This window comes from Mustela erminea, chromosome 1 (assembly GCF_009829155.1).
Source record: "Mustela erminea isolate mMusErm1 chromosome 1, mMusErm1.Pri, whole genome shotgun sequence".
NCBI lineage: Eukaryota > Metazoa > Chordata > Mammalia > Carnivora > Mustelidae > Mustela > Mustela erminea.
The window spans coordinates 108,982,452-109,237,795 of NC_045614.1; the positions used below are offsets into that span (position 1 = coordinate 108,982,452).

General features: G+C 38.2%; 1 protein-coding gene across 8 annotated transcripts; it reads right to left on the reverse strand.

Moving 5' to 3' along the window:
- Positions 1-14,458: 14,458 nt before the first annotated feature.
- On the reverse strand, positions 14,459-236,316 carry TP63 (tumor protein p63). Of its 8 annotated transcripts, none has more exons than XM_032337942.1 (14): positions 236,282-236,316; positions 153,639-153,767; positions 152,298-152,430; positions 93,435-93,689; positions 44,089-44,275; positions 41,872-41,987; positions 40,553-40,662; positions 39,746-39,882; positions 37,857-37,939; positions 35,397-35,533; positions 21,877-22,034; positions 19,496-19,640; positions 18,098-18,191; positions 14,459-15,140 (listed from the first exon to the last, which is right to left on the reverse strand). In XM_032337942.1, exons 1-14 carry the CDS (start codon positions 236,290-236,292, stop codon positions 14,844-14,846), a joined length of 1,992 nt encoding a protein of 663 aa, XP_032193833.1. In that variant the 5' UTR covers positions 236,293-236,316; the 3' UTR covers positions 14,459-14,843. The 8 variants fall into 8 exon arrangements, with proteins under 8 accessions (XP_032193833.1, XP_032193831.1, XP_032193830.1 ...); XM_032337940.1 differs by lacking the exon at positions 236,282-236,316 and adding an exon at positions 235,979-236,247 and having other exon boundaries at positions 39,758-39,882; XM_032337939.1 differs by lacking the exon at positions 236,282-236,316 and adding an exon at positions 235,979-236,247.
- Positions 236,317-255,344: the final 19,028 nt, after the last annotated feature.

Sequence of the window (255,344 nt, forward strand, 5' to 3'; positions counted from 1 at the left end):
GAAATCTTTGGGGAATATAGCTGGTTTCATGCCATTGGTTTAAGGTCTAGAAGCCCCCAGAACAGTGGTTTTTGCTGTTGTTGTTGTGCTTGTTGACATCTGGCATCACCGATGGTATTTATTTATATATTTTTTGTATTTCATTTTTATTTAAATTCTATTTGTTAACATATAGTGTAATCCTGGTTTCAAGTGCTGTTTTCTGTTTATTTTTTTGTAGACTTAAAAAAATACTTTTGTTCTTAAATATATGTCCTGGGCTTTGGAATATTTCACTTCCAACGGTCTGAAATTGTGGCTGTTTTTTGGAGGATGACTCCTGGTGATGGGGCCCCTTTACTGGGAAACATGAATGGTGAGAAGTGCCTGTGAGTTTACATACTCCTTGGAATGTCGTAACTGATAGGTACAAGGTTATGAAACTCAAACTCCATGGCCTCAGAGTGGGACCTCTTTGAGGCAACCGGACATTCCAGAGTTCACCTCCAAGTTCACGCTGAAGCTGCTCTGCCCAGGGCTTTGCCTAACACTGAACCCCTGCCTGGTTGGCATTCTTCCCTTCCCTGTCCTTTATGTCTCTCTTACTGCTTTCCCTTGAAAAGTGTCAACAATTCACTTGTAAATTATGAATCTTTATTTCTGGGCCTTATAGTGGGGAACTAACCTAAGAGAGTAAACTACACTGTTCCCCCCTAGTGCAAATGAGGCTAATTTGGCCACACCTGAAGTGTCTTTCCCTAGGCGTCCATACCTGTCTCACCACTCACGTTCTTCCCGGACTTATAAATGTGAGATTCTTACTCACTGGAGCCAAGTGCTAGGGAGGGTTCACAGTTAAGAAACAGCATTTTGTAGGAGAATCACCTTGGGTGTGTATAGATTCTAGTTCCTGGTTTCCTGGAGCTCAAGGCCAGATTTGACTTAACTCATTTCCGCCCCACATTCCTGACTAGTCCACAAGCGCAGGGAAGAAAGAAGAGCTGAGTCACTGTGCTTAAATCACTTGTCTATTTCTTTGCCCCTCAAGCTTGCTTTAATTGCAGAAGCATTCAGTGGGATTAACTTTGCAACAAAAAAGCATTCTGGGTCTCCTTTCAAGGCAGGCCTTGGGCTGTATTGGAACAGCAGGAACGTTTAAAACCTTTCAACAAGGTGGGTATTTTGGATCTCTAATAGGACTGTCTCCCCAGCGGGTCCCACAGAACTCACCTTTCCCTGCATCGTCTCTGGGCCTTCAATTGCCTAATAGCAGTATATGGGGGACAGTGTCAGAAGCTAACTTGATCAGGTAACTGGGCCAGGCCCAGGTGGGGTTCCCAAAAATCAGGGAGGTTTAGAGAACAGAGCTGCCTCTTTACCTTGGAAGACCTGAACACAGAAGGCAGATTGCCCTCACCTAACACCCTGGGGAGTAATTTTCACTCTCAGGATCTTGCTGGCATGCTATTATTTGGTTTTAGCCAAATTGGGGCATGCTTTGCCCAATGAAGGGTATCACAGTGGACATGAAGACGAAGCTGGGAAGTTGCTCTAGGCTGATCACTGACAGAATGCGTGAGCTTGGGAGATTGGCTCAAATTACCTGGCCAACAGGGCCCCTACCTGTAGAATGAAGTGGTCCCATCAACCAACCATTGCCAGTTTTCTATGATCTTGTCTTTCATTCAGTGGTATCCAGTGTTTTTATGGACATTGGATGGTTTCTGTATCAGCCTCAACAGAGAAGACCAGGCAATTCCTCATGTGGCTTTCTCAGGGCATTAGAGCGTCCCTGCTTCTTGCTCCGTATCTTGGAAAGAGTAAAAACTGTCAAGTTGATCCAAGAGTAACTGACCAATTGTCCAAATGTTCGAAGGGTGTCTAGCCCCATTAGCATTTTTTTAAAGTAAGCTCTAGGTAAATGTGGGGCTTGAACGCATGACCGCAAGATTAAGAGTCCTATGCTCTATTGACTGAGCCAGCCAGTTCCCCATGCCTGCCTCATTAGCAATATTTAAATGTTCCACTGAGCTGTGGAGCACCAGAAGAATAACTTGTTCTGAAATCCTATAATCTTTTCAGAGGCAAAAGTTCCCTGAAATAGATTCAGTGGCCTCTTTTTCCTGGTCATACACAAAAATGGCACTGCAGGGACCCATTCATGTCCCTAGTGTCATGAAAGCCATGGATTGACTAGATCCTTATACTCTCATGCTGTTAGGGCTTTGCTTGTTCAAGCTTCTTCTCCAGCAATGCCTTACATTTCTCTAACCAAAAGCATCTCTCTTTCCTCCAGATTCTCCCAAATAGTTCATACTATAATCTCTCTCTGGAAAGCTTTATAGATATTTGTTTATGTTTCTGTAACTTCTACTACTTTCTCCCCAACTCTAGACTATATGCTCCTTAAAGGTCAAGGGCCAAGTCTTACACTTATTTTGCTCCTGAAGGTATCTCCTAGAGCCTGGAACACGTTAGAAATTATGGACTTGCAAGTTAAGTAGTATTGGCACAGGTTTTATTCAACTATTTTAGAAAACACAAGAATCAGAGGAAAGATTTTAAAGTAAAAAAAAAAAAAAATGTGGTGTTTCACTCCGGTCCTTCTGTTTACTCTCCATTTGGAGAGTAAATTTACTCTCTATTTGGCCTTATTCAAATTATTTCAAATATTCAAAGTTCTGTAACAAATCCACATCCAATCTGTAACATGGCAATAATCATCACTAAAACTTACAGAACTGCGTGAGGGTAGAGAATCTGATGTAAAAACAAACCTCAATAAATGGCAGCTGATGCTATGATTATGTTTATGATTATTGTTTACCTCTATGCCACCAAAACCCAAACATAATAGCAACAAAAGCATTGTGGTGATCTCCATAAAAGTGGGAGTGAGAGTCAAACAATTTACCAACCCATACACAACAGGCATAGACCCCTCAGGGTGTACACACTTACCATTGAGAATGGGGGCCTGCCCTAAAAAATCAACATTTACTGTTCTGAGGCTCTGTTCCGAGGCAAAAACATTCATTTCTTGCATCAGGGAATGCCTGGGTTTTAAAAAGGTATTTTTGACAGTGTAATTGGAAGTATTTTATTTATTGTTTTCTTTTTCACTTTTTTCCCTCCCAGACAGTAAGAAAAGTGTTATATTCTATATCACAACAACTAAAATGCTTTTTAGTGCCGAGAGACAACCCCCCACCAAAAATCAAAATGAGTAGTGATGTCATCTATACCGTGTCATGGAAATGGGAATATGAACTAGTGCTGTAGAGCCATACCTCTGCTGGATAATCAAGGAAGTTTGGCTGTGGAGGGAATGTTTAAATTCATCTTGAAAGATGGGTGATCTTAAAGATATATGGGGCGATGGGTGAGAGTTAGGTCAATGCATTGTGTTGGAGAGAATAGTATAGCAAAGCACAGAAGCATGAAAATCCAAGGACTGTCTGTTCATTTTACAGTCATCGAGGGACTGCTGTATTGAGATTCATCGATGAACAAAACCAAGAAGCCTGTCTAGTGAAATTAGCAGGGAATATTGAGTAGTCAGAATTGATTGGGCGCCATTAGACTCAAAGAGTAAGCCAACGGCAGACTGTAGATAGGCTTTATTTTTTTAGCAATGGCCAGCAGGTGAAGGGTTCTCCCTCCCCTAAGGGGTCTGGGTACACTGGATATAATCTGGGGAATGACAGATTCTGGAACTCCCTAGTACAAGACCACAGGCTTCTGTTTTCTGGACATGTGTTTGTGTTCTACCCAAGGGGAGTGACCCACTGAAAAATTATTTGCTAATTCAGAGATAGTAAGACCATGGACAAGAGCTCTGAAATACATGAATGACTTGGTGGGACCTCTCATTCTAATCCTATATTGCTTTATGAACTTGAACATACCCCTGACCTCTCAGAGCCTCAGCTTTCTTATCTGTAAACTATAGCCAATAATATTTGCTCTGCCTATTACACAGGATTATACAAGCCAAAAAAGATAATTTATATGAGATTTCTTAGAAAACTTTGTATCAGTATGTATGAAGAACAGAAGGATTTAAAACTTATTTATGCAATCAAAGTCATAGGGCCTTTGATCAGATTTTCTTTAGCCATGCTTTTCTTGACTTAATATGTGTGTGTATATAGATGTTACATGTATATACATATATTCATACATATCCTTTTACATATACATACATGTAACATCTATATACATGTAAAATTATATATACATGTGTATATGATTTCTGCATATATATGAATATATATATATATATTTCCTGAGAGACTAGACAAGGGTGTTTCAGCTGGGAAAGGCATGTTCTGGAAGGATGTTGTTGTTGAAAATACCTATAACTGTTGCACAAATCTTTGCTTTTACCCCAGCAATTCCCATTAACAACTCCCATGGCTTTCCCCTCATTGGTATTAATTCTACAGCTTCTTAATTATAGCTATGTAATGTCAGTATGCAGCCCTATAGTCTTCCTCAAATGGTGGGGGACCTCATGGAGAGCACATAATTCTAGAATACTCATGGTAGAAGAAAACTTGGGGCTCTCCTCCTCCCTTAGGGACAGAAAAGACCAAGAGCTATCTGTCTTGTCCAAGGATTCACATGTGCTCACAGCACCGGACCACTAGAGTCCGAGCTCTGTACTCTAGAATCCTGTCGTTCAGCTCCTCTCATTTCTATCCCTGTCATCTCTTCTTTATTCCAGATTTAGATTCCTGAGGCCTCTGAATAGGAAGTGGAAAAGAAAACCTAAGGTTTTCCTTCTGAAGTATGAGAGAGTTCTTCACATAGAAAGCCCTTCTGCAAAACTCTGAAACTCAGACTAGGAGCTTTAATCCTTTCTCAGGATTCCTCTATGGCAAACATGTGGAAGTCTTTTCCTTAGTAAATAAATAAGCAAACAAATAGATTAAATAAATAAAATTGACAACTAGAGACTGTTTAAATTGTGTTTTGGGCTTAAAAAAAAAATCCTTGGCAAGTATTAACTCACCTGGTTCTCATAACAAAGTTATAAGGTGTCCCCCTACTTCCATTTTACGCACGAGGTCCAGTAGGCAGGAGAAGCTAAGTAGCTTTTCCAAAGTCACCAGCTGGTGGTGGGAACTTAGAAGGTCCGACTGCAGAGCTAAGCTCTCATTCATATTTCCTACCCATGCTTTTCAAGGCCAACATCAATTTGCCTTTAGTGTGGGAGAGGTGAGAGAGCATCATTAGGCTCAGACATTCTCCGGCTTTGGGAGATTATCCAGCTGGGAAGAACACTTGGCTCAGTTTCTCTAGGAGGTACAAGGCTTACAGTAAGAGCGATGACTTTCTCAGATCAAGGAGCACCTAGGTTTTTCAAAAGGAATTTTTGGAAGACAGGCAAAGGAACTGGCTGTAAAATTTCTTTTCCTTAAAAAAATTTGTGTAGGCAGAGATGTTGTTAATCCTTAATCCAGGCATGGCAGTGAATATCCTTTTTCGCGTTCAAAACCAAAAGCCAACGATCAAGATCAAAGCAAGTGTCAGAGGCAGCGGGAGGTGCTCTGCACCATGAGCATAAAAGCCACAGTTGGTTCCAGGACTCCTGGAGTGTCAATGCCAGAGAGTGTTCTAGGCCAGGGCTGTTGGTGGCTGAACAAAAGCATGGCAGTGGGACAACAGTAAAGCAAATAGGGAGAGAATGCCCAAAAGTATTCAATGTCAGGTTCCACTGATAAAGACAATCAAACAGAACCAGAACAAGGGCTTTTGCTGAGGCATGGAAAAGAGACCTTCTGAGCAGAGGCTGTGTTGTGTCACACTCAAAGTGGAAAAGAAGGTTGGGACCCAGATTTCTTCCTCGTTGTTGGCTAGCAGGATGCAGCCCTGCTGTGAGATGCTAGATAGTCCTGTTTCCTGCCTGGACCTCAGTTTCCTACTCCAGAAACCGGGGAAATTAGACTAAATGATTCCCAGGTTCCTCTTGGTCTGTACCTCTAAGATCACAGTGCTGTGTCTTTCTTAACCCTGAATTTTCCGCAGCGCTTTGCAACAGACCAGAAAGTATCAAGGGAAGCCGAGCAACCCTTTGGATAGGAAACACCAGAGCCTGAGAGCCACCTCTGTGTAGACGTTTGATGAGTTCAGTTTGTCCTGATTCTCAGACCATAACAAAGTTTATCACCTCTGATTCCCTCGCCACAAACATGCATGACCCATTCAACACAAGGAGAACTGGCTCTTACACAAGGGCACCATGGAAATAATTGGGATGGAGTTCATAAGAACATAGTCTTTCAGCCAAGAGACAGGGGAGCTCTTTTCCTCAGGAAAGGAAAGAACACTTTACAACCATGGGAGAGAGGCAGACATTCACCACTCCTGCCACCCTCACCAAGGGAGGTCAAAGTGTTACAGAGGCTGTGATGATGAGCAAAGACTGTGATATTGTACCCCAGGACAAGCAGTAATGATGCTAAGGAGATGAAAGACAGAGGGGAGAGGCAGCCAAGCTACGTTCTTATGAATAGGATATTATACGAGAAAAGAAAAAGGGCAGTATATACGAAGACAGAACTCCCATTGATTACTGAATTCTGATTGAACACTAGCCAGCCATGGGATGGTATGATGCCTTCTGACTGGTCCTGGTGAGACTACACTTAGATATGACTTCCTGCTCTGCATAGGACTCTCTAAGCTTTCGCAGGTCTGAGGGCGGGCATCTATAAGAATCAAGTGGCAGGCCACTGCCTCCAAGGAATGGCTTGAAACTCCTGGCAAGGTGCAAATAATGCTGGAGCCCTAGCCACCATAGGGGGATTACGACTCTCCTAGGAATGTCAAGGTTCCATGGAGAATGAAATACCACGTGGATGTCTTTGGTAGAGAAGAAAGGAGACAGGCAAAGAAATGGGAATGTTCCAAAAACAACGTCCACATCATTTTGCTGAGTTTGTGCTGCTTATGAGTAGATCAGTTTGGAGGAAACAAAAAACAAGGGGAAGGGACACTAAAATGCCCCAGCCCCCCAAATAGTAAGAGAAAATACACACACATACACACACACTTCCCAGTAATCCGAGAGTCATTTTGAACACCAGATGTTAGAAATATATTTCCTAGAGCTTCTCCTGCCTGCGTGAGAGTTTCACAAAAGTGAATTTCCTAGAATATTCTTTCAAAAGAATATTGGATATTTATGAATACCAGCATTCGTCCTAATATACCAGCCACGCTGTTACCTTGATGGCACTCTAATTCCAGAATCCTCGAGAACAGATGCCGGAATATATCCGAAATGCATTTGGCAGGAAGCCCTGAGAAATGACACAGCAGATTTCCCATTTGTTTCACAGCCCGGAATCTGACAATGGGTTGATCTTTGTGTTCTTTCTCTTTTCACTCTCAGTTAAAATCCAGGCTTCTCTGAACCCCGGGGAACTGGGAGTGCTTTCAAGTGCTTTCTCTAACTTTGACGAAGGTATTGGTTAGTTGAAGAAAAATTAGATACAGTTTGATGTAGACCTCGCTGAAAAACAGTAGGGCAGAATGATCATCTTATAAAAGGTAGCACCCAGAGTTTAGAAATATAAAATCATTATTGCAAATCATTATAATTCCTTTTACTGACAAAATTGTGGTATCCCTCTGTATTATGGAACAAATGTCAGAGGAGTTAAAGTGCCATAAAATTCTTAATATACTTTCTGCTGTTCCCTATGCAAAGCTTTCTTTACTAGAAATTACTAGAATTTACTAAATTTTACTAAATTTACTAGAAATCTCTTCCTGTCTCTTGACCCTGAGCATGTGACTTTTGCTCGAATTACAAAATATTATACCTCCAAGGTCCTAGGCCTAGAATTCTGATCAGAATTGCAAAGGAGAAATCTACCTGTCAGTACTTGTCACCCACTTGGCGCATAAATTCAGGATCAGTGTGCGGAATTACAAATCTCATAAATTTCAAGTGCACACCCAACATTGGCTCTAAAAACTATACTTTAAACTAATGAACTATTCTTATCTAAAAATATGTATCTTTTTTTTTTTAAAGTTTGAGGCTGTAATTTGTCTTAAAGGTATAACCTCATATCTGCTTCGGCAGAGTTGTTTTTATGACATCCTTCAGCTCTCTTTTAAAGGATATTACTGAAATACTTACATGTTAGGGGTTCACACCCCTCAGATTACAGATGCTGAAACTGAGGTACAGAAGGTTAAGTATCTGGCCCCAGTCACCAGACTTCTTTCAGTGAGATGTTCTTTCCACTCTCTTTGTATTTCCATGAAAATCTATATGTCTGCCTAATCATTTTTGGCATAAGCCTGAAGCACCAAGAAAAAAGACGATGCCAATCAAGTTCAGAAAAATAATAATGGACACTACGACTTTTATGGGTACAAAGAGGATGCTGGGAAACTGGGCTTATGGCTGGAAGTGTCCTATATTCTAGTTTATCTAGTAAGAGAACTATAGGATATGAAAGAGAAAAATCATTGAAGGGAGAATGCCAGTCTGTGGGTGCTCAAATCCAAGATGACGGGTGTTTTCCTCTGGGTCAGGAAGGATCCATTGTGCACCCATCACTCACGTACAACCCTTTATTCCATCCTTTATTTTGCTACCAGGAGTGCCTTCTTTGCCAACTAGGGTTCCTGGGTTACCTTCTTAGATAATCCAGAAGCAGAAATATGGTCCTTGGGACTCAGACGTCCTATGCAATTTTTAGATAATTCAAGAATGCTTAATTGACATTAGGTCTTTCGTATTCTTTAACTATTAACATCAAGGAAGCTATTTGAATAACATCATAGCAGGAAAAAAAAAGTCACTGTCCATGATCATATGGGTCTAATTCTTTTAAAATATTTTAGTTATTTTGTGAATGAAATACAAAAATCAAAGGCAGAATAAAAACTTTATCAGAAATTTTAGTAAGAATTTTAGTAAACCTAAAATTTTGTTGTTTTCATGATTTTAGTGGTACATATACCCAATATGAGAAATAGCGTCTGAGTGCAATTAACTTCTCATGAACTATCATGCCTTCTGGAACATACCCATCCCGTAAATAACTGATTTCAAATACATCTCTGATATGTTCTAGCTTATTATTGCTTCTGATTGTTCATCTTGCATTTGCATCACCAAAATGTAATACTTGAAAAAATTCTGGAACGTTTGATGGCTTATGATTTTGAGGAAAAGAGGATGACCACGTTGTTTCCTCCAGAATTGCAAAATGTTTTTATTTTTACATTTACAAACCCCAATTGGAATGACCAAATTGATGAGTTGTGTTTTTACATCATCCATTTTTTTTTCCTTATTACCTCTGATACACACCTGCCTTCAGCATTAGTCCACTTGTGAAGCATCTGGGGTAGATTTCAGTGCACAGGAATTATTAAAGAATACTGTTTCATTTCATTTTAGAAAGATAGGATGGTCAAGTTTTTGTTCCCAAGTTTTACATGGTAACATTTTCCTGACTGAAAATTAACTATATGAGTACCACTTATCCTTTGTGTCTTTAGAACCATATTATTGCTCAACCATTTAGCCTTTTGTTTGAGAAAATTCATCTAGGAGATCATCATATGAAAACTCAGTCTGAGATTGAACATACACAATCTGTTTCACTATCTTCATTACGGTCCAAGGTGGCACTCTCTCTTCACGTTCATTTTCCGATTTAACAATTTTAAAACCTCTTCTTCTGTCAATTTCTTGCCATTATGGGGAGAAAATGAAAAAAAATAGGTATTCTTATGAGACTCTAAAAGTGGACTCCAAAGATAAAGATTGCGAAAAGATGATGCAGTAGTCTTGGGCAACATAGTGTAAAAACTAGATAATTGTACAACAGTAGATTCATCTTGCCACTCTTCTAGATTTCTCACTACATCACTGTTCTAGGCCAGTTGTCCTATGGAACTGTAATGAAAGTCACTTGTATAATACTTTACATTGTCTAGTGGGCACATAAAATATAAAAGGAAACTGATAAAATTAATTCTAATAATATATTTTACTTAATCTGTAGTATTACCTTTTAACATAGAATCAACATAAAAAATTATATGGAACTATTTTATATTCTTTATTTTTATTCTAAGCCTCTGAAATCTAATATGTAGTTTGCCCTTAAAGCATATCTCAGTTTTAAATAGCCATATTTCAAATGATCAGAGTCACATGTGGTGAGTGGCTACTGTATTAACCCTGCTTTGGACAATGCCACCATTCTTCCCTTTTAAAACATTTTAGTCTTTTGATTTTTGGTTCATTAGAATCGAGAAGTATGAATAAAGTAATTTCAACAATGGTAAAGAGAGAAAATGTCTCAAGATATGGAAAGGTAAAATCAACTACATTTTCAAATTGCATTTTAGATTTATAGAGGGTCTAACAGACCCTGTGATAATTGTAAGACATACATTTTATTGTTTTTTTTTTTAAATATTTTATTTAACTATTTTTCAGAGAGAGAGAGCGAGAGCGCGCACAAGCAGGGAGAGCAGCAGGCAGAACAGGTAGAGGGAAAACCAGGCAAAAGAAGACACAGACTTCCCACTGAGCAAGGAGCGCGATGTGAAACTCAATCCTGGGACCCTGGGATCATGACCTGAGCCAAAGGCAGATGCTTAAATCACTGAGCCATGCAGGTATGCTATGTTATTGTTTTTTAAAAGTTGTTTTGGAATTTTTAAAACAACAATAAGGGAACATAAAACTGAAATGGGGGGGGCAAAGAGTTTAACAGACATCTCACTGAAAGAGATATACAGAAGGAAAAAAACTTATGAAAAGATGCTCCATATATGTCATCAGAAAAATGCATATTAAAACAAGGAAATACCACTGTATCCCTTTTAGAGTGGTCAAAGTCCAGAACACTAACAACACCAAAGGCTGGTGAGGATATGAAGCAACAGGAAGTCCCATTCATTGCTGATGGGAAGGCAACATGGTACGGCCACTTTAGAAAACCATTTGACAGTTTCTTATAAAACTAAACATATTCTTACCATGCAATCCCCCAACCACACTCTTTGGAATTATCCAAGAGTTGAAAATTTATGTCTATGCAAAAACTTGCCTGATCACTATAACAATTAATTATTCAGCAAGTGGACTTTTTGCCATTTAATTTTGGGAACCAGAACTTGACCATCTTGTTTTTCTAAAATGACATGAGACAGTATAGTAACTCCTGTGCATGAAAATTTACTCCATTTACTTTACCTTTAGCATCTGTCTACTTATAAAATGTAAGGAATAAGAATTCTGAAACTTTTGGTGCCTCTAATTTAAGCTGAACCTACTTTGCCTGTGAGAATGTATATATTTGTAATGTGAGTCTATAGTCCTATAAACAGGTAAACACATTAATATTTAAGTACTATATATTATATACAATGCTATTCTGTCAAGTTATTTATAACTCCAAGGTATTAAGCTGTTTTCATGTCATCTCATGTTAGCTCATAAAAGAACAAACTTTTTCATTTCTTTAGTAAATATCATTAAGCCATTTTGATAGTATTTTATTGGCTGAATAAATGTATGTAATTGAAAGGTGAGAGTAACACTGAGTTTAAAGGGGAACATACCCAGAGCCCACCATCTGCAGTGCTATTTCCACATATAATAAGGTAATCGGCATCCCCCCCCCCCCCCCACTGCTAAGTCATTGCCACGGGAAAGTCACTGAACAGACATTAGGAATATCTGTTCCAAATATAGTAGTGTAGTCCCTGTTCCAAAGCAATTTTGTTCTGCTTTCAATGAAATAAAGTGTTACATCTGGGAGTATCCCATGTAATAAAGGAGGACAGCTTCCTAGTCTTTCCTTCCTTATAGATTGGTTAAAATAAGAAAATAATGATCATTTGGTCTGAGATAAGAAACATCAATATTTGAAACTCTAATGCTTCTTTCAGTGCCTCTTCTTCTTCCTCAATGATAAAAATAGGACGGACGGATGGATAGACAGAAGACACACACACACACACACACACCCCATCAACACCATTTCTCAATGCATTTTTATTTATTTTTTAATTTTATTGCATGTCCTGGCAAATATAAGTGAATTGGGGATTTGCCTCTGGCTCACCAAAAGCCCACTACACAAAATACCAAAGACAAGCAACAGAAGCTTTAAAAAAAAAAAAAAAAAAAAAAAAAAGTATCACATCTATAAGAAAGAAACTTTCAAAACATTAATAAAGCATATAAAACATTTGACATTTAACTTTTGTACAATTATAAAAATAATAAAAAAATTCAACCTTTAACATTCAACATCCCACATAATGTACTTTAGGAGGATATCAAGAAAACAAAAGACAAATGGATTTAATGAAGAAAGTTCTCTCCCTTTCTGCTTCTCATCACTTCCAAACAAAAACCCATCCACTCTTCAGCAGACTGCATTGAGCTGAACACCTCCCACCCTGCCAAGATCTCCACTAAGTCCAATCCCACTTGTCGGTCCTGAATACTCATTCACCCTTTATCCTAGCTGCCACCAAGACATGAGGCCAGCCATTGTGCCTAGCCTTGGCTAGTGCCAAACATGTACAATACAGTACAGGAATTTCTGAGTCCCTGATGCTACCTGAACAGTGCCGAAATAGCTCAGAGGAGGTCCTAGGTTCGTTCAGACACTCAGGACAGTTGGGGAAGCTATCTGCCCTCTGAGCATTGCCAATGTACCTCTTTTACTCTTCCCCTCGGTAGGTTTTCAAAGCCAAGCTGCATACTTACTGCACAAATTAACAGTTTGCCCTTTACCATTTAAGCACAATAAAACTTTGAAATCAAGGACTCACTTTCTTGAACGTACAAAATAAAAATAATAATAAAAAACAACATTCCCTTCCCCCTATCTTACAGTAATGGTATTTTTGTTTTCCTTGTTTGACATTGTAGTCTTACTAAATGATGTTTCCATGAAAATATAAAAACAATAATAATAATAAAAAATAAAGTTTCAACTGTGGTTCTGGAAAACCTGCTAGCCCAAGAAGACAATAAAAATTGGGAGACAAAGTATGCAATTTCACACACAAAACATATATACACTTTCCTGGTGAAACTCACACATTATACTTTGAGCAACATTAGTTCTTTTGCACTTTAAAACGACAGTTGAAGCTTATGTGCAATCACAGCCCCTTATCAGAATGCACAGAAGGATTTTAGAGCTCATTAGCCTATGTACAAAATATTTGTTTTAGAGTTTGGAAGAAAAAGCATCTTTCTGAAAGATCTACAGGAATATTATCATTTACACATTTTCCCAAAGTCTGAAGACAACCATCTGTTTATGTGGTTCCAACAACACCTCCACTGGCTTATCCCCTGATCTGTGGGGACATTTTATGTCTGTGACAGTCCGGGAGAGAGATGGACGGGAAATTGAATTCTCACAGTTATTTTCCAACAAAGTCAAACTCCTATTGATCAAGAATGAAAAGTGATAGGGCGATCCAACTGATGCCACAGGAACACTGATCTCATCATTTTAGATTTTCCAGATCACTACTCCTGTTTTAAAATTTGAAGAGAAAATGATAAACCAGCCTCTACATGCAGAATTTTATACAATAGAAGAGTTTTCAGAAGAAACATGCACCAAATAATATCAGCTATGTTTCAAAAGCTCTTTTAAGAATTTCAATTCATGACTCCCTGATGTCTCTCACTGTTTAATGGAGATTTGCTATTTCTGTATGATTCCTGTTTTTCCTGGATATTCTGAATAGACACTACAATTTCAGTGTAAGAACTAGGGAGATGGCATTCATCCCAATCAAATCAACCTTAGTTCTAACAAGCAAATGTATCATTGACTAAGTCCAGGATTGAAACTTAGCCACAAATATTTTCCAAATACATACCAAAAGATAAGGCATCTGGTATTAGATGAATGAAAGGGGGTTGTTGATATACCCAGATAACATGATACCTGATGTTTTTGAACTAGCTGCCAGGGAACTTTTAAGAATTTTAGCCATGACCCACATTCTCCACACCCAACCCAAAGCAAGAGAGGATATTTCCTTTCTTCTAGGGTGTGATAGTGAGAACATGGGCTTTTTCTTCTAACTGAACTAAATAACCCCAGAGTGAACAGCCACCACTAGTAGCAATGTCAGCGACATAAGGTGCACCAACACAGAGAACCATGTACATAAGAAGACTTTCTCATACACACATTATGCAATGGTAAAAACAACTGGATCCATCCAAAGCTTTGATGTGGCAATTGCTTCGCATCAGAAGAACTGAAAGGACATTTCTGTCATTCATATGTGCTATCAATGTCTCGATACCTATTACCATACATGATACCCCTTGAAAGAGGGGCATAGATAAGCCCTCCGAACCAGTAAATTAAAAAAATAAGCTGATAAGTGCAACTCAATTTCCTTTCCTTTAAATTACATTTAAACAATACTCCATGCCCCCCACCCAAAAATATATACTGTATATTTATATATTTATATATATAGTCTTAGACTATAAGGGTGAAAATGCTTTATAAAAGTCAATGAGAAATCTTTGCAGCTTAAGGAGATACCCACTGCTCTTTTGCTCACTTCCACCTAGCCACGATAACTTCAGTTCTGCAAGCAATAGATTTGAAGGCTTAAAGCCAGAATCAGAATCAGGTGCCAGGTAGGACATTGGATCAAAGATAACCTCTTACTTCTTCTTCCCTTGAGAAGCCAAACTGAGAAGAGGAAGGAGAGGAGCTAGGGAGGACACGTTGAAGGTCAAGCACTAGTGCCTTGTAGGGAGGCAGACAGACAGACAGACAGGGAGAGCATGGGAGGAGTTCATATGGTAGTGCTCACTCCCCCTCCTCTTTGATGCGCTGTTGTTTGTTGCGACGAGCATCCATGTCAAAGTTGAAGTCATTCCACTCGTCGCGGGGTGGGAAGGAGATGGTCTGGCGCAGGGTGAAGCGCACAGCGTCAATAACGCGCTCGCCCCGGGTCTCACTGGAGCCCACGCTGACGGTAGAGGCACCACTCGGGGTCCGCAGGAGGTGGGGAGGGGAGGAGAAGTCGTGGAGCTGCCGGTGGTCCAGGATGCCCTTCCAGATGGCATGTCGGAACTGTTCAGGGATTTTTAGACTTGCCAAATCCTACGAAATAAGGAAGGGTATCAGGGAGAATTAGGACAAAGAGACAAATTGACATTTAGTCCACATCATTTTGTCATTCCCAGTGTTCTGATTTAACCCATGTGAATTTACTGCTCTCTACAAAATAGGATTAGTTCTCAGATAACCTTTGGCATTATATGTAACTAAGCAAAAGGTACAGCCTTGAGGTGCCATTTCTGCTTGTGGATAACACTTCACTGATTCTCTCCTGGTCTCAGTATCTTTGCTGGTAAAAGAGGGATAGTAGTTAGATCAGACGGCAAATATCCTGCAACAAAAACAGAAGATAAAGGTACCTTCCAACTCTTAAATCTACCTGGCTCTCATCCCTAGAAGAGAGAGATTAATGGATCATCACTACTGCTCTAGTGAGTTGATGAGAAGAAAAGATTGCTAACAGGTAACGAACACTTTCTACATGCCAGGCACTGAACTAATTATTTTACATTCGTGATCTCATTTAATGCTCAGATTAGTGGTAGGTACTCTTATACCTGTTTTATAGGTCGAAAAGCGGAAGGTCAGAGAGGTTGGCAAGTCTAAAGTTACCCAATTAAGTAAATGAACTGGGGACTCAGGACAGCCTCTGAACCTAAAACTGCCCTAATGGCCAGAAGGTCACTTGGTGTTTGGATAAATCAGGGTATCCAAATGCAGAATATGTGTCCATGTTCTATGAATGTGAGTGGAAGGCACTACGAGCATGCTCTTTCTTAACTAACTGCAGTGACATCTCTCACACTTATCTGCACTATCCCTTCATTAACTGGCTTCAGTGATGGTGTACTCTTTTATGGAGCAGTGTGGTGGGTAGAAAGAACACTGTGCTTGGAGTACGAAGCTCTTGACAGAGGTTCTTATACTGTCACTGACTGGCTCTAGACCTTCTTCAAGTCACTTTTCCCCTATTCACCTCAGTTTCTTCCTTAGTAAAATGGCACAGAATTCCTTTTTTAGGTCAACACACAGTATTGGTTCAGGTGTAAATATGGATGTGAAAGTATTTTGGAAGTTATGAAGCACACTACCTAAAGCTTAACCATTTGCATTATTACTATATTAAATTTTTATGAACCCATCCTGGCATCTTAGAGGGGATGCTCAGGAAAACTTCCCAAATGAACCATATTCTTTTTTCCAGGAAGAGATTCCAAGCAACTCAGACAGGTGCTGAGAGACGAGCTGGAAAAGGTTTCTATTTCCAGTTATGAGATGGGAGAAGCTGAGGAGAGGTTGCAGAACTTAGAGAGCCTCCCAGTTACTTCCCCTTTTGGACACCTGCAGTATGGGTCCTCCGATTTCCCAGTCTAGCAGAAGGATCCATTATAAAAAAGCAACCCACACATAAATAAGGAAGTGTAAGTCTTTATGCTTCAGAAATTCTCAGTAAGTCCAGAACGCTGTACACTATCCCCCATCAAGCTGTGTGATTCTCTGGAGAGATCAGAACTCAGAACTGACAGGTGAGGAAGCTGGGCCCCAGACATTGACGTGAAACCTAGCCAACAGCAGCAGAGAGAGACTTGTGGAGGACATCTACAGATGCAGATGAGAGGGATGCAGGGAGGAGCCTCCTGACACACTCCCCAGTGGGGACAGTCAGCAAGTAGAAGGCATCATTTTTACAAAGTAAGAAAGGACATATTCCCTGTTTTTATCACATAAGGCTGTCAAGCACAGGGCAGCTCTCTTTCCTTCAACGGATGGACGTTATTATAAAATGACATGAAACTTGTCAAAACTTACTCCTAAAGCTTGCATTACAGTTTCCACTTAATTCATTCCATCAGAGAACAGCAGCCAGGGTGATTTATGGGGCAAGGGCGAGGGGTGGGCTGAAGGGTGGTAAGGCATAGTCTCATCATCATAGGGCTGGGGGATTCTCATGCTGCAGGGGCATCTCTAGCATCGGTGCTCAAGGAGGGGAAAGAAGAGATCCCAACTAGAGAAGCAGCAGCAGAGGCAGACAGTATCTTCTTCCACCAGATCAAAAGGCCCTCTGGAAGCTGGAAAAGAGGACAGTAAACCCCAAAGAGAGCAGCATGAAGGGCAGCCTAGGAGGAGAATCAGATTGCTGCAAACCAGAACAACACAAGCTCCCATGTGAGCAGTTAAAGAAGCAGTGTAGGAAGGAAGAAAAAGTCTCCTTCTATCCAGCTTGCTCCAAAAGACAAGGGACATCAAAGCCAGAAGGAAGGGCTTTTGAACCCCATTTGATAAACTGAGGCTCAGAAAGGCAAAGTGATAACCCCAGGTTCTCGATCTTATAAAAAGTATGGATGGAACCTGAACCATGATCAGTGAATTTTGCCAGTGATCAGGAATGGCTTGACCTTATTCTGATAGAATTGAAAACGAATGAACACATAGTTCTAACAGAGAAACAGCTGACTCCTCCTTAAAGTCTGACTTTAAGGAAAGGTAGAAGAAGCCAGTAAATAGAGTTAAAGACCAGAAGCTTCCATCTCAGGGCTCTATTCCTGGTTCTGTCATCATCTCATGATGCAAATGATTGTACTGTCACCTCTCCATGTTTTAAAGTGAGAATAATATCATCTGCTTCCTGCTAGTTTCTTTGGAGTCTCATACTGATTAATGAGAACATCTAGAAAATTCTTGGAGTTCTTCAGAGATTGTAAATTTCATGGAGGCAGGAATTAGATCTCCTCTTTCCCGCTCTGAATAGAATTTGTGTGCAACAGACAACTGTTGGCTGAGCTGATGAGCTGAGGAAGACTGATTGCTATCCTTCTCAGGTATGTAGGAGGAGACCTGGGAGTCTTTCTAATCTGGTAATGGTTTCCACTGAAATTGAGGACTGAGGGCATGCTAAAAACCAGTGTTAAAACCAGGGGGAACTGAACTACCAGGTGGATGTCACCAGAGGGAAGAAAGGAAGAAATAAAACTCAAGCGAAATGTCTAACAGTTACTTACATCCATGGAGTAATGCTCAATCTGATAGATGGTGGTCAGCCCCTGGGTCGTGAAATAGTCCAGACATGATGAACAGCCCAACCTCGCTAAGAAACTGCAGAGGGAGGAGGGAAGAGGAAGGAGGAAACAGAAAAAGAAAGTTCACCCCAACTGCATTGGCGAGGTAAAGGAAAACCCAACATTTTGCCCTGGGATGCCCTACAGGAGAGACTAGGGGGAGATGAAATCAATCCGTGTGGGCCTTGGATTTGAGGTTTGGGGATAGGTAGTGACTTGAACTTTAGGTCTATAGAAATTAAAATCAACTCCGAGGATTCCTGCAGAGCAGTCATTGGTGGAATTCTTGGCACTCTACATGGGTAAGTGCCTTAGGAGCCATTGCAGGGGGTGAAAGGAAGGAGTCCAGGGGTCAGGTTCCCAGCGCTCTTGCCTCCTGCCTCTTCACTTCTGAGAGAGCATCTCCGCTAGAATTGCTTTGTATCAGTGGGTTTCTGAGAACAATGCATGTGGCTAAGAAAAACTGGAGGCCGCTATACCCTGATGTCATTACTGCTTTCTCATTTATGTCCTGCTCAGAATACAGACCCCTCCTTTGGTGTGCTGGCCTCAGATGGGTGAGGCCACCATCACCGAACCACAGGTTGGGTGGCACAAGCTGTGCACTTTGCCATCTGTCTGGCTGACGCTGTTTGGTACTGTTGCATCAGTCACAGGGGGACCAACGCCCATTATTCCAGCAGCCAAATGAGAGGATCATTCTGCACATGAAGCAGGGGCAGGCAATGTGTGCTAGGCAGGAGACGTGGCACCCACTCTTGCCTTTGAGGCTTTATGCTTTGCTTTCTTCTGGTTATCTGTGTGCTCTTGCCTAGAACGTGCGTTCTCTGCCTATGGCAAAGCAGCAGTGACCATCGAGTTCTTGCAAGTCTCTGTCGTTTTTGCATACATTCAAACTTTTTAATGCACATCCCCCTCTGACATAACGAGGCCGTGGTGGCTGAGAGCTATGAGTCCTGGAGAACGGGAAAGGGAGCGAGATAGCAAGTTTACTGCCCTTCTGGGAACCCCAGCCCTGAGCACCAATTTGAAGGCCCCAACTGACCGTGTAAAAGTTTGGCGGGGTGTAAGTGAAGATGGGGGGAAACAGGCATGAAAAATGATATGCCTATCAACTCACATTTTCACTTTTTCCCATGCGGATCATTGTGCTTTTCCTTGATGCAACACTGCTGACCACTCCACAGATCAGAGGTAACAGTGTTGAACTGCCACCAGAGGAAGGGCTGCTTCCTTCCCTTTTTTTTTCCACCAGCTGTGTCATGAACTCTGAGACTGTCCACCCTCCGCCACCCAGAGTTGCTTAGGACAGGCCCCCAGGGGCACATGCTGTGGACTCACCTGACAAGGCTGCAATCTGTGGGGTACGGAGGTGGGGGAGTGCAGTGGGAGGTGGATGGCATGGAGAGTGGGGGAGGGAGGGCCTGGGTGGGGCTGAGTCCATTCATGTCTCCAGCCATTGGCATGTGGGTGCCCATCATAGGAACTGAACAGAAGCAGGAGGAACAGAGAGGGTTACTGCCGTCATCAGTACCTGCTTCCCAGTGGTCCATCTTGCCTGGTTTAATGTTACCTAGGGCTGAATTCACCAGCCTTCCTAGCCAGCCTTCTCTCTCTCACTGCACCCCTTCGGGCACCCTACATATCATCCAACAGAACAGAACAGTCACCAAACTCCGAACTAGATGCACGCTTTTCGACCTTCACATGTTCCCTTCGAATCATCTCCCCCCACTTCTTTCCCTACTTCTAATGCTCTAAATGCTCATTACTCCTGATGCTAACATATTCCTCTTTGCATCTGTCTTTCGTGGGTTATATTTCTGTCTCTCTCATTAGGCTAATGCCTCAAGCTTGGAGATTAGACACTGTACATGTCTCAATCCCCACAAACCCTAGCACAGTGCCTGGCTTCAATCACATGCTCAGTAAACTGATGAGCAGTGAACAAATGCAGAGAACTGTGAATGAGACAGTGACCTCTGGAATATTTGTCTAGGGATAGGAGGATTTACTGCAATATTTGGGAGCCATAAGCCTAATAAGGAAGGATGAAATTAAAGATTCCAGCTCTTTCTTAGGGTCCATTTCTGGATTGTATTCAGAGATACCAGCAACCCCAATTGTTTTGTTTTCTCTTTTTTAAACTCAATTACAAACTGGAAACATTCACCTATAGAGAAGAAAAGGTTAATACTGATAATATTTATGAAGCAAATTTTGTCTTCAGGTCAAAAAAAGAACAAAGGAACATATCTACAAAAAGATTAATGCAATTTGGTTTTCTTTGTTTTTTTTTAATTGAATAATATATACCAAAAAGGAGAGGCCTCTGCCACTAACTGGGCAGCTAAGGAGCATGGGCTTATCATATCTCATCAGTTTTCCCTCTGACTTTGTCAATGACATTAAAGAAAAAGTGTGAAGTATAAATGAGAAAAAGTAGGCAAACTATAACTTTTATAAACCTGAAGGAACAAAAGGACTCTACAATATTACAAGGAAGAAAATGAAGTAAAAATATACATGGTGCTTTTTCCTTTTACTGTCAAAGCAGCAGACCTATCAAGGGGTGAGGATTTGAGCCTTAGGATGAATGCATCCTAAGTGAGAGATCAATCTGGCTCTAAAGTATTTGTTGCCAGACCAGGCAACAATACCTCATACACTCTATCTCATTTAAATCTGAATGTTTGCCATCAGACCATAGAGCGTCACAATCCTAGCTTCCCTTAACTTCTTAAAACAAAACAAAATGAAAACAAAACAAAACAAAACAAAAAAAACAACAAAAAACCCTAGTCTCTTTAAGGCAATACTGAAAAGCACATTGAAAGGCTTGATCAGAATAATAAAGGATTTCAAAGGACAAGATGGAGGCATTGTTGTCTGAGGGGCATTGCAGGATACAAATGCAGTGTTTGGGCTTCTGCATCCCTGAGGGTAGGAGACATCCTTCTCCATTTTATCCTCCTTCTAGTTTTCTCTAGTTTGGGAACTCACTCCGCTGGATTTAGTTCTAGTGAATAATTCTATTTACAGCAATGCTATATAGCAATCATCATCCATTAGGACGCCTGATTCTCATGTTACCTCTTACAATTAGACTTAGTCTTTGCATGAATAAGTAAATGGGAGACTCCCTTATCTATGCCAATTCCTCAATGACTGTACACAAGATGAAGTAGACAAGCTGAGAAGGCCAAGGTCATCGGGGCACAGAATCATAAGAGGTTAAATGTGCAGAGTGATAATTTTATGAATGGAAACAGCATTTTAGAGCGGAGAGGCGCTTGCCCACAGTTGCACAGCTAATACTGCTATGGAGTCCAGACGCCACAATCTATTTCTCTGGAATTTAAGTCTATCACACCATGTTACTTCTCACATGGTGGATAGATCTCCTTTTTGCTTTCTCAAAGGAGGCAGGAGGTGGGCCCCAACCAGGTTGACAGGAAGTGAATTGTTATCACAGAGGTCCTTTACCCTACTGAAGGAACAACCTCCTGTATCTCTACCACTGTGCTTTGTAATGAACTATACACTTCCAAAGTGACAAAAAGTTCACTGTAAGAAACTCAAGCCATGAAACTGTGATGTGTTCTGTCCTGCTCTGCCTCTCCTTAGTTTAGGAGCAAGCCTCTCCCTCATCCTAGAGCAGAGTCTTCCCCTACACTAACCCCATTGACCCCTAAGGTGCAGCTAAAGGGAGAAACTCTTACTGTTGGCTCCCATGCCGTCAGGAATGGTTGTAGGGGTGAGGGCGTTGCGCTGCTGAGGGTTGATAAGCTGGCTCACGGAAGGCAGCTTGTTCATGCTGTTCATTTTGTTCAGAGGTGGGGAGCTGTTACCGTATGTAGACTGAGACTGCATCGAGGTCCTAGGAACACAAACATGGGAATGACGGTGAGCATGTGACATTAGAGAGGCAGGACTAGTCATATCCAACAGGTCTCAGATTAAAACGTGACCTTGAGCTATACACTTGTAAAAATATTCCTCTAGGACCTATGACAAGAAGTTATTTGTGTTTCTATCCGAGAACTTTTTTTTTTTTCTTTAAACTAGGGAAGGATTGCAAGGCTATCATCAAATCATATTTTTCCTGAATGTATAGAGTATAGAGTTGAACATCCTCCTAAAGAATCTCTTTTGTGAGGGAGAAAATAATTGCATCTTATTTTGGCCTCCATATTATTTTTTCTCCATCCCTTTACCCAGTCTTGCCCTACAAGTCAAACAAGCTTGGAAATCAATGAGGGAGAAGAACACTGTGAAGACCCACAGGCTTACAAAAGACATGAAGGTGCCAATTTCAAACCAGCTGAGGATCTTCATGGGCAGCTTCCTGGGCCATTTGGGATACGCAGAAAATAAGTGCAAAGCCAGTCAAATGGGGAATTTAGCAGCATAGCCTGCTGTCATGCAGAGGCCCCAATGTGGAACCCTGCTTTCTCAGCACAGAAGTTCATGGGCCATGAGAGAAGCCCTGGCTTGCCCAGAGCCTCTCTACACGGGAGAAGCCTGGAGCCCTGTTGACTTTTGATACGTCTCTTGGGAGACAAAGGAAAACAAACAATTCCATTCAGCATAATTTCGATTTGAAAACTTACTGGGATTGGTTTGTTATACTAGGCATGTTATTACATACGACATTCCCTACTCAAGGGCTGTTCGTCACTTTTGTTCTGAGTATAGAACTGGTGCTATCTACTATAATTGCAGCAGGATATAGCATCAGAAGATCGAAGTTTAAGGCTCCCTCTAGAATATATTAGAAACCATGGGTCCTGTGTGGGCCACGAAATACCCTTGCATTTTTTTCTCACTATAAAACTATATAAACTGAACACATATACACTTACTTGAGTTGGATGATACAGGTAGAGAAACTGGCAAAAACTAGTCCCATGTGTGTGAAGCTCATAGGGTAGTAGACACTTGGGGATAATAATCCAACCTACCTTGTCAGGTTATGGAGAGAACTGGAAAGGAGAAGGGGAGGAAGAACTTTATAGACTATACAGCATTGGCAATGAGTAATTACCGTGACCACAGAATGAAGACTGGGCTTGAGCCTATTTCTAACCCATGGTGAGAAATGCTCCCCTTTCACAATCTTCAAGCAAAAGACATTATTTTGTGCCTGTCTCTCTCCTCTCTGCATAACACATTTATGTTAGAGGAGAGAGAGAGAGAGGAAAAAAAAAAAGTTTTCTGAGTTTTATTATAAATATGTAAAATACAAAATTTTGAGGGCTCTACAAATGGTTCCAGACAAACACGGTGTAATAATGTCTGAAGGAAGAGTAAAAGGGGGCTCTAGGACTTGAGTGCGGCTATTGGACGACACTTGGCCTTTGTGGCAGCTGCTCAGCATTCTCCATAATTACACAAAATGGCGAAGGCTCCATTCCTTGTCTCTGAAGAGCCACGGCTGGAGGAATTCAAACAATATGCTTGTATACATTTGCATAAATAAGGATGACAGTTGATGTACCATTAACAATTCAGCTGCATTTTACAATTACTGATTTTAAAGTAAGAGAGCACGGACTTTTCTCTTTTGATCCTCTGAAGAACTCACAATTATAGGTCCATGTCATATAAACAGGTGTTTATATAATAAGCCCTCCCAACTGTAAGACTCTTCTGGTTACTAAGCTCTCCTTTATCCATTTGCTGAATGACCGCCGCATTCCCGTGGAGGAGAACACGGTCTGGCAAGGCAGAGGTGGGCAGAAATTATTCTATTTTACAGATATGTAAACATAAGTTCTAATAATAAAGGTGTGTATTACTGAATGATGACCATATTACTGAATGATGAGTTGAGAGGTCTCCTGGTTCCTAGTCCGAGAGTTTTTTCTTTCATTCTGTGGCAATTTGCCAGAAATTAGACAGTAGTGTGCAATAAGTCACAGAGTCAAGAAATGGGTGAAGTGGTAAGAGAAATGTTGGGGACCGAGGTAGAGCAAGGGCAAGGGATATAGCAAAGGCAGTTCCCCCAGCTGTCATCAAATCCACTCCATCCCTATGTAGAAGCCTTGTGTTAAGAGTCAGCACTTTGGATATACTTAGGAACATTTGCAAATCCATATCAAAATACATGTCTGAAGGAAGAGTAAATGAGTAAAAGAGTAAATAAAAAAAGCTCAGGGTAAGGTGGCCAAGCGATGGTTTGACAAGTACTTTTTCTCTCTGCCCACAACAAAGTACCTAAGATGGCAGACTGTGCAGACTCCAGAGGCAGGTTGGTCCTCTGTAACCCTAAAGAGGTCTCTATCTCTTTCATGCCCCCAAATCACTCAAATGCAAAGCAAAAGTTAATGGAAGCATCACTTGAACCACTGATGTCCACCACTAGGAAAATAAAAATATTTTTAAGAGCTTTGCATTTTCCTGGAGCTTTATTGTAATACATTCCTTCTTCCAAATCCTGTCACACTTCCCTTCTCCATTTCTTTTTTGTGGGTATTTATTCTTTACCATTTTACTAGGTCATTTATTATGAGCAGCCTAAACTATTTTAGGAAATTAGCCCAAAACCCAGAAATGAATAAAGAAGAAACATGAATTTTGGAGTCAACCAAAGCACCCAGGTTTAGATGGTTTGATTTTAACTGACACAAATTAATTGATCTGACATAAACTAATTGACTTTGGATGTTATGCAAAATCTCTGGTGTTTCATTTTCTTAATCTGTAGAACAGATATTATACTAGAAGAGTTGCTGTGTAGACTAACATGAAGTAATATGGAAATGATATAGAAAAAACCAAAGTGTCCTCTGATATGTGAATGGTTAAAGATGTGATATATATGCGGAATATTACTAAGCCATAAAAAGGAGATCTTGCCATTTGTGACAACATGAATGGATCTAGAGTGAAATAAGTCAGATAGAAAAAAATGAATATTGCATGATTTTACTTATATGTGGAACCTAAAAGTAAAATTAATGAACAAACAAAACAAAGCAAAAATAGAATCATAAATACAGAGAACAAACTGGTGGCTTCCAGATGGGAGGAAGGTTGAAGGGATGAGCTAAGTAGGTGAAGATTAAAAGGTATCAACTTCAGTTATAAAATAAATATCACAGAGATGTAAAGTACAGCCCAGAAAAGATAGTCAATAACATAGTCATAACTTTGTGTGGTGACAGATGGTGAACTACACTTATCATGGTAAGCATCCTGTATTGTTATAAAAACGTCAAATCACTATGCTGTACACCTAAAACTAATATAATATTGCATGTGAACTATACTTCAATTTTAAAAATAATAGATTTCTTAAAATAACAAAAAATAAAAATATATATATATACTACATTCCTTTAAAAAAAAAAAAAAGATTAAATTAGATTATATAAGAACCCTGGACATTGTCCTTGACTTATAGGTGCTCAAGAAACTTAGGTTCTTTTTACTCTTACGCTCCTGGACCAAATGTTTTAATACTCCAGTGTTCTGTCATGGGGATGAGAGATATCAGTTTAAGAATTAACAGGAGGAAGTAGCAACTATTCTTACTTGCACAAATCCAGGAATTAGGTTGAGTGGACGAATGAGGATAAGAGAGTGCAAAAAAGTAAAAAATTCTGAATGCCTCTCCTTTAATATGGAAGAGAGAGTTAAAGCCAAAAAGGACAAGGTCAGGGCAGTCTGTTTATAATTAAGTATGCAATGTCTGAAATACAGAGAACGTTCCGATAAGCTTTGTGTACGGTGGAAAAGGGAGCAAGATGAATAAATAAAACTCTGACCATTTAAAGGTCCTGAAGAATAACGGTTTTTTGGTGGTTGTTGTTTTGTTTTGTTTTTTTTCCTTTACACATATGATGTCATAGTCCTTGAATAGACAATCCCAAAGATTACTGGGGACTCTGAAGAGGAGAAAATATTTAAGGATTACAGGATCTGTGACACTATGGGTTTCTTATCTCCCCCCCCTCCCCGCCATATACATAAACACACAGCCTCAAAACTGAAAAAAGTGAGAACATAGCTATCCTCAGAAAAACAACCAGGTGTAAGTTCAGGCAGTTTTCTCTAGATGAGTACCAGATTTTTCTAGGAATCCAACATAACAGAGCTATAGACGTGCATATTTCATGTATTTCTAGTTCTGAGGAGAAATCCTGAAAAAGTCAAGTCCCAGTTCTTAACTTTAATGACTCAGGTTTCTGTGAATAAAATTCAGTATCTTAGAGCTGTAAGTGACCTTTAAATTATCCAGGATTAAAAAACAGTTTTCTTGATTCCAAGCCTAGTGACTATGTGGTAGAGAATCCAAATTCTTGAAAAGATATAAATTCAAAGTCATCGTCTCCATCTTGCTGGTGATACCTACAATCCCATCAAAGGATTCCTTTTTTTTTTTTTTGTCTTAAATCTTTCATTGCTAGTTAAAATGTAACTTTCTAGTAGAATGTGATCTCTCAGGGTAAATCTATTTCAGCAGTTTCTGTAGTGCAGAATCTGAAAGGGGAAAGAGATATTGCAGATAAAGCAAAATACCCCCTATATGAAGAAGGTCAAAAAGAGGGAAGCCATGTAACATCAGAAATGCAGGTGTTCCTCCTTGAAAGTTTGCCCACTACTGTCCTACCTGTAACCTTACTCTCTAGCTGGGTAATCTTGCCTCTAAGAACAAAACAACTGTAACTGCAGAATATTTTCCATTAGTTCAAAGATATTAATTTATATAAGTCACTCTAAACACATAAAAAACTTACATAAGGATGGGGTTAAAAAAAAAAAACTTGTGAAAGAAATGCAAATGTCAAAAAATGAAGCATACTCATTAACCCTTTCAGGGATTTGTGAACCCCTTAAAAGGGTATTAGAAAGTTACTAGATTAGGGGCACCTGGGAGGCTCAATTGGTTAAGCCGCTGCCTTTGGCTCTGGTCACTTTCCAAGGATTCTGGGATTGAGTCCTACATTGGGCTCCTTGCTCAGCAGAGAGCCTGCTTCTCCCTTGGCCTCTGCCTGCCACTAAGCCTGCTTGTGCTCTCTCTGACAAATAAATAAATAAATAAAATCTTTAAAAAAAAAACTTTCTAAAAATAATTTAGTGAGTTAGTAGATTAATTGAAAACACCTTGCTAATGTAATGAGCTCATCTGATTTCATTAACATGTTTTTATGTCAAACATAAAAATGTTTTTTTCTTAAGCATTTTTCAAGCTATTCTATTCATTATTTTTATGCAGAAACAATTGTTTCTGAAGATTTTAAAAACAATTACTCAAAGATAGAAACTTGGTATAATTAAAAAAATTGGACAGCAGTTTCCATTACATATTCCTGGATGAATATTTGCCAAGGCCTATGTCACAGAAGACAAATTATTTAATAAACTTGGGTTTTATTTAAGTTTGGCAACTGAAGATGTAGCTTGAGTCTTATTCAGAGAAGTAGGCAAATGATACTATATGCCTGGTTCCTTATGATGAAATGAAACACCCACAGAGCCAAAATATATTTCAAGTTGGTGTAGGCATTGAAATGTATTTCTAGGACTGATGATCTCAATACAGTAAAACCACCAAATACTGACAGAAATGGAGACAGAACCAGTGTGACTGTTCAGTATTCTTGTTCTTTAGACTTCCACATAGTACGTCACAAACGCAAATGAAAGTATCGTTATTTAAGGAATTAAAAAAAAAAGAGAGAGAGACAGAAAAGAAAAACCGCAAGATGAACCAAGATGCAAAAGTTTATTGAAAATTAAAATCACACATCCATAAAGCAACAGCCTCAAAAACAAGAAATCATTGCTGTGATAACACAGAATAAAGGGCTGGTGATCTGGTGTGGGGAGACGTGGGGGAAGATTTGTAAAATTTGTAGTCTTCATACCATCATTTTAAAATACGTTTTTAAAATGGAAAGAAATAGGTTCTTTAAACTCTTTGAGAAAAAAAGAAAAGAAAGAAAGAAAAAGAAAGTCAGCCACCCTTTCTACCTTTTTAAGTTTCAGACCAGGAGTGTTGATTTGAACATGTGTTTGTGTGGACATCACTTAAATAAAACGTAAGTGTCCTGAACAAAAGGGTGTAAACAGACCCAGCCATATGGCCAGTTCTGTGGTGGGGCTGAGAGATAGGGGCTTCAATAAACAAATTAGTCAGAGATCTTGTAGAGAAGACTTTGAACTCCATTTTGATCTAGAACTGCCCAGAACAATATTACTGGAGTGGATTTACCCTCCTATTAAAATGACAAAATTAAGTTCATTTGCCTTGGGGTCTAGACAACCGCTTTGGATATGGGGCTCAAGGATTTCTGTGAGCAAGGAGGACTATCATATCAGATACCAACAAGGTGACTCTAGTAGGATCTGACAGTGTTCATGAACTTTCTATCTCTATATGAGGGGAGGAGACTGATAATGCAAATTCTCAAAAAGAAGAAAAGAACACCCCCCCCATTGGCTACTTGTAGTAATTATAACCTCTCTGTCCAGCAGTACACTTGACACCTTAGTGTGTTATTATTTGCAATATTATTGCATGACCAGCATTAAAAAGGCCTGACTGAGGCTCTCAGTCGCCTACAATTTTCTTATGCACAGACAAGAACAACTTTTTTCTCCTTTTCTTAAAAAGACATCTTAAGTTTGAGACCTGCTCAAAAGTTTCTTTAAGAGTTTCAAAAACACAACAGAGGGTAACAGAAAAGGGTTCCAATACACATCTTAATGCCCCTCTTTCCAATCTGATCCCCCTCCCTTCTAAGAACAACACAAAAGCTCACAGACAAATGTGGGGGTTCCTGACTGCCCAGTACTAGATCTAAAGATGCAGAATCTGCAGGAAACATCCTTTCTTTAAGTTTTGAGTCCCTTCAGAAGATTTTCTTACTAGTGGCTGTGTGCCTTTGAGCAGTTAGGTCTCTGAGCCAACGTGTCTTCAAGTCCTGCTTACAAGGGCTGGACACACACAAACACACACGCACATGCACACTCACGCATGCGCGTGCACACACGTACATAGGAACACAAGAAACACACGCTCCAAATACAGATACGGGGCTCTATGGGTACACTGATCGGTTTGGAGGGCTGGAATGTCTAAAGAAGACGTCAGACTGTTTCGGGGTTTCTCTCCGGGGCTCCACAAGCTCATTCCTGAAGCAGGCTGAAAGGAGACTGCAGAGAGGAACCAGAGAAAAAGAAGAGGTGAAGGCTTCAGACTTCATAAATTCACATCAACTGAACACAGAAACACCCTCCTACCTTCATGATCACAGTGAGACAGGACAGAATGCCTGGGAAGCTATTTCTACTCTTTCCTCATCATCCTCCTCTAAAATTTCTCAGAGAGGACTTCTCAAGATTTTTAGGCAGAAATGAGAGAAAGCTGTGGTAGTTAATCAGCACTATCAGAATCACCTGTGTAACTTAAAAAAAAAATAAAATAAAAATAAAAATAAAAGTTTCCAGATTCCTCAAAGGCCAGGTTGAGGCCCAGGTATACATATTTTTAACAAGTTCCACAAGTGATTCATTTGAGGACTACTGTGTCAGGGTACGTCATGGTGCTTAGTACACCGCTTGGCACACCAGACTGGACAAATTTAAAAAAAAAGAGAATGCAGAGACAAGAACTCATTTTAATCTTTGGTAAAATGTCATCGGCCCAATTATGATAGCTCATTATTGCTCCTGTCTGGCCTACCTACGAAGCATGAAGAAATATGATCTTATCAGTCTGGGGGCTGCATCGTCATGCATTTGTGAAGAACTATTAATGAGCATTTTGTAGGTGCCCAGATTGAGATGGATAAATATCTTAATCCTTTCAGTCACAAACTTGGCCTTCAAACACACATATCGAACTCATGAAAGCAACTTTTACATAATTAAGAAATCAATTATGCCACAAGGATGCCAGGAACAAACCTTCTCATTTTGCTGAAGATTGTGCAACCCCGTGAACTGCTGGGCAATTCTTTCCCAGATGGCTTTGGAGTCACATTCGGTTACTCCTTGCAAAGCAACAAAGCCATTTTTACTTGCTTAGGGCTGGAATTCAGGAAACCAACCTCACCAGCAAGAATCGAGATCATCTTGAAAAATGTGCCAGCATATAAATTAGCAGGGAAGCAATCTATTCTTGGGTAAAGAGCCATAGTTTTGACTTCTTGTTTGGACAGCACACTTTGGGGCTTCTCTTGGAGCAAGGGCTCAGTGAGACAACATGCAGAAATCATGTTTTTGTTATGGTAAGAGTATATGGACCACAGGGGTTCAAACTTTGAGACCTAGAACTGAGATCAGTGGTGCAAAGAGACGTGAGAACTTAGAAAAGTGACTTAATCTATCTGAATTTAATTACTCTCAGTTTTTTTCCTCATTACTAAATCATAGCTAATAAATCTCTGCTCTGACAACTTTGTGACGTAGCTGTGAAATTCAGAAAGTAGCACTGTGTAAACTGCAAAAAGTGTGCAGGTCCTCGACCTGTAAGGTTGAACAAAGTGAAACTGTCAAGATCCACCTGTTTTTGCCTACGGGACTGGCAATTTCAAACAAATACCCTGGACGTGTGAAGGATTTCTAAATCAAACCTAGAAATACGATCTAAACCACACCTAACGATGAGGTAGAGATGTATGTATTCTGCTCTTTCCTCCACTGATAATGCTGAAAAGACTGCTTGCTTCCCCTGCAGATGTGCAAGCTGAGGAAAAATGATCAATATTCTTGAAGAAAGTTAAAGCCAAATGAGCTTAAAGAGGTAAAACTTCATATTGAAACCACAAGGATAAATGCCAAGTGATGCAGAGACCTAAAAGTGGGCAAAGACGCTTGCTTTAGTGTTATTGTTATAACTTTCTTAACTAATGAAGTTGAAGAAACATTGCAAAGAGCTGTGTCTTCTAAATCTGATTCTCATCTTCGTGTTATTATAAACTGGCCATGAAATCAAAGGTGTAGTTCACTGGGCCTCAGCTTCCCCAGCTGTGGTATGAGATTAAAACTATGACCTTGAAGATCCCACTACGCTCCCTCTCTGACCTCCATTACTGATTATCTACAATCATCAAGATATCTCAAGGAGAATGAAACCCTAAACGCTCCTCGGGATGTCACATATTTGTATTATGATTAAAATAAATCCATCGGTAGAAACTAAAAAATAATTTTCCAGGGGAAACAAGAGTTTGGCTAAGTAGAATTTTCACAAAATGATGTTGGCCTGAGATCAGAGTGGAAGCCAAGAAGGAGGATAAACTATAGGAAAAAATGAAAAAGCAATACTATTGGTCCAAAGTGCACACATCAAAAGATTATTCTAAAGGTCTCAAGCAGCTTCTCCAAAGCTGTCTTAAGAGTTACTTTCCCTTGAAAGCGTGAAGGTAAGCAGTCTAGTGTCAAGAATGGATCCAGTTTGTCTCCCATTAGATTCTGGCTTCCGTAAACATAACTTCAGATGTTTATTCCCATGTGAACAAATCAACTAAAATCAAATTTCTTTGTAAATGGTATAAAGCCTAGTCATATCTGTAACAATTTGATTCATAAGAATTCAGTGTAAAATTTAACCTCCGTAAAGCCTATGATCATGAAGGTAACTGAAGGGATTTTTGAAAAAGGAAAATGATGCATAAATGAAAAGCAAGCAGAGAGAAAACACACAGTGAGAAACTAAAAGAAGTAATTCAACTGAAAATATTTTATTGCTGCTTAGTAGAAACTGGTATATTTCCTTCCCACTAATTTTTCTGCTACTAAAAAGAGAAACACAAAATTGATCCCTTACCAGCATAAAATCGGTCTATATTTTTGGAAAGGAAATCACGGGCTATTATAGGCATTTTCCAACCTGATTTATTATTTTCAAATGATTGTCAGGGAATCAGATTTCCATTTTTCTTTGTCTAGTCATTCATGCTCTTTCTTCGAGATTTGCATGAAAATAAGAGAGTCGCGGGAGGGAGAATAAAACTCGGGAAGAACATAGCAACTGGAGAATTTATATAGACATCTATCAATCTTTGGAGTCCCGTATACATGTAACAAAGGCAAAATCAGAACAAATGTCTGTATTTTGCAAAGATTTCCTTTTGCAGTCTGTCACATTTCTATGCACAAGTCATCACACTGAAGTTAGCTCTTGTATACTGGGAGGTAACAACTTGAAAACATGCAATGTTGCTTTTAAATGGATACTCCAGGGACCCATGAGGCTCTGTTCCCTCACTATTTATCTGTGGCTACACTGGCAAAAAAGGGACAATATGTTTCTAATATCTCTCAGGCTTTTTAAAATAACAATTTTAATATGCATTTTCTTCTTTGATGAAATAGACTGCTTTACAAAATAATTGCCCTTCAGAGCAGTGTCAGCCACTCAGACTGAGCCCTGGATAACTCATCCCCTGCGAACACAGGGTTATGTATCTCATGTCAACAAACACAAATTGCCCACGTCCCCGATGACTACAGTGGATCTTCCTGCTTAAAAATCTCAAAAACTATGACATGAAACCATTCATTTTATTGTGTGATCTAGAGGAATTGTTTCAAATTGTCCTATTAATTTAAACAGAGCAGAACGAATTTCCAGAGCTTTCTTAAGATTCAAAATGTGGTCTGGTTAGGAATTCACCCATAACATGTCTCCAGTAAAAGTTTGTTACATGAATCAACTCAACCATAGCAGTCTTAGGCGATGATACGATTTCATCTTTAACCATACTTGGTGTCTGGATGGACATGCCTAACTTTCTCAGAAAAAAGAGATCTCTGTTAAAGGCTGTCGTTTTGTTAGATATAGAAATACCATTTTATAAATCACTGTGTGCTTTCCTAAAACATCTCTATGCCTCTCTATTTTAGGATATACATATTAGCTTCCAAATATTCCTATTTAAAAAAAAAAAAAAAAAAAAAAGCTAAGCCATGGGGTGCCTGGATGACACAGTCGGTTAAGTGCCTAACTCTTGGTTTCAGTTGAGGTAGTCAGGATCTCAAGGTCTTGAGATTAAGCCCTATGTCTGATTAAGTTTCCCACCCCTCCTTCTACCCCTCCCTCTCCTCTTTCCAAAAAATAAATAAATCTTTGAAAATAAATCAAAGCCTTCAGAGGCTGTGAAGGAAGATCCACCCATCTACCTAGAACAAAAACTGGCAAACTACAGTGAATGAGCTAAACCTGGCCCACAGGCTAAGAACAGCACTGATGTTTTTAAAAGTGTGAAAATTCAAAAGAAGAATTCTTTCATGATATGAAAATGATATGGAATTAAAGTTGCAGTGTCCATAAAAAGCACCAGCCACTCTCATTCATTTACACACTGTGGTTGCTTTTGTGCCAAGAGGCAGAACTAGGTAGCAAGTTACAAGAGAACATATGGACCCGAAAATCAAAGATGTTTACTACTGGTGTTTCACAGAAAAAACATTTTGCCAACCCCTGTCCTAAATGGTCAGATTTTCTAAGCCACATCATTTAATAAGTATCAATTTGGTCTGACAGTACTTCTCCTGTTAACTGGAAAAAAGACAGGGAAGACTATCACAGAGTAACTAGTTCAGCATGATATGTGGCTATGTAATCCTTCTGAGGTCATTTTGGCTGAGCCAGACATTTCCAGAGTGAACTAGAGGCATTTGGGGAGTGTTTCTTAATACCATCACATGCATATTTCCCTCTCAAAAGAGACGCACTTAGCCTCTCTTGGTCTGTAAATGATATTACTGGTCTGTTTCTTTGATCCCTGCTGCAAGATTTTACAAAGAACTAAATCAGTTTTACACTTGAATATATTAACATATATTTCCTTCTGATATCCTAAAGAATATATAGGATTTGCATTGGGAACTCTGTCTGCAACCTCGCGTTCTCATTCTCCTTTGGAATACTTTGTGTCCCCAAGAAACCTTCTGATTAATCTTCCCACTCAGCCTTACTGTAAAACCTTATAATTATGATTTGCAAAACTTTCATGCTCAAAGTAAATGGTGAGATCCCTTCCAGGCAAATGAGGTCTTAAATGCTCAATGAGCCTGAAGTCCTTTAAGGGAGAGCAAACTTCTTTTCCACCCCTCAGCTGCCTACCCAGTACCCTAGGGCCGGCAGGTGCTCAGAGGAGGCCTCCAGAGTTTCACAGATGCAGTCCAATTCCTCGGCTGCATTTATGCTGATTAAAAAGAGGATGAGGAGCCCTCTTTCTTGTACTTTGCATAGCTATCTCTCTATAGCAGCTATTAACGTATCAGAAAATAACCATTACTTAGTGTTCATTTACATTTCTACTGTAAAAGGCAAGATGATTTTGGCTTCGTTTCTTTTTGTCTGAAGAGTAGAGTTGAATGACCAAATTACTTAAATGGGCCCAAAATGTATACATTTTACATTATCTACAGAGACTCTGCCAATATTTCCAGTATAGACCCTTAAGCCAACAAATGATCATTCTTAAGCATAGAAGGGTTAAGACTCAAGAGAGTCTTGATTTGACAACTTTCCTTTCTCCCATAAGAGCTATTCTGTTCTGATTAATCATAAAACAGTTCATATCATCAAAGATCTAAGAGTCGAGGTAAAAATTAACATATAAACATATAACATATACATTGCACAGAGAAAATCTGGCCCAATTTATGTAAAAACATATTGCTGGAAGACAACATGGAACAAAGATGCTAAGACAAGAAGATGCTACTTTGCCATTTGGCATCCAGACAGTCTCCCCATGAGCATGCACTAGGACTCAGAATCCTCAATGGAGAACTCCAAGGAGTCACTTCCAATTAAACCTGTGTGCTATCCCCAGTCTACAATGGTTTTCCCAAAAGTGGATTGTGTGCCTCCCAGGCAAGGTACAGGACAATCTACTGGGATGAGGGAAGGTTATATGTTGTTAAATACACATGTTGTTAAATATACACGTCACAACTAGAGGAGAGCATATGCTCAAAATTCTCCTATGGATAGATGTGTATGGATGCAGGGTAGAGGGAACAAACTGTGTTAGCGTTAGTCTCTTTGTAATTCACCTAAAACGTTTTAGCTTCAATTTCAGAAGCTAGGTGGAACCTTCTCCAAGCTATGCAAAGAAACCCAGAAGGTTGTTGAAACTCCAAAGGAGTCACCTGTGGTGTTCTGCTGTCTCACTACTCGTCTTCTACGTCACCCACCCATCACCCCATTTCTGACCGGAATGAACAGTCACTCTTACTCACGCCTCTTGAAAGGACACATCGACACACTCACTGTTTCTGAAGTAGATGCTGGTGTTGCTGTTGCTGCTGCTGCCTGTAGGTCTCGATCGTGTGCTGAGGCAGATACTGCATGAGTTCCAGGGACTCCTTGATCTTGAGCAGCATTTCATAGGTCTCGCGGCCCCTCACCTGCGTGCAGAGCGTAAGGAGAGAGAAAGGAACGATGAAGAACTCTAGAATAGTCAGCAGTACTGTCAGTCCTCCTTATCTGTGGACTCAGTATTGCCAAATTCACCCGCTTGCTAACATTCATTTGTAACACAGAAACCAAGACTCATGACACTCTGTGGCCTTTCACGACTCACACGGGGGACACATCGCAGCTGCTCAGGCACGTGCCCAGTTCTGGTGAACAAGGGCATGCTGTCTTGTTCCAGCTTTCATGTCACAACAAGTGTCCTTTCCACGGTCTATTCAGCGCCACATTTTCCACATTTGTGTATGTGTGTTTTTATTGTTATTTTGTTTTTTGGGTTTTGTGGGGTTTTTTGTTTTTGTTTTGTTTTGTTTTGTTTGTTTGTTTGTTTTTTGGTGAACCTGCTCTTTAAACTGCTCCCCAAGGTTAATGTTGAAGTGCTGTCTAGGATTCCAGGTGCCAGAAAGCTACAACATGCCTTATGGAGAAAACGTGTTTGATAAGCTTCATTTAGGCATGAATTGTAGTGCTGTTGGTCATGAGTTCAGTGTAAATGAGTCAATAGTATACGTGAAATAAGGTGTCTTTAAACAGAAACACACATCAAACAAGGGCATGTATTGACTGGTCACAGGAAATATTGTGATCTGAGACTCACAGGAACTTTATCCTGAACTTCCCCATGATTCAGTATTTGTTAGGACAGCATCTGCAGTGATTTTATAAGAAACAACTACTGAAAGTAATGAGAATTAACAGTTATTGACAATCTCTGGAAAGACAGACATTCTCAGCTGAGGCAAAACACACTTCTCTATTTAAGAGAGTCTCTTAAAATTTTTTCAAAGCACGAGCAGGACCAGGACCGGAGTGAGACAATCAGGGCACGTGAGCACTTGTGGGGTCCCATGAGTGGGTGCCTATTTCAGTTCCGTTTCCTAGGCATTTTCCCAGTCCCCTCCCTAAGAGGCAGGAATTGTCAGAATTCAGAAATGGAAAGGTTTCTCTACCGTATGTCATGTTAGCTCCTACTTATCCCAGCTCTGTGGTCACCTCTGCAAATCTTTCCCTGACCTGGGTGAATGTTCTGTCCTTTCTATGTGCTCCCACGCCATCAAGTCCAGCTCTGCAGAAGGATTTCTTTCATTATGTTCTGTCTCCTTGCTAGAAGGCAAATCCTTGGAAGGTAAAAATTCTATTCTACTCCAAATGCTCAGGCATATTTGCCATCCAACAGATATCAACTAAATGCATGTTAAATTAAAAGGTCCCCTCCTCCCCTAATTCACACATTCCAGTTTAGCAAAATCTTCACTAAAGATGAAATGTAACTGATGACAAGGTACCACCTTCCTTAGTACAACCTGGTTCCTATTTCAGCAGCTGAAAACACATTAGTTCTTTTGGAATATTTGGTCTATCAGAATAATGTTGAACTTAAAGTTCACAAGTCCATTTACATATGTAGCCTGAGAAAATAGACACTGAGAATCTTGGCCAACTCACTGTCTCATTGTTTTACGAGCAAGCAGTCTGTTGCCCCGAAGGTCAGGGCCCAGAGAAGGCAGGGGAGCAGGTGTGGCACACCCAAACCTGTCCAGTTGGTTTAGCTTCAATACAGGGGAGGCAGCTCCCTGTCAATCTCCTGGTCCTGCATGCTTGGGTCTCAGGTACGCTAAGATGGTGTCTAGGGTTATGCTGGTTATCAAGACTTTGCCACTGCTCTGGATGGCCAAAACCGAAGGTGCTAAGCATTCCACAGACTACAACCATAGCCTAGAAAGGGACCCCCTAGTGACTTTGAGAGGACTTACGTCCTCGTAGGAATGAACAATGCTCTTATACCACAACTGGGCTGAGTCTTCTGGCCATTCACATATAACTGAGGATCCTGTCTGGCTTGGCTTTCTGTAGAGCACTTTCTAAAAGAAATTGCAGTCAAGTCTATAATTGTTTTACTCTCGAATCTGTGAGCTCCTTCTGACACAATCTCAATCTTGGCCATGGGATGGTATGGCCACACTGTCTAGGGTAACTTTATCATTCTTAGACAATGAATGGCAACTTAGCTATAAATATTTGGGTAAGAAAAAATATATTAGAGGAGGTGCTTTGACTGGGTGAGTTTTAAGTAGAACGCCTGCACTACTGACAGATTCCAAAATAGGGGAGGGATCATTTCCTGATTTCTCAAACAATGTTTTTTTCTTGTCTTATCTCCCTAGTCACCATCTTCCCTTTCTCATTGTCACAGATAATCAGATAACACAGAGAAGGTAAAAATAAAGTAATCATGAAGACTCAAGGGAGACTCACTGGTAAATATAACAGCTCATCATCTGGGGACCTCCGTTTCTTAATGGATGTCATCTGGATGCCATGTGTGTTCTGACGAAAAGCTGGTGGAGGGAAAACGCAAGTTTCATCCTGGGAACATTTCTGAAGCACTAGCACATTTATTACACAAACAGTAGCCTCAGCAAACCTGTGAGATTAGAGTTTCCCATCCTAAGCCTCCATTTCCTTGGTAAGCACTGCATTTACATTGAGTGTAGGCCTAACAATGATGAGGTGGTGAGGGGGGAGAAGTAAGCAGGAGAAGGACATGCTGGGAAGCTGAAAGAGAGTCTTTGGCCTATGTGGTGCTGCAGGGATCCTCGAGTCTCAGGAGCCTGTGACTGTGAACAGCTGTTTGAGGAAGGAAGATAAATGGGTTTGGTGTTTTATGTTTCAGATCATTTATCTTCCAAGGAGGTAAAGGAAGGGGTGTTGTAGAAGCTGTTTTGCCCATGTGTTCAGCTTGTGGGTTCAGCCCTCCTGTGACAATGTATACATCACATAACTTCAGACAGCCCGTTTCACTGCCAGGCCCTTGGTTTTCCCTCCGGTAAAGTGAGCGGAGGCAGCTCATAAACCCTTTAGGTTTCTAACATGAGGTACTACAGCCAGGATCCAGGATATAGAGAGGATTCTTCTGCCAAAGTTCGGATGATCTATTCTTACTCAAAGCTATTAATTTGTAGGTAACTGAGGTACTTAGGGAAGCATATATAAATGATGCCACTAGACAGACTCAAGAGGAAAATTAGGGTGGATATAAAATTATATACATAGTTAAGTATTGTATGTTTGTGTATGTGTACGATAAATCATACATATACACTTTTTTGAGGAATAATCAGGGAGAAAAGGAGTCTAACAGGAATGGAAATCATAAGAACAGTGAGAAGTTGATGATGAGTAGCTCCTATAACATTCTGTTGTTCTGTAAAATGCGATACAATTTCTATTTCTTCTGGATACTAACCAGTAGTAAGATTAAAATGTGTTTTCATGAAATAAGTCACAGCATGGTATACTTTAAAATACTTGTAATGATAACAGGCTTATGCGAAGTGTCTTCTAGAATCAACTTCTTCTCACAAGTTACATGCACATGTGGGTCAGTGGTTTTCACACTTTGTTACCTGGAGGTCTAAACCCCTGTACCACATGGGCAAGAGACAGCTGAGAGTCACAGACCACCCCTGACTCCTGTCCCCTTCAAATAGCACCATTCTACTTTAATCTATATGCACCGTAGGGATCTTCTTTGCAATATTTCATAAAAAAAAAAAAATTCTCACTGCCTAACAAAGTGAGTTTGAAAACAATAGCCCTAAATCATTAGTCTCATTATTAACGAAGAAACTGAGGCCCCAAGATGGTAATACATGTCAAAACTCCATGAAACTCCTATCTACATATTCCCCAGACGGTGCTTCATGAAATATATTTTTAAATCTCATTGTTTCCAAGAATTCATAAGGTAGACGCTATTTTCAGCCCTTCCGCGCAATTATAGAAAGATAAACTGGTATCGGGAGCGCATACGCTTAGTTTTTGATTCAGCAGGTCTGGGAACTAAGAATTAGCATTTCTACCCAGTGGCAAGATGATTGCTGATGCTACTGGTCTGGAAGTCACAGTGTGAGGACCGCTGGACAAAGAAATCCCCACCTGGATGATTTGCTTATGCCAAGCTGTCAGGCACATCTGGGAGTCCCTCCATTATCAGGACAGCCGCTCGCACTGGCTGCGGGACCTCAAGTCATTCTTGCCCCTGAAGCCCTGAGGTCTTCCTATGCAGCTTCCCACTACCGCTCCCGGCCCCCACATCTGGAGTCGATTTTGCCCTACCCCGTTTGGCTACTACAGCTACTTACGGCGCTTCGTACCGTCACCGTTCTTTGCGCTGTCCGACACCTGCTGCTTCCTGATGCTGTCTTCATCCGCCTTCCGGTCTCTCCCTGGGCAAGCACAGATCCGGGCCTCAAAGCAGCGTCGGCCCAGGACTTGCCCACTACAAATCAGAAAGGAGGGAGAGAAAGGGTGACATGGAAAAGAACTGTAAAAATCCCTGGTGTTCTCTCATTTCCATATGCAGTGCCAGTCATCACCCACCCACCATCACCACCGGCTCCCTCATGGCTGCTTTGAGGATGGACCCAGAAGCACTTGGCAGAACACAAAAGGGCTTACATGTCACAAACAATATTAGTAAATAACATTCCATTTGTTCTGCAAAGAACCTCCAAGCCATTAACTGAACAGCTGTATTTAGCTACAGATTTTGAAGGAAAGTTGAGTTAAGCCAGTGGATGTTTCTGGATAAAACCCCCTGAGGCAGCCCAGACTTACTCAAGGAAACTGTTAACTGCCTTGGGAGCCGCATGAAAACAAACACTGTCTAATCAGAAACGATTGCAGTCAAATGTCAGGAATTCAGGTATGAAGTGACTTGCATGCCTTCCCAGTTCTTTTCTTCCCCCCACCTTAATGCACCCTGTTCTGTCTCCACCTTCTTAGATCTTTTATGTCGGTGTTTGCAGCCAGGATTTAAAGCACAAAGGAAACAAATCAAGGGTAGCTCTTTGCTGTGCATGGGAAGGTAATGATAGAGCAAACACAATTTCACGTTGCCCTCTGCCCACGGTGTTTTGCAGAATGACAATTCTGCATATGCCACTTACTCTCTGGTTTCCAGAGTAACAATGATTAAAATTGGACGGCGGTTCATCCCTCCAACACAACTGCTGTTACACATGAAATTGTACAGGACTGTCGTGAATTCAGTGCCAACCTGAACGCAGGAGGAAAAAGACTCTGGGTTAGCAATGGTTTGAACTGATGTTCTTCCTTCTCACTTCTCTCTAGTTAACTAATTCACTTCTGAATGAGGTGATACACTTTCCTCTAGAAAGACAAGCTCTAAAACCCATTGTAGATTTCTCTTTGACTTGTCTCTTGGGAAGCTTAATGTTTGCAACACCGGACACTAAATTAGGTGAAAAAGACTTTAAAATGTAATACTTTTTTAAAAATAGATTTATTTTAGAGAGAGAGAGAAGGGGAGAGAGAGAAAGAGAGAGAATGCGGGAGGGGCACAGGAAGAGGCAGAGAGAGAGAAGCAGGGTCCTGGCTCAACGCAGAGCCTGACACAGGGCTCCATCTCAGGACCATGAGATCATGACCTGAGCAGAAATCAGGAGTTGGTCTCTTAACCAACTGAGCCACACAAGAGCCCCAAAATCGTAGAACTTTTTGATCCTACTGATCTTATTCATTTGCAAGCTAATCCCTATCACCTAATTCAAAGAGGGGGAGAAATGAAAGAATTATCTAAAATAGCAGCAACATCCAGGGATATTTCCCCCATGTGAATAAAATAGGAAAACACAGATTTAAATGTAAAGTTCCATAAATACCACTCTGGAGCTAAAATGTCCTCTGGATTAAATCAGCTATTCCAAAGTGATCATTTATGAGCAAGGCAACTGAAGTTTAGGGAGGCAGAGCCACAAGGGAACTGCCCATACAGCAAATGGGCAAACCATGAGACTGGTTTCACCACTCCAGTGTTCTTAACACAGACCCAGTCTGCTTTCCTAATCTGCCACCTGTTCGTCCAAACTTGAGCTAAGAGACCCCCCTCAGAGTCTCCCATTTGTAGGCCACTGGAAATAAATCGGCATCCAGTCCAAATCTACTACCAGTTCAATTGCCAGTTAGATTCTCTAGATGAGAAAAGGTCTGGTATTTACCCAATTGCAAGTTCAATTATCACAGGCTTTTAAGATGGGAATGTGGGTACACAGCAATTTCATCAAGTTAACCTAGTACAAATGTAGGAGTTCTGAAGGGGATAGAGAAGCAGTGTGGTAAAGAGGGAGAGGAGAAATACCAAAAGGATTGTATTTCATGACAAACACTGATGCAGAAAGAGACCCTCAAAACACCCTTTATTACCAAAACATGTTCTCCCAAGTCAGCCCAGTCCTTGTCTTTTTACCTGCGGTGGCTCATAAGGTACCAACACACTCTGTCTTCCTGTGATGGGGTCTTCTACGTACTGTGCATGGCTGTTTCCTTCTACTCGAATCAAATGACTGGGAGGGGCAATCTGTCCTGCAGAACAAAGAAAGACAAAATAGTTAGTTCTTTGCATTCAAAGAAAGAAAGGGAAAGAGAGAAGGAAAATGAAGCTGCATGGGCAAAATATTGGTGGCTGAAGAAACGGTTTATTCAATAGAGGAAACATACATCCTTGAAGAAAGGAAGAGAACTCATTGCAGGTATCAGATGAATGAAGGTGTGACTCTGTAACAACAGAAAGGCCTGGAATGCTCATCTATATTTAAGGGAATAGTCCCTTTGTTTCTTGTGCTGAAGGTTAAAAATTCAAGCTTTCCAGGAATTCTATGACTACATCTCTGCTCTGATCCATAGAAGGGATTCTGCTATCTCCCATGGGAAAGAGAAGTAAAAGGAACTAGTTCATAAAAAACAAAAAACAAAAACAAAAAACAAACAAAAAACCCTAAAACTCCAAAACCCAGCTGGAGAATAGATTTCCAAAACTGACTAGCAAAAATACTAACAAGAGATAATAGATGTATCATTGCCTGTTCTTTTCTCTGCCATAAAGTCTTCATATTTACACCTGCTTTTTTTTTTTTTTAAAAGATCTACACTTAATGCGGGGCTCGAACTCATGACCCTGACATCAAGAGTCACATGCTGAACTGACTGAGCCAGGCAGGAACCTTTGATTTTACACCTGCTTTGGTTATAAAGCTGAGAAGCGTACTGGTTTTCTGGTGCTGAAAAAACTCCAGGCTGAAGGATCAGAAAACGGAAGCATGCTCTTGAAAGGGCATAGGCCAGATTGCACAAAATTGGGACACTTGACAGAGCTCCAAAAGAAAGAAGCTGATCTGAGAATTGGAAGTGGGAGCCATAAATGTGTTCTTAATCTTTGGGTACATATTATCATTGTATAAAAATTGTTATTCTGCAAAAGTCAAAAGTTAAGTATGAAAATGCTCTCTGCAGAATCATTTATTTGGCGACAACTAAAAACAGGTGCTACGTCAAACAGTGAAAAATCAAAACAAAACAAACTACAGTTATATCCTCTTGATGGATCAAGGGCAGTTGTGGAAACCTAAAATGGAGCCTAGCTATAAGAAATCATCTTTAAGACATACTGTTAAGTGAAAATCAAGATGGAAAAGTATTGAAAATGAGGCTGTGTAGACAAGGACTGGAAATTAATGTGTAAAAAGTAGTTGTGTTATGGTGGGAGGATTTTTACTTTCTCTGTTGAAATTTCTATCCACTCTCTTTATTCTACCATTATTCGCTACCATTTATTCCTACATCACAATAGCTACTACCAACATTTCTTTTTTAAAATATATTTTCTATATAAAGTATCCTACCTTCCAAGCCTCCTGCACCCAGATCCCTCTTTTGATGAATACTTAGGTGTTCTCTTGTCCCTCATTTCTACTTTCCACTGCTCCTTACTTAACCTCCTTTCATAGAACCTTAGAATGTCCAATGTAAGAGAACCCTTGGAAATAGTGACCTTATTGTAAAGCTCTTGTTGTAGCTGAGGCTTAGAACATGGGGCGTGACTTATCCAGGTTACACTGAGCTTAAAGGAGGCCCCCAAAATGCCTGCGTCCTGACTCCCGGTCCACGATTTTGCTTATGTCCTATATCTTCTCTTTGCTCCCATTGCCCATTAATTATCTTCATACCTTTTTCTTTTTTTCCCACTCTCCTCTTCTGTTTTTTAGTGTTTCTCACCTTTTATGCTCGTCCCAGCTCTTGGCTGGTATGGCCTAGACACCCACTCTAGGAAAGGCACTAAAGTTGAAGGTTACCCTCATGTGGGCTGAAGGGGTCAGAGGTCAGGTTGTCCCTCCTCCACCCTCTCATTTGAAAAAAGAAAAGAGAAAAAGGAAGGAAACAGCAGGGAGTGAAGAGGCAAGTTCAGGTCACCTAGTAATTACCAACATTAAATTATGAATAGTCCAATTGTTATGGAGCCATCAATGTGGTTATCATTAGTCTCAGACACTCTGTTAGATGAAGAGGTAGACTGAGCTGTCCTCAGATTGCAGAGTTTAGAACCAGGTAGATGGACCCCAAAGTAAAATCTCCACAGGATCTCTGTCTTTAGGAGTTTAGTCTAGCAGCCCCAGATCCCAATTCTTACCCTCATTGAATTCACGGCTCAGCTCGTGGTTGGGGCACCGTTTCACCACCTCGGTGACATGCTCAGCTTTCTTGTAGACAGGCATGGCACGGATGACAGCGCCCTGTGGAGGTGGGGTCATCACCTTGATCTGGATGGGACATGTCTTTGCAATTTGGCAGTACAGTTTCTTCAGTTCAGTGGAATACTGCTTAGAGAAGGGCCGATGGTGGTGGGAGGAAAGAACCGACAGGAGATATTGTTACTTTCCAACTCAGAACAAGGAAACTAGGTCCACTATCTACAGATGCATGTCTACAACCGGCTACTACATAGCCGACGATGACAGCTAGCAATCTTACCAGAAGGAATAATAGTCACTAATCAAATTAACCATTTTTCCCCCCTTAAATGACATCCTGTCGATAAAAGACTTCACATTTATCAAAACACATTTATGTCATTATTTTCCGGTATCTTCTCATTAGGATGAAGAAATTGAGCCTTGGAGGGGTTTAAATAATTCCTACCCCAAACAGCTTTACAGCAATCCAGAAACTAAGTAGAAAAAAAACCCACAATGTTTTCATATTTTGAGTAATATTAAACAGATGATAATTTACCCTGCCCTTATAATACTTTAGAGAGACTCAAAGAAAATAGGATATATGGGGGGAAAAAAATGAAGATGGAATATCTAGCAGAGAGTAAAGAGATTTTACCCAAGGGCAACCAACTAGAAAACTGCAAAGCAAAAGTTTTCCCAAACTGTTGCCCTTATATTCTCATGCCATAGCCTGAGACAAGGAGAAAGTGGAAAGGGGCCATTTGCTCCTATATGCTCACGAACAGGACTAGCCTATTGTAATGATACAAATCATGATGGCAAAATCCATCAAGATATAGATCTCTTCACTCATAAGTGACTGAAACTTTTATTCCCCACACTTCCTTCTGAGGGAGAGGAAATTCAGTGATTCTTTGTTTGGTTGGTTGTAGAACTGGCAAAATAGGGGAAGAAAGCATGCAACCTAGAACCAGATAGAAGAAAAAATTCCTTTCCTGGGTTTCTTCCCCTCCCCATCTCTGAACCAATATAGAAAGTCTCCATTCTAATCCTTACATTCTATTAAACCTTAGCATTCCTGTTCCCTTAAGCCAATACCCAATCCCTGCATTCCTCATTGTGTTGCTGCGGTGAAACCACCAGACACCAGCACTGCCAGCCAAGAGTGGGGCCCCGAGTAACACTTACCCAAACAAAGGTACATGCGTGTGTGCGCACAGACACACACACGCACACATGCATACACGCATACACACACAGGCTGCAATCCTAAATTGGCAGCCACAGTGCTCCAGGGGAAAGACACTGGGGACCAGGAGCCAGAAGGGCAAAAAGATTTATTAATGATATGTCTCAACCCAACTCTGACTAAAGACAAATGTCTGACTAAAAAGCGCATTTGAAAACGATTGCTTTATTTCTTCCTTTTGAAATATTTAATCTTTCATCCCAAACATTTTAGTATATGAAATTTTCAGTTAAAATTTTCCTAATGCAAGAAGTGTGTTGCATAACCATGCCCACAGGTCAAGGATTAGACACAACAAACGGGTTTTATATCGCTTGAGGAAACAGAGAGCATGCCAAAAATCGACCACAAAAATAAAACTACTCAGGAAATACTGAATGAAAACTAGAACAGTACTTTTGGGCTGTGTTTTTAACCAATGACTTTACAAACAAGGACACTGCTTTAGGACATGTTAAGAACTCACTTTTACTGAGAATGCTCAGAACATAAGCATAGCCATTTGTGTTTTAGTTTGGAGATATATAACCTAAGCATGTGTTTCCATAAGATTCACCTCAGGAAAAATGACTGAAAAATAAGTTTGTCACCTGAAGACAAATAAGACCCCTACCCAAGTAGGTAAAGATTAAAGAAGAAGAAGAAGGGGGAGGCGGAGGAGGAGCAGGAGAAGTGTTCAGAGTAAGACAGTTCAAAGAAAAAAAAAACACACACATCTTTTTTCAATAATTGATATACTGTCAATCAAACTGGACAGACTAAAATGTAAAAGCACTAAAAACCAACATAGGTTTCATCAGTTGGTACCCTCTCTCATTCTGAGGGATGGGAGAGGGGAATCTCATTTCTGAGTCTAAATAAATAATAATGGTTTTACCTTTTCCTGAGTTCTGCCGTCAGAAATAGAATCCTCACACAACCCCATGGTGAAGGTATTACAGGGATAAAGTCTCTCTCTTTTTTTTTAAGATTTTTATTTATTTGACGGAGAATTCAAGTAGGCAGAGAGGCAGGCAGAGAGAGAGAAAGTAAGGGAAGCAGGCTCCCTGCTGAGCAGAGAGCCCGATGCGGGGCTCAATCCCAGGACCCTGGGATCATGACCTGGGCCGAAGGCAGAGGCTTTAACCCACTGAGCCACCCAGATGCCCCAGGGATAAAGTCTCTTATCTGAAACCCTTGGAGCCAGATATTTTAGAATCTAGAATAATTTTGATTTTATAACTTGGAGGAGAGCTCATATAGCATATATTATAAACAATTCCAGCAGGATTTAGGTCAACACCCCATAATCAAATGTTAATGTTTCTTCAGAATTCATGACTATTCATACCAACTAGAAAATGACTATAGAGCTTCAAAGTTCAGGCCAGATTTCACTACCAAATGAAGCTGTCACAAATGTCATGAAATCCAAACCAAACCAAACCAACTTTTGGTTTTCAGGGTTCTTTGGATCTCAGAATTGCAGATAACAGATAATGAATCAGCATTATTATCCCCATTTTATAGATAAGAAAGCCGAGGCCTACAGAGGACTTGCCTGAGGTCACAGAGAAGAGCTGGTTAGCAACCAGTCTAGGAGAGTCCTAATCCCTGCCCTGTAACAAGAGTCCCTTGTCTTGATCTCTCCTGGCTCAGCAGTGCAAATTTGTGTATTTTTACCTTTCTCTAATTCCCAACAGCATGGCTATACTCTGAAGCAAATTCAAAGGTATTCAATCTTCTCTAACATTAAAACAAGCTCGTAAGTAGTTGACTCACCACCAACAATTCCTCTTTATTTAATTCTCAATGTAATAATGTTTGCTTATTTAATTGCAGAGAGCAACAGCACATGCTAGAACTGAAAAAATCCCAGACTGGGAGGAAACCAACCTTGGAGTCTAGTACCAGCCGTCTGTCAGTACTCTGGGTTACAGTTCAGGGTAAGTCGTGCACGAGGCCCTGATCTTTCCCATGGTCTGTTAAGGCCCTTTGTGGCCTGACCCCATCTCTCTCTCCTTCCCTCTCCTCACCCTCCCAACACACTCACTTCCCATCGCATATTCTACCCATGCGAACCTCTTACTCCTCCAAAACACCATACATGCGTCACCCACGATTCAGTCGTGCCATTCCCCCTCTGGAATGACTCACACTCTTCCTCTGTTCTCCTCACCAAGCCCAGACAATTCAGATAACCCCCTGGGCTAGGACTGCGTCTGATACTGTAGACCACATTTTCCAATTTTAAGGATGAAAGTTTCATATTGACTGAATCAAAGTATCTGACCAGGGCCGAGATCCATTTTGATTATTGCTTCTGGTGAGACTTTCAGGCCTGCTGCTCAGTAACTAGAGGCACGCACATGGCCAGGTGCGCTTGGTTCTTTACAAAGCCCAGCTTCTCCTACTTCATTTCCCTCACTGGTCACAAGGGCGGTCTGTGCTGATGTTTGATTATTTTTCCAGCACTAAATTGAGGCGTCCCTTATCCTCTACCAAATGGCCACTACTATCTCTACCAAGTTTCCAATCTTCTGCAGGATCACAAAAGAATGGTAATTTGATTTAAGCTGAGATTTTATTTATTTATTTATTTATTAAAGACTTTTTATTTATTTATTTGACAGACAGAGATCACAAGTAGGCTGAGAGGCATGTACAGAGAGAGGAGGAAGCAGCCTCCCCACTGAGCACAGAGCCTGCCCGATGTGGGGCTCGATCCCAGGACCCTGAGATCATGACCTGAGCCAAAGGCAGAAACTAACCCACTGAGCCACCCAGGCGCCCCTTAAGCTGAGATTTTAGAATACTCTGGTAATTTGAGTTGGCACAGGGTGAAAAGCAGAATACATTTGTCTCCTTTTAATCTCTCTCTCTCTGGGACTCCCAAAATCTCTCTCTAACCTGCTCCCAACATTGACTTGAGATTTTTTAAAATCTATGGTCTATTTTTTGGGGAGGAGAGATGTGTTCTTTAACCACCTCCTCAGTCCAGTCATCAAAATTATCTTTGCCTCTTCTATAACCAATCCTCTTCCTGACCCTTTTTTAGGCAACCATTTACCTGCTTTTTTCTCACCACCCTGCTTTAGAATCTTACAGAAACGGAACGATACAGTGTATAATCTTACGTGCCTGGCTTCTTTCATTTCACATAATGCTTTGGAGGTTCATCCATGTTTTTGCATGTATTATATTCCATTTATGATTTAGTAGAATTCCATCATTTATCGATGCATTAGTTATTTCCAGTCTGCACTTACTGTGAATAAGACTCAGGGACGTTCATATATAAATCTGAGTGAGGACACCTGTCTTCATTTTTCCAGATAGGAACCTCGAAGTCTGATTGCTCAGTAAACACATGCTTAACTTTATGAGTGACTGCCAAGCTTTTTTACAAAGAGCTGCACCACTTTACACTGCCACCAGCAATGTGCGTTCACAGCCTTGTCAGCACCTGCTATTGTCAGTTTTAATGTCATCCCAGCAAGCATGTAATGGTTCTCACTGTGGTTTAAATTAGCATTTTCCTGATGTTTAATGATGTGGAGTACCTTTTCATATACTTATTTCATATTCATAAATTATATTTTACATAATAAAAATTAAAAATATAAGTATATTTATATTTCATACAAATAAACATTAATATATTTATAATCAAATACATTAAAATATGAATATATTTATATTCATTTATATTATTTCATATACTTATATACTATTCTTTCTGGATGGGTTTATTTAAATCTTTTAAACTTTTTAAATCTCTATTTTTTAATTGGGTTGCTTGCGTTCTTAATTTGAGTTGAAAGTATTCTTTATATATTCTAAATATAAGTTTTTTTTAATCAGATACACATTTTAAAAATATATTTTCTCCCAGTCTGCAACTTGTTTTTTTTTTTTTTTACCCATTTTTGTACTTTTCCAAAACAGTTAATTCTGAGGAATTATCAGTATTTTGCCCTTTAAGGTGTATGCTTCCTGTGTCCTAAGAAATCATTGTCTAACCCAATGTCAGAAGGATTTATATATTTACGTGTATAAAATTTAGAGTCTTAGCTCTTGCGTTTAGTCCTATATCTATGTTCAGTCAATTCTCCTCCTCCTTGTCTTCCTCTTCTTTTTAACAGCTATCTAATTGTTCCAGCAAGACTTGTTGAAAAGTTTATCTCAATCTTTTCCCTGGTTCAATTGGTTCAGATATTTTTTTGGAAATTAATTGACCACATGTGTTCACATCTTTATCTGGACACTGTCCTTTTCTGTTGACCTGTATGTCGATTCATATACCAGTTGTCACACTGTATGGATTATACTAACTTTATGGGAAGTCTCAAAATCAAAGAATCTGTATCCTCCAATTTTGTTCTCTTTCAAAATTGTTTTGGCTTATTTTAGGTCCTCTGAAATTCTATTTAAAATTCACAAGCAACTTGTTGATTACTACAAAAATGCCTGATAGAATTTTGGAAAAAATTGTTTTGAATATATAGGTCATTTTGAAAAGAACTGATATACTAGCCGCATTATGTATTTTAATCCATGAACATGGTATATATCTCTAATTAGGAACTTTAAGTTTTCTCAGGAATGTCTCAGTTTTTAGTATGCAAACCTTGCATTACTTTGTTAAACAACTCCTTCAGTATTTTTAAAAATTGTTTAAATAGTACTTGAAAAATTTTAAGTCCGAAAATTGTTTTTCTGGTATATAAAAACATAATTGATCTTTGTATTGACTATGCATCCTGTCACCTTGCTAAACTTACTAGTTCTGGTAGCTTTTTGTATCTGTTTTAGGATTTTCTATATAGATGATTATGTTTACTGTGAGTAAAGACAGTTTTATTCCTTCTTTTCCGATATGCATGATTTTTAATTTTTATTCTTGTCTAACTGCAAAAATGAACTATGGTTCAAATTGCTATTGATTTATTTTTATTTTTTAAATTGATATCTTAGATCATTGCTTTTAGACTTTTATGTTTCTCTGATATAAGCATTCTACATTCTACAAAGGTTCCTTTAATGCACCCTTTTAACTGTGTCTATAACATTTTAATATAGTCTTAATATGGAGGAACATCTGAAGCATTTCTTTTGGATTAATTAGTCTTCATATCCAATATCATGACGGGCCACACTTATGTTTCTGAGAAAAATAATTCTTTTCCTAAGACTTATACTTATTTAATGGGTTCTGTTTCTGACCTTAACTTATTCCCCCTTTGCACCATTTTCTTATCTTTCTAAATGGATTTTTTTTTTATTGCTGTTCTAAGGTTATTTTTATCTCTAGCTAGGTTTTTTCTACTTACAGGTATCAAAGGAAAAAGCCAGTTGATTCTATATCTGAAAAGAGAATCTCCTCTATCTAAGAACTTCTTTAGTGGTGCAATTCCATTGCACTGAATTTCCATTAGTTCTTTGGGTGGATATTATATATTCCAATCTTTATGTTTGAAGATATAGCGTATCTCTCCCTATAGTGTTACTATTAGAAGCAGCTATAAAGAATTAAAAACTTATAAACTTCTTCTCAACTTTTTTTTCTATAAAGTTTTCTATTTCTTTTTCTTAATTATAACAACATGTACACATAGAAATCCTGAAGAAAAAAGGAAATATATGATGTCTTATCATATATGCCATTAACTTTATAGACTTTTTCCTATGCATATAAACACATACATACATATATACATATACTCTATAAGCACACAAACTCTTAAACAAACTGGAACATAACAAACATTTTGGTATCTTTTTTATTTAACATATCATGAGTGTGTTCTATTAATTTAAAAATATAGTTTAAGCGGATATAATTATAGTATTGGAGAGACATACCATGATTTACTTAATTATGCTTGTCTTATAGAATGTGAATTTAACTCTAATTTTAAAGTATTAAAAATAACACGGTGAGCATATATTAATTCACAAATCCTTAGACATAAATTAATTTTAGTATGTAAATTAGATCCCTTGAAACTGGCTAATTGAGTCAATGCATATTTTAATGTTAGAGAGAAGTCCAAGATCAATTTGAATTTTCTTGCTTTAAACTAGATAAGGTGCTTACTTCTCCCAAGCTCCTTAAAGGATTTTGTTTCCATCTTTATTTTGTTCTAAAAAAAATGTGAGAATGTTTCTGATTTTTTTCTTAAAATCATTTGGGAATTGGTGAGCTCTTTCAACTTACATGCTTGAATGTAGCTCTATATAATTTTTCTTTTCTTGTTTCACCTATATTTTTGTTTCTTCTACTCTTATTAATTTTCAGAAACATCCAAGTCTTACTTTGGTTCTGCATTCCCTAGCATACACATTATTTACTTAAACACTAACTGTTAGCATTATTGCTTTTGTCTGCGTTCTGGGAAAGCTCATCAAAGTCGTTTTCCATATCATATGTATGGTTTTCTAGAGTTAGTCCTGGTCTGTTCCACCACAAATAACTGTAATTCGTCTATTGCATTTCAAATGCTCCTATCTACTTAATCTCCCTTTTTACCTTATCCAGTCATCTTTTCACCAGGTTCTGCTGTTCTAGATATATTATTTTCTTCTCCGAACTTTATAGTGCTTATGTTTTATTGCTTTGTACTGAAGCAATCTTCTAAACTTCTTTTTTTTTTTTTCCTGGTTGCTAGGATGTTTTTGCTTCCTTTGATTCACTAAAATGATGTTCCTTACACTTAGTAGTTTTACCTTCTTCTTCTTCTTCTTCTTCTTTTTTGGTTGTCATTGTTTTTTGACATAGGTGTCTAATTGCTTTTGTAGTGTTCTGTGAACGTAACAAGATATAGCTCCAGCTAGTATTTTCATCCCTCATGTTTCTTTGACAACTTTCAATTCAGTTCCATGAGACTTTTAAAAAAATAAAAATTGTTACAGGGTGCTATCAATAGCATGAGTGTCCAACTCAGTAGCACATTTTTCTGTAATTCATAATATTTTGGTGGGAAATGAAGATTCTATATTAGAATCTGCTAATCAGCTGCTACCGTAAACTAGGCATGACATCTATTTATCTCCCCACTTGCACATCATCCAGTAATTATCAAACAAACATTTACTAAGCATATACTATACAATGTCAAGTACTTGGCTCTGTATGAGGAACAGAGAGAAATAAGATTAAAAACCCTAGAATTCAGGAATTTACGTATCCTCACTGTGGGACAGTCTTTGAAACATAAAGTAAATTGAAAGGAAAGCTTACTCACCCTTACCTTCAAGTTGCTCACAGTATAGAGCGAGAAAACAAACAAACAAAAAAAACCCACAAACAACACAAATACACTGTGTAGAGCAGAGATATGTATAACATATTATGGGATTGGGGGCAGACAGCAATAAACTATGTGTTAATAAATTTCCCATTTATTGAGCAAGTACTACACACAAGGCTCTCTTTTAAGTCAGAAATTTAGCAATAAACAAAAGCAAAGTCCAGGCTCTGAAGATGTTAACATTCTAGAATAAACAAATAAATACTAAGTTAGATGGTGATAAGTGCTATAAAGAAAATGAAGTCAGGGGGGAAAAAAAGGAGATAGAAAATTAAGAGCCAAGAGTTGGGGAGTTGTGCTGTGAGGGAGTTATTATTTTATCAAGGGTTATGAGGGAAGGATTTTTGATAAATTGATAAAGAAAGATGTGAAGGAAGCATGGTAAACCATGCACACACCTAGGGAAATAATATTTTAAATACTGGAGACAGCAAATGAAAAGGTCCTGGGGTGAGTATGTCTGTCAAGGAGACCAGTGAATGAAGGCTACAGTAGCAAGGGATAAGATCTGAATCAGACCTCATATGGGGCCCAGATCATAGAAGGCTTTACAGGCCAGGAAAAGACTGCACCTTTCCTTGGCATAAGCTAAGAAGCCACTGGAGAGGTCTGAGAAGGTGACATGATCTGATTAATGATTTTAATAATATTTTGACTGTTATGTGAGAAACAGACTTTATAGATCAAAGATGGAAATGGAGAGTTCAGTAAGGAAGCTACTGCAAGTGATCCAAGTAAAAAAATGAGTATTGCTTGGACCAGCAGTAGAGTTGGCAAGAAGCAATTGGGTTTCTGGATATATTTTAACCAGATATACTGATGGATTGTTTAGAGATGAGGGAGAAAGAGAAAAGCAAATGTATCCCACTGGAGAAGGAAGATTTCATAGCAGTAGTGATATTTAAACTAGGACTTACAGGCAAATTATTCACCAACCTAATGATGTATCCAAAAACGTGCGGACGGGAGAGCTTTCCACAGACATGGCTTTCCACAGATACAGAGCATCATGAATATAAGCAGACAGACTTTTAACTATGGCTGAAATATAGGTGGGGGCAGGGTGGGAAGGGGAGGTACCAGAGGGGAAGGTGCAGAGCAGACAGCAATGAGGCTCAGCTAGGAAGGCAACTACCAGATTCTGAAGAGCCTTGGATGTCACAAGAAATATCTGGACTCCACCAACAGGCAAAGAAGAATCACTAAGGATTGCAAAGCAGGGGAAAGACCTAACCAGTTCTATGTATTAAGTAAAGCAAAGCTGGTAGGAGGAAGACTGCAACAGAGTAAGAGAAAGGAGACCCATCGGGAGGTGTTCAGGCAAGAAGTAAGGAGGGCCCAAACTAGAGCAATACAAATTACTAAAAGGGTGGAAAGATGGAGGAAATTTGGGGGAGTACCTAAAACTCAGTGTTCTAGTTTTCATCATGAACACACCAAAACAGACTGAGAACTACTTCTCAGGGCAACAAAAGATGCTTGCAAAAATAATACCAGTTATTTGCTTATCCCTTTTCTAAAATCAAAGGATGAATGAGAGTTAGTGTAGTGCTCCCTAAAGAGTCAGTAGTAAAATGAGACCTGGCTTAGTCAGTGGACTCTTCAACAAATAGAGAAAAGAAAAGATAATTAGTTTTAATTCTGGACAAAGAAAATAAAATACCGTGAAGTAACACTGGGATTAATAAGCCAACTTTGTTGTGAAAGAGGAAAGGGGTTAGTTCTCAATGTTGAGAGCATTAGAGAAGGACTCTTACTCAACACCATCAATTGCAAGCAACAGTTACTGAGGTAGGGGTCAAGAGACAAGATTTAAATTCTATCTCTTATACTCATTCCCTGGGTCCTAATGTGGTCACTTTCATTCTCACCAATATAAAATAGAAAAAAAAAAAAAAAAAACGGAACATAACAGTATGCATCATTTAGAGTGGAGAAGAAAAATCATGGATGGATATGGGAAGCCTTCATCAACTGCAAAGAACAACATAAATTCATGTATTAAGATTATTACTGAAGCCTTATATTTCTAAGATCTTCCACATGAAGTGTTCAATGTAGCTTAAGTAATTTGGGGAGTATTGTGAAAACTGCATCTCAACCTGGTCAGGAAGTAGTTTCTGTCAGATAACAAAAATCTCTTGAAGTTCTAATATTAACCATTTACAATGAATCACAGAGTTCCTATTTATCTACCAGTAATCAGTTCTAATTAACTAAAAGTTCTAAATAATGTCAAATTACTAGATTCACTTATTTAAGGAAATGAATGGATTTGGCGTATCTGCTTCCATGTATTTTTTAAAATATACATGCATAGATTCATAAGTAAATACAATTTTATATGTCCTTAAAATTTATTTGAGTTACACTGCTCAAAATTTAATTTCAGCAATCTATTTTCATTTCCCATAGTTTCAACATTTATTCATGTTCTTACATTTTAATAGGTGGAAGGAGAGAGGGTGATGAGACAGAAGGGAAGGAGAGATTTTGCTTTATATGTCACTGTTTATTTTATTTTTTTATTTTTATTTTTTTAAAGGTTCTATTTATTTGACACACAGAGAGAGATCACAAACAGGCAGAGAGGCAGACAGAGACAGAGAGAGAAGCAGGCTCCCCGCTAAGCAGAGAGCCTGATGTGAGCCTCAATCCCAGGACCCTGAGATCATGACCTGAGCTGAAGGAAGAGGCTTAACCCACCAAGCCACCCAGGTGCCCCTGCCACATTTTATTTTTAAAAAATATATTTGAAGGATGCTGCATAGCTCAGTAGGTTAAACATCCAACTCTTAATTTCAGCCCAGGTCATGATCTCAGTGTTGTGAGATCAAGTCCTGCATCAAGCTCCATGCTTAGGAGAGCTTGAGATCCTCTATTCCTTTCCCTCTCTGCCCCTTCCTGGATCCCTTATCCTCTCTCTTTTTCCTGAATAAATAAATCATAAAATAAATAAACATACACATTAAAAAATTAAAACTGTATTTCAAGCAATATGAATTGTTTTAGGACTTTGGTAGGTAACTCAGGTATCTAAATTTATTTGCTGTTTTTATAGGCTTGAAATATTTCCTAATTAAAAATTTTAATCAATAAATTTAATATGGACAGCACCTGTAAAACTGTCACAGACTTGTGATTTTAGAAGGCAGAAAATATAGAAATAAGATTTTAGGACCCAGAAGGAACATTATAGCAGATCTTGTCCAAGCCTTCTTCTCGGCACAATTTTCAGTTATAAAACTTAAGGAAGATGGTTCATTAATTCAATATGTATTTACTGAACACCCACTTCATGCAGGCTGTGTTCTGAGTTCCAGGGAACTAGCAGCATCCCTTAGGCTAAAGGGAGTTGGCTTAAAGGGAGCACAGATAATAAATAAATAATTTCTAAGATGCAATATATATGTCCTGAAGAAAAAGCAGAGGGACAAAAGGCAAAATGGGAAGCTCTATGTAGTTAGTGAAGCTCTATTAGTTCTTCAGGTCATCCCCGAAGAAATGATTTTTAAAGGTTACACAACTAAATCCAGGCAATGTGGGGATGAACTCGGACTTGCTTACTTCTGAAAGCCAATGCTTTTATAATGACGTCATACTCTGAACCCCAAGTTTCCATACAAAACCAAACTGACATTGTAAGCCAAGGACTTAGTTCTGTTTCTATTATGGAATCACTTGTTTCAAGGCAGTTTTAGTTTAAGATATAGTGGCTAAGCTTTGCTTACAAAGTGAGATCAGGAAGAGCTGAGAGATCATTTGGTTCAGCCCCTCCAGGTACTGATGAAGGATCCAAGCTCTAGAGAAGAGATGAGACTTGCTCAAACACACTCAGCAACAAGGACCATCTTGACACATAGGCCAGTTTTTCTCCGTGCACCAGGCAGTCTTAACACTCTTAATATGGGGTCCAGATGGAACTGGAGTATTTTGTACCAGAGTGAATTTACAGCAATGTGCACTAAGATTAAGAAAACAAGTATGAGGCTCAGAGCTCATCTAAAAAATAAAATACCATCACCACTTTCCTACAAGACAAAGATATCACATGCTTTTCAGTTTAGTAAATAAATCTGTCTAGAAATTGAGATTTTCTTACCTAAATTGTACATATATTTTCAGAATGGGATCTTGGACAAAGGAATAACATGAATGCCTACCAGCTGTTTTAATAACCAATTCTACCCCCTCAGGTCCTAGATTTGATAAATTAGCAATGGTCAGTAGACTGTACAGTAGTAGTTGAATTGGTTCTAGTTAAGATACTACATGAACTTGTGGCCCTTAAACTTATGTAAATCTTAATATAAAATTAGTTGCCCATCAACAGATGAATGGATAAAGAAGATGTGGTGTATATATATATATATATATATATATATATATATATATATATAATGGAATACTATGCAGCCATTGAAAGAAATGAAATCTTGCATTTACAACAAAGTGGATGGAACTAGAGGGTATTATGTTGAGCGAAATAAGTCAATCAGAGAAAAACAATTATCATATGATTTCCTTGATATGGAGAATTTGAGAGGCAACATGGGGAGGTTTGGGGGGTAGGGAAGGAAAAAATGAAACCAGATGGGATCAGGAGGGAGATAAACCATAAGAGACTCTTAATCTCACAAAACAAACTGACGGTTGCTGGGGGTAGGGGGGTAGGGAGAGGGTGGTTGGGTTATGGACATTGGAGAGGGTATGTGCTATGGTGAGTGTTGTGAAGTGTGTAAACTTGGCAATTCACAGACCTGTACCCACGGGGCTAATAATACATTATAAGTCAATAAAAAATTTTTAAAATTTTAAAAAATAAATAAAATTAGAAAGTGAAATACTGTGATAGTGAAAAAGAAAAAAAAAAGGAAAGAAGAGAAAGCATATGTGAAAGAATTTAATTCCAAAGATAAAGTAATTGATCTTTCTCACACACAAAAAAAGTCACTGACTCTCGGGAATTTCAGGCAATCACATGATCTTCCCAAACACTGAGCTGATAATCACCCATAGGGGAAAATCTAGGGAACTCTACCAGAGGATCTATGTTTCTTCTATTTTGAGTATTTTATGATCTGTTGCAAATCTGTTAAAAGAATCCAGTTGCCAGGTTCATTCTGGCAAGGTAACTCTTTAAAAAGAATCTGGAAAGCAGAGTGTTAACAATCTTTCTGATCGGAAATATATAAAAAAAAGTAGCAATCAATGCGTGTACTGCTGTATCTGTATCCACATCCAATAGTGTGTTTAGTCCTAGGAATCAATAGCCTCTGAGTTAAAACAAAGAACTGCATTTTTTGCTGGGCTTCAACCAAATTTCTTCTTCTACCGTCTTGAGCATCTGTCTGAACAAAGTATTTTTACAGTGTCATGGAATGGAGGAGCCTCAAAACTAACAAATGAACTAACCTCTTTCTTGCTATTCAATATCCCCGACAAAATGGAAAAGCAAGGTTTGCCTAAGTGCTGTTTTGTTTTGGGAAGGAGGGGAGGAGGCTTGGCATATTGAGGAGGGAAATGCACAAAGCCAAATATCATGTTCAAATAAAATTAACTCCAGGGGATTTTGGAAAACAAGAGTAAATTCAGCTCCTTTCCTAATAATATGTTGCAAAAAGAAGTGGGGAGAAAAGCATTCCAGTAACTACGACCCCACCGTCACCACCTGCCTCGGTAGACATACTGTATTACATGCTCTTGGCTGCCAGACTGGTAATTCAGTATCCCAAGGCATAGAGATGCCAGCTAATATCAGCACACACCTGTGTAATTTTTCAACAGCTCCCTTTCCTAAAGGTGCAACAAAGAGCCTCCCTCCCCACTCCATCAAGAAGAAAAACAAAATACTTTAGTCTCTCAGCTTCTCCCAGAAGAAATGCCAGACCCTATGCAAATCCCAAATTGCAAGGCTAACTTGGCCTACAAATCTGCAAGAATATGGAAGGTATAAATTTCCATAGAATAAATAGATCAACCATTACAAAACCCACCTCACTACTCAATCCATCCTCAAGGGAAGCAGCAGTAGGATATACAGGATAGTGTCAAAGCTAGCTGCATTATGATTCTAGCTACAGTGCCAGCTTGCAGGAAAATCCACATCTGGCGGGCCATCATGCTAGAGGAAAATGTCTTAATTTTTCTTTTTCTAATTTAATACTATACGCCTATGTATGATGACCTATTGGCCATTAACCCACAGAATAAACCTTAGCACAGTCCGTTAACACTCAGGGCAAATTATCTATTGCAAGGATGGCTGGGTCTTAAAAAAGGAGGAAAATCTAAGTCAAGGCTTACATGTACCAATAACGTTTCTGGCCTTCTGCATGAATATGGATTGATAAAAGTAAGATAAAAGAAAAAATAATGAGACTTACAAATAATCTAAAAGACAACCACCATTCACTAACAGGAAATTCTAATTTATGGTTTTAATTTGAGGAGAGTTCAAAGAATACAAGAGGTGAAAGGTGGGGTCTTTCCTACTTCAAGTAACCTAAAATAATTGACAAGAAAAGAAAAGGGCAAGCCCCAAAGCTGTCATGACTCCATTTATCCAAATATAGCAATTATCAAGTGCAAAGCCAATCTGAATTTAGTCAGAGTTATTCTAAAACATTCAGTGATTGATTTCATTTTTTTTCCTTTTCTAAGCCGTATTGGGAACTGCCAAATTAAAAAGTCCCTTTTATGAGGGTAGGAGGATGATAAAAGCAAAAATTGATGTTGGTAGAAAAGAAAATCATATAAAATAGATGGGGTATTCAGAGGACAAAATTTAAAATTCTGGCAACGGATTTGGCAGAGGGAAAGATAAATAAGGGGCAGCAATGAGATGCTTGAAAATAAAAATATTAGATAGAAGAACAATTTTTGATCAAGAAGCTTTGGAAAATCAGCTACAACTATCTAATTCACCAAAATGCAAAAACAGTCTTAGCTAGAAGGAGCCAGCCAGACACAACTTTGGTGTGATCTACTTGAAACAAATTGAATAACCTTTTCACACATAATTGTATTGGTTAATTATATACAATATTCTGGGTCTATTCTCTATAAATGAATTCAATTGAGAAATACTATAAATTTCATTTCTAAGAAGAGAATGTTTTTCATTTTTAATAATTAAAAACTGATCACTTTAAGGGTTTTAGTTAAGTAAACATACTCTAAACAAACATCAGGTTAATGCTCTGTCATGGCTATGATGGACGATGTATCAAAATACCAAAAACAAAAACAGAAAATAAAAGCATATATATGGTTTCAGGGAGGGTTAGGTGTTCTCTTGGGAAGCCAACTTTAAAAGGTTAGGGGAGGGGTGCCTGGGTGGCTCAGTCATTAAGCATCTGCCTGTTCAGGTCATGATCCCAGGGTTCTGGGATCGAGTCCTCCATTGGTACTCTCCTTGCTCAGTGGAGAGTCTCCTTCTCCCTCTCCCTCTTTCTCTGCTTGCTGCTCCCCCTGCTTGTGCGCGCTCTCTTATCAAATAAATAAATAAAATCTTTAAAAAAAGAAAAGAAAAGGGGATGTCTGGGTGGCTCAGTGGGTTAAAGCCTCTGCCTTCAGCTCAGGTCATGATCTCAGGATCCTGGGATGGAGCCCCGCATGGGGCTCTCTGCTCAGCAGGGAGCCTGCTTCCCTTCCTCTCTCTCTGCCTGCCTCTCTGCCTACTTGTGATCTCTGTCTGTCAAATAAATAAATAAAATCTTAAAAAAAAAAAAAGAAAGAAAGAAAGAAAGAAAAGAAAAGAAGAGAAAAGCAGAGAAAAGAAAAAGGTTAGGTGAAAAACCAGAACAATTTGTTCAAGAACAAATTGATTATCCTTCCCATGATGACACCACAGTTTTGTCATTCAGTTTCTAATCGGCACATACATAATGGGGCAGAAAAGATTGCCCAGAGAATCCCCAACAGGGAGGCAGGAGGGCAGGATTCTTGTTATCCACTTGCCCACTGACTTCCTGCATCACCTTAGGCAAGTGGGCTCCAGCTTCTTCATTCACAACTAAGGCATCCCGCTTAGGAGTGCATCTACTTCAAAGGAAGGGGAAAGCTGCAAAGTAAGCTTGCAAACAGATCCCTGGCCACCATATCCTATTGAATCTATCGTCATGATTGGGCAGGAAGAGATCCCCAAATTGGCCCCACAGTCCTCTGGCAAGCTATTCAACTTCTCCTCCCTGTCTCCCTTCCTGCCACAGTTGTCTCGCTGCCAGACATGTACGAATTGTATGCTTGATAGTTAAAAAAAAAAAAAAAAAAAATCCTTCCTTCAAGCACTGTTCCTGATGGCCCCAGCCAAAGGGCCGCCTGTTGCCACCTGTCAGTTGTGGGGATTAATTACCTGAGCCCAGGCTGGGAGCGGCACATTCTTCCCAGGGCCGCGCCCACAGATGTTGACATCAAGCAGGTGGGCTGTCTGTTACCCGCTTACCCTGAAGACCAGCCAGGAGCCCACCGGGGCCTGGCAGGTGGAGGGGACGGGGACATTCAGACTGCATCGTAAAGCCGCAAAACCGTGGTAGAGAGGTATGTGCCCTGGGACCTCTCTTTGGGAAGCCACAGGCAGCTCTGCGGCTAGCCCTGGGCACTGGCCTGGCTTGGGAGGCAGCTGCAGCTTCCCTTTCTGGAGGGCAGCGTGTTGGCACAGACCTTGGGAAGGGGTGGGGGTGGAGCCCGCTAACCTGTTTCTAGTTGCCTGAGGGTATGAATTTGGAAAGCCAGTCTAAAAAGATTTGACAGACCTGATTGGTAATTTTGCAACTGTATCTCCCTCCCCAGGAGGGTAAAATGACCTTTCATCTAGTGTCTCCTGTCAGGGCCACCCCTGCCAACCCTGCCTGACCAGTAATACCATTTGCAGTTACCTTTACAAGGCAGACACTGGAAGACATTTGTCAGAGTGACTGGTATACAGCAGGTGCTCAATCAATGTTACCTTTGATGTCTCCTGAAGTCACAACAGCCCTGAGGACACTCATTAAGGGGACTCTCCTGTTTCACATGTGCAGAGACTGGGACTCAAACGTTTAAACCACTGCTCCAACAAATGTTAGAGGCAAAGTCGTTAGCAGCTTATAAAGCACTTTTGAATACACTATTAATTCTCAGCTAACGCTATGAGCAAATCATGTCTCCCCCTTTTTGTCAATGAAGAATCAGAGGCTCAAGTAGGTAAGTTAGTGTGCTTACTACAAAAGAAGGGCAGAAGACAAGGTCAAGCCTGTCATCTAGGTTTTCAAATCGAGGCCACCTACTGCACGTGTATACCCATCATAGGCACATTGTATGATGTCTCCCTGTGCATATCTGGAGTCTTGGCTGTATTCAAGTTTCTCTACTACATGTTAGCCCAGGGAGGGCTGGAGAGCATGTCCCTGCCCTCCATAAATTTGCCATTTAGGAAGAATTAATATAAATAAATATTGCCGACAAACAACAGAATATAAAATGAAGATACAAATCAAACGGATGGAGCATGAGTACCGAAGTGCTGAAGGGCTTTGTCATTGAGCAAGTTACTGAGAAGGACAAATAGATAACTCTGCTTTGTGCTTCTACCTGCGGTATGTAAACTGTAGAGCTAATGCACTGTCCTTCTGACAGAAACGAAGTCAGATTGGCCAAGAGGTTTAGCTCTCTCCATGAAAGAGGACCAACAACTGTTGGGGGTCATTATTACTCTGGTATTTTATATCATTCCTTACTTCTACCTCAGGGAATTGGATGCCCGGAATAAATATAATGGAATTTAAAAATAAGGGAAATAAGTAGGGGTGCCTAGGTGGCAGTCGGTTAAACACCAGACTCTTGGTTTTAGCTCAGGTGCTGGATCTCAGGGTCATGAGATCAAGCCCTGCACTGGGTTCCGTGCTCAGCCTGGAGCCTGTTTAAAATGGTCTTTCCCTCTCCCCCTCCCTCCACCTCTACAATAAGTAAATAAATCTTTATTTATTTGTTTTTTAATGGTTTTATTTATTTGACAGAAAGAGAATGAGTGGGGGGTCAGAGGGAGAGACACAGAGAGAGAGAGAGAAAGAGAAGGATAGAAGCAGACCCCCCACTGAGCAGAAAGCCTGATGCAGGCCTCGATCCTGGGACTTGGAAGGGACCGAAGGCAGATGCTTAACTGACTGAGCCACCCAGGTGCCGCATAAATAAATCTTTAAAAGAAAGAGAAGACAAATGAATAGCAAATGGAATTCAAAACATAAACAGAGACCATAGTGGCTGATTTCCTTTTTGATTCCATTTAAGGTGCCATGTGGGCTACAATGAATGTGTGAAAAGTCGAAGGGACCTATAGGACCTTTCAACTACAGGTGCCTAAGGTTCTAAGTGAACCATGACAAGATGAACTTCTTTCCAATAAGTAAACTGCAGACTTTCTTAATTCCAGATAAGCACAGGAAGTCACCATGCTGGAACACTGAGATCCTAGGGTTACTGGAGGATACTGCCAAAGCAAGGAGTAACTCAATAAATTGTATCAGATTTGCTATTTAATACTTGGAAGCCAAGTCTTCAACTTTTGTTCTCCTTCTCTTTTTAAATAAATCCGTAAGAACTAAAATAATTTTGAGATGTCTATTTCCAAGGTTGATACTTAGGGACTGTGTGGCCACCTAATACGTAGGTGTCTGTGTTTGCTGGGGATGGGGAAAGGAGGTGGAGGGTGGGGAGGGAGGTAAACAAACCCTTTCCTCTACTTGCAATAGCTCTTAAAAGCTTATCATAATGTTACTTCCTATTTCTTTACAGTTCATTTGTTTAAGATGAAAACGTGCTTCATCTTGCAGGCTTTTTTTTTTTTTTTATTTTTTTCATTCCTTATAAACTTAGTATTCTAAGTATCCCCAATGAGGAATAGAATGCAATCGACCTGTCTCAGTGGTGCCGTGAAGACAGAGTATACCTATTAGAATTTTTAGCACAAACAAGAAAAACAATCGAATACATCTCTTAAAAACAGTTGTCCTTGTGAACAAATGAGAAACAGTATCGGAAAGGGAAAGAGGAAGGAAACAGATATGACACAAAGGAAAAAGAAGAAGGAAGAGAGGGAAGAAGGGCCCAAAGGCTGTGGAAGACAAGTGTGCTAGCTCAGCCTGTGTTTGAACGCATGTGCAGACTTTTTGTCCCCTCACTAATGCTGAATGCAATACAGTGAGAGGGATGATAAATTCACTTCTGCTTAAAGAGGTGTTGGTTGAACAGGGAATAGCACTGCCAGATGCACCAGTTAATGTTTAATTTCAAAACCAATGATTTATTTGTTAACATAAGTACATCCCATGAACACATGAGATATACTTATGCTAAATTTTTTGTTGTTTATCTGAAATTCATATTTAACTGGATATCTTGGATTTTTTTTTTTCCCCTAAATCTGACAGCCCTCCCTGGGAAGGACCTACAGACATCTGCTTGGCATTTTCATATTTATCAAACCCATCACCTATCTTCAACCTTCACTGATATTTTGCTAATCTTATTTCAGTATAGAGGAGATTGTGACCAATGGGAATGAGGGGAGGGAGAGGGGGGTACTTTAGATTGAAGACATAGCAGGAGCCTAGGCACGGGAGTAGGAAAACAAAACAAACATCATCTTCTGATGACTGTGAAATATCACTGCTGGCGGTGGGGACAGAGTATATTTTTGGAATCACAGCAGGCTGTGAGGAACACAATACTCACAGAGGCGGAAGGCTTGCTTCCCGAGGCATCAAATTGGTGTCAGATCTCAAGAAAAGTTACATAACTCTTCATCCGAGAACTGAGGGTAACAACTGCCAACTTGACAGGTTTGTTATAAGGATTAAATGTGATAATATATATGTGTGTGTATTGAAAAATATAAGACATTTTATAAACAGAAAGAGATTATTGTTATTGGTGGGAGCTTGGGCCAAAAAGGAACAACTCTGCTCTGAGCATGATGTGCTTAGAGGTCAGTGTGCAGTCACCAGCAAGGGGCCTCGACGATCCTGGATCTGAGTGGTGTGTTAGAGACAGTCCTCTGCCTGACACTGAAGAGGGAAGGGTGGACAGATCAGGGATGGGAGCAAAGACACCAGCTGAGCCAGAGGTATCTGGGCTCACTGGAGAACATGCACCATGAGGACAGGGAAGAGAGATACTGAAAAAAACCAATCATCTGGATGCCATCCACTCTAGCTCTCTAGTAGGCATGAGATGAGAGATGGTGGTCTCAACGGCTAATCAATGTCATTTCTACAGGTCACAGGGCAAAAACTTTTTGGTTTGTCCAACCCTAGGAGAAGTATACTTTCCAACCGTCCTCATGCTGGAGATTTTTTAAATAATTTCATTCTCCCTATGTGGATGGTCATTAATAAACACTGATGATTCTTATAAACCTCTGACACTTTGGGCTCATTCAGTTTCATATTATCTGCCAAATGAAATAACAAAATCTACTCTTAAAAGAGAGATCCTTTGACTTCTTTTTGCTTTTTTATGATTTTCTTTATTTATTTAGAGAGGGAGAACACACAAATAGGGATGGGCAGAGGGAGAGAGAAAGAGAGAATCTCAAGCAGACTCCGCACTGAGCATAGAGCCTGACACGGAGCTCCATCCCACGATCCTGAGATCATGACCCAAGCCAAAATCAGGAGTCAGATGCTCAACTGACAGAGCAAATCAGGCACCCAGACACTTTGACATTTTAAGTCACACAAGTTCATCTGATTTTTTTCTCCTTAGAAAAAAACAAGAAAACCAAACAAAACAAACAAAAAAACAAAATAAAACTCTTCTCCCCAAATTGACATTCTCTTGACTGTGGAATGTGAATAGAACCAAGAGTGAAACTGCTTGAAAACAGCAAACACGCATAGGAAACAAAACAAAACAAAACAAAACACCAAAACACTATCCTTTCAACCAAAGGAATGTGCATTCTGAGCACCTGCTTCAAAGACAGACACGCTGATAGTAACATCTGACTAGTACACCAAACCCTCCCTAACCCACTTCTATGGAACATCTCCTCATAGTCTAAGCCTAGATTTGCTCTGGTTACAGACAAATGGCTGCTAACAGAACAAGGATTAAGCATGCCTTAAGAATGTACTACAATGTTTTCATCAGGCACATTATAGCTGATACACCGGGAGGCTGGTATGTACACACCACAGTCAATATTTCTGTTCACTTATCTGACTGGCCACTGATTCATTTCCTATTAGGACTTAGATGAAGAAAAGACGTTCAGGGTATTCCCAGTCAGAGAACCAGGGGGAAAGAGCTGGCAGAGGTCTCTGATTTTAAAGGGCAACTTTAAATTTTTTTAACCTATAACTTATTCTTCTCCCTTTTAGTCTGTTAGCTTTAGAAGTTGAAGTTTATGAACTTGAATCAACTATCTGTCTTCTTTCAGACTATACAAGTCAGCCTGTGCATAGCTTCATAGGCTATACAGAAACTGAGAAATGAAGCTCAAAGGAATTTAATTCTCAAACCCTGCATGTGTGGGACCCCAAGCTGGCCACAAGTCTGGATTCCACCAAGGTCTCAAGGAATCAAAGACCTAGCAGATGATGTCTCCTTTCATGGGACCAGACCACCCAACTTTATCTCAATCAAGATTAAAATACTTGGAAATGAATGACCCTGCTCTCAGTCCTCAAAGCTGAGAAATGTGTATCCTTTAATAGTTTAGAAAACAACCAAACAAACAAATAGCAATGAAAAATTTATGAAGTCAACATTTAATTATTGTATCTGGACAAAACGTCAAAACACATACTTTCCCTTGAGAATGACCTACCCTGAGCAGAGATTTAGGTGCAGAGATTTCAGAATTGTGTTCCCAATTGGAAAAAGAAAAGAAAAGAAAGGAGGAGGAAGCACGCTACTGTTTGGTGCACCAAACTCTCCCATCAAACCGGCTGGATAATGGTCTTAATCAGCACTATAGATGAACTCACAGCCCAAGCACTAGAAAGAAACTCTTCTATGGGAAGAACAGCAGAAGGACTGTGGAGACACATGCATGGAACTATGCAGATAGATTACATGGTCACATATTTTTGTTGATTTTCAGTAGAAATCCCTAATGGGAAAAATCCCTGACTTGGACATTATGAGGAGGAGGATCAACCTCACGAAATCTGAATGGCACAAAGCCCACCTCCCCCACACCCTTACCCAAAGCATAAGAATCTATGATTTCTGAATTGAATATTAATAAATTCCCCCCAAGTCTCTCCTCTCCAGAACTTTAAAAAAAAAAAAAATCTGTCAGACTATCAAAGCACTATCAGTGCCAGTAAAACACATCATTAAGGTGAGTAATTTTCCTGTTTACTTCAAACACTTTTTTTCCCAAACTCAAACCTGGGCAGGTCTGATCAGGTAAGGCTTTGGAACGAGTAAAAGCGTCCCCAATTTCTACATAAACGCTGCAGGCCATGGGGCAAAGACAAGTCTCAACGAGCACTCCACAGTAGTCCAGCTTCCCGGCGCCTCTGGTCTTGTCTCCTCATACCTTACAAGTATCGTCATGTCTCCTAGCCCTCCAATTCTGTTTTATCTGCAACACACACACACACACACACACACACACACACACACGTGCACACGCATCCATTTGTTTTTTTTCCTTTTACCTGTAATTAAATATATACAGACATACATTCAGAGCAAATCTTATAACAAGTCTTTCTTTCCTGTGCACCTTTCAAAATAAAATATTTTCCACTCTGAATTCAGGGGTTCTTCTTGTGCAGACAGGCAGCAGAATGCAAAAGAATAATTTTTTCTAACTATTAAAACTGCCATAGATGTAAATGCAGTGGAGCAGAGATCTGGTTTCTCTCTCTCTCTCTCTCTCTCTCTCTCTTTCTCTCTCTAACTCTCTCCCCCCGCTTCTCATTTAAGGAAACAGGTACTATTATCTTAAACAATGTTTTTAAGATCTACCCTCTATGCAACTGTATCTACTTTGTAATTCATGTTTCCCTTCTTAAAAAAATACCAAAAAGGGAATCAGAGAACACTGCTATCTTTGACGTCAGATTAATCTCTCCATGTGGACTATTTCTAAAGAAACAAGAAGCTGGAGTTTGAGTTTAGTCGTAGATCTATTTTGTCTACGTGAACAGATCAGTTCATCTCCCGAGTTGATTTCCCAGTCTATAAAATAGAGCTTTAAAAAAAAAAGTCCCTAGATCACAGGGTAGATCACAGGGGCATTGTAGGTTCTACTGTTTGTGAAGCACTTTGCATTCTTTGGGTGAGAGGTGTTGCTCTTGTAGTTAAGACACTGCACTTACATAACCTTAAACATGCTCACAAATTGGGAAGGCAGTTTTCAAGCCAAAGGCACCATGTTTTTTGTTTTTGTTCTTGCTTTATTTTTTTTCTTTTTTACACAAGAGATGAACTTATTTACATACTGGTCTGAAGTATCTAGTTGCTTTTCTCATTTACCCTGTTTTCTTCCTGATGCCATCACTATCATCTCTTCTGCTTCCCTCGCCATAGGAGAACAGGGAAATGAAAAGGAAATTAAATAATGAGTGATATGGAACCTGAACTGAGTGGAAGCTCATATCATTTCCCTACCGTAGGGGCAGGGATATGCGCACAAACTAAAGGAACCAGGAATGAAGGAGGGCCTTAGCAAACCTGATCCTATTTATTATAGGGCCAACAGGGAATAAGGGAAAGTCCTTAAGAGAATAAGGGAAGCTCACCTTTGCCCTTGCTTTCTTGATCTCTTTAGAAGAACTTAAATCTGAGCAGGCAAAAATGTAACAGATGCAGAAGAGTGAAAGTCAAGACACTAGTAGAAAGGACCTTTCATTCAAGGGTCATTTATTCCTGAATTTATGAGCCTCGCTTTGCTATTGATTTGCTGGATGACTCTAAGCCTGGAGAGGTAAAACTGCGTCTGTAAAATGTGAGTATTAATTACTCACCTTGAAAAACGGTTGCATGAATCAGTTACCCTAATATGAGGTGCCTTGTGGAGTTCTTGGCCCGATGCTCAATAGAACGTAACTACCAATTTTACCCCCATCATCTAAATTTTGAAGCTGCTTGTCAGTTGCCAAAGTCTGACACCATAATACCCTATACAGGAGAACAGCATAATTAACTATACCGCCAGAAGTAAAAACGTAAGTCAAACATTATCCTTTATTAGAAAACGAAAGAAGAAGCAAAGAGCTTTTATTTTACCCTTCCTCCCTAAGTCACTACTTCTGACTTTAGCTGGTAAGCTGTCTCCAGCTCCAGCTAGTGTACCTGAGCTCTACACTCAGGAAAGGTGGATGTGAGCAACTTTCTTGGATTCAGGACTTTGATTAGTGATCCATCTGCAAGTCCCTGGGGTTGACTATAAGAACAGTTCAGTCCATCAAGCCCTTTGCAGAGAAGTCGAAGCTAAATTCCATTAGCTATTCACTTAGGAAAATCCAAGGACAAGAAGAAATGCGCATGCTCCCATGTTCCAAAGATTTGTTTCCCCTCAAGAGAGCGTGATCACGTTCATGGCATACCAAGTTCTAGGCCCAAAATTATAATGCCAGTCCTATATGTTATAAACTGAAACCTATCACTTACAGGCCAAATGCCCACTTCTTCTCTTTTTTTTTTTTTTAAGATTTTATTTATTTATTTGACAGAGATGATAAGCAGGCAGAGAGGCAGGCAGAGAGTGAGGGGGGAAGCAGGCTCCCCGCTAAGCAGAGAGCCCGATGTGGGGCCTAATCCCAGGACCCTGGGATCATGACCTGAGCCAAAGGCAGAGGCTCTAACCCAGTGAGCCACCCAGGTACCCCAAATGCCCACTTCTTTAATGATAGCGCTCCTGTAATACAGAAGGAAGCTTAGGAAGGAGGCGGGGGCTCAAACAGTGCAGAGTAGGACAGACTAACATCACTACTCTACAGCTAGCATATGACCAAAAATGAAGACTTCACTCCACCATCTGGCGGCCTGGAGACTCAGTATCCTCACTGTACCTGTGAACTTCTGTGTCCTCATTCTCAATAGGAAGATGAGGATAATAACACTGAACTTGGATGCTGTTGTGAGTCTCAAATGATATGTGGAAATGAAAATGATCTATACATTATAAGTATACAAATAAAATCATTACTTCAAAAAATAATCTAATATCTTCCAAAAGAACTTTCTGGGAAGTGTGCAACTTTCTGCCTACATAAAGTATCCTCTGAAATAGATTTATATTAAAATCAATGACTGGGTGGAAAGTTAAAAATAAGGGTGACTGACTAGTCAATTCAAGGTGAAATATTTAATGGACACAGAAAGAATTTAGGAGCCAAGGAACCTGAAACAGAAGATTTAAATAACTATCCTCCATTTTGAAATTATAAGGGTTTTTGTGTTCATTGTGACAGGGGTACAAGACTGTTTTTACCTAACTCGGCTCTGAAGTCCCTATCCGTTTTCATTTCAAGGCGAGTTGGCAGACTTGGCACTGCGAAAGGAAACTACCCAGACAGCATAAGGACAGGCCACTCTTGGAGTGAGCACTTCTGGCCCATCTCATCCAGCAGAAGCAGGTTGGGTTTTTTCCATTTCCCTAGTACTGTGGTAGAATAATTACACATACTGTTTTAACCCTGACAGAGTTCCAGATGATTGTTCTGTGTTTTAATTGTGCCAAACCTTACAAGTCGTGTCCATTCTACTTTACACACCTGTTTCTTTATTCCGACAGTATTACTGATTGTCCATACATTCCCTGATTCCAAATAAAGATAAGATTATCTTTATTTTTTCTTGTGACACATATTGTCTTTTATTACAATTATAGGTGTTCATTTGTCTTCCCAACCAGAAGACTATGAACTTCTAGACAGAGACCTTACCTTATCCATCCCTCGCTCAAGTGGTAATCATAATAAAACAAGAACCAAATGGCATGCTATGTAAAGGGAAATGATGCATATAAAGCAAATACAAGTATATTTGAGAATGAATAATGCATCACTGAGGTCTGTGATGCAAACTCAGTCTTATGAAAAGGAAAGATATTAATGATTTTTCAACCCCTATTACTAAATTGGAAGTTTTTTACTCCAAAAAAATAAATGCTGATATCCAGTTTCCAGATGATTTCAGAATAATTTTTTCATGTGATAAAATGAACTTTGTCCCTAACCCTTTCCATGAAAATGGGAGATACTGTAAATCAAATTGAAAGGTAGGTGGTTTTTTGTTTTGTTTTGTTTTTCAAACCTATAAGTTTTTGATCTTTTGTATCAACAACTGTGGTAGACTGTTGAAAGGGTCACTCTTAACTTTAATTTATAAAGGTCTGGCTTTTTTCACCAACCAGATTCTCTTTGCCAGATCTAAAATCTGAACTTCAGATATGCTGAACTTTCTTTGTGTCAATAATAGTGTCAATAACAGTTTGATACTCTCTCATCACCCCCCATCCTAGTCTAACCCTACTAAATCCTACTACTTGCCTTTCTTTCCAGAGTCCAAGAAAATGAAGGTTGATAGTGTAGCTAATACTTAGCTTAGTACTGACAATCCCTGAACTGTATAAAGACAGACTATATATCAGATGAGGTATTCCTGCTCAATGAATAAAAATTTACCCCAGAAAAATAGTTTGGGGGGTGACTGGGTGGTTCAGTGGGTTAAGCCTCTGCCTTCGGCTCAGGTCATGATCTCAGGGTCCTGGGATAGAGTCCCACATTGAGCTCTCTGCTCAGCAGGGAGCCTGCTTCCCCCTCTTTCTCTCTGCCTGCCTCTCTGCCAACTTGTGATTTCTCTCTCTGTCAAATAAATAAATAAAATATTTTTAAAAAAAATTTGTGGATCGAGTCCCACATCAGCCTCCTTGCTTAGTGGGGAACCTACTTCTCCCTCTGCCTGCTGCTCCCCCTGTTTGTGCTCTCTCTCTCTGACAAATAAAATAAAAGCTTTTTTTTTTTAAAAAAAAGGACAAATATTTGAAGAAAACTGTCAGAGAAATGCATAAATTATTATACTGAACTTAGTTAAGAAGTGAAATGAACTAATTTTCAAAGAAGTTGCTCTGAAAACTTATCATTATACCTTTAAAATAAACATGCACTTTTCTCCAGCCCTTCCTTAATATCTGGATCAAATAATCAGGGACAGAAGAAGGGAAATCAGGCTCTCTGGAAACTGACAGTCAGATTCTAACTTCTTTATATGGATCTAGCTTGCTAAATAAGTGCTTAAGCTCTTATTCACATTATATTTAGTATCAATTAGAGCAATATGTGTAGGACACTTCTCAGAAACAGCATGTTCCAAGCACTAAAACAGGAAGAAGCTTGTAATTGATTTTGTGATTTCTCTCTTTTCAGATGCTTGGGTCTCTAGGCTGGTGATTTATAAAATCTTCTCTTTTGGTCCCATTTTGGTCCCATTCCCCTAGCTAGACTTAGAATTATGGTACCTGTAAAGAATTTTGAATCATTTTTCTGTGTACTGGTAAAAATAAAAGTAGTTCGTTAACAGTAAATATCCTTTGTAAAAAATTCATGATCTCTAATGGTCAGCCAAAGGAATGAAGAGACTTTATAATTCAATTCACTGAATGTTTGTTGAGGGCCAACCATGGGTCAAAGCACAAATACATTTTTCTAGTGATTGACTTTGTAAAATAGCATGACTACTTTTTGAATAGCATGCTTTTTTTTTTTTTCCACCGTGCCCAAAGCTAAAGTAAAAGATGCCTCTGTCTTCTTTGTGCTACTGTTAACTATATTCTTTTACCCAGTAAAAGAGCAAAAGTGTTCATTCTTAAATCTAGGATAAGAAACAGGAATAAGGCTTAAATATTTAGTCCGAGGTTTTTATTTTATACGTAAGAAAATCGAGGCCCAAAACAGCAGCTTGGTGTGGCCAAAGCCGTTAAAGCCATCACTGACTCCCTGGCCAGAGCTCTTCCTTCTTCATTTAATAAAACATCCTCCTAGATGTTTCCAGTGCAAGGTAGAAGCAGAGAGAACAGGAAGTTGGGTTTTTTGGTTTTGGTTTTTGTTTTTTGTTTTGTTTTAATCTGACCACTATACACATGTGGGTACTATCTCACACAGACAAAGCAGTGGATAAAGAGCCCAGACTAATTCTAAGAGAAAAACAGTAAACGATTGCACGGAAACCTCCTGTAATGCTCAGGTCATGATCCCAGGGTCCTGGAATCGAGTGCCGCCTTGGGCTCCTTGTTCAGTGGGGAGCCTGCTTCTCCCTCTGCTGTTCCCCCTGCTTGTGCTCTCTCTCTAACAAATAAATAAAATCTTTATTAAAAAAAAAAAAAAGTAGCTCTTAAACAGCTCTGTGGAAAATGCTATGTTAGTAGTCCAAACAAACCCAGTTATGGAGAGAGAGTTTCTGTCTCTGAAATACATACTCCCAATCCACTCCAAACCCCACAACTGACCTGCATTTCCCCATTCATTTATCTTTTATCTGCTCATTACAACAGCCACCCAACCAGTGTCTCTGCCCAGTCTCCCCACCTCCAACACCACTGCTGCCCTACTCATAGTCCTTCCAGGTCTCCTCAGTGCCTGGGACACTGAAGGCAAACCCCGGAAGATGACTCAGAGTCCCTGGCTCTTCTCTCCAGCCCCCCTTCTGGCTCCTCCCCATGCTCCCGAACATTGCCTGGTCCGGGTCTACCCCACTATTTCCTCCTCCGAGACGTACACAGCATGTTCCTGTCTCCATCCTTTTACTCACCTGGATCCCCTATCTGGAATGTCCTTTCCCTTTCTCCCCCACTGCAGGACCTGGATCATCTTTGGAGAGCCCACTTTATATGTGAACTCCTCGGGGAAACTGGGCAAATTGGTCAGTTTCCTGTGCTATAACACACTTTGTTCAGCCAAGGAATACTGTCCTACGAGCATCTGGGGAGACCCGTTACATGTGCCGGCACTAAGACAGAGATGGAAAAGCTACTCCCTCTGAGTTCACGTGGTAATCGTGAGACAGACGTGCCCGACACGATGATTCGGAGTGTGTGTACAAAGTGCAGTGAGCATAAGAGAAAGAACTCCTGAGTGTGTGTGCGTGCATGTATGCATGTGCGCGTGCGCGTGTGTGTACACGAGTGTGCATGTGTCAGGGGGTGGGATACGGCAAGGAAAGGCTTCATCTACAATTACAGCTTTCAGTGAGTTTTAAAGGATGAGTAGGAGTCTGCCTGGCAGACAAGGAGGGTGGTGGATAGGGGGACATTCCAGACAGATTACAGCACCTGTCACACTGAATTACAGCTAGGTTTATCAGTTTGCCTGGTAGACTATGAGCTCTTTGAAGAAGGCTAACTTACCTATCTATTAATATGATTAGCCTACAGCATCTAGGTCTAAGAATAACAAGGCTGATTTAGCAAGGGCCTGCTCAGTGGCAGGCACTAGCCAATGGGGGTCACGTACTGCACTCTCAATAACCTTGTCAGCAAGACTCTGTAAACCTGCAAGAGGAGGAAATGGAGTCTCATAGGGCTCTAGTGACTAGCTTCATTGCCACAGCTAGTAAGCTAATGTATGTTTTTCACCATACCGTACCTTCTGGTGCTTAAGAAATGCACTTTGAAACTAAAGGTGTGGTTCAGTGAGTTGTAACAACTGAGACCTACTGATACGGGTCCTTCCACCTAGCTTCAGCAAAGGTCCTGGGGACATGAGAGCACATGCATAGGATATAAAACATATGAAGCATCAGATGGGAAATGCTAGGACAGCAGTGATAAGTGTATGCTTGGCCCTCCCAGTTTAAGTGGGGAAGTATTCTAAAGCTTCTAAGGAGATAAAATTTTAAGTATTACAAAAAAAAAAAAAAACCCACAACACTGTTTTTCACAGAATTACTGAGTTCTCCACATAGCTGGTATTTCTTAAAACTTACTGGTAAAAAGAAAAAAGAAAAAAAAATTTTTTAAATTTTTACTAGGATACATCACTCAAATCCTTATTTCCATATAGTTCCTTTATTAATATTTCCACTCAAAAAGAGGCACCAGGGTAGCTGAGTCGGTTAAGTGTCGACCATTGGCTCAGGTCATGATCTCAGGGTCCTGGGTTCGAGCTCCATGTTTGGTGCCCCCCCTCAGTGGAGAGTTTGCTTCTCCTTCTCTCTCTCTTCCCCCTTGTGTGCACTATTTCTCTCTCTCTCAAATAAAAAATTAAATAAAATATTTAAAAAAAATTCTCCCTCAAAAAAAAAATTTGTCTTGATATACCAAGAGAAGTTAAAAAAAAATTGAAAAAGGAAAAATAGTTTAAATGAAAAATATTCACAATTTTATTTCTTAGAGAGATCTGTTGCTAATATTTTGGTATACGAACAAAAGAGAAATTGAGCTTCTGAATGTAAACTAATGTTTTTCCAAGAAATTGATCAAACATAATTAAAATTTAAGTGACAAAAATTCTTCTGAATTTTCTTTCCTTTTTTTTTTTTTTTTTTTAAAGATTTTTGTTTATTTGACCAACAGAGATCACAGGTAGGCAGAGAGGTACGCAGAGAGAGGAGGAAGCAGGCTTCCTGCCAAGCAAAGAGCCCAATGTGGAGCTCCATCCCAGGACCCTGGGATCATGACCTGAGCCGAAGGCAGAGGCTTTAACCCACTGAGCCACCCAGGCACCCCTGAATTTTCTAATATAGAGGGCAACACCTGTCCTTCATGCATATAATATTTATAGATGCCTCAGAAAGTACGAAAAAAATCAGTTTTATGGGTAAGAAAATGTTCAGTACACAAACTTCTCTTTTAGAAGCTCAAAAGATTCATTTTGCTGAAAAGAACCACTATCCCCCGTAAGTTCAGGAAGTTTCCTTACTATTTTTCTTACCACTCCTTGTACTTTCCTTGCTTTCTTTGCCCTTTGCTCTGTGCAGCTGATATCCTTAAGAGAACTGAGAAGGAGCCAGAAGGGGAAAAAAAGAAGATGAGGGAAAAAAAGGAGGGGCAGCAGAAGTCACGGAGAAGTAACTTGTTTCTTGTAAATTCTGAGGATTTGTTGTAAATTATAGCAGACACCCAACCTTCTTCCCAAAAGGTATGTCAAGAAGCAGATCATTGAAATAAAATATCATTACTTTTTAAAGCACCAAGATTTAAGCAGGTACTTAAGTATTGTCTATTAAAAAATAGAAACAAAACAAAAAAGCAAGTAAGTTTCTCAGATTCTCACTCTCTCCCCACAGGGTATTCCACATATATATGTGTGTGTGTGTGTGTGTGTGTGTGTGTGTATGCATATATATTTATAATATATAAGTATGTATATATAATGTATATGCATGAATATATGTGTATGTACATATGTATGTATAATATATACATATATAAGCATATGTATATAAATATGTCTTCTGTCCCCTCTTCTGTTACTTTCCTTTGGATCAGCTTTTGAGCTATACTCCTAAGCACTTGGGGGCAAACACCCAAGTATGTCTCTCATTATGTTTTACACACTATCAGAAACTTTAAAAAACTTTGGAAAGCATCATTTCTTTGCACCTCTTACTAGATTAACAGGAAGATTCATGAACGATTCCAGATATTACTAATACTTTAAATATCATCTTCATATTGGCAACTCTTTTTTTTAGCATAGGGCCCAATGTTGGCACTGCCTCTGCACCATGAGGGTACATATTTTAACCACTAGGCTATTAATGACTCTACTTGCTCTATGAAGAAATGATATTTTATGGAGAATCCTCTAAAACTTCATAAATCTTTTTTAAAATTAGACATGTTTGAACAGGCACTAAAACACAAGCAAGCCTTGGCCCCATCTCATGCGGAATAGGTTGGTTACAGATGTTCCCCTACAAGCTCTATCTTGCCTATTACGAGAACATTCATCTCCCAAACACATCATTTCACCTACTTCGCCTAAAGCAAAACAAACACACACAAAAATTAGAGAATTTTTGAAATATTATTATTAACTCTTAAACCCTTCCACTCACTTATGTCCTTACAAAGAAGGCCGAACATCTGGTTTCTAGAATGCCACCATCTGAAGACTGCTTGCCTTCCCTCATGTGAGCTAATGACAACAGGGGACTCTAACTTGCATCTTCATTTCTCTGACCTACAAAACTGATGCCTGGGCCAGCAGTGACTCATAAAGCTGGAGACGTTAGCTCATGGCAATGATTCAGTCATGAGAATTCTGACAAAGGCCTCTCCCCTCACTGGTGCTTCCACGGGAAATCAGTCCCTGGAAGGGATGGCTTACAACCGAGGCACACATGTTAGTATATCTGGGACCAAGCACTGTGAGAGGGGGCAAGGCTGTCTGTATGACAGCCATCATCCTAATGAGAAAATACTCCACAAGCAGCTTACCCAGGGTAGAAGAGCCTTACAGAAAGGTCCTTATCTCCCATAGCCAGTCATTTCCATCAGACTGGAGAAGAGTGTGAATTCTATTCTAGAGACTACTTGGCTTTCTCCGCAGGGAAAAAGGAAAGGCAGAAGGGTCAAGTGTCTGGAGGCTAGTAGGTTTTTGGCTTTTGTTACCAGGGGTGAGAGAAAACATGGCAGGAAGTTTTGAAATAGGCTGGATAATAATCATCTCATTCAAGCAGGACCTTCAGCTTGAGCCTCAGTAAAAGGACGTGAATGCTAATTTTACAAGACAGGAAGCTACATGCCTTACCTGCTGCCTCTATCCCAAGGCAGCAGTAACAGTTTGGATGAGGATGGACTTCCAAGTTCACAAACCACTGGAAGCTCATTATCTCACTTGATCCTCGCAGCAACCCTGGAGTGTAGCTATCATTATCTTTATTTTAAAGATGAGGAAATGGAGGCACTGGGGACATCGTTAAGTGATTAGCAAAAGCCCCAGCTGGAAAATGGCTGCCAATCCTTTACTAACATATATCCCCTAGGAACACAGTTAATCATTTCAGCTACTTTCCTGGTTCTCCATTCCTCCTCCCTTCTTCCCGTGGAGCCCCTGGCAGCAGGGACTTCCACATCTGACTCTGGGGCTCTCTCATGTCTGTCTTTCCTGGCTCAAGTGCACTGTATCCTGGGTGAGTAGTCAGCCCCACCCCCAAGTGTCTGCACAATCGTAGCATTTTCCAAACTGCTTTCTTCATTCCAGTCCCCCTTCAACCATGCTTGATACTGCTGGATGAATGGGCTTTATATTGGGATCTGAGCATGATTATTCCTATGCTCAAGAAGTGTTCAGCATCAGCACGCTGCCCATGAGACAAAGTCCAAATGCCTTGATCCGCATAGGTTGGCTTCATCCTACCTTCCGAGTTTTAACTTGAGCAGTTTCCCGTACCTGACCACAGCTTCAGGGAGAACAGTTGGGATCACTGTCCTGGGGAGGGCGGAGCTGCCTTGCTTCCCCCTGGGTTTCTACTCCACTGGCTGCCTAGAAAGTCCACTCTCTTCCCCCACTTAACCAGCTGCTTGGCACAGAGCAGGTCATCCACTGCTGTCCTCTTTCTTTCCAGCCACAAAAGACTTGTCCTCTGGATGCACGGGGTTTTTTTTTAATCCAAAGGATCTTCAGAGGCTACTTGATACATTTTCCCATCTGAAACGAGTCAAGAGTCCCACCTACTCCCACACACTGGGTGGCTGAGCTCACTACCACTGGAGGTAGCACATAGAATCCAGACCATTCTTCACTTTGAACTGGAATCTGCTGCCCTGAGACTTCGGTTTTGTGGAGATTGGGCCCTCTGGGCTCACCCAAACAACTCTAGAATGCGGCTAGCTTCAGGAAAGCTGGGCAATATAGAAGGAGCTCTGTGCAACTGAATAACAATATTAACCTTTCATAGTGTGGGGTCCTCACTGGGTTTGGGTTATGGCTGTAAAAATAATTAATCCTCAGTGTTGTCTTCCAGACTACATTAATTTATCTCAAAATTGTTCTTCTTAAACAACTGTTTAAGGTACTGGTACCTCAGAAATAGACATTGCAGTATGCCTGGGTGTAACTCAAAGCCACAAGATAAATGCTATTTATCCTCCTGCAACTAAAATTTTGAAGACTTCTCATTTTTTTAGACAGGGAAAAGAAATATTCATATAAATATATTAAAGTAAAAAAAAAGTTTTATGTAAACAAAACAAAATGTTTTACTGAAATGTTTTATATAAATAAAACAAAACAAAAGCCCAGAAAGTGTATGTCTTCTACTCAGGACTCAGGACCAACTCGAGATGCCCAAGGTAGAGATTCATTTTTCTCTGCTCCTTACTGTGATAAAAGTTTTAAAGCACTGTTCTAACATACAACTTCCACCACAAAATGGTGGCAGCAGAAGCTAGAAGTTCCCCCAGGAGGGGATTCCTTATTACAGTGCCCAAGGAATCTGTGAGTGTGGTGGGGTTAGGCTGAATTCTAATCCTAAATTTATGATCTATACAGTTAAAAAAAATCACCATTGGCCAGGCACAGGGTTAAACAGTTTACATTCATTATGTTTAATCCTATTAATAAAGTGCCACCTAAAGATGTATTAGTCCCATCTTAGGGATGAAGAAGCTGCCCTAGGGATAGTGTCTTGCCCAAGGCCACATAGATAGAGCGGAGGAATTCAACTCCAGGTCTATCTACCCACAAAGCCTAAATTCTTTCCACCCACCACCCTGCCTCCTTAGGCACTTTTGTTTGTCCTCATTTTAGCAAAAGAGCCACAGTCCCTGTTTTCAGGAAGAGGCAAAGATATTCTGGCTATCCACTAGGATGGTGACAGTATTTGTAATCATCAGTCCTGCAAGATAACTAGAAATGATACACTGTGAGCATCCCCCATATTTTACAGGATTATATATGCCATATCACATCTCATTGTAAGTTAGCAGTTGAGAGAACATTTTCATCTTAAATCAGGAAATGATGGAAAAGAGATGATCCCCTATTCTGCTTAAATGTTTTCAAGTATTCCATTTTCTGCTTCTGAAGTCTAAATTCCGATGTCAAACACATTCAGAGAGCAATAAATTAGGAGCTAATCTGTGCCCCACAACCATATGCCCAAGTGACAGCTTCAAAACAAATTGTCAAACCATTTTTAAAAAGAAAATCTGTTAGTGTGGGAATGCTTGTAAGCAAGTTTTAGAAGGATGTAACCTCTCACACTGCTCATCTAACAGTGTGGGCAGTACCCAGGCAAAATATATTCATCCTAACGCCCTCCCACTTCTAAATTAGTTTTTTCTTGAGGCATTCTCTATGTGCTGAGCACAACTGACATTCTACTGAGATCATGGACAAAAGATACCCAAGCAACTCTGGTCATTTCTTTGTATATACCCACTAGGACCCTCAAAGGCAGACACAGTGAAGGTTGGACTCAAATCTAAGCTCTGTGAAGTTTGGTTGTACTCTGAGACAACAGGAAGGAAAACTTAGATTTAAAAGTAATTATAATAAAAGATTATTTCTAACAGGTAGAAAGAACATATAAATTTTTTAAAAAATGCATCTACATTAAAATACTGCTTTGGTTACATTGTGGCACTATGAGTTCACACCTTGTAAAGTCAAACCATCAGAGAAAGAGGTCTTAAAATTATATCGCTTATCTTTATTTCACTAAAATACTGGCAGATGGTTATGGAGACCTTCTTTGCTAGAAATTTCAAAGCACTGAAAAGGAAAGTATATGGAATGGCATGCTTACTGTATTCATTGACTAAGATCACTTAGTATTGGGTATAAAATGCAGATTCCTCAAAAAGGAGCAAGACTTGCCAGGGAAAAGAAAATAAGAAGTCCCCTTTCTTCTCCTTTCCGGAAATAGCTCAGCCAACACTCTTAAGAGGAAAACTGAAGGAAATAAGAGGTATGTTCTCCCTCTTGGTAGCAAAAACATCCAGTAGATTATAGAATACATTAGTCAAAGAAGCCAAGATTTTAAACTGAATTTAACATTCAGTTTCAAATGGCTTGGCTCTTCTCCTCTTAGAAGTCCATATTATGAAAACATACTATTAAAGCGTCTTAGAAAACATCCAATGAACAAACTTAGAGAATCCACGTTCTACTTTTACAGAAGAATCCACTGGCTGTTTTCGCATGAACCATGTTCCCTTCCCTTCTCTGTTCTTCTTCCTGTTCCTTCACCTTTCCCCTCCCTGCTCCTAATTCCCACGTATCCAAGATGATAATACACTTGGATAGAGGCTGAAAGAAGATTCTGTAAAAACTTAACAAAAGGACTTTTCTCAGCACGATTCTTCTACCTATGTCTATGATGTTTATGTGAAGAAAAACATAGCTGAAAACCACATGGCAGTAGGTAAGAAATCACTTTTGTGGGGCACCTGGGTGCCTCAGTGGGTTAAGCCCCTGCCTTCGGCGCTGGTCATGATCCCAGAGTCCTGGGATCGAGCCCTGAATCTGGCTCTCTGCTCAGCAGGGACCCTGCTTCCCTTCCTCTCTCTGCCTGTCTCTCTGCCTACTTGTGATCTCTGTCTGTCAAATAAATAAATAAAATTTAAAAAAAAATCCCTTCTGAAATATGAATACATTACAGGAACTTTTACAAAGAGCTCTATATGTAATGCTTCTTGAGGGTCCTAGTGAGTAACCTGGAAGAAGTCTACTTTTCCTTCAACTTCTGCTGCTGAGTGAGACATCTTTTCTCTAAACCTTGAGTTGGCCCTCACTTGCCATTCTAGCTTTTATGTCAAAAAAATACACAGATGAGTTACTGTTTGTTGAATCATGTAAGGACCTTCAGACATAAAATAGAAGTACCTGCAAAAGATGCTTTTGTTACACCTAAATATAAAAGTGTAAGCTGTGGTCTTTGAAGGTAAACATCAAACACGATCTATTACCAGTGAATACCATGAAAGATTAATATAAACCTAAAGAATAAGTTACCTATGGTAACTCTTAGGGGTGGATGATATATTTTTCCAAGACTGATTAAAATAGTTATTTTTCAGATGCCTTTCTAAACTCAAAGGAAATAAAGTTAAACTTAAGCATTTTAAATGAGTGCGTATTGATTTATATAATTTCAATACATTCTAGACACGAGAATAAGCAAGGGAGAAAGAGGTTACTTAGCTATGTGGGTTAGTTCAAGAAGAAATTCTTAATTATCATTATAGGATACTTTCTACACCTCTATCCTAACTGTTAAGTATTAAAAAAATTACTCCAGAGTTCTATTACGACAATACTTTCTAGTGTACCTACTGATCAATCTGCTTTATCTAATTATCAAACGCCATTTCCCATGGACCTTCCATACAAATTCTATGGGTTTGTACAGACAGGTCAAAAGAGTGAGTGTAGGTGATAATTTGAACAAATAATATTTCAAGGTAAGCACCAAATTCTGAGTGGATATACAACTTGAGTCCTCAAAGACCTCCGTGATCAATCACTAAGGCAAAGGAACAGAGCTTGCTCCCACTAGCACTCACAGCTTTTCTTGTAAACACTTGCTTCTGGGGACATTTTATCTTCTCAAGACTGTCCTGCTTTGGAGATTGTGGTGTGGTCAGGGATAGTAAACACACAGAAAAACTAAGATTTTAAATTCAATAGGATCCAGTTTTTTTCTCTCCCTTACTGTAATAATATCTTTATTATTATTCCCCTCTAATAATGCCTTTAAAAATTAATTCAAATTCTTAAAATAAAGCCAGTCTACACTACATAATTCTTTTTTGAATAGAATTCTTAGCAACAGGAAGATGTTTTGTAAGTCTCCATTCTAATTTTCCTAGAGAAAATTTTGAGAAACAAAGGTATCTCCGATTATTACACATTAAGTGCATCAAAATTCTGGCATATCAAAATATTAATTAAAGTATTTATTATAATAGCATATCAATTTTAGATAAATCAAGTTCATAAAAATAACAAAACATTATGAGTAAACTTAATACACATGTTAAGGCATTCAAGATATTTAAGCAAGTTTTACAGGACTATGATAATTATTTTGCTATTTTAAACTATTACAGTGGCTGATAGTGGTCAGAATTTTGCTTTTTATGACATACAGTTAATCACATCTATGGCTTACTTGATGACAAGTCCTTGGTCAGAAATATAATCCATAATATCAATGTTTTTCTTATGGGAAAATGAGATTTGCTTTCCCAGGAATACAAAATAGCTTAAAAAAAAAAAGTAGAAGCAATTTATATTGTTTAACACCAGGGCTCTATATTCATAAATATGAAAATCATAAATTTACACCCAGGGTAGAAGGAAAAAATACGTAAACAAGGGAGAGAGAAGAAAGAAATGTCTTTCAAGTCTAAATTTTAATTATTGGAAATTAATTCCTTTTTTACTCAACTAGAGTAACATATTTGTATTTATACAAATATGCATATTAATTTTATATTTTTAAGGAAAATAGTAATATTTTTCTTTTACTGACCTCTTAAAAGTGATCACAGTTTAAAATTTTATCATTGGTTCTAAAAAATCTTACCAATAAATCCCTAAGAAAGAAAGTAACTGATTAACAGTTGTGGGATCCAATTAAACATGCTTTAAGAAGAAATTATTTTATATTAGAAGAAAATACATATATATGTATACATATTTGTATATGTATACATGTACATGTATACATGTACATATATATATATGTATACACACATGCACACATACATTATATATAGTGTATTTTTCATCCCACTTTTATTTCTAGGGATTTATATATTTATACCATTTTATTAATCTCTGCTTATAACTGGAAAACCTCAGGAAACCAACTAAATTGTAAGCATGAATTGATGCAGTATTCAGCAGATAAATCTAAAAACAAAAATCCAGGGTAAGATAGTAACATACTGTGTTTTTAGAACTTGATCTCTCAGGCTTCCAAAGAGCTTCGTAAACGTTAATTAGGCCTCACAACAATCTTGCCAACTAAATACTATAAGACCCATTGAACAGGTGGGCAGACACAGAAGAACTTGCCCAAGATCATAAGGCTTGTTAGTACTCCAAAGATGCCCTCTGAGTCCTGTTTTCTACTTCATGGACCGTGCTCTTTGTGAGCCTGTCAGATGACTTTTCAGATTCAAATGAGGATCCTTAAGCTAAGTAATCATTGTTCTTCCTAATATAACTTGGAAACCATTCAAATAAAAAAATAAGTATTTGGGGGGCACCTGGGTAGCTCAGTTGGTTAAGTGTCTGACTCTTGATTTGGGCTCCGGTCATGATCTTGCGAGATCAAGCCTCACATCAGGCTTCCTCACTTGGCATAGACCTGCTTAAGATTCTCTCTCTTTCTCCCCCTCCCCCAACCAAAGTACTTTAAAATAGAATATTTGCCTTCATTATATATTTCACAAGACTTAGTAGATGATACCTGTTAAACCATATAAAAACTAAAAATAAAAACTGAATGAGTAACCCATGAAGGAACATCTGCATGACTGGTGAACTTGAAAATTCCCTATTCGGCATAACATGATCAGAAATTACATTCCAAGCTTTCGGACATTAGTAATACAGTAACAAAGTGGCAAATTATACTGTTCTCTTTTCCACTAAGACATCATGGGTCTTCATTACTACATTCGAACTAAAATAAGAATGCTCGTTCTATTTGTAAAGTGAGAATGTTTCCCTAACTTACCTCACAATGAATTAGATCTAGGATCTCTGGCTACTATCAAATTTTCTTTTAAATTTCACCTGAGGGCAGCCTGATGATGGGGCCATAATCATTATTAAAAACCACAGGAGAGACTGCTGCCAAGATCATTACCTTTAGACCTCCATGTGTCTAATTACAGGACCCCTTGTTCTAAAAGCCATTCCATGTCTACAGAACATCTACAGGGCTTCAAAGAGTCTAACATTTTCCCTTACAATAAACTCTCCTTTAATCTCAGAGAATTGGAAGTGGTTGAGCAGAAAGCTATGTTATCTCAAGTCGTCTTCCAGTCATGGTGACCTGAGTAGACATAGTAATTGATAGTGATACAAACCTATGAGGATATATTTTACGCACATGCTATACTCATGATGTGACAGGTGATTGCTAAACCCCTTTCATGAGAAAAATACATCTGCCCTTTTCCACCAGAGGGGATGGAAACCATGGCAAGACTTGGTCATATTATGGAAATGGCTAATTATCTGGGATGTGAGTGGAAGAAGGTGCCGAACTCAGGTATGGGAATGCCTTAGAGCAACATTCCCTCAATAAATGGTACATATCATTCTGGGCTGATTTGAAGGGATCTTTGTCAAGCTTAATGATATACTGTGTTTCTTTTGAGTCATTAAAAATTCTTATGACATTATTCTCTGTTTACACCTCAATTTTCAGGTCATTTTTCTTCTGGCACACACTCTACTTGCCAATTAAAAACAAGCCATCAGTTAGTGAGCTGAGAAAATTGATTCAACTCTCTTTCAATCTCACTGCCCTTTTCTGATTACAGTTTGGCCAATTTTAGAGAGGTAAGTCATAGAGTCCCATAAATTCTCCAACGATAAAAACAAAAACAATCAGATAAGATCCTTTCCTTAGACAAAGGATCCAACAATGCACAGTATTACATATTGTATACAATAAAATTCTACTTGGAATGAGAAGGTGAAAGTCATTTACTGCAAGAAAAAAACAGAAAAATCTCCAATGACAAGCATGTTGCTTAATTTATTGTAGAAAGGGATTAATCTAGATAAGTTTTTAAAGGGATAGAGAATTATTTATGAATGAAACATATTTACTGGTAATCTCTCCCTTAGATACCTGCTCTAGTTTCCAGTTATATTATGTAAACTTCACATAATCTTCCCTTGTCACTGTTCAATATATGACAAGGTCAACATTCAGTACGTCTATTGTTTCCTTTGGTCTAGAGTGTTTTATGATTTTTTTTAAAACTAAATTATTACGATCATTTAAAGATCTGCAGATATTATGTGCAAATCCAGGTTTTCAAGCTGTTTCTGAAAATTTATTCTTTTAATGCCAGGTCTACTTTCTCCCAAAACAACGGGCTGAGATTGCAAAGGACAGACCTTGTAGGCAGGGCACATGATCTCATCTTGCTGCCATCCCTGTTCTCATCATTCAATTCCCACTGATATTTGGGTTTTCCACCCCTCAGGTAGCCCATATCTAGTCAACATGATCTGTTAAACCAAAAGGGCCTGATAATCTTATTCCCATTCCTTTTTTTTTTAAATAAATTATTTATTTATTTGACAGAGATCACAAGTAGGCAGAGGGGCAGGCAGAAAAAGGAAAGCAGGCTACCTGCTGAGTAGAGACTGATGTGGGGCTTGATCCCAGGACCCTGAGATCATGACCTGAGCCAAAGGCAGAAGCTTAACCCACTGAGCCACCCAGGCACCCTGCATCGGATTCCCATTCTTGATGAAACTGTCCATGGTGACAGATTTATATCATGATCTTCCCAATATTAATCCACCATTCCAGGAAAGCAAAGCTCCAGTGAAAAAACAAGGTACTGAGTGGCTGTTGAATACCTACAAAACCAAAACAAAAAACTGACCAGTACTAATGTCAACAGAGTGATGGAGAAAAAGGACATGGAAGGGAAGAAAGGGACGGAAGGACTGAGGAAGAGGAGGATGGGGAGAAAGAACAAGGAGAAAAACAAAAAGAAAACTTTATAGTGGAAAAAAGAAATGTCAACTTTATTTAAATTTGCTATTTATTTCTTTTTAATTAAGTGGTAGTTCTCATCACATTAGATATAATAAATCAGTGTCAAAATTTTTATTTTTACTTTTGTTTTTTTAAAGATTTCATTTATTTATTTTTGAGAGTGAGAGAAAGAGAGAGATGACAAGTAGGCAGAGCAGCAGGCAGAGGGAGAGGAAGAAGCAGGCTTCTTGCAGAGCAGGGAGCCAGATGCGGAGCTCAATCCCAGGACCCTGGGGTCATGACCTAAGCAGAAGGCAGAAGCTTAGCCCACTGATCCACCCAGGCACCCCCAAAATATTTATTTTTAAATAAAAAGCGCATTCAACAAATCATTCAGAATAGTGTGGGAGGGGCATAAACATTAGGTGAAACTGGTTTATCCCACATACATTGACCTAGAGTCAATCTAAACAAATTAGGGCAAACATGCTGATGAAGTTATTCTGCCCTGCCCTGGGGCCAAGAGCCCTGCAGTGTGTCTTGTGATGGAAATTCATTTTTAATTCCAATCCAGGGTCAACCAAGTAACAGGAACCATCACCAAGAATATTCTGGCCCTTTACTTAGGAGAGTCTTCCTCAATGCTTGGTGGACTAAGAAATAGCTTGGCTAACAGGCGACTGTGCTCAGTGTTATTGTTTCCTTCCTCATGAGAGGGGCACCCGAAGGCACTCCTCTATGTATCTTCGGAGACTTACAGGGCAGCTATGTCAGGAAGTGAAAATAATCTCGTTATGGGTAACACATGTATCACTGTCAGGAGCCAAGTCTTCTCTCCTGTCCCTCAGCAATAAAACCTAACAGCCACTCAGTGATGAGATCAGCTCCAATTAAAGCTCGAACTTTGACGACAAAAGTGTTTCCTTAGTGTAAAGCAGTTGATAAATCATTTTCACCATGAAAAACCTGGTCTGTACACCATGTCCTTTGATGGGCTATTCTTAAGAGTCCTGAGATTCCAGAGGGCCACGCAATGGGCTGGCTTGCATTAGAATTCTGCAGAGCTGGCAGCCTGATTCTGGAAGTCTTACATTTCAGGTAACCTGATGACAGGGAGGGTGGGCCACAGGCATGCCTCTCAGCTCGCCTGTGAAGCCAAGGGAAGAGAGCTTGCAGGACTGATATGCTGGGATCAATGAAGCTCTCCCTGGGGAACTGGCTGTTCCCCTTTCAAATACCACCTCCCTAATCTCTCCACTTGCTCAAGTCAGATTCTTCAAAGCTCTGAACAGGACATGAAGCTGGCATGATTAGGAACGGCAAAGGAAAAACGCTCTCTTGAAATCATGAGTAGAGGCAAAAATCATCCCTTTTACGGATGGTTAACAAAGTCAGAATTGAGGCATACTGCTTGGAACTGGAATTGCTTCCTTTAGCCGTGAAGAGAAAAAAAAGTTTCTTTATATTTATTACGGGCCTGTGTAGGCTGGACAGTGTGCTGGGCACTAGGTCAGGAGGCCTACCCTCCAAGCAAGACCTTTAAATCTGTGAAGGGAAAAATCACAACAGAAAAAAAAAAAAAAAAAAAGTATGGCCAATGACCAGGTCTTTATCTCAGACAAAGCACAACAACAACAAAAATCACTAATGTGAAAGTTTTTCACAGTATTCACACACAGATAATACTGTACATCATGGGTTATGACAAAACAGCTCTCAAACTGATAAAGGTGTGTGAGGCTGATCATCAAGACATCTGACCTATATTCCCAAGAGGACTGGTCACTAGAGTCTGAGGAAAGGGAACACTCTGCCCCCAGAAGAGATGTTCTCACCACACCTCTCAGTTCTCAAGTAGCTGCCACAGAAAGCTTATCTTTTCCTTAGCAATAACTCCAAAAACATTCCAGTCAGTACACATGATTCTCTTCAATAGCCACAGAGTAATGTGTTACATGGACATGCCACAGTCCATTGAAACAGTTCCCACTGGTGAGTGTGTGGCTTCCCTCCAGAACTCTGCCACCACAAGTCAATATATCAACTCTTCCATGAGTGAAATCCACCGTTAGCCTTTATTTACCAGGACGACTAAAAACAAGGCATTGCCACAAACAAAGTGGCCGATTAAAAAATGAGACATGTTGAAGTTAACAGTTTCTTAAAATCTGGAGAGGACCTTTCCCTGTGTTAGGTAGGAGGGCCTGTGTCTGCTTGGGCGGGCATAGGAAAACAGCAGAGCCGTCCTGTGGGAGTCTGCATATGGGACGACCTGTTATCATTCTACATCATCTAATTCATATATTTGGATAGTGGATAATATCACAGTTCCTTGGGGCATGCGAATAGCACCAAAGCACTAAGGGGGGAAAAAAAGGGTAGAAACTTTTTGCTTTGCATTCTTTCAAATTGTTGTACAACTGAAACCTCACAAAACTGTAATAAACTCATGAAACAAAGGGATCAAAATTCAGATTCGGCAAACATTTCTATTCCTATGAGAAGCTAGTATTACACGGGTCATGCAATCCTCATAATAAGGAATAAGCATTAACATCCTATTTGGACAGGTCCCATAGGCTGTGAGCAAATTTCAGAATCAAAATCCACACCTAAGTTTCTTGCCATTTGTCTTTTTTGTTTCCTCTTTCTTTTTCTTTCTTTCTCTCTCTCTCTTTTTTTTTTTTTAAGATTTCATTTATTTATTTGACAGAGATCACAAATAGGCAGAGAGGCAGGCAAGGGTGGGGGGAACCAGGCTCCCCGCCGAGCAGAAAGCCTGATGCGGGGTTCGATCCCAGGACCCTGAGATCATGACCTGAGCTGAAGGCAGAGGCTTTAACCCACTGAGCCACCCAGGTGCCCCATTTTTTTTTTTTTTTTTGAAGATTTCACTTATTTATTTGAAAGGGAGAGCATGAGCAGGAGGAGTGGCAGAGGAAGAGGGGGGAGACTCCTCACTGAGCAGGGAGCCCAGTGTGGGGCTCAATCCCAGGACCTCAACACCCAAGCTGAAGGCAGACACCCTACCAACTGAGCCACCCAGGTGTCCCTCTTGCCATTTCTAAAATACCATTCTGTCAACCATCTGATGGCTCCTGATTTTTTGCCATGATCCTAGACTGGCACCTCAGGATGTTAAAGGGGAGGCCTTCCTGAGCAGCAGCAATTAGACTCTAGAAAGAAGAAAGGAGTCTGAAGTGAAGTCCTAAGTTCAGTGTGGGTTTGGGTTTGAACGTATGTGTACATGTCTATGAGATATGGAATATGAAAAAATGTTATCACACTTCATTTTATTTCATCGGAAAAAGTTTAAAATAAATACCTTGCTTTTATGGAACTGGAAATACAATCACATTCGTTGTTTAAAAAAATAGAGAAAGCAAATATGCATATATGCTTTAAATATATTCATTATATTTTGGCAGTAATTCTGAGTAAAACCAGAATGAAAAGAGAAAACACGAGAGGATGATGACAAGTGATAAAATGGTACTAAAAAGGTTTTTATTAAAAAATTACCAGGAGACGATGCAGAAAGTGTGGTTCCTCCTCCTGACAGCTGCTTCTGCTACTTCTAGTTTGTGGGCAGTTTTAAATGATAGTATTTTATTTTGAAAAGTGGCTTTAACGTGCACAGATGCCAAAGAAATAGGTGTTGTGTAATATGACATTTAAAAAGCCCTCTCCATCAGCTCAGTCTCAGCTCCGTACCACACAGGGCCTGGATATCCCTCCATGGTTTCTTCTATTCATTTCCAGGAGAAGCTGTCTAGACAGGACCGCAGAGAGACGTGAGCTGGGAATGGGAGGCCCTGGGTTCCTCTCCCTCCTCGACTGGTCATCAGCCTTGTCACCTTCACTCCTCTAAGCTTCCTCATTTATAAAAGTGGGGCTGACAGCCCTCGTTGTGAGGCTCAGTCAAAATAAACAAGTGAGATGATAATTTTTAAAAATGCGAGGTGAGCTGTGAAATGTGTAAGCCTAATGATTCACAGACCGGTACCCCTGGGGCAAATAATACATTATATGTTAATAAAAATAATTTAAAACAAATGTAAGGTCTATGTCTAAGTGGAAGTGTATACAGTTTGGCTCAGAGAGTTAGATACTGCTGCTTAGCTGTTTTAGGTGATCTCAGTAGCTACACAGATAAGGGTTTGAGGGCCCTAAATTTAGGAGAAATGTCCCTCTGACTAAAATAAAAGTGAGGGTGAACAAGAAAGGACTTACTAAAACTCTGGGGATGCCTGGGTGGCTCAGTTGGTTAAGCCACTGCCTTCGGCTTGGGTCGTGATCCCAGGGTCCTGGGATTGAGTCCCACATCGGGCTCTCTGCTCAGCGGGGAGCCTGCTTCTCTCTCTGCCTCTGCCTGCTGCTCTGCTGCTCTGCCTGCTTGTGTTCTCTCTCTCTCTCTCTCTCTCTGACAAATAAATAAATAAAATCTTTTTAAAAATAAATAAATAAATAAATAAATGAAACTCTGAACACCATCTGATACACTGGCAGGAGAGAAGGGACATCTAATTCGGTCACCCCATTCTATAAAATCAATAGAGTAGATAGTAGACAGCTGAAGAGAAACCCAAGAAAGGCAAAGCAGCTTAAGTAAGGCCGTTCTTTAATGGTAGGCAAAGTTTCTAATGAGAACCTAAGTCCTTCTGGAAATGTCCTAGTTTAAGATTTTATTTTGATTTGACATAAAGAGAGAGAGCACAAGGGGGAGTGGCAAGCAGAGGAAGAAGCAGGCTGGGGAGCCTGTTATGGGGCTGGATCTCAAGAACCTGGGTTATGACTTGAACAGAAGGCTGCTTAACTGACTGAGTCACCCACATGTCCCAAGAACCTCTATGCTGCTAATTACTTCAACCTCACTGTAAGAAAATAAAGTAGGTTTCACCAGACTCATCGTTATCCTCATCAGAAGTACTGAATGAACTTGAGAAAGATGAAGTGACTCAGCTAAAAACTCACAAAGATGATCATATCTAGAATTAAGGCTTTCTGATTTCTAAACAGTGGCTCTTCCCATAAATAGCAGTGACTACCCTGTCATTCAGAATACTGATCTCACTGTTGTCCCATGTAAGGAAACCTAAGTATACTCAAGAAGACATTTTCTCTCTTTCTTAATCTACCACTTAAGTATAGCTCCCCAGGCTTTTTTCTATGACACAATTTAGTTCTCTGAGGAAAGGGCTTGGATGGTTCAGAATCATGTTCAAACTGGAAGAAACCTTAAGAACGTTAAGATTTCTGTATGAGGAGCTGATGAGACTGATTTCATGTTCCACCTGCAGCACGCTCCACCACTATGATCCTTAAACCATGTTAGAGGGGAAATGCTCCATCATTTAGTGGCCTCATTGTGCCCATTAGCCCTTCAGGTGTGCTTATTCCTAATGCAGTGGAGCTTGGCCCAGGTGTGCAAACAAGAAAGTGTTGGCCTGGAAGATCAGGGACCGTGAACACCCAGTGGGTCATCCCTATGCTAAAGCGCACCATGCGCCATTTATAACATGGCGCTTCTAGCAGATCTTCAGCACACTACTACTGAGACTGATCAACCAATATTTACTTAAGGTCTAGGGACTCTACGTTTACTCACCTTTAGTGTCTGTCTCCAGGATTATTACAAAAGACCCTCAAGACTGGGACGTAATTGGTAAATAACACATGGGAGGAAGATCAGATTTTAAGCTTTTACTTAGACTTTATGTTTGAAGTATGAACCATGACAGAACCGCTTCTCAAACCATGAAAGAAAAGCCCCAAAATAAAAATTTTGACCCCTTTTGAACATCCTGATGTGGAAGGGTAGAAAAAGAACACAATCTAGTGCGGGAAGGGAGAATCCGAAATAGGTCCTGCACCACAGAAACCTCTGTCCCTTCAGGGATGTGACTTCAACTCCACATTCTTAGCTTTCCTCACTAGGAAAATGGGAATTATAAAACTTGTCCTACCTAGCTCACAAAGAAGCGAAGACAAAATGAGGGTACACGTGTGAAACTACGTTGGGATGTAGTGAGTAAATGCAGATTGTTTTATAAACGATGTAGAGCTGGATTAAAGCTACAGTGAACTAGACTCTGTAACATAAAAAGTAAAACACTTTCCAGAGAAATCTATTTGCCAACGGGGGTGGGAAGATCTGCTAAAATAATTCTAAAACTATTTATCAGTAAGATGATAGTGTCTGGAAGCACTTCTATAATCCATGCAAATAGTAAGTTGTTTGAAAAACATGTGTGCCATTTTGTCACTTTGGTGTTGGGCATCCTTTGTTCAAGTAGTTAAAACCAGTCTTGTAAGTCTCCTCCCTCATATGTGAACTTTATTTATAATACATTAGAAAACAAACTTTGAAATAGAATAAACATTCTTGTACCTTTTTAATTTTTGAAAATATTTCCATGTACTCTTGGAAAAGTTATATATGCAAAGTTCATTTTTTCCCCCAACATTTTTAACCAGAATCTCTTTGGACTAATTGAAGTTTTAGAGCTTTCTTTGAGGAAAAAAATTCTAAATGTAGTAAATATATAAGTATCAATAAGTTATAATTTGTGCTATAAAACCTACAAGTATAAATGAATTTAGCCATTCTATAATAAATAAGATTTTAATTTCCTATCACTCCATGTTTGCAATTTAATTTTTTTAACCACACATTAATATGACATTTACTTCTTCAAAGTAATGAGATAGTAACTATGATACACTCTTAGAAATGCAAGCCTGTATCCTATGCCCATGATACTTTTTGTTAGAATAATGCTTTATAGTTTTCCAAAAACTTTCAGGTAGAGGACTCCCCCCCCCACCCCAACTGCACAAAGCAGGGGAGAACAGATCTGCTGAAATTGCCAGAACATAGGGCTTTGGTTCCAAGATCGGGGTTTTTCCCATTCAATGGCACTTTTTCTTTCTCAGGTTCTGTGTTAAATATTTAAAAATAAAATGTCCATGGAGGACAGTGAAAAACATTCCACCATTCAAAATGGATCTGTAAGCTTTGACAGAGGAGAAGCCGCTGGGAGGGGCAGTGAAGACCACCCCCCCCCCCCCGCCCCTCAGATTCAGGGGTCAAGTTGAAGGGCACACAGGGACCCGGGGCTCTTACCGTCCAGGTGGCCGACTTGGCGGTGCTGGACTGCTGGAAGGACACGTCGAAGCTGTGCGGACCCGGGTAGTCGGTGTTGGAGGGGATGGCGGGGGATGGAGAGAGGGCGTCGAAGGTGGAGCTGGGCTGCGCGTAGGGCGACGGCGCCGTGACACTGTTCTGCGCGTGGTCTGTGTTGTAGGGGCTGGTGGACGAGGAGCCGTTCTGGATCTGCTGGTCCATGCTGTTCAGGAGCCCCAGGTTCGTGTACTGTGGCTGCAGGACACCCAGAAACCCCAGTGTTAGCTATGTTGGCGGCAGATCATTGCTCTGAGAAGGCATCATTTGCTGCATGCATTCTACAGAAATCGAAATTCACATTCAGAAATGAATCTTCACATTCCGGGTAAAAGGAGTAATTTGTGATACACAGAAACAGCAAGGGAAGTCTAAGGCCTGCCTGTGTTTTGTAATGACCCACAGAGATCACAAAGCTTCACGTGCAGCTTTTGGAGACTGTGGTCTCCTGAAGAGAAACTGATAATAGAATATACGCAATGATTTTGTGGTAGTACTGTCTAGTGACAGACAGTGACTGTGTGTGTAGGGAGGAGAGCATAGGGTATAGACTTGAAATCACATTGTACACCTGAAACTAATGTAACATTGTGTGTCAACTATATTTAAAAAAAAAAAAAAGTAGAATATGTGCTCATTAACAAACTGGACAAAAATGTCCAGAGCTCAGTAGTTATAGAGAAGGTCTTTAAAATAAATAAAAACCACCTACTATTTCTTTTTTATCCCCTCCCGCCATAGTATTCAGAATAAGAAAGAACACTGGGTAGATATGTTTTAAAGAGGACTTAAGCATAGAGTTGTTGTATATGGGGCAAAATCAGAGGTCCTCCAAACTTCCCTGTAGTCTTATTGTCTAAATTCTGTCCCAGGGTACCAGGAATGCCACCCCCCACTGCCCTCTGCCCCGGGCCCCAAGGACTCTGTTCAGGAAGACTGGAGAAGCATGGGTAGTAAGGTTAGGGAGAGCCACCTAGATATTTTTAAAGAAAACATGCTAGTATATCATCCAAGCATAACCTAATTTTTTATCTGTTCTTTCATTTTCTTTGTAGCCATTTCTTCTTTGCCAGAGTAGAACATGTGTAAGAGGAACATCATCTAGTTATAATTAACATTCTATATTTGATATAATTTAGAAGTACATTAGTTCATATAGCTCCTCTCCCAGATACTTATAGGTCTTCTGGGCCAACAGGCACGGAACAGGAGGCACTTGATAGGATGTACATGGAAAGAAGAAATTGACTTGTCATTTAATCTGGGAAAAAAATGCATTAGTATCATAGAGTGGGAGAGATCTTCTCAAGCATCAGCTAGTAAGCACAGAGTGAGAATTCTGAAACCAAATCTTCTGACTCTGAGTCCAGGCCCTGCCCAGCACCATCACACCTGTCGGTCTGATGAGACAATTCAAGTCCTTCCTAAACTAGAGTCAAAACGGGCACATTTCAGAAGGGGCAAGCACCGGATGGTATAGTTTTTTGTGTGTGAAAACTTCTGACTCATATTGATCTCATTCTTTCTTCAAGTTAGTGAAGGGGAAAACAAAGCAAAAGCAGGAGAGAAAAGTAGTCTCTTTGGTACATATTTTATAAAGGAAAGGAGGACTCTGGCTCTTCCGTTGAAGGATAACTGAGAGTCCTTGACCAAGTAAAACTGCGGGGAAGAACAGACTCACAAAGAAAGAGAAGCTGGACGAAAATTGTCATTAAACTGAATTATTTAACTAAAATTTAGGTTTTTCACACGGTGGGGAGAAAGTACGAACTCGGCCATTCCATTCAGTCCAGAGAGCATCTGTCTAAATGCTAAAGGCCGCATGTCCATTCCAGTACATTTATACATTCGCATTCCACGGCCGGATGCCACGTCCCCATTTGCTCTTCAAATCACTATTAATCTCTGTACACTTCTCCCCATGCTGACAAGAGCAGCTGTTTGTCTTGCCTTCTCTCCCCTCTGACTTCTCTGGCTCCCATTCCTTCCTGTCCTCCAGCTTCAGCTTCCCCTCCTGACAGGTGAGGCAAAACTGCAGGTGAGTCAGTGGGGAGAGAATAAAACCTGAGGCGCTGGTGAGCGTCCACACCCCTGCCCCCCGCCCCTGAATTCAGCTCCTCAGGAGGTACGCAGGCCTGCAGCAGCAGCCTAGGAATGGGATTGAAAAGATATTATTTGTGTTCAAGTTAAGGGTCAGCATGCAAAGCACTCCTGAAGGTCCTGTAGGAATCAGATAATGCTCCTGGAGGCACGTGCTTCCCTACAGCGGTACAATTAGGGAAGCAGCCGGCCCTGACAAAAAGGACAAAGGAACCGGCTGAGCACTTTCTCACAGGCAGTAAAATGCCTGTGGAGTCACCCCTTTCCTCCTTCCAGCTACAGAGAATGGAACTTGGGCTAATTGTGGGCTTGGATGAGAACAAAGAAACTTCGTCCTTTGATTTTTTTTTTTTTCAATATATGTAAAGAGAAACGTTTTGGGACCAGCGTTAAAAGCCAGTGAGCAAACACTCAGTGCTTCTCGAAGGACTTAAGAGACATGGAGAATGCATTTACCCCAGAGGCACAAAGGAGACCCCTGGAATAGCAGGACTGAAGGTATTGGGTGGTACTAAAGAAACAAGAGACTGTATTCCCAGGCATGAAGAGCACTGTAGGTGCTGATAGCTAAGCTTTTAAAGGGCAGCATTTTTAATTCTATACAATTCAGGGGAAATATTTTACTAATAACAACAGAATGTGGTTCCAATGCTAATGCGTCAACTTATGCATCATAAAGCTGGAATTTTCAGATGTAGACAAAGAGCGGCTTACTATCCAAGATAAAAATGGGAAAACACATTTCAATTCAAACTTTCCTAATTTTACTTTAAGGAGCCATAAGTAAGTCAAGTAGTGTACTCAGTTGTCTTTTAAAAAATTAAAACCCTAAAACCAACACTATTACTCTTTAATTTACCTAGAACAAACAACAACAACCCACCAAAGTTAAGAATTGCATGATTGGAAATCTACTTGGATACTTTGCAGAGCTTTGTTAAAAATCAGTGTCATAAACCCGCCATAGGAAGCAGTACTTTTGAAGTTAATTTAAAAAGCATTCATTGAACAACAACAACAACAATTTCTTATTTGACGGGAGAAGGGACATGTTGACAGAGGAGGATTGGAGGCTGAAGGCAGATCAGCGGAGCCAAAAGGAACATGAGCAGTGCAGACAGGACCAGCAAAATCATTTGTGTGACCCTTTGCAAAATGAAAACGCAGGGCCTCTCCGTCCTAGATTATGGTTCAAACAGGTGATAGCAGAGCATGAAGCAATTACAGGACCCCTTGTTACTGTTCTCTTTTGTATTTGTGGATGAAGCTAGCTCTGAACCATGTCAATGAGGGTCATATTCATCCCTCATGTTCCACCAAAGTGAACATAGTGGGGGAAAGGGAGCAATGTCTGTGCCTCTTCTTTATTATAATCCCGTAAGCACAGAGGGGAGAAACTTCTGTTTTGCTGGGATGCTAATGTAATGCCTATTTACAAAGACCAGTAGAAGAGCCTCAGAAGTTAGAACCTGACACTTCAATGTCAGTCCAAAAAAATGCCCTCCGAAGAATTCTCTGGGGTTGCCTATGTCCCATATATTTCTTATGTAAGAAAAACTATTAGAATTTGAAAGAAAACAAAACAAAACAAAACAAAAAAGTAGATTGTCCCTTTCTAACCACAAGGTACCTTGATCTTGAAAAAAAACTTAGCATACCCTACAGATACTCAGTGAGTGAATGAATGAATGAATGAATGAATGAAAAATGTTATAGATCTACCCCACCCTGTCTGAAAGAAGAGACAGTCATCTTTCCACAAAACCTGAATGGCAAAATGAATACAATTTACCTGATAAAGTAAAACAACTGATTTCTTCTGAATTCAAACAGGTGCTTCATTTCCTATCAAATAGGTTTGAAATAGAAGATTCACCACTTGGACCCTAGGTTTTTTACCAACTTCTGTAACTGGAATATATCCAGGTTCATCACAGACTAGCTGATCTGACCACAGAAAGGATGAAACACACACCTTGCTCCCTGAGACTTCTACTCCAGGTACTCACAGAACATTCTGGGGGCATTCTGAAACATGGAGCTGTTATGAGAAGTGTAGGGACACCCAGGGGCTGAGTCTCAAACTGCTTGCTTTCACCATTAGGAAAGAGTAAGTGTAGGTAAGAACTAGTCCCAAATATAGAGAAGAGCATTTTCCTGTTTTTCTCCTCTCTTAAGCCCTTTGCTTAAGGGCTTTGCTATTCTCATAGCCATCTACAGGCTCTCATTTATTTCTTCAGTTTGGATGCTTAGAATTAAAATATGGAAGACTGCATTTTTTTCTTGAGTGGTCACTGCTGTTGGAGTGTCCTATAAATGCAACCCTTTTAGCTACATCTATTTCTCCTTCCTGGATTACACTGATAAGTGATCTTAAAATCTGCATATAACGTGAACCTAAATTTTCTTCTCCTCTGCTCAGAAATAATGTGTCAGTATATATCACTGTAAACAAAACTCAGTATTGAATACCTGGGTTCACCTTTCACGTTGACAGCGCAATGACTTTCTTATAAAAGAATTTAACCTCAGAAAGGATCCCCATCAAGGCATTTGACCAGTACAACGGAAAGAAGGACTTAGACATCATTTGTGTTTCTGTAAATCTTTGTCCTCCAATTTATCTGTATAAAAGAAATTGTGTAAGTTCTACTTACCAGAGATTACTATCTGTAATAGCTAATTGATGAAAACATGGCAACGAAGGCCAACAGTCTATGGCAAGAGATTAATAAAAAAATGAGCCAAATCAGGGGAAGGAGAGGTTCTTGCTGACTGCAAGATACAGAATCGAAATGTATTTGCTTCCATTTCAATGTCCTCTTGTCACAGGAAATAATCACTTGCCTAAATTTTATTTGGAAGAAATTATATTTATAATCTCTCTTTGATTAATCTCTCTGATTCACTCTGAGACAAAACTGGGAAATTAAATATTCTTCAGCACTTACATTCCTGAATGGATCCTCACATGGCAAAAGAACTCTGAACTTAGACTGGATGATGTGGGGTCTGAGCCCCAGGACTGTCACTAATGTACTGAAAACCCTTGTATAAGGTACATGTACTGCCTGGACCTTTGTTTTCTATAAGGAGATTGATTCTGATGATCAAATATAAAAAGTTCATCCAATCTAACGTTCTGGTAGATGACCACACTCATCCAAAAAGCTATTTAAAGTGCCATGAGGTTACTTAAAAAAAAGAGAGAGAGAGAAAGAGAGAGAGAGACAAGAGAGATAATCTGCTAATCTGTTTTTTACGTATACAGATTAGCCAGACCAAACCTAGAAATCGAAAATGATTCAGGCAGCATGGACATGCTTTCCTCAGCTGGGAGAACCTCTCACCTCAGGCTTCTTGAAGGAGCTTTCAAGAACATTCTAAAGCCCCTCCTGGGAAAAGAAAATAATTTTCCTCATGACCCTGGACTGACAAAGCATTCATTCGAATATGCTCTAGCAGACAGTACTGCATTTTCATCCCCCAAATATCGGCAGAAGAGTGACTTTTCAACAAGCACTGCCTTAGGGAAAAATACTTGTCATGTTTTAGTTTTCTATCACCTGCCTCACCTGAAGGAATGATGGCTTGTTTTATGCTAGAACTGCACACAACTGAGGTAAAGTGCTCCATTTGTGAGCCAAGAAGATATTTGTGTTATAAAGTCAAGTTTAAGTACCATCTTTCAACCTTAAGAATTTATTCAGCATCACTTTTTTCTCCAGACCAGATTTTGTTCATTGTAAAGTATTTCCCTTCTTTTATCTTCCAAATGATCCCCCAAAGTGGACATTTGGAGGTAAAATACACTCCTACCTTAATAACCATAAATAACATGTAAGAATAAAGCACCTAAGCACACAGGACTTCTGACAGCCGGCAGAGAGTTTACTAGAAGGTTTTATGTTCTGACACAAAGTGCTGAGATTCCTCAGAGGTCTGAGAACCCGTAACTCGGGAAAGAGCTCCTGAGAAGCCCCAACTAATGCCAGACAACCGCAGGTGAGACAAACAAATACAAAAAGGGCTGATCAGGTGGACAACAATGTCCACAAATACTAGACCACAGCATTTGAAAATTGAAGAAAGGAAATGGGTTGAAAACTAAACCCAAATAGACCTACTTTACACTGTGTAGAGCTCAGCTAGGGAAAACTAAACTTTACGTTCTGATGACAGTCAGTACTCCCTTTTAGTAATGACATACGAACAAAATCATAATCATGAGCATCTACTTTCTGCGAGAAGCTTTGGTCACCATCACGGTGCTTCCAAGGAAGTGCATGGGCTGAGCAGAAAGCAGAAAGGTGTAATTTTAAAATTCAATAATTCTAGATACAAATATGAAGGGAAAATATGCCGTTTCAATTTTTTCAAAGTTAGAACAAAAATACGTTTGAGGACATTTTTTCAAATATTTTATTTATTTATTTGACAGACAGAGATCACAAGCAGGCAGAGAGGCAGGCAGAGAGAGAGGGGGAAGCAGGCTCCCTGCTAAGCAGAGAGCCTGATGCGGGGCTTGATTCCAGGACCCTGAGACCATGACCTGAGCCAAAGGCAGAGGTTTTAACCCACTAAGCCACCCAGGTGCCCCTGAGGACATTTTCAATTTGTTAACAATCACTCTTTCAATAGCTTTATTTAGCAGAAATAGTAATGTGAAAAGAAGATAGTACACAGTAATGAAAATTTTCAGTGAAGATTAACCCACCCTTATGGAGAATATACCCTGGTGACTTTAGAGGTTCATCAATAAATGTCTCATTGGTTTTTAAAGTGAGATTAAAATACTTAACAATAATATATATATATGTGTGTGTGTGTGTGTGTGTGTGTGTATACACACATATGTATATGTGTGTGTGTGTGTGTGTGTATATATATATATATGTCAGACCATATTTTACACACACACACGTCTTATATTATATATATGATATAATATATCTATCTAGATCATGTCAGAAATTAGGACTTAAATCGATGGGGCAACTGAATGCAATGAACCCTGAATCACAGGAGACAGCTTTGTTTACCATGACCTGAAACTGAAGACACAGCAATTACAATAGTGACCATCAAGATAAAAAAAAAAAAAATCAGAAACATATGAAACATCCATATCTCATCCTATCTCTATAAAACATCATTAGGTATTATTACTATTACTACTACCACTATTTCTGCTACGACGAATAATCTTTTTGAGTCCTTCACTGTGTCTTTCCTAGTCTTCAGGTTCCACTTATTCATTTAATCCTCATGAGCTAGGTGGCATTATTATCCCATGTTTTATACATATTTCATAGATGAGGAAACTGAAGCTCTTCAAGATTAAGGAACTTGCCCAAGGTAGTAAGTGACAGAGCCCAAATGAAAAACCAGTCAATCTGGCTCAAGAACCTGCGTTCTTACAGTATCTTCCATTCTGACTGCATGCAAATTTGAGTCACTCAAATTTCTGCCTTCAATTTTCAGCTAAAAATGACATATATCTTAAAAAAAAACAAAACAAAACTCAACAACCAGTTTTCCATATTAAAGACAGGTTATAAAACTAACCATTCTTAGAATAACTGTAATTGCAAAGATGAGAGACCCGGCTTCTTGGAACTGCCACCGGAAACTCAGTGCAGATGAGATCATGTCCCTCTGAAGCTTGAAGCCCTTGAGCAGGTCCCTACTTTCTTAGAATAAAAATCCCAAATCTTTAAAGTGGTCAGTGCCACACTATTTGAAACTCTCTTTTTTACTCACTAAAGAACCAGTAAATAGGCACTCTTCCAGTTTTTCGAAGGCAGGCTCCTTCGGTGCACAGCATTCACAAAGGCAGCCTGAATCCTAGCTCCCCTTGTAAAGGTTAGCTCAATGTCATCCTCCAGGAGGAGTCCTCTGCCCAGGTGGGTGGGTGTTCTCCTTTGTTTCACACAGTGATACTGCTCAAAGTTTCCCTTGGCATCACATAATTATAACTGACATGAATTATCTGTACAAATATATATTTTTAAATATTGGTCTTTTCTGCATGACCATAGACTTATGAGAGATTCTTTCTGGTTTAATTAGTACTGAGTCTCATGTCTGGAACAGAGTCTAAGGCAAAGTAGCTGCTTGGGAAATATTTATTGAAAGAATAAGTGCAAATCATTTCAAAATATGGGGCACCTGGGTGGCTCAGTGGGTTAAAGCCTCTGCCTTCTGTTCAGGTCATGATCTCAGGGTCCTGGGATTGAGCCCAGCATCAGGCTCTCTGCTCAGCAGGGAGCCTGCTTCCCCACACCCCCTGCCTCTCTGCCTACTTGTGATTTCTGTCTGTCAAATAAATAAATAAAATCCTTAAAAAATCACTTCAAAATGAAAATCATTTTCAGAAGATATCTATTTTTATTCTAACACAACTAAGTGTTGATTCTCAAGCTGAAGGAAGTCTGCCTTCAAGTCCAATTGATGTCTATCCATACTATTGCCAAATGAAAGTTAGGGTGCATCCCCAAATAATCTCTCTGACCTTTACTCTGTGCTTTGCTTTGTTTTGGTAGGTGAGAACTGTGCTTTTAGCTTCAGCTTTTATGGGAACTAGTAGCAGAATAGCCAGTCTTGTCACTCACAAGGCAATGAGTAATACTTGGTAGCTCACACCTAGCTAGGAAGTTTATTAATGAGCTTCTACTTCCTTAAAACAAACACATACACTTTTTTGTGCCAAGGCAGTATTTTTTTACCTAATGGCCTAGAGTTTGTTTCTAATGCATCTAGGTTAGTAGTAAGAATCCAAATCTTTGTGGTCATATAATTATTCACTTCCTAGGGATGGTATTTGTGGCCAAATGCAGAATTTTATTTTTTTATTTATTTTTATTTTTTTTTTTTTTAAGAAACTACTCAGAAACAAGTGTAGAGGGAGACGTTAGTTTCTGGTGGATAGGCCACAAAATTTGTCCCTCCCTCTCTAATTTCCATGATTTTCTACCCAGTTAGTTAGAAGTCAGTTTAGAATAATGTCTTAATTAAGGGCTTACAATGTATGTTTTGAAGAACTCAGATTGCACTTTATCAGACTTACAAACCATTTCTTGCAAATGGTCTAAATTCATGACTTCATTTCACAGACTTTATAATACACACACAGAGGTTGAAACACCAGCCTTGATTTGCAAATAGAAAAGTAAAGCATGAAACAAGGAGCATACTACCCAGTTTTACTATTCTATATGTATTCAAATGAGAAACACTGTTTCATGCATTCTAATTTGCTTTTGCTTGTCAAGTTCTTTGCTGATTGCTACATTTTCCATTGTATCTGAGATTAAAGTTTTCAGTGATTTACTATGCTTTGTAATTAGACATGGTGACTTATGTAACATTGGAGTGTTCCTTTAAGCTGTCACTTTTCACAGCAAAACCAAACTGAAGTTTCCAGCTATGCAGAAGACATGTCTTACTTTGAAAATTTCAGACAGCCATCTATTCATTTCACTCTATTTATCCCATTATGAAAGTAACAATCAATCAGCTTAATAATTACAACATCTCCTTGGTGTCTGACTTGAACACGAAAAAACAAACAAAAAACTAGGACACCATGTTTAAGACCAAAATGACTTAAAGATTTCTCAGACATCCTTTAATAATAGTAACACCATAGAAAATGAAATAGGTAAGTGTTTGCAAATCTTCAGACTTATCCACCCAGAGCAAACCACCCAAGTCTGGTGATGATCAAGAGACATGCAGAGGACAAAATGAATCAGTGTGGAAGCAAATAGATGCTTTTAAGAAGTGACTGCAAAGCCAGATAAAAAGTCTAATCTGGGTGGGTTTTTTTGTTTTGTTTTGTTTTGTTTTTAATCAAACACATTCTCTGTCCTCCTTGGTAATCAATTAAATGAAAGCAGCATACACTTTACACTGTTTACCTCTGTTAGAGTACCAGTCAGCTCTTACTCAGGAAACTTCCCTGTCCTTTAAAAACTTTCTTGCCACTTGAAGTATAATGGAAATAAATATCAAGGCTCATTAAAAAAAAAAAAAAAAAGGAGAGAGACTGAGAAAGACTTATAAGATGTCAAGGAAAACCATGCCATTCTCCACATACAGGCAGAGACAAGGCTTGTACAATATACACAATCACTTTGCTTTTTGCACAGGTCAGATACAAAGAGTCATTTCTGTAAAAGTACATACAATATGCCACGCTTTTATCTGAAGATGCCCCTTCATGGAACAGCAACAGACACATGACTTCATCACCTCCAGGGACACCATTTGGTAGTCCTGGAGAGGATGCAGAGATAAATACCACACACCCCCCGCCCACCAAGGGTCTTCAGCCTAGAACTAGGGAAAAGGGATCTAATCCACTGGGAGAAAAATGAAGAATAAAGCAAGAAGTGCAAAAGAGTTCAGAAGAAGGAGGGGTTATTCTGAAGGTGTGTGTGTGTGTTGGTGGGGAGAACGGAGACATTTTTTAAGAGTGAAGTAGCCTCCCACAGGGCCTTAAAAATTGGAAACAATTTGACCTGAAGATAAATATCTGGAGGGTTGGCATTGGAGGATAGAAAGAAGCCAGGAAAAGTCCCTTCTCGGGAAACTTACTATTGTGATTTTCAGCCTTTCAAGCACTTTGGGACTGGCTATTAAAATCATTTCCCACCCTAAGGCTTATTATGGGCTTTGGACTTCACCCAGTGTCACCATTTCTCTCTGTGTCTGTTTGTGGAGTCCTCAAGTTTAGTCTGGTGACAGTCTCAAACAGTCTATTTAAAAGTACTCAAGCCATTCCCAAAACATCTGATGTTGCCCGTTGAAAGGGTAATGGTTTTCCTTTTAATTCTGATTCCATCAATGGAGTGACACTAATCCAGACTGATTTGAGTAAACAGGGCATATTCTCCATTGTCTCTGTGATCTGAGAAAGAATAAACTTGAGAAAGCTCACTGCCTAGATTGGAAATGGCCCCTTTGGGTGTTTTTGCGCAGGCTTGAAAGGAAAAAGAAAACGCCTGTACAGAGTTCTTTCCAAGGCAAGCTGAGTTTGGGGGTGGTAATTCTCATCAGGGTATTATACTAAACTGCACCTATTAGTGGCTTTAGCACCAATAAGAAAGTAGAACTATTTCTTTTGTAGTGTTTCCAGAAGAGCTGACGAGAGTGTTTCATAAATTTCCGCCTCTGGCAACACACCACAGCTTGACTCAAAATTCCCTCTTTCAGCTTTTATAGGAAATCTTTTTTTTTTTTTTTTTTAAACCATTGAAGAAACACAGACAAGATGCAACTCAGATCACAGGTTCTCTTTTTGTTTTTGTTTCTTGTTTTTTGTTTTTTTTTAAATATATTTTATTTATTTATTTGACCAAGAGTTAAAGCAGGCAGAGAGAGAGGAGAAAGCAGGCTCCTTGCTAAGCAGAGAGCCCAATGCGAAGCTCGATCCCAGGACCCTGAAATCATGACCTGAGCAGGAGGCAGAGGCTTTAACCCACTGAGCCACCCAGGCGCCCCCGGATCACAGGTTTGCATGAGATATCAATTTACACTCTTCCTGCATCCACTAACATTCCAAAAATGTTTTATTGTTGCCAGATATTCCCTCACCTAGAACCAACGTGTGCTTTACCTTAGCACCAGTTACTGAATTAAACTGACAGGTAAATACTGCCTGGTGAAGCCGTCTTGCCTTCTACACGACAGGCTGATTTTACTTTGTCTTTGGAAAACAAACTTAGGCAGGGTGTATCGACTTAGTCATTATCAAATAAGAAATAAATTTAGAAATGAGAACTTCCCAAGAATTATTTTTCAGAAATAGGATAGGTGTGCTATATTATCAAACCAAGTCAGAAGATCGAATATGGGAAAATACAAAGTACTGTTTCCAAAAAGACTTTACAGGTATTTCATTTAACTACATAGTTTTGCAAGGGAGGTTGCAAGCAATGTGGTAGTTTCTGGAACGTCACTGTTTTCCCAAATGTCTGCACAACGTCGGAAGCAAGACAATCCCTTTTCAATATTGGAAATTTTCAAAATCCACTTGATGTTAGTGGAGGGTTAGGTTTGTAAGGAGGAGACAGGAATGAGATACAAGCTTGGACTTCCCCCTATTTAACAGAAAGGCCAATTCTTCCTGCCTGCCTCTTGACATTTAAATCAAGTCACTGAATTACCTCCCCCAAGAACCTACCCTTCCTTACCTACCCCTCTATTATCTCCTTAATTGCCCACATTTTCTTCCTGGGTGAGACGGAAGTAATGAAGGAAGGTATGGTAGGGAAGGATATTAATATGGCGGGAAGACAGGTCTTCCTTCCATATCTCCATTCAAGTCTTAAATGCAGATGTGTATCCTTGTACAAAATAAATTGAAAAATTTATGGCAAAGATTTTTTTCACTTGAGATATCAAAATCTTGATTTCTTGATTGTTGTTTTTTGCTTAATGCAGGGGGTGGGGGGGACAGGTGTTTGCTGCTTAAATGGGACATTCATATTTGGTTCTTGTCCATTATTTCTCAATTGGAATTCTTATCTTCAACAAATATCATACTTGGTATATTCTCTCACATTTAGCTCCAGGATTACTCTTGGCATTTAGAGCAGTGACCAGAGAAACAGTTTTCTCATCCTGGTTTTAAGATGACTATTTAATAAAGCTAATCATAATTAGATTTTAAAAATCAGTCTGGATTTTTGTTCTTTGCTTCGATAACATAAACATGTGATTACTGAGTCTATATAAGGATGAGATACCTTATCTGTCTCTGTAGAGGTCTAAGGAAAGGGAACAGGGAAACCTCAATGTCACCCAGCCCCATCATTTGGGCTAATTTTGCTCCTTCCTTGCAGGATGACACTTGTCATGCCTATGGCATATAGACAGAGTTTTGAATCTCAAATTCTGAACATTGTCCATGCTCTCAAAATATGCATAGGTTCAAGTTCTTAGTAAGATAGACATCCCCACCATATTTTGTTGCTGTTTCTGTAACAGCTTTCCATTTTAACGTACATACTAAATACAGATGTGTTTAAATCAACATTCCATTTCCAAGTAAATATTTCATGCTCTTTCATCTGCTCCTGTGCAATTTTCCCCTGTATCTTTAGTAATTTTCTCGTCTACGCAGAATGACCTTTCTTCCCCACCTTGGCTAAAATCTGGTCCTCAGATGACGTGACACGTTACCTTCGTTATGCACAGTTTGAACCCATTTCACTGTCTTTGAGTGTCTTTAGATTTTCCCACCACATTCTGTTTCCTCCTGCAGTTATTTGTAATACCTTCCGTGTGCCCTAGAGTTGTGAATTCTCAGACGTGAGTTCTGTTATGAATTCTCAGTTGTGAATTCTGCAGACCAGTGGCTGCAACTTATTCATGTCTGCTTTCCTTACAGTGCCTAGCCCTGTGACTACTTAATGAGCTCTCTCTAAATGTTGGGTTGTAAGGAAATGCTTCTTTCCTGGGGGAAATAATCTAAATGGCTTGGGGGTGGGATATCAAAACTACTGTATCTATTTACAACCAAATTTATACTACTTTTCCATTTTGGAGTGGGGGTTGGGGAAAACAATGAAATAAGGATGTCTTTATTTGTGGGGTAACCATATACTTTATCTTCTAAGTGGAACCCTTTTGAAAGTGAAAGTGGTTCTATTCATGATTACATTCAAATAGCAGGCATAAATTAGGAAAAACCAAAACCAATGGTTTCCAATTTATCCATGGAGACCATAGCTATTAAAGAAAACAACACACAAAGAATACATAAGTTATATAAGACTTTAGACACAATCTGCTGCTACCCTTCCAAAGGTTCCAGAGAAGTGGTGAATATTCCTGCAAAACAGATAGCCAATATGCAACATGGAGGAATGCATTTTTATACTGCTAGGTGGGCTGGAGCAAAGCCATTTATCCTTCCCAAATGTGCCCCAGCACAGCTCCCATTATACCACCACTCTGTTCAAAACCCTCCTATGGTTTATCACTGCCACAATATTAAATGTCACATGGCCCTCCATGGGCCACTCTGACACCAAAAACTTTATTTCCTAATTTTTTCATGCTTTTGATTCCATCCGGACTCTTTGACATTGCTGAGTACATCAGCATTCACCCCGACTCTGGGGCTCTCCTGATGCCTGTTTCTTCACCCAAAATCCTCCTTCCCTCTCATATTTTAAGGACTTAGGAAGTTCTTCTACCTGGCCTTCCAAGTGCAGCTACCTCCTACTCATACAGACAGACTTTCTTGATCCTCCTGTTCTGAGGTACTCTCTTTCTCTTTGATCCTTTATATTGTCTTGCTCACACTTCTCATGTGACAATGAGGATCTTCCCTGACTATAACTGCATGTGTCCATTTCCTCTATGAACTGTAAACTTCTTGGTGTAACAACTGTTTCTTACTCACTTCATATCCTATGCACCATCTTTTATATAACGGATGCTCAGTAAACACTGATTTGAAAAGAGTAAGTCATTCCTCTAACCTAAGTTTCTCCCCCATTTGATACTAGTATTCATGACTATTGACAACTTTCAACTTAATGAAAAGGCACCAGTGAAATTTATAAAATGTTGAGAGAGGTAGCACATTAATAAACTCCATTTTACTATTTTCTTTTTTTTTCATTTTACTATTTTCTTATGCCTCCCAATTGTGTTCTTAAGGGATTAAGAATTAAATTCATAGCTTCACTCTTGGATCTACTGTTCTACCTGACACTTCAATCCGTTTTCTTCCAGAACCCAAACCTATTGCTCTACTGTATGTTCTGCATTGGTAACTCAGTCCAGCAAATTGGCACTGAAAAATAATGTTCCATCAGTCATCTTTTTTTTTTTAATCATACATTCAAAAGAAAATTCCGAGTCCATTGGCCTTGAAAAACTTTCATCTTCAAAATAAGACTTTTATGGAAATAAGTTATTTTTCACAGGGGTATCTTTTGGTATCTGTGTTCACTCTTCCTTATTTATTGGCATAAACTAATTAAAAGAATAAATTAGGTTAATCAATGGGGGGGAGTTTACTTTCAAAATACTGCTATGAAGGGAGGACTTTTACTTATACTCCTCTATCCCACAGGCTCGAGTCTCACCCAAAGTAATCATATGCACCTCAGAGAAAATTCAGGAACATCTGTGGTGTCATATTTCTCATCTGTTTCTACCATATCCTTCCTATAAATCTAAAATCTCCTAACCTCAGACTTATACTCCCTTAATACAAAGAATAAAGAATCCAAATGCCATATACACTCCTTGTCTAAGAAAATTTTAGTAACTTTGCACTCAGAAGAAGCATGTGGAATGATGAAAAAACAACCAATATTTTTTTGGTGGCCATAGCTGACTAGACATTCATTCATATTTCTTAGTGTACGCTCCATACCACCGTTGAGGATCACTGCTCTTCTAAAAAACAAAACAAACCAAACATGCTTTTTCCTTATCTAGGTAAAGGATAAGTGATTTATTATCACCACCCATTTTTCCAATAGTAGCAAAAGAAAGTATGATCTGTGATCTGAGATCTAAGATCTCTTTCTCCCAGTCCCCTCTGGGCTTGAGGGCAACCAATTGTAAAAGAAGCAATTCCGTCGGAGACTGTAGCACGGATTGAGGTGTACAGCCTGGCTGACAGCTAAGTTAAATCGGCAGTTTCTGCTTCTTCCCTACTCTGCTTTCACATATGGTGCTAAACGTCGCAGAAGCACAACATGGGAAAGCTTGAGACAAGGCATTTATTAACTATTAAGAGAAAGATCAGTCCCATGGGAAAAATGTCTTCTTTCAGGATAGGAAAGACTGTTTCCCTTGACCATGCAGGCCCACAGGTCAATTAAACGGCAAGATCCTCAACTCCAAGATCTTGTACTGCCACCTTCAAATTACTCTTCTTGCTCTCAAGTAGGTTGGCACATCGGTTCTTTACGTAAACTTTTGGGGGGCATAATGGGGATTACAACAACGCTTTCCAGGATGCATCCTATCTCTCTTGATATGAAAGAGAAAAGGGTTACATTAAGTAAACGGGACTGACTTCTGCACCTATGGCTCTCTTGACTACAGAAAGAGATCATTAACCTTGATTTGTAAAATGAGGTGTCTCAGTATATGAGCCTTGAAGGCCTGTTTAGTTCTAGAATACAGGAACCCACTCACCCAAGTACCTTTCCATCATCACACAGAAACCCAGATAGAGGTTTTAAATAAAAATGTCCTAAATATCCCTCTAAGGAGGATTTGAGAGTCTCTGAGTGTCTACCTCCACCGTGTCTCCCACATGCATGAGCAAGCACAGATACATATGCACACAGAGCCCAGGTTTTTGGCAAGAAAGTTGAACTAAAGCTTCATCTGTGAAGAACTTCCCTTCTTTTGAGTCCCTCTCTTAAAGTCTGAGACTAGTCCCAGAGGCCATGTCATTCCAAGCCTGGCACACTGGAATGGTGCCTGCTTGAGGCCTCTCTCCATTGTCACCCAAGGGGGGTTCCTTCAGCCCCACCTGGTACATTCTGCCCATGTTCTCTGCCCTTCCGGACCTCTTCCTGTTCACTAACATCTTCCCCAAATCCAGCTCTGCTTAGAGGGAAAGAATTGGAAATGTGGGGAACAGGGAGTAGAGAAGGATCAGTGTTCTTCTATCATTTTTGAGTTGACCCGAAGAAGTTACTAACAAATTTAAAAATTATCTGAAGTCAGGGATCGGGTTATAGTTTCAAAGTCATTTTTACTCTCACAGGGACTTACATACTTCTTTATTCTTAATCTGTCCATTTTTTTTTGACAATTTTTGTGTGATAATAGATCACCATTTCTGTATGATGATTACTAGTGAACATTATCTCAAGATGAATCCTAAAACGTTAACAACTTTTGCATTAAATTCCAGATTCTCCGGGCCATGCAGTCCCAGACATTTTACATAGTCAGATATAGAACGGCACTTTTACAGAGGACTAGATATTAAAACGTTGACTCTATACAGCAAAGAGAGCCATTCTTAAGCAACAGGATGAAAATGAAGCTATAAAAATCACACATAAAACACACATTAGTGGAATGATATAAAATTCACCATGGTAATATCTAAAAAAGATGCAGGAAGGTAGAGAAATTCAGCCATATTTTTTCATAGATCTCCTCCTCTACACATTAGCAGCATGCCAAGAGAAAACAGACAATTTGAGCACCTGACTATACACATTTACGTAAAGTTCTGAAAACTACAAAGCCATGGAAAGGTATCTTCTCTCATGGTAAGGGCACTATACGCTCACATTCGACACGATTCTTCTGCCTCCATAAAAGGCAAGAATTCCTACCAGTTATCTTCTAAGCAAAACATTTATTCAGTTTTTCCCTTCATGAGAAATAACCCTTATTTTCCACTTTGCATCAACTTCCAACTTTTCTTATCGATATTTCTAAACCACCTTTCCTTTCTACCCCTTCCTACTTAAGCATGAAGTCAGATCCCAGCCTGCTTATTAGTATAGGTGGGAAATAGCTCATGGACAAACACAAAGTCCGGTATGATATGATTGATAAACCATGTCGCTAGTGATTAAAACTGACCAACATGGGGTCACATAGAAATGAGATCATCTTTAAAGTCACCTCCATTTTTTTTTTTTTTTTTTTAACCGTTTGGTAACATTTTAAGCTAACTTGCCATATTAACGCAGAACAAGAAACTCAAGTTTCTCCACTAAGGACAAGCATGCCTGCTTAAATGTTTTAAAGGAAAACAGGCACTTCCTTTTCCTTCTGTAGATAACTCGATATTTCCCCTGCTCTATTTACACAGTTCAGGTGTCTAGACAATAGCGCGGTCAATATGACAGCGCGGGCCCTGCTTTGTTGCCTTTCGCAGGACTCTTCCTTTCGCCGTGTGCACCTGAGTCCCATGCACTTTGTTTTGATTTTTAAGGAGCTCAGTTTGAGCACTCCACTCTACTTTTCCAAGCATTCGCCTGCAAGCATTTTCATCCGAAACACTGAACTCACGCTCACCACCCGCACCCGCCTTCCCCCACCAACCTCGATCTGATTAGTGTCAACACAGCTGCCCTATTCTGAGGAATGTAAACTAATATTGTTGTTAGACCTCCCTCAACCTTAGGAAACTTCCTCAAAGCCTTGCAGTCTCTTCAGGAGTTTTGTTTCCGTATCCCTTTGCTTAGTGATTTAAGTCCCTGAGACAAATTTGAGGATAGATCAGAGAGGCAAACCAATTCCTTACCTAAAATCCTATATGCTATGATACACACTGCCATGTACACATGTATAAATATTTAATAACGCATCGCCCCCAAATAACTTTGTCATTATACAGTGAAAGTCTTAAGTCAATCACCAGACAATAGGGACATTAGTAAAGTCCCCTGAGGATTTAGATGGGTCTCTGGATTGATAGAATTCAAAACGAAGATGGTTTAAAAAAAAAAAAAATCTCACCTGGATTATTTTGAAAAAGCTTCATTTGCTTTTAGGATGAAGTCTGGAGATAGAACTGAGAACTTAACTGAGTTAAGACACAGCCAACTAATTTGTCTTACTGGTACGTGAATACCCAACAGGAGTCATTTCCATGTATCTAGCAGAATGTGAGCTGCTCTCTCAGTCTGTTCTTACAAAAAGTGATTTTACAAACTCCTGAATATTGGGTTTCTTCAAATATATAACGTCACCCAGAAATTTTTCTCCTCCCTTTTCTCCTATTATTTCATCTCCTACTTAAAGGAAAAAAAAAAAATCTTACAGTCACCACAGAAAACATGAACCAAGAAAAGGAGATTCCTACACACAATTTGCAAAAGCATTACATTGGGTGACCAAGAACCACAAATATGTAAACTTTTATTTAAAAAATAAAAATGAAAAAACATCTCTAAATGGAGTGCTAAAATCTAAAATCCTTACCTCACTAAATTGAGTCTGGGCATTGTTTTCCAGGTACAACATGTTAGCAGTAAGATTGATCAATGCCGCTGTCCTCTCTTCTGGCTCCAGGATTTTGCCAACCCCCCCACCCCCTCTGAGACCCTGACAACAGGAATCTACTAAGAAGATAACAGAACTCAGGTCCCTCTCTCTCTTTCTCTCTCTGTACATAATTTTAGGTTCCCTAATATATACCCAACTATAGGCATGAGGGGCGGGGCTCTTCTCTTTACCTGTCCAATCCATCAACTTCCACCTGGAGTCCTCCACTCCAATGGAGTGAGGCCTCTCCCATCTCATTAAGTAGTTAGAATTCCTTATCACCAATCTTTAAAAGAAAAAGAAAGAAAGAAAAAAAAAAAAAAAAAGGAGAGAGACTGGTAAAACTTTCCCTTGCCTCTTTCATAAGAAAGTGCTCTCTCCTAAAAACAAAACAAAATCTCCCCAAACAAACCTCAGACGTCCCACCACCAGGACTTAGAGAAGGCTTTTCAGAAGGTTATTTTACACTTTGCAACTGAAAAGTAAAACTTCAGGGAGAGCTTTTGGAAGCCCCCCCCTTTTATTTAAACTAGATGTGGAGTTTTAAGAATGACTACGTAAAGTTAGTAATTTCTAACTAAATCCTAAATACCCAAACCTATTTCTAAATATTCAAATCATAGTTATATTTTCTCAATATAAAAATTAAAATCCACTGCTGGATAGCTGAAAAATTTTCAACTTATTCTCCACAGAGAAATGCCAGTGGTTAAACACAAACTTATGCCAATATCAGCCACTTGCTTTTTCAGGACATAGTCAATGAACAATTTAAACCACTGGTCCCGTTACCTTGCAAAAACAAATATTCATATTATGTACAGGAAATAGAAATTCTGGGAAAAGTGCCCATTTTTTTTTAAGCCTTTAAAAAAAAAAAAAAAAAAGCACCACTTCTTTCTATCATTATTTCTTGGGACATGAATCAATACAATAGCTTATCTATTTGAATATTTTCTTTACTTCATTATATCTGGTTTTCATTAATACCCAAAAGCATTATCTTTTTCTGTAAACAGTTAATAAATTATAAATAAAAAGAATAAATCTTTTTTTTTAAAGATTTTTTATTTTTTATTTATTCATGAGAGACAGAGAGAGAGAGAGAGAGACAGAGAAGCATGCTCTCCAAGGAGCAGAAAGCCTGATAGAAAGAATAAATCTTAAAGTGTGAGAAACCAATTGCCTTTTGCCTTAAGACTATATTTACATAAACATAGAAGAACATTATTGTAGAATCTGGCCTTGGTTACCACAATTTAGTGAAGATGAAATGCACTCTCATGGTATGGTTTGATTCACTAAAATTCTCTTGCTACTGCTGAGTATTCTATGTAATTCACTTTAGAGCTCTATCAAAGTATCACTCCCCACCCCCACTTGGAAGGCCAAGTCCCTTTGTCCTGCCTGAAAGGTACAACTGGCTGAGACAGCTAGAAATGGATGCTTAGATTTTTTTTTTCCTAAAATTTAAAAGATAAGAGATTAGAAGAAAATCAGAAGCCTGGCTAGGCTGGTATATAAACTTTAGAAATTAGCTTGGCAAATATATTCATGACCTTAGATTTGCCCCATTTTTACTTTTATTTTTGTATCCATTAAATGCATGTGCATAAAGGATAATGTGATTATTGGCATATTTATTTTAAAGTCCCTGAGTCACTGGTAAGAATGTTTTCTTTTTTTTTTTGCAAAAATTTTCAATAACATCATTTGAGTATCAAGTGTCCAAGAATATGACAATGCTCTGTAACACTACAAATTTATATCAGACATAATGTGCATTTTTTTCTCTGAAATATTAACCAAATGAGCTCTGGGTACGAAGTGCAGTATAATTATTTATATCATGTATTTAAATTCTATATCCACTGACAGCTTTCAGGTCAACAGGGAAGAACAGATTGTTGCTTCCTTAATCTGCGCTCTATTCCAGTGGTTTAAAAACTTGGGTGACCCTGAGAATCGTCCAGGGTGCTTCTTAAAAACAGATGTGTGGACCTGGTCCCAGCTGTATTTGGTGCAGCCCATGAGGCAGTTCTGAATGAATCAGGCTTGGGAATCAGTGCTGTCAAGTAAATGTCATTAGACAACTGCCCAGAAAGCCACTATTAGATCATTTTTTTATAATACTGGGGTAGCATAACTTTTTGAACCCTAAGTATAGGGTTCACAGACTCAAATGTTGATAATGTTCCATCAAAATGTAAACACATTTCATCTTTTACAAAATCAAAATATTCCCAGCGGGATGTGATAGACCAAAATCTTTCTATGGACAAGCTCAGCCTTCAGCACAATCAGATCTGAGGATGATGGTCTATGTCTAACATAGCTACTAAGATTCTGGACAAAATCTATGACACATATATCTGTCCTATCTATCTATCTGCCACTGCTGTTTGGGTCCTTTGGGTAGCTGAAGGCTAAGAGCACAGGACTGGGGGATACAGGAGAGACTAGGAAATACAGGCTGTAATCCCAGTTCTGCCTTTAGTTAGCTCTGTGCCTCTGGGGCAGGTCACCGCACCATTCTGGATTCAAGTTCCTCATTTGTGAAATGAGAGGCAGAACTAAATGATTTCTAAAGACGATTACAAGGCTAAGAGTCTGTCCAGAATCCATGGAAGCAGGTTGGAAGATTTTTTTTTTTTTTTTTGCATTCTTCTTATTTCACTTGGGTATTTATATAGCAATCTGCTCATCTCCAAACTGTGTAGTTAGAGCCATCAAGTTGTACAGATACCAGGATGCTTAAATGACTTAAAGAAAAAGGTACACTATATTGTGGAGGGGTTGGGGGGAGGAAATCTGTGATTTTTGCTTTTAGTATCCTCATGATAAAAAAAGAGCTACTAGTTACCAGTTCATTTAAATTCAAACACATTGCCATATGTGAGTTAACTAAAGTGCCTCTGATAAGGTTTCATTTCAGAATTGGTATAGAAATACCAAGTATTAACTTTAGCAGGAGGTTAAGAGAAGCATGATTCTCTACTCCCCACGCAATAATGCTTATCCTGGGATCTCAAAGGTTTAGTAATGTGCATTAATTTTCCTAATGACTTAGTGATGTATGTAAGTATTATTACCCCATTTTGCAGATAAATAAACAAACTCAAAGATTTGAAGTGGGTTTCCCAAGTCCTCAGGAGTTGGAACAACCCTATTAACAGCTTACAACTTTCTGTTCTCAGCCCCTTCTCCCAGATTCTTCAAAGCTTTGTGGCGTCACAATGAGAGGTCTCTGCTACCCCTTCTTGAAAATACCGCTGTTGTAAACCCAGTGCACTGGGAAGGGAAGCCATCCACGATGTGGGGTTGCTGTGTCTGATGTCCAGAAATAATACTGCTAACATTTTGTTGGCTATCCTCCTAAACAGTTATTCCTGTAGGAGATCTTTATATTTTATAGATAATAACCCATTATTATAACTGGAAGTATTTCTCTGCTGTGTGCATGTGTGTGCCTGGGCTTTCAAATGTATATATGGTTTTACGGGTTGCTTTCTGGTGTAGAAGTATCCTAGTTTTCCATAGTCCAATTTATCATTTTTCTCTTATGAGTTAATATTTTTCTTTTTTCTTTTTTTTTTTTTTAAAGATTTTTATTTATTTATTTGACAGAGAGAAATCACAAGTAGATGGAGAGGCAGGCAGAGAGAGAGAGAGGGAAGCAGGCTCCCTGCTGAGCAGAGAGCCCGATGCGGGCCTCGATCCCAGGACCCTGAGATCATGACCCGAGCTGAAGGCAGCGGCTTAACCCACTGAGCCACCCAGGCACCCTTTAAAGATTTTATTTACTTATTTGTCAGAGAAAGCGAGCAAGAGCTAGAGAGTACAAGTAGGGGGAGCGGCAGGCAGAGGGAGAAGCAGGCTCTTCACTGAGCAAGGAGCCCAATGTGGGACTCAATTCCAGGACCCTGGGACCATGACCTGAGCTGAAGGCAGATTCTTAACCGACCAAGTCACCCAGGCATCCTGCCTTATACTTTTCAAGATAGTTTGAAAGACCTGTCCCAGCCCAACATTATAAAATTCTTCAACCATACTATCATCTCATATTATTATGGCTTTTAACATTTTTTAACTTAGAAATCTTTTAACTCTTTGGAATTTTTATTGGTATGAGAAACAAATGAAGATCCACTCCCTCCCAAGGATATATTCCTCACGTTTACCATTTTTTCAAATTTTTTTTCTCTCTGATTTGACATGTTATCTTTATAATATACCAAATATCAATGGTTCCATTTTATATCTCTGTGTAAAAAAGTTAAGCAAGTGTATAAATCCTTGGCATGCATAAAACATTTGCTTGAACTTCTTAATCCATGTGTGTGAAGTTAGGTAGGGAATAACATGGTACCTACACATTCTAAAAAGTAAAAAAAAAAAAAAAAAAAAAAAAAAAAATGGAAGCAATTTTGTGTTCTTGGATTTTTGCCTACCCCTAATGGTTGAAAGTAGGTATAGAGGATGGGGAAATGTTTAGGTTTCAAGAACAGGCTGCAGATTGGAGATCAGTGTTTCTGTGTGTTCTCTCATGAAGACCTCAGTTCTATTAATTGAGAGAAAAGAGAAGTTAAAGAGGCATAGGTAAATTTGGCCAAGATTAGGTAGACATTTATTAAAGTAAACAAAGATTGGTGACTTGTTTTTAATAGCAGCAGTTGAGACTCCAAGAAAGAATACATACCTGATTCTAAACATATCAAACTTTTTATTCTTTAACCACAGGTCTACCTGAATGAAGTAGAAAAATGAATATCCAGTGTTGTCCCTACTTTCCCTCCTCCCCATGAGAGTCCCCCTCCCTATCTCTTTATCTTTCCTCAGGAACAACTCTGACCATGTCATTTCTCAGGATGCCTCCATGCCAATGAAAAAAAACCAACTACAGCTGACCCTTGAACATGGGTTTGAACTACACAGTTCCACTTATTTGCAGATTTTTTTTTTTACAACATACTACAGTAAATGTTCTTTCTCTTCCTTATGATTTTCTTAATGACGTTTTATTTTCTCTAGCTTACTGTTTTATAAGAATATACAAAATACATGTTAATCGACTGTTATAATTAACAGAAAGGCTTCCAAACAACAGGAAGATAGGAGTAAGTTTTGGATAGGAGTTAAGTTTTGGGGAAGTCAAAGTTACATGCAGATTTTCAACTCTTGGGGGGTCAATGCCCCCAGTCCTCATCCTGTTCAAGGGTCCACTGTACTTCCACAGACACTTAGGGCCTTTCACAGTCTGACTCCAAGCTATGCTCTCAACCACACTTTCCACATATCCCATTCTGCTTGTCACATGCTGGCCCTAGCTGATCATCCGTGCCTCTCCACTCAGTCTGGTCCCTCAGTCTGGAATGGCTTCATTCTTTTTACCTGATCAGTGAAAACATTTTTAGGTTCCTCAGACACTACGACCTTCATGAGAAATTCTCCAATTCCCTAGATGAAATTAAATCTTCTCTTGTTTTATATGAATGTATATAAAAACTAATATAATACTACCTTGCAATGCTAAATTTTGTATACTTGGCTCTCTCCTCCAGTGGGCAACGAACTTTGAGGCTGGAGTACATTTTTTTGTTCACCATATCACATTAAGTGTCTAAATGCCTGATGAATGTGTTCAATTGAACAGTTAATTTTGAAGAAACAATTAGGAGGTTGAATAGTAGATTCTTTTACTCAAGATATTTATTATGACACAGATGCCTTTCCTGTGGGAATCAAAGCACAGTATCTAATGAAAATAGAAAAGAGAAAAAAAAGATGATGGTTTTGATCTAAGTACAGTACCTCAAGTTCTTAATACCTGTTTGCCAAAAGGAAAATTGTCAGAATAATACAACTGCAATAGTTAAAAAAGATTGGGGTTTTATAGAGCATGTGTGAAAGCTAAGAAATGTTGGGACTTTCCAAGTTGCCACAGAACAAAATCAATTAGATCATTTTGATGCCAGCTACTATAAAGGACAGCCAACACAGAACATACATCTAATTTTTAGAGCTTTAATCTTCCCCAAGTGATTTCATCCCCTCCTGCTATGGATAGGTGAGAAGAATTGGCATTTGTAGAAGCTACTGAGAGCCACTTAATTAATTCACCAAATAAATGTTCTTTTTATTCTAAAGCTAAGTTCCAAAGCAAAATGTAAGATGACATCCACTTTCGGGTCACTAGCTAGACTGAAAAATGAGTCTTATAGACATAGAAAGGGAGCTGAGTTCTGTCCTAAATCTTACAGATGTACTCAGGCTATCATTTTTTATTTCTGTCAACTGTCAAATAGAAGGTAAATGGAGACAAGATTTAGATTCTCTCTCTCTTTGTACTTTTAATGTGTCAGGCACTCTTCAAAGTACTTAACATATATCAAATGTGTTTAATTCTCTTACAAAATTATCAACTAGGTACTGTTATCATTCCTATCTTACAGATAAAGGTGAAGACACCAAAATGCAGACAAATACTAAATGATGAAATCAAGAGTAGAACCTGTATATTTTGGCCCCCAAATCTACACAAACCCTGTGCTGTTCAAGAAGGTTATATCTTCATACCTCCTCCCACCCCAGTATTTATCCCTCCTTCAATGCCATGTTCATAGCTTATTTACCAGGCACCCCACTCTATGATTATTTTAATAACAGTATTGTTAACCACTTCCCCAAATTTAGATAGTGTTTTACTTTGGAAGGACTCCAAAACGGTCCAGGTAAAGAAATGCAAAAATGCACACAGATAAGATCATCTCTCCTAGCATTACCTTTAATTTGCATTTAAATTTTTAGATTACAAAATCATGTGATATTTAGAGACAAAAAGTGAAAAAAATTACATGCCCTCTGTAAGCAAACTTCTCAGAATTACTGTTAAGTGTCCATGCTTTTTCTCCTCTCTTAATGTATGTATTCTATAAACAGTTGGGATCATTTATGTGTGTGTATGTATAAACACACATATACACACACACGCATATCATAATTAATATATATATATATTTAACTAGTTATCATACTATTATGAGCATTTTCCATGTTAAGTACTTCTACCACTCAACAGCCTGGGTCAAAGGTTATAATTTAAGTCTCCTGATGGGTGTAGAATCAAGTTGTTTTCCAAAAGGGTGGCATAAATTGCATTTGTAATGAGGATAAAGGACCACAATATTGAAGATTAACTTTTCCAATTGTACAAATAAAAAGAAACTGTTTTCTTATTTTAAATATGAATCCCCCAGGTTATGAGTAAGATTAAATATATTTCAATACGTTTAGTAGCCCTTTGCATTTCTTTTTTGAATGATGTGTTAATGTCCTTTGCTTTCTCCTCCAATCTCTACCCCACTGGAGGAGTAGTGTTTTCCTTATTAATAAGATATTAACCCTTTGACATTTTTGTCACACACTTTCCAAGTTTCTCTGCTCTTTTAGTATTGTATATATTGAAATATGAACTCTGATTACTTTAGTACATAAAAATTACTTCTTCTATGTCATTTATCCCAGAACCTATAAGTAGCCACTGCTAAATTTGGTTATATTCTCTTCCAGAGATATATATTCTATATAACTCTGTACTTATGATAGCATACATTAAAGATATGGTGTTAAGTATATATATGTGTCTATGTAAATATATGCATATAACTATTTTTATGAGTATATACTCAAGTCATTGCATGTATTTTTTTAAACACTGTTTTTAAACTGTAACACAGTATTGCTGAATTAATTTAGCATTTCATACTAACTGGGAATTCATTTGCTTCTATTTCTCTTTAACCCTATAACCTTAGTTTTTATTTATTTTTAAAGATTTTATGTATTTATTTGACAGAGAGAGAGAGAACGATAGCACAACCAGGGGGAGCGGCAGAGGGAGAGGGAGAAGAGGCTCTCCACTGAGGAGGGGGCCCAAGGTGGGGCTCCATTCCAGAACTCTGGGATCATGACCTGAGCCTAGGGCAGATGCTTAACCAACTGAACCACCCAGGTGTCCCAACACTATAACTTTAAAGCAAAAGGTACTATATTATGAATGAAAATACATTATTAGAAGCTGAATCATTCAATTAAAAGACATTCAGTGCTTTAAGGGCCAATAGATATTACTACATTAATTTCTGGATATTTTTACCTGTTTATCTTCAGACTAACAAGGTAAAACAGTGTAAGTTTACCTAACCACAATATCATTAGCAGCTACTATTACAATATTTTTCATAGTTTAGGGAAAAAGCACACAAACAAAATTAACTTCCTTCTGTTGCTATCATATATTATTCATTAAAACGAACATATTCCTCTCCATTCCCATTGATTGCTCTGCTTTGGAAAGTGTAAGTCTTTAAATCAAAGTAAGCTGTATTTGAAGACTGGTATGTTCACTTAGATTTTTTGAACCTTCATCTATAAAATCAAAATATCACACCATTTTGTAACATTTACCTTCCTAACCAATCCTAGGACACTAATTAGCTTACAGTAAGTTTTAAATAGATTTAAGTACACTTTTATCCTTTTATTTATTCACATCTGTAGTTCTGCACATGGCTACTGGATACCTTCTATAAATACTTAATTCCATAAATACTAGATTTTGTTTGTGTTTCACTAACTTTCATTTTTCTCCTGTCATAGCCTCCAAATGGCTGCTGCCAGAAGGAAGAGGTCGGTAGTCAGCTGTCAATTTAGAATAGTGGAAAGAGCTCTGGAGTCACCAGCAGAAACCTGGGGTGTAGGTCTCACCTCTGTGTTTTTAAGTAAGTCCTTTTTTTTAATGGATAGATCATGAACAAATATTCATTCAAGCTAATTGCACAACACATCACCCTTCCTTCTGGTTCCATACTGAGATATATTTCAATACAATACCAGCTTTTAAATGATTTACGCTACTTAAAACTGTAGAAAAGTAGTCTACCTTGCCTTTAAGAAAGGCATTATTCCAAGAGTCATGGGCTTTGGGTTAAGCACTGGCTCTGAGAGTAAATGGGTTATATTACATAAAACAGAATATTTCCTTGTCCATTTTGCAGTTTTCCATTCTATTCACTGGACTTAGTTTTGCTATACATTTGGCATCTTGTATTGAAGTTTGGGTTTGTCTATTTAACCATAATCTGAATTTTACTATTAATGAAGACAGACAACATCCCTATCAACTTCATATTTCACATCTTTTCCTTGTGGTATTTCCTTCCTAAGAAGCATTAGGGAGTGGATTTTATAGACCAGCTGAATTCTACGATGTTTTCAGTGCTAGAGATTTTAAGCTTTACTTTTAGTTCCTCTATTTGTCTATCCTCAGCAAAAATACTGGGTTGGGGGGGGTGCCTCATTCTTCCTGGAGGCTGTGCTTTGAGGCAACTCAGCTTTCTTTCTTACATAAATTCTCTCCACCCTTTCCAGGAAAAAAGAAAATCCCTAGGCAAAATAAAAAGGAGGTACATTCACTTTGGAATCCTGGATAGACTCCAGGGGGGAAAAAAAAAAATCACACTCTGCCTATTTTAATTCAGACTCTCAGAGAATTCCAATGTCCTTTTAGGGTTTCAACTCACCCGTCTGCACTTACCATTCGTTACGGGATGTGTTCAACTGGCAAAAACTACTAAAGCTTCAGGAAACAGGATGGACAATCACTGGTTTGTGACTTTGGGAAAACTTGGATGATCCCACTCGTGAATCTCCCCTGCAGTACATACATCATCTTTGCTTCAGGGACTGTAGTGAAACGACTGAACCCTTCCGGGAGCCCTATTTTCCACTCATCCTCTCTGCTACACTAGTCATACTTGCACTATGTCCATATCTTAAGTGTGAAAATATGAGGTATGCATATGTGATTTATACATATATATTAAGTTCCAGTGTATGTGCCCTGTGACTTGCTGTGTGACCTTGAAGCCTCTCTGATTTTCAGCCTCACAGAAGTGCAATAAAGTGTTGGCCAAGCCCTAGGGGATTTCTAAAGTCCTTTCTTGGCCTCTCAAATTCTCCATAGGCTTCTAAGGGACACTAACTTCTCTCTTACTGTACAATGGTTTAAACAGTGTCTTCTTGGGCAGAAAACAGCTCTTTACCACAATACGAAACAAAGAAAGACACTTAAAAAAAAAAGAAGAAGAAGAAGAAGAAGAAGTTAGGATGATTAAGAGAAAAAAACGGAAGCCTGAAGCCCTAGCTGAACCCTGGATCACTATCCTTGCCACCTCCAGCAGAGGGGCGGAGGTAACTTAGGTATGACAAACCATAGTGCTTCTCCAAACTGGCAAAGCAGCGCGTACTGACTGCTCTCCTAGACACCAATGCCAGCAGGCTGCTGTAATCTTCACTCTGTGACAGGCCTTCAGAGAAAGAGTACCTGTCTCTGGAAACCATTTCCATTCATCCTAAGTATAGGGTGTAGGAGGCCTTGATCCAAAAATAATAGTAATGAAATTACAAAAAAGAAGAAGAATAGGGGCACCTGGGTGGCTCAGTTTATTGAGGATTGGACTCTTGATTTCGGTTCAGGTCATGATGTCAGGGTCATGAGATAGAGCCCTGTGAGGGGTATGGAGCCTGCTTAAGATTCTCTCTCTCCCTCTGCCCTCTGTAAAAAATTAAATAAATTAAAAAATAAAATAAAATAAAGTAAAATAATTAAAAATAAAGGTGAAAACATGATTCCCGGTATCATTTTTGTCCCAAGGACCCTGAGTACAGAAGAAAGTGAAGCACTCACGGTATTGGAAGGCAGAACCTAGGCAATAAGGTTGGACATGAACCCTAGGGACTTTTGACCAAAATGGGAAACCGAATCCAACTTTAAGAGGACCTGAACATGTTGTGGTAAGAACCCTATGATAAATTCTGGCTTTAAAATAGCCTATATTTCTGTCTAGGACAGTGTTAATTGAGTACACAGTCTTATTAATGAACTAAGATGGATGCAGTAGTTTGGAGTATACTATAAGAGCTTTGGGTATTAGCATGCTTTGCAGACTAAGAGCACATAGATGTTGTACTTCATAATTTTGCAGCTCTGTGCACCCTGGTTCCTCTGTTCTCTCCACCAGGCAAACTCCAATATGTTGTTCAACACCCACAGGACAGGTTTCCTCTGTTTGATTCAACACTTGAGGGACTGTTTCACACCCAGCATTGTGGTGGCATCGGTGGGTCATTTGTCTTCTCTAAGCAGCCCAGTCATTCCCAGCTCGAAATTACCCGGTCCTGGCAATACCTGCATGATCGTAGATCTCATCTCATTACTTTCGAGTTCTGTTTCCATGAATCTCACACTAAAATATGAGCTGGAGGACATGGGTGATGCTCATGTAGTTTTCTCCAGCTTGGAGAGCATGCATGGTAGGCACTCCAGTTCTGTTTGTCAGATGCCGACTCTGGTTTGATCCCTGAGATACATCTGGGCAGCAGGCATGGCCTTCTTACCTCCAATTCTCAGATAAGGAAACCAGGTTTCAGAGGGCTTCAATGTTATATTCAAGTTCACATACCCACTGTGCCTAAGGCTGTAGGTACTCTGCGCGGCCATGCAGGGAGCCCAGTCAGAGAAGAGGCTGTCTGCTCATGCTCATGCCCCAACAAGGGGGAGGGATTTGGTCTCTCAGCAAATCAATTTGTTTGCCTGCGCTGCAGGAGAAAGAAGAGGTCTTGTTGCCACAAATGACTCCCAAAGATACTTTCCTACTTAACAGCTTTTTTCCCTTAATGTCGATCTCCTGAGCTTCTTACTGTTACAGACATAATAAACTGATTTAGTTGCAGCTTCCCAAGCCTGATTCACCACTCGATTAAAAAGTGGTGCAACCAAGTAGGTGTGCCTCTGTGAGCCAGGTGGTTAAGCCAGATCTTCTGGCCTCCAGAGGCCACTGGTTTGATTTTGTAAGAAAACATTACCTGCATCCATCTTTACCTGGACAACTCTGCAACAGTGGTTATAGAAAGATTAAAAAGAGAGAGAGAGAGAGAGAAAGATTTAGGATGAATGCTGCATCTAAAAAAATACAGGCAATTTCCAGCAAAGACAGGAATTTACTTTAGGATTAAAATATATGTAGCTTAAAAGTAAAGAGAAACTAAGTATTAATAGCCTCCTAGTAACAATGTAGAAACAAGTCTTCAGATGGGAACCAGAAGAGTTCAAATCATTGTATTCAGATCACAGAAAGATACATGTGGCAATGTCAGGTTCCATTAAAAATAATCTGAACACACACACACACACACACACACACACACACACACACACACAATGGAGCAGTCCCAACAAAATAAATGTAAAGGTGAAGAATTATTTGTAATTCAGGTGACAAATGAATGAAACAGGTATACTAAGCCCATCTTAATGAGCTCCTTATGGTCTCATAAGTATTCCTTTTTGTTCACTAGGCTTTGTAATTCAGATTGATTCCCTTCAGGGTAAGAGGGTTAAGATACAGTGCTGAAAGGCTAAATCAATGACAGTATACATGGTGTGTCCTAAATCTGTAAGATCATGAGCAAACCAGGACCCTGATGCTTCCTTCTGAGCATGTTTTTAAAAGATATATTCAGCATCTTCTCTCCCAACTAATTCCTGAAATGGTCCATATTCTTTCAATTTTTATTTAGCAACCATAGTGAATTCTTAGTCAAGGTCAATAGCTAGAAGTCTGTGCAGATACCTAAAACTCATGCATGATCCTTAAACATCAGACTACCTCCCTTTCTCCATCTCCACTATTATTCTAGAAGGAAACAAGTAAAAAATGCTTATCAGGATACATCACTGGGAAAATTGTCAAATATGAGTTTTACCTCCCCTCCCTTCCTAACTGGGCAATCCAAACAGAAAAATAAAAGTCAAGGCTAGTTTAAATAGTTAAACATTAGTTGAGTCCAAGATTAAGTCCTAGATCCATGTTAATGCTAGAAGGATATGAGAGACCACCAGTAGAAACTACTTTATTTCTCCTCGCACATACCTGCACATATACACATTTAATTTCTAACATTAACTGAATACTTCATTGTACATGGTCTTAAGACCCAAAAAAGAACAAGATTCCGTGCCTGTCCTCAGACTGCCTGATAGAATGGAAGGGACATCTCTGAAAAGAAAAGAAAACAAAACAACAGCAGTAAAGTTTATAAAGTCAGGAGGAAATGTATATAAAACAGAAGCTAAATAAAATAAATGCTAAATGTTAAGTTATAAGTAACAATTCTATGGAAATAAGAGAGAAGGAATGATTAATTCCCAATGAGGAGAAATGGAGTTGAGTCTCATTACCGTTGGGTAGGAATTGGAAGGAAGACAAAGAGAAATAAGGCATTCCTAAATTAAAATAACAGTAAGGGACAGAAGACAGAGACAAAACATTCTGTATTCAGAATAATAAAGTGAAGTTAGGTGAGCATGGATGGACTTGAGAGATGGGAGGTAGAGTAGGAAACATGTACTGGAATAAGACTGGTGAGCTTGAATGATTTTTGTCTTTCTCATGCATAAGGTAACTAAGCTATTACGACTTATAATGTATAAGTTAACTTCCCTGAAGATAAAGGTATTGGCTAGATCATCTCCTATTTCCTATGACTATTTTTCTAACTCCTTGGATTAAAAATTGGAAAACTTCATGTGAATTGAATGAATATCAAAAAGATTCTAGTAGACAGAACTGTCTTCTGCCATTGCTATCACCAAAGATTAACGTCGACTGCTCTTCTCTTTCTCATCCTCTTCAGAGAAGTGTGCCTGCCAAGTCCACCCAACTGTCACAACAGCATTTGCCCTCTGACCTTCAGCAAACAATGCACAGAATGCCTTTTTAAATAGCTAGTTGCTACTCACTTGTTTCTTTAAAGAAAGACCTGCAAGGCTAATTAGAGAGTTCAATGTTCTGCCCATCTGGGGCTAACATTTACATTTAAAACTATAAAACAAAACTAGTTCTCCTAATAGACCTCCTGTCCTGGAGGACTCTAATCCAGTAGGGGCTTCCCTAGGTTCTCAGGATAATTTAGGGATTCAAACACAAGGACCCAATTTTTTTTTTTTTCCATATGCTTCTCTAAGTCTATGAGTCTCAGTAGTTAGCAATCAATTAGGCATTTGCTCATAAATTCTTTTCCCATTATTTCCTAGCACTATAAGTGGACACACCCATTACGAGGGCCACTTTCTCTTGTGCCTCAGCAAGAAGAACAGGGAAAAGAGAAAGAGCTCTGCCATTTTCTCTGGGAGGGAAATGTGGTATTCCAAAGGTAAGGATAAAAGAGAATGCCTGGCTTGCAGTGACAATGATATGAGCAGTAATTCTAAGCACTGGTAGAAACAGGACTAAAAAATCTGACATGATTAAGAGACTCTAGAACTCATATAGCCAAACTTTTCTCATTTTAGAGGCTGACAATATAAAGCCCCCAAATGGAATGTACGTGTCCCAGTGCTTGGCAACAGTTTTGTGAACATGAAATGGCTCTCCATATTCTTAGATTTACATTCCTGTTAGAAAGAATTACATTGCCCACTGCATTTAACTAAGAGAAATTACATGTTTACCTTTGTTGCCATGGCTTACTCTCTAAGGGTACTAGAATTACATCTTATATACCCATTCAGCTGCCTCGAGTTCTGCTTTGAAATCAGTTAAGTTTGGGCCACAAAGACAATTTATCTAATAAATATATTTAAGCTATTAGTAAATATCAACTTCCGTTTCCCCTCTGGTAAAATATTTTTCAGAATTAATTTTGGGCCTTCTAAAATGTAAAAGAAATATGTGACCTAAATGAGAAAGGAGAATGACACAGCAGTAGAAACTGAGACCAAGAAGTGTCAGACATGCAGAGAGGTGGAAGAAGTGGCCAAGGATATGGGCCGTCGCCTCACAAAAACTTGGAAGCAAAGTATGCACTCAAGCAAGTAGACAAAGCTAAATGGAGATGAGGCGAGACAAAAAGTGACATTAGGATTTCGGTAACTGCGCAGAAGGTAGTCTCCACTCTGCCCTGAAAGAACATAATGTAAAATCTAGCAAGAGCAGCATCCTCTGGGTTTGGGGTTGAAAAAGAAAAAAAAAATAGATAAAAAAAGGAAGGAAGGAAAGAAGAAAGGAAGAAAGAAGCAAGCAAGGGAGGAAGGGAGGGGACTGACTTGGGGGAGAATGATGAGTTGGCGTCATAAAAACTTAACCTACGTATTAAGCTAAATTAAGTGGATTCAGGTCATGGTAAGTGATTTCTTTATACATAGTTTTTAACTCTATTTCCTCTCTGTAGAAAGGTTTGTACTATAAAATGGTTAATTAAGGGATGCCTGGGTGGCTCAGTTGGTTAAGCAGCTGCCTTCGGCTCAGGTCATGATCCCAGCGTCCTGGGATCGAGTCCCACATCGGGCTCCTTGCTCAGCAGGGAGCCTGCTTCTCCCTCTGCCTCTGCCTGCCATTCTGTCTGCCTGTGCTCCCTCTCTCTCTCTCTGACAAATAAATAAAAAAATAAAAGGTCAATTAAGTAAATGGGTGTTGAGAATATATTTGATGACAGTATTTACTGATTTTATATAGCATTTCGTTGTAGCCGACTAACGTGTCCTATCTGATGCTATATCTAAATGCACTTTGAACTTGACTTGGAGAGCAATGGCTCCAAGTCAAAAAGTGGGCCATAGAGTCCTGGTTCTGATACTTGCTACATCTGTGGGCTCGATGAAACCCTGAAACTCCATTTCCACATTTATAACATGAGGACATCATGACTATATTACCTCACTTATAAGGTACCTGTGAGGATTGTCAGATAAGAAAAAAGAGTTGGGGCTCCTGGCTGGCTCAGTTGGTGAACATGTGACTCTTGATCTCGGGCATGTGAGTTTGAGCCCCACACTGGGTGTAGAGATTACTTAAAAAAATAAAAAGAAAGAAAGATAAAGTGTTTTATAAACTATAAAGTGGAAGGGAAAAATAGAAGAGATTATAATTAGCCAATAGTGTGTTAGGATCGCTAAAGCAGTGATACGTGTAATATCCATGTGTTGTCTTTATCATATGTCTTCCTCAAACACACACATGTATGCACAATCTCTTTCACATTTTATCTGTAACTATCTCAACTTGAGAACCATCAACTCACAAAAGAATTCAGTCACACTGAAAGATGGCTGGAGAACACTATTAAATATACATAGTTCTTTTTTATCTTCTGCCAAGTATGAAATTTCTTCTAAAGGAAATACTATTTGTGAAAAGAAAGCAAATTTGTCTTTAGACAAACCATAAAAATGTGAAACAGTTAGCCATGAATTAAGTGGATTTTTCTCTTTTTTTCCACATCTAGTGAAATTTTTTTGATCTTCAGGGGACACAGACTGGATGGATCCATGTCCTCGTTCCTTCCCAAGTTTATGCCAGTTACTTACATATTGTAATTATGAAGCTAAATGCCAGACTGCGTGGGTGGTGGCATCTGATGACCCTGAAGATCTCTCCTAACTGTAAGATTTCTATGACTGACAAACAAACAAACAGAAACAAAAATGTAGGGAGCCCACAACATACATAAACTGGCAATAAAAATGGAAAGGATGTTCAACATTATTTTTAGTGGCACTTAGTATTTATGTTTGGTCATTTAATGTCTAGAAAACAGTTGTAGTCTTTGTTAAATAGGGAATAAAGTTACCTACAAAAACTTGTGACAGCCAGTATTGTTCTCTAACTCTGCTAGGAACTGGCTTCTGAATTTCGACTCACAGTCTGCTAAAAAGAAACACTTTCAGCTTGGCCACTCACCCTCTTTGTCTGAATTAACAAGATGTGTACACAATTAATGAAGGCATATTCAAAGAGATCTCTAACTGAGCCCATCAACCTCATTAAACACAGCTTCACTTCACAATAGTTTCTTGGAGCCCTAAGAGCCTGATGCTGTCTGAAAGATTTACTGTCTAAGGACTTTGACCTAAAAATAAGATTTACAAGGGAAATTTTTGAGGAGTAATATAAATGCAAGAATGAGAATTACTCAAAGGGAGTGAGTCTGACATGACCAGAAGGGATTGAAAAAAATACAGTAAATGCCTTAGTTGGTACAGTCGAAGGTTCTTTTTTCAGATCCAAACGTTGTAGGGGAAAGTGCATACAGATCATTGCATCAAGATCAAGATAACTTTTAGAGAGATTGCTTCATATCCTGGTGGCTTAACTTCCCAGAGAAAAGAAGAAAAACAAAAAATCTTTACCACTGGTCTTCCTTAGGAAATCTTTTCACTGGTTTATGGATTGTAGAGGCGGCCACCAAGTAAGAGACCCCATTCTCTCTTTACATTGAGAGGCCTTGATGTTTGAGGATACAGCTGCCTTCAGATGCTCAGATAAAAGACACTAAGTGCAAAGTAGCAGTATTATCTACTTATTACCCCACTTATCTGCTTATTTCTTCCTTGAAGTCCTACTTCTGTCTGCAATATCAATCACTTCTCCGGCAGCTTGTCTCACTACAAAGGGAGGATTTGATCCCCTGCTTAGCCCTCCACAAGCAGCAGACTCGTGCAAGACTAATTCATTACACCACCAAGGCTGCAGAACAAGATTATGTGGGGGAGGGGTGTGCTATGCTCTTACAGCACAATTCTTGGAAACGATGCAGAAATTCAATCTACCGTTCCATCGAACATGGTAGTCTAGGCACTAAACTTGGCATTGAATAAGCACCAAACACATTAGAGGGAGTCTTGATACTTTCTCCAAACAAGAATAAGCTGTGGTTAGGCAAAATGGCAATGTGAGAGCAACTATTTCACATTATCAAAAAAAAAAAAAAAAAAAATTAACAGTCTCAAGTTGGTACACAGAGCTCTGTATTTGAAAATACAGAATTAGTTTCAAAAGACAGTATATAGGCACTTCTTTTTCAACAGAGCACATCATAACATAGTGCAAACAATCAGGACATGTGGATGCTAGGCTGGTTTTGTCACCAACTGGCTATGTAATCTAGGGCTTGTCACTACTTCTCTGAGCTCATTTCCTTTGCTGGCCAAAAAAAAAAAAAAAAAAAGAAAAAAAATAGCTATAAGATGATCTCTATAGCTGGTTCCAGCACCAACATCTTAAGAGAGTGCATAAAGTGTTAGGTTATAAAGAAAAACAAGCTGGCTTGCCATTATATCCAAAATAGGTTTTCTGCCTGGGAGGTGATACATAAAAGTTTGGGCCAGGCTCAAAAAGAAAATTAGCAGATAGTGTTGAACTCTTAGCTGATTTGAACTCCTAGATTCATTATAAAGGTTCATTTAACTGTCTTCATTATCTGCTCTTAGTACATCAAAGGAGTATTTCCAAATCCTTACAATTAGCCATGTAAACAAGGGCACAAATTTATCACTTCACCGTGCTCAGCAAACAAGGTTTCTGATACACTATCACATTCTACTGAGGATAATATTCCCACTAACACCTTAGGTTGGGCATACAAATATTAAATGGGGTCTTATACAGTGAAAGGTTTCAATACATTTTAAGAAGTGAATCAATCGATGAATTTGCTGAATATCAATGATAACTGACCCTACTTTTCAACATTAGCAGACATTGCCCAGACGTTTTCTGTTTTAGTTGAATGAGAGCCAAGATCTCATTCTCCGATAACCAAGAAAGCAACCAAACAATCCTTTATTCGGTCCTAGGTAGTGCTGACACTATTGACTATGTTCAAATACTCAACTCAGGAAGTCTAAAAAAGAATCCGTAATAAAAAGAAGACAAAGATGAGTAATTAAAAAAAAATAAAGGTTTCTTCAAGGCCAATCAGGTGACCAATGTTGAAAATCTCTTTCATGGTTAGCTTTATTATCAATATTGCCTGTAGTTAGAGTACGAAACAATGTCAAAGAATGCATCTTTGGGATCTTATTCTTTTAACTTGGAGCTCCAGAACAAGAGCCATATTTTCAATTGTTTAACAGTATGAAATATTATGGGTGCCTTTTATTTAGAAATACATACTAACCTGTTCATTAATGAAGTTAAATTGCTTTTAATAACATTTAATTACACCAAAAATCCAAAGAGTTAATGTACTTATAATGGCATGAGATATACATTACATGTTGTGAAGATTAAGAGTGATAATGGACATAAAATAACTTTCTTTTAAACTGCAGAAGGTTGTTCAAACATAAGCGATTTTATTTATTTGTGTGTTCTTGATGAATAAGTATCATTTTCTAAATCCTTATTGCAATTAGCTTTGTTTCATTCAAATGAAAACCTCTGACCTAGAACATGATTTATACAGAAGTGACTAATTTCAAGAGAAAACGTGTGACCTTAAACATTTTGTCCTGCATACCAATCTTTAGAGATGACTTGCATTAGCCTTTTCGAATTTGCATAAACTCAGAGAAAAATATTCCTCAAAGAAAAAAAGAACAGCTTTCTAGGCACAATACTTTTTGATAATTCCCCAAATGCCAAAACTTCTGTTGCTTGATTCTGTTGCAAATTGCTTAATAGATGTCAAAGAAGCATTTTAAATTAATATTTACACATTCCCGATGAACAAAAAAAGCAATCGATGGCATATGGAAGCGGTTAAAAAAGAAAAAAAAAAAAAAAAAACCTCAACGAGGATGGAGAAGAAATTGTTGGAGGGACTGCATCTAGTTTTCAAGACAATGACAGTAGAGTGATTACGTAGTGTCCTTTAGTTTCTGTGAGGGCATTCAAAGACTCACACTGCGTTACTTCCTTAGGGAGCTAAGAATTTGATTAAAGAGGTGGGCCTTCTAGACCTCCAGACCATTCAACAAACATTTGCTGAGCACTAAATAGGGCCAGGCTTTGCAATGTGTTTCACAGAAAAGAAAGTAATGATTCCTGCTTTCATGGGGCATCAAGCTTCATGAACAATCTGTCATAATTTATAAATCACTTTGTGACTGATAATTGGAATCAAATCAATGGTGACAAATTTTCAGCCTTAAAAAATGTATTTAACACTGCCAAATTTAGCATATAAAGTGAGTGATCAAATTGGATAAGATGATGCTAATTGAGAAAAAAAATAGCTTTAAAATAAGGATACAAAATTTCTTATGTTCCTGATCAGCTGTCCCTGATGGTGAATGACACTGAGAATATTTAGCATGGAACTACCCAAGGTGGCCACTGTGAAGGACAGCCTGTTTGAAGGTCTAAATGGGTACAGCCATTTAAAAAACTCTATGTCTCGGGGCGCCTGGGTGGCTCAGTGGGTTAAGCCTCTGCCTTTGGCTCGGGTCATGATCCCAGAGTCCTGGGATTGAGCCCCGCATCGGGCTCCCTGCTCGGTGGGGAGCCTGCTTCCCTTCCTCTCTCTCTGCCTACTTGTGATCTCTTGTCTGTCAAATAAATAAATAAAATCTTTAAAAAAACAAAAAACAAAAAACTCTATGTCTCTTTTGTACATCCCATTAGGGTATACAAATGATCTATCGGATGCATTTATCATAATCATATTTTCACTCAAGACCACATTACTAGTCCATTAATTCTAAACAAGTTATTATGTTTCAAATGAATAACAACTAAATGGAAAAGTACAAAGCAAGGATCAACATGGTTCCTCTGACCACTGGACACATAATCTCTAACCCAAACAGATGGGAGAGCTGGATAGGCAGACACAAATTACAGCTAAAATAGAGGAATAGATCATAACATCCATAACACTGGTTTCCACCCAATATTCTCAAAGGGACTGACTAGAGATAACACTTCATGAGATAAAATTTCACTTTTCTTTTTACCCAGGATAAATTTCTACTCTTCTATTCAATTTGATCATTACATAGGATCAAAGTTTTGGAGGATGGTAGAAACTATACCTTTAATTTTATGCATTTTAAGGCGTGCCTGGGTGCCTCAGTGGGTTAAGCCTCTGCTTTCTGTTCAGGTCATGATCTCAGGGTCCTGGGATCGAACCCCACATCGGGCTCTCTGCTCAGCAGAAGGCCTGCTTCTCCTTCTCTCTCTGCCTGCCTCTCTGCCTACTTGTGATCTCTCTCTGTCAAATAAATAAATAAATATTTAAAAAAGAAAACAATAATAGTTAGCATTTATTCAGCACTTCTTAAGGCTAGGTATGATTCTTCATGCTGTAATGTACATAATTTTTATTTATGGTTTAATACTTATATTAGACTATGAAGGAGATGCCATTATTCACATCTTGCAAATGAGAGAAGAAGCATAGGGTGGTGAAATAACTTGCCGTAAGTCACATAACTAGCTCAGGAGTAGATATGGGCTGTGGGCCTTGAACAGGATTTCTGCAGCCACATTAACTTGCTGAGCAGGGAATGAAGTTCTCTGGCCATCTCTGGGCACATGCTTGTGCTTCTCATCAATGTCACTGACTAGGAAATTGTGTGCGTGTGTGTTGGGGGAATGGTTTTTTTTTTTTTTTTTTTAGGCCTGTATTTTATCCATTATCTGACTTTAATCTATATGAACTCTCACTATGGCATCCATATACCACTGTCAAATACAATTTCAGTACATGCCCTTGTCACAGCCTAACTTGAGTCAACCTTAAAATAACAAGTCAACCCACAGTGTGCAGTAGGTGTTATTGTATCATGGGTACTTTTAATGCATATGCTAAATTTGGGATTTGGGGCCAGAATTTTTTTTTATTGTTTATGATAAAGAATGAAAATAGCTGCTTGAGAACAGTGTTTTGACGTTAATATATATATTTGCTATTGGTCTTTCTGGATTTGGGAGCAATTTGATGACCAGTTATCTAGCAATTTTAACAAAAGTTTAGAAAATAATTTATAACTACTTAGAATCTCTGTGACTCAAGATGTTTTTTGAAAAAGAATCACATAATAAAAATAACACCATTTCTTTCTTCTTGAAATCCAGTCATAAGATAATGGCTTGGTTCTATCACCCATCAGACAATTTAGTGCCCTAGCCTCTGCAAGATAAAAGTTGTGACTCATGGTTTTCCAACCATGAACTACTCTTTAGCTAAAACTCTGGATAGATTAATAAGGCTAGTTTCATTCTGTTCTTACAGAAGGATAATTTGAAGTTAAAACCAAACTTCAAATTTTCCAAACCTCAAATGATTATGTGAATTCCTTTAAAAATAAACCCAGCAACCAGGACACCTGGGTAGCTCAGTGGGATAAAGCCTCTGCCTTCGGCTTGGGTCATGATCCCGGGGGTCCTAGGATCAAGCCCCGCATCCACATCCTGCTCTCTGCTAGGCAGGGAGCCTGCTTCCTCCTCTCTCTCTGCCTGCCTCTCTGCCTATTTGTGATCTCTACCTGTCAAATAAAATAAATAAAAATCTTTTAAAGAATAAACCCAGTAAATCAAATGCCTTTTTTATCCTCTACCATTCAGACTTTCACCAGATAAAGCAAGAAACTCAATTTCTATAACACTATCAACACCATCCCATTACCACTATATAAATTAAGAGATCAGCACTTTTATTTTTTTTTCTCAGTGAATTCAAATCACAAACTATCCTTATTTATTTAAGAACTGTTTACAACCAGAATAAGAAAATATTATGTGAATCATTACCACTCGAGGTTTTTTAGTATGACCCAGATGAGCAGCAGGGTCAGGAAAAAAAGAAAGAAAGAAAGAAAGAAAGAAAGAAAGAAAGAAAGAAAGAAAGAAAGAAAGAAAGAAAGAAAGAAAGAAAGAAAACAAACCCATGGACACCTCAGTTTTTGTCTAATGCTATTGTACAACGAAGACAGGGTTTTAAGTACATACTCCATAATTTATTAAATTTCTCTCACAGAATATGACCTTTTTTATTGGTCTGTCTGAAGTCATGATTGTTACATGGTAAAATTTGTGTCAGTCCATAGTTCATATCTTTTGCTTCACGCTGTCTTATGTGTCCATTTTAAAATGCCAACAAGAAGAACATATACTTAATATTTTCATAAAATCTCTCCTACACTGCAAGTTGAGGGATCGACAAGGCATGTGTGTGGTAAGCAGGGAAGATTACATCAAGAGAGCTTAATTCCTGTCACCCCAAAGACCAGATCCAACCAAGAGAAAAAGTCCTCTCTTTAAAAGGTGCAAGGCAACTGTTTTCCTAATTGCTCTTATTTCTGTGTTTGTGTCAAGGTTTGGGGGGCATAGGTTGGTGTGTGCATTTTTTTTTTTAAACCAAAGAAGAGATTTTTTTGTGTGTAAAATTTACCACCATGTTTTGTTTTTTTAAACATGATTTATGCTTTTAGAGAGGTTCATTTTCAGAAGAAATCTGAATGAGGACACCGTCTGTAGAAAGACATTCCAATGAACTGGTTAGGCGAGTAGTTGTTTGGAAGGAACACTGCCTCCGGGCTCATGAGGCAGATGGAGGTAGCAGTGGAGGAGTAGAGTAGCAGAACTCAGTCCCTTCTCCTTTCTCCAGCTCCAGACAGGATTTATATTCATGACTAATCTTCAGGAGCACAGTTCCTCACCACCCACCCCACCTCCACAAAAAGCACTGATGAGGAAGTACTCCTTTTCTCAAAAATGAAAATGTTGCTTTTGTGTTCTCATTTTTGCAAGTCCCACCTCCCCCTTGACCTAGAGAATAGAAGGAAAGGAAACTCTTTAGATGCCACGCCGCATAGTGATGATTTAGGACAGATTTTGTGTATGTGTGTCAACGGGGCACATTGGTTTATGTGTTTTCACTAATGGTTCTGGAAAATGTATGTGTCTGTCTGTGTTCCCATCAAAGTCACATAAAGACACAAAAGGAGTTTCGGCAAGGACTGGTGGTTTATCTGTTACTAAGGATGAAGGGATGAAGTTAGCAACCAGTCTAATTCCATGCTTTTACACATAAGGAAAATACTTGGAAGAGGAAGTTATTCATCTACCAACAAAAAGCCAATTAGTGACAGCAGCATGAGGACTAGAAGCCTGGACTTCTGACTCCTAGGCCAGTGGCTTCTCACTGAACCTCAGAACTGCTAAAGTTTGGGTGCTTTTCAAGATATCAGAGATAGTAAATTTGCACTATAAACCCTGATCTATCTGCCTATGTCAAAAGACCTCCAAAGAGCTTAATTTTAGACATGATGTGTTAATTCTTGAATCTAAAGAAGAGGGAACATACTGGAACACAGTGGTTTTCCATTTTTGATGATTCACAAAATAGTTTTTTTTTTTCCCTTCTTCCATAGCCTTCTTAGTTTTCTTTCTATGTGATCAACTTCAAGCAGCTGAGTTGTTTCTTTTTCAAACTAAGCTATTGCTGGAAAACACAGAAAATACCTTGGTTAAGTGGGGGAGTGGATTGTATCTAATTCACTAGCAGAGGTGGTTCATGCCTATTCCCTTTGTCCAGGGCAGCCAACATCACAAAATCCATAATGCTCCACTAAAGTTCAGGTTATAGAAAAAACATCTTGATACTCAAACCCAATATCTAAAGGAGAGGGCTATTTTTAAAAGCCATATTTTATAAGGTCATCTAAGTTCTAATTAGGTAGTAACATGCACTGGACTGAAGCATATTTGATACCAAGACAAATCGTGTGGGTTTTGTATCTAATTTAGTTTCTGATTCATTATCCTATGCCATGCGGGGGACACAACTGAGATGTGAAAGTACCCGCTCTCTTTCTATCTCTTTAAGAGGGTGTGGTGAGAAAAGCTTTGAATAACATCCATTAAGAGCTCTTCAGCTTCTTGGGAGGATGATAAGTAAATACAGTGAAATAAGAACTGTGTGTGTGTGTGTGTGTGTGTGTGTGTGTGTGTGTGTGTGTGTTTTCTCCTTAATCTATAGATGAATTATATGTCTTTCCTAAACACAAAGAATAACTCTGGGGCTCCTGGGTGGCTCATTCAGTTAAGAGCCTGACTCTTGGTTTTGGCTCAGGTCATGATCTCAGGGTGGTGACATCCCACCCAGCTTTGAGCCCAACACTCAGCGGGGAGTCTGCTTGAGATTTTCTCTCTCCCTCTGCCTCTTCCACCGCACTCGTCCCATGCACACACACATTCTCTCTCTCAAAATAAATAAAATCTTTAAAAAAAAATCAACTTTGATAGACAAAAAAGATAAAAATGAAGCTCACATCACTGCAGACAATATACTTCTGAGGGACACTCCATTCAGCTAATGAATGAAAAGGCTTTTACTCTACAAACTAAGTCTGTCTGTTTTTCTGTCTCTCTCCTACTACATGCACTCACATTGAGATGTTACCTTTTACCTGATGAAGACTCCCCCATGACCCTTCTAATCAGAAATAATCAATCCAGCTACTGCTTTAATCAGCCATGTTTTTTTTAAATCTTTTTGTTTTTTATCTCTATTCCATTTTTTTTTAATCAACATCATTCTCATTTTCTAGTTAGTAGTCTATTCACCTATTCCCTAAAGTAAAGGCACTCTCATTTTCATCTATGTTCCTACTTTAAGAGCTGTGGGAGAAAAAGGAGATAATGAACAGGTCCTCATCTGAAAAGAATAGTCTCATAGAGAGATCCAATCTCTTAATCCTAATACACCTACTTCTCTTAACACTAAGCACATGACACTGAAGAGTTTGGGGTCACGTGCACAGGCAGGTACCTCCCCACCGCTAGCCACCATCCTCTAGTTGCCCACATTCTGAATCCTATAAGCAGTTCACCAAGACCACCAGGTTAGAATGTATCCCTCTTTTCCCTGACATGACCCCAACTCAACTATTTATCTATTTCCTTATTCCTCCTCTTCCCTGTTGGCTTCCAGCCAAATTGACCTTCCTTCCTTTCGATACACAATTTATCGAAGTCATTTATACATTTAACTCAAGGGGTCTCAAACCGATAGCCCACATTATGTGCTATGAGTCCAGGGAACTTAGGATAATAAGAATAATTTGCATTACTCTAAGTGAGGCAAGTATTCTCCAGTTCTTATTTATCATCATTTCCTGTTCTCCTGCACTGAATGCTTCCCTCATGTACGCTTGTTCCCTAACTCAGATAATTCTCAAGGTCTCAAATACCTTCTCTTTCTCCTTTTTCACATGGCCATATGTTTCCTAAGCTTTTACATAGACATGATTATCAGAATTCTTGCTGAAGTTTGTCTGTATTCTCCTCTGGTTCTTACCACTTTCTATCTTGATAAGAATTGTTTGCGTCTCCTGTCTGGTAATGAATTGTGAGGTCCTTAGGTATAGAACATACTCTTTACCTATTCATTCATTCCTTAGAATGAAGCAGCAAATGTTGGCTAGGTGCAGGATCACTGAGTTGCTTAATGCCTAAAAGTTAAGATTCTTTTAGAGTATGATGTGAATACTGTTCCCAAAGTTGTAAAGCCCAGCCATCATTGCTGATGACTAAACTGGTCCATTGTCTAACTAACATGGGTACTAATTTGTTGTCTTGTTTATTTATCTCTCAATAGTTAAGCAACAAATATTTTCTTGGTTATGATCATTTAGATCAACTATAACCTAGTTCATTAACTTCATAACTGTCTCCCCCACTGATTTTAAGTTAGATGTAGTGAAAGACTAGCCCTTTTATTTAAACTTTATACCTTTAGCAGAGTATCTTGACCTTAGTAAATAATTAGCAAATCCCTGTTGAATTGACAAGAATACAAGCTTGAAATTTTAGTTTTTTTGCCAGGGAAAAGATTCTTATGAACCTACAATTTAAGAGAAAATCAGGTATGAGAATTTGTTTGACAATGTCTACTGATAAAGATGTGAAGCCAACCACTTAATAAATACGTTTAATTACTTTTTCTAAACTGTTACTGTCTACCTTTTTAATTTCTCAGTGGCATAACCCAGTAGAACTTTTCACATGTTTTAAGATGAGTCACAGCTAAAAATGTCTACTTTAAAATAGAGACTGGCCTAGATGTTTCTTCTCTGTCATTATGGCTCTGTCCCCTTGGGCAAGTCACTCTGCACTCAGAACCTGAGTTTCTTAGCCTATAAAAATACGTATGTTAAAACACTGGATTGCACCAGTGTTTCTCCAACATCAGAATCACCTGGAGGGCTTATTGAAAGATTGTTGCCCTCCCTCTTCTAGTTTCTGATTGAGCAGATCTGGAGTAGAACCCAAACTATTTGCATCTTTTAAAGTTCCTGATGGTGTTGGCTAGAGACCACATTTTGAGAAAACTAAACTGTTTTGGAGTCCACACAGCTCTGACTTTATCACATGAAGATTCAAGCCAGGGATATAAGGGTATCCAATTCCAAAGTCTGGGCTCTGGCATAGAGAGTATTTTATTATGTTAAATTACTGAATGACACCCAAATAAGTGAAATAAAATACTATTCAGTAATTAAACTGAAAATATTTTCTGTGAGTTCTAGGAGACTGAATGGATGCCAGAATATAAGAGCGTTTAAAAGAAATCTGCTTCAAAATTCGACTTAATTTGAAGAAAACTCAACTCTGTGTAGTTTCAAATGGGGGGGAAGGAGCTTAACAGATTTTATAGAATACTAGGTATCTTCAAATATTACCTTCTTTTTTTGAAATATAAAAATACAAACCCATGCAAATATTGCTTTTTTTCTGCATCAGCAATTGCTCTACTTGGGATTCCTAATTTCCTGTTTCCAGATTTATCATATTCTAGAAGTAACAGTAAGGACCACCACCACTGAGAGCTGACCTCATCATATAAGATGTTGTTACCTGCTTGACATGTCAGGTCTCAATATGCTAAAAAGCTCTTCTCTGGTCTGTTACCAATCTCATCATCCTCATTTTGCAAGTGGGTAAACTGAAGCTCAGAAACAAGCCAGGATTTAGCCAAGGTCATCCCAGTAGTGAATGAGAGATCTGAATTCAAATGCAGACAGCAAGCTACTCCAGAGCCTGAGCTCATCAACACTATCTCTAACAGGAAAGGGAAAGGCAGGTCTACAGATCCAGAAAGTTAGGTTTAATCCATAGTCAACCATAAACCCTAGTGGATACACTGGAGAATTCTACCCTAATCAACTTGGATCTTAGTTGTCTCATCTATGAAAGGAAGGCTAGAGTAGAACTATATCATGTCTACAATAGTAGTCCTAAGTCTACTATTCTAGAATTTTCCAAGTTTTATAGATTAAACAATGTTAAATAAACTGGTCACTGAAGGAATGAACAGGTGACTCATAGCATATTACTTCAAACAAATCAGATTCACTCTAAATCAGCATGCTAGGATTTCAGACTCTTAGGTTTTTAAGAGGATGTAAGGTCAGAATCAGCTCCTGTGTTTCTGCTGAAATCCCTTTCTGTTTATTTGCCCTCTTCAACTTTGTCATTCTGAATGCATACACACTAAGCACAGTGTCTTAAGTAACATTGCTGAGGTTACACCAAAGACAGGTGTTAGGGGAACTATTTCCCTAGGGCTATCATTTCCAACTCTCCCTCCTCAAAAACAGAGGGAGGGGATAGAAGGAAAGGGTTTCTTTTCAGATTAAACACAGCGACTGCAAACACCTTCCCCTAGGCAATAAATTCTCTGCCAGTGTGCGATGCAGTTTACCCAAACACCAAAGCAAAAAGCAAACAGCCCCTTTTGTAAGGGAGGAGCTGTCACCTGTCAAATGATGTTTGTGAATTTCTAGAGAAAAAAAAAAAAAAAAGAAAGAAAGAAAGAAAGAAAACCCTTTCCCTTATTTTATTAAGCAGACTGTTTGTTCAAGGTTTGAAATGCATACTTGTGTTTAAGGTAAAAGTCCCTGGCTTGGCAATCTTGAACAAAGTGGTGCCTTCTGATTGGCTACACTGCACAAAGAACAGAACAGGAAAACAGTCTGCTCTTCTGGGGACACCTGAACTCAGTCTAATCTGAGTGGATACTGGGCCATCTCAGAAGCCACATAAGTAACTACAAACCCATCTTCCAAAAATTGGAGGGCTTTTTCTACACAGAATATATTCTGTTTCATTTGTTTTCATAGAACTAATAAACAAAAGCTTATTTGGTACAAATTATGGTTGAATGATTATTTTAATGGTAGTAGCCAAGGAGAAAGGGTAGTAAAGATCCTAAGAGCAAGAGTTAAGAAGTGCTGCACAGAAAAGTAGAAAGTGTTATGCGCATCTCCATGTTCAGGGCTAATCTCAGGCAATATAGATATTTCCTAGGAAACAAATATGGAAATATATAGAAATATATATATATATAAAATATATATATTATATAGGAAATATATAGGAATATATATATAGAAATATATATATAGAAATATATATAGGCATATATATATATATATATATTCTGTGTACTCTTCTTTCTTCACCCCTTTCTTCATATTGTTCCCAACCTGGTGAGGCCTGCTTTTCCCAGCCAGAGATGCTCCATTCTCCAAGATGTCTTCCTCATCTCCAGTCAAAACTACCATCCCTTCCACAGAGTGCAATCAAAGGTATAGAAAGAGGGACTGTTTCACCTCTATGTGCAAATGACTAGAATCTCCTTTAGTCTCCTAGATGTATTTGCATTTTTAAAGAAGAGATAGTATGGGGTGCCTGGGTGGCTCAGTGGGTTAAGCCCCTGCCTTCGGCTCAGGTCATGATCTCAGGGTCCTGGGATCGATCCCCACATGGGGCTCTCTGCTCAGCGGGGAGCCTGCTTCCCTTCCTCTCTCTGCCTGACTCTCTGCCTACTTGTGATCTCTCCATCTCTCTCTGCCAAATAAAAAATAAATAAATCAAAATAAAGAAGAGATAGTTTAACGAAAATTGATTCAAGTTTATAGACACTTCCGCAGAGTTGTAGGAGTACAAATTGAAAAGAAAACAAACCCATGAAAAGAAATTTGATAATAAGTATCAGTAACACTGGTGTTCATACAATCTTACTCAATAGTCACACTTCTAAGCATCTAGTGCAAGAAAATATTCTTTATATAAATATTCTTCTTAAAAAAATCTGAGTAAAGTAACAGTTAAATAAATCATTATATGTCTGTGTAATGGCATAACATAGCAATTAAAGTTGTCGTGAAGACTTGCAAATAAGAGAAATAGGTTCATCATTGAATGCAAAAAAAAAATAAGTAGATTATAAATTTATATATGACATAATCCAAATGTACATTATAAAATCTGTTTCTTCAAGGAAAAAACCAGAAAAAAAACCTAATAGTTTTATAACTCTTATCACTAAGTAGAGATTACATATGCTTTTGATATGAACTTAAACTTCTTTTTCATCAGAGCAATTTATCAATTTGCATTTCATCATGAAAAGTAATATATATTTACCTACTCAGAGTTCTTATTAAGAAAATAGATGAGTGATAATAAAAATAATTTTTAAATGACTACATTTTTATATGCCAGGAACTTTGAATGAAAACAAATCAGATAATGAAACAAACCACTGCAATTCTCTGAGGCCAGTGATAGGTATTATTGTCTATCCGTAAAAATGAAGAAAGAGCAGGTCATAGAGATAATCAAGTTCACACAGCTTAAACTGGTAATGACAGAATTCCAACCACAGTGTATCTGGCTAAAAGTCTTATGTCAGAATTCTAAAGTAAGTAATAACCTGTAAAATCCTGTTACATAGAATGTAATCATCAAAGTAAAAACAAGAACAACAGCAATGAAAAAAAACACCTTTTTCTGAGTTTCCCTACACTGAATATAGAGTTTTTCTGGAAGACCTAACAAGAAAAAAGTAGAGATGGGAGAGAAATAGGACACTTGAAAAGGAATGAGAGAATGTGTGGGAGGAACAAAAGAGCTTAGTAGTGGAGATGTGAGGGTGGCTCTGGAAGCCTCAGGGAGAGACCATGTAGGAAGGGAAGGGAAGGGAAACAGAGAGGCCTTCCTTCAAGGGAGCTCTTGATACTGGTATCAGACTTAAAGTTGGCAGACTTTATGCATTTCAGATGCCTGGGAGACCAGGAACATACAGAAAATAATTGTTGTTTATATGACATATCAAGGATCGTACCCCTTCCACCGTTTGAGTCAGGAGAAGGCACGTAGGAAGGAAATTGAGAATTTCTGAGTGACTCATACAGCATTGCTGTTAAACAGCCCCTTGTAGCCTGAGTAGAGTGAATTACTGAAGAATACTTTGTTCACAGAGTATGTGCTTCATACATATATACATATGAAGAATGAAATTTATCAAATGAGGACAAAACAATTGGCATATCAAAAACCATTTTGACACAATCCTACAATTTTAGAAAACTTCTATAGATGTGGCTCAAATTGAGTTACAGTGAGTTGTGTGTGTCTGCGTGCGTGCGTGTGTGTGTGTTAGTGGGTGTGTGTGTAGGCAGGGAGGGAGAAAAGGTTGGTGGAGTTTATGAAAGAAACGTTTATAAATTTATGTTCAATAAAAATTCAACAAATTAGAGCTCTGACATGGCTTATGATCTGCTTAGAAAATAGAAGTACTTATATCTCTTTGAAAAAAATCATTCTGATGAACAAAACCGTACATGGAATTCTTGTTCTTCCGGACAGTATTCAGTCAGAATTGTAACTGTAGTATGAAGGAAGAGCAACATCAATGATAAATATCCTATTCAATAAAATATACTTATTCTCTTGAGTTTTTAAAAAAATATATTTGACAGTTGAAAACAAAAATTATAACACTGTCTGATGGAGTGTTCAATGTACATAGATGTAATATATATGACAGTTACAACATCATGGGGGAGGATTATGCAACCAATATTGTGGCAAGTGTTCCACATTCCGTTTGAAGTGGTAAAATATTGATTCATAATAGACTATGAGAAACTATGAATATGACAATGCCTAGGGAAACAAGTAAAAAATATGCAAAGAAATACAGCCAAAACCAAGACAGAATAATTAAAAGAAAATACTAAATATAGGTGAAGTGATCTAAATAGTGGCAGAGAAAAGGAAAACAAAAGAGCAATGGAGAGAACAAACACACAAAATTCAAATGGTATATATTATATACACATAAATATGAAATGATACAAATACACCAATTAATAGATATTGACAAAATGGATAAAAAGTGACCAACTATACATTGTAGAAGCACTCACCTTGAATATAATGATAAATACAGGTTAAAAGTAAAAGGATGAAGAAAAGATTTATCATGAAAATATTACTCAAATGTTAGATTGGCTACATTTATATAAAAACAAAGTAGACTTCAGAATGAAGTATATCACAAGGAATAAAGAGAAATATATAATGACAAAAAGATCAATTCACCAGGAAGATAAAACAATACACCCCAAAATAGAGTTTCAATATATATGAAGCAACAACAGACATACTTGAAAGGAGAAAGAGATAAATCCATAATTGGAGTTAAAGACTTCAATATTCATCTCTCACTAATCAATAGAACTAGTAGACTGAAAATGAACCAGCATAGAGAAGAACTGCATAATATCATCAACCAATGGGCCCTAATTGACATTTTTAGAATACTCCAGCCCAAAAAACATCTTTCACAGTCTTTTTAAGTGCCCACAGGACATGCATCAAGATAAACTATATCTTGACTCATGAAATAAACTCATGAAATAAATAAAAAATTTTGAAAATTTGAAATCATACAGAGTTTGTTTTCTGATCATAATAGAATTAAATTAGAATGCAGTAATGGAAAGATAACAGACAACACTGGAATACTTGGAAATTAAACATGCTTGTAAATACACACAGATCAAAAAAAAAGCCTTAAGAGAAATCAGAAAATATTTTAAACTGAACAATATAAAAATACAACATAGCAAAATGTAGGGGATGCCACTAAAGCCGTGTTTCATGGAAAATTTATAAATGTAAATACTAACATTAGAAGACAAGAAAGATCTCAATGCAATAATCTAAATTTTCAATTTAAGAAACTTTAATAAGAAGAGCAAAATAAACCCAAAGGAGCAGAAGAAAATAAGACCAGAAATAATAAAGCTGAAAACAGAAAGACAAAAGTGAAAAACAGGGAAACCAGAAAGCTGAGGCGCCTTTTTGAAAGATCAATACAATTAATAAATCCCTAGTGAGATTGATAGAGAAAAAGAGAGGGCACAAGTTACCAATATCAGAAATGAAACAGAAAGATATTACAGATCTCACAGACATTAAAAGAGTAGTAAGGGAATACTACAAACAATTCTCCATATAAAAATTCAGAACTTTGACGCAATCAACAAATTTCTTACAAATCACTATATTTTTTTAAAGATTTATTTATTGATTTTAGAGAGTAAGACAAAGCGCTCACACGCATCCATGGGTGGGAAAGGCAGAGGAAGAGGGAGAGGGAAACTGAAGCAGACTCCATGCTGAATGTGGAGTCCCACGTGGGGCTCGATCTCACAACTGTGAGATCATGATGGTGAGATCACGACCTTAGCTGAAGCCAAGAGTCGGGCACTTAACCAACTGCACCACCCAGGTAGGTGCCCCTACAAACCACTATTTATGAAAACCTGCCCAAGGTAAAATAAATCATCTCAGTAGTTCTGTAACAATTAACAGAACTGAACTTATAATTAAAGAGCTTTCCAAAAAGAAATATCCAGGCCCAGATGGTTTCATGAGCAAATTCTTCCAAACATTTCATAAGAAATATCAATTCTACATAATCTTTCCCTGAACATAAAGATACCTCACACAAAGCACAAACACAGAAATCACCCTGAGGTTCATGAACAATAAAACTGGCAAGATGAAAATGACCATGCTTCATAATTGCTAATACCAGCTCTCAATGGTGAGCTTAACCCTCATTTGCTTTAAACTATAGTTTCTTTCCTCTCTGAGTCCAAACCTTTAAAGCCTACAAAATTCTAGCTGGTCTTATCATTTTATAGATATGATAAACACTGCTACAATGAAGTCTTCATTTCTGTATATATGTGTATGTGTGTGTACATGTCAGTATGCATGGGGGTGTGTGTGTGAGAGTGTGTGTGTGTGTGAGTGTGTGTGTGTGTGTGTGTACTTATTTACATATTTTAAATTGTTTTGTGAAGGAAATTCCTAGAAGTGGTACATACCTTTAGGTACCTAAGGATGAAAATTTAAAATTAAATAAATTAGAAGGGCAAATTGTCCTCCAAATACATCAATTTATATTTCTGCGAAAGTGAATAGATTTTGTTTCCCAACATTTTCATCAGCACTGGATATTATCAATCATTTAAATCTTCGCTGACCAGGTTGATGATAGTCTATGACACAATCTGGAATGATAACCAATGAAACTCATTTTTGGGATTCACAATATTTTTTATTAGAGAGATGAAACATTCTATGTCCATTAAACATCTGTGAATTACTTAGACTCTTTGCCAAAGAGCATGGCTTCATCTTTCTCTTATTAATTTTTAAATATTTATTAGGGCCATTAAACCTTTGCCATGTGCTATAAATTTTTCAAATTTGTATTTTTTCCTTCTTTCTATAGAAATTTCTCCTATGCCAAATGTTTGAATCTTCTCTTTTAAAACTTCTGCATGTTACCTTATAGTTTTTTTTAAATAAATTGTTTTCATAATAGTTATCAAAACTTGGACCTCTTTTCCTTTCTATATTTTGATCAATTTGACTCCTATTTCAAGACCTAAATAAAAATCACCTTCTCTATGACATTTTGCCAGTCTTTGTCAGGCAAGGTAAATCATTTCTTTTGGGTGTGGCTTTAAAAATACACACATATGAATAATTTTGTACACATTGACTCATTTGCTGTATTATGGTGTTCTCAAAGCTACACACCATGATTTATCCATCTGTATCACAAAGAACATAGCATTCAGTAAGTACTAATATAGTATATGTATATGACTAGATCTAGTATTAGCAGAACATAGCATTCAGTAAGTACTAATCTAGTATATGTATATGACTAGATCTAGTATATATACTTGAAATCTTAGAGGAATCTTGGATCATTTAAGATATAGGGCAGTATGCTTGGTTCTGTGGCCTAGGCTTTTTCAAAACACAAACACACTATCTGCTCTTAGGAAATGCAGAGTTGAAGAGGTAAAGACTCTTCATGTATACCTGGTATGTTACAATAAGAATTTATGGAAACGGATGGTTTTAGATAATTGCCACTCAAATTATGAGGGGAAAAACCCAATTCGACTAAATAGGGCTTCCTTTAAAGCACCAAGAATGAATAAATGCAAAAAGAAAAGTTATGTAGTTTCCATCAATCGTTCCAGGAGGACATTTAAGTGTTGATGCTCTTATCTCCCTCTTGAAGATGTGCCAGGCATGTTTAGACAGTTTGTAAATAAGGCAAGGCTGAGATTTAAAGGAAATATTAGTAGAATCAAAAGCCAACAGGATCTTGGAAACATAGGCTAAATTATGAAAAAAATTTGAGAAAAAAACCTCATTCACTTTCATCTTCTAATTCAATGTAGTTCATTTTTTAGTGACATTAAAATCATTCTAATGAAGAAGGCACATACGTTCTCTGCAATTCAAATTTCCTTTGTTAATAATCAGAGCAAAACATTACGATTCCATTTCATGACTAATTGCTAAGGTAAAGGTTATGTGAAAAACATCAATAAAAATGGGATGTCATTCTCAATTTCAAGATTTTTGTCCTTAATTATCTGACATGTTGTTTCATGTCTACAGATTCATATTTCTTGCATAGTGAGAACATGCCTGGCAGAGATCCCAAATTTTTAAGATATTATATGCAAAAGGAAAGTAATTTATGTGCAGTTGTAGAAGTATTTAGCTATGAACTTATACATAAGAAAAGCGAAAATATGCTACCAAACATCAGCAGCTATCTGTTGGAAGAACTAGGAATCTAAGTGGATCCCAGTTTTTACTTTCCAAACCAGAATACTAGTTATAGGAGCCTGAGCATGTCCCCCATTTTGTGACTCCTTTTGCTGAGGACTGTCACTGTTACATATTCCCATCTCTGTGTCCTTCACATGTGGACACAGATGAGGATGTCGGAATGGTCATAAGACAAGGGAAGACACAGGATTCATACAGAACTATCACTTACTAGCAATACCTCACTTCTTTGCATATTAAAAACAGAACAGCCACAGAGAGGCAAGCTTATGCCATCAAGTTCCTTTTCCCTCATCTTGTAGCTTTCTTTCAATATTATTGTTCCTAAGTGACCCATCACTAGAAAAAAAAAAAAATCACATTTCATTTTGTTTTTCATCTTTTTCGGAATCATCTCAATCCCTTATTCTTTTCAAAGTTTCTGGGTCTTATTTCCTGACTTTGTGTTACCTTCAGTTTAAGCTGGTAAACAATTTCAAGCTTGAAGGTGCTAATAAGTGATGAGACAATTGTTTTATTGTCCATTATTACTGATGGTGACCTGTGCCTCTTCAGAGGAGGCAGTGTTAAGACTCTACTATAGGACTCTCTCATGGGGAGAGGAGTGGTTTCTCCACATGGGCATCCCTAATGCTCACGGAACAGACAGGTACTTAACAAGAAATAGAGCTCAAGTTCCTCCGAAAGTTCCTCTCCAGTATTCTGGAGGAAAAATGAGAGAAGATCGAGTTGAGTAGTATGGGTAGGATACTGACACTGATGTTGTGTGCACATGTCATCCTGTGTGCAGTTTTTAACCTTCATTTTTTGCCTTTGACTTATTAATTTATAAAGGAACAATAATGATTTCTACCTCACACAGTGATTGGGAAGATTAAATAAAAGATCAGACATGTTAATCACCACCAAATATTGATGCTTAAGAAAAAGTTGTTTCTAAAAATTTGTAGTTTAGAATTATAACCGGAGAGTCAGGAATCAACTTCAAATTGAACATGCTCTCTTTCAATCAGGTCAGTCCTCCTAGTGGCATTATTAAAAATCTATTTCAAAGAATCAAAATCAAGTGTGTGTGTGTGTGTGTGTGTGTGTGTGTAATAACTGACAATCAGGAGAAGTAGGTTGCAAATGGATAACCCTTTTAAATATCAGTATTTCTTAAATAGCAATAACCTCCAACCCATAGAGCAGTGCAGTCTTAGCTAGACACCTATCAGGAGGGCAATGACATCTATGTATTTTCTTGACTTATTTTCTCCCCTTCTTCATTCTTTCCTTTTCTAACACCATTGTAGAGTTTCCCAGACTCTCGTTCAGATAATCCACTAGGATTTCTCTAAAGTTTCTTTTAGCTGATTTATAAAAGCACCAAAATGGACTTTAAATGACTAAAGTTTTTTTTTGTTTTGTTTTGTTTTCAAATAGCAAATCTGGATATTTTCTAACAGAACTGAGAAAACAGTGGAAGTAAAGAATAAAGTATCTAAACAGCATAACTTTTTCCACACTGACAGACCATAGTCACAAAGGAAAGAACTTGAGAGGTAGAGGGGACAGGAAGTTTGGCTGTTATGAATGTTCAAGAGAACAGTCCCCTGACTGGAGATATTCTAGAACTGTGCTCTCCCAAAACTAAACCCATGTGGTAATTTCAATTTTAATTAACTAAAGTTAAAATTAAATTCCTCAGTTGCACTAGCCACATTTCAAATGCCCAAAGGTACATGTGGCTAATGACTACTGCATTGAACAATACAGAAGAGAGAACATTTACATCACTGAAAGAAAGTTCTCTTGGACAGGACTGCTTAAAAGAGAGCTTTTTGACTTTTTTAGATAACTTCCAAGTCTCATTTCACAGGACTTCAAATTTTCCTGAGGGTCTATTATGTGACTAACAAATGCTGAGCAGGACAAAATATGGTCCCTGTCCCCTTGAGACACAGGGAAATAAGCAATTATAATGTTGTACAATAAGTAATAGGACTAAAAATAGACCTAGGTTGTTTTAGAGGAATGGTCTTTAACTCAAACTGGTGGCAAAAAGAGATATGGAAGTTTTCCCAGAGAAGATAGGATAAACTGTTGTTGAGGGATAGATAGGAGTTGGCCAGAGGGGGAAAACAAAGCAAAAATAAACATAAAAACAAACCAACAAAAAACCAAGATGTCTAAGGAGAAAATTTCTAACATAAAAAAATAAGAAAGGGAACGGCACATTTAGAAACCACATGCTTCAGTATGCGAACATGTGTGAAATAAGAGTAGAAACCTTAAATTAAAAGGCTTGAGTCTCCATTCAAGCTTGGTATAAATTCACTTGCTTTTATGAGTTCAGGAATCGGAACAGAAAATTGCTGGAGAGAATATCTAAAGAAAGATTTGCCTAGGCTTATGCTATAATCAAGAGGTGATATTATTAAGTGAATTAGAGATATCCTAATTTCAAAGTCACTGTCAAATCAGAATTTACCCCTACTTAGGTTTAATTGCAATACATTCCAAGGCCTTGAGTGACCTGCCCCTTGGATTTATTCATCTTTCACTAGCTCGAATCTGAGAACCGTATCAGTATTAGAATGGAAGGGTCCACTGACAAATAGTTATTTTCCTTTCATCAACTTAGTGGCAAAACATCAGTGTATTTATAAAGTTACCATCTTATATTTTTGGTTGTTTCCTGTTCCCTTTCCTGACACAACTTCTCCCAATATTTAAAAAAAAAAAGAGAGAGAGAGAGAGAGAGAAAGAAAAAAAAAAAGTACAATCCATATATATATATATATATATATATATATTTATGGAAAATTCTAATAAAATCTTCTACCAGAAAAGAAAGGCAAGGTATTTTTAAGGGGATCTCCAAAATCATTTCCACATGTGATCTATGAAATCCCCACTTTGTTTCCTAGTAGGATTTGTTTGTTTGGTGGGGGGTGTGTGTGTGTTTTACAAAAAAAGCAGCAGGATTTGTATGATGAATGAATAATAACTTTTTAAAAATAAGACAAAAAGCCCCCTAGCACTATGCACTACACAAATACAGAAAATTTCATCTAAACATTTCAGAAAAGTATTTTATTATTATTAACCCATTACACCCCTGGTCTACCCTTTTTACAGATGAGGAACTGAAGCCTAAGGTCATGGGTGACTCAGTGGAAAAGCACTCCCTCCCCGCAAAAATACTATTTTATGTATTACTTACCTTCCTTCCCCTTATTCTATTACTAGGTACTCAAATCTATACCTAGATTCACACTGAATTTACTTCCTCTTTCTTTATTTAAGAAGGATAGTTCCATGAAAGAGGCAGTCCGCTATAGTATAGATAGAATTTGGTTAGAATTCAGATCTAGACTGTGGTTCTGACTCTAACTCGTCCTGTAAAACCCTGGAGTGGTACCACCTTCTCCAAATTGGGATAGATATAAGGAAAAACTCAGATAAAGAATGTAAAGGACTGGGCACCTGGGTGGCTCAGTCATTGGGTGCCTGCCTTCAGCTCAGGTCATGATCCCAGGGTCCTGGGATCGAGCCCCGCTTCAGGAAGCCTGCTCCCCCACCACAACCCCCGCTTGTGTTCTTGCTCTCGCTGTCTCTCTCTCTGTCACATCAATAAATAAAATCTTAAAAAAAAAAAAAAAAGAATGTAAAGAATTATTCCCAGCCCACATTCCCCACACCAGTGAAAGCATGTGCTGTAAGAAGAGTTGAGCACAAAATCCACAAACACTTAAGTTTCTCTCTGCTCACCACCTTGATTCTCTGCCCGATGGCCTTGCCCATTTAGGGCCATCTGCCTTTTCATATGCCATCAAATACACAGATTTCACAGAGATGTGGATGGGATGGCCCACATATTAGAGAAGTTCTCACCACTCACCCACATGGGGTCACTGAGGTCCGAGTCCTGCATGCGGATACAGTCCATGCTAATCTCGATCTTGTTTCTTGTACCATTTTCTGATGGCTCATCCACAAAGTTCAAGTCAATGGGCTGAACAGAACATATGGGCCTACCATAAAGGACAAATGAAAGTGTGTTAGGCAAGGAATGGGACTAAATAAAACACAAGCACCCGGGTGGTAATGAGGAGCTCTCTCTGTTTCAAAGCTGGCAAGGTTCGTTGGTTGGAGTCAGAGACTCTAGGTTCACTTCGTGGCTCAACCACATGTCAAATGAGTTATCTCAGGTGGTTCAAGTCCTATTTGTACAGTGGGAATCATGATCCCTGACCTTGTCCAAGAATTGCTGGGTAGAACATGGGAGAAAAACGGTGCATCAGGAAATGAGTATTTTAAACGCTATCCCTTAGGGTATGAAGTACTCTATACTCTTTTATCTTCCTCTGAATTTACTTACTTATCCAAACTTGATCTTAATAAAGGAGAAAATAATCATTTTCCCAGTAAGGCATAAGTGACAACAAAATTTAATATTTTACCTTCCCAGCGGGTATTTGTGTTGAAACAGCAAATAAGAACTTTTAAGCCAAAGGAACAGATTTGGGGTATCAAGGGAATCACTGGAGAAGTTACTTAGAGTTAGGCAGGAGAGCCCCCAACTTTTTAAAATTTAAATTCAATTAATTAACATATAATATCTTATTAGTTTCAGAGGTAGAAATGAGTGATTCATCAGTTGCATATAATACCCAGACCTCCTTACATCACGTGCCCTCCTTAATGCCCATCACCCAGTTACCCTACTCCCTGAAACCCCCACCCTTCCAGCAACAGTTTGTTTCCTATGATCAAGAGTCTCTTATGGTTTGAGGAGAGCCCTTCTGATACTCCAAAATTATACCACCTTGGAATAATGATCTTTTGGTGTAAACCGAGTAAACCTCTACTGAATTTTAAACCCAGAAATACTATTGGAGAAAATGAATTTTTCCAACAATAGTGACTGAATTTTATTGATTTTAGAAACATGCCCTAGTAAGCAATATATTTTTTTAAAAGATTTTATTTATTTATTTATTTGACAGATAGATCACAAGTAGGCAGAGAGGCAGGCAGAAAGAGGAAGGGAAGCATGCTCCCTGCTGAGCAGACAGCCCGATGCGGGGCTCGATCCCAGGACCCTGGGATCAGGACCTGAGCCGAAGGCAAAGGCTTTAACCCACTGAGCCACCCAGGCGCCCCGTAAGCAATATTTTTATACTCTCTACCTATTTATAGTAATTCAAATACAACATATTTTGGCTTCTTTGATACTCACTGTTCCAGAAAATCCCAGATATGCTGGAAGACCTCTGGACTGAGGAATTCATTTGTCTGTGTGCTCTGTGACATAGTGGATCGGTAATAACTTTCTTTCCAAGAGAAATGAGCTGGGGTTTCTACAAACCTTAAAAAGGACAAAAAAGAAATTATAATTATAGTTTCTGTATTCAGGATATTGAATATTAAAACTAAAACATACTTAATCAAGAAATCTCAGATGACTCTTCAAAATCATGCAGTCATATAAAGCAAATTTCAGAAAGTTGCATGGTTGGTGTTTTGTTGGGCAGTGTCAGGGATCCCTGGCCATAAAGTCAGATAATCACACCCTCTATCAAATTCTTTTGTAACCAAAAATGCTGTTACACTCTATACTTCCACTACCCAGCATCTATGTTCTGAAGATTTCAGAAAGAAAATAAACATTCCCTCATTAAGTCTGACAGCCAGGGTGACCTATTATTAAACCTGTTTTATAAACGTCTCAATGGATTATCTATCCATTCTGCCTCCAGCTGGTAAAAAGCAGAATCAGAAAACAGAAAGGAGTTCAGAAAATTTAAACTTCATCCACAGTAAAATCACCCCTCTCATCACTCCTTTCTTAACATGGTGCCCAGGGAAAATAAATGCAAACCTCTGAACCTAGGTTTTTTTTCTTTTTTCAATCCCTGTGTGTGCCGGTGGTTTTTAATTGGAGTGTAAAATTCTGTGTTGGACTAAAGGATAGGTACACATCTGAGTATGCTATAAATGAATGCTATTTCTGTTTGCTCCGTTTTGTTACTGTCCCCAAGTTTGCCTTTACTTAAACAAAACAAAATAAAACAAAAACAAACAAACAAACAAAAAACCTCTCGATCCCTCTATATGTGAAGTAAAATGCCAGCTTTCTCAGGTGGGGCTGTCTCCAAGTCTGTGTATTATCTACACAGATCATCTCAGTCTATGATTCACTGTGATTATCAGTGGACTCATTTTACCCCAGGATGAAATTAGCTAAGCTCTTAATCATTACTGTTAATATCACCAAGTGTTAATAAATAGTGTACTAAGATAGTCAATCATCTTAAATTTGCAAATGAATACTCTGGTCTAGTTACAGAATAGAAGACAGTAACATTGGGTTTATTGTTGATAATCCCCAAACTATATGAAGAAGCACAATCATTTACTCAAGTTAAACACATAGAATCTATTACTTATTAGCAAGAATAAAGGTCATTGAAAATAAACAACAAATAAGACTGTCTCACTCTCTAAGAAGGTAAGACAAGAAACCAAACGTCCAATAAAAATAGTAAGAGTCTATCATCTCATCCGAGGGATCAAAGAAAGAGCCTTAAACAATCTGAAGAAATTAGCTCTGCCAGGTAAGGATTAATGATATGAGTGAGCAGTCTAGGGCAACAGCCATAAACAAAATACTAAAATGGAAAATAACTTAGTGTATGTGAGAAAGTCGCAAGCAACTCTGTTTGCACAGTTTAAGATCTGGGGCAGAGAGTGCCAGAAAAATAGAGCTGGGGAGTGAAGAAGATAATTATATGCTACGTTCAGAGAAGCTTAAATATTTCAAAATTTCTAGTTTTTGCAAAAACATTTCTAAATGAACTTTGTTTTTTAAGATCAATATAGATTCACACGCAGTTGTAATGAATTACACAGAATTCATGTGCCCTTTACGTCATTCCCCCAATGGTAAATCACAACTTACACAACCCTTAAGAATATTATTATCAGGATATTGATACTGCTACAATCCACTGATCTTATTCAGAGATTCTCAGTTTTACTAGTACTCATTTGCGCGCACGCGCACGCGCACATACACACATACGTATTGTGAATGTATCTAGTTCTACACAAGTTTTGGATCACACGAGTAGGTTGGCTTACCCACCACCACAGTATTAAAAAGGATTTGAAGGACAAGACTAACAGAATACCGCTCATATTGATAAATCTGGAAACTGTGTGGAAGAAAGGTTTATAAGCATATCACTTTATGGGCAAAGTCGTTACACCAGTCCAGGAAAGACAATCGGATGCTAGCAGAAGTAGGGATGGAGAAAGTGCAGACTAATTCATTTATCAGTGAGAAGGTTAAATCAGACATCGCTGATGTTATGTTCACATTCTCTCTCCTGTTTCTCTCTGACTTCTAAAAGACAGTCCCTGGATCTCTGATGTCACCACTAACCAGCTGCAAAACTGTGGAAGAGCCTCCCCGCTCCCTGAACTTCAGCTTCCTTGTTTGTGACATAGAGTTGCCTCACAGATGCCTACGCAGTCCTCAGTGATTTCCTCCCCACAAAGCATTTCCTGGTCCCTTACTTGAAATAATCCTTCTCCTCCAAACTTTCCTGGCCTTTCATTATGACTCATCAATGCTAATTAATCCTATTTTACTTGTGCAACAATTGAGTGTAGAGGATTTTAAGTAACTTGAAGGCAAAGCCCATATCTCATCGAATTTCTTAATTTTCTGTTTCCTTGAGGTTAGAGAGAAAGGAACACGGGTTTTGAAGTGAGACAGACTTGGGTTCAAATTTTAGCTCTACTACTGACATATTATAAGTCATGGTCAAGTTACTTAACCTCTTTGTACCTTATTTTCTTCAGCTATGCTTCCTTCACAGGGTGGTGGAAAGGTCTGCTTGAAATAATGTGCTACACATTTTCTATACAATACCTGGTAGTCAATACATTGATTGGATTAGATCAAATATATAATCTGTACCCAGGAAATACTTGCTGAATTGAACTAACAAAATAACGTATTTGAAAGGCCCCTTAAAGCTGTAAAAATGTCACACAAAAGTAATTATATCAAATCTGAATTATCCCTCATTTCTCTGCAGTTCAAATTGTTCTTTCTTTTTCTGTGTCTGCAGGCCCAAACAGTGTTCCCTTTGTCTCTCATTTTCTCCTTGATCACCTTTATCCCGGGTTTGCTATATTGAATTGGACAACAACGCCTCCCCACCTCTACCCCCACTCCAGAGCCTAATGCTTTAAGGGGACTTGATTACAAAAAATGAGAGTGGGGTTTAGAATAGATTAGTGGCTTTCAAATTGGTTTCACGAAACTCTAGGGTTTCTGGTGCCTCAGTGGGTTCACCCGATGTAAAGAAATGTCCCTACTGGTAGGACTCCAGACACTCCTTAACGCCAGCAAGTTTGACTTTTGCCCGTCTTAAGTACATTAGTGTTCCAAGCAAGATTTTATCTGAAGAAAAGTTTCTGTTAACAATTTAAAAATCCATGGTCTCAGTTAGAAGATCTTCAAAGTGTCTCCTGTGCAAATCGAGAATGGATTCTTGGTTTCTAAATAAAGATGGCAACCATCATTGAGAGAAAGGAAGGAAGGAGATCAGCTAGTGCCACAGGGCAGGAAGAGTGAGCTAAAGCCTACCCATCTTCAGAGGCTTTGCCTTTGGGTGAATCTCAGTATCAATTTACTCATAGAACAATCACTCTGTTCAAATGGTTTTGTCAAATCAGTCACACCCAGAGATAGGAAGTTATCATTTTTCTTTTTTTTTCTTTCCAGCTTGTTTTTTGTGGATGACCTCTCCTACACTCTGCATTAACTCAGAATGGAAGAAAAAAAAAAAAAAAGAAAGAAAGAAAGGAAAGAAAAAAGAAAAAGAACCCTACTCTGTAGAATGTGACCTGAAAACCCCAAAAGGTATCTCCTAATAGTCTGCCTTCCCTCCTGCTCTTCCTGTTCTGTCCTAGAAGTCACCACTCAAATCTCTTACATTAAGTTTCTTTCAGAACTCCCCCAAAATCTCCAAATCTACTATTTCATAATTCAACACAACCTTAATTTTATAGAGGGATTTTAGAACTAATAGGCTTCCGAGACCATCTAGCCTACTTTTTTCTTATTTAATAGATGGAAAAACTAAAATCTAAAAAGAACCAGTTCACCCCAGTGATATGGTATTCAACATAGATCTTTACCCCTCAGTCCCAGAAGAATAAACTGATGCATCAGACATGAATTACCCAACCTTTGGCCTCTTGAAACAGTTCCCATACTTAACATTTTCTGGGTATTTAAAACCTGCTTACTCCCCTTTAGGATATCCAAACTCAATACTCTGAAAGTAGAAGCATATTTGATTAGATATCCTCTAATTCCCTTAACAAAACAAAGCAGCATTTAATAGTGAAGTAGACCAGGAACTCACTGGCTGTTCCTAAACTTCCTGACTGAAAGGCTTCTTTGGCAGAGTGAGAATGAGGCATGGGGAATTCCAGGAAAGCAGACCTGGAGGGCTCTCTCAGTAACTGTGCACACACTTGGAAAGATGGTGTCACAAAAAATCTAAATCTTTGAGGACCACATAGAATGTCAAAGTAGGTTGTGCCTTTAAAGACTGTCTAGTCTTGTTACCTTATTTCACAAGGAAACTGAGGCTGAAATCTGAAAAATTTAGCCTAGATCCACTGCCATGCTAGAATACTGGTTAATGAAAGCAGACTGTTCAATATTCTGGAATTTTCCAAGCCAGTTGTAAACATAGTCATTATTATAATTTATTATGAAGTATTAAACTTCAAATTAAATTATATTAAAAGCAAAGATAATAAATACTCAAAACTAGTCATTTCCTAATTATTTTACTATTATCTGTGTTCTTGAAAGCCATTTAAAAAATAATGTAGTGAAATTGTTCAGATTAAAAAAATCCTCTGTGAATTTATTGCTGTACTCATCTAATAATGTATTTTAGTCCAAGGCTTATGTGCAAGGGACTCAACAATACCTATCGTGAATATTACATGAAAGGCTGTGTAGGAGATTTAGTGATGAATGAGGCATTTATCTTGCTCCTTTGATAGTTTTTCATAGCTTGGTATCAGAAATAGAACACTTCCAATATTTGTCTAATTTTTACCTTTTGTCATAAGTTTTTGTGCTCCTAATTTTCCAATGGACTGTGACCTCCTAAAGAGCAGAAAAGCCAGCATGGGCCATTCATTGGTCTGTGCTCTATTTGTCTGTGATTGGCAGGAAAGCATTGTCATTGATTATGACAGGAATTCATTTCACTGGGTCTGCTTTTCCAGTTTTCCACATGACAATTTTAAGCTCAGAGAGGATAAGGAAATTGTTCAAGGTCACTCAGCTAGTAAATGATAGAGTTGGGCTTGTTATTTATTTATGAAAGAGCTGGGCTTTAAATTTAAGATTGTAGGACTTCAGAGCTCATGCTTTATTAAATTATATATATATTATACACATGGTTCTAATTTTCATTCATCTCAAAATTTGAGCAATATGAAGTGTTTTTCATAGTTCAGAGGATTTTTTTTTTCTGTAAAAGAATAAAATTTCCTACTGATCCTGTCTCAATCACAAGAGTTACCATTTTTTCTTCAAATGAATAGGAAACGGTGTGGAAAAAAGCAAGTACTGGTCAGTGAATGATATGGACAGAATATCTGTCCTTTCTGCAGATTCTCAATATTGAGATTCTACAGATTCCTCATAGGAGTTGACTCTCAAATGTAGTGTAAGAAAAGAGAGCTCAGGTCCCTATTGTTCCAAGGGGACTTGAATACTCAAATACTGTAGGAGTAACCCCAGTTCTCAGAGAGAAATTATTTAAAACTCTGAACCTGACTTCTTCTGTATATCCTTGTATTCTTCCATCAAATTTCTCAATCCCTCACATTAATGCCAAAGCCTTTTATAACAACCTTTTTGGATCTTCCCCAGAACAAGTCTTCCAGTTAGCCTCAGGAGCATTCCAAATCACATAAATCTATTTTTATTTTTAGTTTGGAAACACTTCTATATTTTCAGTTTACTCTGATATTGTGATAACTATTATGATTATTAATTGTCATATTTAATTTTAGGGATGCCAAAGAGCATCTTGATGTCTTTTAATGAATTGCCTCATAATTACAATCAACCATGCCCAAGAGCCCTGGAGGAGTAAATTTATTCCTATACCTGAGATATGTCCACCTCCAGAAAGTGACTTACATAAGCTAAACCAAGTCCATTAACAACTTTTCTTCATTAAATGGAATTCTTGCCTTTTCAACTTCATGCTTGAGAATGACCAGTCTGTTCCTTAACTCTATTCACCCCATCATCAAACCCATATGCCACCTTCATTCCTGGCAAAGAAAAGTTACTCGGGCAGAAAGCATTATAGAATATATCTTGAAATATTCATTTGCCAAAATTTGAACAATGAAGTGTCATATCCAAGAAATTTCATTTTATATTATATTAGTGAACTAATGAACTAAATTCTTAAGGAAGTCTCTTTCGTATCTTTCAATATCTGTTTATCCTTCATTCCGCCATAATTAGTTCACTTCCCTTTCAAATTCAGAAGACTTTTCTCTTCCCACTACCACCTGTCTAAAGATCTGATTGGCCACAGCTTGCTTCTGCCATAACCCTATATTGTGTACACCAAACTCCCAATCTTCCCAACAAAGTCTATATATCTAGTGTCAACTCATCAGTTTCTAACTCTGAGGGAGTGATCTTTTCTTCTCTCAAGTACCAAATCCTCTAATTCCCATATTTTGTGTTTCATTCTCTATCCTAACAAATTGTGCCTTAAAAGTAATGATTTCTCTGACTGCAGCCCCCATCTCTTATACCCTCAGCCCACTGTACCTTCCTCCTGCCCTCATTTCATTGTCAGCACTCTCTCCCAACTGATGTGTGATCATCAGTCTTGTCTCAACAGGATTTTTATCATGCTTCTCCTTCCCTGACTCAGAATTTACAATCACTCATCTTTGTGTCCTGGAAAAAATCTAATCAGACCTCATCCCTCATCTTTTTTATTCCTTTGGACAAACGCCCTATTCCAAATTATTTAGCCAGCTGTTCCTACAGGTTGTTTCTCTTTACCCCTGAGTCTTTTCAAATTATGACCTCCTGTACTCCACCACCATCTTCCCCCAGGTCATAATCTTTACTTTTGCTACCATTCAGTACAAAACTCAGCTAGTAAGCATGCTGCAATACATTAAAATTTTGTGTCCAGTCCAAAATTCATAGACAGACATTTAATCCCCAATGTGATAGTATTTAGAGGTGGGGCCTTTGGGAGATAATTAGGTCTTGATGGTAGAGCCCCTATGAATAGGATTCATGCCCTTATAAAAGGAGCCCCAGAGAGTTCTTTCTCCCTTTCACCATGTGAGGTTACAGAGAGTGAAGACTGCCATCTAAGAACTAGGAAACAGAATTTCACAAGAACCAAATCTGCCAGTGCCTTGATCTTGGACTTCCCAGCCATCAGAATGGTGAAAAATAAATTTCTGTTGTTTATAAGCTACCTAATCTATGGTATTTCATTATAGCAGCCTGAATAGACTAAGATATCTATACTTTTTTGTTTATTGTTTGAGTTTACTTCCTCAGTTTGGCATGTTTTAAGCATTCTTGTCCTTCATTGATTCTCCTGTAATCTACCTATGTTGAAATGATGTTTTCATTTTGTCTACACAGGTCCTCTAACAAATGAGGAAGTGGGAGTCAAACCCCATATTACTACTTTCCTGGTTCTTTACAGCAGAGTTATAGGGGAAAAAATGTGAAAGCTTTTTATTTCTCATCCTCTACACTTTCTTTCTACAACTGAGACTCCCAGGGATTTTATTCACAGTTCCAAGGAAGCCCACAGAATTCTAGTAATAAACCCAGAGCACCCTTGATCCCTTGAAAAGCTATGAAGAAAGTGGACAATTACAACTTTTTTGGAGTATTTCAGTGACTCAGAGAGTTAGGTGTTGGACTCTTGATTTCAGCTCAGGTCATGACCACAGGGTCGTGAGATCAAGCCCACACACAAAGTCTGCTTGAGATCCTCTCTCTCCCTCTCTCTTTGCCCCTCCTCTCTCTCTCTCTCTCTCTCTCTCTCTCTCGCTTTCTCTAAATAAATAAACAAATAAAATCCTAAAACAAAACAAAACCTTTTTGTAAACTGAGCAGTCTCTCTAAATCTAAGAATATATTACATAAGAAAGTTATCATTCAACATCTCTCTCCTGTATTCAATTGGTCAGTGAATAGTCTGATCCATTTCAGTTTAGAATTTGGCATCTGGCAAATGATAATGATAGGAGAAACTCGAGTCCATCTTGCTCTAATGCCATGTTAACATCACAACATGCAAATACAGACACATGCAAGCTTATGCACAGGAAACTTATCTATAACCTGCCCCCAAATTAGAATTTAGGAGACATTTGAATAGCTGTAATTACCATGACATCAGGCTTTGGATATGGTAGGGTTTTGCAGCAATGTGAGGACCTGATAAGAAGTTCCTGTAGCATCCATGACTTGGATGTATATGCAATGAGTTCTGGAAGAACTATGGGGAAATACATATCTACAGAGAAGTTTTCTTAGGATTGAGTAATGTGCTGAACTGAATTTAGAAAAAAAAAAAGAAAAAACAAAACTAACTTAAGAAAATGGGGAAAAATAAAAGTAGGCCTTTTGGAGGCAAATAGAAGACCAGAAGATCTCAGGGTTGGAGGACCTTAATGGTCACCTAGTCCACCTGGAAAATAGAGATCGTGAATAGAGACAGAGGTCTATCAGTGAGGGTGATCTTGCAATGTCAGCTAAGGAGGATGTCACTACCACATGGGGTTCTTTATTCTTTGTCAGAAAACTCCAAGTTGAGTTGTTTTCAGAAATTGAGGAAAAGTCCACGTCCCTAAAAACCTCCAGAATTTCATTGGGTTCATTCAGAAAATACTCCACTTGTAGTGGCCTTCATTTTTTTCTCATAGACCTGTTTTGGGAATCTGATTATAGCAATAGCCTCACACAATAAATGCAAGAAAAAGGCAAAAGAAAGAAATGTACATACTGACATATACATAAATGATTGTGTTTGATTTTCAAAGATTTTATGAATCTCTTCCACATTCCAACCCACCTCCCATAGCTGGAAGCCAAGTTAAGAATCTGCAGTGTAATCCTTCATCTAGACCAGCTGTGGACAAATTACAATCCATGGACCAAATATGGCCCCCACTGCCTGTATTTGGGGAAAAGAAATTTTTAGACACAGCAATATTTGTTTGTTTATGTATTATATATGTATGCTTTTGAACAACAACAGCAGAATTGAAAGAACTTCAATAGCAAGCATATGGTCCCAAAAGTCTAATATATTTATTATCTGACCCTTCACAAAAAAATGCTTGACAACCTCTAATATACATGAAAGATCTTCTGAGATTTTAAAACAAATATAGCTTAAATTGATTAATATTGAGAGAAGTTGGAAAAACTTTCTCATGGTCAGTTACATTCATATGGGGAGTATAAAAGAGGAATAACAATTTGCTCAGCACTGAATTCATGGAGTGGCAAACAACTTGAAAATCAGAAGTGGATCTAAAAATAAGAAATGGTCTTGGACCAATTGCAAAACAAAAACAAAAACAAAACAAAACAAACAACAGAAGACCAAAGGATATGCTTCTCACCCTGAATGCTTAAGACTACTATCTGATCATTTATTATAGTCAAACACTAGAAGATGATAAATTATCATCAGATCCAGTCAAAGCTTCTCTTTTCTTGCTTCAGTGCATACCTTGTATTGTAATTATTCATATGCTTGTGTAATCATCTCCGTTCATATATTATTATTTTAAATATGTCATGGTGATCCAATTCATAGAGTATATCTTACACACATGGGGGTCAACATTTTATTGCTACAGAAATAGTGAGTCACATTTGTTATACTTCAGTATGAAATTATGTCCACATATGTCTCATTTGATAGTCATATTCTGAACTGTGTACTGTCTGAACTCTATCTGTGTACTGTCTGAATTGTTATTTTGGAGGTCAAAAATGGTGAGATACAGCAGGTATATATAGCTCAAATTCATAGAGTGGGTATTATTGCTAATATTCTGTAGCTAAATAGCTGATTAAAAGACATGTTAATATCATATATTTCAAGAGTGAGTGGCACATTCGGCTCTTGAGCCTCATTCTTAGGAGTGATTAGATGAACGACCGCTAAGAAAGTAATAGTGAGGGACATTCATATTGAATAATAAGAGATTTGGGGGTTTTTTTAAACATAAATTTGTCTAATCTATAGAAAATATACTAAATATTATCTATAATTTATAGCAAAACAATTTTACATGTTTATGGGCTATGTATGTGATGGGCTGAGGAATTAGTAGTAAAATAAAATTTGAAAAAAGAACTACGGCAGGAAGTTGAGAACCCAAGAACAAACTCTTTAGAGCACCCCACCCCCACCAATTTGCTAAATTAGCTTACTGGCTCCCTTCAAAGTAAGGGCACCATCTATTTTCACCTGTCCTCGCTCCATTTGTTCCAAGTCTTAGTACAGAAGAAGCTTAACTTAAAAATTTTAAGATGCCTTTTATTTTATCATAACAAATGAAAAGATTTGGGGTATATAAAAAATAGAAGTTTTTAAACATTAAAAATCAATTATTTTGCTAGTCCTGATCCTCACGAGTCCCTTCATTTTCTTTGTTATGTTCATTCGACTTCCTTTGGGCCTTGCTTTACCCTTTTTACAAAAGGGTTTTACAAGTTCTATCTTGTGTATGAAGGTCACATTACCAGGTTCATGTAATCCCTTCACATTCAACACACCAGCTGTGGACAAATTACCACCCATGGACCATGCTTATTTCAATAATTTGTCCTGGTAAATTTTATTCTAAGTAAATTAAACATACAAATTGGTTGAGGGGAGGAAATAAATTTTATATAATAAGAGATCTTGAAATTTAGAGATTTTTTTTTTGAATGGGATCTGATACATGGTAAAGGCTAGTACCTAGCAATAATGTTTGATATTTAATTAATCAATCATGAGGATTTATGTCTTAAGCAACACATTTATGAACATTGTTTTGAGAGAAACCAGGAGAAAAAGAGAGAGACCTTCCTATCTCTGGTTCATACTCTATGGACTTCTATATATATTTTTAGATCACTTATTTAAAATTGTATTATTTATTTACTTGTACATTGTCAGTTTTCCCCCACAAGAATGTAAATTCAATAGGAGCAGATTGCCTTGTTCACTGCTGGATCTCCAAGGCCTAGAACAGTGCCTGGAAGTGCTCCATAATGCTTTTTAATACAGAATGAGAGCGTAAGAGATTTCCTGAATTCGAATCCTATCTGTGTCTAACTGTTTCTCTCTCCAAATACACCCCACCCCAAGTTCCTAACACGGCAATGTTAGTCATTGCCTCAGTTTCACTTTAAAGATGTGAAGAAATTATGCTATGAATAGTTAAGAAAGTACCACATTACAGTGTCCTGAAGACAAAAACTTACATATATGTAAGACATGCAAAGATATATTCATATCCTAATAAATAAAGAATTCCTGACATAATAATGGGACATTCACAAACATTTGTTGAATGAATGAATGAATGAATGACCTTTGTTCACACAGACTAGCAGAGTTAGTGTACAAATACAGATCAAATTGTTTCCCAAGTGTTTATTCTTTCTGATGGGTCACAGTGACTTTGGTGGGGAAATGAGTTATTGCAACAATGAAAGAGAAAAATTAAAAACAAAAGCAAAAACGAACACAAGAATAAAGAGAAAGGTACACCTCAGAAGATCCTAAGGACTTTCATGGATGACAACCCCATAAAAATGTTCACAATGGGATCCTGAATCATTAGGATGAGTTCACATGGAGCATACTATTCTTGGTTAAAAAGACAGAGAAGTATGCCTTATTCTAAGAAATATCTACCTTCTAATATTTTTTAAAAATACTCTTTAAAGAGCACATGTTTATCTAGAAAATAGAACTGCCCAGAATGACACATTTCTTAAGGGCTCCTGGTAGACAAGTTTTGTTTTTACTAAGACGGTATGGCTCTTTGTTCTTTCTGATCACATCTTGTCTTATAGTTTCTAACGGAGTAGTTGGCTCTTGGAGACAAAGTTCACATTACCATTTATTTATTTCAGTAGTCTGACACAGTAGCAGGCACCAAGTGGATGTCAAGTAAACGCTTGTAGAAGGAAATATTTGGAAAGTAGAGTACATATGACAAAGCCAATATCCAGAGCAGAAACAACACTTACTATGCAATTGCTTCTATGGGCAAGTTTCTCCACAATATGTCTGAAAGGCATTACTTTTCACACTTTATGATGTAAATACAAATATTATCCCATTTTACAGATAAGAAAACTGAAGCCAAGTGGCAAGTTACTTCCTCCTGAGCACCTGGTAACTGAAAGGATGGCCAGTCTGGAGTCTAAAGGATTTGGTTTCAGAGTCTCCGATCTGTTAATTACAAAGTTAATGACTATGGGCAAGTTATCCCACCTCTCTAAACCTCAATTTCCATATCTGAAACAGTGAAAAAAGGGATAGGACATATCTCAGGCAAGAAAGAAGGTCTTGGTGTCTTACCATGGAAGGTCACCTTACTTCCTCAGCAAGGGGCAGTAGGCGTCATGCTTGAAAGTTTTACAGCACTACCTGACCCACAATCGGAAAATACAAATTCCCTGTCCGTACCTCCCAAAGATTCTCTTTCAGCTGATCTGGAATGAGGCTCAAAACCTGCACTTTAAAGAAATTGCGTGTGCAAAGATACAACTTGGGGATTCACCTACATTCTAATCCCTTTAAGACTGTTATTTAAAAAAAAAACAAAAAAACAGAGCACCTTGATAAATCTACATTTTCTCCAAATATCCATCCTCACACAGACAAGGTATTATCACAGTCTTCTTCACTGAAATGTGTTTTTATCAGCTAAATAAAACAGCATGGTGTAACAATTACAGCTAATATTTTTAATACAGCTTCCACGCTAGGCATCATTCTTAATGCATTATGGATATTAACTCACTTAATCCATCCAACAACCCATGATTAAGTTTGACTCTCTTAAACCTCATTTTATAGATTAGGCAACCGAGGTACAAAGACCATAAGTAACTACCCCAAAGCACACACTCAGTACATGAGGGCAGCAAACTCAACAGGCTGGTTCCAGAGTGTGTGTTTCTAACTCTCACACTGGGCAGACTCTCCCAGGGACAAGCGGAGGTCAGAACCCTGGCTTTCAGGTGATCTTAGTCAAGTCCCTGCTCCTCTCTGGGATTCAAGTTCCCTTCAAGGAAGTGAGGGGGCTTCCCCTAGAGATCTTTCAGGCCCCCTGGTCCGAAAATCCTACCGTTCATTTTATAGGAGCTTTTTGACCTTGTTATCTGAAGGTCCAAGGCTCTAGAATTACTGACAGTAAGACACGTTCTCCCTTCTAGAACTGCCCCATTATTTTTTCTTTACCTGTCAATTCCAAAAACTTTCCTCTGAGTCGCTTGTCCTTTGTTCTTTCTTCTTGGTGAGAAAACCAAAGACACTTCAGTCTAGAACGAGTGGAGAGATCTGTCTCCACAGACTTCCTTCCGAGTCCTGCTCTTTTAGTAATCAGGCTTCTAAACTGCTTCCACCTGAGCCTGTTCGAACCTCATTACTCTCCCAAAGAGGCCCACCAGCTTCTTGTCCCTGCTTTCTTATTCGTTTGAGCAACAGTTCTCTTCAGACCTAGTTTGTCTTCAGCCACATCTTCCCGGACTGGTCTCTTTATGCTTCTACTTCTGTGTTGCCATCCCCTTCCATGCTTCAGCTCTCAGGCTTCTTTTAGCTTCGTGTTTCTCAAATCTAGCCACCCATTGTGATACATGCGGTGGGGGTGGGGGTGCTAATATACAGATGCCTGGGTGTGACCCCAAACCAATTAAATCAGAATTTTGAAGAACAGAATCTGGAAAGGAGCATTATGGAAAAATTTAGAAGTCCCACAGGAGATTCCAATGTGTGGCATTGTTAAACATCATTGGTGTCTAGTGCTGGTGATTCTCTAATGGGGAGATAAGCAAATTGGAATCACCTGAGCAGCTGGCTCCTCCTTACTTCCAGGGAGGGAAGTCTGGACATGAGAGGCAAACAAGGAGCCACCTTCCAGGTGGTTTGGAGAAACCCCTTGAAAAAACAAATTTTTAGCTCAACCTCTCAAAGCAAGATGGACACTATACCTTCCTCTCACTCACTTGTGGCTTCTCTTGCACCAAGTTATTATTTCTAATCATCATGGGTAATGCAGAGCTCTGTCTGGACTAACTGGCTAGGGAAAAGGATTCCCTTTTCCGGTCAAAGCTTCATTTTCCCCTATGTGTAAAAGAAGGTAATTGGATTACTAGATAATCACTAAGCTTCCTTCCTATTTTATTACTCTTCTATTTTAAGGCCCCAAACCTACTGTTCCTCAACTCTTACACGACCAGCCCTAGTTCTTTCTACATTCAGCAGATGCCAAATGATGACATCAGGCAAACCTCTTCCCAGCCCCTGGTGAAGACGGCCCACCGCAAGCCAAGACCAGGGCTGCAAAGGTTTTTTAAAGCTTTCTCACCACACCAAGAATGACTGCTGCCCCAGGTTTAGTTCAGGCCTCTGGGTCATCACAGAGGTCCTCCCTGCAGTGTCCCCTAACAGTGACCCCATCGGACACCAGTCCCTCTCCACATTTCTAGGCTTCCCGCCTTTTGTGGGAAGACAACCCGGGGAAGCACAGGAGCTGGTTACAGGCTAACTGCAGTGCGGCCCTGGATGCCTTCTTCTGTTTGCTCACTTTGTCTTAGAGGGAGATGGCCTAGTCTGTGAGGAGGTGCTTGCTGACCAATGTGTGGCAGAGATGCCATAGCCCAAGTCTCTCCCTTTCCCTCCCTACCAGCTTTCAGCTGGGAGATGCACCACCTAAACGTGTAGGAGACAATGTACCCTAAGGCCACTTACACTGATCTCTTGTATAGGTACTGTGTACGAGTATGTGCCCCCCCACAAGTAATTAGAACATACCTCAAATAATAATGATAATAAAAATACTAAAATTAATATTTGACAAGATGAAAAATTACAGTGAGGCATGTTTGTGGGTTTTGACCTGCCCTCCAGTAGGCATATCCTCTCCCTCTTTGCCCTAGCTCCTTGACTTTTGAATTTGGGAATAGAGAAAAGAGAAAAGGAAAAAAAAGAAAAAAAAATTTAGCAAGAATATTTTAGTCAATCTGCAAAATACAGGCCTTTGAGTCAGAGGTTGGTGGTAAGGGGATGAAATATTTGTGGCTTGAGTTTGCTGGGGAAGATGGGTTTGGGGCAGTGTTTGGTGGAAAACTGGAGAGAAAAATAAAGAAGAAAGGAACAAGTGTGTACCTCAAGGCTATGAACTGGCTCTTCTTTAACATCCTTCCAAAGACCAAAAAAGAAAAAGAAAAGAAATTTAAAAGAACAGAATTCCACAAATGTAAAAAATGAAAATTCTTTAAAGTTGCATTTGCTTGTTCTGTGCTTCTTAAAATCCATGCCAGTTAGAGTGCCAACCTAGACTGGCCATAGTCTCAAAGGGATAGGAAGCGTGATGACATTAAAGACATTTATCTGCATTTCAAAACAGGAGATTTCAAAACTATTCACAGAGAACAGGAGAGGCATAATTCCACAAAGAAAGACTTTCAAAGGAAAGCTGGCTGAAGAAAAATGCACGACTCTCAAGTGATACAAAGTTCTATCAACTACCAGTCCCTAAACTACTGTTGTCAGTTTCTGGAAACTACTCTTGTCTATTTCTGAAAAGCACTTTGGAGCAGCCTTGTGTGTTGGTTCAGGACAGTCAATGGCAGCTCTCATATCACAGGGGCAGAGTCGAGACTGCATGGCTTAGCAAGCTAGAAATACTTACTGTTTGACCTTCTATAACCAAGTTCGTTGACCATGACCCCAAAAGCAAAAGTTTAACTGCAGGTTCATGAATATTTCCAACGACAAAGGAGGCCCAGAGTGAGTGTGTCGGCGGGTCAGGAGGAATGCTTATAAAAATGGTTTGGAATAGAAAAAGATTTCTTTCTTTTTGGTTTTAATTTTACTTATTTGTTTCTTAATTTTAATTCAGTTAGCCAACAGATAGCGCATCATTTGTTTCAGATGCAGTGTTCAACAATTCATTGGTTGTGTATAACACCCAATGCTCATGGTATAAAAAGATTTCTAACAAACTAGGTGGCAAAAGAACACCTGTGGAAGGGTAAAGAATGGGTGCAGCATCAGGGAGACAAACAGGACGTGATGGCTACTGTGGGAACAAACTCAGAAGTTCACGGCTCAGAAGGAGCTGAGCTGTGCCAGGTAGTGCTGCAGGCTGCTTCTAAACCATAGGACCTATGAGAAAGGACAAAAGGAAGTATGGTTACCAGGAGCAGCATGGTTCTCTGGTCACTGCAACATTGTGGGAATCCTGGGATTTCCCTCCAGACCTTTGGTAATCAGTGATGTCAAACTTCACCCCGCCTCGATGCTTGCGACACGTCCTTGGGGCTGATTCTGTTACAGATAAGTACTTCCGTTTTTCTAATAGACAGCCTCTGTCCATCAGAGCATCCCCTTAATGTTGTTATCTGTCTTTATCAATTTTTAATTTTAGCTTCTCGGAGACAGAGGGAACAGCAGATCATACAGCAAGCTTTCTCCTTTTCCCACATAAATGCATTTCTCAATGCTATCTTTTAACATATATATTATTCCTCATTACTACTAATTCTGTCTTCCCTTTCTAAGCTCAGTGTGAAGACTGACTTTTGGAGGGTGGTCAGTCTGACTGACTTTTGCAGGCTAAAAGGAAAGAGGAAAGGAAGACACCTTCTCTAAGGCACAGGACTTATCCAGGGCTGAACAGATCTCGGGACTAACTCTCAGATTTTACAAAAGCAATAAATGATTTAGGAATTGGACAAGCATGATGAGTTTTGATTAACAAGACTAACCTCATTTACATTGGGTATTTATTTATTTGCCTATTTATTTATTTTTAAAGATTTTATTCATTCATTTGAGAGAGCGAGAGGCAGAGAGAACACAAGCAGAGGAAGAAGCAGAGGGAAAGGAAGAGGAAGAAGCAGATCGCTGGGGAAGCTGGGTGCCCGACATGTCCAATGACAGAGAATCTAAGAAAATCTTAGATTCATGTAATGATGTAAATTCATTACAATACAATTGTCTTGACAAATATGGTATCCCTTGGGTTTTGATCTCACTCAAGAAAAGAGATAAAAAACATATATTTTATGATAGGGAGCATTATACATGAAAAGGATGTATCTAATATAATTAAAAATAAATATTCTAGAGGCCCATGATGGGAGCATTGGGAACCAATTGGGAACATGAACTTCAGAATCTTGATTTTTGCACAGGACAGATGTTTGACCTTGAGCAAGTTATATACAAGCTTCCTAAACCTTACTTTCTCATCTGCAGAACAGGGATACAAATACCTAATGCTGTATGTTGCAGTAAGAGTAAAGTGTCTGGTCTAAATCCTGACAGGTACTCAATAAAATGTAGGTAATGGTTATCACCATTCTAAACTGTGGTCTGATTCCCATCCCCTGAGAATAATGAGTCACAGCAGTTATAATGAGGAGAATGTTTCAGTTCCTTGGATACTCACAGTTATTTCTCAAATGGTTTTATGGTCTCTTGATTTTTTTTTTTTAAACAAAAGGAAAACAACCCAAACCACCGCACAGAAATTTATATGTGATAAATCTTCACAATTTTGCACTAAGCTTCATTGTGTTATATGTACGGTACCCGAATTCTTCACATGGTTAGCTACTTTGATTTTTACCATAGGATTCATATACCATGACAGCTGAGTCCAAAACCACCACAGGGATGGTCTCAGACTCAGCATTCATGACCTTGTTAAGGGTCCAGAGTCACTGGCTGTCAGCATCAGATGTAATCGCAATTATATTCGGCTGACAGAAACATACCTACTAGGTCTTCGTGTTGATCAAGGCACATTCCCTGAAACAAAAGCACTGTGTTCATAGAGAGACCAAATGTATCCTCCCTCGCTGACCAGAAAATATCCTACGTGATCCTTGTTTTAGAGTAAAAGCTAACTACAATGGAAAAATAAATGCCATAATCTCAAAACCAATGTCACAGTCAAACTTTACTTCTCATTGACACAAAGTCTTAGGAGGACATTTCCTTCCAAGCAACTCTCCTGTGCAGCTTTCCTATAAGCAGTGACTCAAAGATCCAGAATCCTTCCACCCAGGCCAGGCAATTCTCTAGGGCCTCAAAAACCTCCTCTGGGTTCTTCTATCCAGCCTTAAGTAAAGAGAGGAGGGAAGAAGAGAAAAAGGGAGGAGAGGAGAAGAGAGGAAGGGAGAAGGCATAGGAAGGATCTTATGGTAATTTATGGTAATTTATGTTAATTTAGGAAGTCGAGGTGTAGCAAGGAGAACTGCCTTCCATATTGCACTGGTTAGAACAAGTTACACAGACACATTAACTTTAAGAGAAGATGGAAAGTATAGTCATTTGTGGAAAATAAAACAGTTTGGTAAACACACACCAACAAATCTTCCTTCCTTCCTTCTTTCTGTTATTTTATTTTTTTCTCTTTCTTTCTTTCTTCTTCTCTTTCTTTCTTTTTTTCTCCTTTCTTTCACTCATCCCTTCTTTCTTTCTTTCTTTCTTTCTTTCTTTTTTTTTTTGACTTTGGTTTTGGGTTTCAGATCACGTTTTTCTAAAAAGATGACTTTGGTGTGTGTGTGTGTGTGTAAAGCTGATTCAGTTCTGAGATGCATGCTGAGTAAGATCTTTGATGCCTATTTACCACCCCCCCCCTTTTTCATACTCCCTCCTAAGAACCTAGAGGCCTCTCGTTTTTGAGAGAACTTTGGAAAGCTGTAAAGATGATCTCTAAGCAAGGGAAAACTATCAAAGACTGTGGTGTACACCAATGAGACAGAAAATCTTGAAAGAGAACTTGAAGAACAAGAGGAGTCCCTCAAACAGCACTGAAGTTTACATAAAGGAAACGTCTCAAGATTTCTGAGCACCTGACTTACAAACATATACCTTGATATATAACTCTGTCAAAGCAAGATTTCTTTCTTGTTTGTTTTCCTATACTTGTATTTTCAAAAAATATTTTATTTGTTTTTTGAAAGAGAGAGAAAGAAGGAGCAAGAACAGGAGTACGGGGAGAGAGAGAAGGAGACACTGCTGAGCGGGGAGTCTGAGTCAAGGGTGAGGCTCAATTCCAGGACCTCAGGATCAGCCAAAGGCAGACGCTTAACCGGAGCCACCCTGGCGCCCTGTACCTATGCTCTGAATGTTGATATCCCTGCAATGAGCCTGCACTATGTGAAGGGATGACTCCTGGGACCAAAGCTGAGACCTAATCCCTTTGCATATGGCTCTGTAGGCTTTCAGGGCAAGCAGAGCACCAGGGTTAGGAGAGAACACCAGGAACATGAACACCTTTTCAAATGTCATGGCAAGGAAGATGAGCACAGAACTTGAAGAAAATACATTTAGAAATAGTCCTTTTCCGCATTCCAACTTGTGAGAATACTGTTGTCATAGATCACACACACACACACACACACACACACACACACACACAATTCCAGGCACATGGTGTCTTTACTTTAATTACAGGTAACAACAGCATACCACTGAGTATTCATGAGTATCTCTTATAAACTGGAGAGCTGGAACCCAACTCTACCCAAATAGTTTTTAGATTTCATCTGTGTTATGCAAAAATGAAACCTTTAAAAATATACTTTGGAGAGAATATAAGACAAAGCTTTAACCACTCACCACTCTTTCCATAGTGGACAAAATCTTTTCACTTGATAAAATGTTTCCTAAGTAGTGATTTGTAAAATTTCTTTAAAAACTGGTTTGTACTTATTGGCATGTTTATTAATATACGCAGTTGTCAAGATTATGAAAGTATCAGTAGCAATTATAAAAAGGGATATAAAATTTTTTCAGAAAATAGGTATCTGGTATAATACTAGAACTTTAAAATGGCTCAATTACCTCTGCATATGAAATTGTATTTCATATGTAAGTTAGTTGTTCCTTTTTAGTGTTTATAAGAGAAAGATTTGAAATATATTTTGTCATTTTATGGCAACCTTCAATCTCTGCTCCTTTCAAATTTCAACAAGGAAGTAAGTCAGGGAGATGGGAAGCTTGACTTGGTGAAGTTGCAACAGGATCAGCCCCCTGGGGGTGGGGGAGCACATCTGAGACTGCTTCTTAGTGGTTGGGGATAAGACAAATTTGTTTCAAGTGAAGGAGACTCATCTCAGGAAAATGAGCTATTTGTCCAAGAACTCAGAGACCAAAGGGGAAGTATCAAAGGCTAGCTTTCAGCCCCGCTGAAAACCAGATGCTCTTGGGTAGACTGTTTACTCAAGCACTGATAACCAGGCTCTTCTCCACATGTTAAAACAAGTTCGTAGTTTGTTCATTTATTCAGCAAACATTTACTGAGTACCTATTACTTGTCAGGCAGCATGTTAAGTGCCAGAAACACAGAGAATGAATCAAATGCTATAAGAGCCCAAGGGTACGGGTGGAGATGCAGGGGTCATCAAACTCATATTAAGGAGTGAGGTCTGTGAATCTCAATACATATCTGATCTTTAAGCCAAATAATAAGGAATTCCAATCCTGACTTATCATCCTATGGTATGATGGTCTGGGAGAATTCCTCACAAACCTAGCTCTTTCTTGGAGCTATAAGGTATGGCAATAATGGAGCCCCCTGGAACCCCTGAATTTAAAAATCAACCCCATTATAGCAGATATCTTCAATGGCTTCCGATCGAATTTGAAGTCCAAATTCAAGGGCACAGCTTTGAAGATGCTTGATGATCTAATCTTATAATAAAACAGAATTCATAACCTAGTCTTAATTTCTGAAATAGTTCTTGCATTTTATGGCCTCCTTTTTTGCGTATTTTGCTTTCTTTCAATCATAGTCATTTGCATATCAGTGGCCTCGCTAATCTTTATATCTCACCTTCAATACAATTCTTCAGAAATATTTCCTAACCCTCTCCAGTCAAAATAAATCTATCTTCCATATTTCCATGGCAAACTAGTAGCTCTTACTGTCTTCTGCTTTGTGCAATAGTTGCTAACATGTCTGTTTCCATTCCTTGTAACTTATAACATCAGGACAATGTACTGATATATCTCAATATCCACCACCATACCTATGAGTAATGTTGGTGCAAGGCATGACTTCAATAAATGCACATTAATTTGAATTGCTCTCTATTTTCCTTGTCCAGTTTGGTTCCTAAAACTCTCCAAAAAAAACTCAAGTTCTGCCTACCACTTTTTTTCCTGGGGCCTCCAGACCCTCTCTACTTTGATCCTTCATACTCTTGTTTTTTCTCTGTCCATCTACCAAAACCCAGATCAATGGCCTCTTATTACAGAGATTCCACCAACCCACCTCTTTCACTCATACTTTTTACTCAGTCCCAGGGGTCACAAATTCAAATGCCCATAAGCACAAGACATATAACATCAATGCAAGAATCCAACTGGCATAAAATAAGCAGATGGACCCAACAGAAGACAATATGCCCACATAAAGGCAAGTAGGTTATTATTTTTCTAATTGCCAGATAATTAATATTGTGTATCTTATAATATAGTCATAATGTTACCACCTTAACATAAGGCAACACTCTCATCCTCACTAAATTCTACTCTCTGTACCTTTGCAATTTTTTTTTTCCTCCACCTGAAGTGCCTCTGTCTTTATTTATCTTTAAAGACATGGAGCTAATATTACTTCCTCCCTTGAATCTTCTCCAATCCTCTCCAATCCCTTCAGGTAGAATTTACAATTTTTTTTTTCTTACCATCCTTCTCATGATACCTTTTTAACAGCACTTGTCTACCATTTGTCAGAGCCACACCTCACACCAGTCCTACTAGCGCACATTAGTTCTTTCTTATATTTTCATCCCCCAGCACCCTCAGCAGTGTACCAGACACGGACACACAAATATATCCTGTCCATACCATTGAATTAAACCCTGACCTTTGTGTGATCCTTCTCCTGAACAGTAGCCACTGGGTTCTTGACTTTAAATTCTATAAGGCAGGTTTGTGAAAAGCACTACACCCAAATGATGGACAGGAAAATCTATGTTTCAGATGATGAGGTCATGGTCCTTGTCTCAACTAAAAGACTGGTAGCAACATCAAGGTCAAAGCCTTATCTCTGACAACATAAGACCCACCCAGATTTAGTTGCCTTTGACTTGGCCACCATTACTGATGTGTTTACACAATACTTTACACTCTCCAAGAGAACAGAGAGGCACTCTAATTGATGAATACACTCTTGATATTGAATTTATTTATAGTTTTTGGAGGGGAGAGAGAAGCAGTTTGGTGAGTGTGCTGTTAAAACTCTAGGAACTTGGCAGCGACCCGTGCACAGGAATTCCCCCTGCTTTGCATTTTACCACTGCTGTGATTTGTAGACATCACTATTTAATGAACCGCACAGCTGTGCAAGAAGAGCAGGAGGCGGGGTTTGGCAGTGAAGGGTCAGCAGGAAATCTGGCAATCATGTCCTCTGGAATTTCCCTAACTCTGTCAAGCCGCCCCTCCTTCCTTTGCCCTCCTCCAGCTCAACCTTCAGTCACTCTCCAGAACAATCATTTTAATTACACAAATAACCAAGCAGAAAAATTGCAGTATAAGTCTTGCCCTTTAACTCAACTTTAGCAAGTATATTTTTGTAAGTCCAGGAACTAGAGTGGCCAAAATTGCAAGATAAAATAAGAAATGATCCAGATCTTCAGCTAAAATTGTAATGGAAACATTGAGGGAAGAGAAAAAAGAAATCTCTTGGGATAATATTATAAGTTATTTCTTTTAATTAAATTAGCCCTGCCCTTTCCTATTTTAGCTGCAAACAGAAGTTTCCAAAGCAGCAATCTGAAAGGTGAGAAAACTATGGTGTCCTGTGAAGCTGAGTTTTGTAGTAAGGTTCAAATCCTAGGGCAGTAACTTAAATATTTTGAAAAACAGACAAGTTAATGTGGGCTCTTTGAGCTATATTTTCCTCCTCTATGACAGGGGGATAATAGGTTATATCCACTGGGGATGTTGGAGGGTTAACCTGAGGAAGTACATTTACAAGGTCTGACACCTAGGGACACTCAGTGTGGTTTCTCTTTACCTTTCCTCCTTCACCCCATTGTCCCAACACATCCATACACCTCCATGACTTAATAGTAGCACGTAGGTCCAGTGAAAAATAGACTTCTTTTTAAAACATAATAAATTCAAGTAAGTAAGTAGTTGATGTCTGAGATAGCTTCCTAAGTAAATGATATGATAATGATGTCTTTATTTTAATAATTCAAAGCATTTATCAATCCATACGCTTATTCATTTCCAAAGCATTCCTATAAAATATAAGTTCACAAGTATCCATCCTATGGATAGAGAAAACAGGAACAAGGGTTAAGTTGTATGACCCAAATCCTTAAAGGAGACCTATAATCCTTGACTTTTATCATTTCTTATGGTAGCTTTCCCCGTATTATCTCAAAGAATCCTCCTCAGAGTTATAAATCAAAGACTGAAAATTCAAGAAATGTTTACTGAAGACATCATGAATAAAAAAAGCAACTGTGATTCTTAAATAAAGAAAAAACAAACCAATGTGCTATTCACTATATTTCATTGAGAATAAATAACATAAAGCACTATTAAATAAGGATGAATTTAAAACACAGACAAGTTAATCTTTTAACATTATACTTCAGCTTTAGATTTTTATAACCATAATAGAAAAAAGAAAAATAATACCACACAGGAACGATGAAAGCGTTAGACAGAAATGTAATCTTCATGTTAGCCAGAGGCTTGTGACGGAAAGCTATCACTAACTCAAAAGATTCAACTCTTTTGTGGGGAAAAAGGCCATTTAGATGAGAAGTTGGAAAACATCACAGTTTTTTATAATGGTCATTGGCCTGTTTGTTACCCACACTCCTGCATGTTCTCCCTTTTGTAATCTGTTTATCTGTGATCAGCAAACACACTCTAAGGATCTGCTCTATGTCAGGCACTCCCAGCCACCTTGGCATACCGTACCCCAGCAAGCCTATGTCTTTTGAGTTTTTCCTCAGAGGTTAGATGTATTCAGGCCAGCGAAGAAATTAAGCAACCAGACCAAATGATTTTTATTTGCCCTTGGTCAGAGTGTGGATTTTGGCATCAAATTTACAAGTGACAGAACTGAAAAACAGATTCTGGCTAATGAGCGAAAGAGGAAACCAAAAGATAATGGTTTCTTTTAGATCTTTGTTCACAAAACAACAAGTTTGTGTTGGTAACTGCAAATGAATATATTTCTCATAACTACGAATTAACTACTATGGGAATATATTTCTCATAACTACGAACACTGACAGAGAAATTATTTGCCAAAATTGGTGAAATAGTTAAAGATAGCGCATAGAGTTATTGGAGTTCAATGTCAGTAAATCATTTTCTTATATTGTACCTATTGTCAAGACTGTTTTCAAAGATTATTAATCTACTGATCAAGATCATGAAGTCAGTTTAGAGGGCTAATGCCAACTTAAGAAATGAGAGAGAGAGAATGAGCAATTATGTAAGTACTAGAGATGACTTTGGAATGGGATAAATCAAAAGGGAATAACTGGAATATATCAGATCCCCCTGCACATAGTATGGGTAAGTATCATTTTATGAAATTTTGTGGCTCAACTTATAGATGATTATGTGTGCACAGTACACATATGCTATATAAACAGCATTCTTTTATTATGACTAGTGACCAAAGATACTGAAAGACCATTCTACAGAATAGTTAAGATACATTTTTAAATTTATATTTTTTCTTTCTTTTCTTTAAGGTGTTATTTTTAAATAATCACAACACCCAACGTGGGGCTTGAACTTACAACCCCAAGATCAAGAGTCTTATGCTCTACTGACTAAGTCAGCCAGGTACCCCTAAAATCTGTTTTTAATTAGCAGTAAGTTTCTACTTACATTTGTATAGCAAAAATTTTTAAGTATATAATGGGTTGTAAATTTGTTTTACTTACTTTAGTTTTATTTTTAATTGAGATATAATTTACGTAAGACAAAATATTAAATTCAGGTGTACAACATGATTTGATACTTGTATAGATTATAAAATGATCACCACAACAGATCTCTTTTACATTTATCACCATACATAGTTATTGAATTTTTCCCTTGATGAGAACTTTTAAGATTTACTCCCTTAACAAATTTCAAATTTGAAATACAGTACTATTAACTATAATCACCATGCTATTCAATGTATCTCCATGATATATTTATTGTATAACTAGTAGTTTGTGCTTTTGCCTCTTTTCACTCATTTTGCTTACCTTTCCCTACCTACCATTGGTAACCACAGATATATTCTCTGTATCTATGAGTCCTGCTATTTTTATTTTCTTCCTTTTTAAAAATATTCTTACAGAAGTATTTCTCTTTCTCTGTCTGACTTATTTCACTTAACAAAAGGCCCTCAAAGCCGAGCCATGTCGTCACAAATGTCAAGATTTCATTCTTTTTTAATGGCTGAATAATATTCAATTGTATATATTTATACCACATCTTCTTTATGCATTCATCCATTGTGAATACAGGTAGTCTCCATATCTTGGTTATTATAAATAATGTTGCAATGAACATAGGCGTGCATAAATCTTTTCGAGTTAGTGTTTTCCTGTTGTTCAGATAAATACCCAGAAGTGAATTGCTGGATTCTATTCTAGTTCTATTTTTAGTTTTTTGAGGAAACTTCATACTGTTTTCCATAGTGGCTACATCAATTACATCCCCACCAACAGTGCACAGGTGTTCCCTTTTCTCCACATCCTCAACAATACTTGTTATTTCTTGTCTTTTTGATAACAGCCATTCTAATAGCTATGAGGTGATATGGCATTGTTGTTTTTATTTGCATTTCTGATTTTTAAGTTACAATGCTTATAATGTGAGTGTTAATATTTATAATATTGTTATGATAATATTATTTAATATTAATATTATATAGTATTTAATATAAACATTAATATTTATGATATTATTTTAATATTCTTAATATTTATAATAATATGATCATCTTATTTTAAAAGTAATAATTTTCTGGGAAAATTATCTAAATTTTAAATTAATGGCATTCTGCTTAATAAGGTTTCACTATGAAATACCTAAAAGCAAAAATTTTAATGTACTATCATCATAAACACATCCATACCTTCTGAGACAGCAAACCTATGCCTGGAGTTATTTCCAAGGAAAAACTTTGAGACAAAGAAAATATATGAATGTACACAGATCATGACTATTATTAATAATCACAAAAAATATAACTCATCTAAAATTCAGCATGAAAGACTATTTTTTTCATTATCTACCAGGAACTCTACATATTATAGTTTGGTTTTTTTTAAGATTTTATTTATTCATATGACAGACAGAGATCACAAGTAGGCAGAGGCAGCAGGCTCCCTGCAAAGCAGAGATCCCGATGCCGGGCTTGATCCCAGGATCCTGGGATCATGACCTGGGCTGAAGGCAAAGGCTTTAACCCACTGAGCCACCGAGGCGCCCCTACATATTATACTATTACATGCAGTCATTAAAAGGATCACTCTGGCAAATTCAGAAAAGTATGTATATGATACATTTAATGTACATATTTTAATAATGTACATATTATTATATACATATTTATTATGTATTATGTACATATTTATGTACATTTATTATGTACATTATTTAATGCACATATTTTAATATGTACATTAAATGTATATATATATGATACATTTATCTGTGCTATAATTATAGCTATTCAAATATTATGCAAGCATCTAAGCTAAATATTGGAAGGAAACATGAAAATAGAAATGTTAAAATTGCTGGAGTCCTAAACTAACAGATTTTTTAAAAAAAAATTCTGTTTTTAGCCAATGTTATCACAAAACTGTGCTATTAAAAATTTTGAGGCACTTGGGTGTCATGTTCAGTTGAGTGTCTGACTCTGGTTTTGACTTGGGTGGTGATCTCAGGGTCATAGAATCAAGGCCTGTGTTGGGTTCAGTGTTAGCAAGAGTCGCCTTGGGATTCTCTCTCCCTCTCCCTCTGTCCCTCTTGCTTATGCTCTCTCCCCCCTCTCTAAAATATATAAATCTTTGAAGAAAGTTATCATAACTTAGTATGGTTCTAAAATATAACCAAGGTTGACAACAATTATCAGCAAGTTTTAAATTCTTTCTTTTTTTTTTTTAATTTACTTTATTTATTTATTTATTTATTAAAAAAATTTTTTAAGATTTTATTTATTTATCAGAGAGAGAGAGGGAGAGAGCGCGAGCACAGGCAGACAGAATGGCAGGCAGAGGCAGAGGGAGAAGCAGGCTCCCTGCTGAGCAAGGAGCCCGATGTGGGACTGGATCCCAGGACGCTTGGGATCATGACCCGAGCCAAAGGCAGCTGCTTAACCAACTGAGCCACCCAGGCGTCCCAAGTTTCAAATTCTTTACACATTGCTAAAATCTTATGAAAGTGAGCTAGTAAGAGTGCTTTCAAGGTAATCTAATGAAGCAAATGAGGCAAGACCTATATTATACACAGTTGAGGATCTTGTCGTGTGTGTGACCCTCTGCAAGCTGGGAAGCAGCTTGGGTTTGGGGGCCTGTTTGGGTTTTCCATGAGGCAGCAGGGTTCTGGAGTCAGAACCACTCTGCTTTCAGCAATATTTCAAGCCCTCTCTGTGGACCTACCTTATCTATTAAACACAGCTGCTGATAACCTGTGTTCCTTGGTCTTTGAGAGTTTTACCTTTTGCCTGGCTGATAGTAGGATCTAGGTAATTCTGGGTCTGATTTATCGGTGTTAGATGGAGAAGTACACCAGCATCAGATGTATAGTTTGGCATGTCACAAGATGCCGAGAGCCCACAGGCAGAAGATAGGAAGAGTCTCTAGGGCAAACCTAGAAATAAGGACTAAGGTCACAGTGGTAAGCTGATCTATTTTCCTGCCAAAATAATGCTTGCTGTAGTTGTCATCCTGTGTGCTAAATTATTTGGATCAGGGGATGGTAATGCTGAAACTAGGGAGTGACTAGGAAATATTACAATGTTCTATAGAATTTCTCCATATTTAAAAAGCTTATTTGAGAGCAAGGAGAGAAAACCCATGTCTTAGTAGACATGCTTGGAGAATATAAAATTAATAAATTCTTCTTCAGTTTTGATTTTTTCTTTTCCTCTTTTTTTTTTTTTTTTTTTTTTTTTTGAGGTGGGGGCAGAAGGAGAGAGAGAATGGAGCCTGATGTGGGGCTCAATCTCACCACCTTGAGATCATGACCTGAGCTAAAATCAAGAGTTAAATTCTTGACCGACTGAGCCACCTAAGTGCCCCAAGAAATTCTTTAGTTTTGCAAGCCAGGTTAATGTTGGACTTTTTTTTCAGATGTTCTAGGCTCTGAAGTTCCACAACTACTGTTAAACGACTGCTGGCATTGAGTTCATCCAAAGCAAACTAGTATTTCCCCCCTTGTGGAAACAATCTAAAGTGGCAGATGATCTCCTTCCAAGTCTATACCGGTGTTCCTCTCTACGTTTTGGCACATAAAAAAAGTTCTTTCATAGACCTGGAGAATACACTGTACTCCTAGAAGGATTTTCCTTTACAGAGAGTCGGAAAATAGTAGGTTCCTTGTCAATTTTCCAGATATAAAATTATGTCTTATATTAAACCTTTTTTTTTTTTTTAATTGAACTCTACACACTCTCTAGACCACTGGAGGTTTTGATTTAACTCAAGGGTGGGAGGCATGACCTCTCCAGGTGAGAAAGGCAGCAGCTTTATGCTAAGGTACCACATCAGGTGGTAAGCAACATCTGTTAAGCAACACCAAACATAACTAAGAATAAAGGATGCTGAAATATATTTTATATAAATATGGCAAAAGTTTCTATGAGGTCGACAATCACTTGCTCTGTAAGAATGACTTTCAAGAGTATGTAAACTTTGAAATGTTTCATATCACTGAAATATGCTGGCACTTAAATGTTTGATCTTTCAGTTTATATGGAGCAGTTGTGCAGAAGGGGTATGTCTGAAAATTAATACATTTGTTTAACCCCAGATGCATATTAGAATGATCTGGGAAGCTGTAAAATATCTATCTAAATAATATATAGATAGATACATACCTGCATACATACATATATACATACATATTACATATCTAGTACACAACAGATTCATTAAATCAGAATTTGGAGAGGTTAGGTAAAGATATCAGGATTTTTACAAACTCCCCAGGCAATTCTAAGGTGTACCTGGATTGGACCCTCCTGGGTTAACAGATTGCAGAATGTTAGAGGGAAAGAGTCCTGGGATAATCTTGTCCAATGCTTGTCCCTCCGTGTTTATTTCTTCTCTTCCATGAAGAAAAGCAGTTCAACTTGTATTCATTGAAGTTGTCTCTGTTTCCCAGTAAAATTTTATTTGGGGAAAAAGAAAAGTTCTATTTAAGATAAAAACCCTAGAACAACTAACCTTCTCCTTGTATACATGAGACCCCAGGGAAGAGAACATACTCAAGGACGCCATGTTCTAGATAAGAGCTAATCCTTTGTTTCTTTATTTCTAGGTCATAGGGTTTTTCCTACTCCCCACTAGTGCCTTGCTATTACTCCTCCTCTTCAACAGAAATAAATAGACATTCACACACCCAACTACCTAGCAATGATGATACCACTCTTGTGGTATTGATATTTCTGTTACAAATTAGGATGCTACCATATGGAATAATTTTATGGAATGATTTATTATTTGATGTTAATAGTGCTCATTCTGAGATATATATTCTGCATACTAATGAGAACTTAAGTCTTTAACACTTCCTGAGATAGGTGATTTACATCTGTTTGATTTCCTGGCCCTCTCTCTTTTGTCTCAAAGTCTTAAAAACATCAACCTACAGGATGGGAGAAGATATTTGCAAGTCCCAGATCTGATAAAGGATTAGTATCCAAAATATATAAAGAACTTATAACACTCAACACCCCAAAAACAATCCAATTACAAAATGGGCAGAAGACATAAATAGACATTTTTCAAAAAAGACATCCAGATGGCCAACAGACACATGGGAAGATGCTCAGCATCACTCATCGACAGGGAAATACAAATCAAAACCACAATGAGATACCACCTCACACCTGTCAGAATTAAAATCAACAATACAAGAAATAACAGGTGTTGCAGAGGATGTGGAGAAAGGGGAACCCTCCGGCACTGTTGGTAAAAATGCAAACTGGTGAAGCCACTATGGAAAACAATATGGAGGTTTCTCAAAAAGTTAAAAATAAAACTACCCTATGACCCACCAATTGTACAGCATTATCTACACTAGCCAAATTATGGGAAGAGCCCAAATGTCCATCAGCTCTTGAATGGATAAAGAAGACGTGTTGTGTATGTGTTTCTGTGTGTGTGTGTGTGTGCCTGTGTGTGTGTATACACAAACAAAACAAATGAGCATGGTGGGGAGAAAGAAAGAGAGACAAAACCAAAACAAAAGACTCTTAGCTATAGTTGAGAACAAACTGACGATTACCAGAGAGGAGGTAGTGGTGGGGGGATGGGTTAAACAGGTGATGGGGATTAAGGAGGGCAGTTGTTGTGATGAGCACTGTATGTTGTATGGAAATGTTGAATTGTACACCTGACGCTAATATTGCACTGTATGTTAACAACTAACTGGAATTTAAATTTAAAAAATGGTATTGTGTAATTTTTCTAAGTGCCAACAACATACTGAACTTTAAAGCAGCAAAATGCAATAATAGTGCCAGAAGTGCAAAAATTTATGTACAGTACAAAGTGACGCATGTTACGCATTCAATCAAGGAATATTTATTGAGTGATTCTTCTATGCTAAGCACTATACTAGGTCCTGAGGAAATGGAGCTCTGGACAAAAGAGACCTGTCTCTCCTTCAACTTAGAGCCTAGTGAGGGAAACAGACAACAGGGAGACACAGTAATTGCTCTCCTAGAACTCTGACAAGTGCATGAAAAAAAGAAGACAGAGCACAGTGAAAGCATGCATTAGAGGGGCCCGAGCCTCATGTCAAGGTGTTTCCCTGAGAGTGACAATTAGACCGAGATCTGAATGGTGGATAGATGTTATCTAAGTACTGGGCTGTCTAGAAAGCTGAAGAAACTACTTTATAAGCTGTGAATGGCTTCACAAGGGAAGTGATGGGAACTGAAGCTTGAAATGTTAATTCAATATCGCCATGTAGAGAACCAGAAAAAGAGCTCTGGGGAAGAAAAATAGCATGAGCCAAAATGACCGCGCTCCTTAACCTCTGAAGAGTCAGAGCAAGACATAAATGCCCACACATCCATGCACACATATAGCCACACATATACACATTCCAGCATACTGACCACTTTGCCACCACCAAGGCTCTTCTTCCTTTCACTCTATTGCACAAGACTAGCCTAATGTGTAAGTAAAAATCTGGTTGGAAAATGGACAGAAGATGTGTGTGCCTTTGCTGTCCAAATAGGAAACCAGAGAAATGGTCTCCAGGATAGGTAACAACAAAGAACCTTTAATTCACACTAAAGTGTAAGTGGCTGCTATCAGGTTTTCTCCAGTGAGAAAATTTTTGTTAGAGATTTTGAGAGTATCTCATTAATTGTGGTCCCTCTCAGAGGCTGAGATGAGGTTGCCCACAGTGTGCTGGCAACTTGCGTTCCGGCCTTAGTTCTTCTAACAACTCATTTGTGAAACTCTGGATAAATCAGGACCACTTTCTGAGCTTTCGTTTCCTTCTGTTTTGAGAAAAGAAAAATACAAGTGACAGAGCTCTAAGTTCTCTTGTGGGTGATTGACGACCGTGTGACCAAAATATGGAGCCCTGGTACACTTCCTGTCTCTTCTCTGTGTTAGAATTTAAGGAGCTGGATTCTGAAAACTACTTTTATTTAAACCCCTAAACATTCCTTCTACATTTCCTTTCAATCCCACCATAAACTTCTCAGACTAGTGGCCACCTGCCTATTCTTTCCCCGTTCATATAGGCAGACTTCTATATTGGGACCCCTGAAAACAGCAACAGTGAAAGTTGTTTATAGATATAAGGTAGGATTTAGAGTCAGCCCTCGTTCCGGTTCTGACTGCACCACTCACCTACTGGCTGGGAGGAACTTATTTAACCTCAACCACGAAGAGTTTCTCATCTGCAAAATAGAAGTGACAAGGGATCTATGTGTAGATTTCAAGAGGATGGATGTGAAAATACATATGGGGTACTGAGCATAATGCCAGGCACATACTGCCCGAGTTAGTCTTAATAACTATTGTTAATGATGTGATTTATTAATTTTCTACTATCCTCTATACATAGTACTGTCAATAACACTTTGAGACCAATTATTCAGTGCATACTTTACAGAAGAGAAAAAGGAATGGGACAAAAGTTTGTTAAGTTTCCCAAGATCACATTTCAAAGGACAGAGCTAAGACTCAATTTCAAGTTTGTGCTTTTTTATTCCACTCAGTCTCTTGATTCTTTAGTTAAAAACAGTGCAGCAGTCATGGCAACTCTCAGCAAGGCTCAACCTCAGCCTTCTCTTTTGGCTCTTTCCCTGTGGCATTTACCCTGCTCATTATATCCTTGGCAAGGCTTATGCCGGTTGCCTTGGGACCAGGCAGGGGAGAAAGCTTTGTGGAATGCATTGTGGAGTCCTACTTATCTTCTGAATGAGTAAAGAATGTGAGGCCCTAGGGAAGAGGCGACTTACCAATCACATCTCCCCTTCAACAAGTCAAGAAACAATGGAGAGATAATCTATGACAGCAAAGAAAAAGCTCCCTAATGCTCTAAAGTCACAAAGAGGCCCCTGGAGGGTTTCAAATCTGAATCATTTTTGAGTGAGAAGGAAGTCAGTTTCAAAATGAACTTTCGGAAAGTTGAGATTCATTGTCAATAAATCTTCCCCACAGTTTCTGTCTGATGTTTCACATCCAGTTAAAACCTTTAATTCCCCCAGGGAAACTACTAAAACAACCAGATGCCCTTTGGAAGCTTGATAATCAACTCACTTAGGCAGCTCCAGAACCAGGCAGCGCCCAAAGCCAATTCAGCAGGTCCCCCTAACCGACAAGCATAGGTCCACCAGCGCTAATTTGAGGCAAGTTCTTTGGAAACCCTTATACTATTAACGATTTCCAAGGGCTCATAAAACAGTGTACTCATACTCAGGAATTTCAAACCTGAAGAAGAGTTACCCACTTATCCAACTTATGAAGAGTAAATGGTGCATTTATGTTGATCTGCATGGAAAAGAATAGAGAGACAATGAGCAAACCATCCAAGGTCACTTGACCAGAAAATGACAGAAAGAGGATTGGTCTCATATTGGCAAGTTCCAGTCTAGCTTCTTTCCATTGTGCTTTGTGAACTTGTGATTTTAATTTTCCATTTTCATTCTCTATAGAAGTAAATGTTATCCAAAGGAAAAAAAAAATACTGTTTCACATTCTTCTCACATTCCCTGCTCAGCTTAAACATTATATAAATCCTCACATTACTATAAGTCAATTCTTATTCTCCTCTATCGGCCTTCCTGAAAGATCATTTCCCATAATCAGTTGGGCTTTCCCATGATCTCTCACTCGTAGCAGGTATGCCTCACTTAAATTTCTGTTTTATCTCTTTCTTTAACTGTGAGTTTTATAGAAATACCAGGAGAGGAATTTTCATAGTCTTCACAATCTCACAGAAATAGACACATTCTTAATTCCCTTTTGTCACACGTAACTCTTTAGGATCAATTATTGGAGTTGTCGCCCTGCTATACGAAGGCTTTCTTGAGGGGCATCTGGGTGACTCAGTCACTTAAGCATTTGCCTTCAGTTCAGGTCATGATCCTGGTTTTCTGGAATCCAGCCCCTCCGCTGGCTCCCTGCTCAGTCAGGAGTCTGCATCTCCTTCTGCCCCTCCCCTGCTTTTACCCTCTCCTCTCTTTCTCAAATAAATTGATAAAAGTCTTAAAAACAAAAACAAAAAACAAAGGCTTTCTGGAAGGCCAATACAATAATATGCACAATGATAATAATAACAATAACACTTACTGAGACCAACTCTGTGCTAGACTCTATAAATACTTTTATATACATTTGCTCATTTAATCTTCACATCATATGAGACAGGTAAAATTTACTTTCTCCTTTTTACAGTTGAGGAAACTGAGTCCTGGAGTTGTTTAGCTCCAAGCAGCTAAAGAGAACAAGTAGTTTTAAAGTAATCTCTAGAGCCTTTGTTATTCAATCTCTTTTATCATAAATCATGGAAGGGTAATAGCCTCAAACTTTATTTTGCTATTATATGTAAACACATGATATGCTACTACATGTAAAACCTATATAGAGGTCCATCTCTTGTTTCAAAGTCTCATTCTCTTTTTAGGAAAGTTGGATACCAATCTGATACCAATCTTAACTACCCTTTATGAAATCACAAATCACAGATTCTTTGGTTTGGGTGGACTTTGATAATCTGCCTAACCGCATTCATTAATTCCGTGCTATATTAACTGTCAAAAAGATTTGGAAATATTAATATGACCCAAGGATTTTTGTGTTCCTAGAATGGTATATTGTGATTATCACCACACCATAATCATTCCTAAAACCATCCGTGGAATATTTAAAGGGGGTAAGAGAGCTTACTATCTTAACTTCAAGGAGTGGAGAAGTCAGTGCTGCCAGATGATCCTGTTTGTAGCTCTCTGTGTATCAAGACTTCTCATTCAAGTATATCAGTGTTAAGATGAAAATGAAAGGCTCACCTTGAGGCATAAAACATGTCTTTGTCACAACTACTGTATTGGCTCCCCAGTCAATAATTCTCATGAATATTTGATACTGAATGGGGATATAACACTCAAGCCATGATACCTATCTCTCTACCAACCCTATGCTGGAGGTCCTGCATTTGTAACTAGGAAATCGCTATGCTATTTATTGGTCTTTATTTATTTAATGGGACTTCCATTTCTCATCTGTAATTTTGAGATAATAATAATGCTTAAACAGCAGTGATGTAGTGACAGCCAAATGAGACAGTACAGGGAGTACCATACACCGTGCCTGAGTCAGAGTAAGGTGTGCAATAAATGCATATTGAAACAGAATCTGTGAATGATAGCACCACTCTTTTATAAAGTCCATATTACCTAAGTCAGAAAACTGTTGCTGCTAGTGTTTCGGATCACTGATAGTTGTTTCGACTGCTGCCGGTTAACAACCTCAATTAGAAAAACCAAAGGATCCTCAACCAAAAGGAGCCTCTGGGCAAGCATTTAACCTCAAATTCTTGCACAACCTTTTGATCCACCTTTTATCAAGGCTCACTCCAGACACTTCATGTGTCCATGAAGATTAAGCAACTAAGGCTTCTAAAGGATACAAGGGGATTTATCCACGCTGTACTGCAGTCAGACAAGTGGCTCCTAGTCACAAAACAGCATCAGCACATAAAACTTCTCTTTCTAGGGCAAGACTGGGATGACTTAAATAAATTCCTTTCGTAGCTAGTTGGTAAAAAAATGTGTAAAGTATCACAATTTAAGCTTAATTAACTACTTAGCTTTAAAATTTTAAATATGAGGATTTATTTATTTTTCTCTTTTATTTCAGGCTAAAAAAAAGAAGATTAAAATTCTCTATATAATAAACAAAAGTGGCTTTCAACAAACCAATGCTGCTGTGTACAAAGCTATGTTAGAATACAGATTTATAGTTTTGCAAACTCCAGAATTTTTTTAACATATATTAATAATACCATTTTTTTTTTACTCAGAAATATCAAATTTATGTTGATGAATTATAACTAAGTCCTATTTCCCTATCATTTAGTCCTTCTGGATTTTTCACCTCATTTCTGTGGACAATGTGTATGATCAATTTGTAGTATCTGAATCCAAACCCGGTGTTTTAGAATCATTGAAATGTAGTCTCCAGCTTCCTTTCCTACTCCAACACAAAATAAGAAGGCTATGTTACAACTTTGAATTCAGGTTTCTTTTTTATTATTCAAATGTCACATGCATAAAGTTAATAAAAATGAGTTCTTTTCCAAACACCAAATAGCAGCTGGTACATGCGGACTTCACAAAAAGAGCAATGACTTTAAATCAAGAGAAATGAGTGAGTTCAAGCCACTTACTGGTCTTGGGACCCGAGGCAGATTTTCATGTCTCACGTGCCTTAGTTTCTTCATCATGAAGGTAAGGTTATTAAGAGGAAATTGAGAGGGTTGCTGTGAGTGTTAAAATGAGGCAGTGAGGGTGGAACTCTTGAAACAAAGGAGGAGCTTACTGGTATTTTTCAGAAAGAAAGAATTGATGAGTTAAAAAACAAACAGGAAAAATAGTCTTTCCTGTCATACTGTAAGTTCGATGAAGGCAGGAACCTTTGCCATTTTATCATTGTGTATGTAAGACTTAACCATAGTCCACATCTCTGGGTCAATAACAGTTAAATTGAATAATCCAATAATGGTTAAATTGAATCTGCTTGTATTAATGTCTGTTATTCCTTTTATTCTTTTGCATCTGTCGAGACAAGTATAGTAGATACTATTCTTCCTATAATCCACTGTCATTTCCACAATACTGTAGCCCTGCATCTACAATAGAACATGATATCAAGTATTCAATATTTTAAAAATAAATTATCACAAGCAGCAACTTAAATACCACTTGGTTTAAGTAAAATCAATAGACATTCGCTTATAATGGGCTGAACATGTGAGTGGTAGATATGTAATAATAAAAAAATTTGTATAATCTACTATATGCAGATAGTTCTGTTCTAAGAACTTCACATGTGTCAGTATATTTAATCTTCATAGTATGATAGATCCTATTATTAGCCTATCTTTACAGATAGGGAAAGTGAAGGAATAATATACAGATGGTTTCATGGCTAATTAAAAAGTAAAGCTGGACTGAACTCAGGCACTCTGGCTTTAGGAAAGTGTCATTAACTACTTTCTGCACCCATTCTATGAGGTGTAACCCAGAGCCCCCATCTTAAATGAAGGAATGACTGCCACTTCTAATGCAACAAAATGAAGAAAAGTAAAACATAAGGAAGAAAGGAGGGAAGAACTGATTATTGAAGCTCAAAGATATTTTGATGTAAACTTCTAAAAATTATTTGACTGTATAAACAGGCTAAGGAAGAAAAACCATATGACCATTACAAGTGATACAGAAAAAGCATTTGACAATATCCAATGTTCATAAAAGAAACCAGGAATAGAAGAGAACTTCCTCAGCTCAATCAAGAATATCTATAAGAAAGGAGCACCTGGCTGGCTCTATTGGTTAAGCGTCCAACTTTTGATCTCAGCCCAGGTCTTGATCTCAGGGTTGTGAGTTCAAGCACCACATTGGGTTTCACACCCAGCATGGAGTCTACTTGGAAAAAAAAAATCTGTAAGTAAAAAAAAACATACAGCTAACAATATATGTAATAGCAAGGAACTGGATGCTTTCTAAGATTGAGAATGAGAAAAGAATGTTCTTTCTCACCAGTTCTTTTCAAAATTGTACTGGTGGAGTAAGATAAGAAAAGCATATAAAATGTATACAAATAGGGAAGAAACAAATAAAACTGCCTTCATTTACTGGTGACATAGTTGTTTATTTATAAAATTCCCAAGAGCTTATATAAATCTCCTGAACTAAAAAGTTAATGTATCAGAGTCACAAAATATGAGGTTGCTGTATAAAAGCTGTCTTTCTATATAGCAGAAACAAAGAATTAGAAATTAAAAACAAAAACAAAAACACATGAATACTAGCACCAAAAAGGTGAGGAATATTTGCAGTTCCTTTGCCCATCTTTGTGTTTTCTTTTTATTTACAGCTTGTCTTCTTTCCTACCTTCCTCTTCCTCTCCACACTCACTTTTCAATGTAGGTTACACCACATTTCAAAAGGAATGTGGTATATTTACAAAGCAAGAGACTACGGATAGGCAATGGTCTTGGTGGAAAAATGGAGCCCTTCCTCATTCTGTTGTTGTTCTAAAATGAAAGCCAGAAAAGTATATAAATGATATATACTTGCATCTTCTTTCTGAATTTAAGAGGGAGAAGAGACTCCATGAAAAATGAAACAATGGGAGAAAAAGAGTATGATTACGATAGAGTCACTGAATCAGAAAAAAAATCAGATTTGCATACGACAAAGACACTGAAGGTAAAGGGCAGAATCTACTCAGAGTTATGAGGGGATGCCCTGCTACCAATGTCAAACTCATCATCTCCATCTCCTTCAGGCAAACCTAGTACAGATTAGATTACTGGCACACCAGCCTTTAGCAGGTGTATTAGAACCAACTTAATATGGTCTTGAGATCAGGACAAAAGAGTGATGGTCTATAGATGGAGTTCCAAAAGTTTGAAAAAATTATAGGAAAGAAAATACCTGAATTTCCCCTCCTCTTCAAAACAAAGAAGACAAGAAATCATTATTTCCAGCCACCCGTTACCTACAAGCTCTGACTTACAGTCCCGTCTCAGGCATCCACTTGCATGGCTTCCTTGACAAAGCAACAGAAATACCCAAGATAAACCTCTCTTTTGATGTGAGAAGATAATAAAGGCCATAAATAGAAACAAATCAAGTGCTATATGAAGCATATACATTTTATTATTTAACTAATTTGTCAAATTACTTGAAATAATCCATTACAGATTTGTTACTCTTTCACACATTACATTTTTCAGAAAAAATGTGGATTTTGAGGAGAGGATATCCAAGGAAATGCTTTCCTTGGAAATATACATTAATTAAAACCAAGAAAGATAATAAAACGTAACAATTTTTTTTTTTTTTTTTTTTTTTAGTATGAATTGAGCTTAACAAAATACCTGAAACATGATTGCTTATTTGGGGAATGATAATAGCTAAATGCAAATACGGTTTTGCTTTAGTAACCAAAACATTATAAAGCACAGAATACCATGTATGCCAAAAAAAAAAAAATTTGAATAAGGACAAGCATTTTGAACTTGTGCTAATGAAACGGTAAGAGAATTTTCATAGTGGTAAAGAGCTTGTCTTGGGCATGACAATCTACTTGAATGCTTCTAGCTCTGGTGTTCTACATTTGTATTAATCACTCAACTGAAAACAAACAAACAAACAAACAAACAAATAAATAAAACCGGTCTGTATATAGAGTAAATAGTAATAGACAACCAAAGGACAACAGCAGAAAAACAAAAGAACATCTGGCGCTATAGGAAACAGAGAGCAGTAATATAGACTCAAGACTCTTTGAATGGGAAAGGAAAGAAAAGAAAAGGAAAGGTTGCTTTCCTTTTACAGATGAGAACCCGTAAGTTTAAACTGGGCAATGAATCACTTACAGCAGTGATTCTTGATTATAGGTGATTTTTGTCCCCCAAGGAATATTTGGAAATACTTGGAGGCATTTTTGGTTGTTAAGGTGTTTGAGGAATAGGCAAACTGTTGGCATCTAGTGGAAAGGGACCAGAGATCCTGCTAAACATTCTACAATGCACAGATAAGTCTTCCCTTCCCCCAAGAAAGAATAATCCAGCCCAACATGTAAATAATGTGGAGGTTAAGTTGCTTCACAAGGTAAGCTAGTTAGCTTTGTATGGGTCTAAGAGTAAATATACTAAATATATTGTGCATCACTGAAATCATTGGATTTTGCTAGCCATGATGGAACAGAGAATGAAAATCCTTGATAGTGTCAACTCCAGTTAACTTTCCATTACCTAATGCACTGGATGTAAGCGTCTGGTCAAACAAACATCATCAAGAAACATTTTAAACATTTGGAAACATATTCAACTCTAGTTGAAAATATGAGGTATCACACAGAAGAATTATATATGCCTCTAAAAATAGTTCTGTTAATTATCAGCAACTGCATTAATAATAGAGGGATTCTACAAAAGTGACTAATACCTACATTGGGTTGGTCTAGAGAAAAGAGAAAAAAGAATGTAACAGAACAGCTAAGAATGCCAGGAATAGGCCTGAGCCATCATTCCCCACATCCCCTCATTCCAGCCAGGCCTGGATTCCTTCCTGAGATATTCAGTTCTTGGGCTCTGAAGGTATCACCCAGCATCAATTTGAAGAAATGTGTCTGTAAGAAGTTCTACAAGGTGCAGCCCTGGGCGACCCATAGAATAACAAGAATGTCCACAGATCCACATGACACTGCAATGACAGCTAAAGAGACCACAGAATGTTAGAGCTAGAAGTACGAGAAAGCTTATTTTCATCAATGTTCAGTCAAGAAAACAGAGGTCCTGAGTTGGAAGTTGGAGGAGAGTGACTGGTCCAATTTCAAACAAGAAGTTAATGTCAGAGCCAGAATCCTGTTCTCCGGATAGCCTGACTCCCCCTTTCAACCGATGGTAGATGTGCAGATTAAGTAAATACGTATTCCACCTACCCTGTAGGAACTTTGTTGTGTTCTGTATATGTGGTTGGTTTTACTCACATAATGGGAAGCACTATATTTCATTCTACTGAAATATAGAAATACTGAAAAGATTTTCCAGGAGATTGGAAGTCTAAAAAGAAAAAGCGACGTTTCCAAGGTCACAAAGCTAGCAAGTGACAGAGCCTGGATTTAAAGCAATGTCATCTCTTTCCAAGTTCAAAATACTGGCACACTGGGTTACTCAGTGTGCCAGGGAAAAATAATAAAGTAGAGGAAAAGAGGCAAGGCTTACCATCATATGGTAGATCAAAAGCACAGGACTTCCCCTGATAAAAACATGAAGATACAATAGGTATAAGATTAGAAAATAGACCTGCCTCATCTATTTTCAATATCCATGTTCCTCTATTTCTTTAATTCCCTGCCCCATACTGTATGGGACATGTTTATTCTTCAATTCTCCTGTACTGTAACAAGGAGGTAACTACTGGAAAGACTTTTCCAATAATCCAAGATAGAAACTTTTCCCGTATATGACAACAAGACCTTAAAAAAAAAAATTACAATTACTGCAAAGAGCAGGAAATCTAGGATATACTAAAAGATCATGACCCTTTTGCTAATCTAATGAGAGTTATCAATGCTCTCAGAAAAAAATCCACACAAATGCACACAGCTTTGACCCACTTTCACCTATAAACAATCCGTGGAAATCTCAGAAGCCAATCAGTGGACCTTAAAATCTTTAAGGGAAAAATTTTTTAGAACAAGCTCTGCCACCAAGTAGATGTATGACTCTGAACAAATTAAACAAACTTCAGCATCTCAGTTTCTCCACTTTAATAAGGTAGATTTGTACTCTAGATTTGTCATTCTGTGTTGCTGATGGAAGCAGCCGAGTATGGTGGAAGGTACTTCAGAAGTCAGAAAACCCCATCTGTCATCACAGACGTGTGATCCAAAGAGGTCCATTTCCCCTCTCTGGGGCTTATTCTCTGCAGTTGTAAAGTGAGGAGTTAGTAAAAGATGACCTGTAAAGTACCTTTCAGCTCTAAAGGTTTGAGATTCTTAATTCAAGGAAGAATAATGCAGGGCAGGAAACAGCTTTATCTGCTTAATAAACATCCAAAGCCAGAGTCATCTGCTTATAACAGAAACAGTACTGGACCTTTCAAGCTACCATTCGTATAAAGACATCATACTTGGTCCTGGCTAGGTCCTGTGGTGTGACAGGTGAGTAGGGATGCTGGAGCTGGGATATCAGTTTTTTTGATCAGCTCCCTTGCCAAGCTTTGTGACCATAAACCCCTGGAGGATGGAGCCCTATCAGCAGTCATATCTTCACTCACTAAAGAGCACAGTTGATAAGGACTCATTTGGATTTGGGGAGAGAATGGGTCAGGAAGTAACTTCACAATTAGAGGAAACTAAACAGCTGTTTCTTGGACAGAGGGGCGTTGTAGCCAATACCCACAGTGTCAGAAGTGTGTAAACTGCATCCTCTTAAGCAATCAAGTATCTGTTTGAAATCAAAGAGCTTTCCTCAAGCACAAAAAGATCAGTATAAATCTTTCTTATCTTTGGGAAGATCACACCCTATACCAGCATTCACTGATAACATTTCTGAATTTTTGAGATCTGGAGACTTGAGTTAAATTATACCCCTTTGCTAGGTCTCAAGTTACTCAACTTTCCAATTGTTGGGGGGCAAGGGTGGGGAGTGAGGAGAGGATTAGACAAGACCTTGCCCCCCAAGGCATTTTATCATTTGAAGATTTTTAATGTATTTTTCTCAAAATCAAAATATTTCTTTGAACTCAGCCCCCCACCCCCAAACCCCAATTCTTTTTTAAGAAACCAAACATTGAATCTTATTTCTGGACTTTTTGATAGAACCATTGCTTTACTTGGCCTCTAATGCAATTGCAGAACTGTAACAGATAAAGCATTGCAACCTTTCATACCACACTGAGCTGAGGGTTTCTTTCAAATGAAAAGGAAGTAAAGAGCAACAACACACTCTAACCTTCCAAAGAGATGTAGAATTGTTTGCTTTCATTCAGTTATTTTGTGTCCGCTCCGTTTTTAAGCAAGCATTTTCTGGACACCTGCTACATTCCAAAACATAATGAGTAAGACACTGATTCTGCTTTGCATACTAGCTCCAGGGTAGAGGAGAAGTTACAATCACACAATGCTCACAGGTCCTCTCCCATAGCTTTAGAATCTGAAGTCCCTTGAAGGGCTCTTAGTGCAACAACCCATTTGAAGTCTGACATTTCTTTACAGTGGCCCTCCCGGGTGGTTGTCTTACTAGTCTTTGGCAACTCACAAATCAGGCATCTCACTCGTTCTTGGGTCAGTCTCCTTCATTTTCATGGCTAATTCCATAGTCTTTTGAAATCACATGAGAAGAACACAAAACGGGTTCCCATTATACAAAGGACCTAAAGATATAAAAGAGAAGCTGGGAGGAGGCATCAAGATCAAGTATGAGTCCGATATCAAGGATAAAATACCAACTGATTTCTGACACAGAGAGGGGCTCACTCAAACCAGGCAAGTGGGTTCCCATTTTTGGGTGCTGGTTTTCCCAACGCTGGAATGATGGGGTTGGATTGTGTAAAAGAAAACCTTTGCATTTGCATGAACACTGGCCTAGAAAACATCAAGACAGTTATGATTCTCCACAATTGAGTTGAATCAAGTGAATCAAAAAAAGAAAAAAGGAAAAAAAAAAAAAAGGACCATGGGCTTCAGGGATCCTAATTCTCTAGCCTCTATTGAACCCAATCAAAGATTCTTTTCTGGGTGCCTGGGTGGCTCAGTGGGTTAAGCCGCTGCCTTCGGCTCAGGTCATGATCTCAGAGTCCTAGGATCGAGTCCCGCATCGGGCTCTCTGCTCAGCAGGGAGCCTGCTTCCTCCTCTCTCTCTCTATGCCTGCCTCTCTGCCTACTTGTGATCTCTGTCTGTCAAATAAATAAATAAAATCTTTAAAAAAAAAAAAAAAAAAAAAAGATTCTTTTCTGACCAGTGAATGGTGTTGCTTCTATCTTATCAAGAGTGCAAATTTTTTGTCCTTCATTAACCCAACCACCATGGACCTCCTCTTTCTGGTATATAAAAACCCTGACTTTCCCCTCAATAAACTTCTCAGTGAATTTTTTCACTGGTAGTGTTTCCCCTTACCTGACAAATTAGTAAGCTTTGTAATTATCTTATAACTCTTGGAAGTTGTCTGATTTACTCTTTTTTTAAGTGGATGGACTCTAAGGTCCTCTCTAGCTGTAGCAGTCCTTGAATCTCTATTTCTAAGAAAGCCACAGGCAAGGCCACCTGTCAGTCATTCTCTGAGATCTAAGATGTGATTATCTATGGTATCAGAGAACTGAGGACATTCTCCTGCCCTATCTCAAGTTCTCTGTATGGCATCGCCCTCTGCCTGAAAGAGAGTTCTGTTTAGATCTCTTCTTACCCTCTTTCATTCTCATCTGCAATATTGAGGAGAAGTAGCTGCAAAGCCTAGTTCTAAAATATGTCAGAGGACAAATTCAGAAATCAGTGCCTAGGATGGACCTAGACCTGGACATTCAGAGCATTCCTACCTGACTTCCTTTTCTCTCCTAGAATGACCACCCATAGATTAATACCCTCTATTCCTTTCCTTCTATTACAAAATAAAATAATTTAAACACCCTCTAGCCAAGGTCCTCATTTTACAGGGGAAGCACCATGATTCAGAATGTGAAGTGCAACTATCAAGGCTGAAGGGCCCTGTGGTGAACAGTCAAATCTAGAATATGGGGTTTCCAATTCTCAAAGCAGTTCTAGTCTCAGAGCTCCATGCTCTTTCTCCCTGTCAATTTGATTTTTTTCTTTTTCTTTTTCTTTTTCTTTTTTTTAGTGCATATTGTCCCAGGGTTATTTTTGAAGGAGCAATGTATGACCTCTGTGTCACCTTTTAACACTTTAAAGTGAAGACAACCGGGAAGATACAAATACATTAAATAAATATTGTTATCAAGTTATAACTTCTGTAGAAAAACCAGCTGAGATAGAAAGATCCTTCTTTCTTCTTTTTTCTCTTTTCTGTCCTTCCCTTTTTCTTCCATGGAACATACATATGCAGTTTCCACTTCCTGAAATTCCCTTTCCCACTGTTTCTCCCCCCGCCCATTTCCTAAATTGGAGTTTGTTACTGTTTATATTACCCTCCAAACTCTCTGTCCAGCAGTCCAGCGGTCTGCCACAGTATTTATAATGCATATGGCAATTGTTTGATTAGCTCTCTCTCTTCCTTACAAGATTTTTTTTTTAACTTTTTTTAGTTATTTGACAGAGTTCACAAGTAGGCAGAGGCAGGCCCAGAGAGAGGAAGGAAGCAGGCTTCCTGCTGAGCAGAGAGCCCGGTGCGGGGCTCAATCCCAGGACCATGACCGGAGCCGAAGGCAGAGGCTTTTAACCCTCTGAGCCAGACAGGCACCCAACATGTTGGTTTTTGAAGACAAAGAATGGGTCATGCTCAGCTTTCTATATCCGACCCCTAACAAAGTACCTGGCACACGGTAAGCACCAAATCAGTGTTGAATTACTGACTAGAAGAATAAAGAATGAAAGGAAAGCATTTCTTTGGAGCCATATGACCCTGTCATCAGGAGAGATTGTCGCAATTCTACAAAAAGACCACATCCTGCTGTATACTCTCATTCACTGACTCACACCCCAATTTAGTCACAATAATGTTTCACCAACTGCTCTCTTACAGTTGTTGAAACTGCAGACGTCCCGGATGTAATCAAATATCATTAGTCCCCAAAACTTTGAATACAAAACCTTACTGAACCTATATTTCATCTTAGGTGACATGTCTAAATTCTACAGATTTCCTTCTGGTGAGAACATTGGGCGCTTTAACACTTCGCGAGCAGGTGCTGAACTGTTGTTATTCTAGGTCATGCAAGACCGAGATTCTGTAAATTCAGAAGCAGTGAGCAGGGGCTACGACTGGCAGGCTACTGCGATGACTTCATGTTCAAGTATAAAGAGGAGACAGCGTTCCCAATGAAGGAACAGAAGATGAAGTCATCATCTTGGCTGTGTCTGGGAACTGAAGTTGTCCAACTATATGGCGGGACATTCAATATTCTAAATGGGATAGGACTTGGAACTGATTCCCCGGATACTAACAAAGAAATGTAGCCCTTTGTATTTTAGAAATGGCATTTCTCCTGCTGCTCTGGCATCTCGTAGGTCAGCAACCGAGCTTTCAAAGAATGATTTCTCTCTAAAGGAGCTAAAGGGGCTCAGCATATGTTATAAATTGCTATCAAAGCACAGCATAGATGGTAGGGGCTTCACAAGGCAGCAAAGAGCCATGGGTGTGGTTTCATTCAAGCATTGCTACTCACTAGCCAAAAGGCTTTGGCTGATTTATATGATTACTCTGTGCCTATTTTTTTCCATCTGTAAAATGGGGATAATAATAGTATCTATCTCATGGGGTTGTTTTTAAGCTTAAATGAATATATAGATATAATGGACTTAATACAATGCTTAGTACATGGTTATCTACCAGTTAGGTATTACTATTCTTTAGGTAATGTCTTTATAGTCATTAAGGATTTGAGCCATAGAGTACGATGGGCTTGTATCTCAGCTTTACCACTTAATAGCTGTGTGGATGTGACAAGTTCATTAACCGCTAATCCTGAGTTTTCTCATCTGTGTGATGGAAATGATAAAATCATCTAAAGCATAAGATTTTTTGTAAAGATTAAAAGAAGTAGCTTGTGCGATGTGCTTAGCATGATTCCTAGTGTATTTGAGCGCCCATTAGTATCATTTATAATTCTCTCTGGGTGCCATTTGGGAACTGAGGCTCCAGGGAGTTACAGATTCATTGTCTTTAAGAATCCCAGCCTAGTGTGGGAAGTGGAGGGATGGTTTGGTGCAGTGCGGGAAGGAGAATCCTGGCAGTATGTAGAGAAGACCACAGGGGCACAGAGGCAGGAGTGATGCTCTTCTTCTTCTTCTTCTTCTTTTTTTTTTTTTAAAGATTTTATTTACTTATTTGACAGAGAGAAAGAGGAGCACACAAGCAGGGGGAGCAGTAGAGGGAGAGGGAGAAGCAGGCTCCCCACTGAGCAGAAGTACTTGTGGGCTTGATCTCAGGACCCTGGAATCGTGACCTGAGCCCAAAGCAGATGCTTAACCAACTGAGCCACCCAAGCACTCTTTGTCTTCTGAGTAGAAATTTTCAATGGAGAACAAGGGTAAAAAGCTTTCAAGGTAAAATCAAGGATCTTAAAGCCATAGCTGACATTTCAGTATTGATTTTCTTTGGTTTGTTTTTTGCTATTATAAATAATGTTCATGAACAACTTTGTACACTGTCTATATCTAATTTTTTTCCCTTGAGGTCAATTCCCAGAAATGAAACTGCCAAGTCAAATGGTAAACATTCTTAAGGCTTTTGCAAAATATTGTTCTCTTTGCCACCAGGATGATGTAATGATTTTAAGCAATGTAGGAAGGTACCAGTCCCTAGAAACCTCTACAATACAGGGTATTAAATGTAAAAAGGAAAAGAAAAGTGCCCACTTATTCAGCCGAAAATGGAAGCTCATTGTTAATTTGCCTTTCTTTGAGCAATGTTGAGTATTTTTCGCATATGCATTGGCCCTTTGTAGTCTTTGTTTTATTATTTTCTTTGGGATCTTTTATTTTGCACCAACATGTGAATACACGCATTAAGAATATTAACACAGTGCCACATATTGAAATATTTTTCCTAGTTTGCCTTTTTAATTTATATATGGTAATATTTTTTCAATGTAAACAATTAGAATTTTTATAACAAGAGCAGTGGGTCTTTTCCTTTCTGGTTCCTAACTTTGCTTTTATACTTAGAGAGGTCTTCTTCACATTCTAATAAATATACAATTTCGGGGACTCATTTTTGTTGTTTTGGTACTTAACTGTTAAGCCTTCCTATTTCTCTCACCGACAATAGCACTAATAATTTGATTTTTAATCCAAGTAGCAGGAGCCACTCCTCGGATCTCTGTTGTGTTTGATTGACTTGTTTGTCTATTCTTGTAACCGATATACCATACTTTTTTATTATTATAATACTGTAATGTGTTTTAGTGATTCATAATAAAATATTTTTTTCAATTGCTTCTTGACCATTTACTTCTCCAGATAGCTTTGTCAATTTCTCAGAACACAATAAAAGTCAATGAGAAATGTGATTGGAATTCCATCTCATGCATACCTTATTTGGGGCAGAACTGACATCTTTATATCATCAAGTATTTACATTAAGATTCTGCTTTTTCTACACTTATTCAGGTCTTCTCTATTTCTCATTGAAGTCTTGTGTTCTTCTTCATATACATCTGGCATTCTTCTTGTTACGCCATCTCCAAATAATTGATGCCTTTTCAATTGTTCTAAATAAGATAGTTTCCCATTAAAATTTAAACATGATTTTGTCGGTATATGAGAAAGTGGTTCATATGTAAATATTCAAGTATTATTTCTTAACTTAGCTAATTACAAACTTTAAAATTGATACCAATGATTTTCAAGGGTTGTAGAAGGTTTTCATTTTGGTTTTGGTTTTGGTAAGAGTCAATGGCAGGAAAGTTTCTGGCTCCATCAGAGAAATGGAGTTGTGGGAAGACGTATTTATTCTGGTCATCAGAAGAACTTTCCCATTAGAGTTAAACCTGTCTTGAGGCTCTTAAATAAGATCATAAGATAGATTTAGATCATAAGATAGATTTCAGCAACATCATATCTCAGGTCTACAATTGTTTTCATTTCCTTTGATGCAACCTACCTAACTCCAAGGTGAGGGGAGGGAGCGGAGTGAGTGAAGGGAGGACACAGCCTTGTCAAGGAATTCATCCATTTAACCTGTTTGCCAGTCAAATTTGATGTAGACATTCAGGCAGGTGATGCGGATGTGGACTACTACTTAGCAGCAGAAAAATCTATGGCTTGAGAATATGGGGAACGTTTCTGAGTTCCAAACTAGCTACGTAACCTGAATCACATCGCCTTGGCAATCTGGACTTCCAGAGAATATGAAGTTAGAGTATATATCTAACTTTGAGTTCCCTATATTTTTACAAACTTTTGAAAATAAATCTACAGGCATAAAAAGCTTTTCTATGTAACATAACAATTATATATTCTAATTGTATATTCAATTATATTGAATATTGTATATTCAATTGTATATTGTATATTGTACAATTGTATATTGTATATTGTAATTGAATATTGTATATTCTATTGTATATTCAATTATATATTCTAACTGTCCTTTGATGAAACCTTCCAAAATATATGATCCACTTTCCAGCCCTAGTTGAGTGAACAACACCTATACTATGTTTTCAAACTTGGTTTCATAAAATAGGGCTTCAACTTGGAGATCATTATCACCTCAGCTCATCTCTGGTTCCAGCCCCCACTACAGAGGGCACTTCCATCCATACCAGCTCAGATCCACCATACATTAATAGAGTGTCATCTCAAACTCATTTCACATTTCTATTTGCATTCTGCTCCAAGGTGTCCTCTGATGCTGCAAAAATCTGCTCAGCCTAGTCAGGGCAACGGTAGCCTGGATAAATGGAGAGTGTCAGGGACTTAATGCCACCCAAATAATCTTCCATTAAAGGAGGCTGCAGATTAATTATATAGTCTTCTGTTAGTAGAAAGTCCTGGGAGGCAATCTGGATGTTTATCAGTGCTCACAGTAGTAACCTTGATAAATTACTTTATATTGACTCTTTCCTTATCTTACTTCCTCTGCACCTTCACTCTTATTCCGTGGAATCATCATCCAAATAAACTTCCAGCACTCAAGTTCTTGTTTCAGTCTGCATTTGAAGGAACCTGAATGAGAGTATCATTCCAAAATGTAACTGTAATTGTGATTTTTGAAGATACACAGGTTTTCAGTGGTATGCTCTAGAATCCAGTGGGTCTGGGTTAGAAGTCCTGGAGCATGCTATCTCATTTTCCTCCTATTTCTTATTTTCCTCAATATGAGGGAAAAGAATCCCTCATATTTACATAGTCTTGTGTCACTCACCAATTCTATAGAGATCTGGGGTAAAATAGGTATACTAATGTAGGCACCATCCATATATTTTTCTCTAGCTTCCAGTCTTCCGAATTTATTAGTAATACAGGCTAAAGAGACTTCATTTTCTCACCATTATCAAAATTAATCTTCATTCATGGGCGCCTGGCTGGCTCAGTGGTTTAGGCCACTGGCTTCGGCTCAGGTCATGATCCCATGGAGTCCCACATCGGGCGCTCTGCTCAGCAGGGAGCCTGCTTCCCTCTCTCTCTCTCTGCCTCTCCATCTACTTGTGATCTCTCTCTGTCAAATAAATAAATAAAATCTTAAAAAAAATTAATCTTCATTCATGATATCAATTACATTTGCTGGCTTTATTTAAAGATTTGTCTATGATTTCTTTATTACTAAAGTAATAAATGCAAGCATCTCAGTTTGTATCTTATTACTCATAATAATCACAATAACAAAATCATTTCCATTTGCTGAACTGATGTCAGATGCAGGCTCTATGCCAATTATTTCACATATTATATTTCTTTTCTTTTAAATTAAATTAAATTTAATTTTTTTTCAGTGTTCCAAAACGCGTTGTTTACGCACCACACCCAGTGCCTCATGCAATACGTGCCACATATTATATTTCTAATTCCATTAACAACCCACCTACAAAGTAGATCTTAGTAATGAAGGAGAGTTTAAGCTAAGTTAAGGGAACTGTGGGAGTGGAACAACTGTGGATGCTGGAATTGTGGTGGTGGTGTTGTTGTTGTTTTCACTCCAGGAAATGTCAATACTAAAACACATGATTAAATTTCTCTCATCAGTGTTTCAATACAGATGTCTCGTCTATCTTTTGTCAAATTTATTCTGAAGCATTCTGTGGTTTTATTTTTACACTATCATAAATAATATTGTTTGTTTTCCAACGTTTTATTATTTTTAATATTTTATTACTTTTTGTTATTTTTATTATTGATGCACAGAAATAAAATGGATACGTTTTGTATTTATACTATGTGACCTTGCTAAATTATTAAGTCTAATAAATTGTTTTTATAAATTCCTTAGGGATTCCTTTGGTGTACTTTAGAGGTTTCCAATTTTTATTATTTATTTGTTTCTTTGTTTAGATTTATTGCTGACTGGTACATTCAGAATAATATTGAAAATTGCTAATTATATTCACTGGCAAGAAGAAACCTTCTTTTTTTCCCCCCACTTAAAGAGGAAATGATTCAATGTTTTATCAGTCAACAAGATGTTAGCTGGAGGTTTTTTGTGTTTTTTTTTCTTTGTTTTGCTTTGTAGGTGTCCTTTATCAAATTGAAGATGATGCCTCTTTAGTTCCTGGAGTTATAAAAGGATGTTAAATTCTGTGAAGCACTTTTTCTGTATCTATTTAGATTATGTGTTTTTTTTCCTTTTATTCTGATAATGCGATGAATTAAATTCACTTTCAAATTCTGAACAAACCTGGGGTGGATGGAACTAGAGGGTAATATGCTAAGTGAAATAAGCCAGTTAGAGAAAGTCAAATATCATATGATTTCACTCATATGTGGAATTTAAGAAACAAAACAAATGAATGTAAGGAAATGGAGGGGAAATAAAGACAAAATGAGAGAGGGAGACAAACCATAAGAAACTCCTAAACAAACAGGGTTGCTGGAGAGGAGGCAGGTGGGGGGATGGGGTAACTGGGGATGGGCATTGAGGAGGGCACTTGATGTGATGAAGCTTGTAAGCTTCCCTCAGTCTCCTCTTGAACTTGGGAAGCTCAGTTCTCAGCCAGAGACTTGATAGAAGCAACTTGATGCATTTCTAGGTTAAAACCTAGTTATTATATGCTATTAGTTTATCTACTTTTAGATTTGATATGTTAATTTTTTTTAGTCTGTTTGCACCTATGCTCATGAGAGATATTGGTGTGAAATTTTATCTTTTTTGTAAAGTCTTCATCACATTTTAGCTTCAGGAATATGGTGACTTCTTAAATTAGTTAGGTGAGTTCTCTCCTCTGCTGTATTCTGAAAGATTTATATAAGAGTGGTATAATTTCTTGCTTAACTATTTGGATAGTCACTGAAACTATCTGGGTCTAGAGTTTTCTCTGTGGGAAGGCCTTGGATTAACAAATTCAATTTATTTAATAATTTAGAGCTATTCAAAGTTTTATAATTCAATGAGTCAATTTTGGTAAATTATATTTCTTTCAAGGAAAATGTCAATTTCAATTAAGTTCTTAAACTGACTGGCATAAAGTTGTTCATGATATTCCCATATTACCCTTTGTTGTCTTGAGTATCTGCTGTGATACTCCTTCTTTTACTCCTGCTGTTGGCATTTGTGAGTTTTTTTCTTTCTTTTTTTTCTTGATCAGTCTTGCTAGAGGTTTAATAGTTTTTATTAATGCTCTACAAAGAACCAATTGTTGGCTTTGCTTAATTTCTCCAATGTTAATTTCTAATTTTAGTATATGTGCTGCCGAATCGAGCACTCCAATGTTAATTTCTGCTTGTGTTTTTTTGTTTTCCTTTTACTTAGGCTTTAATTTGCTCTGTTTTTCCCTATCTTCTTAATGCAGGAACTTAGATCATTATTTTAAAACTTTTTCTCCCTAATATAGATGTTCAATATATAAATTTCCCTCTGTACTAATTTGACTGCATTGCTATATTAGTTATCATTTCTGATATTCTTTATTATTTCTTATGTACTATATTTGAATTCTTATCTGATATAATTTTTTTTTTGACTTAAAGAATTTCCTTTAATATTTTGTGCTGTTAGTTCAGGTTTGCTAACAACAAATTCCCCACATTTTTTTTTTTATGTCTTCATTTCACCATTGTTTTTCAAAGATATTTTCATAGGATATAGAATCTTGTTTTAATAGGATTTTTTTTAAATTTAGTTTTGTATTTTGTTTAGGTATTTAAAAGATGCCATTCCATTGTCTTTTGGCTTCCATTTTACAAATAAGAAACCAGCTGTAATATGTTTTGTTTGTTCCTTGCATAGTTTCTCCACTTTCTCTGTTGACTTTCAAGACTTTGTTTTTGCCTTTTAGAAATGTATTTATGATATGCTTACATGTAGTTTTCTTTTTATGTTTCTGCTTGGGGTTTTCTGGGTTTCTTAAGGATTTGTAAGTTGTGCCTTTCATAAAATTTGGGGAATATCAGCCATGACTTAAGTACATTCTCCATCAATTCTCAATTTCTTTTTCTTCTAGAATTTCAATTAAACATTTGTAATTTCCTATCATATTGTCCCATATGCCCTTAAGGTGCTGTTCATTTTTCTTCAACCTATTTCTTCCTTCATAGTGAATAATCTCTATTTGCTTCAAGTCCATTGACACTTTCCTGCCTCATTTCTAGTCTTCTGTGACACTCATGTTGTGGATTTTAAAAATTTCAGACTCAGTTATTGTACATTTTAATTACAGATTTGCTACTTTATTTCCTTTTATATCTTTTCATTTCTCTACTTAAATTCTTCACCTGTCTATCATTAAGATGGTATTTTCTTCTTTTAGCCCTTGAAATTATTCATAACAACTCCCTTAAAATTTTTATTTGTTTAATCAAACTCCAGAGCTCACTCAGTCTCTATAAATTAACTTCTTGTTTTTTGTTGTTGTTGTTGTTGTTTTTTGTGTGTCTTTTGGTTTGTTTTTATTTTTGTGGGTTTTTGTTGTTGTTGTTGTTGGTTTTTGTCTTTCTTGTAACTACGTTATTTTATACTGGGCAATTTGGACAATATGTTTTAAATACACTAGATTTTGTTATTTTCCTTTAAAGTTTGTGGATTTTTGTTCAGAAAATCAGCTCAATTACTATTTACCATGAAACTGTATTCACTTAGTTTTATGCTTGCTGGGGCATATCTGTGTAAAGTCTAAAATGTTTCTCAAGCCCCTCTAAGTTGGTGAGATTTAACATCTATAAGTCCTGCATCTTTTGTGGATATTACCAAAACTAAGTTTTAGGCTTTGGTATGTAGGGGGCCTTACTCTAAAGGTAGGAGTCAGGGAACTACTCTATGTCTGAGTCAAGCCTGGCCCAGTACTTAGTTCTTTTGTAAATAAAACTTTACTGGAACATGGACACACTCATTCATTTGTGAGTTGTGTATAGATGTTTTACACCATGAAAACAGCAGAGAGCTTATGGCCCAGAGACTGTAAAATATTTACTTTGTGGCCCTTTACAGGAAAAGTGTCCTGATGCCTGCTCTAGGACATGACCCATATTCTGTTTTTAATATTTTATTTTTTAAGTAATCTCTATACCCAATGTACGGAGATCAAGAGTCACACGCTCTACCAACTGAGCCAATGCCCCCCATATTCTTCATGCATGGTCTTTCTGGTGTGTCAGCTGAGAGCTCAGGATATCAACAAGGTTTCTTCACCTTGGCTGAGTATGGAACATTCATGTCTCGCAAAAGTGCACACTCTTCAGTCTCTCTGTTCTGCTCTCATCCCATAACATATGCTTGCTTGTAAGCTTCCCTCAGTCTCCTCCTGAACTTGGGAAGCTCAGTTCTCAGCCAGAGACTTGATAGAAGCAACTTTAAGGATACCTACTCAGCTCAGCTCTACCCTTTCTGGTGTGTTCTCCTACAGATTCCAGATATTTCAGCAACTTTTAATTCTGCTCTCTGCTCTAACTTCAATAGAACCTCCGTGCTTTCCTCAGGCTATGTTTCACTGTCACAGCTTAGAAAATTGATCCCAGGCAGACACCCAGCACAATCGTGGAACATCCACAGTGAGATTTTCTTTCAAGGATTTCAGGCTGCACTGTTTGTTGTTGTTGTTTAATGCCTTAAAACACTTTTCTTATACATTTGTTTAATGTTAGAGTGTTTACATATGATCACAAGTATGTTTTTTTATTGTCACTTTAAAATACCAAATTCATATTTTTTGCATATGTACATGACTGAGTAAACACATAAAAACATTTACCTGTTAATATACACTGAGCCAGTTACAAGACTATAGTAAAATATATTATAAGATTATAATAAATTATGTTACCTGAGAACTACCCATATGGAGTAAGCTTGAATTTAGGATAATGCATCAGTCTAGTCTCTTCCTTAGAAGTTGCAAAGAATTTCTTCTGCTACCCCCAGATCCATAATACTCACAAGGCAAATCAAGCAGATTAACCAATATTGTATAAGCTCTTACTGTTTTATTCTATTTACCTATTCTGAATCATTTTTAATATTCTCTCTCTTCTCTATTTCTCTAGAATGTGAAAATTCAGACTGTAGGTTGACTTTGAACACTCCCAATTTTATTGTTTTCGCTAGAGGATGCAACATCATGCTTACCATAGAAATCTATTTCACTACTCTGGGCGCCTGGGTGGCTCAGTGGGTTAAGCCGCTGCCTTCGGCGCAGGTCCTGATCTCAGGGTCCTGGGATCGAGTCCCGCATCGGGCTCTCTGCTCAGCAGGGAGCCTGCTTCTTCCTCTCTCTCTCTCTCTGCTTGTCTCTCTGCCTACTTGTGATCTCTCTCTGTCAAATAAATAAATAAAATCTTTAAAAAAAATCTATTTCACTACTTTCTATCCTTCCATTACACAGAAGGAACTATATCCCTCTTATTTCTGTGTAACACTTGTTAGGGGTTTTCAGTTGTAGTAGAGTGCATACTTCTTCCTTATTCAGCCCATATGGAGTTTCTCTGTTAAAGGGTTTCAACTTTAACAGCATAAAATCACTAGGTGGTTTTTATACTTATTACAATTCTCAAGGAATTGAACAAATGATGTTTAATTAAATGATATCAGTTTATAATTAGATACAGGCTCACTGATAATATATTTGATAAATATGTTATGGCTATAAACAACCTCCAAATATAAGAAAAACCTAGTAAATGTTTGAATAATGGACCTCTCTTTTTACATCCTTTGCTAAGGACTGTATTTATTTCAAGTTAGATATCAGATAGTCATCATAGTCATTAATACTCATGATTATATGAATATGTATTTGGAGAGTTCACACTTCAAGTTTCTTTCTGGTTATGTTTCACATAAAGGACCCTGGTTCAAATAATACTTTCATATACTGGAGGCTATTATTAAGTCAAAGTTGAACTTAAAATTAAAAATAAAAAAAGACAAGCTTTTAAAATAGAAGTGCTAATAAGACCTTACATGAACTTTCATGTCTTGGCTGTAGAAATTAGCTGACTTTTATCTATAAAAAGGGTAATTGGTATATTAGGTAGGTTACTTTCTACTGCAAGTAATAGACATCCCAATTAAAAGTGGCTTTAAAATAATATACTTTGCATATAACAAGATGTCTGAAGTATGATCTCAGAATTAATTCAGCGGGTCAACAGCATCATCAAGGACAGGAGTTCTTCTATTCTCCCTGCTCTGCCATCCTCAATGTGTTTTCTTATGCCCTCATAGTTTCAAGCAAGTTGCAATGGCGCCAGGTATCATTTATTTGCTCAAGTAAAGTTTGTCAAGTTGATTAGGCGCTGATCTGTTTGTAGTTGTTCCACAGAACAAACCAAACTGGGACCCGATCCTATACAAAAGCAGTTTAACTTAATCTTAAATACAATAATAATATCAGACTAGGCTTGACTATGTGGCTTTCAGTGGTCGATCGAATTTGTGGTATTCCCCTAGTCTCAGTGATATGCTGGTACTTGTTTAACGGTTAGACTTCTGGGGAAAATATATCCCTGAATTCTGCGCATGTCGATTTTCATAGTGTAAATGCTCCCATCATGGCCAATTTTAAGCTTTGAAAATGACGACTTTGACTGCAGAGTTGCAAAGAGATGGGCGGCAGCACAAATGAGTAGTTTTCAAAAATGAATAATTTTGCCACACAATTGCAATTGGAATAAACCCTGAGGAGTATAGATAATTGTAAAATGTGGTAAATAATTAAGAAATGATGAGTTTTTGGTTATTTATTACTTGGACCTTTAATATTATTTACTTAGTTATGAGCTTATATACTTTATTTTTAAATAATGGCTGTGTTTAACAACTGGTTTGCAGAATTACTGAAAATTTAATGACCAGCTGTTCTGAGTTCAGTATGAGCTAGCTTCAGCACACTACTGGCCTCCGCCAGCCATTTCCCTTCTGTCTTTATTAAACTTATAGCCTTGTACCATGTACACAAATAAAACAGTAAGGTTTTTGTTAAACAATGTACACAAAACATATTTTTATTTCATTCATTATAAAAGTAGACATAGCTTTGTTATATTTAATATTCAAGGCAGAAAATTGGGTTAAGCTTGGGAACATTACAGTATTTTATAAACTAAATGAAAAGGTCTAAATAGTAATGTCTTGTCCCATTTTACTGATATTTGATCAAAAGAAAAGAAAACTTTGAAAGGGCATCTTGAATATATGATAGAGCCAGAAGTCTCAAATTCTGAGTCAGTTTCCTCAACGTGGCTCCATTGTGGTCCCAGTCTAGAAGCAGTGCATCATGGGGAATAATTTTTCTTTTAGAAAATAGGGAGGCAATATGAGGGAGTCTTGAAGATCTTCTCTAGTTTTGAAGTATTTCACTGATTTTTTTAAAAATCTATAACTCTGAGTATAACTTATCTGAGTTTCTTGCAGGCAACATAAATTTAGGCAATCTCTATCTTTTAATTGGCTTTTCTGGACCATTTGCATTAAGGTGATTATTGGTTTAGGTGGGTTCATACTGACCATATTTGTAACTTGTTCTTATTCACTGGGTTTGTTATTTGATCCCACTGCCTTTACCCCTTTTTATGCATGCTTTGGTTTTAATTGCACATATTATATGATACCATTTTATATCCTTTCTTTGTGTATCAATTACAACTAAACATTTGCCCTGTGGTTCACAATATGCATTTTTAACTAAACTAAGCCTGCCTTCAAATAACACTGTATTCCTTCATGTCTAGGGTAGGTACCTTATAACAAAAATCTTCCAATTCCTCTTTCTCATCTCTTGGGGCACTGCTATCATTCATTTCACTTAGCTATATGCTGCTATCATCTAATACATTGTTATTGTTTTCAATGGTTTTCTTTTAGATGGATTAAGAATAAAAAAATTTAGGGTCCCTGAGTGGTTCAGTTGGTTAAGCATCTGATTCTTGATTTCAGCTCAGGTCATGATCTCAGGGTCATGAGATCAAGCCCTGCAACAGACTCCTCAATGGGGGCTCTGCAATGGGTGTGGAGCCGGCTAAGATTCATTCTCTCTCTCTCCCTGCAGAGCCTCTCTCTACAAAGAAAAAGGAGGAGGAGGAGGAGGAGAAGGAGGAAGAGGAGGAGAAAAAGAATCTCATTTTACTTTCCTTTATTCTTCCTCCAATCCTCCTCCTTCTTTTATATAGGAAAGATATTTTTATTCAAGCATCTTACTTGTATTATTTTCCTTTCGCCATAAGGACTTAGGAGATTTATTGCAGTCAGGTGTGATGGCAATAAATTTCCCTGGTTTTTGTTTATCTGAAAATCTTTTCTTTTTTCTTTCACTTTTGAAGGATAATTTTATCGGAGGTAGAGTTGTACATTTGTTGTACAGTACCATTATTATTTCACTCTACTTTTTCTTCGTTTGCCCGAATAAATTTCAGAAGTCTGCTGTAATTCTTACCCTTGTTTCCCATTAGGTAAGGTGATTCCCTCTCTTCCCTCCTAGCTTCTTTCAAGATTTTCTGTCTTTGGTTTTCTATAGTTCAAATGTGATATTCCCAAAAGGGTGGGTGTGTGCCTGCGTGTGTACATGCATAAGTGAGTGTGTGTGTGTGTGTGTGTGTGTGTGTTTAGTGTTCATGTTTATGCTGCTTTTTGTTGTCTGAGATTTTGAGATCTGCTGTTCATTGTTTCATTAACTTGAGGAAGTCTTCAACCATTATTACCCCAAATGTTTCTTCTGCTCTCTTCTCTTTTTCTGGTATTCTAATTACGAGGATGTTATACTTTTTTGATATTGTTCTTGGATGATCTGTTGATTTCCTCACTCTTTTTTTTTCTCCTTGCATTTCAGTTTGGGAAGACTTTACTGACTTACAGTTTACTGCTTCTTTTCTCAGCTGTGGACAATTGATGAGTCTACTGATGAACCTATAAAAGGCATTTTCATCCTTGTTATAGTATTTTGTTTTTTGAATAGGCTTTATTTTTTACAGCAGTGTTAGGTACACAGCAAAACTGAGCAGAGCTGTAGCTATTACCCATATATCACCTACTCAAACATAAGCACAATTTCCACCACGGTTAACCAGGGTTGCACATTTGTGATATTTCATTATCACCCCAAATACAGAGTTTATATGAGGGTTCACTTCTAGTGTTATACATTCTATGCATTTAGGCAAATATATAATGACCTGTATCCACTATTATAGTATCAAGAGGAGAAGTTTTATTCCCTTAAAAATCCTCTGTGCTCTGCCTATTCACCCCTGTTTCCCTAAAAACCACTGGCCATCACTGATCCTTTTATAATTTCTATTTTTGTCTTTTCCACAATGTCACATGGTTGTGATCATGTGTTATGTAGCCTCTTCAGATCTGTGTCTTTTACTCGGTAGTAATCATTTAAGGTTCTTCCATGGCTCTTTATGTCTTAAGTTCATTTCTTTTTAACATTACTGTTTGGTTTTTAGGGCATGCCAGTTTATTTATCAAGTGATCTATTGAAAGAGATCTTAGTTGCCCACAGCTTTTGAAAATAATGAATAAGGCTGCTATTGACATCCATAAGTAGGTTTTTGTATGAACATAAGTTTTCAACTCATTTGAGAAAATATGAAGGAGCACCATTACTGGATCATGTTATAAAAGTATATTCAGTTTTGTTGAAAACTGCCAAACTGTCCTCCAAAGTGGCTGTGCTATTTTGCATTCCTATTCAGCAAAGAATAAGGGTTTATGCTGCTTCACATCCTTGCCAACATTTGGTGTTGTTAGTGTTTTAGGTTTTGGCCATTCTAATAGACGTGTAGTGGTATCACATTATTTTGATTTGCAATTCCATAATGCCATAAAACGTTGAGTGTCTTTTCATATGTTTATTTGACATAAGCATGTCTTCCTTGGGGAGGTGTCTATTTAGGTCTTTTGCCCACTTTTTACACTTTTTTTTTAAAGATTTTATTTATTTATTTGTCAGAGAGAGAGGGAGAGAGAGCGAGCGAGCACAGGCAGAGAGGCAGGCAGAGGCAGAGGGAGAAGCAGGCTCCCTGCCCAGCAAGGAGCCCGATGTAGGACTCGATCCCAGGATGCTGGGATCATGAGCTGAGCCCAAGACAGCCACTTAACCAACTGAGCCACCCAGGTGTCCCTTTTGCCCACTTTTTAATCAGATTGTTCATTTTCCTATTGTTGAACCTTAAGATTGTATATTTTGGTTAACAGTTCTTTATCAGATCTGTCTTTTGCAAATATTTTCTCCCAGTCTGTGGCTTGTCTTCTTATTTTTTTGACAGGGTCTTTCACAGAGCAAGAGTTATAATTCTAATGAAATTTAGCTTATCAATTACTTTTCCGTAGATTGTGACTTTGGTGTTATATCTAAAAAGTCATCGCCATATTCAAGGGTCATCTAGATTTTCTCCTGTTGTCTTATATGAGATTTATAATTTGGGGTTTTATATTTAGGTCTATGATGCATGAATTTAAAGTTAATTTTTATAAGGGTATAAGGTCTGTGTCAAGCTTTTTTGTTGCTGTTGTTTTGGTTTTGTTTTTGTTTTTGTATGTGGTTGTTCCTTTGTTCCAGCACCACTTGATGAAAAGATTATTTTGCTCCATTGCATTACCTTTTCTCCTTTGTCAGAGAACAGTTGACTATACAATGGTATTGAAATAGTGTTATATGGTGACAGGGTGGCCACACTTGTGGTCACCATAGCACAACACACAGACTTGTATGAATCAAGTGAATCATGGAAATTACTGTAACACTATGTGTCAACTATACTTCAAATAAAAAAAAGATCAGCTGGTTTTATTTATGTGGATCTATTTATGAGCTTTCTACTCTGTTCCATTGATTTACTTATTGTTTCACCAATATCACACTGTCCTGATTACTGTAGCTTTATATTCAGTCTTGAACTTGTATACTGTCAGCCCTTCAACTTTGTTTTTCTCATTCGATAGTGTGTTTACTATTCTGGATCTTTTGTCTCTTATGAAAATCAGTTTGTTCAATATCAACAAAATAATGTCCTTGTATTTCTATATGGATCATATTGAATGTATAGATCAGGTTTGGAGGGACTAACATCTTGACAATATTGAATCTTCCTATCCATAAACATGGAATATCTCTCCATTTAGTTGTACTTTGGTTTCTTTCATCAGTGTTTTATACTTGTCCTCATACAGATCTTGTACATATTTTGTTAGATTTATACTTGTTATTTTTTGTGTGCTAATATGTTTTTCGTTTCAAATTCCACTTGTTTACTATTAGTGTACAGGAAAGAAATTGACTTTTGTACATTAAACTTCTATCCTACAACCTTGATGATAATTACTTATTAGTTCCAGAAGTTTTATTGATTCTTTTGTGTTTCCTACATAGATAATCATATCATCTGCAAACAAAAGAGTTTTATATCTTCTTTCCCAAAGACATACCTTTAATTTCCTTTTCTTGTCTTATATTGTGATAGTTAGGACTTCAAATAAAATATTGAAAGCAGCGGTGAGAGGGGACATCCTTGCCTATTCTTAATCCTAGCAGGCAAGCTTCCAGTTTTCCATTAATAAATATGTTAGCAATAAATTGTTTGTAGATTTTTTTTTTTTTGTTAAACCAGTATGAGAAAGTACCATTCATTCCTAGATTGCTGAGAGTTTGTATCCTGAATGGGTGTTGGATTCTGTCAAATATTTTCTCTGCATCTGTTGATATGATCATGTCATTTTTCTTATCTAGCCTACTGATGTGATAGGTTACATTAGTTGGTTTTTTGAATGTTAAGTCTTGCATACCTGGGACAAACTATAGTTTATAGCATTTTAGATTCTATCATTTCTTTTGATTCTTAAATCTTCCATTTCTCTTCTAATATAATTAATCAGTTCTTGCATGTTTTGACTTTTTCTAATAGAGCCCATAACATACTAATCTCCTATTAGATAATCCCAACACCTATTCATATCATATCTGAGACTGGTTATGATGATTGTTTTGTTTTTAATATTGTGACTTTACCTTTTACATGCTTGGAAATCTGTTGAAAACTGGACATGTAATAGAATGATAGAAACAAATAATTTTGCCTTTAGTGGGATAATTTATGTCAATACTGTTAGAAGCCAGGCTAAATTAAAATTTGCTATAGATATAGTGTCAGAGCCTTCAAATTCATCTAGTTGTCTTATTTTTATTTCCTTTTTTAACTTTTTATTTAATTTTTTTGGGGGGGTGGTTTCCTCTGTGAGGGTCTGTGCTTTGCATTCCTTTCAGTTGCAGTCTGCTGCTCTTATACTAGATTCCACCTGTTATTGTAGAGCAGTGTTGTAAAGGAAAAGGCTCTATAATATTCCAATTAAATCTCAGTCTTTCAGGAATGCCTTGTTGGCTCAGTCTGTTAAGCATCTGCCTTGGGCTCAGGTCACAACCTCAGGTTCTGGGATGAGCCCCATGTCTGGCTCTCTGCTCAGCGGGGAGACTGTGTCTCCCTCTCCCTCTGCTGCTCCAACAGACTTGTGCTCTCTTGCTCTCTCTCTCTTAAAAAAAAAACAAAAAAAAAAAAAACAAAAAACACAACAGCAACAACAACAAACTCAGTCTTTGGGGCACCTTGGTGGCTCAGTCGTTAAGCATCTGCCTTCGGCTCAGGTCATTATCCCAGGGTCCTGAGATAGAGCCCTGCATCAGGCTCAGTGGAGAGCCTGCTTCTCCCTCTCCCACTCCCCCTGCTTGTGATTCTTCTCTCGCTGTGTGTGTGTGTGTCTTTCTCTGTCAAATAAGCAAATAAAAATAAAAATAAATTTAAAAAATGAAAAATCTCAGTCTTTTAGAGGGTTTATATTACAGGCATGTAGTCTCCATTAGTGCTTCTTCACTGAAGTGGCTCTAATTCCACCTGACCGCTACTCCCTTTCAGACTACAGTATTCCTGGCCTATTTCCTTGAAACCCTGACACTGTCAACAATGTTACTTTTTCTCCTTACTAAGACATCAAACTTGCATGGGGACCTAGTAAGAGATTCCCAACAAGAAGAGTCTCCAACAAAGTCTTTTCTTCTGGATAATAGTCCTTTGTGTGTGTTGGGGAGAAAGTCATTTATTTCACAATGCTTCCTCTTTCCCTCCCCTTCAACGGAAGATTTTACTCAATCTGCTTATTGAGAACGCGGTGGGGTTCCTGACAGAGGCTCAGGGAAGTGTGGGTCTCCCCTAAGACTACAGTTCCAAGGGGTCTGTCCCTGCTGAGTTAGTTGACACAATCTCTAGCAATTAAACAATGTTACCAATTAAATGTTCCTGCCACCTTACGGCTTCAGCAGCAGGGAAAGCAGATTGCAACTGTGTCTCTGGATGAACCCTATCATTTAGGTTTTATGGTAGCCTTTGTCCTGCACCTTCACTTCAATAAAGGGTCCAAGTAAGTAACTGATTTTTGCTTTGTGCAGCTTTATCTTAAAAGAAAGAGTGACAACCTCTAAGCTACTTACATGTTGGAGTTAAACCAAAAGTCTCTAATTTTTAAAGATCTTGCATAAGCAGATGTCTAAGTTTCCATTAATTACATTTCAATAGACTAAAAATAGCTCTTAAAAATATTACTAGTGTCCCTTTCATTTCTGCAAATTCTGTGAGTCCTTGAGTAGATAAGCTATGGCATTTTTTTCCCAACTGATGATGAAGGCTTTAAATCACTCTGAAATTCATTTCAGGGAGCTATAGTTCAGGAGCTGTCCCATGATCTTCCCACTCAGGTGTTCTCAGTGGAATGCAAAAGCTAGAATTTGGCTTTTCTCCACCAACCCAATTAAGATCCCTTCCAGCTCATCAAGCTGAACAAAAATTGCATTGAGAGCATGTGACAATGGAATATAAGAGGACATGGCACGAAACAGTTGGGCCAAGAAATTTTATGTTGAAATCTGAGTGTGAGGTATCACAGTACAAGAGAGATTTCTGAATAACTAGGTCACTATTGCAAATATGGAAAGGCTTTATAATTTCTAGGTTTCTCAAGTTGTTCGATTGGTTATTTCTTTAGGACTTTTTTTTATATTTAGTTTTTTTTTTAATAAGAAGGCATTCAACATTGGCATGAGAACGTCAGTCTCTTGCAAGATAAACATTAGTAATACTATATCTGTCCCACCAAAAAAATCAACCAAAAATACTTTGTAAATTAAAATATATATATATATATATGAAATCAAAAATTTGAGAACATCTGGATGGATCAGTGGGTTAAGCCTCTGCCTTAGGCTCAGGTCATGATCCCAGGGCTCTCTGCTCATCAGAGAGCCTGCTTCCCACACTCTCGCTGCCTGCCTTTCTGCCTACTTGTGATCTCTCTCTGCCAAATAAATAAATAAAATCTTAAAAAAAAATTTTTGTACACTTTTACCTCTTAGTAAATTCCCTAAGCATTTACCTCAGATACTTTTAGATTCTAATATCAAAGCCAATAAATAAAATAATCACAAATTGATTCTAAGATTAAACTGATTTTCTTGCCATATAACATGTAGAAGAAAGTCCAACTTAATCTTCCTTTCACATACATTTCTGTTTTAATAATCTGTATTTCATTTTGTTACAAATGGATAGTTGTCATCTGTTTCTTTGGCATGATTACATTTTTTAACAAAAACACTATTTTATTAAATATTTATTTTATTTTATTTTATTTTATTTTGTCAGAGAGAGAGAGCGCACACAGGCAGAGTGGCAGGCAGAGGCAGAGGGAGAAGCAGTCTTCCCGCCAAGCAAGTCCCGATGTGGGACTCGACCCCAGGACGCTGAGATCATGACCTGAGCCGAAAGCAGCCGCTCAACCAACTGAGACATCCAGGCGTCCCAAGTATTTCTTTATTTCATATGTGTAGTGGGGTACTTCCACTGGTTTTGTATTTTAAGACATTTGCTGGCAAATAGGTCTCATACTTTCCCAGCTTTAGCTAATAAGCACAAAGTTTTCTCACAAATAAATGGGGGATTAGGTATATAGCATTTACTATGAATAACATAAACACACATAGAGAGAGGATCTAATCATCATTTGATTCTTTAATCTTGTCAGCCCTAGTGGAAGGTGGGCTGAAGTTCAACCATTTTTCCCCCAAGCACAAAGGACCACATGAAAGACTTGAGATGCTTCTCCCAAACATACTCTTTCAGAGCTAAAATAACAAAGACTAAGAATCCGTTTAGATTTAATCCCTTAAAAAATATAAATATTACAGACAACTAGACAAGTTTCTTATTATAAATGAAACATGGTTTAGGGCAAAAGCTTTAAGAAACTTAAACGCTCAAAGGAATTTTTGCTTAATAATTACAGATCATTAAAACCTGCCTACCATATATCTAGAAAGGTCTAGTTTTAGGTAGACTCAACTGAAACATTTGAAAAATTAAGGTATTTGAGCATTATTATTTATAAAAGTAACAACAGCAACATGATCAGCAGGTACCATGGTTTAAAAAGAAAACAGTAGCTGTTTTAATTCAATCAGTCTAAATTCAGGAGATAACTATTGAGCAGAAATTTTAGGACAATTCTGTAAAATAGTTCATAATAGTTATGCATACTAGGGACAACTTCCAAACTGAGATATAAGACTCATTGTCTTCTGTGAGTAAAGCAAAAATATAGTGGATCTCATTGGCCAAGTGACTAAAGAGAAATGATCGCAGGCCTAAACTAGGGTTAACTCTGATCAAACATATTAACATATTTAAAAGAAGAATGTGCTAGTCAGAGTGGAGCAGAAAATTTCTTGGTCCTTCATCAGCTCTGAGGAATATGAAAAGAAGTATGTTCTGTTGGGTCTCCAACTCTATTCTGACACCTGTATAGTCAGGCCTAAGAATATGAGTATTTATATGTTCCTTTCAGTGTGTGTATGTTTATGGGGTTGGTTATATGGAGATGGACTAACCAGGTTAATAAATTATCCATTTACCTCTATGTTTTTTCTGGTATGCCATACTCATCTAGCAACATTCTGAATCAAATTTGTGATCCCCTATAATAAGATACAGGAAAAGAATATGCTTATCGGTCAACAGAAGCTTATTCAGGACAGTCATATTATAAGATGGTCTCATTATAAGAGTTAACACACTGACTTTCTCAACTTCACATATCAATCTGAGAGTGGTTAACCAAGAAATTGATCTTGTGCTGAAACATCAGGTTTCTAAGCTAATGTTGAGGTTCTAAGTTTGAGAATGTTGAGTTCTAAGGTTGTTGAGTTGTCTAAGTTTGAGAATGTTGAGTTCTAAGTTCTAAGGTTGAGAACTAGCTTTGAATGGACATACACTCACTTAGGTAATGCCATGCTGTAGAGATGCCCTTTCACCCAAACCCCAAATTGGACCTATCTATAAACTTCAACAATTGTATTAGTCATCTTTTGAAATATGACACCACTTGAAATAAAATACCACTAAATAGTGGTACCACTATTTATCACCTTACTTCAAAGCATCCTTAACTGTTTTCTGGAACAAAAGCCCCTAGACTTTGGTCTTTATATTCTTCTTCCCATAGAGCCTACAGCCAAAGTGATTTTTTAAAATAAAAGAAAAAGTAAAATCCTCATGAGGGAATCATCAATCCTTCTGTACATCCACCTTCTGCAGTTCTGCTCTCTGATAATTGGTCTCGCCTCTTAACTCTGTTCTTGCTCACTCTGTTCCAGTCACTCTGATCGCCACGCACTCCCTGCCTGGGATTCTCCTTCTCCCTCAGATTCCCTCCTTATTCCTGTTAGATCTCCACTCAAAGATCATTTCACTTAAGGATTTAAAGATGTCCACCCATTGAATACAGTACTTCTTCCAAACCTGTCATTCTCTCTATGTCCTTTACCTTGCCTCACTTTTATACAGAGAATTGCTACCCCTCAGCATATCGTGTGTTGATTTGTGAGCTGAAGATTTAAATTCCAATATAACAGTGACGAGTTTTTACTCCCCACTGTGTGGAATAGGGCTTGGTACATAAACGGTATTCAGGACATTTTTTAAAATTAACAGTTGCAAGAGAAAAATATGTAGTTACAAAAAGGCTATTTGATTAGACTCCAGGATTCTAATCCTACCTTTGCCTTCAACTAGGCACCTGTGTGACATTCGTCAAGTTACTAGCTCTCTATCTTTAGGTCCTTTATCTATAAAATGGAAATAATAGCTCTGTGGCCAAAATCCTATATGTGAAAGGGTTTTACATAATAAAACACCAAACAACTATGAGGGATTTGGACAGATAAGATGTCCAAGTTTACAAATGGGAGTGGTGGCCAAGTTTAGCAAGAAGAACGCTGTATTGTGAGTAATGGTGACTATAAGTCCTGATTCCTCCACTGACCAGCTCTGTGACACTGCCTCAGATTCCTGATCTTTTCAAGCCTTATTTCCCGATGAAGGAGAAACTTTTTCCAGTATGACTTTTTCCACTCATTTTAAAGAAATAGTATCTTACCAGGAAAAACAATATAAATAATAGTAACTAAGGAATTTTTATTAGCTCTTTCTCCATAACTCATCAGCCAACAGTAATTTAGTGAACACCCACATGTGCCTAGTCCTGTTCTAGCTGTTTGGGATAAATCAGGGCACAAAAGAGACAAATACCTTGTCTTTATAGAGTTCAACTTCCACTGTGGACAGACAAAAAATACATACAACAAGTAAACAAAGTAGTATTTTGAAAGGAGGTGTTACATGGACAAAAGAGCATGGTAAGGAACTAGGACTCACTCTGTTGAAAGGGATGTCTGAAGGGAAAGAAGTCAGGTTATAATTACGTAAGGGTCCATGATATTTGATCACACCGTTGTTGAAAGACTTTTTTTCCTCTTCTTCTCCCTGCCCCCACCATTTTTCCCCTTAAAACTTTGAAACTGTTGATATTGTGAATGATGCTGCAATGAACATAGAGGAGCATAAAAAATTGAAACTAGGGCACCTGGGTGGCTCAGTGAGGTAAGCCTCTGCTTTCAGCTCAGGTCATGATTCAGGGTCCTGGGATTGAGCCCCATATTGGGCTCTCTGCTCAGCAGGGAGCCTGCTTCCTCCTCTCTGTCTGTCTGCCTCTCTGCTTACTTGTGATCTCTGTCTGTCAAATAAATAAATAAAATCTTTAAAAAAATTGAAACTATACTATAAATATATTTTACTTAAAATTATAGGATAATGTATTCTCACTGAGTAGCATATTAGAATAGCATACCTTTGAAGAAATATTATAAAAAAACTTTTTGAAATTAGTCATTTAATCTTTGCATGCAGAAATCTGTAAGCATCTTAATTATGACATGCAAGTGATCTCACTGGGTTTCTTAATATTGACTTCTTTAAAAGAAGTGATATTTTATATCCATTCATCAGCTGATGGACACTTGGGTTGTTTTCATAATCTGGCTATTGTAGATAATGCTGCTACAAGCATCAGTGTGTATATAGTCTTTGAAATTAGTATTTTTGTATTATTTTGGTAAATACCTAGTAGTTCAATTCCTAGATAACAGAAGTAGTTTTATTTTTAACTTTCTGAGGAACTTCCATACGGTTTCTTAGAGCGGCTGCACCATTTTGCATTCCCACCAACAGTGCAAGAGGGTTCCCCTCTCTCTGCATCTTTGCCAATACATGCCATTTCTTGTGGTGGTGTTTTTAGCCATGGGGATGTGGAATATTACTTGGCCACAAAAAAGAATGAACTCTTGCCATTTGCAATGACATGGATGGAGCCAGAGTATCACGTTAAGTAAAATAAGTCAGAGAAAAACAAATACTGTCTGATTTTACTCAGGAGTGGAATTTAAGAAGCAACACAAAGTGAGCAAAGGGAAAAAAAGAGAGAGAGGGAGGCAAACCAAGAAATGGACTTTTAACGATAGAGAACAAACTGAAAACAGATGGTTACCAGATGGGAGGAGTGGGGGAATGGGTTAAGTAGGTGATGGGGAGGGCACTTGTTGTGAGGAGCACTGGGTGCTGTAAGAAGTTGAATCATTATACTGTGCAACTGAAACATTATGCTGTATGTTAATTAACTGGAACTTAAATAAAAAATTAAAAGAAACAGTATTTTCATTGGAAATGAAATAAATAGCCGTATCTTCAAGACTCATGCATATTCTTCTTCTTTTTTTTAAAGACTTTATTTATTTAGTTGACAGAGATCACAAGTAGGCAGAGAGGCAGGCAGAGAGAGAGGAGGAAGAAGGCTCCCTGCTGAGCAGAGAGCCCGATATGGGGCTCGATCCCAGGACCCTGGGATCATGACCCGAGCCGAAGGCAGAGGCTTTAACCCACTGAGCCACCCAGGTGCCCCGACTCATGCGAATTCTTTAGTCCACTTATCTGGGAATTCATGATTTTTAGTACTAACTTGTCCATTCTTGGGAGTGGAGGTAGCACAGAGGCACATTTTTTTTTTCTTTTTTAAGACAATGGTCCCTCATTTGGCTTCTAACTTCCGAGGGGGTGCTGCACACACACTGCCCAGGTAGTTGTACTTTATAATAGGATGATGGTTAAGAGGAGGCCAGCTTCCTGAGAGCAAGCCATGTGTCTGGATTTATTGTGTGACTAAAGAAGCCAACAGAGGACAACCTGTTACATTGGACCCTCCAAAAGAGAGGTTGTTGAATTTGTAGGTTATATTTAGTACCTTTGGTCAACTACTCATCATAGAACATAGACATACGAACCAGTCACGGTCTTAGCACCGATACTCTCATTTTCAGAAAACTTTTATGCTCCAACTATGACCCAATTTTTAGGGCATGACTAATTAAAAAGTCCAAAATAACCAAAGAGCCATTTTTAGCATAGACTCTAAAAACAAAAGAACCACATCAGCATTTAGATTGCTGTTTATAGAGACTCTCCTCGTTGGGTATTAAAAACCATCACCTGCAAGATGGGGTGGGACATCTGTTTCTGTTTGCTAGGACTTCTGGGGTTGGAGGAAGTGACAAAGTACCAGACAAATGCTCTTAGTTATAGTCTGTCTCCGTTCAATGAAAAGGACCCATACGCTGCTGCTGCCAAGGGCAGAATTAGTTCCCCAACCTGATGCTTTCATTGCAGGGTTCCCCTTGGTGCAGACTGAACAGAATTCTTGAGTAATGAAAATCATGGCACTCCCTTGTGACTGGAGAAGCCTGTTTCAGACCCAAGCTGTACTTGATACAGCTCTGGGTTCCAGGAATGTCTGCCCTACACACGCTCTCACATGGTTTGACATGAGACCAAAACCATCTTGACAGGGAGTAAATTATGGGCGTGGCCAGCAACCATCTTTACTCTCAAACCTGATTCACTTGCTTTTCTCACTTTTTCAACTTTTTCGCCAAGATTTTCTTCTGTTATAAGGAGAAAATCTCCTGTAAGTTGGGTTCCCACCTGTCTACCTCTTCTATTTGGTCCTTCACTTGGTCTAACACTGTGTACCAAGGGAAGGAAAAGCAGACGAGGAGTGAGGGGGAAGGCACATATACACATGTAGAGTGTATATTCACACATATGTGTATACACACATAGAGCAAAAACATTTCAACGGAGTTATGTTATTAAATACCTACTATGTAGAGGACTCAAGGTAGTCAGATATAACTAAGAGCTTAGTCATTTAAGCAAATACCATAAAATAAAAATAAAATTCTGTGGTATATCAGAAAGGAACATAACACATTTGTGGTAAGCAAAAGTTTCATTCACTCATGTACCATGCATTTGTAGAAGAGTTTGTCCTCAAATTAGGCATTCTAGGGTCATATTTATCATACAAAAGATACTTGGTAACATTTGCCCTGTTTAGATTGAGACTGTTTTTCTAGAATGTTAAATGATTAGTTTTACAGTACCTAAGCATAAAAAAGACAAAACTTACGACAAAAACCAGTTCTTCATAGAATTGACTGAGTGTTAACAAAGACACTGACCATTAAAAAGAAAGAAAGAAAGAAAGAAAGCTGTAGAAATCAGGACCTAAATCATCTCCACCAGTGTCTAGCTGTTTTTAACTTGGACAAGTTACTCTGTGCCTCAATTTCTTCATCTATAGAATCTGAAATAATAAGGTTTATGACCTACAGAGTGCTTATTGCAGGCCAGATGTTGTCTTAAGCCACTGACACAATTAACTCATTTAATTCTCAAAGCAACCTCGGTCAGGTAGAGGCTACTCTGCAGGAGGAAACAGGCACAGAGATTAAGTTAGGAGACCTAACAATTGGCAGAGAGAGAATCTGCACCAAGGCACACAACCCCAAAGGCCGGTCTCTTAAACATTATACTACCTACTTAGTTAGCAGTTAATACTAGAAAATCTTAAGGTGGTGTGAGGACTAAATGTGTAAAATTAAGTATGCAAACTGCTTAGAATAGTTTCTGGCACATAGTAATAATTTAATAAGTATTAGACACTCAACAGCCTTATGTCCCATGCTCATTTTCAAAAACCACAGAATCAAAAATTGAGATCTTCAAAAATTCGTAATTGTGGTTTCTGTTGTTGCCCTACTTAGTAAATAACTGCTCATTAAAACTACATCATTTTATATCCATTGAGTTAGAAAAATTTAAAAATAGTGACAGCCAAAGCTGGGACTCTGGCAAAACACGTTGACTTGTCCTTTTAAATAGCAATGTTTTCCAGAAACTTGAAAAAGTATATTGTCTTTTGTGTCAACACTCTCACTTCTTCGATGACAGCACATTGTGGAGGAAGAAATAAAGTCTTCTGATCAGATAGTCCTGGTTTCAAATTCTGACTCAGATGAGAATGAAAATACAAAGAGGTTCTTCTAATTACTAAATAAGTCACATTGGTCAAATTAGTTCTCTCTCTGGGCATTCTTTTCCCTTGTCTGCAAACTTAGCTTAAAAAACATATTATATGCGGGCGCCTGGGTGGCTCAGTGGGTTAGGGTCTCTGCCTTCGGCTCAGGTCATGGTCCCAGGGTCCTGGGATGGAGCCCCGCATCTGGCTTTCTGCTCAGCGGGGAGCCTGCTTCCCCCACACACACTCTGCCTGCCTCTCTGACTACTTGTGATCTCTGTCTGTCAAATAAATAAAATAAAATCTTAAAAAAAATACATATATATATATAAAATATGAAATAATGCAGGCAAATTACATGGCACTTTGTATGGATTGAACATGTATTAGTTTGTCTTCCTTAAATATTTGTTCCATGGAACAATCCCAAGGAAATAACTCAAAAGAAAGGTGATTATATAATATTTTAAATTTTTAATAAAAATTATAGTGGTGCCTGGGTGGTGCCTGGGTGTCACGGTTGGTTGAGCAGCTGACTCTTGGTTTCGGCTTGGGTAGTGCTTTCACAGTCATGGGATAGAACCCTGAGTAGGGCCTCATGTTCAGCAAAAATTCTCTCTCCCTCTCCTTCTGTCACTCCCCTCTATGCTTATGCATTCTCTTTCTCACTCTCTCTAAAATAAATAAATAAATCTTTTAAAAATTTTAATAAAAATTAAAATTAACCTAAATGTTCAATAAAGGAAATAAATATATTAAGTTGAATTGATAATGAGCTCCTTATGCAGTTACTTATGTTAAGTATGTTAAGTACTTATGTTAAGTGCAAAAATACATGACAAATATTATATAATTTATATAATGAATAAAACATTGATTATTTTATTTTAACTTCCATGTATACAAAATTATGGACCAAAAAACAACTGTTTTACTAGATTTTTTTCCCTTGTTGGCTTCCATTATTGTCGGGAACATGTTATTGGACTAATAAATAATTTTTGATATCATTAGTACAAAATCACAAGTGCCTTTTTCTGAATGGTTCATCTGAAAATACCTGAAGTGTTCTCATATTTATGTTTCCTCCTGAGCTTCAATGATCTTTCATTACCTCACACTTAATTTGATGATTCTAGAACTAGTTTTGCTACAGTAAAAACAGTACTAAAAACCTCTGAATTTTTAAATTTCTTATCATATATCCAAAATCTAGGACTTATTAAATATTTGCTGAACACTATTGAATAGTTCCGTAGTTTACAGTGTTGAACTATTTAAAGCATTATCCTTTCTTTCTATTCCCAGTCACCCTAGCCAGCAGTATTTATCACCTTATTTTAATATGAGCTTATTTACAAAACTCCTTTAAAAACATGCCCAACAACTCAGATAAACTAGATACTTTAAAAAAAAAATTCTTATAAAACCCCAAATTATATATGCTTTTTTGTGTGTTTTTATTTTGGATATGTTACTGTCATAATTTCCTGTTGTTTTGTTGAAAAAATACCCCAATTTCACTTTTGCAGAGAAAAGTTTGGACTGCTTTAGAAAAAGTGCTTTGTGGTATTTTTAGCTTTTTCATATATATTCTGTCTTCCCAAGAAGTAAAGAAATACAGAGCTTCTCTGAAAGGAAAAAGGAAAGCAGAGAGAGGGAAAAAAATAAGCTTTCTACTTTATGGTTCTGCAGGATTGAGTTATTAGGGATAAAATTGTAGGGGCACTTGGGTGGCTCAGTTGGTTAAATGTCTGCCTTTGGCTCAGGTCGCAAACCCAGGGACCTGGGATCTAGTCCCACATCCAGCTCCGTACTCAGCAGGAAGTCTGCTTCTCCCTCTGTCTCCCTGCTTGTGCTCTCACTCTCACTGTTTTAAATAAATAAATAAAATCTTTTAAAAATTGTATATAAACTGTATGTATGTAGATACAGTGGTACCTGGAGTGCCCGATAGAAGGGCTGCTCATGAATTCACAGGGGAGGGCAGCACTGAAGGCTTGTGCTCAGTGAGAAGACTTGATTCTACGTGAGATTCTGCAGCAAGCATGTCAATGGGCACACAACACCTAGGATGGCCTACATGCAGTAGCACTAACTTGAAGATAAGGCATTTATTAATATGCCAAGTTTTAGTTACGAAATCTTAATTAGATACACATCAGCCTCTACAGGATACTTAAAAAAAAAAAAAAAATCGCTGACACAGGTGCAAAGATTTATCACATCAGAGAGTATCAATTAAGATGCTGAAAAAATTCATTTTGACTGGAAGGGTTTATATTGCTCATAATTTAGTTTGAAAGCCCTGTCTAGCAGAAAGTTTTTGTTCATTCCCTGAGATAACAAAAGTGTGAAAAAGAAAAAGAAAATGGAAACACCTCTTATTAGCACTTTCTATTTGGAGGTTGCAATATAATGGAAAAGTTGGAAGATCTTTTTCTCAATGAAAGCTTTAGAAATTTATTTATTTTATTTATGTAGTTAAGAAATAAATGACATTATTAAATTCAAGCATAAACATGGAAGTTTGGTTGAACCAGAAAAAAATAAAGAAGAAAAACTAATGATGAATTTCAGGTTAAAAAAAAAAAGAAAAAGAAAATACCAAACTTTACTTATTTTAAGAGGGAGGAGGGGAGAGGCAAATTCGTAAGGGGAGAGGGAGAATTATAAGCAGTCTCCATGCCCAGCACAGAGCACAGTGCAGGGCGCAATCTCACACCCTGAGATCATGACCTGAGCCGATGCAGTAACTGACTGCATCACCCAGGCACCCCCACAAAGCTTAGAATTTTTAAGGAAGCCCTAAAAATTGACCACTTCTATGATGATATGTCAGAATATGGTAGAATAAGCTGGTTAAATGCAGTCAATAACCTTAAGGTATAACATATTTAACTTACAAGGAAAAGTCTGTTGCAGTGTTACTCTTCTCAAGAATTTGTGTGTTTTCTATTATTTATTTCAATCTACACCACCACTTGTAAAAAAGCTTACATTAAAAATTCACCCTAGGTAACCACGTGGTTGGTTAGATTACCACACCAGCATCCAATTTTGTACTTCTTGAGTCAAATTGCTTTATCAGTTTTAACATTATTGTGATTCTGGTTTTCCCCTCAATTATAAGAGAGCTAACCAAGTTTATGGAAAGCGAGAAAGGGTGTTTTCTGTTCAACCTGACAAATTAAGCTTGCTCATTTGAAAAAGAGAAAAAGGTACTGGAAATTTGAAAGTGGCAGGGGGATTTTGAGCCTTACATTTTTCTTTTCCTGTAATGATTTTTGAACTTAGAGGCTAATTCATAACAAAGTCTCAAGATACAAAGGGAGAATAGAAGACAAACAGTAAGGGCAGAGTGACAATTAATTTTCTTCATTTAAATTATCCCCTAAATATTATGGCTTAAGGTAAAACCGACATGTTAATAACTGTCATTTCCAAAACCCTGACTAACCAATAAGTACACATCACCTCATGTCCATTTCTCATCCTATTTTAAATGGAACAAAGTGACTTTCAGAGGTTGGGAAGTGCGTAATTACATAGACTGAAGTCTTTGGACTTTGATCGTAATTATAGTGCTTTATCCATCCATCACTTGTTGCTTGAGGACTGTTCCTGGCGAGTTACTTAAAGGAGATAGGAACTCTGTTAGGACAAATTTGAGCTGCAAAACAGCTAATCAGAAACTTGGCTCTCTTGACTTGAAACAGATTGAAAATTGCCACGTTAATCTACAATCCATTTGGCTCTTAAGTAAAGTGAGAACATGAAGTTTCCCTTTAGGAAGACATGTGTCTGTTGTTCATATCACTGGGTACCTTTTTATAAGCTTCTCTTTTTTTAATTTATCTTATTTTTTTTTATTTAAACTTTATTTTTTTTCAGTGTTCCAAGCATTTTTTCTGCATCACACCCAGTGCTCCATGCATCTTTTTAAAAGCTTCTATGGGGTCCCTGGGTCCAAGTTTGCCTCACTGTAGTGGTCTCAAAATTGACTGCAAACAAAGGAATCCTCTGTGGTGCTTGATTTTAAAAAAAAAAAAAAAATGCTAGTTTTGCATTCCTCCCCCTCACCCTCCATTTCCCAGAGAAAGGTATCAATGTAATTGTTAACCTAAAATTAATTTACAACCTCGGAGAGCCTAGGGCTATTTTTTCAGTAGTGGCCTGAGAACTCCATGAATCAAAACAGTTTGCTTTTGTTTACACTGCAATCCCAAGGCTCCACCTAGATTTATACAAATCATAGTCTCAGGCTGTGGATGTAACATCTCTCAGAATTCCTGACATCAGAAGTGAAAATGTAGGTTACTGTGGTTTCCTGAACCTGAAGTTGGGCATTACAAACTTGGGCATCAGTTACCATCTACGATTTGAATCGAAGTATATTTCCAGGGCCCCTGGGTGGCTCAGTTGGTTAAGTGTCTGCCTTCAGCTCAGGTCATGATCCTGGGGTTCTAGGATTGAGCCTCACATTGGGGTCCCTGCACAGCAGAAAGCCTGCTTCTCCCCCTCCCTGGGCTGTGTCCCCTGCTTGTTCTTCCTCTCCCTCTCTCTGTCAAATAAATAAATAAATGAAATATTTAAAAAAACCAAAAAAATAAAAAGAGAGAGAGAGAAAGAAATATATCTCCATGTAAAGCATGTTGAGGAACGTTAATAGATGCCACTAATAAAAGTCACCTTTCTAACTTGGTGCCTCCTGGGTGGACACTTTGACCTTGCAGTCCTCAGCAAGCATGCATCTTCCTAGCCTTCCTCATATCTCCTTGTATGATTTCTACATATGCAATTCTACATTGGATTCCTTGAGTCTAGTTTTGTATCTTACACCTCCTACTATACCCTCTTGGCACCAAGAAATAATAAGTAAATACATAAAATAAGTTCCTTGAGTCCTTTAGTTAAATCAAAACAAAACATAGTTTTAGTGTTCATGTCTACAATTTGAGGATAAAATTTTTTACCTGGTAAATTAGTTTCCTGTGGATGCTGTAATAAGTTCCCCCAAGCTTGTGGCTTAAGCCAATAGAAATGCATCATCTTAGAGTTCTATAGGTCAGAAGCCTGATGCAGGTCTCACTGGACTGAAATCAAGGTGTTGGCAGGGCTGTATTCCATCTGCAGGCTATCGAGGAAAATCTGTTATTTCGCCTTTTCCAGGATCTGGAGCTGCCAGGCTGGCTTGCCTCGTGACCCCCTTCCAACTTCAAAATCTGTTGAGTCCTTTCTCACATCACATCACTGGCTCTTTTTCTCCCTCCAACTTCCACTTTTAAGGACTCTAACGATTACATTGAGCCCACGTGGTTAGTCCAAGATAATCCACCTATTTTATTGATCAGCTGAATAGCAGTCTTAATTCCATCTGAAACCTTCACTCCCCGTTGCTGTGTAATAGAACATATCCACAGGTTCTGGAGATTAGGACCCGGTCATCTTTACAGGCCATTTTTCCACCTACCACACCTGCCCAGGTGGGTCATATACATGCTGCCCTGGGAAATACTTTGTTAACGGTAACGTTTTATACAGTTTTAACAAAATGATAATATGTTCTGTTGTAGAAATAACTTTGAACTGGATCACAAGTTTTAAATTCTAGATCTGCTTCTGCTACTATTTTGTTCTGTGATTTGGAGAAAATCACTTAACCCTTCTGGGATTCAGATTTCTCAACCTCAGTTGTGAAGTGAGGAGACAAGCCAAGACATACCAAGTCCCATAATGGTTCTTTTTTTTTTTTTTTAATTTTATTTATTTATTTGACAGACAAAGATCACAAGTAGGCAGAGAGGCAGGCAGAGAGAGGGGGGAAGCAGGCTCCCTGCCAAGCAGAGAGCCCGAGGCGGGGCTCGATCCCAGGACCCTGGGACCATGACCTAAGCTGAAGGCAGAAGCTTTAACCTGCTGAGCCACCCAAGTGCCCCAGTCTCATAATTATTCTTAATTTTAAGATAATATCAAGCAAAAGGGAATGAAAGTATGCCCACATGAGGACACAATTATTGCTGGAAAGGAATCCCCAGTGTGCTGGGGTGCTGCATTCACATTGGTAAAACTGAGGAATTACACGAGGATAATGCATTTCAGAGTTGAGCTGGGGTCTTATATAAGGCTTCACATACCAACCGTGAAGAGTAGATCAGAGGTTCTAATCCCTAAATACTTCATGAGGAAACTTCTATTTAAATAGCTTAAATGATTTCATGAGGTCATATAATCAGTTAGGGGTGGAGTTAAGCCTATTATTCAGATCTTTTGACAAGTTCTATATGTACTCAGTGTACACACTTCCCTGCCTCCCTACCATTTAAACTCACTCACAGCCCAGGGGTTACATCTAGAATTATAATACATCATACTTTGGACTAACCATAAATGATCATAAAGGGCTTTTAGAATTTATTCTTGTGAAAGTTGTAAGGGTTTGAAGCAGTTTTTTTTTTTTCTTCACTACAACTGATGGATATATTAGTCCCTGTTGATAAATTATACCTTCATATTTTTTTATGAACCAATTCTTCCTGCCTTCTGCCTTGCTTCGATTCAAGTACTGATAGAAACAACATACACAGACTGTACCATGTTGGCTTGTTATAGATAGAGAAACAGTGATTATGGAGATGGTCAAAATGAATGGATTAGCCTCACTAAAAGCTGGTTTGCTCATTGCAGTAAGTGGATACACCCTTTATGTCATAGCAGAAGTTGTATCATTATATGTTTATCAATTTTGAAAGACATTGGATGTGCATAAACAATACCGTGGGTATATATTTTATTTTTTGAACTTGGCCATGATCCTGACAGGTATAAGTGTACTTGAAAAAAGACTGCCTGTAGAGAGTTTAATGAAAGGACTGTTTTCCAAGGCATAAGGGATAGGATATGGGGTTTTGGAGTTCGTAATGACTTGGAATACAGACCACTTCTACACTCGAAAGAAAAGGAGGGTAGGCATCGGGATCTGTGGCAAGGGTATCTGACACATCCTGCAGCCTTTAGTAGAAAACCCAACAGGGAAGTGGCCAGGGAAACATATACCCTAACTTCCCTCCTTAGGCACTTTTTTTTAATTAAAATTCAATTAGCCAACACAGAGTACACCATTATTATTTGATATAATGTTCAGTGATTGATCAGTTGCGTTTAACACCCAGTGCTCATCGCATCTCCTAGGGTGCTTCTAACCCAAGAGTAAACCAGAGGAGAAAAGAAGAGTTAGGGCAGTCTTTCGAAGTCAGCTTCCAGAGGTACAGAAGGAGAAGAAGAACGGAGGACGCAAGTGGAGAGGCAGGGGGAGGACACCCAACACAGAAGTACATCTGCCCTTCTGTGATATTCTCTCGTAAACGAAATGATGTTCCACTAGAAGTTCTCTGTCACCACACTTCCTTTTGGGATATATTTAGAAAGTACACTTAATGAAGTTGACCTTTTAACTGGTAAAGCATAAAATCCACAATCAATAGCAATTTACACAGGAAATGCTTCTTACTCATTCACATACCTCGTTAGCAGTTGGAACTTTTTTGAATAGAGGATGACGGGCAAAAAAAAAAAAAAAAAAAATTTACAAAATCATCTTGCGAGTGACTCAAATGATAATATGTTGCGTTTTCTCTTATTTGTAGCCCTCAGCTATCGCATTATCTCAAAATTTGATCTTGCTTTCATCTTTATCACTTTAACCGCTTTATTTTCAGTTATATTTTGAAAGGATTTAGTCTTTTAGAATTACACAGTTTAAAAATCTATTTTAAAAACTAGATGGCAGTTCTAAAAGCTAAAGGGTGAAAGAAGTCCCCAAATTATTACCCAACAATAAACTAACAGGGATTTAGATTCTAAAATGCTACATTTTAGATTCATTTTGAGTTATCACCTAATAAAAAATGAACAGAACTCATTGTTTATAGTTTTCATTTTTAAGGAAATGGTAATCTACCCATGCACTCTTCTTTATTGATCTGCCATAATTTCATCTAAGCTTTGATATTTGTGCTAAAATTAAGTTAGCAATAAAATGACAAGGCTTGTGATTTCCTCCCCACCTTTTCTTCCTCTTTGTAATGGTCCAAATCATCAAAGAGGAAATCTTAGCTCCATGGTTTTCATGCTCTTTTGATTGTCAGAAAAGTTTTTGCAAAGACTAAAGTAAATTAGCATAAACCCTGGAACACAACTAAATGTATAGTATATCAATGTGTTTAGGTGCAAAGTGAAAAAAAAAAACCACAGAGGGTGAAATCTCAATTTTAACTGAGAATGATTAGCATAGAACTTTGAAAGTGGCTTTTTGGGAATGGCATTAATATTCAGTAATGAATGATAATAGCATCTCTCATTTATTCTATTCTGTGATAAAAGGAAACCATGCATTAGGGTAGCTTGGAGTTAAAAATAACAAGATATCCTATTCTTTCTTTTTTTGAAAATTCCCTTTCATGACTTCTTTCTAAAGACGAGGTCAGGAAAAAAGACAAATTTAACTATGTAGATGACTACAATTGTGGAATGATTAAATTTGGTCTTCCTTAAAATAGATTTTGTAAACTGAGAACTACAAGGTTTGTCGGTTAAGAAAAAGCAACTTAAACCCATTCACTCACTAGGCATTAAAGAGCATATTACTTATTCTTACATTGACAATACATGCTATCGTAGATACCTTGCAGTGTTAATCTACTTACTCACTTTTTCACTAAATAGTGTGGACAGGAAAATAGTAATAATTCAGTCTTTAAAATATGTGGTAAAACAGTTAAAATATTTGAGGAAAATATACGTTATTAAGTATATAAGTACCATAGAGTTAAATAAATAAATATTACGGGCACATCTTACTCATTTCGCTATTTCCAGTACCTTGCACAGAATAGATGCCCAGCAACAAGCATCTGTCTGCTCTTTATTTGCAAGTTGTTTTCATTACAAATGGAGAGTACACTATCTTGCTGAACACAATTTATTAAACTACTTTAATGTACTATTAGTGCTTTGAATTTTATAATATGTCAAAAGCAGGCGGTTTTTATTCCATGAACTAACAGGTTGTTGGGACAATATCAGAAGCAATTTTCTCATTTATTTATATTTCCAGGTTTCTCTCATCAATCACGGGTAATGCCTGTAGACAGGGGTGTACAGGGTTGACGTGTGGGTTGCTAGTCAATAGAAGAAAGTTTCCTCCAGAGCTGAGGTAGATCCAAGTACCTACGTTAAAAAAGATGTCCTCAAGGGAAGCATGATACAGCTAATATTTCATCAAACCTATGCTTTTAGAATACCATTTCAAAAGATTTTGAGTAGAACAGAAAATTTTGAGTCTGGAAAACAATTTGGGAACTAGAAAATATTGGGTGTTTTGCTCTTTATTAACCCAATCCCCAACTCCATTGAAATCTAATTAATAAGTTATCCAAGAACATAAACTCCAGAGTCCCTCATTTTTGCTAACATTGTGATTTGTGGCAGATAACAAGGCAAAAATCAGATCACCATTCACATTTCTCATTTCAACCTAGAAGACCACAATTTGCTTGCTCTTTCTCTCTCTCTTTTTTTTTTCTTTTTTCTCCCTCTCTTTTCTTTCTTCACCATTTACATTTCTGCTTCTGCTTTTTCAGACAGCTCACCAGAAACCTCACAGGAAGAGGAGCAAAGTCTACATTGTCAACATTAGTGTTCTACATGGTGACAAGTCATATTAATGAAAAAAGATCACACATCTTCTGTAATTGCCTAGGCAATGTGACAGTAACTGAGCCCTGCCCAGAGAGCCCACTCCACTTCTGGTATGAGCTTCCAATAAGCCTTGGTGGTGAATGACAAGTTAACCCCTTTGGAACCCCACCATTTTCAACACTCAGAGGACCTCTCTCATTAGTCTTATAAAATAAAGTATGAAATTCCAACATCAAATATCATGCTGTTAAATTAACAACATCACACTGCTACATACGACTTAAATATCTCCCATAACTTTATGACTGGAAAAACACTGTTCAGATTTCATTTACCAGTTTAAAAATAGCAAACTCTAATTTGAAACACATACACACACATCGTGCACACTCACTAATATTCTCTCTTAGTGCTAGGCAAATGTTCCTTCCTATAAATATAAATAAAATTCAGTACAATCATAAATTTTAAAAGTCAGATTTGTCAAAAGATGATATTTGTTATGAAACAAATCAAGAAGAAAATATTTCTTAGAGCCAAAATGACAAGCCACAATCTGTTGGCATAACAATGGCTATTCATCTATTTTTAATGTATAAATCAAAATTATTCTGTGTTTATTTTCACTTGAAGATAGTCCATTGATTATTATATCCATGACCAATGAAATTTCTTCTTCTTGGGTGGGTGAGCATTGAGCAAGGCAAATAACATATTTCCAACATCTGCAAATGTGTGATAACTTTTTTCAAGAAATCATAGGAAGATTGCCTTTGTAATTTTGTAGATCCAGACATGAGCTTAAAAGAAAACTAGAAAAGATGCCCACAAACCACTTTAAGTTCACAGCAAGTCCAAAATAATATCACTGTGCTCCTAAACAAGGAGGGGTTGCTCTTTGTAGACAGCAGAAACACTCATAATACACAAGGCACTCCAATTAAGTTTTGATAGAAGTTACGTCACATTTCAACTCACCGCTGGATGTATGGATCGGGACAGTACTGTAGGGTAGCACACCGAGAAGTTTCACAATTCATTTCCTTCAACTCTCTTTGATAATCAACAAGTGGAGAACAGTTAGAGAACATATACACATGTACCTGTGTATATAGAGATAATAAAGCCAGGAGGCTAAAAGCAATAGGGTCAAATGCTATCAGACATAGAAGTTTAGACACTTCCCCCTTTGTACACATTTGCAAAGAGGCGGAGCGTTTGTTGATTTGAGCCAATGAGATTCGTCAAGTGACTCAAACATCAGAAACAGTTGATTCTTACCAGCTGGGCATCCTCTCTCAAATTGTTCTTCCCCCTCTACCACGGCTTCAGAAGCCTGGAGGTATAGTGGTCACATTTGTTGGCAACTTGGAGGCATCTCTGAACTGCTGATCTCTCTGGTGATTGGATGCTGGCGTGAATGGCATCAGAGTTTAATTTCAGCAGCCGGGACTTTTATAACAGAACTGAGCTGATGAGTGTCCATCCTGCCCCAGCTAATTAACGTTTCCATGTATCTGCATACTGATTTGATTTGAGGGCTTCTGTAACTGTTTCTGGAGGAGGGTTTTTTGTTTTTTTTTTTTTCATTTCCACCTCCCCTCCCCCCCCCCTTTCTCTCTTTCAGCCAACCGCCTGTTGTGGTCACAATCTCAAATAGCAAAGACAGGGAAATTCCTTGATTATATTTAACCTAGAACTCACTCTTCGTCTCAACTAAGAGAAACTTGTATCCATTCACATCCCTTAGAAGTTTTTCCTTCCCCAAATAAAAGAAAATAACCTTTATCGAGCTGTGTCTCATTTTCAAATATCCTACCTCAAACACACACACAAGATTTTCTTAAAGTGATAATAGTTAATTATTTCAGACTATTTTAAAGCTTAAAAAATTATTTTATATTGCCTGTTACTGAAAATATTCTGGTTTACTTTAATCTCTTTCACTTTGCCTTACTTTCTTATTATGTTTATTGTTTTTGCTGGTTTTGGTTCTGCTTTGACTCGACCTACTTTAGAGTAAAAACATTAAATTCTTCATATATCCCAAAGTGAGTATAATATCAGAAAAGTTTACATACAGAATCACTTACTTCCTTTCTGAACACAGGCTGTAAACCTATCCTGGTTTTGTGGATTTGGAAATTGAATGAAATATGATTCAGAAGCTAAATTAAAATAGACTCCAGCAGGGAAAAAAAAAAAAAGAAGCTCGTGTGCCTAAGCGTCACTAACATGGCAAGTTTACATCCTCCACTCACCGGCTAACCACAGGTCACCTGTAAATGGGTAACATCAACAGTAGCCAAAATTGTGAGATAATCGAAAATCTTTTTCGGAGAAATTTGACATTTCCTTAAAAGAAATTGTGGTTTTCAAAACGTGTTTCATAAAATATTTCATTTGTTGCTTCAGCCAGGATAGAAGGGAGAAGCTATTTAAAACTTGACATTCTCTTCCCTTACTTAGCCTGAGAGTGTCTAACATCTGTGAATTGTGAAATTCACAAACACGCTGGCCTGAGCCCCAGCCAAATCAAACAGCTTGTTCTACAAAATGCAAAACTTGAAGGGAAGATCGTTTTACTAATTAATTATAGATTTGTTAATTGGTGTTACAGTGTTTGGCTTTACTCCTGCTATTGGAATACAGGTGACAAGAATATACAAAATTCATAAATTGAAAATAATTTCCTTTCACCATGGCCAAATTCTTCCATCACACAGGGCCTTGTTTTTTTCCCATTTATAAAATGAGAGGTGAAATAATGATCTGGTAGTGCAGTGCTTCTCAAAGGTTAATGCATCTGTGAGTCACCTAGAAATCTTGTTAACACATCTTCTGGTTCAGTAGGTCCGTGGCAAGGCCTGAGACTCTGTATTCCTGAGATGCTTCCACGTGACACTGATGCTGCTGGTCCTTTCATCACATTTGGAATAGCAAGACTTGGTGCTCTTTTCAGGCCTGATATCTATTTACTTCTAGGAAGTAAGTAGAACTTGTCGACATATTCTAAATTACCAGGAGAGGCTCTAGATTCCCAAATAAGTTATCAATTTGCAAGCATTTCTAGCATGTTTTTAATTGCAAAAGGTTTATAGCCTAATTTATAGAACAGAACATTTAAATTGCATGCCTTGACATCAATAGCTGTTATAAAAAAATCCTGAATTTATTTAGCTAAGAAGGACAGATATTAAATGGCAGAAAATTTTCCATAAATAATCATGAAAAATAATGGATCCTATTGCATCCCAAAAATAAATGCAGAGAGCTACCTTGACCAAGGGCAAAAAGGCAAACTCTCTAAGATTCAACAGCACACCAATATCATACAACCATCTACAACCTGGGAAAATAAGTGACAATTATACTATAATTAACATAATTGCCACTTGTATTAATATCACATCTGTCTTCCCCCCTGGAGTCTCAGGTTACAAATGCATAAGTTATTTCTTTGGTGTACAAGTTACATGCTTTTCCAGCAACTCAAGTTTCTTAGGCAAAGACTATACAATGAGATACACAGAAGCCTAGGAGAAGACAATGGCTTTTCTGACAAATACTTAGCAGTCTGAAGGATGTCGTTTGTGATGACTTTAAGTATGCGTGCAAAGGAAGAGAACATCAAGGACTTAGGGAAACAGCAGCATTTATGACCTGATATTCTGGACATAACAGAAGAGAAAAAACACTTTTCCTTCCCAACTCCTACCAGCGGAGAGTGTGCTCCGTGCCAAACTCTGGTATTTAAAATAATGTGAATTATATACATGTGAATTATTTCACTGCAGCCCTTCTTTATGCATTCCATCCACTGGTTACATACTTTCCTGGTTGCTCTCCTGCCCTGGATCATATTTTGTTGCCCCTTCCAGAATGTTTCCGAAGCCCATCTGTATATATCCACATCTCACAGATCCTTCAGAGGACAGAAAGCCTTTCTCATCCCTTCAGGTGAAAGGAAACTCCCCTACCTTTAATGTCCTGACTCATATCTGTTATTGTGTAACGGTACCTGCTACTTTCTTTGTGCATGTGGGCAATTTTTGCATAAGCCCCATCTTCTGTACTGGATTGCGAACAGGATGAGGGTGACTTTGCTAGTTGATTTGTTTCTGTGTCTCCAGGGACTAGCAAAATACAGTTCAGTGGTGAATAACATGTTTATGTCATTGAGAAAAATCATCTAATCATAAGTATTACAAGTGATTGAAAAATAACTTTAATAAAACACTTGACTTTTAGAATCAAATTTACTGCTGTATAATTTACACACAATGAAATTCACTAATTCAAAGTGTTCGGTTTGAGGAGTTTTGACACATTATATACCATATAGCTTCTACCACATCCAAAATATAGAATATTCCATTACCCCTAAAATCCTCTTATGCCCCTTTGTAAGTTAATTCTTCCACCACAGACTCTGGGCAATCACTCTCTTGCTTTTTGTCATTATTATTTTTGTATTAGTATTTTTTCCAAATACTAGTTGCATATTTTCTAGACTTTTTGCATATTTTCTAGATCTAAATACTAATATTTTACATTAGTATTTTTTCCAAAAACTAGTTGCATATTTTCTAGAACAGCATTATCCAATAGAACTTTCTCTGATGAAGGAAATATTCTATATTTGCACTGTCCGACATGGTAGCCACTAGTCACATGTGACTAATGTGATTGGGGAAACAGATCTTTGCTTTTATTTTTATTGAATTTTAATCAACTTAAATTTAAATAGTCACATATGACTAGTGGCTACCACGTCAGGCAGTGCAAATATAGAATATCACATAAATAAAGATGCATAGTATGTATGTATTCTTTTGTCTAGGTTCTTTTCCTTGGTACACTATTTTTGAAATATACCTATGTTGTTACATATGAGTAACTGGCTCTTTTTTATATAGCTGTTGAACATGTGGATTCTTTTCCTTTTCCCCCTTCTTTTTGTTATTAAGAATAAATTCTGGTCTCTGATACTCAATTATGGCCAGAAGTAAAAGTCCAATGGACTTTTAAAGAACTCAATAATAATATGTCCTACTGGGTACTTTCGTAATGTGGAATAGCTTGGTGTTTTTTTTTTTTTGTTTTTTTTTGTTTTTTTTTCCCCAAGGTTGCTAAATCTCTAGAGAAGACAGCAGATATGTAAAGAAACTGGCTAACCAGGATTTCACCTGGTTTCTGGTGCCAACTTACTCCCTGACCTTAGGCAAGCAGCGTTCTTTGAGCCTTAGATTCTTGATCTTTAAGAGGAAAGATTTATCAATGAAGATTATTTTGTTACAAGCAATAGAAACTCACTCTGGCTAAATGAAAGTATGTTTAAAAAAAAAATGAAAATTCAGAGTGGAAGAGAAAGTTGAAAAATGAAGTTCAGGAAAGGGTCAGAAGCTTCAGGGATCTAAGTAATAGAAATGAGTAGAGTCACTTCATTATACCACAGCAGGAATAAATCACACTCAACAGGTTTTTCTAAACTTGCGTCATTTAATTTAAGTTTAAAATTCGTGGAAGTAAGGTGCCATGTTTGGCCCAGAAAAGTCTAAGCACACTAATCCACAGCCCCACCAAGACTGGGGCAAAGAGAGTTTCCAAAAGAAAATAGAGCTTCTATTACCAAGAAAAGGGCAGTAGGTAGAGGACAATTGAAAACAACAGATGCCTCCTGAGGGTTTTAAAGTGGATGATCTCGCACATTCCTTAGAGCTCTGGCTGTCTGTGGCTGTGGGATTGGAGAAGCTAAATTGTCTTTCTTTTGGGTAACTAAACCTCTGGTCCTGTCCTCTCCAAGTCATCCTGGCTGGTGCCTCTTTTCTAATATGGGAATCAGGAGAGGACATTTTAGCATATAAGGTGATAGAGTAAACTCATCAAGTGTTGGTCACATTGAAGGAACTGAGGAGTGGGGTGATTTTTAGTCTTACAACACTCTGTGTAGTACAGGACTTCGGATTAACCCCACAATCTCTATTTTCATGGAAACCAAGTTCTGGCTTGGGGGAGGATTCTACTAACCCTTCCACCTTTGTGCTCTATAAATCTAATATTTGCTAAATAAAGCTGGACCTAGAACTTAAGTGGGCTGGATTAAGGTCAATTTTTTTTTTTTTTCTATCAATGAAAAACCAGATGCATTGCAAGTTTAGCAATGTGCCTCGTCTGATTTGATCTCCACCTTTTACAGGTCAACAGAATTCATCGAATAGGGAAAAAATGCATAGGTAAGCTAATGTCATTGAATCTACGGAGAAGGAAGATGCTTCACAGGGTTGTCTGGGAAAAGGGAAACCTCTCTATTCAGAGGGCATGCAAGGAAACACAGAGACCAAATGGGGAGGGAGGAGGTTGGCAGTTTCCCTAACAGACAAACCTGATACCCTCCAAGTCACACCCAGTGTCCAAAAGCAATGTGGGTGGGCTTCTTTTCCAGACATCCCTGAACAGCTGTGTGAGGGCTGCTCCTCACTCCTACCCCTCCTTTGCTTAATGCCCACGTGAGTGAGAGATAAATAAGGAGACACAGGAAGTCCCTATTTGGCACTTTACAGATTTTTTTTCGTGAACCATTTGTCGGTCGCAGATATGATGCACCTTACTCTGAATGTCTTGGTGTTAAATTTCTAAAATAAGGAAATCTCTTACATAATCATAATTCAATAACCGAAGTGTAGAGATCAACACTGTTAAAATTTTATCTTCTCTATATACCTTATTCAGGTTTTCCCAGTTATCCCAATAATGTCCTTTATAGCAAGAGAAAATCCTGTCTCACACATAACTTTATGTCTCATGGCATAGATATTTTTGAAAGATGCAGGTCAATTACTTTGTAGAACATACCTTGATTTAGGTTTGGCTGATGTTTCCTCATGATTAGAGTTTAGTGTACTTTGGGTAGATACATCACAAAGGTGACACTGGTTTTCTTAGTACATCATTTCAAGAATCGCTTAGTTTTCCAAGCCCACGAGGTTTTTCCCAAGTCTCCTCTCAAAATTAGATTTATTATAAACCTAATACAGTTATGTCAAGCCCTCTCACCTGCACAATCTTGGGAATTACTCAGCAATATTTTTATATCGCCATTGTGTTTCCATAAAATATATGAATGTGAAATATTTGAACTATAGTCTTCTAATATTACTTGCACCATTCTATTCCAATTTTCCCTTCATCAACCTCATCTCACACAGAGTGTTTGTAGAGGTGCAGTGGGATTTTTACGATCCAGCCGAGGGCAAGTTAGACAGGGGATTCTCTGAGTTTGTGTTTTTTGGGGGATACATTTATGTGGTTTGTCGCTATCTTTGTGCAGTGTTCAGCTATTGCTACTCATCCTCTAGTAGGAACGGCTTCCGGCTTGGTGTCACCTGAGTCTGGGGCCAGGAGTCTTAAGGATATTCCTTATAATAACTGCCATGGGAAATGGGTGAATAGTAGCGGATAAACACAGTCTGGAATGTACAGAGCCAGCAACTGACCTATGGAAAATTTTCCTTCTTTTCATCAAGCATGTAAAATTGCAAGCAGTGGAATCAATATATTAGTATTTACCAAAACTCACCCAGGCTCGCTCCTATCTATTATGTAACATATACAATTATAAATGAACCATATATTATTTGGTCATTTAAGATGGGTGATGCATTCAATAGAATTTATCCTTATATTTGTGTTTGTAGGAACACAAATGTGTGGTAGCAAGTGTGTTTGTCAAGCTTTAGATTGAGGCCATATATGTGATATTAAGGTTGTATATGTAAGGGATGCCTGGGTGGATCAGTTGTTAAGAGTCTGCCTTCGGTTCAGGTCATGATCCCAGGGTCCTGGGATTGAGCCCAGCATTCGGCTCCTTGCTCAGCGGGAAGCCTGCTTCTCCTTCTCCCACTCCCTATGCTTGTATTCCCTCTCTTGCTGTCTCTCTTTCTGTCAAATAAATAAATAAAATCTTTTAAAAAAAGGTTGTACATGCGATATATCTAGGAGTCCAAGATTCTATGACTGTAAACTTGCAGGCTACATTTATATATGATCCATTGAAGTATCTCTCTATATGAAATCACTTTGTTCCAGAATGATTTGAGGTACCTTATAAAATACATATACTTATAAGAATATTAAGGAATACATATGCAAGATTACCAGAAGCCAAAATTAAGATAAAATAGGAAGCTTTGTTGAATGGGTATAGAGTTTCAGTTTTGCAAGATGAGGAAGTTCAGGAGGTTTATTTTACAACAACATGAGTATATCTAACACTACAGAACTACACTTAAATTGCTATGATGGCAAATTCAGAGTTAGGCATTTTTTTACCATAATTAAAAAAAATTATTTTAGAGACAGGTAAATGAGGAAATAAATAACCACTATAAACATCAAGGGTAAGAAAAGTAGGAGAAAATCAAGGACAGCATTTGTTCACAAAATAGTGCATGAATTTCTACACTTGTGCTTAAGGGCCATGAATTTATCTGTAAACTCATAAGAAACTAATGTAAGGCTAACTTATATGTCATCTTTTTTATCCACAATAATAGCTTAGACTTGTTATACATAGCACATTCTAGGTACAAAATAGATCTGTTAAAAAAAAAAAATAAGAGACTAAAATGGCTTATACTGAGTCTTCCAAATAAATCGACCTTTGGTTTCTAGTCTGTAAATCCAATGTATTCGTTCAATTGCTTCTTACCAATAAGTGAAGCGGATGATGTTGTAATGGGGCCTGACTTTTTAGTGACTTACAGCATAATTCTCTCTCAAGACTCTATGGCACTCACTGATATGACAATTGATTCATAGATTCAATATGTATATTGCTTGAGGGATTCCTCTGAGCACCCATCAAGGAACCAGGGACTGTGGGTAGCAAGTGGGTCACTCTGATTCAGTCCCTGAACTCAACCTTCGGTAAAGCTGAAAATGATTCTCCTTTTTTCTTTTCTTTTCTTGTCTTGTCTTTTCTTTTCTTATCTCTTTTCTTTTCCTTTTCTTTCTTTCTTTTATTTTCTTCTTTTTTGTGAAATCTTAAGCTTCCTAGACAAAAGGATGACTATGGTGTAGTTGTGTCTCTGAGTTACTGATAACCAATTTGTCACCCGGGCTTTTGGTTTGGGGTTTTGGGTGCCTGATTAATGCAGATAAGATAAGAATATGTTTACTAGAATTCATGTAACCTATGTGTAGGTAGGAGAGAATATAATGTAGCATTCTTATTTACTTTTGTGTGGTTTGAGCCCAAGACAGTCAGCTGTGGCTGAACATCTCCCTCAGACACACATTTACTCCCAAATTTCTGTCTTACAGTTCAAGTACTGATCATCAGAAAGTCATAAAAGCTATCATTTGTGGAGGAAAGGGCTATGAAGGCAAGCCAAGAAAACAAGGGCCAATCTGTATATCCCAAAAGCTATAGCTTGCTTCCTTCTTTCCTTCCTACCTTTTTTTTTTTTTTTTTTGAGATAGAGAGTATGTGCACCTGGGGTGGGGGAGATGGGTTGTGGAGCCAGTGGGGGATGGACAGTGAAAGAGAGAGAGAAAGATGGGCACGGAGCCTTTTGCAAGGCTTGATTTTAGGACCCTAAGCTCATGATCTGAACCAGAATCAAGAGTTTGATGCTTAACCCACTCAGCCACCCAGGCATACCTATTTCTTAAACCACTGGATGCTTTTCTGATGTGTAGTTTCCTGAAACATACTCTTTGACTATGGAGCACAGATCCCAAAAGAGGGGCTGAGGACATTTGTAAAGACTTGGTAATTTTTCATTTTTAAAAATCAGCTATACTCAAAGTTAAAAGGGAATTTAGACATCATTTACTTAGAAAATATCCCAGCAAACAGAATGACTTAAAAATAACAAGCCTGTGTATAGTGCTTTAAATTGTACCAAACACTTCCCCAGTGAGCCTTTCATCAGAGCCTACCAAATTCCATGTGAGGACCAGAACAAGAAGTATCATCACCTCTATTTAATATGCATGAAGAAACTAAGACACAAACAACTTAGAAAAACTCAGAATCACATAGCCATCAGTGTCAGTAGCCTGTAGCAGACCCAACTATTACTTCCAGCCTGGAACCCATTTGTTCAATAGAATAACATTAATTAGATGCCTATGGTATACCTGGTGTTGTGCAGGGCTCTGGAGAAATAAAGGTAAATAAAACCCAGTCTCTTTCCTCCTCATAGTACATGTGCAAGTCCAGAATTTTTATGGTGTTTGGCATTTACTAAACATTTTATGCCCACTAGCTATTTGGATAAAAACCTAAAAGCCCTAGGAGTTAGATGCTATTATCTCCATTTCTCAGAGGAAGAAACAATTGGCCACCTTGCCTTCATCATTCAGACAGACAGTGTTGGAACCATGATCTGAACTCAGTTAAACCTGTTTCCCTAAAATTACTGCCACACTTCTAACCCTCCCCAAAATGTCTCGGAATACATTGTGTGCATTTTTACGGCTTGGAGTCCCAGGCATGGTCTCTAAAACATGTCTCTCAATGTTTTTTTTTCCTGGTCCAGTTAGCCTGTGATAACATAAGCACCACAAATGCCAACCCTTAAAGAAAGGCATGAGCTCATGACAAGCACCCACAGTTGGGCCAGGAGTCAAGAATGTTAACTCTGCTTATTTTGAAATCTGGGTTGTGCACACTGCTCAAGCATGTGGGAGTGGATGTACTGATAAAATGCTTCTGTGGGATGGAAGTGATTCTCAGGGCACCCTTACAGGGGAATCCACATGGGATGACCCTTCAGTGGGTCTTGTTTACAGCAACATCTCTGTGCCAAGTTTCTAAGGAGTACATTTAAAGTACAACCTTGGAGGAATAATCCCAGTCTGAAAATGCAACTCCTTTTGACTGCTCTTAGGTAGGTAACACACTACTCTGCCACTCAGCCATTGATCCATTTAAACCATCTGGATTCTTGTTCAATATCTCTTATGTTATACTTCTGAACAGCATAGGTCATTTTCTCCATAGACCAGAACAACTCTGTGTATTATGATAATGATTGCATCAGTACATTTTCAAAGTAAAAACATCTTTCATTTTCGATCATGAGACCCTGACCATACATATATAACAAGAAGTGTGTGAAGAGAGAGAAAAGAGAGAGTGAGGGAATGAGTTAGAGATAGTAGATACAATGATGATATTTATATGAGTGTATGTATGTGTGTGTGCATATATTATGTATACTACATGTATATATGTATGTATATGAATATAATAAATATATTAATATATATGCACATTACCTATATGCAGAAAGAATATTTACTAATTAATATCCTCTTCTAATTTGCTTCATTTTATCCTAATAATCAAGGCAAAAAAAAGCAATTCAAAATTATTTTAAAATCTTCTTTTTTTTTTTTTTAAAGATTTTATTTATTTATTTGAGAGAGAGAGAGAGAGGTCAGAGGTAGGCAGAGAGGCAGGCAGAGAGAGAGGGGGAAACAGGATCCCCACTGAGCAGAGAGCCTGATGTGGGCCTCAATCCCAGACCCTGAGATCATGACCTGAGCTGAAGGCAGAGGCTTAACCCACTGAGCCACCCAGGCGCCCTATTTTAAAATCTTCTAATGCACATTGAGATACCACCTTACACCAGTTAGAATGGCCAAAATTAGAAAGACAGGAAATAACATGTGTTGGAGAGGATGTGGAGAAAGGGGAACCGTCTTACACTGTTGGTGGGAATGCAAGTTGGTGCAGCCACTTTGGAGAACAGTGTGGAGATTCCTCAAGAAATTAAAAATAGAGCTTCCCTATGACCCTGCAATTGCACTCCTGGGTATTTACCCCAAAGATACAGATGTAATGAAAAGAAGGGCCACCTGTACCCCAATGTTTACAGCAGCAATGGCCACGGTCACCAAACTGTGGAAAGAACCAAGATGCCCTTCAATGGACGAATGGATAAGGAAGATGTGGTCCATATACACTATGGAGTATTATGCCTCCATCAGAAAGGATGAATACCCAACTTTTGTAGCAACATGGACAGGACTGGAAGAGATTATGTTGAATGAAATAAGTCAAGCAGAGAGAGTCAATCATCATATGATTTCACTTATTTGTGGAGCATAACAAATAACATGGAGGACAAGGGGTGTTAGAGAGGAGAAGGGAGTTGGGGTAAATTGGAAGGGGAGGTGAATCATGAGAGACTATGGACTCTGAAAAACAACCTGAGGGTTTTGAAGGGGCGGGGGGTGGGAGGTTGGGGGAACCAGGTGGTGGGTATTAGGGAGGGCATGGATTGCATGGAGCACTGGGTGTAGTGCAAAAAACAATGAATACTGTTATGCTGAAAAGAAATTTAAAAATTTTAAAAATAAAATAAAATAAAACACTTTAAAAAAATCTTCTAATGGAAGAAATAAAAATCCAGGCAGCTCATTCTCAGGGTGCAGAAAATTTGATATAGAATCTATCACAAAAGCAAAACAAAGCAAAGAAAGTTCATAAACTCTAAGCAGTAATTATTTCTGGGTAGATGGGTTAATGGAGTGAAGAAATATTTTCTTGCTAATATTTTTCTATAGTTTTCAAACTTTATACAGTGAATATGCATAATTTTTGTATTCTGAAATAACCTATGTGAAACAACTATCAAAAATACTTCCCTGCAGAATTTGTCTCTAGAAGGTGTGTCTAAAAGAGGGGTGACACAAATTATGTCAGACTACATGGATCTAAAAGAATGTGTCTCAGTTCTCTGATGGATCTGGGTCTACAGGGAGAATTTCTGTGAAGGAATGGGAAAGACTTACACTCACCCTCATTTGAAATATGCCCAGAAGTGCAGTTCTAGAAGTTGAATTGAGTTCAAAGAGTTTACATGGGCTGGTTATATGAGGATGGAATTGTGTGACCCATGGTCACACAGGGTGCCATGTTTTACAGAGTTCTCTCCATTGACAACATTAGATCGTGAAGGGAAAAATGGCTCTTACCAGTCATTTGTAATGCAAGTGTGGCAGCTTTGGAAATAAACAGCTCAGCTCTCCGGACATGAAGCGTATAACCAACTATCAGTCACAGCACTCTTTCTTCCAGCCACATTGCTATCTCAGAAAGGCCACACTACCTCCATGCTCCCTCCAGCCAAGGACTGATCCTGGTGAGACTACTTAACCAGACCCATTAAGGCAACACATGGGATATCTCCAATGGGTGATTTTGACTCAAGAATGCCTCACTGCCTGGCCAACTTTTCTTAAAACTGTACTTCAGTCTGAGGCTCTTTCTCTTAACTCCTCCTTCTTTTTTTCCCTCTTCCTCTTGATTTTCAGAGATAGGACTTATTACCCTTTGAAGTAATATCCTTCCTTCCTGGCCTTCTTCTGTTTCCTCCTTCTTTATCCTCCAAAAGCATCCTCCGTGGTATATCTTTTGCACATCTAATTCTATCTTGGAGTCTGTTCCAAAAGGTTTCAAAATGATACCCATAGTCCTGAGAGTTGTCTTTGAATGCACACAGAAGCTGGATCTTTAGGATGGACTCGCATACCTCCTGACAAATAGGGTGGCATCCAAAGCCATGTGGAGCTCAGGTAGTTTCCAGCTCAAGCTGCAGCTCATTTGATGCAGATTTCAATCATGTTGACCTGGAGAACATCCGCTGTGTGGGAAGATTTGCAGGTTCTATGATTTTGGCTTTTAGGAAGACATGGGGGGAACATTTCCTGCAAGTAAAGTAGAGTTGTGTTGTTACTGCTAGGTTGTATTGACTCTCTGCAGGAGGATATTGAGAAATTGAGGGCACTTAACAAGCAGTTAAAGGTTAAGTGTGAGAGCCAGATGGCCTCTTTGGTAGCTTACAAAGATATGAGGACCTCTCTGCAAAAGCAAACAAAGCTAAGCAGCAGACTGAGAACCCGATCATGTCACAGAGCTCAAGAGACATTTGAATGCTCAGTCAAGTTTGCATAGAAATCCTAGAGACCCTGAAATGTGAGATAAGAACATTAAGTGGATGCCCTGATAAGCTGGTTCTATAGACTGTCTCTCTTAGTCAATTGGGACCATTATAGCAAAGTATCACAGACTGGATGGCATATAAACAACAGATATTTATTTTTCACAGTCTGGAGCCTGGAAGTCTGAGATCAGGGTCCTAGTATGGTCAAGAAAGGGCCCTCTTTCCAGTTGTAGACTTGCATCCTCACATGGTGGAAGGGGCTAGGGAGCTTAGTGGCATCTTTTATAAAAGCATGAATCCCATTCTTGAGGGTTACAAACTCATTACCTAATCATCTCCCAAAGGCTCCACCTCCTAATGCCAACACAATGGACATTAGGATGTTAATATATGAATCTGGCGGGAGGGCAAAAACATTTAGACCATAGCATTCCCTAAGCCCTCAGAACTTGGAGAAATGGATCACTCTGAAGAAGAGCCAGAATTTTCTTCATATTAGAACATGCTACAGAGGCCTTTCGTGGAAAAACAACAAGTATTTCATCTCAGGTGTGCCTTTATCTCCTCTTTTGGCTGCAAGTCTCCTAAATAGGGCTAAAAATCATCTATTTATGATAATGGAACCCATCTGTTAATGATAAAGGGAAAAATCAATTACTCACTTAAGAAGTTGCCAGAATTAGCTAGCACATACCAGCAAAAGTCAGAGAAACATCCCTGGGATTGGATTTTGAAGGTATTTGATTAAGATGGCTGCAATATAAGACTATACAGCAAAGAGGTCATTATGCACTTTCTCATGACATGGGATTTAACACACTGGTAAGGACCAGCCTGGATGGGGCAAGCTTACTGCCAAGGAAGCTCTTAAAAGTCTGAGAAAAGTGATGAACAGTGATGACTGAAGAGGAATTGCTTGAGTTTCTCTAGCAGGTGGTAGAGAAAGAATAAGGAAGCTAAGAGAACTGGACATGCTAGAATGGATATGTAATGTAAATCCAGAAGACATGCCAGGGAAATATGTTAAGTGGGAAGGCCAAGATGACACATAATTTTCCAGGGCCATCAAAAATGTGTTGGGGAAAAGAGTAGCAGCATCACTAAGAAGTTCAGTGCTGGCTCTCCTTTGCAGGCCAGGACTCATGGTAAGAAAGATTGACACATAGCAGGGCTTATTAATATCCATGGCAATGATGCCCATCTACCCCCTGGTAATGGTGGCCAAGTGGTGCCATTTTTCTGTCAGATAGTAGAAGGTCATAATTATCACAACGACCAGCAAGGTCAGAGGTGCAGTCAAAGAGCTTGACCCACAAGGAGCTGTGGAGATGTTTAATAGATCACGGCACACCTAGAAGCAAAATAAGTGGGCAGTCAACAAGGATTCTTCTTAAAAACATAGAAAAAAGCAAGAATAGGAAAAAGGGAGCTGAGGGTAGTCATATAACACAAAGATATAATCCTTTGCTTGATTTGTTGACCTAAGTCAATTATTAGACCTAAAATCCATTAAGTGAAGAGGTAGCTGGGTTCCTAAGAAAAAGAAATCTGACACTCTGGCAAATATATGCCATGGCAACCCTTTCAGTTTTCTCTCTGAGACCTGCAGCTATAGGCACCATCAAGAGTGTGGACTGAGCTCTGAACTTAGAAGGGCTCCTCACTTGACTTAACACTGTATTGTCACCATGTTAAAATTCTTAATTTTAAACAAGTGGCCCCACATTTTAATTTGAATTGGACCCCACACATTATATAGTCAGTCTTACCCATAGCTATTGCCTGGGTAACTATACATTGGGTACAGAAGGTCTGAGTTGACATCCATGTCCAGAAACTTTTAAGTTGGACTTACTCCCTTAATTTTAAAGACTAAACTCCCTGTTGGAGTGGGAGCTCATGTAATTAGGTAATAAGTAGAATCTTGGTTCAAATCCAGCTCACAGTGCGTTCACTATGTCTGGAGATCCACCCGGGGTCATTTTTCTAGTCATGAAGTATTTAATTGAAATTAATATACTTGGCAATTAGACTGATGCTCACACTGTGTTCTTGGCCTTTAGAGAAAGAGTTAAATGAAAACCTCTGAAACTGCTCAGTCTCTCAAGGCAGTAAATAGAAAGGAATGTCACATTCCAGGAAGGATGGTGATTAGTGCCATCATTAAAGAGCTAAAGGATATAGAACAGGAATGTGGAGAATATACCAAACATATCTCTATTAATTTCTCAATATGGCCCCTGCCATATTGAAAACTCAGATCTATCCTGGAGACTAAGTGCAAACTCTTAAACGCTCAATTAAGTAGGAGCTCTGATTACAACTGCTATGCCAGAGATTATATCTTTGCCAAAGCACATTAACAAGGTCTCAGGTACATGATATGTAGCCATCAATTTGGTAAATGCATTTTTGTCAATTCTGATTATAAAGAAGGGTCACAAACAGGTCACATTCACATAGGACACGCAACAATACTCATTTGTAGTTTTGTTTTAGAGTTATGTTAACTCTCCTGCTCTTTGTCATGTTGTAGAGTGAAGGTATCTGGGCTGTCTGGTCAACCCAGAGACCACCACACTGAAGCCGTTATATGAATAACATCATGCTGATCAGGTAGGACAAACAACAGATAGCCTTGCTGGAAACCTTGATAAGATACATGCGCTCCTGAGCCACAGGAGATAAACTCTACAAATATTCAGAGTCCTTCACTTCAGTAAGAATCTTTAGGGATCACCTTGTCAGGAGTTTGCCAGATACGTCTTCCAAAATTAAAACAAGAAAAGAAAAGAAAATGCTGCATCATACATCTCCTAACATGAAGAAGGAAGCAGAGAGCCTGATAGCTCTTTCTGGGTTCTTAAGGAAACACTTCCCATGCCAAGGAATAGCACTGTGGCCAATATACTTGGTGCTCTGGTCCATATGTTGGATAACAGAGGAGACTTCAGGGATCTGGTGAGAAAATATGTAGCAAAGAGCTTATGGTAAGCTCTAGGAGGAGAATCACAATGAACTGCCTCATATTCTGGAGTATGTCCACACCACTTGCAGCAGACAAAAAGTCTTTTGGTAAAATAAATCCCTCTATGTTACTGGGTCTTTATAACAACAGAATAGTTGGCCATGGGGTACTAAATGGCCATATGTCTATAGTTATTTCTGTTTTGTATTATAAAGTCAGCCTAGCACTTATCAAGCAAAAAATGAAAACAGTACCTCCAGATTGGGCTCAAGCAGGACCAGAGCTTGGTTAGCTGCATGTACAGGTAACTCAGACCCCAGCACCCTCTCCAACACCTACAGCAGTTGTACCAGCAGTCTTCCTGTACTTTGCATCCAAGATGAACTGAAGGAGGTGGAAAAGCCTGTCCATGGACTCCAGCCACAAACAACCCACGATGACTTTGAATAAGGAAGAGATGGGAATATCCAAGAGATAGAGGGAAGACAGTGCATTTAGGTCAGAGTGAGAGAGGGGGAGATGGCACAAGAGGAGAGTGACATATTCAAGAGTCACATTATACCAAGACAGAAAAGGAGTTGGATCTTATTCTAAGACGAATGAAAAATTTTTGAAAGATTTCACACAGAGATGTGACATGATCCAAAAAAAAAAAAAGTTTTAAAAAGATTGATCTGTCCTGCCTGTGGGGAATATTCTGGAGGTGGGGCAACAGTAGACCAGGAAGATTAGTGAGGAATCATGTAGATTAATAGCAGTCCAAATAAAGACAGGCCCTCAGTCTACCCTCTGAATGGGTTACATTGTCTATCCTTGAGTGGGAAGTGGCTGTGTGGGTGGATGACACAGCCTCTCTCTTACAGCTTGCATTCCAGTGTCTGACATTCTGACCAACTCAGTTTCCAAAATGTATGTCGTATAGCATCCATATAGTTTGGCAGACTCAGTACACATGCAATAGTAAGAGCTTACCCTCTGTGCTATGAACTCTTAATATGACTCTTGAATATGTCCTCTTAAATATCATTCCTAATATCCTGTCTTTTGAAAGTCAGCTCCTATAGTGAACTGCTGATTAAATGTATTCCACATGAACCTCTGCCCCAGGTCCATATTAAAATAAAACAAGAGAGTCAAAGTGATGAAGGGAATTATGTTTTATATATATATCATATATCATATGATATATACATATATTTATGTATATATCACATATATGGTATATATCATATCATATATGATATATATCATATCATTTATATATTTTATATAATATAAATATTCATATATTTATATATTTATATATTTAAATATATTTCTATATATATCATATGATTTTATATTTATATATAAATATATAAATATTTATATTTGTATTTACATTTCTATAAATATATAAATATATATTTATATAAATAAATACATATTTATAAATATATAAATATATAAATGATATATAAAAATATATTTACATATATCATATATATGATATATATCATATATACATAAATATATTTATATATGATATATAAATATATATTTAAATATATAAATATATATGATATAATATATCATATGATATATGATATATATATAAAATGTAATTCCCTTCATCACTTTGACTCTCTTGTTTTATTTTAGTATCATATATAAATTTGATAATATCATATATTTTAATATATCATATATATATATACACACACACACATACATACTTTGTAAGAAATTCTCTCTATATATCAGTATATATGGAATTTCTTACAAAGGGCTGAATGCAGTAAATAAAGGAAAAGAATAAGTTCCCAGTTGGACCTGCTGAGTCAGTGGGGTTGCCTGGGGTGCTAGCTATACAGGGAGAAACTTCCCTAAAGAATAAAGAAACCTCAAGAACATCCCTTCACCCTGTGTTTAGTCCATCAGATTACTCTTTTGAAAAAACATCAATGGGTGATAGTAACATATCCTTTCTTTTTTTCTTTTTTTTATTTTTAATGGAAACTGTTTTTTTTTTTTTTAAAGATTTTATTTATTTGACAGATAGAGATCACAAGTGGGCAGGGAGGCAGGCAGAGAGAGAAGGGGAAGCAGGCTCCCTGCCGAGCAGGGAGCCCAATGTGGGGCTTGATCCCAGGATCCTGGGATCATGACCTGAGCCGAAGGCAGAGGCTTTAATCCACTGAGCCACCCAGGCACCCATAACATATCCTTTCTAATGAAAGCATTTTACTTCAGTTCTTATTTACTGTTAATGATGTCAACACTTTGAGTATGTCTGGTTTCCAAGAAGGAAAAGGAGAAGCATTCACATGAATAAACTAGGCTCAGAATCTGTTCTGTGTTACATGAAACATACCTGTTATCCAAGAATAGAAAGAACTCTAAAGGGAGTTGTAAAGACATAATAAATATTTATATTAAAATAATTTCTTGTTTATAGTTTGAGTATTTTTCATTCATCTGGTAAAGAATTTAGAAAATATAAGAGTGCAACAATATAGTCAACCTGGAGGTATCTCAACCAGCTATTAAGAGAAGGGCAAAGAAAAAAAAATGACTTTATGAAACCATAGTATCTTTCCCCTGAAACCTAAGATTGAAACAAGCTCCACCCATTTATTAAATCTGTACATGATGTTCCAAATTTTGGGCGGAAGACCATCATATATTTCTGAAAGTTTGAAATTTTTAAAAATGTACTCTTTTGATTTTAATATTGAAATGCTATGAATGTGGGTTTCTTTGGGAAGATATTAAAATATTCTTAATTATAATCTTGACAGAATAATTGGAGCTTAGTATTTGGGTAACAAATTGTGCCATTACTGATTGGAGCTCTAGCTTCAAGTTGAAAAGAAGAAAAAACATAGGATACAATACCTTCAGGGATGATTTATGTAAACAGCTGATAATACATTTAAACCACGTTCTGCCTTAAATTTGTTTGGAAATGAGGTACAAAATGAACCAACGCAAGTTAAATAAACAGCCCAAGAAAGCAAAATATATAAAATGTGTTTAGATCGCCAGCATTCTGGGATTTTGATCCATCATGGTCCAGTGCCTTCATCATTGCCTTGTCTCCTTGTGTTTCTCACTGTGAAAGACAACCTGGCCTGAACCATGGCGGTTGATCAGATGTCCCAGAATTCAGGCCCCTGAGCTAAAGGACGAATCGCAAGAAAACTCATTTCTAGAATTTGGAAGACGGCTGAGCTGGGAGGATGACAATTAAGGAAGCAAAGTTCTTATGGTGGGCTCTGTAACTGCTCTAAGGCCTTACAAACCCTCTTTCCACAGTCCAATGTTGTACTTGTAATGGTCTCTCCCTAAGACTTTCCAGGGGTTTTCAAGCATACCCACCTCATCTACCCCAACACACACACCACACACACACACACACACACACACACACACC

What these genes read in the sequence shown, in the direction of transcription:
- TP63 (XM_032337939.1), bottom strand. Translation starts at nt 236,199, where the DNA reads ATGTGTACAAAGGGGGAAGTGTCTAAACTTCTATGTCTGATAGCATTT. An exon ending in CCCGATCCATACATCCAGCG is followed by an intron (nt 153,768 to 235,978) that starts GTGAGTTGAAAT and finishes GTCCTTTTTAAG; the next exon opens with GTTTGTAGAAACCCCAGCTC. An exon ending in ATCTGGGATTTTCTGGAACA is followed by an intron (nt 152,431 to 153,638) that starts GTGAGTATCAAA and finishes CCTTTATGGTAG; the next exon opens with GCCCATATGTTCTGTTCAGC.